The sequence below is a fragment of the Cupressus sempervirens genome, chromosome 7, assembly GCF_028749045.1.
Source record: "Cupressus sempervirens isolate cs-2001-9-10 chromosome 7, ASM2874904v1, whole genome shotgun sequence".
NCBI lineage: Eukaryota > Viridiplantae > Streptophyta > Pinopsida > Cupressales > Cupressaceae > Cupressus > Cupressus sempervirens.
The window spans coordinates 494,524,096-494,812,453 of NC_143124.1; the positions used below are offsets into that span (position 1 = coordinate 494,524,096).

General features: G+C 37.2%; 1 protein-coding gene and 1 pseudogene across 2 annotated transcripts; one reads left to right on the plus strand and one right to left on the minus strand.

Annotated features, from left to right (window-relative positions):
- The first annotated feature begins 1,741 nt into the window (after positions 1-1,741).
- On the plus strand, positions 1,742-230,926 carry LOC149547709 (uncharacterized). Of its 2 annotated transcripts, XM_089791786.1 has the most exons (13): positions 1,742-1,978; positions 2,270-2,449; positions 67,136-67,427; positions 84,828-85,196; positions 150,492-150,598; positions 150,784-150,984; positions 151,129-151,238; positions 151,316-151,363; positions 151,602-151,780; positions 229,404-229,783; positions 229,946-230,067; positions 230,194-230,355; positions 230,586-230,926. In XM_089791786.1, the coding sequence occupies exons 1-13, from the start codon at positions 1,828-1,830 to the stop codon at positions 230,799-230,801; spliced, it is 2,517 nt and encodes an 838-aa protein (XP_089647912.1). In that variant the 5' UTR covers positions 1,742-1,827; the 3' UTR covers positions 230,802-230,926. The 2 variants fall into 2 exon arrangements, with proteins under 2 accessions (XP_089647912.1, XP_089647913.1); XM_089791787.1 differs by lacking the exon at positions 2,270-2,449.
- Positions 221,079-228,000, minus strand: LOC149547710 (putative aquaporin TIP-type RB7-5A pseudogene; annotated as a pseudogene).
- Positions 230,927-288,358: the final 57,432 nt, after the last annotated feature.

A 288,358-nucleotide genomic window follows, 5' to 3' on the forward strand; every position in this document is an offset into this window, starting at 1 on the left:
CATATTGACATATGTAGCTATTTGGAAGACAAAGATAAACACAATTCTTAGGTGTATCTTTTGTGAGATCATTCCCATGTGCTACAAGTGAGTACTACAAAAGTTGATATCAATTAGGTAGGGTGACAAAAATATGTAGATTTTTATGTATAGATTTAAAGTTTGGGATATTTATTAGGTTGAGGGGATTAATTTTTGAGGAACATAATCGAGAATCTTGTACTTTTGATTGGTGAAAATATTCTATGTCTAACTCCTCAATGGAGTAAAATTTACAACAATGGCAAAGATATGTAACATAAAAAGACACAAATGACTTATACGATGATGTTGATTTAATTATTTTATTGCCATTGAAGCAAAAATCATTTTCTTTATCAATTATCTAATTCCATGTTGATGTTTCTCCATATGTTTTTAGTGCGAAATGAAAACCTTTCAATACTACACTTGATATCAACATCTAGCATGAAACATATGTTACATTAGCTCATAATGAAGAGCAAAAGATAACATGGAAGCTTGAAATTTGAATTTGATAAGTTTAGTTTTAGAGTCATCCATAAATTCCAAACTGACTTGAACTAATCTCATTTTTTATAAAAATGATGTAAACAGATATAGTGTTTATTTTGAACTAGAAAATATAGCTATTAAAAAATATTGCAAATAAAGATGAAACAAAATAAATAAATATATAATTACAAACTCAAAAAAAATAGAAAACATAATTTTAACAAGTGCCACATAGTGGCATGTACTTGCCGTAATAGTTTTTAAATAGAGATATCTATAATTATATAGTTTATAAAATATACTTATATAATTAAATAAATAATTATCAATTTTGTAGAAATTTTTTAATTTACATTATTGTTCAAATAAACTATAGTATATTATAATTCACAAATTTGAATTATGGAGAACATTTTTTTTCTTATGAATAAACCTTTTTGAGTACAATCATTTTAATTTTTTTTGATTTTTTTATGTAATATTTTTAACTTCCTTAACCTTCTTGTGTTTTCGATATTAAGTTTTTAAAAAAATCAAAAGAAATGTGATATGATTCAAAGACTTAATAAATAATTAATATAGTCCTCCTATTACAATTAATTTAATATATTTAATATATTTAGTCATACAAAGCATTTGAATAGTTAAAAACTTCAAATCCAAACATACTTAACTTTGGAAGTGAAAACCATTTAGGTTGATAAGATTTTGCGTTTGATTTAATTATAGTATAAGAATATTTTAGAATTTAAGATGACAAATAAAAGGTGTGTTAAAAGAAAGTAAACAACCAAATTTAAATATTGTTAGTATTTGGTAAAGGTTAAATGTGGTTAAAAATCAATAATCATATTAATTCAATATAATATGCCATAAATTTTAGCCAAAAATATTGCAATATGGAGAACCTCCAACCAATCATATAATTTCTATAAAATATAAAACTTATACATAAATAACAAAATTTTAGATATATTTTAATAATTTAAAAATAAGTGCTTGTGATTGGTGGATTTAAACTAATTGTGTAATCTTGCAAACTGAATGTAATAGTACTAGCCTATGACAAGTACATATTATTCCAAGACACTTCCATTATTATAGGGACAAAACATTAAAAAAAATAAAGAATAATATACCAATTTTATTATTAATTTTTCAATAGAAACATAATATCATATTTAATTTAGACTATATTAGACACATCGACTGGTTTGCCATTAGAAATATTACCACTAAAGCGGGAAAGTGTGTCTGAAGTGTGCAGATGGACTATACACCAGGAGAGAAGAGGAGAGATTGAAGGGAAAAATGTGGAGGTCTGTGTTGGCGGTAGGGAGTAGTCTTTTGGTTTTGGGTGAGGATGGAGAAGAACCCTGCTCCATCTCTGTCTGCTGTAGTGATTGGGATTACCATCTTGAACGGTTTCTTCCTCCAGTGAAATGGTCCATTCCCCTTAAAGGTCTTTCAGAATTTAAGTTCCTCTCATTTTCCTAATATAGTTTTGTATTTGTTTACAACAGTTTTTTCACCTTTTCTGCTCGAAGCACTAATTACTGTTATCAATAATTGATGCATGGCTGAATCTTTATGAGAATAGTTATTGTGCTTCGATATGCCGATTGGTTACGGTCAACAAGAATTCAATCATAGGGGGCTCTTTGTGAGCTCAGATTTCCAACTACGGTAGTTTGTCCCTGTTGGGCGGTCTTCTCTACATACATTTCACTCTTTTGCTTGAATCTGGGTGCAGATAATATGCGAGTTGTAGCTGCTGAAAGTGTGGCTAATTATGCTAGTGGGGAGATTGAGCCCTATATAGTGCTCACCAGTTGTTCAGCTTTAGCCATGGGTTTACTGGATATTTCCCAACACAAATTAATCATTGTGGCGCAACTCACACACCATGAAGAGAATTCTTCGACAAAGCTAGGTAGTTTATCTTATTTATATATTGCCACTTCATTCTCATTTTTATTCATTAAGTAAATTGGCCTGCAAATATTTCAGGTCGTTATAAAATAATTTGAGTACCATGTTTAAAGTATATATATGCAGCTCATTCACATTGGCCCTTGGTCGGGAGTTTTATCATGGTAGTTTAAATAGCTGCATATGTAACTTGCAATGACAAGAGAAAATTTGCAGTGATATATTAGGTTGATTTATGATGAAGCAACCGTGACAGACCTTTCTCTCGCCTCATTACAATGCTCCCTTAGATGGCACGGTGGGTCAGACATGTTAAGTAGCATTTTAATCCATCTAATATTTTAATACGTGTTTAATAGCCAAGTTTGACGGTAAAGAAAAACACACACCATGAGAGGAAGGGGTTATAGAAATGTATTTTGAACAATAAACCAGACTGCATGTCTAAATTGCCTACTATATTGGCTCTTCCAAACAGAGTTTGGCACGAGAAATTTGCTGTCAAAGATATGGAAATGCTGTTTAGAAGATTGATTAAAGTGATCGATGATCTAAAACAAACCCCTCAAGCATAGTCCCAAACTCTCAGTGCATTTTAATTGTTGCATTATTTTTGTGGCGTAGAACTTTAGCAATAAAATCAAACTATCTTGTTTATACTAAAGCATGCAAAAAAATTGGTTGGGGAATTGAAAGTAAAGGATTATAATCCCAACGTAACTTGAATATAGACAGGACGCAAAGTGTAGATAGATGATGAATCTTAATCTGTTAATGGAACTTCGTACTGGCAATATTTTGGCAGTTTGGTTTACCTTACAATAATGAGATCTGACAATTTTTTGCATTTAGCATGCCCTTGGCATATTTGAATTTGTTCTAGGATAGAACATTGGATGGAGCCAAAAGGGTATATATTTATCAAAGAGTCTTTGCATTTGGGTTCTTTGCTTGAATATAACAAACATGATTGTTGTGCTGATTTTGTTGTTACATGAGCATGCATCCCCACGCCTCGAACCCACATGTCCTTGTGTCCTATCCCCCGGCAAAAAAAACACTAGCGAAATCTAGAAGCATCTTGGAAATGTGTATGTATTTAGGGGATGATAGGAAATGTTTATGGCTTGGCTGGTTGCCCTCAAGGCGATTGAGAACATCAAAGTCATCCTTTGATTGCCTAAGAGATGGCCAAGTGTCTACTAAGGAATTGATTGTTTCTTTAATAGTTTTTAATAAAAAAAATGCCTAGTATAAAATTAATATGTTAAAGGGGTGTAGGGGTACACAAACCCCTCACATTCCTTATTGTGGTCAGTGTACAATGTCTATTGTTATGCTTGTTAATCTTTGGTTAGCCAACAATGCATTCTTTGTTCAAGTTATTTGTCATGCTTGGGTAGTTATAAGTGTCAATTGGTTGATGTTTATGCTCTTCTTGGCAACAATTGGGTCCTTTAAATATGTTACACTTTGTCAAGGTGTTGATGGGGGGTTTCACATGCCACCAATGCAAAATAAGCGTCCATTAGGGGTGTATCCTATTCTTCTTGAATGAGGATTCTTGAATGCTCTTAGGACTGATCAAGTGAGAGATCCCCAAGGTTCTGATCTGTGCTGGATAGACTTGGTGGATTTGATGTGATTAGCTGGATTTCACAAGGGGAACCTACACAGTTGTTCTCTTGCAGCAAATACAACCCTTTCTCTTTTCAAGATTTCCTACTCTAACTTAATTCTTTCTGTAAATAAATTGAAAAGGGTTTAAGGGTTAGAAGAAACAATTCCTATTTAACCTAATGAAAGCTATGGTGTTTGACTGCCGCAACTCCAAGCTAGAGTGTGCTTTGCTGCTTTTCAAACCGCTAAGCATTTGTTGCACTTTTAAATATGCATAGATCACAAATAACTTAGTAATCAAACTAAATTTGACTTACATCAGCAAGCCACAAATGATATGAATTTAAGAACTACAACATACTCAAACAAAAAAAATTCATAAATTTAACTAAAACTGAATTGGAACACTTTGGAGTGTCAATGTTTTAGACTAGGAATGAAAATAAGCAGAAAAACATTCGAACAAGAGCAATAATGTGTTGTCTTGCATTTTGTTACCACAAAATGTTAGTAACAGCACAAAACTTTTTCAAGCTAGTTTTGTGTTTCTCTAAGCTTGAATTTGATATTCAATTGTTTAATGTTGATCGATCGATCCATTTCAATTTGTATATCAAATCATTTTACCATAAGCCTTCTTCAAGTCTTTTTCATTTTGCTTTCTGTCGAGCCTTTGCTTGATTTTTGAAGCCTTCATCGTCCTTTCTTTGCTTTTGAGTTTGCGTTTGTTTGTTTTTAGTCTTCTAATTTTGCTCATGTCATACCTTTCGTTTTTCTCTTTGATTCGGTCTAACCTAGAGGTCAATTAGAGTTGTTAGTTAAGTGTTATACCCATTTTAGTGCTTCAAAAGTGGACCTTTTGGATGCAACAACATGAATTAAAAATATAATGTTATATTTTTAATTTGACTTTAACTTTTTGAAAAATATAACTTAGATTCACTTTTTGTTATGTTTTTAAGTTACTTTGAATTTTTAACTTAAAGTGACTATAGTGCACTTTATGTTATAATTTAAAGTTAAGTTAATTTTTAATTTTTCACTTAAAGTAACTATATAACTATATAACTATATAGTTTCAGTTTAATTTTTGGTTTTAAAAATCAAATGTTTATTTAAATGTTACTTTTTAAATGATGTTTAAATGTTATATTTCTAAATATGATAAATAAATATTGTTTATGGCCTATTTTGTAACATTTTTATAATTTTAAGTGAAATGACAAAAAGTCTTCAAAAGTGGACATTTTATATGCAATTACATGTAAAATCCATCAAAAGTGGACATTTTACATGTCAGTGCATATAAAGTTTACTTTGGTGGACCTTTTTGATGTCATTACATCAAAAGTCCATCATAAGTGGACCTTTTTGATGCTATTGCATCAAAAGTGAAGTTTTCATGCTTTAACATCTAAAAGGTGAGTTGCATTTTAAAACATGCTTCCTCCCCCAAAAGGTCCGATTTTGCTATGAGCACATATTAAAACATGTAATGACACTCAAAAAGAGTGATTTTGAAGAGATGCACATTTTAAAATATGTAAGTGACCCAAAAAAGTCCGATTTTGATCAAAAGACAAATTTTAATATATGCATTGACACTCCAAAAGTCTGTTTTTGAAGAAGAACATGTTCTTGCCCTCCCAAGAACCCGATTTTGATCATAACTTGAGATTTTCTCAATGGATTTGCATGAGATTTCTTTTATTGGAGGCATTTTTGGTTGGCAATGATTTCTCTTGCTTTTAAAATGGATTTATTAAGCTCAAAAATTTTTTTGAAAGCTTCATGATAGGGCACGTTTTTGGAGAAATCAGCAAATAAATCCATTTTTAATGCATGTTTTAGTTCCCAAGTAAATCGATTTGGCATATTTTGGAAGTTACATTGCATTGTGGTTCATATTTTGGTGTTTAATGATCAAAACGTTTTGATCTTGCATCATGGAGAAAAATTTCTTTACCAAAAACGTCCCACAAGCATGAGCACCCAAAAACGTTCGATTATGGAGCATGAATAGGGCACGTTTTGGCATCATTTAACAAGAATTCCTTGTTTGCTGCCTCTCCCATTCGAATTGGTTAGGTTGGAAAAAGTCTAAGTGATGGGGACACGACCCAACAACCAGAATAGACACAATAGAAAGGGGGAATTATATTAACTGAGAAAATAAGCTGGTACAAACAGTGCAGAGAAAATAAACTTCAAAACATGCCCTGCGGGCTTACAATAGCATAAATCTGGAGAATATTTCTCCTTTTGGCACCTCCTCTCAAGCTCCAATCCGAATTGCCTTTTACAATGCCAAAAATCTCCTTAAATAGACCCCGGAGGGTTAAGGACTAGGAGTACATTCTAGAAAGTGCTAGTAGGCATCCACCGACAAAATAGAAGGTTCCAGAAGCCGCGTTAGAAGTCGGTGCAAATCTAGAAGAATCCAGAAACGGTAGCCGAACTTCCGGGAGGCATAACTTTTGAACCGTAGCTCCGATTGACGAACCGTTTACATTTTCGGAAAGCTCTCGAAGCGCTCTATAGCCCTATGGACAAGCTTCGCTCGTCCCCCATTTTTCGACCCTTTTCGAGGTCATTTAATGCCCCAAACCTGACTTTGAAGCATTCTTAAGAGGTCTCCAAAACCCGAAAAACTGCAATAACTTTCAAACCGTGGGGCCTTTTGACCTGATTCTTTTTCTGGAATGCTCTAAATCTCAATTACCTTCATCTGGCCAAGTCACACCTTCTAGGTCACCAAAATGATGGCCAAATTGCATGCTCCTATTTTTTCGGGATTTTCAAATGCACTGATAGTTGAACTATGAGAGTTGGAACCTTTATTTGAGCCAAATGGGTATCCAAAAATGTAAAGACATAAAACAGAAACTAAGTCTAAGTAGATTTTTTTGGGTGACACAGGATTGCCCTTATACCTCTGGATGCTCCTGCATCAGACACCCAGGGTATATTGAAAAGTGACCCTGTCACTTTATGGATGGTAGAGGAAATCTTAAATGGGAAACCTCAGCTGCTGAAATCCAAGTTGAGTCCTCGATCGGTCGTCCTTTCCATTTGACCAAATACTCTTCATACTGCCTATTTCTGGTACTCCTACCCACACGATAATCTAGAATGTCTTCTATCTCCTCCTTCTTAGAAGCAGGAATTGGACATGGCTCTAAAACCAGCTCCTCATCAGCACCATCATCATGATACTCTGTCAAATCTGCAATGTTGAAAATGGGAGAAATGTGAATACCATCTGGCAGCTCCACCTCATATGCATTTCCTGAGTTATGTTTCTTCAAAATTTTGCAGGGGCCAAATTTCTTCATTTTCAGCTTGTTGTAAGTACCAACTGGAAATCTTTCTTTTCGTAAGTGCACCATGACAAGATCCCCTACTTGGAATTCCTTATGTCTTCTCCTTGCATCAGCCCTAGCTTTATACTCTTGATTCATCTTGATAATGTGTGCTTGAACCTCCTCATGTAGACGCTTGATGTGTTCAGCAAATTCCTCAGCTTCAGCACTTGTTCTCTCCCCTTGTTCTATCTTCCTCAATTCTGGTGCAGTCCTTGGGCTATTTCCATATACAATTTGAAATGGTGATTTTCCAGTACTCCTATTTACAGAGTTATTATAAGCAAACTCTGCCTGTGGTAGAATCAAATCCCATCCCTTGGGCTTATCTCCAACTAAACATCTCAGCAAATTGCCCAGACTTCTATTTACCACTTCTGTTTGGCCATCAGTCTGTGGGTGATGCGTGGAACTGAATTTCAAGTCTGTTCTCAACTTCTTCCATAATGTCCTCCAGAAATACCCCACAAATTTAGTATCTCGGTCAGAAACTATACTCCTTGGAAGACCATGTAGTCTTACCACCTCTTTGAAAAACAAGTCTGCAATATGGACAGCATCATGAGTTTTGTGGCATGGAATGAAATGTGCCATTTTGGAGAACCTATCAACCACCACAAATACTGAGTCATTACCCCTTTGTGTCCTTGGCAATCCAAGAACAAAATCCATACTTATGTCCTCCCATGGCCTTGATGGAACAGGCAATGGCTGATATAGGCCAGTATTTTGACTAAACCCCTTGGCAACTTGACAAACCTGGCAACTCTGTACAAACTTCTTCACATCCTGTGTAATTTGAGGCCAAAAATAATGTTCTCTAAGAATGGTAATGGTCTTATCCCGACCAAAATGTCCTGCCATCCCTCCACTGTGTTTCTCCTTGATCAGATTTTCCCTCATGGAACTCCTTGGAATGCACAATTGACTACCTTTGAACAACATGCCATCCTGAATCAAATAGTCTAACCACTTGGTTCTATCTACAGCCACAGGTTCTTTACAAGCTTTCCATGCTTCAGCAAAATCAGGATCCTCGGGGTACAAATTCTTGAGTTCATCAAATCCAACTACTTCAACCTGCATTGTTGTAAGCAATAGCTGTCTCCTACTTAATGCATCTGCAACCCTGTTAGATTTTCCACTTCTATGCTTCAACACAAATGTATAACTCTGCAAGAATTCTACCCACTTCATATGCCTCTGATTCAATTTACCTTGGCTATTTAGGTACTGTAATGCCTGATGATCAGTATACAAAACAAATTCTTTTGGCAATAAATAATGCCTCCATTTCTTTGAGGCCTGAACTATCGCATAGAACTCTTGATCATAAACAGAATACTTCTTCTTTGCATCATTCAATTTTTCACTAAAATATGCAATAGGCTTACCTTCTTGGCTTAATACAACCCCAATAGCGCTACCACTAGCATCACAATCCACCTGGAATACTTTTCTGAAATCTGGAAGTGCCAACACAGGCTGTTCAGTCACCTTCTTCTTCAGCAATTCAAAACTTCTCGCAGCTGCTGCAGTCCATTTGAACTCTTTTCTATCCCCTCTTATTGTATCAGTTAGAGGTGCACATATGCCACTGAAATTCTTAATAAACTTCCTGTAAAAACTAACCAGACCATGAAATGATCTTACCTCAGTAGCAGACCTTGGAGTAGGCCATTCCAAGATGGCTTTTACCTTCTCTGGATCCATTTTGAGACCTTCAGGTGATATAACAAATCCCAAATAGACTAACTCCCTTTTTGCAAAGACACACTTCTTTAGATTAATTAACAGTTTCTCTTCCCTTAGCCTTTCAAGGACACTACGAATATGCAGTAAATGTTCTTCCAAAGTCTTGCTGAAAATTAAAATATCATCCAAATAGACAATAACAAATTTTCCCAAGAACTTCTTAAGTACCTCATTCATGAGCCGCATGAAGGTGCTTGGGGCGTTCGTCAATCCAAAGGGCATGACTAACAACTCATAAAGACCCTCCTTGGTCTTGAAGGCTGTTTTCCACTCATCTCCTTCTCGAATCCGTATCTGATGATAGCCACTCTTCAGATCTATCTTTGTGAAGTACTGAGCTCCACTCAAGCAGTCCATAAGATCATCCATCCTTGGTAAAGGAAATCGGTACTTGATGGTTATCCTATTTATAGCTCGAGAATCTGTACACATCCTCCACTCTCCATCCTTCTTGGGTGCAAGTACTGCAGGTACTGCACATGGACTCAGGCTCTCTCGAATCAAGCCCTTCCTCAACAGCTCCTGAACCTGTCTATTTAGCTCCTCTGTTTCAGTAGGAGTCATCCTGTGAGCAGCCTTGTTAGGCAAACTAGCTCCTGGAATCAGATCTATCTGATGACTGATTTGCCTTACTGGTGGCAATCCATCTGGAACATTATCAGAGATAATATCTCCAAATTCTCCTAGTAAATTTGAAACTTCAAATGGTATTTCACTACTACCTTCTTTATCTTTCCTAGGAATCAAAGCATAACACATACGCTGATGTTTCATGCCATCTAAAAACTTCCTTCCATCAACAAGACAAATCCTAGCACTGCTACATACCTTTTCACCTTCCTTTTTCATGGGCTTCAATTTGTGGCAAACTCCATCCTTTGTCAGAGAGTATGTGTTTGCATGTCCATCATGTATTGCATGTCTATCAAACTGCCATGGTCTACCCAACAATAGATGGCAAACATCCATTGAAATAACATCACAGAGAACTTCATCATGGTAACTCCCAATTTTGAATTTTACTAAACATTGTTCACTTACCAGGACCTTATGATCATCTTTTACCCAAGAAATCCGATAGGGCTGGGGATGTTTCTCCCTCTTGAGCTTCAGCTTAGAGACCATCTCTTCGGATACCAAGTTATCAGTGCTACCACCATCAATGATCACATCACAACATTTATCCTCACACTTGCATCTGGTACGGAACAAACTCCTCCGTTGTCCTGGTTCATTTTCACCACTTAGTAGGACTCTTTCATTTACCAAGGTCTCTCCTCTTTCTGCATCCTCTGAATGTGATGATTGTGCATCCTCATCCACATGAGCAACCCTAGCTTGGCCCTCAGCTCTCCTATCTATCCTTCCTTGTCTTTGAGGGCATTCAAAGGCACGATGACCTTCTTCATTGCAATGGAAACAGGTACCACGGAAGCCTCCTCTTCCTTGCCCACGTCCTCTACCTCTTCCTCTTTGATTTCCAAAATCTTGATCACGGGAGCGGTTGAAACCCTCATTCCTCTGGTTCCTGCTAGTACCCTCATCTTCATTTTTCTTTTGAGTTTCATTGCGGCCTCCAGATGATCTACCGCTTCCCCTTCCTCCTTGACCGCGCCCTCTTTGTCTTCCTTCAAACCTTTTACTCAGCTTCTCTTCAACTCGTAGGGCAAACTGGTATGCTTCTTCAACGCTGGTCATTCTTACCAGACTTAGTTCCTCTTGGATGCTAGGTCGTAACCCACTGATATAACGAGCAACCTTCTCCTTATTTGCTTCTGCATGCCCTGCTCTAATCAGGAGTCGGTAAAACTCCTCTGTATATTCTTGGACTGACCTTCTTGCTTGCTTTAACCCATGCATCTTTTTAAACAGATCAAGCTCGTAGTCCACAGGAATGAACTGCTTCTTCAATTTGTCCACCATGCGATCCCATCTTGTGATCTTCTCCTTTCCTCTTCTAAGTCTTTCCAGTTGAATCTCTTGCCACCAGATTTTGGCATGGCCTTTTAGTTTGGCCTTTGCAAACTTAACCCTATCCGGGTCCCTTATATCCTCATACTCAAAGTATTCGTCCAGTTCATTGATCCAATCGATCAACTCATCTGGTTTCAAATTTCCCGAAAATATACCCACTTCAATTGTAGGTCTTTTCCCAAACCTAGAAATGGCCCTAAAAAGCCTTTCCTCTACAGGATTCAGAACTTCCCCGTCAACTTCCATTACTTCCTCTTCATTGTCATCCTCACTATTGTCATCTGCGGCAATATTTGCTCCTCTACGAAGCTCCTCTTGCAATGCTTGTACCTGTCTCTGGAGGGCTCTAACCTCCTCAGGATCAATAGCTCTGGCCCTTCCGCCACGCTCTCTTCGTGGAGGCATCTTCTAACTTGAACCCACAACCACACAGTCCTGGTGCAAACTGCCTCACAGTCGGCGCTCTGTCTACACACTCAGGAAAACCCGCTCTGATACCACTTGATGGGGACACGACCCAACAACCAGAATAGACACAATAGAAAGGGGGAATTATATTAACTGAGAAAATAAGCTGGTACAAACAGTGTAGAGAAAATAAACTTCAAAACATGCCCTGCGGGCTTACAATAGCATAAATCTGGAGAATATTTCTCCTTTTGGCACCTCCTCTCAAGCTCCAATCCGAACTGCCTTTTACAATGCCAAAAATCTCCTTAAATAGACCCCGGAGGGTTAAGGACTAGGAGTACATTCTAGAAAGTGCTAGTAGGCATCCACCGACAAAATAGAAGGTTCCAGAAGCCGCGTTAGAAGTCGGTGCAAATCTAGAAGAATCCAGAAACGGTAGCCGAACTTCTGGGAGGCATAACTTTTGAACCGTAGCTCCGATTGATGAACCGTTTACATTTTCGGAAAGCTCTCGAAGCACTCTATAGCCCTATGGACCAGCTTCGCTCGTCCCCCATTTTTCGACCCTTTTCGAGGTCATTTAATGCCCCAAACCTGACTTTGAAGCATTCTTAGGAGGTCTCCAAAACCCGAAAAACTGCAATAACTTTCAAACCGTGGGGCCTTTTGACCTGATTCTTTTTCTGGAATGCTCTAAATCTCAATTACCTTCATCTGGCCAAGTCACACCTTCTATGTCACCAAAATGATGGCCAAATTGCATGCTCCTATTTTTTCGGGATTTTCAAATGCACTGATAGTTGAACTATGAGAGTTGGAATCTTTATTTGAGCCAAATGGGTATCCAAAAATGTAAAGACATAAAACAGAAACTAAGTCTAAGTACATTTTTTTGGGTGACACAGGATTGCCCTTATACCTCTGGATGCTCCTGCATCACTAAGTGGTTTTGAAGAATTTTTCAAACATTGGAGCATCTTTTCCCTTCATTTTTGGCACATGTAAGTGGACTCTTTCTTTCTTGCTTTAAATTCATGCTTATCTTACTAATTTTATGCATGTAATTAATTGATGGTTGCCACTTGTTAAAATCTTTGCCATGGAAAGTGCATTTTTCTTTTAAAAATGAAGTTTTTGTTCAATATTTCATGTTTTTGGTTCTTTCCTAAGTCCCAATTTCGAATTTGAGTGTTCAAGTGCATTGCATCTTGGTATGTTTGAGTCACTTTCCAAAGATACGCTGTTTCTTTTGTTTTTTGTGTTTTGTGCTTGCTTGCCGGTTTTCTCCACTTGGAGAAATTGCAAGTTCTTTCCCAAGAACTTGTTTTTGCTTCATTATATGCAAAAGCATCATCACATTCCATATTCCGTTTCCATGTCACAACACCTCATCTCTCACTCAACAAATGCAGTTACATGTTTTCCATCTCAATTGCCATCCGCATGTGCATGTAATCTCAATTTCTGCCTCCATTTCCACTCATTTCACTTTCCGCATTCGCACGACACGATTACACGAAATGCCTTATGTCTAATTGCATCCGAAAGGTTCGATTTTGATTAAAAGTCACATTTTGAAAAGTCAAAAAGATGTCATTTTCACCTCCTATGTACTTTGACTTCCCCTTTTCACCAAAAGTGACTATAAAACTCATTATCTCACTTCCATTTTCCATTTCCATCCCTCCATATGCATTTGCGCCTCCATGAGCAAATACATGTTTTCGCATCTTTCCATGCTTCCCATTTCATCCTTCATTCGCACTTACATGTGAAGTGCATCCTCCACCTGCGTCCGCATCTCATCTCACCTTCTATCTCCCATTACATGTTGCATTTACATGTACTCATTTTTCATGCAATAATGTGTAATGGGCACCCCTAGATGTCCCAAAAACTAAACCAAATTGCTGAAAGGAATTATGTCAAACAGTTTGCATTCAACTTCTTAAAACCCCTTATAACTCTGGAAATCAAACGTTTATTTGTTTGTTGTGTTTCGTGCATGGAATTGGTATCATACAACATAAACAAGAAAGAAACTACAACAATATGCAAAGTGGAAATGAACTGCTGCTAATAAAATGTTATTTTCAGAATTCATAAAACCAAATACATGGCAGATTTATCAACTCACTAATTACTTCAGCAATATTGTCATAATACTCCAGCCCATGCTTACGAACTTGCTGCTACAATACTTTGTCCTCCAATCAGTCCACTACCTTCATAATACCATTCCCTCCAAGCGGCATAAGCGTCGGACAAGTAGTGAAGAAGATATGAGCAAAATATCAAATCTGCCTGTAGCCGGAAATGCAACTAAACTGCCTGATAATGAAGCCAATAAGAAAGAATTCCAAAGGCCAAACCTCAAGGGAATGACGTTTAGAATGTTACAAGAGAGGATAGACGTCCTCAAATGCCAAGAACAAAGCTGCAACTCACACACCAATTTCTTCTCATATTCAACCTGTCTAATGAAGCTACAAATGCTTCCTTTTATTCTATTCCCACGGGTCCGTTCAACTCATATGGGCAATGTGGGATAAAGATGTGTAATATAAAACATATATTAAAATACCCCTTATGTCTCCCTTGGGTACACATCACCATAAAATAAATATTAAAGTAACACTTTAATATTTTACAATTAAATTAGACGTTACTTTAATAAAACTTCAGGCATTAAAATGTATTAGCAATCGGACTCCGAATAATGCGAGTGATAGCTCATCGGAAAGCTCTCACCGAGGAGTATCGAATCCAATCACCAAAATTGACCTGCACTGTGTCCTGTCGACTTACTAAAAATAGTAAGTATGCCTGAAACTGAGTAAATCAACTTCGTTTTGGCCCAAATTGGAAATGACTAGGCCAAAACACTCCAAGATCCCATTAAACCCTTCGTTAGCCCTCGGGACCATGTAGAACAAGGCTAACGCACACACACTTGGTCAACTGCTAAAATGGGGACATTACAGTCTGCCCCCCTTGAAATTGCTTGTCCTCAAGCAATCTCAGTCCAGCCTGCTGAATAACTTGCTCACTCTCCCATGTAGAATCTTCCTCCGGCAGATCTTTCCATCTGACCAAATACTCTTTCACTATCCTATTTCTAAGCTTCCTCTCTCTGGTATCCAGAATAGCCTCAGGTACTAACACAAGCTTCCCCTCCTCATCCAAAGGGGGTAAAACTGCAGAAGGCACTACACTCTGACCAATGGCTTTCTTAAGCCTAGACACATGAAACACATTGTGCACTCGATTGCCCTCTGGAAGCTCAAGCTCATAGGCGACTTTGCCCACTTTGCGAATCACCCTGTAGGGACCATAAAATCTAGGTTTCAACTTTTCAGCTCCGCTCTTCTTGAGCGATGACTGTCTATATGGTTGTAGCCTCAAGTAAACCATATCCCCTACCTCGAAACTGCGCTCTATTCGGTGCTGATCAGCATACAATTTCTGTTGATTCTGGGCCTGTTGTATATTCTCTTTGAGCACTTTCAGGATGTCCTGACCATCCTGCAATAAGTTTTTGGCTTTGGGCACTCTACTGTCCCCCAAAACTAAATCCATGAAGCTAGGTGCTTCATAACCATAGAGTGCCATGAAAGGAGTCATCTTGATGGACATATGATAAGTGGTGTTATAACAATACTCTCCCATATGCAACCATCTGATCCAAGCCTTTTGTTGTGTAGTTACATAGTTCCTCAAATATCCTTCCACCCATTTATTCACAATCTCTGTTTGCCCATCTGTTTGCGGATGATAACTAGTGCTAGGTGTAAGATCTGTACCACACAACCTAACCAACTCTTGCCAAAAAACACTCATAAACTTACTATCTCGGTCGCTGACAATGAATCTGGGCAACCCATGTAACCTGAATATCTCTTTAAAGAAAAGATCTGCCACCTGTGCTGCTGTGTAAGTGGACGGAATAGCAATGAAGTGAGCAAACTTCGTCAAGCGATCCACCACCACATAGATGCAATCCCTTCCCTGCACTTGTGGTAAACCAGTGATGAAGTCCATCGAAATACTTTCCCATTCCCTATCAGGAATGGGCAAGGGCTGTAATAAACCTGCAGGAAATGTGTGTTCTCCCTTATTCTGTTGACAAACCACACACTCCCTGACATACCTCTGAACATCATCGTTGAGCCCTTTCCATGAAAACCGCTCTCGGATCTGCCTGTAGGTCTTGAAGACCCCCGGATGTCCAGCTGTGGGTGCATCATGAAATGCCTTCAGTATCGCCTCTCTCAAATGTGATGACGGAATCAAATAAACCCTGTCCTGAACTCTGATCAATCCATCTATCACCTCATAGCGATCATCCTGTATGGTACCTGAAATCAATCCAGAAGCCCAAGCATCTCCGACATACTCTTCTATAATCCGATCTCTCCAATCTCCTGAAATCTCTGCCAGAGCACATAAGTGAGGTCTCCGAGATAAGGCATCAGCCACCACATTTTTCTTACCTTTGACAAACTCTATGTCAAAGTCATAAGCCTGCAATTTAGTCACCCATTTTTGTTGCCGGTCATTAAGATCACGCTGGCTCATGAAGTATTTAATACTGTTGTGATCAGTCTTGATCACAAAATGTCCACCTACCAAATATGATCGAAATTTGGCCAATGCATGCATTATGGCCAACATCTCCCGGTCATAGACAGAATAACTTTTCTCAACTCCTCGGAGCTTCCTACTCTCGAATGCAATGGGATGCTTCTCCTGCATCAATACTGCTCCAATCCCATCACCTGATGCATCACAATGAAGCTCAAAAGGCTTCGTGAAATCCGGTAGAGCTAGAACTGGACATGAAGACATTACCTGCTTGAAATGCTCAAAACACCTCTGTGCTGCCCCTGTCCACACGAAGGCTCCTTTCCTGGTAAGATCTATCAAGGGTGTAGCAATCTGTGAGAATCCCTTAACAAACCTCCTATAAAAACCACATAAACCAAAGAATCCCTTAAGCTGTGTAAGGTTTGTGGGAGTAGGCCATTCTACAATAGCTCTAATCTTTTCGGGATCAACCCGAATGCCATCTGCACTAATGATATGCCCCAGGTAAAGGAGCTCAGTCATGCCAAACTCACATTTAGATTCCTTGGCATACAATGACTCTCTCTCCAGAATAGATAACACCTCCTCTAGATGATGTAAGTGCTCCTCCCAGGTCTTACTGAAGACCAAGATGTCATCAAAGAAGATCAAGACAAATCTCCTCAGCTGCTTCCTGAATACCTAGTTCATACAACTTTGAAATGTAGCAGGTGCATTGGTTAGACCAAATGGCATAACCATGAACTCAAAGTGGCCATAGTGACATCGGAAGGCTGTTTTCTCAATGTCCTTTGCTCTCATCCTGATCTGATGGTATCCGGATCGCAAATCAATTTTGGTGAAGAAGCATGCCCCATGCAACTCATCAATCAGCTCATCAATCCTAGGAATGGGATACCTGTTTTTAATTGTTTTCTTATTCAGTGCCCTGTAATCAATGCACATGCGCATCGTCCCATCCTTCTTCTTTACCAATACTACTGCTGAAGCAAAAGGGCTCTTACTGGGCCTGATATGCCCCATCTCCAACAAATCCTTAATCGCCTTCTCTATCTCATCCTTGTGTTTCTTAGGATGACGATAGGGAGTAATCATAATTGGATTGGCTCCCTCCTCGAGCTCAATAACATGTTCCATCCCTCTGTCAGGAGGAACCCCATGAGGAATATCGCTAAATACTTTAGCGTGTCTATCAAGTATCTTCTGAACATCTAGTGGATGACTCTTTTCTTGTGGCTCAGGTGAAGTTGGCATAATGTGGCACTCTGCCGCCCACTCTATGTCATCATGACGAAAAAGTCTCTGCATTCTCCTCAAGGACACTACTCTGCAACCTCCATCTGAAAGCCCTCTAAGTACCACAGTTCTGCCCTCATGCTGGAATCTCATCTCCAATTTCGCTAGATTGAGTGTGAACTCAACTAGTGAAGCCATCCATGTCATGCCGAGGATGACATCATAATCTCCCATGTCCACAACATAGAACTCATCCTCCAACTCGTAGCCATCTCCAAACCTGATGCGAAGATTAGATATCTTCCGAGTGCATAATAACTTATCACCGTTAGCCACCATGACTCTAAACCCATCATGCTCCTCTGTCTGTAACCCTCTCCTGGCTACCAACTGTGCATCTATGAAGTTATGTGTAGCCCCAGTGTCAATAAGAGATATCACTTTTTGCCCCTGGATAGTACCCCTGACCTTAAATGTGATTGCCTTTTGGGCCCCTGTCAAGCGTGCCAACGATCTATCATCCTTTGGAATGTTGCTCTCCTCTATAGTGTTACCCTCATTTGAATCGGAGTGCTGATCCACCCCTTCTGACTCTGACTCTTCTGCTGAAAAATACTCCATTTGATTTGCCTTAGCCTTGAGAGAACATTTATGAGATAAGTCCCAAGGCTCTCTACAATGGAAGCACAGCTTCTTCTTTCGAAGTTCATTTAAGGTTTCATTGTCTAGTCCTTTTGATCCTTCTTTGGGTTTGCTATACTCTTTCTGAAATGATTTCTTGTCTTTGTCCTTGCGGTAGGAAGAATCTGTTGAATGGTTTTTTCCTTTGTATACCGAAGGGGCTAAATCTCGTGCCTTTTTAGTTGCTTCAGCTAACGTGAGTGGATCATGTCCCTTCACCCAACCTCGTAATGGATCAGCAAGACCATCACAAAATAACACCACCAATCTCCTAGGAGAGATATCAGTAACAAGTACAGACAAGCGCTGAAACTCGGCAATGTAAGCATCCACAGAACCTGACTGTTTTAACTGTGCTAGCTCCTTGAAATGTAACTCGGGATCCTTAGTGTCAAATCTCCCAATCAATGTTTCGGTGAATTCCTCATAGGATGTAATCTGATTATGCCCCAAAGTCACCATGCCATGATGCCACCATTCATGTGCAACGCCATCCAAGTGCATAGCCGCATACTTGATAGCCTACTCCTCAGGCATAGGATTTAGCTGCAAGTATGTATCTACCTTCTGCACCCAAGCTCGTGCAGTCATCTTCCCTGAAGCATAATAATAAGGTAAAGAAAGTTTTCCAACTTTCTTCCTCAGCTCAAAGTTTTGATTCCTCCCTCCTGCTTTAGGCATGTGTCTCATCCTCAAGTCCATATAATCTCTAAGAGAAATATCCGCCTGAAACTCTGGTCCACTAGCCTCCCAGTCCCTCCTGAACTGATCCTGTAACTCGGTAATCTGCGGTTCGTTTACTGGTTGAACCGGATCTCTGGGTGGAAACGTGGGTAGAAGAGGTCTTGAGCTCGTAGTCCGTGCTGGGCGTGCAACGTGTCTAAAGTTATCAGCCTCATTCCCATTGTTGTCGTGTCCATTATTACCATTAATGTTATTCTCAGGACCATTGTTGTTGCCTTGGCCTTCATGGTTATTGTTTCCCCCGTTGTTATTGTTTCTCTCGTTGTTATTGTTTCTGTTGTTGGCATCATCTGGATTAATATTAACACCCATCTGTCTAGCCATGAGCTGCAACATCATGTCCATTCGCCTATTCTGCTCCTGCTGCATACGCTGCCCCTGCTCTAATGTATCCAGTAACTGTCGGAACAGTACCTCCCCCTGATCTGGACCAGCATTTCTGCCTCCGCCTAATCCTGTATTCCTGTCATCTCGATCACCCATATTATTGTCTTGATCACAGAATATCTCCTCTGTGTCTGTATGGTTGAATTCAATGTCCCCCTGCACGGATGTACTAGACTGTTTGCTTTGCAAGTCTGAAATCCTATTTTGTCTTACTCTGGTATCGCGGAAATTATAAGACCCCTGTCACATGCTCAAACATAAATGCTTAGCCTGTGTTTTTTACTTACTTTTTCCCTCTATCCGGCTGTTCCAAATTCCCTATAAGACCTCCACAGGATGGCAGGACTTATAGCTCTGATACCACTGTAATGGGCACCCCTAGATGTCCCAAAAACTAAACCAAATTGCTGAAAGGAATTATGTCAAACAGTTTGCATTCAACTTCTTAAAACCCCTTATAACTCTGGAAATCAAACGTTTATTTGTTTGTTGTGTTTCGTGCATGGAATTGGTATCATACAACATAAACAAGAAAGAAACTACAACAATATGCAAAGTGGAAATGAACTGCTGCTAATAAAATGTTATTTTCAGAATTCATAAAACCAAATACATGGCAGATTTATCAACTCACTAATTACTTCAGCAATATTGTCATAATACTCCAGCCCATGCTTACAAACTTGCTGCTACAATACTTTGTCCTCCAATCAGTCCACTACCTTCATAATACCATTCCCTCCAAGCGGCATAAGCGTCGGACTAGTAGTGAAGAAGATATGAGCAAAATATCAAATCTGCCTGTAGCCGGAAATGCAACTAAACTGCCTGATAATGAAGCCAATAAGAAAGAATTCCAAAGGCCAAACCCCAAGGGAATGACGTCTAGAATGTTACAAGAGAGGATAGACGTCCTCAAATGCCAAGAACAAAGCTGCAACTCACACACCAATTTCTTCTCATATTCAACTTGTCTAATGAAGCTACAAATGCTTCCTTTTATTCTATTCCCACGGGTCCGTTCAACTCATATGGGTTATGTGGGATAAAGATGTGTAATATAAAACATATATTAAAATACCCCTTATGTCTCCCTTGGGTACACATCACCATAAAATAAATATTAAAGTAACACTTTAATATTTTACAATTAAATTAGACGTTACTTTAATAAAACTTCAGGCATTAAAATGTATTAGCAATCGGACTCCGAATAATGCGAGTGATAGCTCATCGGAAAGCTCTCACCGAGGAGTATCGAATCCAATCACCAAAATTGACCTGCACTGTGTCCTGCCGACTTACTAAAAATAGTAAGTATGCCTGAAACTGAGTAAATCAATTTCGTTTTGGCCCAAATTGGAAATGACTAGGCCAAAACACTCCAAGATCCCATTAAACCCTTCGTTAGCCCTCGGGACCATGTAGAACAAGGCTAACACACACACACTTGGTCAACTGCTAAAATGGGGACATTACATAATGCATTGAAAACACTAAGTCACTTTTGAAATCAACAATTTTTATTTGCACGCATTTCCATGCGTTTCACTATCACACTTCCTCATTCCGTTTCATTCCATCTTCCATATTTTCAGTTCCATATCATTTCATTCTGCACTCCACTGCATATGCATATGCTTTCTTAATAAAGTCACTTTGTCGGATTTGTGAAATCTCCAATCCATTTTCCAATCTTCGTTGTTGATCCAGAATCCATTTGTATGGAGATTCCTTCTGATGATGTATTTGTGTTTTGGAATTTTGGTGTTGTAATGCAAGTACAAGAGATGTCCTCGCCATCAAAATCCAAAGGCAAAATGAAATATCAATATGATAGAGAATTGGCTCATGTAGCTCCTTCAGTCATATCTATTTTGGATAACGTGTTGGACACAAAGATTGGTCATGTGGATGTGGCTAATTTTCTACAAAGAGTTAAAGCTCCAGCTAGTCATGAAATGAAGCGCATTAAGAGAAGCAATATTCACTTGGTGTCTACATTTTCTATGATGGCTATAGAACTTGACTTCATTTTTGGATGTGCACGACGTTTCACTCCTAAGACGAAGACTATCAAAGATGCTGATGACAAGGTTATCATTAGCCTTGATCTTGAGGTCATTGAGCAAATCTTCAAGGTTCCACATAAAGCAAAATGTGCTGATTTGACCAAAGAATCATCATTGGCATGCTGGAATGAGCAAAAGGGCGATTATTAGAAATATGTCAACCTTTACTGGTTAGACAATAAAAGAAGCAATTTCTCTAAATGGTCAAAGACTATTCATTGGTCAAATTTCAAACAAGAATATAAGGATCTCATCATCCTTCTCAACAAGATTTGTGGCCTTAAAGATTCTACTGATTTTGAGCCATGGATGTATAAATTCATGTTTCAAATTATGGAGAATAAAGAGCACATCTTTTGGGGAGAATTCATCAGTACTGCACTTTGCCAACAAATATGCAATGTGGGAAACTCAGTGCCCTTCTACATGAATTCTTATCTTGTTTACATTGTTGCTGCCATGGGATCTTTCTCTGGTCTTTCTACCAAAGGAGATCGTCTTCGGTTCCTATTTGAGATTACTATGACCAAATCACTTTGACAAATAGTAAATTCTATTACAAAAGAGTCCAAGATGCTTTCTTTGGGCATTTCCGGTGTTTGTTCAATAAACAATTATCTGTCAAAAGAGTATCTGATGCAACATGGGAGAAGGTGAATCAATACGGTTATATTTTTATTTAGTTTCCCACTTTCATATATTTGAGAGTTGGATATTTCAAAGGTGATCCATATACCTTACTTAGGTATGCTACAGATTGAATCATCTTGATGGCGCTAGCTAGACAGCTCATGGATGTGTAGAGTGATCAACATGCTTTGCATAGGCCTGGTTTCGGCATTATCTCAGCTAAACCTTTGGTTATTAGCAATTATTCAATCATTTTTGTGCCTAAAAGTTGATCACTTTGAAGAAGTTCAAGACCAAATTTGATTTTGACCATCGAGAGTTGAATTCGTAGATGAAAAGAGCCTACACTCATGTTCATCGCATCGAGGACATCTGGATTGAGATGAGGACAGAACTTGACATCATGAAGATGGACTACTGTAGATTAACCCTGCAACAGATAATTGATCTTAATATGTTGGAAATCCCTTCAGATTTTCAGGTTGAAGATGATAGCAACATCCTTGATCCGGAGTTTCATCAAGCTGACTTTGATAAGAAGTGCCCTTTTCCTATCCAATAGCAACAAAAAGAAGGTACATCTACTAGTAAACACCAACAAATGGTTGAGAAGTAAAGGCCTTGAAAGAGTAAATCCTAAGATGGGCTTGGATTGTGGAAGCTTTGGTCCTCTTGGTAGGAAGTCACAATTGGAAATCACAAGGAAAGATTCTGCCTCATCCTCTGATGCTAAGGGTTCTCTCAAATTCAAATTGAAGGGCAGAAAATGAACTAAATCATCTCAAGCTTTTGAATCAATTCAAGAGAATCAGTGGAAGAATCAGAAGAAGAATTGGAAACAGAATTTAATAAAGGAGATTTAGATGAAGAAGGAGAAACCATGATCATATCTCCTCCAAATCTTGCACAAGCCTGTATGTTTTCTATACATGAAGAGCCTTTTTTACATGAGGTTGATGATGATGTGGATTCATTCTCCATTGTTTTCACTCCTTCTATTCCAGTTTCAGAGGTTAATACCATGGCTCTTCCTATTTCCTCTGCTGCTCCTCACATCCCTGCACATGAACAATATGATCATTTAGCAAATGTGTTTGAAGATTTTCCAACTCTTACCAGTGGTCAAGTTTCCCAACTTGATGCATCTTTGATAGGATTTGAGCTTTTCATGATGGAGTCTTCTCAGCATGTTCCTATGCTTTCAGCTATGCAAGTTGAATCTTGCTCAGTCACTACGGATATACAATCTGGATCAATGCCAATGGTTTCCACTGTACCTGCTTCTGCGGATGAAAGTTTCAGCCTGCCTGCATGGTTGAGAAAAATAATAACAAAGAGAAGGAAAGTGGTTGTTCCTCCTGACAATCTTCCTATTAAGAAGACCAAATCCAAATCTTTGAAAGATAAGATTGTTTTCAGAATTTTGGTTGATTTTGATAAAACTAAATTTGTTGAAGTTGCTGAGCCCTTGGTAGATAAACCTGTTGAGGCACTTACTTATTCTGACTACAAGTATACTAAGGTTGAAATCGGAAAGCAATCATGTTTGAGTTGTTTGCAAGATGCTCAAGATGTATTGGCTAATGTATCAAAGAGCAATCATGAACTTTGGGAAAAGAAAAATCAACTGAAATAGGAGGTCTCTCGTCTGAATGAAGTCATTCAGAAACAATCTTCTTAAAGTGTTGTTATGTCTCAAACGTCTAAAGAGAGAAAGTTGATTGAAGCCGTTAAGTCTTGGATATAGGAAATCATTTCTGAAGGAGTTCGAGCTAGTACAGAGACATTTGCAGTTATTAGGCGTCTCAAAGAGATGAATGAAATGGAGTGAAACTTAATCTTTTCTTTGACTCAAGAAGTAGATAACCTGAAGAAAATCCTTGATGATTGGGATGAAATGATAAAATTTGATCTAGATGCTATAGTCTCATGTGACATTCTTCCATCATGTGAAATGTTCTGTTCTTCAGATTTCAAGGACTCATTGGTTACGAGGAGACATTGAGGAAGCTGATCACAAAGTTGCAGCTGGCCTTTGTGTTGGGTACAATTGTCTAATTGAGTGTTGTCTTTGGTGTTACACAAATGTCATATCAGTTGTCAGTTAGTGCTTATCGAACTCACTTGGTTAGCAAGACAATTTTCCTTGTCTATCGAGCATTCTTGGAGATTACTCTGCGAAGATCGTGTCTACCGAGCTCACTCGAGTGTTGAAGGAAATTCTGGAAGGAAGCAGTATTAACCGAGTTCTCATGGTTAACGAAAGAAAGTTGGTTAGATTCAGTGTTCATCGAGTTCACTCGGTTGCCAAAGGATTTTGCAAGTTCGTAGTGTTAACCAAGCTTCTGTTGGTTAACACAGGAAATCATTTCAGGATCAGTGTTTACCGAGTAGGGTTGGCTAATGAAGGATTTTGTTGATTTGGGATATGAAGTCTAATTATTTCAAGTATTGATTCCAGCTGATTGTGGTAATGATTATTGATCATTGTAATTTGTAATTGAGCCGATTTGATAATTTGTATGGTATAAATGTAAGGTCAAGTTGAGATTCTAATGTATGTGAGAGAATGCAAGTGTATTGATTGATTGAGAAGGAAAGAGTGTGACCGAACTTGAAGGATGGTCAGGTATCCTTGTGGAGCAGCAAAGTAACATTCGATTAGGAAGGATCAAGCTTTCGTGAACAGAACAGAGATCTATAATCAACAATTCAGTTGCATCTCATTCAGGTCAATTCATTGTTACTTTCTTACTATTGTAGCAGTGATTCCAAAGTCTCTTAACAGAGTTGGTTCAACAGCCAATTGTAAATCCTCTAACAAGGTGGCAGTTCCATTGAATTGTTTTAAAGACCTCTTACAAGGCCACTGCTAACAGGGTGATTAAATCTTCTAACAAGGTCACACTTAACAGTGTGTTTTGTAACCTTTAACTAAGTTGGCTTCTAACAGGACTCACTTCAGAAGAGTGAAAATCAATAACTAGTTACATTGGTGGTTTTTCCCATATTGGGTTGCCACATTAAATTTGGTGTCTCATGTGTTTATGCTCTTTCTCTTATGCTTGCAAGTTAATCACTGTGAATATTTAAGATCTGTTAAAGTATGACATACATTGCATTTATCGAGTTACAACATTCTCAGTATGTTTACCGAGTGACAACAATACTTAGTTTTATCTGACATCTAAGGGATCTGTGGATTTGTTTTTGTGGTAACTGATTCACCCCCGCTCTCAGTTACTCCATCTATATTTCCAACAATTGGTATTAGAGCTTTTGGTATTTGCAGGAAAGGTTTCAAGGACCTCAGCTAAAGATCAGGATGTCTTACAAGAGAGAAATTCCAAAGCTTAATAGAGATAACTTTTCAGCATGGCAGGGACTCATGAGACTTCATCTGGCTTCCATTGGTGATTCAGGATGCAAATATCTTGATGAAGAATACACTACTACTGGTACATTATCTGTTGGTGACATTGTTGAGAAAAAGAACCATAACACCATGATGATAGATATTGCATCTGCTCTTAGCTATGAAGAATTTGATGATATCAAGGACTGCAAAACTGCTTTTGAAATGTGGAACAAGCTAAAGGACATCTGTGGTGGTGATGACAATGTGAGGAGAGCCAAAGCTGAAAGCCTTAGAGGACAGTTTGATCAGATGAGAATGAGAGATGAAAATGTTACCAAATATGTGGAAAGAATCAAAGCCAGTGTTAGTGCAATCAAAGCTTCTGGAGGAGAAATCAAGGAAGAAACTGTTATAAGTAAAGTTCTTAGAACATTGCTTCCTATCTATGCAATTAGAGTATCTGCTATTCAAGAAAGGAGATGTGAGACAAATCATATGATAACTTTGGATACCTTAGTAGGAAGATTGACAGCCTTTGAGCTAGACAATTATGACAATTATGTTCCAGCTTCAAAGAATATTGAATCTGCATTGAGGCCAAGCTTTCACTTAAGGAGAAGGGCAAGAAAATAAAGGACATTCAGTCAAAAAGTGAAAAAGAATTAGATGAAAGTTCTGATAGTGACCTTGAAGTTGTTGAAGCTCTACTTGCAAGAAAATATTCTAGAGGTAGAGGAAAACACAAAAGTAAAGTTCCCTTAATCTATTTTTCATGTGAAGAAGTTGGTCATATTGCTACCAGATGCCCAAACAAAGATAAGGATGAAAAGAAGAGTCACAAATACAAAGACAAAAGGGATTTCAAAGGTCATAAATCATTCAAGGACAAAGGTAAGAAAACTTGTTTTATGGCTAAGGATTTTGATAATAGTGAAGATGAAATATTCTACATTGCTATAAAAGGTGAATCTGATGATGAAGAAGATAAGATGGCACTTATCTCTCGTGTGAACAAAATGATACATGGATCATAGAGAGTGGATGTTCACATCAGATGAGTGGTGACAAAACAAAGTTTGAACACTTTAAAGACTATGATGGTGGTAGAGTAAGGTTTGGAAATAATGAACCTTGTTGCATAAAAGGGAGAGGCCAAATCTTATTAACCAAAGAACTTGTATGTGACAATGCCTATTGGGTTGAAGGACTAAAACATAATCTGCTGAGTGTGGCACAGCTAGTCAACATTGGATTCAAGGTAGAATTCATGCATGTCAAGGCAAGACTATTGGATGACAAAGAAAAACTGATTGGATCGGGCAAACAAACAAAAGGTAACCTATTTTATCTTGATCTTGGTGATTGCTCATGTTTTATTGCTCAAGTTGAAGAAAGCTAGTTATGGCACAAAAGGTTTTGTCATGTAAATTTTGATAACATGGTGAAAATAAACAAATTTTGAAAAGTGAGAGGCATTCTTAGTTTGAAGAAACTAGATGTTGGTTTATGCAAGAATTGTCAGATTGGCAAAATGGGAAAGACTAGTTTTAAAAGCAAAAACTATCAATCTGAAGATATCTTGAAAATTGTGCATACTAACTTGTGTGGACCTATTGGAATAGAAAGCTATAGTGGGGAAAAATTCTGTATTCTCTTTGTTGATGACTACTCCAGAATGATGATTGTTATGTATGTAAGAGAGAAGTCAGAAGCATTTAAGAAATTCAAATGGTATCTAGCAAGAATAGAGAAGAAAATAGGAAAAAGACTGAAATGCATAAGATCAGACAGAGATGGTGAATTCATCTCCAATGAATTCAATAACTTTTGCATTGAAAGAGGAATCAAAAGATAGGTATCAGCCCTTGGAACTCTCAAGCAGAATGGAATAGCTGAAAGGAGAAACAGATCTATCATGGATTGTGCAAGGATTCTAATGATTGAAAAGAACGTTGCTATCAAATACTGAAAGGAAGCTATCAGCACTGCAGTTCATACCTTAAACTGAGTACAGTTGAAGGACTTGTATAAAACTCCTTATGAATTGTGGTATGGCTATAAACCCAATGTAAGTTACCTAAAAGTATTTGGAAGTAAATGTTATATCTTGAAAGAATCTAGAAAAGACAAATTTGATGTGAAAGGTGATGAAGGTATATTCTTAGGATATTCTTGTAGAAGTAAGGCATATAAATGTTTGAATTTGTCTACTCATAAAAGCATAGAAAGTGCACATGTGAGAATTGATGAGTTTGCAGAAAAGGACTGAAAAAGGAAGCAAAAAGGAACCAGAAGACTACAGGAGATTTGTTTACATCGAGCTTGATACATTACCAGACACATCTGTCAATAAAGAGACCTCTTCTCCTGAGTCTTCCTCAGTCACCGAGTTGCAAGAAGTTCAAACCGAGTCATAAGAACTCCAGTCACATTTTGAAGCTATCGAGCCAATGCCTACCGAGTCTGAGCAACCAGTACTAGAAGTTGGAATTCAAGAGGATGACAATGCAATTCATTCAAAAGGCAAGGAACTTGTATTAGCCAAGTATGTCAGGAGGCATCATGCCCCAGATCAGATTATTGGAGATAAATCAGAAGGTACTATGACAGGAAGTAAGCTAAAAGATACATGTTTATTTGCTGATTTTGAACCTAGAAATGTTAAAGATGCATTGGAAAATGAAAGTTGGATTGAGGCCATGAATGAAGAAATTGAACAAATAGAGAAGAACAAAACCTAGACTCTTGTACCTAGGCCTAAAGATAAAAATGTGATTGCAACAAAATGGGTATTTAGGAATAAGTTGAATGAAGATGGCAAGGTATCAAGAAACAAAGTTAGATTGGTATGTAAAGGCTACTCTCAAGAAGAAGGCATTGATTATGATGAGACTTTTGCTCCTTTTGTAAGATTGGAAGGTGTCAGGACCTTACTTGCATATGCAACACATAAAAGATTTAAGGTATATCAGATGGATGTTAAATCTGCATTTCTCAATGGTATTCTTGATGAAGAAGTTTACATTGAACAATCAAAAGGTTTTGTTGATCCAGACAGAAGGGACATGGTTTGCAAATTACACAAAACATTGTATGGTTTGAAACAAGCTCCTAGAGCATGGTATGAGAGGTTGCACAACTACCTTATACAGATTGGTTTCTAGAGAACTAATGATAACAGTAGTTTGTACATCAAGGAAGGACCAGATAACAAGATTGTATTGGCAGAAATACTTGTGGATGATATTTTATTTACAGGGAATGATCTATGCAAAGAATTTTTAGAGAAAATGAACAAAGAGTTTGAAATGTCTATGTTTGGTGAGATTAAGTTCTTTGTTGGTCTTCAAATACAACAAAGCAAGAATGGTATCTACATCACTAAGTCTAAGTATATCAAGGAGATACTCAAGAAGTTTGGTATGGAAGATTCAAAACCCGTTGGAACCCCCATGTGCACTGGACTAAAGCTTACCAAAGATGATGATTCAAAAGAGATAGATCAGACCTTATATAGATCAATGATTGGAAAATTACAGTATGTAGTTCATACAAGCCCTGATATTGCTCTTGCAGTTGGTATAGTGGCAAGATTCTTGGCAAAACCCAGAGAAAATCATATGATGGCAATCAAAAGAATCTTGAGATATTTGAAAGGTACTGAAAATTATGGCTTATGGTATAAACTTGGAGAAAATTTGAACTTAAAAGTATTTACTAATGCTGATTGGATAGGAAATATTGATGATAGAAAGAGTACAAGTGGTGGAGCATTCTTTCTTGGTAAAAGGTTGGTATCTTGGACAAGTAAAAAGCAAAACTGCACATCCCAATCCACAACAGAAGCAAAATATGTTGCAGCAGCAGTGAACTGTTCTAATATTGTTTGGTTTAAACAGTTGTTGGAAGGCATGAAGGTTGACATCAAAGAATCAGTTGTCATGTTTTGTGATAATACAAGTGCAATTAACATATCAAAGAATCCGGTAATGCATTCCAAAACCAAGCATATTGCTATAAAATATCATTTTGTCAGAGAATTGGTGCAGGATAATGAAATCAGATTGGAATATATCCATACAAAAGAATAGATTGCAGACATATTTACCAAGCCATTACCTAAGGATGCATTTTTGTATCTAAGAGGTAAGTTAGGGGTCATTCCCCTATTTGAAGCTCACTAAATGAAGTTTCAAGTGATGCATCAACAGGAACCAAGTTGAAGATCTATCAATTGATGCAACATAGTCAAGGGAACATTGCATATGAATCGGTACTCAAGGTACATTGATACTCATTTGGTATGTGTTGTCTTTGGCATGTGTTGTCAAAGAGGGAGAGTTTACTGTCATATCTTTCTGAAATTTGTTTTGAGAAGAAGTTATGTAATTCCGTCATAGAGGGAGATTACTGCATTAGAGAAGTTTGTGACATAAAATCAAAGAAGAAGAAACTTTCTATCATAGAAAGTCTTGTTTTCAAATTTCATCGTGCTATGACATATTGTGTTGCCATCAATGCCAAAGAGAGAGATTGTTGGATACAATTGTCTAATTGTGTGTTGTCTTTGATGTTGCACAAATGTCATATCAGTTGTCAGTCAGTGCTTACTGAGCTCACTTGGTCAGCAAGACAATTTTCCTTGTCTATTGAGCATTTCTGGAGATTACTCTGTGAAGATTGTGTCTATTGAGCTCCCTTGGGCGTCGAAGGAAATTTTGGTAGGAAGCAGTATTAACCGAGTTCTCATAGTTGACGAAGGAAAGTTGGTTAGAGTCAGTGTTCACCGAGTTCACTCAGTTGCCAAAGGATTTTGCAAATTCGCATTGTTAACCAAGCTTCTGTTGGTTAACACAGGAAATCATTTTAGGATCAGTGTTTACCGAGTAGGGACGGCCAATGAAGGATTTTGTTGATTTGGGATACGAAGTCTAATTATTTCAAGTATTGATTCTAGCCGACTGTGGTAATGATTATTGATCATTGTAATTTGTAATTGAGCCGACTTGATAATTTGTATGGTATAAATGTAAGGTCAAGTTGAGATTCTAATGTATGTGAGAGAATGCAAGTGTATTGATTGATTGAGAAGGAAAGAGTGTGAGCGAACTTGAAGGATGGTCAGATATCCTTGTGGAGCAGCAAAGTAACATTTGATTAGGAAGGATCAAGCTTTCGTGAACAAAACAAGATATGTAATCAGCAATTCAGTTGCATCTCATTCAGGTCATTTCATTGTTACTTTCTTACCATTGTAGCAGTGATTCCAAAATCTCTTAACAGAGTTGGTTTAACAGCCAATTGTAAATCCTCTAACAAGGTGATAGTTCCATTGAATTATTTTAAAGACCTCTTACAAGGCCACTCCTAACAGGGTGATTAAATCTTCTAACAAGGTCACACCTAACAATGTGTTTTGTAACCTTTAACTAGGTTGGCTCCTAACAGGGCTCACTTCAGAAGAGTGAAAATCAATAACTAGTTACATTGGTGGTTTTTCCCATATTGGGTTGCCACGTTAAATCTGGTGTCTCATGTGTTCATGCTATTTCTCTTATGCTTGAAAGTTAATCACTGTGAATATGAAATATCCTCCCCTGATTTGAACTTTGACTTGTAGAAATTTAACTTAAGGAATATTGTCAAACACTTTGTATGCAAACTCATAAAGTTGATTTCCTCAATAAATTGCTTTCCAATGAGTAGATTTATGAACAACTATGAAGTGACATTAAAATGCATAATACACATCATAACATTTTCACAAACACTTGGCACACATTCAACAGTATATGAAAAATCTGGAAACTCTTTCAATCTGCTGATAAAGGGTGATTTTTAAATGTAGATGTGCACTTACAGCTGCCTTAAAGGCTGCAACAACTATTCAGACTTGTATTCAACAATTATTATGCAAAGTATCAAAATTTGATAGAAGAAACCTGGAATTAGTTGCCGTAGTATTTTGCAGATGTAGTCGGCAGCCTTCCAAACTTCTAATCAGCCGGAAAAACAAGTAAACTTGATACCAACACTGTTCACGCCATACTGTAGCAAAATATTGTTCATGCCGATTGTAGCAAAATACTGTTCATGCGGCACTATAGCAATAACTAACTTCAGATTTGCACCTCAAACCCTTGTAAATTTCTTTATGCGAACGCCCCAAACGAAACCCAGTGTGTTTCCTGAAGTGAAAACACCCTTGATCCTCCTGACTGTGTCTTCTTACAGCGAAGAGAATGCTAGCAAATAGGGATTCCGTCCTCCAAGCCCGATAATCAGATATCCAACAACATAACATTAATCTTCATCCAAGCATACAAAAAAAAAGCTCTTCCATTTCTTTTATAGTGTTCTCATAAGAGCTCAATCCTTCGTTTTCTCAATATGGGATAAAACATAACTCCCTTTATGTACCTTATGTCTCCAATGTGTTATAAAAATAAAGGGAACTCTTTTAATTTAAATATTTCCCACAAACTATAGTCTATGCATTAATAAAGTTAAATATTTAAATTTAACTTTATAAAATGGCTTTATCAATGCATAACAAATCTTATCAATGATAAATAAGTTTTCTTGTTGATTTTAAACAATTACCATCGACATACCACTGTGACTGAATGTCCGGCCATGTCCAAGATGACTTACTATAAATAGTAAGTATGCCCAAAGTTGCCTCAGAACCCCTCAGAAAGATCTGCAACTGAAACTGTCTAGGCCAAATGGCCTCTAAGCCCCTTTAATGTCCTAGTTAGCCTACGGGATTGTGGGGAAATAGGCTAACGACAACATCATGCTATGAATGCTAGAAAGGGGACATTACAGTCCGCCCTTCCCAAAATTGCTTGTCCTCAAGCAATTTCAGCTCTGGATGCTGCAATATCTGCTCATTTTCCCAAGTAGCATCCTCGACAGGTAGGTTCCTCCACTTCACTAGATACTCCTTGATAGTCCTCCTGTGAAGCACCCTCTCCCTGGAGTCAAGTATGGCCTCGGGAACCAAGATAAGCTTTCCCTCATCATCAAGAGGTGGCAATACTACTGAAGGCACCACATTGTGACCCAATGCCTTCTTAAGGCGTGACACATGGAACACATTATGCACTTTACTGTCTGCAGGCAACTCCAACTCATAAGCTACTTCGCCCACTCTCCTAATTACTTTGAACGGTCCATAGTAGCGTGGTTTCAATTTCTCTGCTCCACTCTTCTTGAGAGAGGACTGTCTATACGGCTGTAACATGAGGTACACCATATCCCCCACTTCAAAAGACCTCTCAACCCTGTGCTGATCAGCATATTGCTTTTGCTGATTTTGTGCTTTTTGCAAATTTTCCTTCAAGGATCGCATAATGTCCTGACACTCCTGCAAAGTATCCTTGGCCTTAGGCACCCTGCTGTCCCTAAATAACAAATCCAAAAAATTAGGAGCATCATACCCGTACAGTGCCATAAAAGGGGACATTTGAATAGACATATGGAAAGAGGTATTATAGCAGTACTCCCCTAGATGTAGCCACTTCACCCAAGCCTTCTGCTCTCCTGCAATGTAGTTTCGAAGGTACCTCTCAACCCATTTGTTCACTATCTCTGTCTGCCCATCAGTTTGGGGGTAGTAGCTGGTACTCGGAGTGAGCTCTGTTCCACATAACCTGAACAACTCCTGCCAAAAGTGGCTCATAAATCTGCTGTCTCTGTCACTGACTATGCTCCGTGGTATCCCATGTAGTCTGAATACCTCTCGAAAAAATAGTTATGCTGTTTGTGCTGCTGAATATGTAGACGAAATTGCAAAGAAATGTGCAAATTTCGTCAATCTGTCTACCACAACAAAGATACAATCCCGACCCTGTGCCTTGAGGAGGCCTGTGATAAAATCCATGGAAATGCTATCCCACTTCTTCTCTGGTATGGGTAGGGGCTGTAGTAAACCACTCGGAAAAGAATGTTCCTGTTTGTTCTGCTGACACACAGGGCATTCCCTCACAAACTGAAGCACCTCTGATTTGAGTCCTTTCCAAGTGAAGCGCTCTCTCACCTGCCGATATGTCTTAAAGAATCCGGGATGTCCTGCCATTGGTGAATCATGAAATGCCCTCAAAATCTTCTGCTTCATAGCAGACCCAGGTACTAAATAAATCCTTTCCTTGTAGATGATCAGATCATTTACGACAGTGTATCGACTATCTTGAATAGCTCCCTCAATAATGCTAGATGCCCAACTATCCTTAGCATATTCTGCCAAGAACATCTCTCTCCAATCATCCATGACTATCCCGACAACAAGCAAATGAGGCCTTCTAGATAAAGCATCTACAACAATATTTTTCTTCCCTTTGACATAGGCTATGTCGAAATCATAGGCCTGTAATTTACTCACCCATTTCTGTTGCCTGTCATTAAGGTCCTTCTGTCCAAGGAAATGTTTCAAGCTATTATGATTTGTTTTTACTGTGAACCAGCTTCCCACTAAGTACTGCCTGAACTTAGCTAGCGCGTGCATGATTGCTAGCATCTCTTTGTCGTAGATGCTGTAGGTTCTCTGCACACCTCGTAATTTTCTACTCTCATATGCGATGGGATGTTTGTCTTGCATGAGAACAGCTCCTATGCCCTCTCCCGAGGCATCACACTGCAGCTCAAAGGGCTTGGTGAAATCTGGAATGGCTAAAACAGGACATGTACTCATCAGCTCCTTAAACCTGTCAAAACAATCCTGAGCCCTCTCTGACCACTTGAAACTATCTTTCCCTGTCAAATCTGTAAGTGGTGCTGCTATCTGTGAAAATCCCTTCACAAATCTGCGGTAGAACCCACAAAGCCCGAGAAATCCCTTGAGTTGTGAAGTGTTCCTCGGTGGTGGCCAATCCAGAATGGCCCTGATCTTGTCTGGGTCAACCCGCTGTCATCCCAAACTCACATTTACTCATCTTGGCATATAATGACTCCCTCTCTAGAATACTGAGCACTGTATCAATATGCTTCAAATGTTCCTCCCAAGTACGGCTGTATATCAGTATATCATCAAAAAATATCAACACAAACTTCCTCAACTGATCTCTGAACACTCTATTCATACAGGACTGGAAAGTGGCAGGGGCATTTGTCAACCCAAAGAGCATGACTAAGAACTCAAAATGTCCATAGTGGCATCTAAAAGCTATCTTCTCCACATCCACCTTTCTAACCCGTATCTGATGGTAGCCGGATCTCAAATCAATCTTGGAGAAGTAGCATGCACCATGCAATTCATCAATAAGCTCATCGATGCGCGGGATAGGGTATCGGTTCTTGATTGTCTTCTTGTTTAGCTCCCTATAATCAATGCACATCCTCATTGTACCATCCTTCTTCTTCACCAATACTACTGAAGAAGCGAAAGGACTTTTGCTTGGCCGTATGTGCCCCATGTCAATCAACTCCTTAATTGCTTTTTCTATTTCATCCTTACATCTCTTTGGATGGCGGTAAGGTGTGATGATAACTGGCTTAGCCCCTTCCTCTAATTCAATAACATGCTCGATTCCCCTATCCGGGGGTCTCCCTGGAGGTATCTCACCAAACACCTTAGTATGTTTGGTTATTATTTTTTGTACATCAGGTGGATACTCTTGTTTATGCTGCTCTGTCATCTCAGGCATTACTCTAAACTCTGCTGCCCACTGCACCTGATCATGTCTAAAGAAACCCTGCATCCGCTTGAGTGACACCACTCGAAGTCTCCCATCTGACAAACCTCTGAGCACTATCTTCTTACCATTTGCCTCAAACCTCATTTCCATTTTCTCAAGGTTAAATGTAAACTCTACCAGAGACTTCATCCAGTTCATCCCAAGCACCATATCCTGATCACCAATGTTGACCACAAAGAAATCTCCTGTCATGTCATAATCTCCCAAACGAAGCTGCAAGTTGGAGATTTTCTTGGTACATTCAATTTTGAAGCCATCGGCAACTATCACCTTAAATCCCCTATGCTCCTCTGTATGTAGCCCTCTGCGTGTCACAAACTTCTCATCAATGAAGTTATGTGTTGCCCCTGTATCAATGAGTGCCACAACTCTCTGTCCATCCAAGGTTCCCCTAACTCTGAAAGTGATGGCCTCCTGTATACTTGACAACTGAGCTATCGTGCTATCATCGCGTGCTTCCTCCTGTGAACAACTATCATCATCTCCATCTGATTTGGATGACTGCTCTGAATCTCCATCTACTGACTTTTCGGCTGAAAAGTACTCCATCTGCTTAGCTTTTGCTTTCAATGGACACTTATGTGACAAATCCCAAGGCTCCCTGCAATGAAAACAAAGCTTCTTCTTCTTGAGATCATTAAGCGTCTCATTGTCCAACCTCTTACTTTCCTCCTTAGCTGGCTGAACCTCTTTCTGAAAAGGTTTCCTGTCCTTATCTTTCCTTGAAGGGAAACTCTTTGCCTGGAATTTATTTTTTGAAGATGAAGAGGAATCCATGTCACGAGCTTTCTTAATGGCTTCCTGCAAAGTAGGAGGGTTGAGAGCTTTAATCCACCCTCTCAACAGATCAGCTAACCCATCCATAAATAGAACTAGTATCCTCCGTTCAGATACATCTGTTACTAACACTGCAAGTTTCTGAAACTCTGAAATGTATGTTTCCAATGATCCCCACTGTTTAAGCTGAGCTAACTCCTTGAAATGGAGTTTTGGATCCTTCCTATCAAAACGTTCAATCAGCCTCTCTGTAAACTCCACATATGAGGTAATGTGTGCATGTCCCATAGTGACCATACCATGATGCCACCACTCGTGTGCTAACCCATCCAGATGAATTGCTGCGTACTTAATAGCTTCTTCCTCGGGCATAGGGTTCAATTGAAAGTATGTGTCAAGCTTTTGAACCCAAGCTCTTGCTGTAGACTTTCCTGAGCCATCATAATATGGTAACTCAAGTCTCCCTACTTTCTTCCGTAGCTCATAGCTCTGGTTCCTGTCATGTCCACGTGGCATATGTTTCATCCGCACATCCATATACTCCCTAAAGGTAATTGCAGCAGTAAAATCTGGCCCTCCGGCTTCCCAATCTCTCCTCAACTGGTCCTGTATATCAGTAATCTGGGGCTCTGGTACGAGCTGCTCTGGAGCTCTAGGAGGAAATGTAGGAATCATGGGCCTTGAACTCACTCTCCTAGCTTGCTGGGGTGCATGACCGAAATTGTTCCCAACTTGTTCATCTCCATTATGTGTCCCATCCTGATCATTTCCATTCTGATTGTTACCATTTTGATTATTTCCTCCACCCATGTTAGCATTCAACCCCATTTGACGAGCCATCATCTGCATCATAAGATCCAATCTCTGATTCTGTTCCTGTGCCCTTTGTTCTGCTACTCGCTGACCTTGTACCAAGGTCTCTAATAATTGTAAGAATCTTTCCTCTCCAGGCTCTGGACCGGCATTCCCGCCTCCACCTAATCTTGTATTCCTGTCATCTCGGTCACCCATATTGCTGTCTTGATCAAAGAATACCTCCGCTGTGTCTGTATGACTGGATTCTATATCCCCCTGTACGGATGAACTAGACTGTTTGCTTTGCAGGTCTGAACTCCTACGTTGTCTTGCTCTGGTATTGTGGAAATTATAAGGCCCCTGTCGCATGCTCAAACATAAATGCTCTGATTTTAGTGTTTTGACATTTCATCAAACACTTTCCCCTCTATCCGCCAGTTTAAATTTCCTATAAGACCTCCACAGGATGGCAGGACTTATAGCTCTGATACCACTGAAATATCCTCCCTTGATTTGAACTTTGACTTGTAGAAATTTAACTTAAGGAATATTGTCAAACACTTTGTATGCAAACTCATAAAGCTGATTTCCTCAATAAATTGCTTTCCAATGAGTAGATTTACGAACAACTATGAAGTGACATTAAAATGCATAATACACATCATAACATTTTCACAAACACTTGGCACACATTCAACAGTATATGAAAAATCTGGAAACTCTTTCAATCTGCTGATAAAGGGTGATTTTTAAATGTAGATGTGCACTTACAGCTGCCTTAAAGGCTGCAACAACTATTCAGACTTGTATTCAACAATTATTATGCAAAGTATCAAAATTTGACAGAAGAAACTTGGAATTAGTTGCCGTAGTATTTTGTAGATGTAGTCGGCAGCCTTCCAAACTTCTAATCAGCCGGAAAAACAAGTAAACTTGATACCAACACTATTCACGCCGTACTGTAGCAAAATACTGTTCATGCCGACTGTAGCAAAATACTGTTCATGCGGCACTATAGCAATAACTAACTTCAGATTTGCACCTCAAACCCTTGTAAATTTCTTTATGCGAACGCCCCAAATGAAACCCAATGTATTTCCTGAAGTGAAAACACCCTTGATCCTCCTGACTGTGTCTTCCAACAGCGAAGAGAATGCTAGCAAAGAGGGATTCCATCCTCCAAGCCTGATAATCAGATATCCAACAACATAACATTAATCTTCATCCAAGCATACAAAAAAAAAGCTCTTCCATTTCTTTTATAGTGTTCTCACAAGAACTCAATCTTTCGTTTTCTCAATGTGGGATAAAACATAACTCCCTTTATGTACCTTATGTCTCCAATGTGTTATAAAAATAAAGGGAACTCTTTTAATTTAAATATTTCCCACAAACTATAGTCTATGCATTAATAAAGTTAAATATTTAAATTTAACTTTATAAAATGGCTTTATCAATGCATAACAAATCTTATCAATGATAAATAAGTTTTCCTGTTGATTTTAAACAATTACCATCGACATACCACTGTGACTGAATGTCCGACCATGTCCAAGATGACTTACTATAAATAGTAAGTATGCCCAAAGTTGCCTCAGAACCCCTCAGAAAGATCTGCAACTGAAACTGTCTAGGCCAAATGGCCTCTAAGCCCCTTTAATGTCCTAGTTAGCCTACGGGACTGTGGGGAAATAGGCTAACGACAACATCATGCTATGAATGCTAGAAAGGGGACATTACAGAATATTTAAGATTTGTTAAAGTATGACATACACTGCATTTACCAAGTTACAACATTCTCAGTATGTTTACCGAGTGACAACAGTAATTAGTTTTATCTGTCATCTAAGGGATCTGTGGATTTGTTTTTGTGGTAATTGATTCACCCCCCCTCTCAGTTACTCTATCTATATTTCTAACACTTTGGAGATTGTCAAGCAGTTGAAACAAGTGTTATTTGTGATTTGGAACAAATGGGATGCTGTGTTACTGATGACTTTGGTAATCTTATTGCAGCAGAGAGAGTAAATTCATAATATACAATCAAGATTAATGCTGATGTAGACTCTGAAGATTTTGGTTCACACACGATGAACAAGTTTGTTTTGTATAAATCCTTGACAAAATACTTGTTAGATATTGCAACAGTGAACTCCAAAGTTGTGCAATCAGCATATGAAAATGCAGTGAGAGTAGAAGCCATATCAAAGACTATGGAAATTGCTGATCTTCCAACAATGCGTGACATCATTGTCAAATTCAAGGCACTGAGAAACAATCTCTAAGATTGTTGTTTTGTTTTTATTTTATGTTAGTAGTTGTAAAGAATGCATTTCATGAAAAAACATATTTACATGTAATGCGAGTTACATTTACGTAAAAGGATGTAATGTGAGTTGTACCTGCAGTTGCATGTAACTCTTTATTTTTTTTTGTAGTTAGACTAGGTCAAAGTTGGTCGAGTTGCTCCCACTTTTTCCTCCACCTTTTTCTCAACTCCTGCGCCTATATAAAGGAGTTCCCCCTTATTGTAAAATCATTATTATCTTTATGCAAGAGAGCTCTGGAGAAATTGTGCCAGTAGAACTTTGTTTGTGTAAAAACACTGTTTTGAGAGAAAGTGAATACAAAGGAGCATTTGAGATTTAACTTTGATTAAGTGAGATTGTTATTTGTGTGAGTTGTAAGCTTTCTCTATAATTCATCCAAGTTATCTATGATTCATGTTATCTTGTGTTATTGGTAACTGTATTTCTTGAATTGAATAGAAAAGAGTTAAGAAGCAACTAAAGCCAGAGCTTTGACCAGGAGCAATTGTGGGAATATATAGCTAGAAGCTTTGTCTGTAGCTTATATTTTCGTTCTTAATTCGCAAAATAGTTAAGATATTCTTACTTTTAGGAGTCTTTGTGCTCTATTGTAAAGCTTTTCCATATGGAAGTATGACCGAACTTAGCGCCAAACTAGTACATTTTCAGCTAGCCTTTGAGTTAGTGAAGGTTTATCGGTATCACTGGTTCCAACTCTTGATAGAAGTGTGGTTAAAGATTCACCCTGGCCATTACTCACTCCAGGAGTAAGTGGATTCTTTCTTGAAAGTTAAGAAGAAAGGATATTGGCAACACCCTTTTTATAAAATCTCCCAACTTCTTGCTTACCTTGAGTTGATCCAAGGAACGGTGAGAAGGGGGAGCCTTCCCTTTAAGGTAGGAGAGACTTTGTCTCACATGTTGTGGCTGGTCATCCTATTTTGCTACTGGATTTTTACCCAAAACTGTTAGTTGCAAAATATCCACCCAACATAATGAACACTAAGACACACCAATTTATCCTGGGAAAACCCTCCAACTTGAGGGGAAAAACCCATCCACACAATAAACTCACTTTTATTGAATAATTAGAAGTCTGAAATACAATATACCCAAACGCTAGACTCAAAATTGAAGAAATCTTCAAAACACAATATCAATCTCCATCACCTATGAATTACTCCTGGAGAATATATAAAATTGCTTTGACTCTTCATTATCTTGTCGTTACAAACTTAAGACCCCTTTGTTGACTTGACCTTTCATTGTCTTGACTCTTCAATTTTCACTCACTGTCTCTTCATTAGCCAATGTTGAAGTCTCTTCACGAGCTTCAAAAGATGTGGCTCTTCATATGAAAGATCATTCATAAATGAAGGCTCTTTGCATCCTCATCATATTAAAGGATTTGATAATGCAGCATAAAGTAAATTAGATTTAATGCCGATGTAATCACAAGAATGTATATATCTCCTGCAACTAGCAAGCTTTAATAATCCCTTTTAGTAAAGGAGATATCATTTGCAAATTCATGTCATCGTGACAAACACAATGGCTACACCCATGTGTGTCAACAACAAACTTTATCATGTGGAATCAGTATCTCAATATGATGTTCACCATGGCTACTCCCAAAGGGTGAATTACACAAGAGTTAAGTCATGGAGTCTTTCGCATGACATGCACTATGGCTACTTCTAGGGGGTGCATTCACCATGGCTATCTTGGAGGGTGGAACAAGGGCTTTCACCTCAAACTTTTCTCATAGAGAAGAATGCATTAACAAGGGCTTGCACCTCAAACTTCTCTTGCAGAGAAGAATGCATTTACAAGGGCCTGTACCTCAAACTTCTCTCATAGAGAAGAGTGCATTAACAAGGGCGTGCACCTCAAACTTCTCCCACAATGAAGAGTGCACTAACAACGACTTTCACCTCAAGTTTCTCCATCACAGAGAAAAATGCATTATAGCACATAAAAGATTATCTGAAAACTAAGATTCCCTCTCAACATGAGCAACATGCTCACAGCTTTGATTATCACAATACTAGGGAATTGGCTCCAATGTTTGACCAACAATGTGCTTTAGAGATCATACTGCTACTTGAGCTTGCTGATCCTCTGCAAATGACTTGACACTCTCCCTCAGCCACACATGCTCTCTCTGAATCTCATGTCTTCCTCTTCGAAGAAACAAATCTTAACGACAAGTTATATATAATCGTCCTCTTTAATGATGTTATGAAACACGAATTCAATCCCATGGCTGCAAGCTGTGTCCCTATGTTCATTTCTACAGCCTGCATGACTTTGCATGTAATCTCTCATCATCCAGTTGCTTCTCGATCCGTCCTGGAAGCATTTTTAGAGAGCGATTAAATAATAGTTTATAGAATCAAATTATCCCAAAGAAATATATATATAGATCAATGCTAAAAGCATACACAACTTACTATTCCCTATGTTATTGCATGAATAAAAATTCATGATCAATATTCAAAGGTATAATCTTAAAATACTTATCTCTTTATTCTTGATCAAATTACCAAAGCACTTTTGCATTTCGATTGTCATATCCCTTACAGTTCTGTGCACCTGGCTGCTCAGCAACGGGTGTCCATATCTTATCCAAGAAATGTCTTAGAGAATCACATAACCACAGACATCCAACAAGCCACACAACTACAAATGCTTGTAACTAAAAAAATTCACGTCATCTTGATCCTTGACCGACACAATAGACATGAACATGTGTCACTTCGATAGAGGACCCCATATGCTACACAATAGAAGGCCACTTGATTAACGACTTGATTAAATGGACGATACATTAATCTAAGACTGCCATGGCACACATGCAGATGACAGTTACAAATATCATGACCTTTCAGTATTTGACCATAAGGACACTGAAATGCATGATGATATCTTTCTACAGAATGATCACAACAACTGCGGCAACTATGCTCTCCAGTATACTCTACTAATAGAATTTGCAAACATAAACTCTAGCAATTACGAAAGAAACAAATTCTTTTATAAAATCCCCCCATCAATACATACGACAGGGAACCAAATGCTACAACAAGCACAATAGAGAGATCGCAATATGTATGCTGGTGAAACCATTACAGGTACACACAAAGAAAGATCCTATACGCTGGTGAAACCATTACAGGAACACAGAAAGAAACACCCTATACAAGGAACTACACAGGTATTCACGCAACAATAGATACATCTTGAACTAAACAACGAAAACAGGAACCACTCTTCTGAGTAATAGCTACTATTGTCGCTCTGATCCTGATGTTGTTTAAACCCACTTGGATGCCATTTTAATGTTTTAGACCAGGAATGAAAATGAGAAGAAAAACATCAGAACATAAGCAATAATGAACACTAAGACAACAATTTATCCTAGGAGAACCCTCCAACTTGAGGGGAAAAACCCAGCGACACAATAATATCACTTTTATTGAATAATCAGAAATCTGAAATACATATGCCCAAATTCAGGCTCTATACTGAAGAAATATTAAATAACAGAATATCAATCTCCATCACCTATGAATTACTCCTGAAGAATATATAAATATCCTTGACTCTTCATTAGCTTGCTGTTACGAAGTGAAAACCCCGTCCTTGTCTTTATCTTTCATTATCTTGACTCTTTAATATCCATGCATGGTCTCTTCATTAGCCAATGCTGAAGACTCTTCATGATCTTCAAAAGATGTGGCTCTTCATATGAATGATTGTTTATAAATGAAGACTCTTCGCAGCCTCGTCATATTAAAGGATTAAATACTGCAACAGCATCTCAGATTTAATGCTGATGTAATCACAGGTACGCAGATATCTCCTGCAGCTACTAAACTTTAACATGGAGAACTATGCAATGCACAGATAACATAGCTTTAACCATACCAGTGACAAGTCTGTATTCATTTTGCCAGCATATTGGCAACATTTCTGAAAACCCATTTTAGCAAATAAGGAGAGGCCAAGTCCTTTTATAATTTTTATATCACAAATCAATGGCTAGGATTATTTCTCAAGGGCTAAGATTTTCCATCTAGAAGCCTCCTAGGATTATAGTCACTATCTTGCACCTAACACCCACCAATAGACAAAATATCTGCACCTACACAAGGAGAATAAGACAAAATAGTAGGTAGGTAGAGGAAATATTATTTGCCTTTTCATCATTACAGTTGCTTTGACTTCTAGGAATTTTCATTCTCTTATACAATAAAATATATTTTCAAATATTTCGTCTAAGAAACATTCCATTTCTTGATTGACATTCTCCTGTTTTCTTCTTGAATCTTCAGAAATTTTGAAGTTGTCTTGAGAGCCTGTTCCATGGTTTTGTACCTGTGATAGTACTTTGTCGTCATCTTGTAAACTTCTTCTGACCCTTGAGCAACTTTGGCATATCCATTTCTCTTGACTCCTTTTGAGGCATCTCCTGCATTCATATGTAGGCATCTGCACAAACACATTACATGCCCATCACTGATCAAAATGTTTGCAGCACTAAGAACACCAACTTTCAATTCATCATGATTAATATTCACACGAGTGTAATCAATGAATCATGAGAATGCCACAGATCAACATCAATAGGTAGGTGGATCAACAGGATTTTAAACTCTAGGATGGTCATGGTTCATCTCCGTGCCTTCAGATTGGAATATTTGAAATTTGAAATCAATTTTAGAAATTGGAAGTTTGGCTGGATATGACGACTTCAAATGAAATGCCCTTTAGGATTTAAATGTGGAAATCTGTTTTGGGATTGCATATTTGGAATGGGGATTCAGATTTTGAAGTCTGATCAAGGATTGGATTTTAGGATCAGGGTTCTTTCCCATTCTGATTTTGGATTCCGATTTTTGAAACTAGGCACATGAATTCTGAAACAAAATTGGAATGAGGACTGGACTTTCCAAGTTCTCACTCTTGCATTCTTGAAAATGGGATTTGGAAATTCTTGACCTCTGATTTTTGGAAATAAGATTTCTGATTTTGGGCATTTTCATATGGAATTTAAGTTTCTGATTTGAATTTCAAGATTAGAACTTGTAAATTCTTACTTTTAACCTTGAAACTCTGGATACCTGATTTTGGATCTGCATTTTATGATTTGATGCTTCGAAATGGGATTTGGAACTGTATTCTGACTTTGTCAATCCGATTCAGGATTTCTGAAATAAGAACTTGGAAACCTGCATTATGATTGGAAATCTGATTTTCTGGTCTCAAAATTCTGAATATTCACATTTGGAGATCCAAATTTCTGATTTTGGATATGGAATGCACTTTAATATCAGAATTTGGAACCTTGATTTGGAGGATTGGAACTTGGAAATCTGATATGAAATTGGACTTTTGAATAAAGTAGTTCTGGTTTTTTGAAATGGACGGCATGGAACGTAATTGGGAATGGCAGCTTTTAGGACACTCTGGAAATTCTCATTTCCAAACTTGTAGTATGTCTGACCCTGCAAAAGAAATACTATACTCCCTCGAGAGCTAGATTCATAACTCACATGGAGATATCTCCAACTAGCCAAACCGGTAGAAATATCTTATTATAGATAAAGAAAAATAATATTTCGGTTCCAAATATGTAAAGACTAGACAACAAGGAGTCTCTAGTCTAAATTTGAGCATCTTAATCGAGGATGCCAACGTGTTGCACAAACATCTTTGTGGCATGCTATAGGGCTGTATAGACTGAAACCAAAAATACTTAGGATGTCCAAAAATCAAGGTCTGTACTTCAGATAGCTTGGAGAACCCAAAAGTGAAAAGCACAATAAAAGATGGAAAATGGCATCAATGACCATAAATGAAATAAGTAGAACATGAGCAAACTGTCACGCTTTTGAAACCTTCCAATGAACCTGCACACACACTGGTAGAATATTGTAATGTTTCTTTAATGGCCATATTAGTTAGTCTTCAGTTTATTAAGTAGTCTCTATTTTCATCATTTGTTCACAATTATTTCTTTTAGAAATATCATCTTTGTAAATCTATATAAGGAGTTTTCGTCTCCTCTTTTTAACATAACATTGATTTACCATAACATGGTATTAGAGTGGGTTGATGGGATTTCATAAAATTTGAAAAGTTTTTAAAGAAAAATTCAAGCCTCTTTTGATATAAATTTTTTTCGCACTTTTTTTTTGATTTTTTAAACAAAAATCATTGGAGATAGTTTATAAATATTTGTGGTTTGTCTCCAAAGTTTTTGCTGAAAATTGCAAGCTTGGGCAAGGGCTTTGATGGTGTGATTTCCTTGTTTGAGGAAAAGTCTTTGATTTTCAAGGGTTGCAATTTTGTTGTATTTCCTTGCATGTGCTTTTTGTGAGTTGCATGTTGCTAGCATATGTTGTTTACCACACAAAGGCTTGTGTATTTCCGCATGAAGGTTTCTCTGAATGGTTTTCATATTTTTTCCCGTAAATTTTTTTTGATGGGTTTTTATAATTTTATCCCTCAAAATTTTTTGATGGGTTTTTATAATTTTTTCGCTTAAAAAATTTCTAATTTGTTCTAATAAATTTTTCCTCTAAAGTTATCTGTTGGGTTTTAATAATATTTTCCTCAAATGTTTGGTTTTACTGTTTTTTTCCCTCAAACATGAAGTTTGTATTCTTTGATTGTGGCTTGGATTTTGTTTTCTGTAATTTGCAAAGTTTGTGTCGGATTTTTTGGTCAAAAGTTTTGCAAATTTTGGGTAGGTTAGTAGTAGAGTCATCTCGGTGTTAGGCTCTCATCTTTTTGCAATGCATCTGAAGAAGGGTGCACCCTTTTGTGATGTCCCCATTTTTGCCAGCATTGGAGTTTGAGAGATTAACCTATTATTGTGATCCTCGTAGGCTAATTATTGTGGACAGAAGGTCTTCTGATGCAGTGGCTTGGCTTGGGAGGGTCTTTTTTCCTCCACAATTTAGTAAGCCATAGGTTGGTCTTCGTTTGGTTCAGTTTGGACTTCGTTTGGGCTTAGTTTTGTGTACTTACTATTTGTGGTAAGTTGGGTGTTGATTGAAATGGACCCTTTCTATTTTTGGAATGTGCATTTGGTCACATGGAGAAATAATAGGTGTGACTCCTATTTCAGACGACATATATAAATGATGAGTATTTTGGGAGTTATTATATTTTTTGTGGCCAAATTATTATTAAATCATTAAATGACTTATTATAAAGTTATAATTTAACTTCATAATTTCACTTGAGGGTTGAGTCATCATTGGAAGAGGCCATTTATTATATGCCTAAGCCAATTATTAAATATTTAAAGTGAGGTTGTGTTGGAAAGTTTCAAGAGATGAGTTATTTTGGGAAACTTCTGGCAATAAAGGATTATAAATACGAGCTCATTTCATTGGAAAAAACATCGATTGAATATTATTTGCTTTTTTGTCTTTGTGACATTTCTGAGTTTGTGAATTTTTGTACCCTTGTTGAAGTATAAGGGTTTGAAGTTGATCATTCTTTCCACAACTGAGGTGTGGTGGACTTATGAGAATTGCTTATATCATCTCTTGACATTTAGCTGCTGAGGTATAGCTCTGTGAATGCTTCCTTACTGTTAAGACTGTGGCTAGGAAGCTTATCAATTGTGGTAAATCTGGAGTTGTTGCTAAGGCTTCGATTTGGTTTTTGAGGATGCTGCAAATCACATTGAATATATATGTGCAAAGGAAAGAAATCGGTGTTGTGTATATTGACTAGTTTGAAGGGGAATTTACATGCATAGTGAACTTGCATTCAAAATTGAGAGGCTTATCTGTGTTAATTAAGTCTACCGTTCACAGATTTAGCAGCGTTTTTGCATTATTCGACATTGTACCTGTTGCAAGAAAGCCTGCCTGTCTTCCCTTAGGACTAGCAGCTCATATTTATTGGCTGCAATTTGTTTTCCCTAGGTCCGCGTTAATATCTGGAGGAGCTGCCTGTGATTCCAGGGCCAAGTGTCTTTATCCAAGGCTTGTAATCTGCCCATTTTGGCCCTGCAATTTAATACAGAGCCTGCATTTCAATTTGAGGTCCGTGTGTTGTCATTGTTGCCTACATTTTGCAAGGAAAAGGCCTACAGGTCCAAATTCTTAAGCCTGCAATTGGATCTGGTTCATATCCAGAGTACTATGATCAAGACCGTTTTATGATCTGCACAATTTCCAGGTTCTGATATCTTTATTTCCCTATCATAGGAAGTTAATAAATTGCACAGGTAGGTTATTTTATCTTAATCATAATTTTCAGATTGGCTATTCTGTTGACATCTAATTGAGTTACATGTGTAGAAGTGAATCTACTGTTAAGACATCAATCTGCAATAAACATTCTGGTAGTTGGCATCAACTAATTTGGAGTACATTGAATTTCTTAGCCCCGACATTTGAGAAATCACACATTATTTAATTCCAAAAACTCGCATTTTAGCATTTCTAGTGGTATAAGCATTTTTCTAGTTATTACAGTGTGAATAGTTTGCTGTGAATTTAAAACATTAATTATACAATGGTAACAGTTTGTCTACCAAATGCTTGACGAAATGTCAAAGTATTAAATAACAAAGGAAATTAATGTTACTCTTAGCTATAGCCAGGCAGGGTTATTACACCTTCTTTGTTCTTTTCTGGAGAGATTTTTACTATGGTAAAATAATGAAAGGGATATTAAATAGAGATCATAAATGATCTATATATACAAGTATACACAAGAATGTTTCTACAACGAACAAGGAGAGAGAAATAGAAACATTTTGAAGAGAGAAAGAGGAAATTTCCATGTTGAACAGAGAGAGGATATGGAAACATAGAAGAAGAGAGACCATTAGAAATAGAAGTAAATTTACGGAAGAGAGAGAAACAAAAATAGAGAGAATTAACTCTAATACACTCCCTTATAGGTCAATCTAACTTCAAAACAAAACAAAATTTGTAGGAGAATCCTCAAAAGGTGTAAAAGGTAGACTCGGGCTGAGCTTTGCATGTTGTGCAATATTGGCTTGTGGCTGAGACCTTGCCTACTTCTGTTGATTGAAAGTTATGCAAGATCTGCATTCTTGGATCACATGATCAAATTTGTGGCAATAGTTAAACAAGATTTGCTTCTTCTTGGAGCTATTTTGAGACTGAGTAGGTGACTGAGATGGGCCTTTATCCTTGTGAAAGGAATGGCCCGAAAATGCTTGTTCAGAGGAGGATGAAGGAGCACTACTACCAAACTGTTGTTTCCAATGGTCCTGTTGCAAAAGTTTGGTGCACAAATTTGGAAATTAAAGGTCAACACTAGTTGTAGTATTGTTGAGCGTCTCAATAAAGTGCTCATAGGATGGTGGTAGACTTTTCAGGGTAATGGCCACTATATCCTCTTCCTCCCTTGTATGACCAATGGCCTCAAGCTGATCTCTGATGTCCTTAATCTTTAGAAGATGTTCCTATAAAAACATGTGCTCATCCATAATAATAGAGAATAGCTGATTCTTTAGCAAGAAAGCTCCTCTGATGTCTTGTGGAGATCCATCAATGTTTTCTAGATCTCTACAACTGTCTTGCCTGAGGACACTTAAGGCAGTTGATCATAAGTAATTGAAAGCTTAATGAGCATAACCGCTTCATGGTTATGCTCATCAAACTTCTCTAGAGTAGCACAGATTGTGGTAGGACGAGTCTTGGTACCCAGAACAAGCGCCTCAAGGTGACGGCACTTGAAGATCATCATCAATCCCTACTTCCAGGTGTTGTAGTTTTTTTTCGTTGAATCGTTGACTGCCTTCCAAGAGAAGATTGGTGAGAGATGCCATGACAGATTTTTATTACAAAAACTCCTGAATATCTGAAAAGGCATGAACTTCGAGGCAGATTGATTGAAGACTCAAAAAAATGGACATCTAGAAGAGAGCACTAGGAGAAGAGAGTTTTGAAAGAAACCCTAGTCGTTTTTGAAAAACGAAAAAATGGCAAATTTGATTGAAAATGGTGGAAAAAAAAATTGTTGTGGCTAGAATTTAATGACAGAGGGTTTAAAAATCCTAGATGGTGCTTTAAGAAGCAAAAACACCTTTGAAAACATAGATTGAGCAACAAAAAACCGCTGGAAAAAACAATGGCGTGCAGGTGTCTTTGCAAAAAAAAATCGACGCCCTTGCAGACCACGATTTTTCAGAAAAAAGGCCAAAACATGTCTGTGCAAGTTGAAGAAATAATTTTCCTAGAGTTTAAAACAGATTGCATACCAAAAATGGCCAGCAATGGCCGAGATTTGCAGAGAAAAGCACACGATTTAGAAGGGAAGACATCTGAAAAACACTATAAAAAAGAAATGATGCCCATATATTCTACTCTAGTTTGGAAAAAAATGAATTCCTGCAAAAACTTGAACACACCCAAGCAAAGATTTTCGAAAATCTTAGGAGTCTAAAATTTTCGTGAAGAAATTAAAGATTTTCAAAACCTAGTTCGAAAAACAACTTAGGAAATTTCAATAATGAAATTATTATTTTTCAAAAAAAAAAGCTTGGATACCATATTGTGGTAAAATAACGAATGTGTTATTAAACAAAGATCATAAATGATTTATATATATACAAGTATACACAAGAATATTTCTATAATGAACAAAGAGAGAGAAATAGCAACATTCTGAAGAGAGAAAGAGAAAGTTTCCATATTGAACAGAGAGAGAATATGGAAACATAGAAGAAGAGTGATCATTAGAAACAAAAGTAAATCTACGGAAGAGAGAGAAACAAAAATAGAGAGATTTAACTCTAATAATGTTGGCTACTCTTGGTCATAAACATTTTGCAAATCCAGAGAGGCTCTTAGCAACAACAAAATGTTTTGAAAAATTGATGACCACAAGACATTTACAGTCTTATGTAGGGTGGTTAGATGATGACCATTAATCGAGGGTGCTAGAATATTGTAATGTTTCTTTAATGGTAATCTTAGTCTTCAGTTTATCAAGTAGTTTCTATTTTCATCTCTAGTTCCTAATTGTTTCTTATAGAAAAATCATCTTTGTAAATATATATATCTCCTCTATTAAATATAACATCGATTTACCTTAACACACACACAAGAGAAGAAACATATTTGGGGCTGTTTGAAGACTTGCCTCAATCAAGTACCTATTTTGGTGTTTCCACCTCTATAGCAGCTGAATAGATAGATTGCTAAGAGATTGCAAGAGAGCTATGAAGAGAATTTTCCAACCAAGTTTGAATGAGATGAAAAATTGATTTAGAAGGAAGAAGAGGCAGGAAAAAGAGGTTACTAGACCATTCTCAAAGATTCCAACCTGTTTCCACTGACAAAGGCAAGTGACAAGTGGAAAAATATTTAGTATCGACATATGAACATAAAGATTTAGTTGGGTGAATGCATGGATAGTTGGGTGAATGCATGGATGTCCATGAGACATGCTAGTGTCCAAAACAATCATGTTAAAAAATGACAGATGGCAAAAGAAACATGCAGTAAATGCAAAACTGATGCTGAAAGATAGTTGCTAAGCACTTTTGAGCATCTTGAGAGGGAAAAGAACAATGCAATGGCTGAAATGGACCTACACAAATGCTAGGGGAATAAACAGTAAAGCGTAGGAAAATTTGCAAAGGGGGTGTAAAATTTTTTACTCTACAAAACCTTCATCTCCCTAGGTGCACCTGAAGGTAATTCTTGGGTTGGTGGGTATGAGGGACATTTTGGAAATTAGAACTCAGACATGTGTTTCAGAACTGAGCACATTTGGAACAAGTTTTGGAAATGGCGTGTGGTGGAGGAAATTTGGAAATTTCCACTTTGTAATCTATGGCCAACTTCGAGGATCTTTTGACAATTTTCATTTTGTAAAGAATGCATAACATCAAAGATTGTTTTGAAATTTTCCACTGTATAAAAAATGTGCGACATTAAGGATTTTTTGAAAATTTATGTTTTGTAAAGAATGCTCGACAATAATTTTTTTTCAAAAATTTCCATTTTGTAAAAAATGTGCAACATTAAGGATTCTTTGAAATTTTTCATTTTGTAAAGAATGTGCAACATTGAGGATTTTTTTTGGGAATTCCCATCATATAAAGAATGCTCAACATTGAGGATTTTTCGAAAATTTCCATTATGTAAAGATTCCCTTTTAATTTTTTATCCCAGAGAATAAGTAACAATAACAAATAATGAACTCAAGACACGGTTATTCTAGGAAGAGAAAATCCCAATGGCACCAAGAAAAATGCTTTTATTAAATAATGATGAATGTCTGAATACAATTCTCACAGAACACTTGGACTGCACACCTTTAATGACAGTTGCACAATATTCTCTTTATAATAAGATTGATTCTGATATTTTCAACATACAGAATAATGGATGTATACACATTACATAAACTGAAACCGATAACTTAAGATCAGATTACTCACAATATGCAACTCTATGATCATCTACAGAATTACTTACAACACACAATAATGATCAATGTACACAGTGAATGATGACACACACACTCCTCAGAATTGCATCCGACCAGCATTGTATTCACTTAGAATACGATGAAAAGACTCTTTAACCTCTGATTGCTGTTTGCATGAACTAACGACAGTTACTAATAAGATACTGGTGTATTTCCTGAAGATTAATACTCTTCATGTCTTCAATCAACAACACCAAGAAATGAGACTCTTTATATGGAATAACCATTCAACAATAAAGACCTCACCAACCACGATCATCTACAGTTATAATACTGGCAACTTACCAAATACCAACAGTTACGAATGAAAGGTCACCATAGTGCTCAACAAATATGTATACATTAGACCTTTCATTTCTCAGCACTGAGAACTCTTCATTTACTTCAAGAAGCATGACTGAACTTAAGGAATACTGTCTAGAATTAGAGACTCTTCACAATCATACAATTCTCAAACATTAGAAGTAACCAGACATCGCTGAACATAAATATTGCAGTCATACCACCTAGATATTGAAGCAGTCATTTCAGGTACGAAAAATGTCTCCTGCACCTAAAAACACTAACACTCCTTAGTAAAGGAGATATTTTCTCAGATTCTCATATCACGGAGTCTCTCAACATGACAATCACAAATGGCTACACCCATTTTGTGAGAAAACTTAAAATTTATAATGGATTCTCTCACCGTGATAGCATCATGGAGTCACTCAACATGATGTTTACCATGACTACTCCCATCTGTGAAATAAACACTAGCTCACATCGCGAAGTCACTCAATATGATGTTGTCAGGGAGTCTTTCAACATGACATCCACTATAGCTACTCCCACGAGTGTAAAGAGCAACAGGGGCTTTCACCTCAAATTTCTCCATCTCAGAGAAGAATGCATTTCAAGGGCTTTCACCTCACTGTCTCAAAGAAAAATGCATTACAAGGATTTTCACCCCATTTTTTTTCATCTCAGAGAAAAATGCATTATAACACATAATAATCCCTCTCAGAAAGGGCAGCATTCTCATAACTTTGATTATCACAATTGGCTCCAATTTTTGATCAAGCAATGAGCTTTTGAATCAGTCCACACTACTTCTTGAGCTTGCTGATCCTCCACAAAGGACTTGGTACTCTCCATCTGCGACTCAAACTCCCTTTGAATCTTCAAGCACTTGCATCAACCTGCTGACCTTCTTGTTCCAAGATTGCCTTTAATGCTTTCCTTAGAGGAATGGTATTCAACACACACCTCCATAACTTCTGACATGCTGAAGTCTAGGACTGTCCTTGACCTCATCCTAAATCGCCCTATACTGAAAGTTTGCGGAGCTATCAAATGACAAATCTAGATTGACTGTGGCTTTCTCTACAACTTTAGCGCTTGGTCTGCAACACTCTAACTCACTTAGCTGACATCTTCACTTCTTCACAAAACTATCTCTTGGTCCCTGCTGCCTCAGAGATTGCAAAGAAAATTGTGGATTATTAGCAGCTGTGGCAATCCTTCTCTATGTCCCCCTTGTTTCCCCTCCATCGGTTCCTTCCAAAGGTTCCAAAGGCGTTTTTCAAACATCCCATATATGTCATCAAAACATGATAAAGCTGCAATAACTTTATCTTCAGCTACCTTCAACTAAGTCCCCAACATATGTGAACTAGTAGGTGTATGAGAGAAGTCAAATACACAAGCGGTGGGAGAATGCGTTTCATCATACATATCCATGTCATAAATGTCATCTTTCGTATCTAGTTGTGTATAGGAATTAGGGGCAGCATTATGTTCAAAAGAAAATTAATCATAAGAAGGATCCATACGATATGTAGAGACCATTAAGTCTGGATCAAAATCAACATTAGCACTCACAAAGGATGTGGAGTCATCATCATTGGTTGATTGGGCAATCTTCCTTGACGCATTATTAACATACGCATCAAGAGCACTAGTGTAGGCAGCCCCGCAAGAAACTTTTACCTCCATACTACCTATCAATAGACCTGTGCCATTTTTGACATCTTTCATATGAGGTGGTTGCAAATCACTGGTAGTTAGTTGCTCTTCTTTTTCAAGACCACCTGTAACCTTTGTAGTACGTTCTTCATTGCCTTCCAATCCCATTTGAAATTAGGTTCACCTGTAGGCTGATTATTACCTGCTGAAAACTCCTCGTACAAATTTCTGTACCTATCTTTTGCAAGAAGATCTTGGGCCAATTCCTGGTACTTCTTTGCCACATTATTCTTGTTTTGAAGCTTTGGATCGAAATCCATGTAATCAGTGAAGGGTAAATCTTTTTGAACTTGTGTGGGAGTTTGTTATACACATCATACATGTCAAGTATTTCTGCTCTTATATCAGGTTGGAAATTTAGGGCTAACTGCTGCTGTAGCTTATGTAATGTCCCAATTTTTAAAGTAATAATTTAATTAAATTAATTAATTAACTGGTCCTAGAATTTAAATAATATAATTAAAGAACCTTTAATTAGTTACTTTAATTAATTAATATGGGGCCCAAGTTAATATTTGTATTTGTGGTTCTGATTGATTTAATATATCTTAGACCTATTTTTATTTTAGTTTTTGTTGGTAAGTGTTGCCGTCAGCTATCTTAGTACACCCTCAGAAAGGTTTTCCTGACAGGTATTTAAGCACGGCTTGTAGGTAGTCGTAGGTATGCGATTTGGATTATTTCTTTTGTATTGCAAATTCCCGTTAGGATTCTCTATTGTTTGCCATTTTGGAAGTTAAAAATCTTTCTTACTTGGTTTGTCCAATTTTGGTGGGATTCAACCCTCACCCTATTCCGTTGCATGTAATACTTCGCTCGGATCTGGCAAATCGGAGCACCATCTTATTGCAAATATTAATTGAAGGATATTCGTGTTCAATCTCCATTCTTGTTTGGCTTTCATCTGATGTATTTGGGACAATGAGTTTGTTTACGGTTTCAAGACTGAATCCACCTTCTATTTGTACACCATCTGCTACCCTTGGTTTGATGCAACACGTAGTGCATCTGTCCGTGCCGCAACATTACCATTCCATACGAACATCTCTACCCGTGCTATAGCATTACCATATCATACGACCATCTCTGTCCGTATTGCAACATCACCATACCATACGACTCTCTAGGCTACCGTACGTCCAATCAACACCACTGTTTGTACTCCATTCCAAGCTATTGTACGACCCACCCCAAACAGTTTGTACATCACTGTTCACTCCATTAAACTATATTGTACGACCATCAGGTGACTGCTTATCAGGCACATGGGACCAACGGGTAACTGGCTATCAGGCACATGGGACCAATGGGTAACTGGCCATCAGGCACACGGGACCAACGGGTAATTGGCCATCAACCATAGGGGACCAACGTTTAATTGGCTATCAGGCACATGGGACCAACGGGTAGCTGGCCATCAGGCACACAGGACCAACGGGTAGCTGGCCATCAGGCACATGGTTAGCTGGTCATCAGGCACATGGGACCAACGGGTAACTGGCAATCAAGCACATGAGACCAAAGGGTAACTGGCCATCAGGCACACGGGACCAATGGGTAACTGGTGATCAAGCATACGGGACCAACGAGTAGCTGGCTATCAGGCACACAGGACCAACGGGTAATTGGCCATCAGGCACATGGGACCAACGAGTAATGCCATCCTGTGTGCCTGAACATTACCATCTCGTGTGCCTGAACATTATAGCTGTAATGTTCCGTTGGTCTCGTGTGCCTGATAGCCAGTTACCTGTTGGTCTCGTGTGCGTGATCACTAGCTACCCGTTGGTCCCGTATGCCTAATGGCCAGCTACCTATTGGTCTTGTGTGCCTGAGAGCCAGTTACTCGTTGGTCCCATGTGCTTGATGGCTAGTTACCGGTTGGTCCTGTGTGATGGCCAGTTACCTGTTGGTCCCATGTGCTTGATCGCCAGTTACCAGTTAGTCCCGTGTGCTTGATAGATAGTTACTTGATGGCCACACAGTATCGCTGAATGGAGTGAATAGTGATGTACAAATTGTTTGGGGTGGGCTGTATGGTAGCTTGGAATGGAGTACGAACAATGGTGTTGATTGGCCGTACAGTAGCCTAGAGAGCCGTACAGTATGGTGATGTTATAGTACCAACAGAGATGGCCATACGGTATGGTAATGTTGTAGCACGGGCAGAGATGGCCATACAGAATGGTAATGTTGCAGCACGGACAAATGCACTGCATGTTGCGCCAAACCAAGGGTAGCGGATGGTGTACGGATAGAAGGTGGATTCAGTCTTGAAACCATAAACAAACTTATAGTCTTGAATACATCAGATGAAAGCCAAATAAGAATGTTGATTGGACATGAATATCCTTCAATTAATATTTGCAATAAGATGGTGCTCCTATTTGCCAGATCTGAGCGAAGTATTACATGCAACATTATGAGGGTTGAATCCCACCGAAATCAGACAAGCCAAGTAGGGAAGATCTTTCACTTTCGAAATGGCGAACAATAGAGAATCTCAACGGGAATGCGCAATACAAAAGAAATAATCCAAATCGCATACCTATTACTACCTACAAACCGTGCTTAAATAGCTATCGGGGAAAACCTTTCCGAGGGTGCACAAAGATAGCCAACGGCAACACTTACCAACAAAAACTAAAATAAAAATAGGTCTGAGATATATTAAATCAATTGGAACCACAAATACAAATATTAACTTGGTCTCCATATTAATTAATTAAAGTAACTAATTAAAGGTCCTTTTATATATTATTTAAATTATGGGACCAGTTAATTATTTAATTAAAAATTGGGGACATTACAGCTAAACAATATCTTTCCTGATTTTTTCCCAGCCATGTACTTCCCCATGACAACATTCTCTTCCTTTCAAGGAATCTGTTAAATAATATCCACTATGGACTCTAACTGAATTTTGTATCTGAGAAATCAGTTTCCTTCAATAACAGTGATATCAATAACAATTGCTAATTAATGATATAGGCTTAACATCAAACACTTATCTGCCAATAGCTGTCTGAATCAGTCATCAAAACTTAAACGAAACTTTGTCAAGCACTTGGCTTGTAAATTTGTGCTCTCGAGGTTGGTTAGAACTTGGATTTATCACTGCGTTCTCTGAATATGATTTTACGATTTGTCTAGGAGTTCATTGTTTGCTAGAATTTGATTATTTGGTCACCCAATTTCCTTTTAAAAATTGAATGTACTAGACTCGGAATGAAGATTTATTGCTACAGAAATATGCTAACCACTGTGTGACTCCCCTTATTTCTGATCTGAATGCTAACATTACACTCAAAACCTGAAGATATCAAGAAAAGAGTACCAGAGATCTCACATTAAGATTGTTTTTAGCATATATCAAAGTTTACAGGCTTCAAGCACCTGCATACTATATTGACTATCTTCAGCCTTCTTACACTATGGATTGGACTTCCTTGCCACTTGTAGAGTCCACCCACTCTGTTGCTCTTGCCTTTTCTGTTGTAATCCCCCTAATCATGAGTTCCCTACACAAGAAGGATGAGTGATGTCCTACTCAACAACCGTAATCGAAACATCAGATGATGTTCTGGTCATAGAGGGCTGTCTAACAATGCGATAGCAATCTGCATAAGCTTGGATAACTGCAATAGCAATACAGGAAGGCTCATGACAAAGGATGGAATTTTATTTATTTTAAACATCCTTCAATATGCTCTATAAGATATATTTCCCAACCCTTGCTTTAATAGAAAGCCTACTTAACACTTCCTGGTTCCAATGCAACACAAATCACTCTAGCCGCCCAGATAAGGCACTGTGAGTAGAAATGTTCCTAGAGTCTACAACTTCACATTCCGCTGGATGGACTGCCCTGGGTAACATTTTCGATTATCTCAATTAATCAAAATTTCTGCGTGCTCACAACTCTTAGCAAAATCATATTCAGGATGATACACACACAATATTTGATCTTGCCAAATTCTTTCACTGTGAATAATCGCCCTCCGCTTGACTCCATTACAAATCTCATGGCATACCCTTAATAACAGTCTATAGAAATTGACAGCCAATGAATGGAATTTATTATATCTCTGACTATAGCCTCTCTCAAATAAAAATTAATCTTCCTTCGATCTAACCTTTATTGGCGCACAAGTCTCCACTCGGTTTTTAAAGGGATTAAAATCTATTCATTTTTAATTGGAGGCTCCTTGACAACTTTAAGTGATACCAAATGATTATTAAGAAGAATGATAAAGTCCGCAGAAGTCGTATAAGAAATTGGGACCTGCCAAATACTTGAAATGTCTTTGATGGTACAAAGATTCAATTCCTCTACAAATAGTCATGGAAAATAATACAAAACTTCAAAACTAATATTTTCCACATATATAGGCCGACTTATAATAAAGTTCTTTGAATTTTTTAATTGTGCAAACAAATATCGATGACACCTTCAAATATTCCATCAAAACTTCCACGCCTCCATAGTATCAAGGAATAACAATTTAATTATAAATTTTAGCCTTTGGCTTTCGGTGTTTAATTTATTTCTAACTTCACTAATTAATATTTTAACTGCGACCGCCACTTGTGAAAACCCACAACAATAAAGATGTATCAGGTCCTGTTTAAATATGATCTCAATAAAATAAATTTAATATTTCCTTCTCACGCCAGTGGATTTGGCAATCCAGTATTGTGATATAATATTCACACGAAGATTTCAGCCCAAACTTTATAAATATATTCCCCAGCTAGACTTAGAATTTTCAGAATGATATTGCAATGAAAATTGCCGCCTCAAAACCATTCTGATCCACAAATTTTAGAACAATATTGCTTCAAATACCATCGTAAATTAAAGGTTGTTGGCTGCTACTTGAAGAAATATGATTTTTGCAATGAGATGCAAAATTATTTCAATTTGAGTACTTCAGTTTCTGCCAACAAAATCTCACCAAATCACTGTAAAAATTGAAACATTAAAAGCTGAGTATTTCTAATCTCATACCCTATAGGATGGCAGGTTCGATGCTTTCATACCACTATAATATCCTTAATTGGATTTTTTCCCAAAAAACCTTAACTTTTATCTTAGAAATTTTAAACAAATAAATTCGTGCAATGATTTTTAGATTTCGTCAGCAAAACCCCATTAAATAACCAGATAAAAATAAGTCTCAAACATTATTGCAATAAATCTCTAGTAGAAATACTTTTTCAAGAATAATGTTTCATTGATGCTCTTCAACAAAATGACCAAGAATTCCAATCGTAGATAGAGTAACTATAGCAAGATTGGATAATAGAAAAGATGAACCTAGAATACAACGTGAAACACCTGTGCAATATCTTTAACTGTCAATGGGTTCCCATCTTCTCACCTGCTGAAAGCTGAAGCATTCAAAAATAGCTCTATAGGAGAGGAAGTGAAATCCAAACCACAAAAACAATAGTCTAAAGTATTTATGTTTGAATTTTGCTTAGAATTCAATAGCAATAATGTGATGTTATCATTGATTAAATTTGAATTTGATAAGGTTTGAGTTCAATATTGAAACTTGATATTGTATGTTCCAAATATTTAACATTTAAAAGGGTTTAAAATTATTTAAAATTTAAGTTCAAATTTGTATAAATATTTTGGATAAAGACACTACAATGGTATTAGAGTTGGTTTTCTTGCCAACTTGTTAATCATTGGATGCCTAAAATCTCCAATGTAAGCTGGAATGAGCTCTTTGGGAACCAATGGTAACATGAATTTAGGTGATTGACAAGAAGTGGAGAACAATGAGTGGATTTATTGATAGTTCTCTTTGTCTCACCTTGCTACAATAATAAAGGACATTCTTGTATTAGGGACACAAACTAAACTTAAGGAAGATATCATAGCCAATCATATAGAATATAAAAGACTTTCAATGAGTCTAGATAAATTAGTAATGTCCAATAGAAGATCAACACAAGGGTCTAAGGGACTGCCGAAATAGAGTAGACAAACAACCTACAACAAGAGCATCAAATGGTGTCCGGTGAAACAAAATAGAACAACAAAATCAAGAAGAAACCACCAAAACAAAACAACCTAGCTAGTTGCTTTGCGCAATTGGGAAGAAGTCCAGAATGGATGGATAGGTACTATGGCAAGAGAAGACCCCAAATCATCTCCGAGGATCACTGGAGGAGCTGGAAGAAGGCTATTGCTGAGAAGAGGTTAAGTGAGATCTCACATCCTTGGAAGACCTAGAAGGGGGATTAAGCGACCACTTGGCACCCCATGATGGAAAAACCATCGCAAAAGATGAGGTGATGAGTTGATCAGAGTGCGGTCTCAAGGGGAACAACTACTACAGTTTGAGATCTTGGAGCCTTCGTGTCTGCTAAAGATAGAGTGCAAGGCACCTCTAATCTGTATATCTGAAAAAGTATAGGAGAGATTGAGTTGCCCTGAACAAGTAGTAGAATCTTCCTCAAACCTCGGAGTAGAAGGGGTAGCGAAAAATGAAGTGTCTCTGTTTACCGTATGGGGTAAATAGTTTAATGCGTACAAACAATAGACAAGAACATGTAACACAACAGTACTCCTTTTATTATTCGCATATATGCCGAAGAGATTACATAGTGCTTCCCATGATGATTACAACAATGATCCAAAGTTGTACATATACCATCTCGAAGAACCTTCTCGAAGGGGCCCGTCAGCTACATAATAAGAACCTTCCCGAAGGGGCTTGTCGGCTACATAACAATTACTGACGACATCAACCCGTTGGCTACTCAATATTTATCGACGACATCATCCCCCCCCCAAAAGAAAAAGTCGTCTCTGGATGACAATTACAAAATATTCGAGATAGATTAACAAAATGGAATACATTAACTGACTAACAAGATAGATTTGTTTTTGTCACACTACTTTCACATTCGTCTCGTGCCTGCACCAAATTGGTCTCCAAACCACGTTGCATCTGTAGCCTTTGCTAACACAATACTGTCTCCTTAATCAAGCTGACCTTGACAGCCACCCGTGTTGCTTTCTCTGCTTCCAAGTTCTGGGTATCCTGAGCCAAGTGCCGCTGTACTGCCGTCAACTGGATGATCAACTCCTCCCGAGCTCTCTATGCATCCACCAAGATAGCTTCACATCCAACACCTACTCCAAGTGCCTCAAAGCGTATCACCGCTCTCGAAAGGCTTGCTCTGGTGCTCTCGCTACCTCTAGTACACAAACACTCTATGCCTACAATAGCTCTAGGTCTCATCAATTGGTCACACTTCCCACGATTGATAACTGAAAACCACACAAAACTCCATGGAACATATCGTTTTTGTGATTTTTTTCCGATCCCACACTCTTTTTGGCAATTGCTTATGTTTTTCTACCTGTTTATGTCTTTCCCTTCCCTTGGGCATCATGCGTTATTCATTCAGAACATTTTTGATTTGTCGTCATTTTTTATTTTTTTATTTTATTTAGTTAGCTGTAGATTCTTCCTCTAAGTAACTTCCTCTTTCTTGCAGACTCTATTTGTTCTTCTGCTTAGTTAGGTCAATTATTCCTTCCTGCAACCAAATTCTTCTGGTTTCTTGGCGTCCGCATAGATCCGTACGGCCCTTCAATACTCTTCTTTCACGGATACCTGTACGGTTGTACTAGTTTCAATTGACCATCCTCTTATGTCGTACGAATCTTTATATCATGGTCAATACGTACGGTTTCAGTATTTGGTTTGCATATGACCCCCTTCATGCTGCCATACACCGCCTTGACGTCATCTTCAACCGAGTAAGTCGTACAGAGGAATTAACAAGAAGGCTGTACAGTGCCAATTGCTGATTATGTTTCACCGTATGGTCATGAAGTTGACTTTAATAGGCCGTATGGTGAAATAAAAGATGAGCGTATGGTGTTATGAATGCTTCAGATGTTTTACTAATATCCCAGAAACCAGCTGTACGGTGCCCAACATACCATATAAAATGCAATTGCCATACTGTGATCTCTACCTTACGCTTAGTTTGCTAGGTGATCTTGTCGTACGGTGCTTTCTAGGATAACTCAAACTGCCGTAGGGTGAATAACAAGAAGAATCCTTGACTGCATTTTCTGTACGGACATGAGGGCCCTTAAAAAGGCCGTACGACGATTAGTGACTTGCTAAAGCTGCCGCACGGTCACCGTACTTTTTTTTTTTTTTTAAATTTCTTTTTTTTTCAATTTTTAAAAAAAAAATTTTTACTCAAACTTTTACTGCTCCTCAATACTCGTCGACAACGGAACAAGTCGCGTATGATATATTTTTAACTTGCAACTGTTCACCGTTTCTAGAATTTCCTGCCCGTCCAGTGTCCATAACTTTATTGCTCCATTATCACCAACTTCCCAGATCTGGTATGGCCCAACCCATTTGAGTCTGAACTTTTTAGGTTTGATTTCATTCCACCCGTTATACTTCAACACTAATTGACTTGGTTGAAACTTATTTAATTTCAAACGCTTCTCATGCCATAGCTTTCACCTGTTTTTTGTAACTTCCATGGCCCATTGTGCTTGCAATCGTCGCTCATCAAGTTTATTTAAGTTACACGATCTCTCCCTCAGGTTTTCCATATTGCCCAGTTTGTCTAGATACTCGGTACCATGAATTTCGTCGGCTGCCACTCCCTTGCCGTCAATAATTGTATTCTTGATTTTAGAACCTTCGCTCGGTACTGCTGAAGCTTTTATTAAACCCTTCCTCTTTGTTTCCTGTGCAGACCGTATGATGTGTTTTCCTTGCTGCCAACATCTTTCTACTATATCCGTGGTTCGACGTAACATTTTCTTTCTGCGCTGTCTGTTTATTGTGTACCGTATGGTGGAATCTTCCCTTTTTATGGGTTCGTATTGTATGTTCTTCGCTTCAGCTTTTATCGTTACCGCCTTTCCTTCTTCCGCTTCTTTGTATTTCTTCGGACATTCATTTCCCTCTTCTTTCTCACCTTCGTCGACCCTTACCATATTACAGCTTGGAAAGAGCTGGTAATCTTCTATCTGCTAGTGGAAAAGGCCGTTCACCGAATCCAAATCATCGTCCGTCAATCCACCTTCCAATCGTAGGACTCCTTCCTCATTGGGTTCCAATTGCTGCTTTCCTTCATCCTCTTCTTCGGAATCAAATGACACGGCTTCTTCGCCCACCATTTGTGTGTGTAAATCAATAATGAATCGTCGTCCCCTGCTTTCCATTGATAGTGTATTCTTCTTCCAGTCATGCTTAACCTTTGCTTGTAGAAGCCATCCTTGGCCCAAAATGGCGTCATATCCTGTCCTCTTCAATGGGATGATGACGAAATTGAGTAGGAACGACTGTTCTAATAGTCACTAGTTGTGCTATCAGGATTCCCAACGGTTTGATCCCGTGTTGGTCTGCCATGAGCAACTGGAATGTAGGTGGCGACAATGTCGGCTGTCCCAACGTCTTCTACGTATCTTCTGGTAGGACGTGTACACCTGAACCTCCGTCCACAATTGTGTCTGAAAGGACCGTTCCTAATATACCCATCTCGACGACCGCTAGATGCCGTCCAGATGTGAGGGCTAATAGCATTGGGTCCGCTGCACATGCTCTGTTTTCCTTCTCCCTTCCGTTTGCTGTACTTGCTCCACTTTCCTTCTCCCTTCCATGTTCTCCTGGTAATTTAGTAGTTGGGGCTATGTTCGTGAGTGCTGTCTGTAGTTGAGGCATTGTAAGGATTAGATCATTTAACTTGACTGGTACTTCAGTTTGTAATATCTGTCGTATGATGTTCTATTCTGCGCAGTTCCTTGTTGAGGTAGCGGTAGTGTCCTTCAGTTTTGATTTCTCTGCCTGTGTTGCTTTCTCAATTTCCGCTCGTGCTTCTTCCAATCTCTTCTTTTCTTCCGTTGGGTCGGGGTATAGTTTTGCTTGTTTACGGGTGATTGCTAAGACTTCTTCTTCGTCTGCGCCAATGCTGATTAGATTCACTCCTGATTTAAGGCACTTGGCATCTTCATGATCTCTAAGACCGCACCATCGGCATAACAACTTTGGTGTATTTGCTGATGTACAGTTTCGTGCAAAGTGGCCCCACAAATTGCATGCTTGGCATTGAACCATTGGGCAGCTGTTCGCATCGTACTGAATTTGACTGCGGCCCCCATTATTGTTGTTGGTATTGTTGTTTTGCCCTCTTCTATTATTTCTGTACCCACCCAAAGTGGCACCATCATTGCTGGTGTTTTCGCTCCCTCTTGATGGGGAAGCCTCCTGTGCCAAGAGCACTTGTTGATGTCCTCTTGTTTTCATATTGAAGGGGCATTCTTTTGTGGAATGTCCCATAATTTGGCAGATCTCACAGAACTGGTTCTTTGGACAGGATCTCTTCGTGTGACCTTCTGTCTTGCACTCCATACACTATAGCTTGTTTCTCTTCGTGTCTTTCTGCATATTCTTAAAATTCTTTCATCATTTTGATCATATCCTTCTGAAGAGCTCGAACCTTCTTGCCGCCTTTTTCATCACCACTTGCTTTCTTCTTCCGAAGATGCGTCATCTGAGTCGGATGAGCTACTTTTCTTCTTCTTTTTTGTTTTTTGTTCACTTTCTAAGTCCATCGCCCAATTGTATGCTTCGGTGTATGATGATGGCGGCACAATCTTCATTTTTTTCCTTAACTCCGAGCATAGTCCTTCAATGAACCATTTCTTTTTTAGCCCATTTGGCGGCTTACTTTCCATTTTATTTATTAATTCTTTTAGTTTTCTGGCATATACATGGACTGTTTCATTTTTCCCTTGCTTTGTGGTGTATATTTCTGCTACTATCTCATGGTCATCTCGTAGCAATTGAAACTCGGTGATAAACTCCTTTTTATCTCCCGCCCATGTGGTTAATTCTTGGGGATCGACGTCAACAAACCAATCAACTGCTACACCCTTTAGGGTTGCTGGAAATTGTCGGCCCCATTCATCTGTGTCGATTATGCTATTTGCCGTCCAAATTGTTTCGCATGTCTTATAGTGTCTAATTGGATTGGCCGTTCCATCACCATCAAACTTTGGCAAATTTTCCTTTGGTCTAGCCATTACTATTTGAGTTGGAGGTACTTGTTGTGTACCAGTGCTGTTCTGTACACTCGCGCTATTCTGCACACCTGCGCTATTCGGCACACCCGCGTTGTTTCGGATAGTCGTCTTATTTCCAGCAGCCGTGTTACTTGGTGAAGAAGGGTCTTCATTAAGCAAAGTTGTCCGTTCCGAAAGTGTATCATGGATGAAGAGTTCACTCAACGCTCGTGCTCTCTCGGCACTCCGAGCCATGCAAGTTAATTCCCTTCCGTCTGGATTCTCTTCCCTCGGCATATATAGGCTAAGAAATTCCTCCCTTGCTTGTTCCACCAAATCCAACCGCTGGCGAGTCTCTTCCAACAATTCCTTGGTGCTTCGGTGTTCGTCAGCAATTTGCTAAAACCTCTGTCTGCGTTCGGCCTGTTGTGCCAAAATTAAATTCTTTTGTGTGGTGTGTATTTCATCTTTTTCCTTTATCTTATTCCTATTCTTGTTAAGCTGATTTGACATTAGTCTTCATTCCTTTGCCTTTGTTCTAGGTCCATTGGGCAACAACGCCAAATGTTTACCGTATGGGGTAAATAGTTTAATGCATACAGACAATAGACAAGAACATGTAACACAACAATACTTCTTTTATTATTCGCATATATGCCGAAGAGATTACATAGTGCTTCCCATGATGATTACAACAATGATCCAAAGTTGTACATATACCATCCCGAAGAACCTTCTCGAAGGGGCCCGTCGGCTACTCAATATTTACCGACGACAGTCTCCATCTCTACCTCCCCCATGTCACAAGGTTAGCAGATCTTCTCATCTGTAGCCAACTGATGGTTGATCTGAATGCAAAGCCTTTGTGAGCACTCTTTGAAGGAACCAAGAGAAAATCATAGCGCATGTGTCCAATTATGAGATAGGTTTGAGGGGCGAACAATGATCATGTCTTATAACTCGAGAAAGTGCTCCGCATAGAAGGCCATTCTTGGGAGAAGTCCCCGAGGGGAGCTAACCCAAGTAGTGAGAATATAGTGTTTGTAAATGTCTATCTTGATAATATTTAGCTCTTGCTGGCAAAAGATGAAAGTGGGCGTCCAAGGAACACTGGAAAGGGGGAAGCCGATCAATATTGATCCCAATTGATCCTAGAAAAGTTGAGGATTGAGTGAACCAACACCAAGCGTGCTCGGTGAGATTAGAGCATGCAATAGCCTTCGAGGAGCAGTGGGCAAGGTTTGAGTATTTGTGCCATTCCTCAGAGGAGTCTGCAAAGCACCATAGGTGATGTAAGAATCAAACTAAGTCAAAGGTAGTACCAAGTCTGAAAGGATGGGACACAAACTCAGCCAGGACAATACTTTGTGGAGTAGACTGTCTGCATTAGATGATGTGCGAAAATCAGGGATCCAAAAGGCAATGCCTTTCTTAGATTTCATGAAAATAAGAGGAGTCAGAGTTTCAGTGGGACAAATGAAATTGGATTGGCAACCACAAATAGGCAAGAAAAAGCTTGTTCCAACCGAGACATCTCAAAAAGAGGAGATTGCCATTATATGTAGGAAGTACCTAGCTAAATCAGGATGGACAAAAGTTTTTGAGGAAGAGATCACTGAACGTGGGAAAGAGAAAAGGTTCTTACAAGAGGTAGAGCATTTATGGCTAGAGCTACAACTCAAACCAAAATAAAAATCATTTTCAAAGATATTGTGTGGGAGCATCTTAAAGGAAGACTCATACAAGAAAGGATATTATACATTCTCTTAGAGGATCACTTCACTAGTGGTTGCAAAGAAGATAAGTAACAACACCAGAAATGAACTAAAATAAACCAACTCTGTTTTTCAGATTTTTTTGTAGATAACCATGGACCTTGGGTCATGGGTACCTTAGTAAGGAAAAATTGTACTTAATGAGGCAGTGTTGTAAAGCTTAGACTGAGATATGAACTTAAGTGGGAATGAGAGTTCAAGTATTTGTTGAAAAGTAGAAAGAAAAATCATGGCATGAGAAAAAAGCAACGAGTACAATCAAGCCAAAGTTGCAATGTAGAGAGAAGAAATAGATCATAGAGGAGTATGGAAAGGAGAACTTGTGAGTTGTAGGAAATTACAGTCAGCATTGTTAGCAAGGAAGACATGAATCCCTTGTATGAGGATATGACTTTTGTCCAAGAAGTAGAAATGGTAAAAGGAAACCACTCTCTATAAAGAATAGATACTATGGCTGTATGTATAAAATTGAATTTTTCAAAAATCAACAGCCCCCAAGGAATATTTTTTTTTGGCACTTCTGCTCTCCTGAATGTGACTTGAAAAATGCTCTTTGCTAAACTGCTTATTTCTATCCTCATTAATGTCCTTTTTTTTAAAATCAGCAATTTAGGTCAGACGCCTAGAAATTTACATGCCAGGGGTTTGTCAAAGAGATCTCATGTTGGATTTACTAAAAGCATATGCAAAACTGACACATACTTTCAAACAAAATAATTGCAGAAGACAAGGTCGTCTTTTATTTTAGTTTTCTTTGACTGAAATTATGGTAAACAGTTTCCTGTGACCTTTGCATTATTTTTAGTGTAGGTTTTATTTTTGAAGCCGTACAATTTTACATGCTTTTCTCTTATATTGGAATGGTTCCTTTGACAAGGCATATATAATTTTAATATACTCGGCAGTCATGTGGTACATTCTATTTCTTTTGCAGAATGTCTTCTTACTAATGGACCGACAACCATAGCTTTGATGTCTGGGAAGATTCTTCTCATGTACCATTATTATGTCAGAGATTCCAACCATGTCCATAGTGAATACAGAGCTGTTGAGCCTATGTGGATTGCACATATTTTGAATATTGATGAAATATGTGTAGATGCTGATATACGATTACTTTTTGCACATGATGGGAACTCTGCATGTACTCCTGAAGTTGTTTTGGGAATCTCTAATGTTTCTAAGAACCTTTTATCTTGTCAACAGGCAAATCAGAATTTGAAAAGGTAATTCTGTTTTGACTTCTAAGGAGGAAATTTACGGTTTTTGGTTCAGTAATCTTGTCATAGAGCATGTTACAATTTTTCTTGGATTGATCAAGAAAGAAAAACACACAGCTGCCTAGATTTTTGTTTTGAGCCCTCACTTTTTGCCTTGGATGCGCATAAGCTTATGATCTTTATATCTCTAATTATGTTGCATTATATTTCTAGTTTTGTCACCGAAAAGCTATTCTGGGATCACATGCAACACATAAATTACATGCTATGACAAATAGAAAAGGTAGTTGAATATTGATTGCTTAATCTTGTATGTCTGATTTTACATATAAGGTTTTTTTTTTTAAGGTAAGTGGCCTTATTCAACCACCAGATAGATTGACTTGAACATTGTGGTGGTTGGAAGAAACCATTTAGAGATAACTAAATCACATAGGAACTCATATAGAATGTCTTCGCTTTTTCTAGGTTTTTCAATTGGATGTTTAATTTATCATTGATTATATTGATCCATTTAATCAACACTGTCCCTGCTGAAACCTCCTCTATGAAATAAAACATCCAATTCTCAAACATAGCACCCTTGGGTGTTCCTATGACCCTATTCAGCATAAAGATCATGCCACTGTAATCATTTTTTAAATCTGTACTTACAAGCTTCTTAGGCAGTTTGCAATGATGCCTCCTTTGTTCATTGATCCAACCCTTGTTGATGATGTCCATGCGAGCGTTAGGTTTCTTTTCCAACCAGGACTGCACTTATTCCTAAATCCTTATTTGTATCCTCAGATAACAGGGAATTCCAAAGGTCTCCCTCACAACTTCTCCTAGGAATGCAAACACTATCTCTTTAGATTTAATTGTCCTGGATTGTGGATTGTAATGCTTTGTACATTCCACCAAGAACTTGTTACATTGGATAGCTGGTGGGAACCCAATTGCATAATAAATTCCACTTCTCATTATGCTGATAGCCATTAGAGAAGGTAATTGGTACTTTGTTCCAGACAATCCATGTTTCATCCTCCTTATGTACAAGTGTTCCATATTGGTATCCATGACTTTCTTCCACTTGGATGAGATCTGGGACTCAGGATAGCAGCCCTTCATCAATCTCTTTATCTGTATCTTCCTTGCTGCTGCCCCTCTGTTCTCTGCCACAACCTTGTTTGAAGCTAGAAGTTAGCATGGTATAAGCAAATTCAAACTAACACCAGACTTTCTTATCCTTTGATTTCATCAATATTTTGATTCCATGACTATAATCGCCTTGAAGGCTGTAAATGAAATTGAAAACCAATGTTCCCAGACTCACCACCACTCTCCCATACTTGGCAAGTCATGAGACGAGTATGCCCTGCCGAGTCACTTGGGTTCGGCAAGTCATGACGATTCACAAGTCTTGCTGTGACTCGCCAAGTCTTGATGTAGGACTTGGCTGACGACCAGTTCTTTTTGGCAAAAAAAACATAAAAATGTGAAAGTTTTTAGCCTTTTTTACTTCTATTCCTTCATTGCAACTTTCCTTGACATATCACAACACATCATCCTTCAAGCCTTTCCATGAAAACCTCCAATGTATCTGTCTGTGTCTTGAGGTATCCAACATGTCTTGCTAGCGATGACTCATGAATCTCCTTCAACTTTGATTCTGGGGCCAAGAAAATCCTATCCTTTTAGTAGAAGACATCATACACCACCTTGTGCCTGTCAGCCGACTGGATGGTCCCGGCGGTGTTTCTGTAGCCGACGAAATGATTATCGTCGGTGTTTTGTATTTTGTAGCTGACTGGTAAATAGTTTGTAGCGGATGTAATGTTGTGGCCGACAGACTCCTTCGGGAAGGTTCGGCGGTAGTATTTATATCCCATCGAGGATCATTGTAAATCATCAATCATCTACTATTGCGAATATTATGAAGCATAATGTATGTCTGGCATATGCGAATGTAATTCTACTATTCTGTTCCATTGTCTGTATGCGTTGATTTCTTTACCAGTACGGTAAACATTTGGCGCCGTTGCCTTATGAATCTGGAAGGTGGGAGGAATGAAGATTAATGCCAAATCAGCTTAACAAGGATCGGAATAAGGTCAAGGGAAAAGATGGAATCTGTACTGCGCAAGAGAATTTAATTCTGGCACAACAAGTCGAACGCCGATGGAGATTTCAGAAGATTGCCAATGGAAACCGAAGCGCGGAAGAATTGTTGGAGGAGACTCGGCAGCGGGTGGAATTGGTGGAAGAAGCATGAGAGGAGTTCTTGAATTTGTGTTCGCCGAGGGAGGAAAACTCAGACGAAAGAGCATCAACTCGCACGGCTCGCAGTGCCGAGGGAGCATGAGCGTGGAGTGACCTCTTCGTCCGGGATAGACTTCTGCGGGAAACAACTTCAGAAGATCCGTCTTCTTCACTAAGGTTTGCAGTTGTTGACACCTCTGGTGTGGGAGTGTAGACCGTCGGGGTGGGAGTTTAGACTGCCGGTGTGGGAGCGCAGACCGCCGGTGTGGGAGTGCAGACCGCCGGTGTGGGAGTGCAGACCTCCGGTGTGGGAGTGCAGATCTCCAATGTTGTGATGGCGGGACCCAAGGAAAAGCTGCCGAAGTTTGAAGGCGATGGTACCGCCGACCCCATCCGACATTGTAAGACATGTGAGACAATCTGGAGGGCAAATTGAATCACAAATGCGAACGAATGGGTCAGGCAATTTCCGGCAACCCTACGGGGTGTGGCAATTGATTGGTTTTCGGATACAGATCCACAAAAGCTAAATAGTTGGGATAACATTAAAAAGGAGTTCCTGACAGAATTTAAACTCTTGCGGGATGATAATGAAATCGTAGCAGAGATTTTCAATACCAAACAGGGGAAGCATGAAACTGTCCGCGTCTATGCCAGGAGATTAAAAGACTTAATAAACAAAATGGAAAGCAAGCCGGTGGATGGATTGCAGAAAAGATGGTTCGTAGACGGCTATGCTCGAAATTGAGGAGGAAAATGAAAATTGTGCCACCGTCGTCATATATGGATGCGTATAACAGAGCACTGGACCTTGAAAGTGAGCAGAAACAAAGAAGAAAAAAACTAGCTCCTCTAATTCTGATGACAACGAGCCTGCCGGAGATGATAGAAGCGACGACGAAGGCAGCAGCAAGAAGGTTCGTGCCCTATAGAAGGATATGGTTTGCATGATGGAGTTTAAAAACATGCAGAAGGAGCCAAAAGGCAGTGAACTGTGGTGCACGGAGTGTAAGACCGACGGTCATACTAAAAGATCGTGTCCAAAGAACCAATTCTGTGACATTTGTCAGATCATGGGCCATTCCACAAAAGACTGCCCCTTTAACATGAAGACAAGAGGATCTTCGCAGGTGTTTCTCACACAGGAGGCTTCCCCGTCAGGCAGTAGCGGAAATACGAATACTGCAGGTGCCACATCAGGAGGGTACAGGAATAATAACAGAGGGCAAAACAACAACAATACAAATAATAACAATAATAATGGGAGCTGAAGTCGAACTCAGTATGATGTAAATGGACGGCCGATCATTCAATGCCGAGCATGTAATTTATGGGGTCATTTTGTGCGGGATTGTACAGCGGCAAACACACTGAAATTATTATGCAGATGGTGCGGACCTGACGATCACGAAGATTCCAAGTGTCCAAAGGCTGGAGTAAACTTGATCATTGTTGGCACGGATGTAGAGGAGGTTCTGGCAATTTCACGGAGGCAAGCAGAGGAAAATAGAAAAGTGGGGGAAGCGCAAGCAGAAATTGCAAAGGCATCGTCGGCGGGGACATCTCAGTTGAAGGACATCACCGACACCTTGGCAAGGAACTTCGTAGAACAAAACATTGTACGACAAATCTTACAAACGGAGATACTGGTCAAGATAAGTGACCTCCTCACAATGCCCCAGTTATGGACGACCATTCTGAATCATACACTGTTCTAAAAGCACCGGAGGACACAGGAAGGGATAGTAGGGAAGTGATGACAATAGACCCAATGCTGTTGGCACTCACATCCGGACGGCACCCGGCGTTCGTCGAGATGGGGATTTTGGAAAATGTTTTGACAGAAACAATTGTCGACGGAGGGTCTGGCGTGAATGTGTTGCCGGAGGATATTTGGAAGAAGTTGGGAAAGCCGACATTGTGGCCACTTGCATTTCAGTTGCTCACGACAGACCAACATGGAATCAAACCGTTGGAAATCTTGAAAGCACAACTGGTAACAATTGGTACGCAACCATTTTTATTGGATTTTGTGGTCATTCCATTAAAAAGAAAAGGATATGATGCTATTCTTGGACGGGATTGGTTGGTCCAAGCAAAAGTAAAACATGATCGGAAACGAAATACCCTATCAATGGAGCACGGAGGCAAAAGATTCACAATTGACCTGCATACACAAATAGTCGGTGAGGAGGCAGCATCGTCAGATTCAGAAAGTGACGGCAAAAGTGACGACGAAGGAAAGAGGAGAATGGAATCAGACGAAGGAGTATTGAGACTTGACGGAGGATCGAATGACGACGACCTGGACTCGGTGAATGGCCTGTTCCACTAGCAGATAGAAGACTATGTACTGTTTCTGAGTTGCAATATGTTAACGGTTGACGAACGTGACAAAGCACAGGAAAATGAATGTCCGGAGGAATGCAATGAAGCGGAAGAAGGAAAAGCTGCCATATAGTTTGAACACAGAAAAATGAAAGATCCCGCTGTCCGGTACATGGTGAATGGATCGCACGGAAAGAAAAGGTTACACCGCAGCATAAAATTAGTGGAAGGGCACTGACAGTAAGGAAATAATCCAATTGCGCGACGACCGCAGGCACAGTGGGCGACGGAGTTGGCATAGAACAGACATAAGGCGTACAACGGTCGGAATGAAATCAAAGTGGAAAATTTTAAGGCCAGATGGGTTGGACCATATTAGATTCAGAAGGTCAGTGACAATGGAGCGATCAGATTATCAACTTTGGACGGGTAGAAGGTACCTCCGGTAGTCAATGGATCCAAATTCAAAATATATGGTGCCAGGAAGACTCTGTCGTTGTTGCAGAAGGGAACTCCCTCGTCGTTGCCAAATGGCGACGGTCAGAGGCAAAATTGAGGTACTGTAAAAAAAAAAAAAAAATTAGGAAAAAAAAAGAAAAAAAAAGAAAAAAAAAAGAGAAAAAGAAAATTAAAAAATTAAAAAATAAAAATTAAAAAAAAAGCAAGTAGAGGGCTGTCCGCGGGCTCTCTCGGTGGACTGTGCTCCGTAGGCAGGATGTTTTGCGGACACCTGTCCTGTGGGCATTGTCTCCACGGACTGTGCTCCGCGGGCAAGATGTCTCGCGGGCATTGTCCCTGCGGACTGTGCTCCGCGGGCAAGATGTCCCGGGGACACCTGTCCCGCGGGCATTGTCCCTGCGGACTTCTTTCCTCGGAGACCCTTTTTTTTCTTCGCGGGTTTGTCCTCCATCCGTTGCAAACTCTCTTCCGCGGGCTTATAACTCTTTTTTGCGGGCGTACAACAGGGTTTCCTTGCATACTTTGTGCCTTCGGTGATAATCCTTAGCAGCAGTGACATCCGTTGTGCAATGGTCGACTTGGCATGATGGATACGAGGTGACAGCGGACTCAGATCTCCACTGCTTGGTGTTCTTTGAATTGCTTCCGCTGAGTTCAACATGAATTGCTTGCATCTTCTTCTTCAGCCGATTGCTTTCTAGTGCAGACATATATCACAAATAGCGCAAGGGTTGGGTTCTTGAACTAGAGACCGTAGTCACGATTATCAAAGGGACAGGGGAATTCCTACGTAACATGTGACAGGGTTCTGCAGGAGCCCTACCGTTACTGTTCTGTCAGATGCAAGGAAGTAACAGCTCGCTCCAAGCTTCGAGGCCAGTCCCAGGAACTACCACATTGATCAAGATTGAAGCGGCAGCCCGAGAGCGTTTGAGGATGGATTTTGATGAGCAATTCGGTTTGATATTTTCAGTGGAGAAAGGCTTGTCTGTGTATTGGTTTTCATTGTTGGAGGAGAATTTTCACCGGAAGTTTGTTGGAGTTCTGTTTCTCATTTGTTTGAGTTTGTGTAGAAGATGGGTGTGACCGTTTTTTTTTATTAGCAAAAAAGAAACGACGACAGATTCAAATTGTTCAGAATGAGTTACAGATGATGCCAAAGGAAAGGGGACGCATCCGTGGTTGCCAGAAAGAGTGCAGAATCAGCAGAAAATGACAGAAATGGTGTGTTCCATGCATTTCTATGTGGGTTGCGAAGTGCTAATTTGGTCTTGGCGGTGAGGCCTGTAGACCCCCAGTCGTTGCGAATATTAGTCGTGGGAGTCTGACCAGTTGAGAAGAGTTGAAGTTGCTGCAAGCATGGATTGTTTGTGTATCGAGGCACTGGGAGTAGGTGTTGGTTGGGAGGCTGTCTTGGTGGATGCGTAGAGAGCTTGGGAGGTGCTAATCATCCAGTTGGAGGCAGTGCAGCGACACTTAGCTCAGTGGACCCAGTGTTGGAAGCAGAGAAAGCAACACAGGTGGCTATCAAGGTCAGCTTGATCAAGGAGGTAGTGTTGTGTTAGCAGAGGCTACAGGCATGGGACGAAGGTGACAGTGATGTGTCAGAAGCAGGTTTCTCTTGTTGTAGTCACTCCATTAATGTATTTTGTTTGTTAATTTGTCTCAGATATTTTGTCAGTGGTCAGGAGACGACTTTTCTTTTTGGGGGGAATGGTCTCAGTCGATTGGATGGTCCTGGTGGTGTTTCTGTAGCCGACGGAATAATTGTCGTCGATGTTTTGTATTTTGTAGCCGACGGGTAAATAGTTTGTAGCGGATGTAATGTTGTGGCCGACGGACTCCTTCGGGAAGGTTCAGCGGTAGTATTTATATCCCATCTGAGATCATTGTAAATCATCAATCATCTACTATTGCGAATATTATGAAGCATAATGTATATCTGGCATATGCGAATGTAATTCTGCTATTCTGTTCCATGGTCTGTATGCGTTGATTTCTTTACCAGTACGGTAAACAGTGCTAATCATCTTGAATTTGTCTATCCACCTTTCACAATTTGAAAATATATCATATAATATTTAATATTCAGATATGTGCAGTAATACAAATTGCATACTTACATAGAGGCTAAAACAAGTAATAATATAATGAATCACTATGATATCCCTATCCGGATATTTTTCCCAATTTGTTTCAAAAACACAATACAAAAATGTAACAACAGACTTGCATGTATGCAAAGTTTTCCAATTCATTCAACAATTACCAATATCGAGTTAAAAATATATGTATTCTGAAAATAATATTGCTTTACAATCCCACAACAAACAATGTAACAACCAACCTTAAACACAAAAATACAGCTAGATTGGTAATAAGATAGAAATGTTTAAGCGCAAATGAGACACCCGTGTCATATCTCCAACAAGACAATGGGTTTCCGTCCACTATCTCCGAGCTCAAGGGTTTCTGTCCTTAAATTGGCTGAAAGCTGAAAGCTTCCCAAATAACTCTTCAAGAGAGAAAATGAAATCTGAATCATAGAACCAAGTATGCTGAAATGAGCTCCTCCTTTCAAATACAACCTAGCGACCCTTTACCATCCCTCTTGTATATTTTAATTTTCTTTTAAAAATTATTAAGTGCCCAAAATAATAAAGTAACATTTAATAATATGAATTTATTTTATAAAGTCACTTTATTAATAAATCAATTAAATCTTTAAGCATTAAAATCTCTCATTAGATGGACTCAGATATGCATGTGTGATAGCTCACTTGAAAGGTCTTGACAAAACACCCCTAGTCCAACCTTGAAATGGTAAGAATACTGAGCCTGTTGACTTACTAAAAATAGTAAGTGTTTGGAAATCCCACCGAGACAATCTTGATTGGCCAACAACTTAAATTGTCCAGGCCAAAAACTAAATTGATCCCAAAGAATACTCAGTTAGCCCTTGGGACCAAGGCAAAATGGGCTAATGATGCAATGAAAATCACTATCCTAGAAAAGTGGACATGACAGTCCTCACTTCCCAAAAATTGCTTGCCCCTAAGCAGTCGACATCTGTATGCTGGAACCAAATGCTTGGATCCTAGATCTGCCTCAAAACTGATGCTTTGTCCAACTGCATTGCTTCATTGGTGTAAACATCTCTAACCCCAGAGTCATAAAACAACTCAACATGAACCCAGACACCAATCAATTGGATACCAAGAATCCAAAACCTCACGTGTATACTCAATCGATACAACTTGCCATGGGCTGCTATCATAAAATAAAATGCTCTCTACCCAACTAAGTACTTCACTCCAATTGTAACTACACACACCTCTAATATCAAGAGGGGGCGGGAGTTCAACAACATACCAACCACCATCAAGGAAGGAGTGTAACAAATCACTCCTCCCTGATTCATAACCCATGTGAAAACTTGTGTGATGTCCATGATATCTCTAACAAACTCCTATAATACTTGTGTAGATGAATGGGATAATGCTTGTCCAACTGATACAATCACCATGCTACCATGTTGGAAATGGTGGAATGATCCAAAAGTATGTGTCGCAAGGGTGAACATCTCAATAGAGAGAAACTTAGAAGGCCACCCTATAACACCTCCCTCAATCGCAAAAGGGTATAGACCATACCAACTATCCAAAGCTCGCACGCACAAGGAATCCATCAAAATCAAAATAAGTCCAAGAAGATCATCAAACTCTTGTTGCTCAGCTTGGATCTCATCTTCACTAAGCCAGAAATGGTGAAGCTCATCAGTAGAACTCGCTCAAGCTATATTGCTAACTTTGTCAATACTCGAGCCCCAAAGAAAATTGCCATTACATCCATCGGCCATAAGGAGATACAAACCAGTGAAAGAACTTGCGACCCCACAACTGCCCTCAATCTCTGCAAGACCCCTACAAATATGTTGACTCTACAAAAATCAAGTCTGTAACAACTGACAGCACAATCATCTTGTAACACTGTGTGCACCTGAGATCTCTATGATATAGAAGTGACCAACCCTCTCTGATATGTATCACTATGGTGGACAACTAACTAGTGTCCCTGTAAGTAATCTCCCATAGTGTATTTGCAACCTCTAATCCCATCTTCCGAAGATGGCAAACCTTTATCCCACAATGGATGATACAATCTCTAAGCCAACTCACACTTGCACCTCATCAAGACCCTTCACGCGTGGATCAAAAGAGAAATGATGAACACTCCTCACTACATAGTCACGACAAATAAAAATCTACCAACTAGAAGTGGATGAATCCTACTGAACCTGATTAGCCCTCACGCTATCATCACTGACAACCTCCTCAACGGTCATTCCTAAATGTTGGGATGGGCGTGCCAAATCTATTTTCTGATTTAGCTCAACAATCTGGTTTTTCGCTTCATGAAATGCCACTGAAGTAGCCTCTAGGGTGTCCTTGGCATTTATGGGCTCATACGTACATGCATCTACTTTTGCTTCCTTCTTCCTCAGTGCTTCTAAGTAAATCTGTGCAAGGTCAAAGAGATGATCACAGTCTGAAAGAAGGTGTAGGTAATCTGATTTCATATGTTTCAGACCTTTCTGGATTATTAACAACTATGGAAATTCCTCTTTCTATCCTGTTTGTTTCCCCTCCATTTGTTCATTCCAAAGGTGCTTTTCAAACATCCCATATATACCATCAAAGTGTGATAAAGCTGCAATAGTCTTATTTTTAGTCACTTTCATTTGATTTTCGAATAAGGGGAGCTATTAGGTATATGAGAGAAGTCAAATGCACATGAGGTGGGAGAATGTGTTTCATCATACATAACCATGTCATAAAGGAACTAGGGGCAGCACTATGTTAAAAAAAAAATTCATCACAAGAATCATCCATACCAAATGTAGAGACCATTAAATCTGGATCAAAATCAGCATCAATGCTCACAAAAGGCATGGAGTCATCATCATTGATTGATGGAACAACCTTCTCCAATTTATTACCAACATACCCGTCACTAGTATAGGCAGCCCTGCAAGAAACTTCTACTTCCATACTACCTACCAATAGATCTATGCCATATTCGCTTGCATCTGCCATTTGGGATTCTGCTCTCCTTTCTATTCCCCACCATTCACCTCCCTCTCTCAGAGCTTAGTGTCGGAATACCTGTCCTATGAATAAATGGTTTGATGCTGATTGCAAAGCTTTCCATCGCTCTATTCGTGTCACCTTTGAGGCTCAGTCTCCTGCCTTCATCCATCTGCGCCTTTTGTACCTCTGTTTTCTTCGTCGTAAGAAACATTCCTTTGCCTCCATTCAGTGCAGAACCCTTTGCTCCACGCTTATTCAGAATCCCCAGATCTTTTGGCGTACCCTTTTCCCTCGTTGCTCCCCCTGTTCTCCACTCTTGACTACTGCTCCCTGACCTCCCATATCACTATGCTTTACGACATTCTTGGGCAGCCATCTCTCCACTCCACTCCACCTCCTTGCTGTCGCTTGTTCACCTGCTCTAGTATTATTGAGGCCATCAGATCTTTGAGATGCAACAGAGCACCAGATGAAGAGGGTTTCTAGGCAGAACTTTTCAAACTTGGTGCTTTAGTTCTTGGATCTTACCTTCCTACACTCTTTAATAGAATGATTTGCACTAGGTTTCCTGATTCTTGGTCTAGACATGTGGTTTACCCTATTCACAAGTCTAGGCCTGCTTTTGATCCAGGTAACTACAAAACTAATATGATAGGACATACTTTTGCCAAACTTTATGTCACTGCTCTAAACACCATGTTATCTAGTGAGCTTGATAGAAGAGGCTGTAGGGCTAAAGGATAGGCTGGTTTTCGGGCAAACTATCGGACTCTGGATTATGTTTTTACACTGTGGGCTATCATTGAGGAGGCTAGACACCACTCTTAGAAGGTATATTGTTGTTTTGTGGACTTTTATAAGGCCTTTGATTCTGTTCCTAGGTTGGCTTTATTTCAACGGCTTCATGAGATTGGGATCTCAGATATGTTACAGACTGCTATTATGAGGCTTTATGAGAGGGTAATCGGTAGGCTCAGGACTTCGGAGGGCTTTTCTGATCTGATTCAGAGCATCATTGGGGTGAAGCAGGGTTGTCCTCTTTCTCCTACATTGTTTGGTTTGTATATTGATGAGTTGGAGGATTTCCTTCTGAAATCCTCTCAACCGGGAGATGGGTGCTATTTGTATCAGGTCTTGCTCTCCATTCTTCTCTTTTCTGATGATGTTCTCTTGGCCCCTTCTCCCGACAGCTTACAAAGACTCCTTGATGGTCTGGCTTCTTTTTGTGTTCAGTGGTAGCTTTAATTTCTCTAAGATATGGGTTATGGTCTTTAACTGTTTAAAGACCTCTCATCTTCATTTCTTCTTTCAAGGTTAGGAGGTTAAGATTACTCTGTCTTATATGTATTTCGGTGTGAAGTTCTCGAGACTGTGTTTTAGTTTGAGACTTGCTATTCAATCCAGAGTCAGTAAGGGTATGGGTTCCCTGGCTTTGCTGGAGAGACAATGCTTCAGGCATCATTTTCAGGATATTTCGTCCAAGTTGTCCCTTTTCGACTCCTTGGTTTGTCCGGCAGTTCTCTATGGTTCGGTTGTTTGGGGGCCTTCTCTTATTACTTCTGATTGGGCTTCTATTGAGCGGGTTCAGAGGTTGTTGTTACGACGTATCATTAGATGTCATAGACTCACCCCTCCCAACATTGTCTTGGCTGAGTTTGGTGCTCATCCTCTCAAACTTGCTGTCATTTTTGACTTGATTTGGTTTCTTCATTGGCTTCGTGGTTTTATGGAGACGTGTTGACTGGCATAGATACTCTCATTTGGATCTCTAGGTGAGAAGGATGGATTCTTTGGTTCAGCACATGAGTGGTTTTGGGTTGAGGATGGGTAGTAGATATATTTTGATCAGAGAAATTAATTTTTCAGCTACTTCCTTACCCGCAATTTTTATGTATTCAGTGGCATTTTAGATTGTTTACCATCATGCTAGTTGCTTCCTAGTGTGGAAGTTGACTTTGGAGTACTTGTATACTTCAGCGCAACTAGTTGTGGGGCATTTCTTGGGCATGAATCAATTATTCTTCATGTCTATTTGGTATACTTTGAGTTACTATGGTCACTTCATAACATTAGCTTGTGTGCTTGCAGTGAGTTAGGTTTGTTGGAATGTTTATTTTTCATACACTAGTATCCGGTGGCAAACTATCGGTGACAAGTTTATAATAGTTGACCATAGGAGTAGTACTTGGATCATGGTTGACAAGATGTCTTATGAGGTGGTCCCTCTTGAGTTACCTTGGTATAATATATACCATGGTTTTGATCTTTGTGCACTAAAGAGTTTTCAAGCTTATGAGAGTTATGCATTACACCAACAACTCAGGTTGGGCTGATATGTTTTATAATTATTTTAATGCCTATAGTGGGTATTATGCACTTCTAGAGAGATCACTCGTAGTTAGAGAGTTATTCAGTGATGATATATTTTTGGGGTACTCCCATCTCTTCATATTCGATAGTCATGACAACATATTAGTCTCGGATCCTAGTATTGACTTGCTTGGTATGCTACTTCAGTGGGGGTTGATGAGAAGCCTCATAATTCTAAGCATGTTATTTTTATCAAAGTGGAGCAATAGTTTGATAGAGTAGCATTCTTGAGGTTGACAGGGGATACCGTTATTTGGTTTCAGCATACAACTGCAGATTGCTTGAGAGCAAGCAATCTCTGGGAAGGGAGGATTGTAATGTCCTTTTTTCTAGCCCATTCATCATGATGTGTCATTAGCTCTATTTGCCTTGTTTCCATGGGCTAACCAGGACTTTCCAAGGATTAGAGTGTGATTTGGCTTTGACAATTCCAGTTTTAGGCCAATCTGAGTTGATTCAACAGGGTTCAGTAATTATGGCATTTCAGTATTGGATTCGAGCATCTCACTGAGATCCTCCCCATGATTATGTTTTGATTTCTTCTCTTGGAGATTTTGGAAGCTCAACTTTCAACCAGTTTGAGGACGGAAACACTTGATCTTCAGCCTTGAAGACAATGCATGGAAACCCATTGTTTGCTGGAAATATCAAATGGGTATCTCACTTGTGCTTAAAATCTTTATTCCATATTATCCAATTTGACTGTAGTTTTCTTATCTGGGAATTTCCTGTTATTTTTCAGGTTCATTTGAAATATATATCATAAAATTATCATTTTAAATTTCTGAGATATTTTTTGAGAAATTTGGGAAAAACAATCTGTTCTGGATATTACAAAAATAGAAAAAGAAATCTGAAAATTTTCCCGAGAATCCGTTTTTGCTTCAAAATTCTCTTCAAACCTGTTACATATCAATCTAAATCATTGCAAATCTGCTTGCAATGCTTTGGAAGGTTTTTTTGTGCTGGGACAATAAATTTCAACTCAGTAAATGCACACTGAGCTATTGTTTTGATGCCAAAACGCAATATATAACCATGGCCGATAATAAAAGACTTAAAAATGCCAATTTTTTTGAACTTATCAATGATAAGTTTTGGTGACTAAATGTGGTAGTTGCTTGCCGGGCAAAACTTATTGCTGATTAATTGGTGATTTTTTAATCTATGACTGTAAGAGCTGAACTTACTCAGCATGCGACCTGCCTAATCTTATTGTTGGGGAAGGGAATAACAAGTTTTAAAAGGCAAATAGACATATATAAAATGTCTGTGATATGTAAATCTGATGTTATTCTTTGATTTAATGTTTGAACTTTTATTTTTAATGCAAAGCCATGTGCCAAAATATTTCTAGGATGGTAGGGAATGGCAGAATGCCATTCTAGGGTGGTAGCGAGTAGGAGGCCTTTTTTCAAGCGATGATAGGAAAATTGAAAAAAAGGGTACTTTTTAATTATTTATATAGAAGGCATTCATTATATTAATCTACATTATAAAACCATATTGCACAACCTTAGAGCTGAATCCAATGTTCATGTGAGAGACCCCACACAAGTTTAACAAAATTTTATTGCTTGTATTGTTGATGTGTATGTATATTATATATCAATTGCAGTGAAATCCCCAAAAGCCAGAGATTAAACTATCATCAGGTAAAGTGTAAACACTTAACTTCACTTAAATTTAGTGTATTTATTAATACCTGAATCTGGATTCCAAAACAATAATCACGCAGTTGAAATGTTTTTTAGTCAGTACTACTTTGCGGCACTGATATACTACTCCTCAGTTAAATCATAATTCATGCTTCCAGTAAGCATCTCTTACCAAAACACGTATTCAATATGTGAAAAACTGGAATGTGAACTATCTTTTCAAAGACCCAAGGAAAAATCAGTATTGTCAGTCAGTCTTGTGTTGTTCGTTTTCTTAATAATGAATATTTATATCATGTAACGGAGAGGTTTACAAAAATTAGTTGCCTTTAGTAACAAATATCACTCAATCATATATTTCAGACATTTTGGTACAATACATCTGAGGGCAGAGCTGAGATTCCATTCTTTTATTGACATTCATGTGGACCTGCTTAAAATGATCTTTGTCAAACCTACTAATGATGATTGATTCTTGAATATCTAGAGTTTCTATTTTCTAATGCGTCTTTACATTAATAATGAGTTGAAAAATGAAACTAAGCACCAAAATGAAAAGATGTTTGCAGCAGCACCTGACTTCATTTTTACATTTGATATGCCAAACATGCAACGACCAGTTCTGGGACAAATTTAGATACTGCTGTCAGTAAACATTGAGTAGATTTATTAGATATTTCATCAGCTTGGATAGCAGGGGTGTTCCTCTCACTAATGCTTCAATTCATCCATGCTAGATTTGATGTCATCCATGCATCAATTCATTCACGATAAACTTTTGAAAATGGAAGCCATAAGATTTTCAGTCTGAGAGGCCTATCTTTTGTTGGAATTCTTTGGAATGACCAAGAGGGGGGCGAATTAGTTATCCAAGGTCTAGATGTACAAATGAAACTTTTCATAGCTTAGTGAACCCATATCTATAAAACATATTCATGCATGCATCCATTAGATCATACAAGCACTTAAACTTGTAGATTACTGTCCTAGGTCAAAACAACTTTGCAGAAATGTGAGCATGAAACATAATAGATTCAATAACACATTTGACACAAGGATTTTATGTGGAAACCCAATTTGGGAAAAATCACCACTAACATGCTACTCATTCTTACTCTTCTGAAGTGATGCCCTGTGAAAAGGCAATCCTATTAAAGGTTATAATACACACTATTAAATGTGACTTGGTTAGAGGATTTCAATCACCCTATTAGGAGTGAGCCTTGTTAGAGGACTTTAGATCATTCACTTGGAATGTCACCCGGTTAAAGGATTTACAAATGAATGTTAGGTCAATCTTAATCCAAAGGATTTATTCTAGATTGGTACAATGATTAGAAAGTAACAATAAGGCTTGGTTTGACAAATTACAACTCACTTGCAGATTACAGATCTCTGTTTCAGTCCTCCATTCTGCTTGGCTTTCACACACTTCAACTTTGATAGCTTGTTCACCCTTCAAGCATTCATAGTCTTAAGCTTTCTTGCTTTGCTTGCCAATAGTAGTCTCTTCTGGTTGGTCACTGAATGAAGCAATACGTTAGACCTCTTATCTAACTTAGGTTCTCGAATATGACTCACCTTGCTTTTGACCATCTCTATAAATAGAAAATTAAGAGCTTTTGCCATTCAACCTCTATCATCCATTTTAGGGTTAGGTAGATTAGGTAGGATTCAATGAATCTACCCATCTTTTCATTTGAGTCCCTTCTAGAAACTTCTTCACCAATCCTTTTTGAATTCACCTCAAAATGGTTTACCATGAATTCTGTGGCACCAACTCATCATAGTTATCTTCCACACGCTTCACAAAATTCAAGAAAACAAAATACTCGGCTTAGATTCGTCAAATCTACGATTTAACATGAATACTGGCACTTGGCATCAATATGCCGTCACTCGGCTTCCAAACTATTCTTCCACCCATCTTCAACTAGATCACTCGGCAAACACCAAAGTTTACTGGTGCTCGGCATCAACTAAACTTTACTCGGCTTGCATTGTATCACTCAACATACACTGAACTTTCACTTTGCTCAGCTCCAACTGGTTTTTTGTTTGGTTTGCACTAACTTTGCTTGGCGCCTACTATCCATTCGGTCAAGCTTGGCAGACCCAATTCTTCTAGACTTAGTCAGTGTATCCAACCTTTGTAGTCTTAAGTAGATAATCAATACATTATAACATCATTGTCTTAATTGATCTTTGTACTCCTTTTTCTTACCATAACTCAACCTTTCCTCTAGGTGCTTTTGTTATCTCATTTGATCAAAACCTCCTCATCAATCAAACAAATGATAGTACTCAAATCAACTAGGCAATTGTCTTACCAACAAGTAGTAGGTTTGACATCAATGACAAAACAATGATTGAAACACATTCTTATACTTGTATCAATTTGTTTTGAACATCTTTTCCTATTTTGGTCATGCAGATAAGAGTGATTAGGTTTAGGATTGTGTAAAAGGGCATGGGCCCCCTGACCCTGCCAGCCCATTTTGATATGTTCGATCTCTTTTTTGGCTGGGTTATAGACAAGAGTGGCAGTACCCTACCATCATGTGAATTATTTTGGGGTGTTTCTAAGATATCTCAATAATTTTGGCAATCAAGGATAGACACAGGGATGTTTTTTAGTTGTTCCCATGTCCTTGAAAAGTATTGGCGATGGAGACAGGTGGAAGAATCTGGGCATGCATCTCTGTGTACCATTGTTGAAAGGAATTATGTATCAGTTGTTTGTAAATTTGTCCTTATACACCCTTTTTTCAAATGAAAGAACTTAGGTTTAAGGACTATAGTGAAAGCAAAGCTTTCCTAATTTAAAACCATGCTTTAGAATGTTTGAGTCCATGTATTATTTAACAAAGGCATTAATTATAAATGGATGAATTGATTTTTCATTTAACTTTCTTTTAAAATGTTGCAAATATCCTATTCACAATCTGAGTTCATTATCCTACCATATGTGTATGTGGTGTTTTGCTTTACAATTTCAAAGTTAGAATCACTGTTATCTGCTATAGATTTGATTCTCTAGGGGAAATGATAGTTGATCTTCTTAATTTGGTTGTTCCATCTCTAGCATTATCAAATAAGACAGCATATTGTTCCTTCTAATTGTTCTCTTGGCATATCTAGAGACATTTTTTATTGCAACACATTAGATCTAACTATAAAATTGGTATGTAATTTTTGTTCTAGGAAATTCAACCAGTTGTTCAGCACAAATCTCATCTCTTAATCTTTGTTGCATCTAGGTCAAACGTTGATTGGAAATATATGCGACTGGATCTCTACTCTTTAGGTTGTTACATGTTGCAGTTGAACATTACAGAAAAACACTTAAATTATTCTATGGAGCAACCTTGGGTGCAGATGTATCAGGAAGCAGGTTCTTTGCTTTGCGATGAGATTTTCCCAGCTGATCTGAATCCACTGGCAATATCATGCATTAAGCTGGTTCCTGTCGATCCATTATCTATAGTATTGGATTCATCTGGATTGGAGAGAATAAAGTCAGAGAGCTTCCCAGATATAATAATTGGAACTACTGATCATAAAGTCTTGAAATGCAGACACGGAAAGATTATTGCTGATGTTTGCCTTAAGAATACTACTGTCTCACTGTAAGTGAGTTTTTATCCTTCAACTTTTTATTATTTGTTTATTTTGTTTTCCTGGCATTCAGCTTTTTCTTCTTTAGCGATTTCATATTCTTCCTCTTGCAAATAACTGCAATGTACTAAATCGTACACATCATGGCATAGAGCATCACATTTATTATTCCGTTTCTCAAAACTCTCTCAAAATTTCATCCATTTGTTTTTCCAGTTCATGTTGTGCTATCAAGAAAGTAAAGACCAATTAGAAAAATGCTTATGGAGTCAAAATTATTTCCCAGTCTTCTTTTATTTCATCTTTTAGATCATGTCTGCATGTTATGAATATTTTTCTTACATGTGACTATTCCTTGTGAGCCTAATAAGTTAGCAAGATTCATGAAGGTAGACATAGGTAAGACTAACTTGAGTTACAATTGCAGTTGGATGATTGGTACTAGCACCATAACTTTTGGTCATCTCATTGGTTAGTAATGTATCTTACTTCAGATAGATGCTAGATATTTTAAAAGAAAAATGTTTATGTCATCTTCAATCTCAAGATATCTTAGATTGATATAGATATTTTCTGTCTATTCCATTCAGAAAATCATCCTAAAGGTTATTAATTTCTGATTATGCCCTAGAAAACAAACACAGCTCAATACTATGTTATAACTAGGCTTGTTTGTTACTCGAATAAGCAATCATTATTATCCCTCTCATATTTCCAACTGATTTTGGAATTTGAAGACCATATGGATGAATCGGTTTGTGGCCACAAAATGATGTAGATGTAGTCCCCAATAAAGTCAATATTAGAAAGAAATCATTTACAGATTTTACAGGGGAATTTTTCATTAGCTAGCAGATGTAACAAGTAAATTACCTATCTGGTTATTTTGGGCAAGACATGAATTAATATAAAAATTTGAATTACTACTTGTTTGGTGACTATATAAGAAATTTATCACGAGGATAGATTTTATAGCATCAGTCAGTCATATTCTGAATTTGAACTAATCATACAATATTTGTTCCTTATACATTGCTATGTTTGTTAAAAATGAATAAATGAGATTGAGAGTAATTGTCATGCTATCTCAGATTGAGAGCATTGCATTATTTATTTATCTAAAAATAGAAAGTAGTTACTGCCTTGGAAAGACGGTATTGCAACAACCACATCAGTAACCAGTAACTAATGGTCTAGTTACTATCCTTTACATATGAATGTAAATATACACTTCATCATATTTTTTTTCTTATAATCTAAGAACCTCCATAAGGACTAAATCAGAAGAATCTAGAGGTCCAGTTAGTTGCAGTATGGCATTTAAGACCATGGATAAATATGTGTGCGAACAAAAGCTTCACACCAATAGATACTTGAGAAAGATAATAAAAAAAGAATAAAATGAAGAGGCTCTAATATGGAGTTGTCAATTGATTTTCCTGTCCTCTGAGTGCAAGGAGCTTATGTTAGTCCTGACAAGAGTGTTTAAGTTGGCTATCAAGTTGTTGAGGAACAACTTAATAGTATTGTTAGAATACAAAGTTGTTAGTTGTACTGATTGTCAGAACAACGCGTATAATTAGATAGTAGTTCCTATAATTTAGGAGAAGAAACTCCTATGTAAGTATGGAATATGTATTCAACACGAATTCAGAATAAGTATTGTAATAGAATCAGATCACTATTATTCATGTAAAATTTTCTGTGTACTTCTACCCAAATTCTAATATGGCGCTGGAGCTGCAGTGGGTTTAATTCCCTCATGGGAGTGCCCAGGTAGATGACATCAAGCACCTGTGGTGAATTGACCTCAGGCAAAATCCAAGCAGAGCATCAGAGTATTGCTACACCAATCTAATGGGTTCTCTCACCAGGGTCTTTTGGTTTGACACTTGCTTGTCTAATTTTCTTTAACGGCGTTGAGCTTATTGATGTTGTCTTGGATGTTGAGCATAAGAAGGTGGAAAATTGTTATTTACTATATGGATTATAGGTGTGCCATTCTCTTCAAGGGGGCTCAAGATTAGGAATGGGGATGTTGATAGTATTAGTGAGCAGTGACATTAATGTTTGGTGAAGGAACAGTTCCTTGGCAATGGAAGGCCATGTAGGCCTTGTGCATTTTCCCAAATCTATGATTTGTGTAAAGCATCATGTAATATATTTTTTTTTCTGCAACATGGATTGCCAAGTATGCATGGTTTAACAATAGAAAAATAGTGACCGATGTGCATAAGGCCAATACCATGCTATATCTTCCTTACTTTTGGAACCATTGCACTCTGAGTTTCAGACCTAAGTTGTATTTTTATGTTTTCACTTGCTGTCCCCAAAGTAGTTTGTAGGTACCTTGAAATCTCTGATTAATTCTAAAGAAGAATGCAGGTTTTTATTATATTTACTTATTTAAGGAATAATGTCTTTGATTAAGAGAAAACAAGATTTGAAGGGATCCTGAAACCCAATACAAAATAGGTTTTAAATAGAGGGACTTGGAACCCAACATCAAAAGATATGCAATAAGCCCCTCATAAAGAAACGAGACATACGAAAGAGGAAAAAGCCGAGAAAGAGGGAGCTAAGTACCACACTTGCTCCACCTAAACAAAAATGGTAGTCAAGAAAAGATATTACAAATAGTCTACTGACTGCCCAAAAAAAAAGAACCAATAGAACTTAAGATTTCCCCTTTGATCCCTTCTTATGGGATCTAAGGGTGATGTCAAAAGGAGAGGATTTCTTTGAGTGTTTTCCTTTAGTTGTAATCCATCCTTCTTCAACCTTGGCTGCCTCAGTTTGCCAAGAACTTGGGTCCACAAAAGAACTTGAACTAGCCATGACAAGGACAATAGGCTCTGAAAAAGTAGGCACACCAGAAGGGCAAGCACAAGTAGAAATAACACTTTGCGTGACAACAGAGACATCAAACACCTTGGGAATAACAACAACATGCAAATCATGAGCCGTGCTCGATAATACATTATCGCCTTTAATGCTCTTCCTTTGTGACTAGAGGTCCCCTAGTAAAAAATATGCTCATGAAGGCAGGCCTTCTGTTGACAATGTCTTTAAACCAATGGCCTAAATTGTTCAATGGGCATCCCCTACCTATTGGAATACCCAAATTAGGTAGAGGTGTTCCCTGACTTTCTATAGGGCTGAGCGAGGTGGGAGAGTCCTTCCTGCAATGGTCAGGCTGCCTTGCCCAAGTCTGCCTGGAATGGCTCACTTTGCATGTACACCAACTATACTAGTAGTCGGGGTGCTGTGGAGGTAAGGTTACAATAAAGCATTGGCTAAGATAGCAGGCTGGGGAGGTGAGAAACAATAACTCCCCTTTGCCAGGACATAATCCTAACCACCCTATAGATCTTATTAGCACGAGTGGTGGGTCGCCATTCCTACAGTCTTCAAGCATTGTGGTGTCAAGATGACCCACCCTTAATGGAAGAGAAGGGATGGCCCTAGCAAAATAGATGCAAAGTAGCCCTACTAGAATTAGAAAGGGGTGTTGTAGGGGGCATCAACTTTAGATCTAGCCGACCAACTAGACTCGACCTCGCCACTGGGTCTTGACAGAATAAAGCTAGCAATAGAAAGCCTCTGCATGCATCGGAATAGATTATTCAGTCACCTACTCTTTTCCGTTTCGATCTGGGTAGAATGGTTGGTAATAAGTTGTCTCAAGCAGTAGATTTGATCTTTAAGCTTCTCCAAGCAATGAAGAGATCATGACTGGGGCATTGAAGCGATCACTGGAGAGAAGTGGAGAAGAACGAATCATTAACCCCTCCCACCCCCCATCCCTCTCCCTTCTTTTCTATTCCTCCAACACTAGCAAGAATAACAACCTCATTAAAAGTGGAAGAAATAACGAGCACTTTGGGTATAACAAAAAAAGTCGAGTCAACTGGGATGCACATAGCAGGGACAACTCTCTTTTCTGTAGCACTTGTGATACTAGAATCAACAACAACCTTCATAGAAGAAGAATCCATGGTAGGTTCAGGGGGAGACACACCATCTTGAGCTAGCTCTAGACTATCGGTAGAGCCCTTGTGAATTGTATAATCGTATGTAGAAGCTCCCTTCCACCGTGGGGAAGTTTTTTTCAGTTTAACTTTCTCAACTCCGCATTTAACTGCAACATGCTTTGTCATGAAACATTTTCTACATTTGAAAGGGATACCCTCGTAGTCCAAAGACTAAATCCAAGAAACCGTTGATTACTTAAGTTGAATTTTTGCTGGCAACCCCTTAGAAGTGTCAATATCAACTAAAACGTGAGCAAAAGTAGAGTGGAGGATATCAAAGGACTCCTCATCTACCATTAGAAAATCTCCAAGAGCATTACCCACTTCTTCAAGGAGAGAATCTATCTAAAGATTAAGGGTGAGGTAGGGAAGCCTGATCCAAGTAGGCATCTTACAAAAGGATTTCAAAGAGGGGTTGAAATCCTTATGCCAGGACTTCATCATCAGAGGGAAATGATTTTCGCAGGTAACAAAATGCTTGCAAAGACTAGTCTGTCTATCCAAAGCGTCTTAAAACTTGGCGACAAAAAGCCCCCTAGCTAATCGAAAAATGTGCAACTTATCTGTAATGAGTGGCTTGTAGTGCTTGGTAATCCAATGATGAAGACCAGGAGAGAGGGCTAATAACCTCTAAATCTGCAAATGAGCGCTTGAGATGACATGTCAGAGATCACCTGATTAATCTTCGCCACAATATCATCTTCCAACGTAATTGAAATGGGTCAACAAATTGGAAAATGAACCATCTCGGCTCTACCACTTCCAACCACGACCTTCTTTGCATAACTTCCAAAGGGATGAAAAGGGCGTCCCCCATCCACTTTGCTAGACCTAGTAGAATTGATCACCAAAACCCTAGCAATAGATCTAGAGTTTGTTGTCACTGCCGACTTGTCTGCCACAATAGGACACCACCTCAAATGAGATTCAACTCGGGCTAGAGAAGGGCAAGGAAGAGCTACAAAAGAAGCATCATGCCCTAGCACGAAAGGGATAGATGCAACCATAGAAGGGAAACCCCCAACACCTGTCGAACTCCCACCAACATTTAGGGAAGACACAACATCACAGGGACCAAGAACCCTAGTGACACCACTGATGATGACATCGAGAGCTCGAACATTGACTGGAGCTAAGGGAATTAAGGCAACTCCATTTGAAAGAAGGGGGGTATAGGCATGGAAAACCGACTGAAATCCTGAGCCAAGATCCAAGGCTCCTAGCTCTGAAGGACTGACATCGCAGAGGAAATGGGATCCCTGACTGCAGCAAAAGCTTTTGTTGATGAAGGCTCTACACAAGCAAAAGGCGCTAAAGAACCCTTTGCAGTAGGGGTGACGGGAGGCAAAAGGGCCCAGAAGAAGTCCTAGCGTAGGAGTCGGAAGCCATTAATGGTGTCTACTATTGTCATTATGGGTCGTGACATTAATTTTTTGTGAAGGAACAGTTCCCTAACAATTGAAGGCCATGTGGACCTTGTGCATCTTTCGAGATCAATGATTTGTGTAAAGCATCATGTAGTAAAAATGTTTCAGCAACATGGATTGCCAAGTATGCATAGTTTTAACAATAGAAAAATAGTGACCGATGCGCATAAGGTCAATATCATGTTATAGCTTCCATACTTTTGGAACGATTGCACTTGAGTTCCAGATCTAAGTTGTAGTTCATGTTTTCACTTGCCATTACCAAATATGTTATGAAGTAGTTTGCAGGTGCCTTGAAATTTCTAATTAACTCTATAGAAGAATGTAGGTTTTTATTATATGTACGTATTTAAGGCTTAATGTTATCATTTAGTGAGTACTAAAAAATATATTCAGCTCTACTCAAGATCACTTCTTAGTTTTATAGTTTGAAAAATCTCTTATTTAAGCCTCTTTTTCAAGAGATTTTGATGTCTTGGAAACATGTTGAAATCGTGGAGGGAAGTTTCTTCTAGAAATTGACTTGCAATTATGGCCTCAAAAATTATTTTTTTAATTAGCAAACTTAATTGTAGGATGGAGGCATAGAAGGCTGGAGGATAATAGTGCCTCTCATCAGCCACTAATTATTGAATATTTTGTTATTGATGTCAAGGGTTGATGATCAAGGTCCTATAAATTTTAGAGGATTACTCAAAGTAATTAGGACTAGTGGCACTGAAGGCTATATTTAGCAAACTTAATTGTAGGATGGAGGCATAGGAGGCTAGAGGACAATAGCCCTCTCATCAACCACTAATTATTGAATATTTTATCATTGATGTTAAGGGTTGATGATCAAGGTCTTATACATTTGGGAGGATTACTCAAAATAATAGGGATTGTGGCACACAAGTCTATATTCATGTTTCCCACTCTCAAATTTTATTCGAGAAACACTAATAATTTCTAATTAGGGAACTGAAAGTGATGTCTATGGTGCAAACGAATGTTAATCAGGTTCGAACAGAAATCATAGAGAATCTTGCCTTAAAAATTTTTAATAAAAAAGGACAAATTGATGTAGAAGTGAATAGTTGGCAACATTCATTGATGATTGATCTTTCCCCGCAAGATAGAATTCAATATCCCTTCAGAAAGGGGATATGTACAATTCCCAAATTGTCTTTTCTAGCAGAGCCTGGGACTGTGAAATTTAATGCTTCCCATTCATTCCATCCAAAACTTGGTGTGCATCTAATGATTGTATTTCTTCCATTTCCACCATTAGCGATGGTCATTTTACAAGAGCAAGGATTCAATGGTGGTGTAGTATATCAGGCTTTGAATGAATCTATGAAATTGAATCCATGTTCAAGTGATTAAATAAATCATTGATTCAAATATGTAATGCCCCGCCAAGGGATCCAAAGAATTAATCTAAAGTTTCACTAAGTTTGGTAACATTTTTTTTTTTTTAAAACATGAAAGTAAACCATTCATAACCTAGTAGCGAAAGCAATAACAACATTCCACTGAAAGTAAACATAAACATACATACATAACAGGTTTCATTTTTTATGGATCCCTTAATGTTGAATCACATCTAAATTAACTATTAATGAATCCATCTAATACAACATCCTTATGAAATAATAATGATACATCCAATGTACTTAAACAATACACAAGTGGATCCTTTTAGTAATTACATTTCAGATTGCTCAATCATCCACTATACATGTCATCGGGTATGAAAGGCTTAAAAGAATATACATGTGTGAAATAAAGTATATCATCATTCTAAATCTAATCCATGATGCCACAAAGTAAAGGTAATCACATGTCATACATGATACATCATCATCATAAGAGATAACCATAAATCACAACATAACTGACTAAGTGCACAGTTCCTCCCAACCGTAAATAGCATCATTAGACCATCATGCGCCCTAGCCATCCCTCCGTGCATAACATTCCAAATCACCGAAGAGATCATCAATATTAACATAGTAAGAATGTCACTCGTAAATCATACTACATCATATGCAGAAAAGAAGTCTAACATGCAAAATAAAGCGTAAGATAACATCATCTAACATATGCAAATCATCAATGTAAAGATACGTGTCCACCATCATAAAGAATGCATCAAGCACAGTGTCTCAAACGAATCTCAAATGATAAGAGTGGAAAAGCACTACCACCCGACCGCGTGGAACCTAAATGGTCCACTCCCACCGTGCTGAGGAGATAATCTCAAGTCCCAAACAGGCTATCAAAATCACATAGCATAATACTTTCTAAGTCCAAGAATCCTAAAAGTATACTAACTCAAAGGTTCCAATCACAAATCGACATCTAATCGTAGAGGCACAACAAAGACATGTAGGAAGCCTACTATGCAAGCGGGAAAGTGTCGTCGCACGGATCACGCTAGAGTTACTTTGATAGTCTCCCAATAGCCCTCGGCCCCCTAGTGATCCCTGTGCGGTCACTAGTATCCTCTCATACAGATGAAGCATACTACGGAATGCAAGGTCGCAACCAAGTGTTCTCTCTACTCCCATCCTAGTCTATACTAGCACTCGAGGCATGGGCGAGAACAAAACAATTATCTTTTTAGGTTCATTAAGTTAGTATTAGGTGTGAATGTTTTCACTTATTAAGACAACTTACAATGAGTTACCCTGGCAGCCTCTTAGGGCCTCGGCCCCCATTGCAAGCCACTTCCCATCACTACAAGTAGATAACCTACCCTAAGCTCATGGATTCATAAATCAAAAAATCACCACAGTCCTATACAAGCGATTGGAAAAATACCAAAAGATAATCCACAAAAGAGCATCAAATCTCCATGAGCAAAAGAAAAGCATCCATAGATAATCATGACCACAACAGTTCTCTATTGGCAACTGAAGGTATCTTTGATAATCAAAATAATCATTGGTTCTTAACAAGCAACCAAAAAGCATCTCAAAATAATATTGATCGAGACTCCAAAATGGTCGAGTCCAACATGTCACAACATAACATCATCAAGATATAAATCAACACTTCAGTCCCATCATGGCGACTGGAAAATAATCCAAGGATAACTGATCGATGACTCAGAAATGATTAGCTCAAGTGTCTCATACACATATAACTCAGCTTCACTCAAGAAGACTATTGAGCAATAACAATCAGTAAATACAAACATCTCATAGAGCATACCATCACATTACCATGGTTGGGTTTAGAAAGATCGAGATCAAATAACATCAACATGCCATCACATCTCATAACCCCCAAGCCTCTGGTAGACGTCCTATAACTGGTCAACACCAGTCAACCCGAAAACCCAAAACAAGACGCATAGAGAAAACACAAATGCAAGCACATGTTTTGGTTTGCTAAAATCACATAGTTGAATTAAATGTGGGGTTCCAGTTTTCAAAGTCAGTTTTTAGATATCAAATGAGGGAATGCTTATACGTTTTTCTATAGATCAAAGTTTCTCACTCTAACTCCTAGAAATTCAATTTTCTAAATGTCCTAGGAACATACGTTATATGTTATTTTGGTAATGAACTATCGTTTAAAAAAAAAATATAATAATCATCATTAAACAACTATTATTAACATAATATAAATTACCATCTCTTAATATATATTAAATAGTATTTAATATACATTAAATAATATAAAATTATTATTAAATAATATAAATTCTATACAAACTAAATTACATATAAATTAAACTTTGTTAAAATAATAATAAACATAATATATATAAAAACGAGAGCTCTAAATTGCATTAATATTACACTGTTGAAAAGGTTATGTCGATGTGAAAACATTTATATTAAAATATATAAATGTAGAAACGCAGTCCTTGTTTTTAAAAAAAACGGCACAGTGGCAAACATTTAAAATGGAATTTTTTTCGTGCCGCGCGACAACGTTTATAAAAACGTTATATAAAAAAAAATTCAAAAAAAATAATAATGGGGGGGCGGGAATCCCATACCCCACCCCTACATACCGCAGGCCTGCGAGATCGCAGAGTACCTGCGGTCCGCACTCATTAGTGGCCGGTGTGATCATTATAAATCGCCTTTCGTTTTGTTATAAAGTTTGTTATAAATATTATATTAAGTTATATGTGTTGTTAAATATCATTTATAACAAAATATAAATATATTCATCAATTAATATTAATATTTGTTATGTTATTTTATATATGTTATTTTATATATGTTATTTTATATATATATATACAAGTTAATATTTGTTATTATTCTTATTTTAAAATGGTGAATGTGGAAAATTAATTTAATAATAGTTCGTTAATTATTATTAAATTAAATAGAAACATTAGTTGCTTGAATTAATGAGGGATTTGGGTTTGGAGATTTAATAATATAATTGATAATTAGCTTAATTTAAATGCAATTTAAATCATGATCAATTGGCTAATGAAGTTGTATAGGTGTTGGCGATTATTATATTTAAAAAAAAAAACGATAGTTCATTACCAAAATAACGTATAATGTATGTTCCTAGGACATTTAAAAAATTGAATTTCTAAGAGTTAGAGGGAAAAACTTTGATCTATAGAAAAACGTATAAACATTCCCTCATTTGATATCTAAAGTTGACTTTGAAAATTGGAACCCCACATTTAATTCAACTATGTGATTTTAGCAAACCAAAACATGTGCTTGCATTTGTGTTTTCTCTATACTTCTTGTTTTGGGTTTTCGGGTTGACTGGTGTTGACCAGTTATAGGACGTCTACCAGAGGCTCGGGGGATTATGATTGTGATGTCATGATGATATCTTTTGATTCCGATCTTTATAAACTCAACCATGGTTATGTGATGGCATTGTTTTCAGTCTTCTTGTTTAAGCTGTGATATATGTAACCTTTTAATGAGTTATCGATCAGTTGTATTGGATTACTTTTCAGTTACTTTGATGAGATGGAATTATTATCTGATGTCATGTTGTGACATGGTTTGACTCAACCATTTTGGAGTCTTCGATCAGTATTACTTTGAGATACTTTTTGGTTGCTTGTTAAGAACCAATGACTTTTGTGATTATCAGGGATACCTTCAGTTGCCAATAGAGAACTGTTGTGGTCATGATTATCTATGGATGCTTTTCACTTGACTCATGGAGATTTGTTGTTTATATTGTAGATTATCTTCTGGTATTTTGTGATTTATGAATCCATGAGCTTAGGGTAGGTTATCTACTTGCAGTGACGGGAAGTGGCTTGCAATGGGGGTCGGGGCCCTAAGAGGCTGCTAGGGTAACTCATTGTAAGTTGTCTTAATAAGTGAAAACACTCACACCTAATATTGACTTAATGAACCTAAAAAGATAATTGTTTTGTTCTCGCCCATGCCTCGAGTGCTAGTACAGACTAGGATGGGAGTAGAGAATGCTTGGTTGCAAACTTGCATTCCGTAGTATGCCTCGTCTGCATGAGAGGATACTAGCGGCCGTACAAGGATCACTAGGGGGCCGGGGTCTATTGAGAGACTGCCAGGGTAACTCTAGCGTGATCCGCGCGATGACACTTTTCCGCTTGCATAATAGGTTTCCTACATGTCTTTGTGTGCCTCTGGGATTAGATGTCGATTTGTGATTGGAACCTTTGAGTTAGTATGCTTATAGGATTCCTGGACCTAGAGAGTATTTATGCTATGTGATTTTGATAACTTGTTTGGGACATGAGATTATCTCCTCAGCGCAATGGGAGTGCACCACTTAGGTTCCACGCGGTTGGGTGGTAGTGCTTTTCCACTCTTATCATTTGAGATTTGTTTGAGACACTGTGCTTGATGCATTCTTTATGATGGTGGACACGTATCCTTACATTGATGATTTGCATATGTTAGATGATGTTATCTTATGCTTTATTTTGCATGTTAGACTTCTTTTTTGCATATGATGTAGTATGATTTAGGAGTGACATTCCTACTATGTTAATACCGATGATCTCTTCGGTGATTTGGAATGTTAAGCACGGAGGGATGGCTAGGGCCCACGATGGTCTAATGATGCTATTTACAGTTGGGAGTAACCATGCACTTAGTTAAATAAGCTGGTGGTATCCTGACTTAAGGTCGATCTTGGAGAATACTGTAGCTCCCTTGATCTGATCAAATAAGTCATCAATCCTAGGTAGCGAATACCTATTCTTTATTGTCACCTTATTCAACTGTCTGTAATCAATACAAAGGCGCAAAGAACCATCTTTCTTTTTCACAAAGAGCACTAGAGCTCCCCATGGTGACACATTAGGTCGAATACTCCCTTTGGTCAAAAGTTCCTCTAGTTGAAGACGCAACTCACCCAATTCCTGAGTAGTCATACGATAAGGAGCTTTAGAGATAGGCTCCGCTCCTGGAATCAGATCAATGCTGAAATCGATGTCCCTCTTCGGAGGCATGCCTGGAATCTCACTTGGAAATACATCTGCGTACTCCTGTAGAATCGGGTGATCTAAAGTCTTCCTCACAGGATCTTCCAAGTGAGATTCCAGGCATGCCTCCGAAGAGTGACATCGATTTCAGCATTGATCTGATTCCAGGAGCGAAGCCTATCTCTAAAGCTCCTTATCGTATGACTACTCAAGAATTGGGTGAGTTGCGTCTTCAGCTAGAGGAACTTTTGGCCAAAGGGAGTATTCGACCTAGTGTGTCACCATGGGGAGCTCTAGTGCTCTTTGTGAAAAAGAAAGATGGTTCTTTGCGCCTTTGTATTGATTACAGACAGTTGAATAAGGTGACAATAAAGAACAGGTATCTGCTACCTAGGATTGATGACTTATTTGATCAGATCAAGGGAGCTACAGTATTCTCCAAGATCGACCTTAAGTCAGGATACCACCAGCTTCGCATTAAGGAAGCCGACATTCACAAGATTGCCTTTCGAACTACCTATGGGCATTATGAGTTCACAGTGGTACCTTTTGGGCTGACTAATGCTCTATCAGTTTTCATGAGTTTGATGAATGGTGTGTTTCGATCCTATCTTGACAGGTTTGTACTTGTGTTTCTTGATGATATATTGATATATTCTAAGACTCAGAAGGAGCATGAGGAACACCTGCAATTGGTTTTACAGTGTTTAAGAGACAATCAGCTTTATGCCAATGCAACTAAGTGTGAATTCTTCAAATCAGAAATTCAGTATTTAGGGCATTACAAAATATAAGGTCAACTATTCAGACATGTTGAAAAGAGGTCCTTATGTATTGGCTGCAACAGATTTTGGCATTGGCAGCTTCAGGTATTTTGATTATAATTGACAGCTTCTTCAGATTTTGATGCTTGAGGTTTTATTGATACCAATTTATTGCCTTTTCTATGTCAACTGCTGAGTTGGTTCTAAAATAAATGAAGATTTTGCTTGGCATGGCGAAGGCTCCACGCTCAAATTCTAATGACGCGTTTTTTAATATTCAAATCAGCTCTTTCAAAAGTTGCAACAAATATAGAAGACTGCAGCTAAGATGCTTCTGTTGGTTATGAGTGGACGACTCATTTATAATAATAGCTTTAGATTGTATAATGTTTGTCCTTTGCGTTAAAAGAGCCAATTTGAAGTTAATTAAAAGATTCTTAGCTGAGGTTTTTCCTGATGGAGTTGTTTTTTTCTTAGTTACTTGGTTCAGACCTTGCTGCCCCAATCCGGGTCTGGGTTTGCATGAGTCCGGGTTCGCACCCAGGTTTGCTGCGGGTCCGGGCAGGGTCCTTCATTTGGACTGTGGGTTCACCCAGGTTCACGAATCCGAACCCTGAACCGATCCGTCCCCAAACTTGAATCGACAACTTAGGTTTTTTTAATATTGTCAAGCATGATGCAGTTCCTTTTTATGATGGAGTTAATGCATGGTATTTTGAATGAAGTGATTTGCATTTACTGCCTGGTGAGAAATTATTGGAGGAAAATGTGGGTATTAGTTGATAGTAGATATGATACCTTGCTATAGAATTGAGTGAAATACTTTAATGCTAAGGTATGAAGGTGTTAGTGGAAACAACGACTAAAGACAAGTGAATAGTAGTCCAAAACATGAGTGTGATTTCATGTGTGGCGTGAAAATAAAGGAGCTGATTGGCTTGGGCAGCTATTCTATTCTGTTTTGAGTATGTGTGTAGTTGTAAGTGTTAAAAATTGAGAACGCTACAAATGTAATAGCGCTGCCTATGTAGTATGTGTGTTTCAAATGCAATGATCTCTCTTGCATTTATATTGGGAATGAGGCAAGGAGAGAGACATGTCCTTTGTAAAATCCCAAGTTCATGAAATTTAATTCTGAATGTAAGTCTAGAAATCACCTAGATGCAATTACAAATTTTGAACACAGATTGATACAATTGAAGACTAAATATCTGAACATAGTATGTATATGGATTTGTTATATAGATAATACTGGAATTTAATTATTGTAAATAGATGTGCACCTGGAATATATATTCTAGAATATTTCTGTGATTCCGACTTCAATTACAACTGTAAAACTCCTTACCAGATCTATCGAAGACAGAGTGATTATGGTATGAAAGCAATCAACCCTGAGAATTGCTCCACAATGGTACAACACTCCCTGTATCTTCACATGAATGGATTATGATGTGCCCAAGTCTTCTTTGACTTCTGAGATTAACCGCAACACCACTGGACATATTATGTAGCCTTGTCTTTTTTGCCGTAGACTTTAGAGAATATCATGATATATTTTGCTGCTGTATACAGACAAAAATCGATTTCTTGTCTTTTCCATAAGCACACCCATACAAGATATTTGCCAGCAAATATGTCTTCGATAATTATTAGGATGTCACAACAATTCTTCAATGTTACGTGCCTTTGATAAATGCTTCCCAATCACAAATGCTGCATCTGTTACTTCAATACATTGGAATCACCCTTTTAATTGATCTTGGAAATGATATAATTCTGAGTGCATTCCACGACAATATCTAATTTACGATACTCTAGAATTTGGAAATCTTCAATTAGTTTTACTTCCACCAGGTTAGGAAAATCTTGACGAAAGGAATTTAGATATATATCCTTTGCAATTTACAAGTTGTCTTTAATCTAGTCTTCGATTTAAAACGAGAGGAATTCAGGTAGAAAACAGGCGATTCCCATGAACTGCCAGGTAACTAATTGAGTAATAAGCTTAGATTTATTAAGTTTTATACTAACTTAAATTTAATTGAGAAGCTTATTAATTATTTTATGAGTTCAATAGATTTGAAACTAATATAAAAAATTTGATACTTATTTTGCATATTTGACTTTCAAAATGAAAGTCCTCCTGGAGGGACATTACAAGTCTCCCCTCCCTCTTGTTGCTTGCTCACAAGCAATTGCAAATTAGGATGTTGTAACACATGTTTGCCTTCCCATGTAGCATCGTCTATCGGTAAATTCTTCCATTGTATTAGATACTCCTTGATAGACCAATTACACAAAATTCGTTCCCTGACATCCAAGATTTTGTCAGGAATAGTTTCCAACTTGCCTTCTAAATCCAAGGGTGGTAAATCTTCAGAAATCGAAACTTGTTTACCCAATGCTTTCTTGAGACAAGAGACATGAAAAATATTATGTATATGGCTGCCTTTTGGTAAGTTCAATTCATAAGTAGTTGTACCGATCTTTATGATAATCTGATAAGGTTCATAGAAACGGGGCTTCAATTTTTCAGCTTCGCTTCGTTTGAGTGAAGATTGGTGGTAGGGTTGCAACCTGTGGTAGACTAGATCACCTTCATCAAAATTACGCTCTGTGCGCTTTCTGTCTCCATAAATCTTTTGTTGAATTTGGGCAGATTGTAAGTTCTCTTTGAGTGCTTTGAGAATATCTTGATTTTCTTGGAGCAAGGCTAAATCCATAAAAGATAGGGCATCATACCCATATAAGGCTTTAAATGGAGGCATACCAATAGACATATGATACGTCATATTGTAATAATATTCGCTCAGTTGTAACCACCGTATCCAAGCTTTTTGATGGCCAACTACTTAATTATGGAGATACCCTTCAACCCATTTGTTTACTAATTCTGTTTGACCATCCGTTTGCGGATGGTAACTGGTGCTATGGTTCAATTATGTGCCTATTAATCTGAACAATTCTTCCCAAAAGATGCTCATGAATTTGCTATCTTCGTCGCTTTTAATGTTCTTTGGTAAGCCATGCAAGTGAAACACCTCCTTAAAAAATAGTTCGACAACTTGAATAGCTGTGAATTCTGTAGTGACAACAAAGAAATGTGCAAATTTTATTAGTCAATCAACCACAACAAAAATGCAATCTTTACCTTCTGCTTGGGGTAAACCAGTAATGAAATCCATATAAACACTTTCCCATTCCATCCGTGAAGGCTGGCGTAATCCTGCTGGATATGAATACTTGACTATATTCACATAGCACAATACATCATTCTTGAGCCCTTTCCATGTGAACCATTCACGGATTTTCTTGTAAGTTTTGAAATAACTTGGATGTCCTGCCCAAGGTAAATCATGAACTGCTTGTATAATTCTCAATTTTAATTTACACCTTAGTACAAGAAAGATTCTGCCCTTGTAGTAGAGAATATCATTCACAATCTTATATTCATCATCTTGTACATTTCAATCCAAAAGATCACATGCAAAAACATTCTTAGAATATTCTACTAGTAAAAGAGATTTCCAATCAGTTGCTACCCTTGATATAGCATTTATTTCAGGTTTCCTGGATAGTGCATCAGCAGTGTAACAGCTCCATATGTAACAGCTGGTTTTTACTAACTACTTTATCATTAAACTAACTGAATTATAATTCATATTCACATGACATAGAATTTTAAAATGGTTTAAAAACTGAATTTAAGTCTACATTGCTTCTCGATACAAACAAGTTTACCATTAACTAATAATTGATATATTCAGCTGAAAATAAATCTAAACTAATTATAGATTACTAAAATGAAAATGGAATTTAATATGCTCATGAAAAATTAAATAAATTTGAAGATAATATCTAATTTTTCAGTAAATGAAATCTGCAGCTTGAAAGGAAATTACTAAGTTTACAGGTTAAATAAAACTTACTGTTTTTAGTTGAGAGACTTTCTAAATTGGTTGTCCAAGCTCTGACTTTGGTGAGAGGAGAAGCATTATCATAGGCTTAACTTCTCAACTGCGGACCTTTTTACTTATCTCCACAAGTTTTAAATTAATAGAACGACCCTCCCTACCTCGAGGTCGGGCTTGGGATGTTCATTGATCCAACCATCGGAATAATCAGGTGGGTTAAGGTCTCAACAACTATTCAGAAGAATAACTAAAGCATCAGGACAACAACACGATCAATTTGTTGTGGCAAGTCTGCCTTTTACCACCTTGGCCAAGGATTTCTAAATGTGGGTGTATAACCCGATCTCAACCACTTAGCTTGACAACTAACTTCGAAAGTGGAATTTGCATGAGTTAATTTCATTAGATTTTTATTTATATAAAAATGGTTACTGATTTCATTCATGTGTTTCTTTTTAACAGGTTCATCTACACCTCCTCACCATAACAAGCCATCAGGCCAGTGACTCTTTGGTGCTTGAACATTTATCTTTGTTAGTATAGCTTGCACCTTCATCACCTCGTCCAGGCATTAGCCAGGTGATATCCTTGGTGCTCTCAATACTGTTAATCAGATATTATGAGATATTTTCAAAAGGATAAAAGTAAAGTTATAATTGAAGAACTTAAGAGATTTATTCAAAGGATTGGCAATCTTGGATTTATTCTATCCTTTCCAGGCATTTGACTGAACTGAAAGTATTACTTGGACAAACATTAATATCCAAGTTTATGCTTAGAAGAATTATGTGGATATAAATACTGACTTATGATGATTACTTATGTTCCATAACATGTGGAAGACAACTTGTTTTAATATTGACTAGAAACATGGATAAAGACTTAAAACCGAATCAACTTAAACAAGTTTAAGAAAGAAATAAGGTAGAAAAGACAAAACATCTCCTTACGTGGCTCATTGCCCTGCAGATGAATTGCTTTTACTGGACTCAATGCCTCCTTCAGATTCCACGGAAAACAGTTGTTTAGGGATGCAAGAACGTATTTACTCTGGATGCAAAGTTGTATAAACTCTGAATGCAAAAACGTTTAAACTCTGAATGCTATTGGCTCACGGCTCTACAGTCGAAAATGCTTTCCCTGGATTCAATACTTCCTTCTCAGACTTCCACGGCAACAAGGGATTATAGATTGCAAAAGAAAATGATGAATTTCGGGTGCCGGTGGCACCATAGTAGGAAAGGGCAATTCACAAAGAGGTCGTATGGAAAATAGGGAGTTAGATATCAGGATTGCCGATACACGACAAGACTATGAAATATAATAAGTTAGAATTGTCCTTATGGCTTCCTACCGTTACAAGATTACATTTGAATTCTTTATCAATTGGTTTGGAAAGAAGAAATATGAAAAGAGGGAAAAAAAATTGAAATGAAGAGGAAGGATGAAGAGTCCATTAATTAATATTATTTTATATTATTTTATCATCTCGGTTAAGTTTATAAATACGTATTTGCAAAGTGGCATTATTGGATTAATAATTCTAATGTAATGTTGCCACTTTGAATTTATTTATTTACGATCTTTATCGAGAGAGTAAAATAATATTAAGTGATATTATTATTTGATAAATTTAATTAAGGTAAGAACTTTATTTATTTATTTTTAATATTATATATTGTTTTTAATTTTAGCTCATGCGGTTTCCACCAAGAAATTTATTGTCAAGTCCTAATAACCTTGCCAAGGCAATTTTTTAGGTCAAACCTGTCATTCCTGATGACTGAATCTTATGACCATCCCATTCTGATGACCTCGTTTCTAATGCTTTCCTTCTCTCTGGTCTTCATCCTGTAAACATTTAAAACAACATTCTTGCCAAAACATCATTTCAAGATTCATAATTTGTTAAACAAAATAATCAAGTGATCGTTAGGAAATTTCATTATAATAACTAACTCGTTCATCATAAATGTACAACTAAATTTAACTAATTTTATTTCACATAACACAACGACTAGATTTAACTAACTTAGTTTCATTTGATAATTAGATCGATGCAACGGCTATAATTAACTGATTCAATTTCACATGAACATGAATAAATAAACAATGACTATAACTACCATGATATAACAACGACAATTATGAACTAACTCAATTTCACTTGAACATGAAAAATTAATTTGGTTCATTGGCTTAGCTTAAAAATTTTAGGGCAAAAATTGGGATGTAACAAGCAGCCACATTATTCTTGCCTTTAACATATTCAATTTCAAAATCACAAGCTTGGATCTTACTAATCCACTTCTACTGTCTGTCATTCAATTCATTCTGGCTTAAGAAATATTTTAGATTATCATGATCAGTTCTAACTACAAATCTGCCACCAACTAAATATTGCTGAAATTTAGCCAATGCATGTATAATTGCCAACATTTCCTTATCATATATTGAATACAATCTTTCAACACTATTGAGTTTTTTGCTTTCGTAGGCTATAGGATGTTTATTCTGCATTAAAATTGCCTTTATTCCTTCACATGAAGCATCACATTGTAATACAAAAGGCTGATTGAAATCTGGAAGTGCAAGAACTGGTCAAGAATTCATTACCTTTTTGAGTTTGTCAAATACTTGTTGTGCTTCTTTAGTCCACTTGAATGCCTCCTTTTTGGTGAGATCTGTCAACGGTGCTCCATGTTGTGGAAACCCTCTTACAAATCTCCTGTAATAATTGCATAAGCCAAAGAACCCTGTTAGATTAGACAGATTTCGTGGAGGTGGCCAATCCAAAATGGCTCTAATCTTCTCTTTATGTACCTGCACACCTTTGACACTGATTATGTGACCCAAATATAAAATTTCAATCATACCAAATTCACATTTAGAGGCTTTTGCATAGAGGTATTGTGATTCCATTATACCCATAATCTCATCAATATGTCTCAAGTATTCCTCCCAAGTCTTGGTGTAAATCAGCATATCATCAAAGAAAACTAAAAAAACTTCCTTAGTTGTTTATTAAAAATATGATTCATACAAGATTGAAATGTTGTTGGAGCATTTGTTAGTCCAAATGGCATGACTAAAAATTCATAGTGACCATAATGACAACGGAAAGCCGTTTTATGAATATCCTATTCCTTTAGCTTAATCTGATGATACCTTGACCTCAGATTAATTTTAGAAAAATATACAGCACCATGTAATTCATCTAGTAATTCATCAATGCAAGGAATTAGATACCTATTTTTTATGGTCTTTTTATTGAGGGCACAGTAATCTATACACATGTGAAGAGTCCCATCTTTCTTTTTGACCAACACTACTGAAAAAGCAAATGGACTTGAACTAGACCTGATATGTCCCATATCCAACAATGGCTTAATAACCTTTTCTATTTCATCTTTGAATGCCTTAAGATGTTTGTAAGGAGTAGTGATAACTAGCTTTGCCCCTTCTTCTAATTCAATAGTATGTTCAAAACCTCTATTTGGCGGAACTCTTGGAGGTATGTCACTGAAAACCACACTATTTGAATCTAAAATCTACAAGAAATCATCTTAATAATGTTTAGATTCAAAACCTGTCACCTTAGTGGAGATAAGGCATTGTGCTGACCAAGCTACATCACCATGACAGAAAATGGCCTCCATTCTGTTAGCAGACATGACTCTGGGTCCACCATTTGACATTCTCTTGGGAATCACCTTTTTCCCATCAATTTTGAAAGAGAACTCCATGCGCTTGGAACTCTGAGAGTATTTATCCAAGATTACTAGCCATTGAATACCCAACATAACATTAGAATTAGCTAAATCAACCACATAAAAATCATCTATTACTGTATAATTACCAAGAGCAATACTTAATTGAGGAACCTTATGTGTGCTTGCTAAAGTAGTACCACCTGCTACTTAGACACCAAAACCTTAATGTTTCACTGTATGCAAGCCACGTTTTAAAACAAGAGTAGTATCAATGAAATTATGTGTAGCACCACTATCTATCATAACAATGACTCGTTGCCCCTGTAAAACCCCGCTTTCTTTGAAAATATTATAATGCAGAGTTCATGTCATTATTGTTATTTCAACTTTCCTTGGTGGATCTTCTTGAGCTTGTCCTGTAGTTTTAGGATCTTGTTCCTGATTTGAATCTATGTTTTTTTCATCTTCACTATTTGATACTACTTCAATGTAGCGAATTTTTCCTTTTCCCAAACATCTATGACCTAGTGCCTACGCTTCTTTACAATTGAAACATAATTTTTTCCTTCTGAATTCATCACGCTCTTTCTTTTCTAATTTGTTTCTAGGCGGCGTGTTCTTTGGAAAAAGGCTTTTTATCAAACTCTGGCTTAGAGGGTGGCCCTTTATTAAATGTCTTTCCTTTAGAAGGAGGTTCTAGTTCTCTAGGCCTTTTTATGGTTGTCTACAAAGGAGGATTTAAGGATTTAACCCACCCTTTGATAGTATCAGATAATTCATCTATAAATATCACCGTTTTCTATCTCTCAGTGATTTCTATTACTAGTATTGCTAATTTTTCAAATTCAGAAATGTATTATTCCACCATACCTGTTTGTTTAAGCAAAGTCAAATCTTTGAGATGGAGTTCAGGATCCTTAGAATCGAACCTGTCAATAAGCCTTTTTGTGAAGACATCATAAGTATCAATTTGATTGTGATCTAGTGTAATTTGTCCATGTTGCCACCATTCATGGGCAATTCCCTCTAAATGTAATGCTGCATATTTGATGGCTTCATCCTCCATTATTGGATTTAATTGTAGGTATGTGTCAAGTTTTTGTACCCAAGCTCTGGCAGTGGTTTTACCCAACCCATCAAAATATGGAACTAACATTTTACCAATCTTCCTTTGTAATTCATTATTATATCCCCTTTGCCCCTTATTCTTATGTTTCATTTTGACATCCAAATATTCTCTAAAACTCATTGATGCCTTGAATTTGTCACATGATTGTATCTAATCTTGATATACCTCATCCTGGAGTTCCCTAATGGCAGTTCTCTTTCAGGTTGTGGATTTTTGGGAGTGAAGTTCGGCATGAAGGGTCTTGTTGATGTTGAACCTTCAGGTTGTCCATTTACTAATTGGTTCTCCTGGCCACCTAGTTCCCTTACATTATTCTGATTTTGATTCATATTATTGTTCATAAATTGTGCCATCAAGTCCGCCATACAGTTTACATTATTTTGCATATCTTGTTGGCTCCTGACTAATGTAGTTATGAGATCCCTAGTGTCTTCTACGTCTCCCATATTGTTTACAAAAATTATTTCCTCATTTGACTTTGTATGACTGTCTTTAATGTCAATTTGTATAGATGAACTAGATGATTTTATCAATCTGTTTTGTCTGACTCGCGTATTATGGAAGTTATAATTCCTTTTTTGAATAAGTCTGATTTATGTGTTTGTTCCACAGGCTAGTAGGATTCAAGGCTTGGATACCAATGAAAAATCCCAAGTTTATGAAATTTAATTCTGAATGTAAATCCTAGAAATCATCCAGACACAATTACAAATTTTGAACATAGATTGATTCAATTGAAGACCAAATATCTCAACATAGTATGTATTTGGTTTTGTTATATACATAATACTGGAATTTAATTATTGTAAATAGATGCGCACCTGGAATATATATATTCTAGGATATTTCTGTGATTCCGATTTCAATTACAACTATAAAACTCCTTACCAGATCTATCGAAGATAGAGCGGTTATGGTATGAAAGCAATCAACTTTGTGAATTGCTCCACGATGGTACAATGCTCCATGTATCTTCACATGGATGGATTTTGACGTGCCCGAGTCTTCTTTGACTTCTGAGATTAACCGCAAACACCACCAAATGTATTATGTAGCTTCGTTGTCTTTTCTGCCATAGACTTTAGAGAATATTGGGATATATTTTGCCCCTGTATACAGACAAAAATTGATTTCTTGTCTTTCCTATAAGCACGCCCATGCAAGATATTTGCCAACAAATATGTCTTCGATAATTATTAGGATGTCACTACAATTCTTCAATGTTAAATGCCTCCTCTGATAAATGCTTCCCAATCACAAACGCTGCACCTGTTACTTCGATATGTTGGAATCGCTCTTTTAATTGATGCTGGAAATGATATCATTCTGAGTGCATTCCACAACAATTTTAATTTACAGTACTGTAGAATTTGGAAATCTTCAATTAGTTTTACTTCCACTAGGTCAGGAAAATCCTAATGAAAGGAATTCAGATGTATATCCTTTGCAATTTACAAGTTGTCTTTAATCAAGTCTTCGATGTCCCTCTATTCCTTTGCTTCTCCCTTTAAAATGAGAGGAATTCAAGTAGAAAACGTGTGATTCCCATGAACCGCCAGGTAATCAATTGAGTAATAAGCTTAGATTTATTAATTTTTACACTAGCTTAAATTTAATTGAGAAGCTTATTAATTATTTATACATGTTCAATAGATTTGAAACTAATATTAAATTATTAATACTTATTTTGCATATTTGACTTTCAAAAAGAAAGTCCTCTTGGAGGGACATTACATCCCTTCATGGGACATGTCTATTCATTATGGTGAGATGAATATAATAATAATTGATTATGTAACCATATATATATTACATTATATTAATTTCTCCTAATAGTATTTTAGACATATATCTATATATATTATATCTCACAAGATTCAATATCTTCAATATTTTAGTCTCATAGGATTTATTTTACAGAAGCTACAAAACATGAACGTTCCATCTTAGCTAGGGAGGATAAACATAGGATATGATATTATCCCAGTGTCATATCAAGAATGACATATATTAAGAATATCCTTGATCAAAAGATATTCACCATTTTGATATCATGAGTATTGGCCTCTTGAATATCAACACATGATATCCATCAAATATTCTGAGTAATGGCCTACTGGATATCAACACATAATATCTACCAAATATTCTGAGTAATGGCCTACTGGATATCAACACATAATATTAACCAAGTTCTCAAGAATAAGGTAATGGCCTCCTGAATATCATGTCACATGATATTCACCAAGTACCTATGATATATCTATACAACCAACTCATAGACCATCAATTGAATTACATCTAACCCTTAGTTGTTGATTTACAAGATATAATCTATCATGACCTATTTAAACATTATGTATAAAAATGTATATCATGTGTCAGCCGACTGGATGGTCTCGACGGTGTTTCTGTAGCCGACGGATTGACTGTCGTCGGTGTTTTGTATTTTGTAGCCGACAGGTAAATAGTTTGTAGCGGATGTAATGTTGTGGCCGACAGAACCCTTCGGGAAGGTTCAACGGTAGTATTTATATCCCGTTTGGGATCATTGTGAATCATCAATCATCTACTATTGGGGATCTTATCAAGCATAATGTATGTTCTGGCATATGCGAATATAATTTTTCTATTCTGTTCCATTGTTTGTATGCATTGATTTCTTTACCAGTACGGTAAACATTTGGCGCCATTGCCTTATGAATCTGGAAGGTGGGAGGAATGAAGATTAATGCCAAATCAGCTTAACAAAGATCGTAATAAGGTTAAAGAAAAAGATGGAACCCGTACTGCGCAAGAGAATTTAATTCTGGCACAGCAAGCCGAACGCAGACTGAGATTTCAAAAGATTGCCGACAGAAACCGGAGCACGGAAGAATTGTTGGAGACTCGGCAGTGGGTGGAATTGGTGGAAGAAGCACGAGAGGAGTTCTTGAATTTGTGTTCGTCGAGGGAGGAAAACTCAGACAGAAGAGCATCAACTCGCACGGCTCGCAGTGCCGAGGGAGCACGAGCGTGGAGTGACCTCTTCGTCCGGGATAGACTTCCGCGGGAAACAACTTTAGAAGATCCGTCTTCTTCACTAAGGTTCGTAGCTGTTGACACCTCCGGTGTGGGAGTGCAGACCATCGGGGTGGGAGTTCAGACTGCTGGTGTGGGAGTGCAGACCGCCGGTGTGGGAGTGCAGACCTCCGGTGTGGGAGTGCAGACCTCCAGTGTTGTGATGGCGGGACCCAAGGAAAAGTTGCCGAAGTTTGAAGGCGATGGTACCGCCGACCCCATCCGACATTGTAAGACATTTGAGACGATTTGGCGGGCAAATGGAATCACAGATGCGAACGAATGGGTCAGGCAATTTTCGGCAACCCTATGGGGTGTGGCAATTGATTGTTTTTCGGATATGGATCCACAAAAGTTGAATACTTGGGATAACATTAAAAAGGAGTTCCTGGCGGAATGTAAACTTTTGCGGGATGATAATGAAATCGTAGTAGAGATTTTCAATACCAAACAGGGGAAGCACGAAACTGTCCGTGTCTACGCCAGGAGATTAAAAGATTTAATAAACAAAATGGAAAGCAAGCCGGCAGACGGATTGCAGAAAAGATGGTTTGTGGACGGCCTACGCTCGAAGTTGCGGAGGAAAATGAAAATTGTGCCATCGTTGTCATATGTGGACGCGTATAACAGAGCACTGGACCTTGAAAGCAAGCAGAAGACAAAGAAGAAGAAAACTAGCTCCTCTGATTCTGATGACGACGAGTCTGTCGGAGATGATAGCAGTGACGACGAAGGTAGCAGAAAGAAGGTTCATGCCCTACAGAAGAATATGGTTCGCATGATGGAGTTTAAAAACATGCAGAAGGAGCCAAAAGGCAGTGAACTGTGGTGCACAGAGTGTAAGACCGACAGTCATACTAAAGGATCATGTCCAAAGAACCAATTCTGTGACATTTGTCAGATCATGGGCCATTCCACAAAAAATTGCCCCTTTAACATGAAGACAAGAGGATCTCCGCAGGTGTTTCTCACACAGGAGGCTTCCCTGTCAGGCAGTAGCGGAAATACGAATATTGTAGGTGCCACATCCGGAGGGTACAGGAATAATAACAGAGGGAAAAACAATAACAATACAAATAATAACAATAATAATGGGAGCCGAAGTCGAACTCAGTATGATGTAAATGGACGGCCGATTGTTCAATGCCGAGCATGTAATTTGTGGGGTCATTTTGCGCGGGATTGTACAACGGCAAACACACCGAAATTATTATGCAGATGGTGCGGACCCGGTGATCACGAAGATTCCAAGTCCAAAGGCTGGAGTAAACTTGATCATTGTTGGCACGGATGTAGAGGAGGTTCTGACAATTACACGGAGGCAAGCGGAGGAAAATAGAAGAGTGGGGGAAGCGCAGGTGAAAATTGCAAAGGCATCGTCGGCGGGGACATCTCAGTTGGAGGACATCACCGGCACCTTGGCAAGGAACTTCGCAAAACAAAACATTGTATGACAGATCTTATAAACGGAGATACCGGTCAAGATAAGTGACCTCCTTCTCATAATGCCCCAGTTACGGACGGCCATTCTGAATCATACACTGTTTCTGAAAGCACCGGAACACAGGAAAGGATAGTAGGGAACTGATGACAACAGACCCAATGCTGCTGGCACTCACATCCGGACGGCACCTGACGGTCGTTGAGATGGGGATTTTGGGAAATGTTTTGACAGACACAATTGTCGACGGAGGGTTTGGCGTGAATGTGTTGCCGGAGGATATTTGGAAGAAGTTGGGAAAGCCGACATTGTGGCCACCTGCATTTTAGTTGCTCACGGTAGACCAACATGGAATCAAACCGTTGGGAATCTTGAAAGTACAACCGGTAACAATTGGTACGCAACCATTTTTATTAGATTTTGTGGTCATTCCATTAAAAAGAAAAGGATATGATGCTATTCTGGGACGGAATTGGTTGTTCCAAGCAAAAGTAAAACATGATTGGAAACGAAATACCCTATCAATGGAGCGTAAAGGCAAAAGATTCACAATTGACCTGCATACACAAATAGTCGGTGAGGAGGCAGCATCGTCAGATTCAGAAAGTGACGACGAAGGAAAGAGGAGAATGGAACCAGACGAAGGAGTATTGAGACTTGATGAAGGATCGAATGACGACGGCCTGGACTCGGTGAATGGCCTGTTCCACTGGCAGATAGAAGACTATGAACTATTTTCGAGTTGCAATATGTTAACGGTCGACGAACGTGACAAAGCACAGGAAAATGAATGTCCGGAGGAATGCAGGGAAGCGGAAGAAGGAAAAGCTGCCATACAGTCTGAATACAGAAAAACCAAAGATCCCATTGTCCGATACATGGTGAATGGATTGCGCGGAAAGAAAAGGTTACATTGCAGCATAAAATTAGTGGAAGGGCACTGACAGCAAGGAAATAATCCAGTTGCGCGACGATCGCAGGCACAGTGGGCGACGGAGGTGGCACAGAACAGACGTAAGGCGTACGATGGTCGGAATGAAATCAAAGTGGAAAAGTTTAAGGCCAGATGGGTTGGACCATATCAAATTCGGAAGGTCAGCGACAATGGAGCGATCAAATTATCAACTTTGGACGGGCAGAAGGTACCTTCGGCAGTCAACGGATCCAAATTCAAAATATATGGTGCCAGGAAGACTCTGTTGTTGTCGCAGAAGGGGACTCCCTCGTCGTTGTCGAATGGCGACGGTCAGAGACAAATTTGAGGTACTGTTCTTTTAATAAAAAAAAAGAAAAAGAAAAGAGAGAAAAAGAAAATTCTAAAAAAAGAAAAAGAAAAAAAAAGAAGCAAGTAGAGGGCTGTCCGCGGGCAGGATGTTCCGCGGACACCTGTCCTGCGGGCATTGTCCCCGCGGACTGTGCTCCGCGGGTAGGATTTGCCGTGGGCATTGTCCCCGCGGACTTCTTTCTGCTTGATGTCCCCGCGAACTTCTTTCCGCAGAGATTGCTTTTTTTTCTCGGCGGGTTTGTCCTCCGTCTGTTGCAAACTCTCTTCCATGGGCTTATAACTCTTTTCTGCGGGCGTACAATAGGGTTTCCTTGCATACTTTGTGCCTTCGGTGATAATCCTTAGCAGCAGTGACATCCGTTGTGCAATGGTTGACTTGGCATGATGGGTACGAGGTGACGGTGGACTCAGATCTCCACTGCTTGGTGTTCTTTGAATTGCTTCCACTGAGTTCAACATGAATTGCTTGCATCTTCTTCTTCAGTCGACTGCTTTCTAGTGCAGACATATATCACGAATAGCGCAAGGGTTGGGTTCTTGAACCAGAGACCACAGTCACGATTATCAAAGGGACAGGGGAATTCCTACGTAACATGTGACAGGGTTCTACAGGAGCCCTACCGTTACTGTTCCGTCAGATGCAAGGAAGTAACCGCTCGCTCCAAGCTTCGAGGCTAGTCCCAGGAACTACCACATTGATCAAGATTGAAGCGGCAACCCTAGAGCATTTGAGGATGGATTTTGATGAGCAATTCGGTTTGATATTTTCAGTGGAGAAAGACTTGTCTGTGTATTGGTTTTCATTGTTGGAGGAGACGTTTCACCGGAGTTTGTTGGAGTTCTGTTTCTCATTTGTTTGAGTTTGTGTAGAAGATGGGTATGACCGTTTTTTTTTTATTAGTAAAAAAAGAGAAAAAAAGAAAAAAAGAAACGATGACAAATTCAAATTGTTCAGAATGAGTTACAGATGATGCCAAAGGAAAGGGGACGCATCCGTGGTTGCCAGAAAGAGTGCAGAATCGACAGAAAATGATAGAAATGGTGCGTTCCATGCATTTCTGTGTGGGTTGCAAAGTGCTGATTTGGTCTTGGTGGCGAGGGGCGCTGCCCCTCGACCCCGCCCCTAGACCCCCATTCGTTGCGGATATCAGTCGTGGGAGTCTGACCAATTGAGAAGAGTAGAAGTTGTTGCGGGCATTGACTGTTTGTGTACCAAGGCACTGGGAGTAGGTGTTGGCCGGGAGGCTGTCTTGGTGGATGCGTAGAGAGTTCGGGAGGAGCTCATCACCCAGTTGGAGGCAGTGTAGCGACACTTAGCTCAATGGACCCAGTGTTGGAAGTAGAGAAAGCAGCACAGGTGGCTATCAAGGTCAGTTTCATCAAGGAGGTAGTGTTGTGTTAGCAGAGGCTACAGGCATGGGACGAAGGTGTCAGTGATGTGTCAGAAGCAGATTTTTCTTGTTGCAGTTAGTTTGTTAATGTATTTTGTTTGTTAGTTTGTCTTAGATATTTTGTTAGTCGTCAGGAGACGACTTTTCTTTTTGGGGGGGATGGTATCAGCCGACTGGATGGTCCCGGCGGTGTTTCTATAGCCGACGGATTGACTGTTGTTGGTGTTTTGTATTTTGTAGCCGATGGGTAAATAGTTTGTAGCGGATGTAATGCTGTGGCCGATGGAACCCTTCGGGAAGGTTCGGCGGTAGTATTTATATCCCGTCTGGGATCATTGTAAATGATCAATCATCTACTATTGTGGATCTTATCAAGCATAATGTATGTTCTGGCATATGCGAATATAAATCTACTATTCTGTTCCATTGTCTGTATGCGTTGATTTCTTTACCAGTACGGTAAACATCATGATAGAAAGATTTAAGTCATTGTAAGATCATCACTTTTCAATAACTTGTGCAAATACAAGTGATGATCATTTGAAAGTCGTCACTTCCTCATGATGACACAGGGGGCATGCCCATTAAAATCATGTTGTCACACATGACATCAAAAGTTTATATGAAGAAACTCCCTGTGAATCTGATATCAACTTTTTGACTTCTTAGTACAAGGTTGTCTCTGATGAAGTGTCCGACTCCCTTTGAATCCAATATCATCCTTTTGTCCTCTTGGCAAGAAGTCGTGCCATGCTCCTTGGTTCCACAAATATCCACCTATCTAGGAATTTTAGAGTCTACATATCCGCATAAGGCCTTCCAGCCTACGTACATGGAGCTTTATCCCATGAATCATAGTCCTTTAACTACTATATTTTTTGATTAGTAGAGAGATCATCTCAACATAGTCCACTCCTTCTAAACCAATATGACCAAGATTCTCAGAAGTCAATTGAAGCATATCCTCTATCTGCTCCCTCTGTTATGAAAGCACACCTTTGACGGATGTGCCATAATCCTTCTTGTTATAGAAGGGTATTTCTATCTTGATCATGAAAGATATCATGCTCCAATAACCTCACCTTATCTAGCATGAACATCAGATGTCTAATGAATGCTAGATCAAAATTTTCTTTGGAGCTACTTGTAATAAACCGTTGTTGATCCCTATAAAACAGTATCAATGTTAGGAAGATAAAGATATGAAACTCAATGTATAAACATAGAAATTATAGTATTAAATTACTATTCTACCCCATCACCCATTATTGATCCTTGAAAGAGACTCCTTTTGAATTACTCAACCCTTGCCAAGTAACTGTCATAAAGGAGCGTCTACTTAAGGCCTCCAGGGATCTTCATTAATCACTTGGTAATGGTCCCTCCTTTACCAAGGACCTCGGTCATATGCATATGTTATCCTTACAATATATATATTGTCCCTTGTAGTTCCTTTCTAAAGAAACTACCATGTAGAACTTATAGTTTCTGTCTAAAGAAACTAAGCCCTGTCAGAATTTAATTATCTAACTGCTTATTGTCTTCTGAGTTTCTATCAGAGAAATTAGATGTAAACTTGGTTCAATTACTTCAATCAATTTATGGATTCATGGTTTCTCTCTAAAGAAACCACATTCCAGTTCTGCCTTATTGTGGTACCTTGCCAGTCAACGTGCTTCTGAGGTATAATGGCTCTGGCATAAATGCCTGATCACAACTTAGTATACGTTTGTTGGAATATATAATGGCTCCTTGGTGTTTTGTCTGTTGCACTTTATGAGATTTTTATTATTTGTATATGTCCTCACGCCTGGGGTAATTGCAGATATCGACCTTCTTTCCAGGCCCTAGTGCTGCTGGGTGAAAAGCTGTCAGTATCCTTGAGTTCCTTTTTACTTCGTTTATGCCTTGGTCTGCTTATTGAGACCCCTTCATTTCCTTTCCTTGCGCCTATATCTCCTCTGGCATCTTGTTGTAACGTGAAATGTTTGTCTTGTCCGAGCAAAACTTTGCACAGCATTGAATGGTCTTCCTTTTAGAACCTGAGGGGAAATAGATCTTTCGTTGTTTGTCTTATTGCAAGTTTATTATTGCTTGCGAACTCCCTGTGTATCTTTGCTTTCGTTTCTTTCTCCTTTTTGCATTCCAAACTCGGTAATTCCTCCTTGATATAAATTGCGAACGGTCATGTTGTTTCGGACAATGCGCCGTTCCTAGGTGATTACCATCCATTCGATTTGTAATAAAATTGCCCTTTGTAATGTTACAACTTATAATATTGTTTCATGAATATCAATCTCAATTTATAATGAATACTATTGATATCAAGAATACCATTATTTATTATTATTTATTATCACGAGTATCATTAATATTATTGATATCAATAATGTCATCATTATTATTAATATTATTGATATCAACAATATCATTAAAACTTATTCATTATTTATTTACAATGATTACTTTATCATTTTTATTTATTTAATGTATTATAATGATTACCTTATTAATTTAATTTAATATTATATTGACCATGTACTTATTTTATTATTATATCTAATTGATAAATGCAATGAGATTATTTTATTTCTCTTTCATAATTACAAAGCATGAATTGTAATAAGGAAATTTCATGGTTTATCACAGTCCCTCCGCCTCGAATTTGCTCGTCCTCAAGCCACTTGAGTATTTCTTCCTCTTCCCAAGTAGCATCTTCGATAGGCAAACCTTTCCATTTAATTAAGAATTCTTTTACAATTCTATTTCTTAATGCTTTCTCCCAGGTTTCCAGAATTATTTCTAGTTCCAACCACAGTTGTCCATCATCCAGAGGGGGAATTTCTACAGAGGGTATAATCTGCTGGCCCAAAACCTTCTTGAGTTTGGATACATGGAACACGTTGTGGATTTGACTGTAGCTACGTAACTCTAGTTCATATGCTACCTCCCTAGTTCTTTTGATTACTCTGTACAGTCCATAGAAACGCGGTTTGAGTTTCTCAGTTCCGTTCTTAATAGATGATTGTTTATAGGGCTGTAGTCTCAAGTATACTAGATCCCCTTCTTGGAATGTTCGCTCTGTCCTATTTTTGTCTGCATATAGTTTTTGTTGATTTTGAGCAATATGTAAATTGTCCCTTAGCTCCTTGATGATATCAATATTTTTTTGAATAAGTTCTTGTGCACTAGGTACTTTGCTGTCCATAATGGTTAGGCTTCCAAACATCGCTGCTTTATATCCATACAAAGCTTTAAAGGGACTCATTCTGATGGACATATGGTACGTTGTATTATAGTAGTACTCGCCCAAATGTAGCCACTTGATCGAGGCTATTTTCTGTCGTGACATAATTTCTTAGGTATCCTTCTATCCATTGGTTCACGATCTCGGTTTGACCAACGGTTTGGGGGTGGTAGCTGGTGCTAGGAGTGAGTGAAGTCCCAGCTAGTCTAAACAATTCTTGCCAAAATTTACTGAGGAACTTGCTATCTCTATCACTTACAATAGTCTTGGGTAATCCGTGGAGGCGAAAAACTTCTTTAAAGAAGACTTCTGCTATTTAAGGGGCCTTATATTCTGTGGACACTGGAAAGAAGTGTGCAAATTTTGTGAGTCTGTCCACCACCACATAGATACTATCTTTTCCATGAACCTTAGGTAGTCCTGTTATGAAATCCATAGATATGCTTTCCCATTTTTGAGTTGGAATAGGTAGAGGTTGCAATAGTCCTGCAGGGTGTAAATGTTCTATTTTTTTTGCTAACATATTTCACATTCTTCTACATGTTTTTGTATATCACCTTTCAAACCCTTCCAAGAGTATTTTTCTCTTATCTGTTTATAAGTTTTGTAAAATCCAAGATGCTTTGCTAATGGATTGTCATGATATTCCTTCATAATTAGTTTTTTCACTTTAGATTTTGGAGTTAAATAGATCCTTCCTTTGTAGAAGATGAGGTCGTTGGAGACCTTGAAGTTTTCATTGGTTATCTTCCCTTCCATAACTTCTGTTGCAATTTGGTCCTTTGCATAATCTGCTATTATGTCTTCCTTCCATCCTGAAATACACAAAATATAGTTGATGTGGGGTCTTCTAGACAAGGCATCTGCTGCTCCATTGTTTACTCCTTTAACATATTCTATGTCAAAGTTGTAGGCTTGAATTTTGCTCACCCATTTCTGCTGTCTATCATTTAGATCCTTCTAGTTTAGGAAAAAGCATAGACTATTGTGATCGGTTTTGACTATGAATTTGCCACAAACCAAATATTGTCAAAATTTTGCCAATGCATGCATGATTGCCAACATTTCTTTGTCATAAATTGAGTAATGTTTTTCATTTCCATTGAGTTTGCGGCTCTCAAAAGCTATGGGGTGCTTTCTTTGCATTAGTACTGTCCCTATTCCGTCTCTTGATGCATCGCATTGCAGTTCAAATAGTATGGAGAAATCAGGTATGGCTAACACTGGACATGTGCTCATAATGACCTTGAGCTGTTCAAAAGCTAATTCTGCTTTATCATTCCAAGTGAAGGCTCCCTTTTTGGTTAAGTCTGTAAGAGGAGCTGCAATTCTTGAGAATCCCTTGACAAATCTACGATAGTAATTGCATAACCCCACAAATCCTGAGTTGAGTAAGATTCTTTGGCTTGGGCCATTCCTTGATGGCTTTTATTTTTTCCTCGTCTACCCTTACTCCTTCATTGATTTTATGTCCAAGGTAAAGTATTTCCTTAAGTCTAAATTTGCATTTTGAAATTTTGCCATAAAGGGATTCTCTTTCTAGGATACTAAGGACTTCCTTGATGTGATCTAAATGTTCTTCCCAAGTCTTACTATACATGAGAATGTCATCAAAAAATATAAGAAGGAATTTGCGTAGCTGCTGTCTAAAGGTATGGCTCATGCAAGATTGGAAAGTTGTTGGTGCATTTGTGAGTCCAAAGGGAAGTACAAGGAACTCAAAATGTCCGTAATGGCATCTAACTGCTGTCTTAGGCACATCCTCTTCCTTCATTCTGATTTGATTATATCCGGATCTTAAATCAATCTTGGAGAAATAACGTGCCCCATGTAATTCATCCATTAGCTCATCAATTCTAGGGATGGGATATCTATTTTTGACGTTTTTTATATTCACTGCTCGGTAATCTATGCACATTCTCATAGTTCCATCTTTCTTCTTTACTAATACAACAGATGACGCAAAAGGATTGCTGCTTGGTTGTATATGTCCCATGTTTAGAAGTTCCTTAATAGTTTTTTTTATTTCTTCTTTATATTTATGGGGGTGCTTGTAAGGTGTGGTAATTACTGGTTTTGCTTCTTCTTCTAATTCAATGGAGTGTTCAAATCCTCTTTTAGGAGAGAGTCCAGGGGGTATATCTTCAAACACCTTTTTATATTTTTCAAGAATAAGTTGAATGTCTAGATGAAATGTTTTTTCTTTAGTGGGATTATTATCCATAATCAAACATTGAGCTATCATTTCTCCTTGATCATGTTTTAAGATTCTTTCCATTTTATTACATGATACTACCTTGGCTGATCCATCCGTCATGCCTTTTAATATTACATCCTTTCCTTCATGTTTGAAACATATTTCCAACTTTGGCCCATCCATGATGAAATGTCCTACGGAGTTGATCCAGGGCATTCCTAAAATGACATCATTTTGTATGTTTGCTACATAAAGATTCCTTTTGATTATATATCCATTAGTGGCAATTTCTACTTGAGTCACCATCTTATTGCAATGATCTAAGGTACCATCTGCCAATTTGACTTTAAACCCTTCAAAATCTTGAGTTTTTAGCCTCCGTTTTTTGACCAAGTGTTTGCTGATAAAATCATGAGATGCTCCTGTATCCACTAATGCAACCACCCTTTGTCCCTTAAGTACACCTTTGATTCGAAAATGCCTATTCTCATTTTGAGATATAACTACCTTTGATCCTTATTCTAATTCCTTTGGTTTGATTCTTTTATTTGTTTCTTCAATTTGATTTGCTTGTCCTCTCTTACATCGATGTCCTTGTTCCCAAGGTTCCCTACATTTAAAGCATAAATTTTTCTGGATCAGCTTTTCTTGCAGAGGGCACTTGTGTCCAAAACTCCAAGGCTTGTGACATAGGCGACATGGTTTATCTTTGTTTTCCTTACTAGTTCTTTCGCTTCGGGAAAAAGTCTTGGAGGGAAAATTCCGGAGCCTTTCCTTATTGTTTGATTCAACCATTTTGGTTTTTCTTATGGCTTCTTCCAGATTTTGTGGTTCATGGGGTTTAACCAATGTTTCTGTTGATTCTTTCAGACCTTCTAGAAACATTCGGGTGAGTCTCCTTTGAGATAAGTCAGGAACCATGATTGAAATTTCTTGAAATTTCTTTAATATATTCTTGCAAGGTGCCTGTTTGCTTAAGGTGAGTTAGCTCTTGGAAGTACCATTCAGTATCTTTCTCATCAAATCTGTTTATGAGTTTCTGCGAGAACTCCTCATAAGTTTTTACATCCTTATGACCTAGTGAGATACGACCTTGAGTCCACCAATCATGTGCTGCCCCTTCTAGAAGGATTATAGAAAATTGGAGTGCTTCCTCCTCTGTCATGGCATTTAAAATGAAGAATGTATTAAGTTTTTCTAACCAGGCTGACATCTCTCCTGTTCCATTAAAGGTTGGAATGGCAACCTTACTTTGCATTTAAGTTCTTCGTTTACATACCCTCTAGGGATTTCTCTTCTTTTATCTGCACAAAATTCCCTAAATGAGACTGCTTCTCAAATTTGAGGTTCCAAGGCTGCATAAATTCTAGCAATATCTTCTGTACTGGTTAGGGTTGCTCTATCCCTTCTTCTTCTCTCAAGTTGATTCTTCTAGGTAGAAAGGCAGGTTGGGGCAGACTTGAACTTGAAGTTGCATTATTGTTTTCTAAGTGGATGGAACTAGTTTCTCTCCCCAAATTGGATTGATTCCTTAAGTTATTAATTGAGTTTCTCATGTTTTGTAAGGCTTATAGGAAGGCCTGATTTGATTTCTCCATTTTGTTTAATAGAGTTTGATTGGTTTGATTAGTTTGTTCTATGTATGACCTTACTTCGTTTGCTAAATCGTTCATTGTTGTTTTTGTTCTTCTTTCATAAGTTTGCATAAGCATTTACCCATAGGATGGCAAGATTATGCTTTGATACCACTGTAATAAACCCTTGCTGATCCTTGTAAAATAGTATCAATGTTAGTAAGATAAAGATATGAAACTCAATGTATAAACATAGAAATTACAATATTAAATTACTATTCTACCCCATCACCCATTCTTGATCCTTGAAAGAGACTCCTTTCGAATTACTCAATCCATGCCAAGTAACTGTCATAAAGGAGCATCTACTTAAGGCCTCTAGGGATCTTCATTAATCACTTGGTAATAATCCCTCCTTTACCAAGGACCTCGGTCATATGCATATGTTATGCTTACAATATATATTGTCCCTTGTAGTTCCTCTCTAAAGAAACTACTCTGTAGAACTTATAGTTTCTCTCTAAAGAAACTAAGCCCTGTCAGAATTTAATTATCTAACTGCTTATTGCCTTCTGAGTTTCTATCAGAGAAACCGGATATAAACTTGGTTCAATTACTTCAATCAATTTATGGATTCATGGTTTCTCTCTAAAGAAACCACATTCCAGTTTTGCCTTATTGTGGTACCTTGCCAGTCAATGTGCTTCTGAGGTATAATGGCTCTGGCATAAATGCCTGATCACAACTTGGTATACGTTTGTTGGAATATATAATGGCTCCCTAGCGTTTTGTCTGTTGCACTTTATGAGATTGTTATTATTTGTATATGTCCTCGCGCTTGGGGTAACTGCAGATATCGACCTTCTTTCCAGGCCTTGGTGTTGTTGGGTGAAAAGTCGTCAGTATCCTTGAGTTCCTTTTTACTTCGTTTATGCTTTGGTCTGCTTATCGAGACCCCTTCATTTCCTTTCCTTGTGCCTATATCTCCTCTAGCATCTTGCTGTAACGTGTAATGTTTGTCTTGTCTGAGCAAAACTTTGCATAGTGCTGAATGGTCTTCCTTTTAGAACCCGAGGGGAAATAGATCTTCCGTTGTTTGTCTTACTGCAAGTTTATTATTGCTTGCGAACTCCCTGTGTATCTTTGCCTTCGTTTCTTCCTCCTTTTTGCCTTCCAAACTCGATAATTCCTCCTTGATATAAATTGTGAATGGTCATGTTGTTGCAGATAGTGTTCCGTTTCCAGGTGATTACCATCCATTCGATTTGTAATAAAATTGCCCTTTGTAATTTTATGACTTTTAATATTGTTTCATAAATATCAATCTCAATTTATAATGAATATTATTGATATCAAGAATACCATTATTTATCATTATTTATTATCATGAGTATCATTAATATTATTGATATCAATAATGTCATCATTATTTATCATTATTATTAATATTATTGATATCAACAATATTATTAAAACTTATTCATTATTTATTTACAATGATTACTTTATCATTTTTTTAATTTAATGTATTATAATGATTACCTTATTAATTTAATTTAATATTATATTGACTATGTACTTATTTTATTATTATATTTAATTGATATATACAATGAGATTATTTTATTTCTCTTTCATAATTACAAAGCATGAATTGTAATAAGGGAATTTCATGGTTTATCACACTACTGTCATAAGGTTGAGTCTTGCACGATATATGGTATCATGGCTAATGTACCATTCTTCTTTTCTTGAAAGAATATCCTCAGAGACAAAGGAAAAGATCAAGGCAAATAACTCTTATAGTACGTATATAAATACAAGTAGTTATTACTTATCTGCGCATCCTTGATACAAGTTGCTTTAATGAAAGTCCATGTCCAAAAAGTGCCTTGGATTATTTGAGAGACATTTCCTCTTTTGAATCATCTCCTTACAAAGGATGGTTCAAATTGGAGCTTTGATAGTGTCTCTTCTCTAGCATCTTCCCTCTAAAGATGGTTCAAGTGGGATTGGAACATTGGTTATTATTCCCCCCCTTCAATGTAAAATTCCCACTTATCCATTATTCAAAGCTTTCTTTGCATCCTTGAGACATAATATGCCTGTGACAAATGTCTGTGAAGATTAAGCATATATTCCGGATGAGAAACATAGCTCTTCCATCAGGAGCTTGAACTGTCACAATTTTCCTTATATTGTTTATGTATTAGAGAACTTGTGGCAAATGAAGAGATCGATGACTAGCAAATTAATGTATGCAAGTTTTTCATAGCAAAAGGAAACATCCTATATGCTCCTCAATTATTATCACATTCTCACAATGAAATTTTCTCTCTCCAAGCTGCTAAAAAACACCTGAAATGCTCTAGGGTTGTGAATATTTACTTTAAATGCTCAAACATAGTCATCCAACATGGTCGTGTGGCATGTAGTGAATGAATGCTCATAGTTTTGGGCGAGTGCTCTTCTCTAACCATACACAATATAAATTCATCACAATTGTAGTGGCCACCTTGATGGAAATATTCTCATTGATGTCAAAGGGTTTTTGTAAGCATGGACAAGATTGTTATCATAACCATCTACCATTAATGTCAAAGGTATGAATAAGGTTGTCGCTGATAAGAAGTTGTTTAATATCAGAACATTGTAAATACACCTTGAGCTTGATGAAGAGATTGATCCACTGGAGACGGAAATAAAAGATTTATAATAGAGATATAAAATTCCAAGTATACAGCTGAAAACTGACCCAACTTAATAGAAGGCAGAGACAAAAGAATATATCAGTAATATAATTGTCACGGGTACTATGTATTGATCTGCATACACATTGAAGACGGTGTTATATAATGATATCAATGGGTCAAAGAACGATTAAATGAACAACATCAGACCAAAGGATGTAGAAATGACAAAATCAATGATATGGACAAGTTGAAGTGCTGCATATACGTGTGTTTGAATTTCATACAGAATAACAAGGCCAACTCTGCTTAGTCAAATACTATGAATAAATTACTTACCAACGTGGAGAACAATAATCAAATGACAAGTCATGATACTTAGAGAACGAAATAGTTACAATTAAATAATCTAAGTCACTGTTGTGTCTGGGAGCGCAGTGGTCCATGATACTATATGTAATAATTAAAATGTGAATGGGGCAATAAAGATAAAGAGGAAATTAATCGAATAAAGTCTTCCAGCGATTATATTGTTCAGCACGTGATGTAATGGGCACCCTAGTAATGCCCAAGAACTGAACCAACTGCTGAAAGAGATTTTAATGTCTTTGCATAGATTTAAAACCACATAACATGAACAAGAAGGAATTTATGTAAACTGAAGATTGAACCACTGCTGAAATAATATTAGTTCTCAAACTAATAAAACCAAATACATAGCAATGAATTTCAAAGGCCAAACCCCAAGGGAATGACTTCTAGAATGTCACAAGCGAGGATAGACGTCCTCTAATGCCAAGAACAAATCTATAACTCACACCTCCAAGCTCTTACCAAATGTAATTCACCATAATCCGATGCTAAACAATGAAGCTCCCACCTCTATTTATACTTTTTCTTCACCCTTCTAAAAGGAAATAAAATATTAATTAATTGCATTTACTAGAAGCTCCCTCCTTCCAATAATTAATGCACTTTCTAGAAACTCCTCCCTTGCAATACAATAATTAATTGTGCTTCTAGAAAATTAAATTACTAGAGGCTTCCCCTTTTCCAATAATTAATGCATTGTTTAGAAATTTCTCCTTGCAATACAATAATTAATTGTGCTTCTAGAAAATTAAATTAATTAAATATAAAGTCACCTTTTAATTTTAATTTATTTAATGACTTTATAAGAAATTAATTTAATCAATTTTTTATTTCTTCACTTAGCCTTTGGAGAATGTAAAGGCTAAGAGCTCCATTGAGTTGCTAAAAAGATGGGGACATTACAATCCGTCCTCCTTGAAATTGCTTGTCCTCAAGCAATCCAACTACACAATGAACTCCAACCTCCACCCGAATCCCAAATGAAGTAGTATATGACATCCCTGTGGACATTAAACTAACTGCAAACCAGCATCATCAGGATCAACCACATGTCTTGCAACCTCGCATTTAAAACTTGTCGTGATGATGTAGAAGTCAAAATGTCACCATAAGGCAACTCCGTAGAAGATCTATGAAATCTCTTCTTCCCTGTATCTACCCACATAATATATATTGGACTGGAATCGTGATCATCACCAACATGCATTGAAGAAGTTGTAGCAACAAGCAAACCATATGCACTCATGCTAACTGTATCAACAATAGGTGTAGCCGCATCAAAATATATGGACATAGGAACAACACTAACTGCCGCAACTGAAAACTGGACCAAATCTGTAGTTGATGAAAAGTCATAATCATCAACATGTGCGCCCTCATTAGAACACACATCAACAACTGCATGCATATTGCTAAACTCTTCATTGGATGGTTCAACTGACACAGAAGTGGCTGTTGATATGACAGTATCCTCACATTCTCCTAATCCCACTATTTCTGCATCGCCATGCCTTGATAAAGCCTCATTCCCATTATGTCCATTATTACCATTAATGTTATTCTTAGGACCATTGTTGTTGCCTCGACCTCCATTATTATTGCCCCTATTGTTGTCATTTCCTCCATTGTTATTGTTTCCATTGTTGGCATCTCTTAGATTAATATTGATGCCCATCTGTCTAGCCATAAGCTGCAACATCATATCCATTTGCCTATTCTGCTCCTGTTGCATACGTTGCCCCTCCTCTAATGTACCTAGTAACCATCTCAACATTACCTCCTGATCTGGACTGATATTCTTGCCTCCACCTAGTCTTGTATCCTTATCATCTCGGTCACCCATACTGTTGTCTTGTTCAAATAATATCTCCTGTGTGTCTGTATGATTGGATTGTATGTCCCTCTGCACGGATGAACTAGATTGTTCGCTCTGCAAGTCTGAACTCCTACTTTGTCTTACTTTGGTATTGCGAAAATTATAAAACCCTTGTTGCATGCTAAAACATAAATGCTGTTTCAAATACCCTATAAGACATCCACAGGATGGCAGGACTTATAGCTCTGATATCACTGTAATGGGCACCCTAATAATGCGCAAGAACTGAACCAACTGCTGAAAGAGATTTTAATGTCTTTGCATAGATTTAAAACCACATAACATGAACAAGAAGGAATTTATGTAAACTGAAGATTGAACCACTGCTGAAATAATATTAGTTCTCAAACTAATAAAATCAAATACATAGCAATCAATTCCAAAGGCCAAACGCCAAGGGAATGACCTCTAGAATGTCGCAAGGGAGGATAGACGTCCTCTAATGCCAAGAACAAATCTATAACTCACACCTCCAAGCTCTTATCAAATGCAATTCGCCATAATCTAATGCTAAACAATGAAGCTCCCACCTCTATTTATACTTTTCCTTCACCCTTCTAGAAGGAAATAAAATATTAATTAATTGCATTTACTAGAAGCTTCCCCCTTGCAATAATTAATGCACTCTCTAGAAACTCCTCTCTTGCAATACAATAATTAATTGTGCTTCTAGAAAATTAAATTAGTAGAGGCTTCCCCTTATCCAATAATTAATGCACTGTCTAGAAACTTCTCCTTGCAATACAATAATTAATTGTACTTCTAGAAAATTAAATTAATTAAATATAAAGTCACATTTTAATTTTAATTTATTTAATGACTTTATATGAAATTAATTTAATTAATTTCTTATTTCTTCACTTAGCCTTTGGAGAATGTAAAGGCTAAGAGCTCCACTGAGTTGCTAAAAAGATGGGGACATTACATGTGAACAATGAAGACCAAGTCACGTCATTCTGAAGAAGCCCTATAAAATATATAGGGGCCATCAATTTTTGAATTACTTCTTTTCTGCCAAGTCATTGCAGGTATCGATAGATATCCAAAGATATTTCTAATGAAAGTTATCTTGAAAAATCCACCATGTCACTGCGAGATAATGAGTTAGCATTAAGAAGACCAAGTCACGTCATTCTGAAGAAGCCCTATAAAATATATAGGGGCCATCAATTTTTGAATTACTTCTTTTCTGCCAAGTCATTGCAGGTATCGATAGATATCCAAAGATATTTCTAATGAAAGTTATCTTGAAAAATCCACCATGTCACTGCGAGATAATGAGTTAGCATTAAGAAGGTTGCCGTAAGAAGGCCAAACACACTATAAATTCTCCAATATATAAGTCGTCTAATACAACAGCATTCAAAATGTTTGGGAATGACATCAGTAACAGGCATTGTACATTAGAAGTCACTCAGCACAGTAAATCTGAAGGTTGCATATGAGAAGATTAATAAGGGTTGCATATTACAGCAAAAGCAGCAGCCAGTAAAGTATCAGGACTTATTCATGTCAATAGTAATAAAGGCTTGATGATAGCACAAATAAACATGTTCAATTCAAAGTCAGTATCCTACAGTCTAACCACATCATCATTGGAAATCACCGCAGTAGGAGACTTTGACGGAAAAGACCACAAAAATGATGGCTTTGGAGATTTAAAAAAAAAAATTAAAAAAAAAAAAATCTATATAATAGCAATGGAAATATTGTAAGGCATATCGCAGATTAAGATATCAGTGTTCATCTTATTTGGCCATGTTCTTACATCTTCGCAAGAGCTACGTTGTCATTAAGGCTAAGAAATGATATGATTAAATAAACAAAAAGTTATTTGTTAAAAGCATTTGGAGAGAGATGACCTTTTGAAAAGTCAGATCCACAATCAGATAGAATATATATATATATATATGTATGTATGTATGTATGTATGAAGTATTTTATTAAAGAAAGAGAGAAGTTGAGAAATAGAAGTGTGGAAGTGAAAGTGCGGAAGAGTAGAGCAGTAAAGGGGAGCAGGTCAGCAGTTTGTGTAAAAATAAGAAAGTGCAGTAAAGAATATGATATAAGAGGAATAAGAATAAGGGAGTGATGAAGTAGAAGTCAGCAGTGATTCAAGAGAAAGCAAGTAAAGGAGTTTCACAAGAGAAGGATAAAGCGATAAAAGAGAAGCTAGACCACTATCACCTTGAAAAAATAAATGTATTGCAAGAAATGGGATCTAACCACAAGAATGTAAAAGACTACTAATGCAAATAAGATCTAGAAGCAACAAGAGAGATAAAGAGATCTAACTCCGTAAGATAGCTAAATCTAATTCCAAACAGTAAGAAAGATGTGTAGTGTGTCACGTTCTCCAAAACGTAAAATGAAGGTGAACACGTAATAGAATGCAAGGGGGAATTTAACACTGAGATCAAAAGTGGGAATGTTGTAACTCGGGTTTACCAAAATGTATATGAAGGTGAACACACGATAGAATGCAAAGGGGAATCTAATGCCACAAAAGAACGAGTTGTCGCAGTCTGGTCCACGAAAATGTATAGGGGAATTTCTAAACTAACCACAAGGTTGTTAGATCTTAGTAGGATGAAATCCAAGAGATACAGGAGCACCAACACAAGTCAAGATCTAATAGATGTAGAGCTAGATAAAAGAATATCAAATCCCTTGAAGACCAAACAAGTATGAAAGTAAATCAAAGCTACATCTATGCATATGAAACAAGACAATAAATAGCAGATCTAAAAGGTAAATTAATAGAATTGGCTAAAGAAAATAAAGTACTTACCTCGAAGAATGAAGGATATTTTGATCGAAGTCTTTGGCTTCGCTACTGTTCCAAACAACGAATAGACTTAGTTCTCAATATGAAACTACGAGATTTGCAAAACCTAGAAAACTTTCGGCCCCAAGACAAAGATGACTTTTCAGGACAAAGATAACTTTCCGGGATGAAGAAGAAATGTCTCCTAGTCCATTTGTGTCCTTTCGCAAAATTGATTTCCGATCTTTGATAGTCAGCGAAATAGATATCTGGAACTGTACTTTGTTTTGTCTTCCAAGATTTGCAAATTTATGAAAATGGGTGTTTGGGTGGCTATGTAGGGGTTTGCCTTAGTCAATCCCCCGTTTTGGTGATTCTCACCTGCATGGATAGCCATTAACCTAGAGTAAATGTGTGTGATGGTTGTGTACGAGCTTTGATAAAGTGCAATGCTAAGATCTAAATCCATAGATCAAAACCCTAGCATGTAAATTGTAATTGAAATTGAGAATGTAGTGACAATGCATAGACTTGGGGATAACCAAGAAATCATACCAGGTCCCCAAGGCTAAAGTACTCTATGCCATACTCACAATCCATGCCTGCTACTCCATGATTGAATCTTGAAAGCTTGAATGGTAGGTTGAATGACAAGTGAAGAACTCTTGCCTCAAAGGATGTTTCCAAGCCTCTTTGCTTCCACCTTGCAATTGCACTATGTTAGATTGGGGTGTCCACAATAGCTTGCTCACATGAAGTATGCATGTTGCTTAATTGATTGATTTTATGCCAAATGAAGCAATTAAGTGTGCTTATAGAGGGATTTGGAAATTTTTTGCTTGACAGTCGACCTGGCAAAGAAATGATGCCTTGAATTAACCCTGACGCAAGGGCCAAGAAGGGGACCCAACATAAGTCTTGGGACCGGGATGCTCTATCTCCCAGTCCTGGGATAGGGACATACTACGTCCTAGTGTCAGAGCCCAAAAAACTCTGGGATTCCCCCGAGGTCCCAGAACAATGTCTGATTTTGAGAGATTTGGTGCTATTTTTGGGGAAAGCCTTATTTCGGTGCAGAAAAGGATTTTTGTGATTGGAGGACGAAAAAAAAACCATGTACATAGGTCCTACCTCGAGTTTTGTGTCATTGAATAGGAATACCAAGTAGGATCTATTAGATCCTAGCCTAATTCCATCTAGGAGAGATAAAAAGTGATATGCAAATGCATCCTTAATGCAAATTTATCATGAAATTACATTAAATAGATGCTAAACCGTCACTAAATTGAAGTGCATGCAATTTAGGATGATACATTTATAAAGAATATCACATATACTAGATTGTACATCCTCGATCAACATCTTTGTGCTTTTTAATCCTAACTTTGAGTCCTGTCATTGGGACTTAGTGAGTTAGGCTTTGACTCGTGACTTGCCATGACTCGACAAGTCACAATAGGCTTGTCTAAGTTTGAGTTCGAGTCCCTAGGACTCGCATAGGGTCACCTTGCTTGTGACTTGTCAAGTCATGGCATGTCCCGACGAGTCTAAGAACTCTACTCCCTATCCACTACATTAGCCTATGAGAATCATTGCTGATAGGCTAACCATGCCAAAAATAGAAAGTTCCTAGGAAGGTGACATTCGAAAAACTCATAGAATATGAAATCCATGACATAAAATATTCTAAACGATTAAATAAAAAGAACAAGTTTATGGCTCAAAAGAGTTTGCATCCTTCCTATGAAGACATCTAAGGTAGGTCTTCGATGATGCGATAGCCATACTCTTTGCTTGTTACTCCATGCCACCCTCACCAATGTCAATTGTTCTTGTGTCTTCTTGTGCTCTATCTTTCTCCATTACCATTCTTATAGACCTAATGTCTCTATCTACTTGGCTGACTCAATCAAGTTCCTTGTCACTAAAAATAAGATCTATAGCCTTAATGATCCACTCAACTTCCATTTTTTTTACTTTTACGTCTGATTGTGCCAACATGATGGGATGCTCATAGTCCGCAGGCGTCTCGCCTAGTCTCAGTCGAGACCTAGTTTGGACCCCTAGAGCTTGTTGAGGCTTACCTAAATTGCGATTCATCAAGTTTTTGTGTGTCATGTCTTTGGCATCAAGTATTATCACTATTTTGGTAAAAGGTAGTTCTAGATTAAAAAGTGAATTTAAAACGTGATTTTGGAATGTTTGGTAGGAAAACTATATAAGGTGATTTAGGGAGCTCATATGCATCATGTAGAATACTTCATTTTCTTCTAAGGAAACCATTGTTGTTTTGGTCTTAGTTGTTGGGTTTGCACCCTTTCCCCCACACATTCGCATTAGGTTGGGTTAGGTGCGCCCAACATATAGCCCAAGCGCATTGCGTGTGCACCAAAGTGTACCCATTGCACCTAGGGTGTACCATGGGCACACACGGGTTTTCCTTGGGCCATAGTCACAATGTGGCCATCAAATTTGAAATTCTAAGAGGAAGACAATACTTGCCATATTTGTATACCAAACTGTTTATCGTAGTCATTGTTGCAAAATAAGATGATACATTCTAGAGCTTCTTTGCCTATGAACCAAGTGAGTAAAACATTACACTATTTGTTCATCCACCGAGGGACCTTGCTCATCTTCTCTAGGCTTTTAGACTTGTTGAATATGAATTGGAGAAAGATATAAAACCAAAGAACAAAAACTCGGAATCAGATTGGAATTTGCAAGGCCAACTCGAAACGTGAATTTGCTATGAATCGACAAAGTGAAATAACCCTTAAAATTTAAAGATTTCAATGATTTAAAACTTATTTCATGCACCCTTTATTGAATATAACTTAAATGCATTGTAACATCATCAAATAGAAGCTAACATGCATAAACAAGAAACATAATTGATAAATCCATCACATACGTAAAATGTAAATTTTAGCTTAAGTAAATAAAAATCATAGGATCATAATGAGTCATGACATAGATATATAGAATGATAAATGTTGTCAAATTATCAATGTATTTAAGATAAAGATCCATGAAACGTATGTCTATTTGTAAACAAAATGAAAAACAAGGCTCTAGGTCAAGCCTCATCCTCATCCTCAAGCTCAGTCGTATCCTCAGCCGCATCCTCAGTCTCAGCCTTTGAGTATCCTTTATGCCTTTTACAAAGGCATCTAAGGTAGGTCTTAGAGGACTGATGAGCCATAGCCCTCGCATGTGAGATGGGTGCATGAACATCACCAGGGCCTATGTTTGTGGGTGCAAGTGTGCCTCTGCCAGTGCCTGAACGTTCTCTAGCCTCCTCTACTATGGACATACCCTCAACCTCTCTATCTACCTTGTCAACCCACTCATGGTTTGCCTCAGTGAAGATTGTTGCATTTGTAGCCTCAGTGAGCCATTCTAACTCTAGATTAATCTCCTTTAGAATGATCAGAGAGGAGTCAACGACCAAAATCTGTCTCGTGCTAGGGCGAAGGTTGTAATGAACAAATAGAAGATCGTTCAACCTCTGCACAAACAACCTGTTTCGCCTCGTCAAGTGGATATGCTCGAACATGGACCAACTGTGCTCACATCAAAAAGAGTTGTTAGGTTGACTCAAAATACAGATGACAATCCTTTGAAGGTTTGGGGTTGAGGGCTCAAACATTTTTTACCATCTATTTGAAATAAGGGAAAAGAAAAACAACTAGTTTCTTTACAAGTACAACTTTAAGGCTAAGTTATAGAATAAAAAACTAAAATGCATAAGCCATAACAATTAACTTTAAGAATATATTATTTTTACCTAGCTATAATGATATGTGAGCCTCTATGGCTATCCTACTAGAGAAAATCGACTCTTCCTTAATATTGAATTTGTCTAGCTCAATGGTTGCAGTTGAGGCATTGCAATCACTACTCAACCTTTGCATCATTGTATGTAGGTCGGTTAGAACCTCCTCATCTACTCTGAAGTCAAGAAGGAAATGATATGCTGGATTCAAGTAATAAGTTGTTGCATGGATCAGCCCGTGGAGCTGATTCTGCCATCTCCTATCAATAATCTCCCAAATGGGGCCAAACTTCTCCGACACTCTTGCATACTGGGCTCTAATGCCCTCCTTGGCCCTATCCATGCCCTCATATGTAGCCCATAGAGGGCTTATCCCCATTAGTTGTTCGTAGGAGAGATACAAGGGGTTCATTGATCTGCATATAATGTAAAAAAAATCATTTGAGTCAAAAGAAAATTATTAAAATAAAAGTAAAACTAAATCATTAAAAAATTAAATAATAATACTAAATGTTAAATTGTAAGAAATTCACCTTGATTATTTCTTTGGTAGGTGCCCAAAAACCATCTTCATCAAAGAGGCAATTCACCACCTCTATCCCATGGTGGTTGTAGCATAGGAAGAGGAAATCCACTCCTCCCTAACAAATATGTGCCTCAATTCTTCCCTTGATGTCATCAAGGACTTGAGTATGATGAAATTCGAGGCAAACCTCGTGATGCCAGGACGAGCTAACTCCTTATTTCTCGTGTATTTCCTCATTGCAGCGAGGACAAATGCATGATTGTAGATAAACTCGTATATATTTTTGGCCCTTTCTACACATAATTTGATCCACTCAAGCACACCAATGACCTCCAACATGAGGTCAAGGCAATGTGCAACACAAGAAGACCAAAATATTGTGGGGTGCCTCTCCATCAAAAGTTTACTTGTAACAATTTTAAATAGTTAGAAAATTTACACATATTAAGAAACCTAGAATTAGAAAAGTTCAAAAAATTATTTAGAAATTTACACATGTTAAGAAACTTAGAATTAGAAAAGTTCAAAACTTGATAAGTTCAACTTTAAAATTTAAACTGAAAAGTTTACATGCAGCAACATAACTTGTTGCATTCTCCATCACCAACTGCACTACATTTTCTTCCCCCACCTCTGTTATGACTTCCTCAATAACCTCACATAAGTATGCAACGTTTTTGACATGAGAGGAAGCATCAATAGATTTGATGAACATGGTGGATCCTACAAAATTTAAATAGAGCAAAACAATTAATTATCATGGATCATCGACAAATTAATAATCAACAAATCAGAATTTAAATTATTCAATCACAATTGACAATGCATGTAGGAAAGTAGAATGATCAATCACTTCCACAGGAAACAAGAAAATTGAGGAGTGTTCTATTCCTCCTATCTGTCCAACTATCAGTCATGATGGTGGAACCCTTTACAGTCCATTCCTTTTGGTGGTCTTGTAGCACAACCTTCATATCCTCTACCATTTCATATAAGAGGTTGTTAATTCAGCCTCAGTAGGGGCTTTGAACCCCGGACCACAAATAGTTATGACATCTATCATGCCTTGCCAATAAGGAGACTTGTCACAAATAGATTATGATTAGAAATTTAGATGACAAATCGTTATGTAATATGAATCTATGATTACACACGTAGAAATAATTTAAATTTAAATTCAAACTTAAAGAAAACAAATAAAAAAGAATTAATTACCTGACTGCAATAAATGGAATGTTGCAAAACTACCAGAATTTGCAAATTTGTTTTCTAGCAGCATCATAAATCTCTTTGTTCAAACCCATGCTCTCAAGTGAGACTTGTGAACCAGGAGTAGTGTGTGGCACAAAGTAACTATTCAATCTGGACTTTTGTACTCTAAGCTGAAATAAAATAGGCCTACGCTTAGTATAAGAATGTCTAGTACTAGGACAAGAAGTAACACTAGCACTAGCATTAGCACTAGGACGAAAGGGAGGCCAAGAAGAACCCTCTCTAACACAAGCTACGGATGCGGATGCGGATGCCGGAGCATGGGAGCCAATAACACCTAACTATTCAAGTTGTCTTTTCTTATTTAACTTCTCTTGTTCCAATGTCTCTAATGCCATATAAAAAAACATTTTTCCTGAGCACTTTGTTGAGTGCACGGGGTAATATCATGTCTAGATATGCCTGTAATATGGTATTTGAATCGATAGATGCCACCCGAATTTATGTCTTTACAAAACATAAATTTTGTTTGATGTTTTCTTCTACCAGAAAATTTTTCATATTTTTCTCAGCTTCATTCATCCTTTCTAGGCATTGTGGAAAATGAAAGTTAAGGCTGTTGCAATAAGAAAATTCAATTAAAAATTTAAAATAATATAAAAACAGCAAACCCTACATTCTTTTTGAGAAAATTGTACAATGTAAAATTAAATAGATGTTTGCAAATTTGCTATAAAAGTATTGGAGGGTTTGCAAGATTGCACCTTGCAATTAGTCAGAAACATATAAAAACTAAAAAACATTCGAGATTTACAAATGAAAACTAAAATGGTTTAACAAAAAATGAAAAATACACTAACATACAAAAATAAATCAACCCTTACCTCTTGCAAATGAGTTGAGGAGTGTTACTATTGACTCCTTAATGCTCTCAGTGCAATCTTATGGCCTCCCCAAATTGATTTTTGGTCTTCTTGATGCTCTTCTTTCTTGCTGGTTGCAAACTTGTGGTTTCTCTTTTCTCTTCTTCTCTCTTTGTTTTCCTCTCTTTGTCTCATCTTAAACAATTAGAAGGCCTTTTAGGGTTATAAGAAAAAGGAAAGGTAAAAAAACATGTATTTTAAAATATTTTTTGTTATCCCAATACCCTCCTGTGCAACCGATTTCACGTGCTGATTTATGACAATTTTTCTAGTTTTTGGATGAATTGTCCAAGTTGGCAATTTAGGCAATTTTTGGGCCAAAAATCTGCAAGTCGATTCATTGAGTCAACAAAAATCGTCCAGGTCAAATCAACTCGCCGAATCGCCTAAACCGGAGGAATTGTGACAATTTTTTGTTTCTTTAGATAAACCAAACCATGTTATAAGGAATTTGTAAGCTTCTAAATCACATTCACCTTGCAAGACAAACTCCTTATATTTTATTTATTAAATTAGTTTATGTTTATTTTTATTTTTAATCAATTATTTTTTATTATATGCTTGACAAACTTTTTAATGTGACCAGTGACGTTGGCATGGCATGCCCTCCAAGTCTATGTGACATGTTTTTGACTTGGAGCTATGAACTAGTGAGGCTACAAATGGGGGAGCTCATTCCATTATTACAAAGTTGAGGCCCTAACCTGCAAACACATTGGATCAGCAAGGGCAAAAGCCAACGAGTACAATAGCCTAGCAAGGGCTTGAACCTAGGTGACACATGTTAAAGTTGTAGCTTTAGTCGGATAAATTTGTTCTGAGATACATTGTTATCATTGGTAAATCATCATTTTCTATATATATGCGTATTCAAGTAATAATAATATATATTATTATTATATATATTATAGTATATAATATACATATTATAGTATAGAATATATATATTATATTATATATAATACATATACATATATATATATATATATACATATGTATATGTATATACATATACATACATATATATATTATACTAATTATTATTATGAAGTATATGTATTAATTAAATGATGATTAAACCTTGGAGAAATGTCTCTAGACATGTTTCCTCTCATATTTATACGAGTTTCAAATTTGCATTTGGAACATATCTATTACAATGGTCATATTATTACATTTGCAGAAAAGATCAATGTTACTTAACATGGTATTAGAGTGAGGTTGCAAATAAGTCTACTGTAAAAGCAAAGGACAAAATACTATGATTTGACATATGTTGGAGAAACCATATTTACAGGACTAATGCTTGTTTCCAATTTTAATGTACCAATGAGAGACTATGTGGAAATCTTCACATGGACTGAATGAATACTCAATGATCTCAAAATTCCTCATTTAGAATGTTGGGAAAATTATCTTACGGACACTACTTCAGCTTCCCTATCACTCTGTATTCAGAAATCAAACCATCAACAGACATAACTCCAAAGAGTTGAATCACCACATATAACTTAAGCCTACACTTCATGAAGATTTGTAGACAACCTGACAACGGTGAAGAATCAATTCCCGACTACAACCCAATGAGCAATCCTTGTGCTATCGTAACAAATGCAGTCAAGTTATATTGTTACAGATTTTAAAAATGATAGTAATGATATTTTGAACGATCTTCTATGACTATTATTTCCGTGCATTAGTTACAATGGTCGAACAAGAGATAGTATCAGAGAGCTGGGTTCGACACTGAACCTAGGGCACCCTACCTTCTTGAAACCTGATTGAAATCTGAATTGACTACAAGATGTTAGTACGTAAAACCCCTCGCAAGAAAACTCGGCATCCCATCTTTCCCTATCTCATTAGAAATATGACTAAATATGGTTACTCATGTTGTTCTAAACCCTGAGACAATGAAACCCTGAATCAGGCAATTCAGCGGATGAAGAAGGAAAGAGTCAGGTGGACTTCTGCAAACAAAACAACATATAAAAACAAGCTGATACAAAACTAGAATGCTCAGTAGAGCAACCCTCTTTTACAATTTCATAGGTCCTGGATGGTACAAGATATGTACCAGTTTGAACCAAAATGTAATGTTGCAAAGCAAGATTAAATGCTGTGTGAATGTAGACTTCCTCAATAGAGGACATTTTGTAAATAAGATTGCTTAGTTGAGCAATGAAAATAAAATTAAGTTATTTGAAAATATGTGTTGTAAGACTTTTTCTCTATTAGATTTCTTCTTTCCACATAATAACACAATTGTAAATTAATAGGTGGGAAACCTAAACATAAAAATGAATAACAATGGGAATACAGAAAACTAGGATATAATACATGAGAACCCTCAATCTTCCAATGAACTACTACTCTAAATCTTGCAAGAAACACAATTAAAGTTAGAAACCATGGAAAGAAGGATGAGTGAAATGGCAGCCCAGATGGGGCAAAATTGTGAAAATCCACTTTTAGACCTGAGACAGAAGTCTTCGAGCGTAACAAAACCCCCTCTCCCAAGCGCTCAGAAAAACAGGAGAAAGAAATAGTAGCTGATTTATTAGTAGACATAAAGATAATAAAACCACCTAAGTTTTCCGGTTCTAAGTCCGGAGAAGAAGCAGAAGCATGGTTAATTGAAATGGAGCAATATTTTGAGATTAGGAATTTCTTTGAAACCTCAAAGGCAGTTTGGGGAATATATCATTTCACCGGAGAAGCTGCAACCTGGTGGGGAAACACTAAGGTCGAGCAAAACATTAGAACCATTGAAATCACCTGGGAGAAATTCGTGAATATATTTAAGACGTTGGCTGCCTCAGACCTTTTATGATCAGAAGCTTTTAGATTTTCAGAACTTAAAACAAGGAGACATTTCAGTACATAAGTACTGGGAAAGGTTCACACGATTACTTAAATATGTGCCACCTTATCAGCGAGACACCAATCTGAAGGTGAGACAATTTATCATGGGGTTGAACAATAGGATAGAAGGAGTTGTTGATGTTCTTGCTCCCCGAACCATGAAAGAAGCCCTAGAAAAGGTTGTTCGGCAGGAACACAAGATCAGAAAGGATGACTCCATCCGAGACAACAAAAGGAAAACTACCTGGAATTTAGAAGGTGCTGACTTTAGACCACAGAAAAAGTAATTTAAGGATTATAAGAATAACAAACCTGAATTTAAAAGTAGTGGAGCAAGGGATGTCAAAAGCAATTTTTATGCGAATAAGAACAACAGGAATAATGAAAAGAAGAGACCACCAGGAGGATGTTTTAACTGTGGAAGGGATCATTTCATGAGACAGTGCCCCATTAAATCCAACATCAACAAACCACAATGACCACCTTTGCCACAGCAGCAACAAGCCTTTCAACAAAGGATTCATGCAGCCCTGGATAATAGACAAGCAGAGTAGCAGATAGGCCCCATTGAAACTCTGGGTAAGATTTATGGGAACCCTGTGTCCATATTAATTGATATTGGAGCATCTGAATGTTTTATATCACCTAGGCTGTTAAGTAGGCTCCCGAAAAGATCTAGTTTTATGGCAAAACCATGGACAGTTGAGTATGCAAACCAGTCAAGGGCCAAGGTGGAGCAATGCCTATTTGAAGCTCAGGCTGACTTTCCGAATTTCTCTATAGAATTGAACTTATATGTAGCACTGCTGGGGTCATACGGCATTATCATAGGAATTAATTGGCTTAGTGAATATAAGGCCAAAGTAGATTGTCTTACCAAAACTGTAAACTATGTGGATGATCAATGCAAACCAACAAGCATATCAGGGATTAAACATGAAATTAGATCACAACAGATTTCGGCAATGCAACTTAAGAGATATGGGAGGAACGACTATGAAATTTTCGCAATTAGGATAGAAGATACAAGGGAGTCTAAAACAACCACATATGGGGATGATTGCATTTATGAAGATGGAGAAATTAGGCAAAACTTAAAAGAATCCTTCGAAGAAAAATACCCCTATTTGAAGAATTATCAAGATGTGTTTTCTGAGGAACTTCCTCGACTACCCCCTTCCCGGGCATTTGATTTTACCATAGACTTGATACCAGGAATGGAACCCATATCCAGAGCCCCATATAGAATGACAACCACAGAGTTAATGGAGTTATAGATCCAACTATAGGATATGCTAGATAAGAAGATGATTCGACCTAGTGTCTCACCATGGGGAGCCCCAGTGCTGTTTGTAAGGAAGAAGGATGGAACCATGAGACTATGTATAGATTACAGGATGCTTAATAAAGTCACCATCAAAAATCGGTACCCATTGCCAATGATAGATGATCTTTTTGACCAAATGAAGGGTGTGATTGTATTTTCAAAAATTGATTTTAAGATTAGGATATCATCAACTGCAAATTAAAGATGAGGATATATATAAAACTGCATTTAGAACTAGGTATGGACATTATGAGTTTACAATATTGCCTTTCGGATTAACCAATGCCCCAGAAACTTTCATGAATTTAATAAACAGTATATTCCAGGATTGTCTGGACAAGTTTGTACTAGTCTTTATAGATGACATTTTAATATGCTCTAAGAATCAAGAAGAACATTAGAGGTACTTAGAAATAGTTCTGCAAACACTAGAAGAACACAAGCTATATGGGAAACTATCTAAGTATGCTTTTTACCAGATAAGATAAGATATCTAGGGCACATTATATCAGCTTAGGGTATAGCAGTAGATCCATCTAAGATAAAAGCGATTAAGGAATGGTCCATACCTAGAAATGTATCCAAAGTTAGGAGCTTCATGGGGTTAGCTGGGTTATATAGAAAGTTTGTTAGAGATTTCTTGAGGATAGCCTATCCGATCCCTTCGTTTCAGAGAAAGGGTAAGAAATTTATTTGGACAGAGAAGTGTCAATCAGCTTTTGAGTTTCTGAAAGATATGGTTGAGTTTCTGAAAGACTACTGTGCCTATTTTGAGGGTACCTGATCCACAAAAATAGTTCGTAGTTATAACCAATGCGTCTGGAGAAGGTTTAGGGGGTGTGTTAATCCAGGATGAACAAGTCATTGCTTATGAGTCTAGGAAATTGAAAAATTATGAACAAAATTACGCACCTCATGATCTCGAATTAGCAGCAATAGTGGATGCCTTGCAAATGTGGAGACATTACTTAATTGGAAAACCTTTTGAGCTTAGATTTGATCACCAAAGTTTGAAGTATATTTTCACCCAATAGAACCTTAATGTTAGACAAAGGAGATGGTTGGAATGTTTAGCAGATTATGAGTTCGACATAAGCTACATTAAAAGTAAGGAAAACAAGGTGGCTGATGCCCTAAACCAGAGAAGACACATCTCGGCAATGACTACGGTAAACTTCAGGTTGAGGGACCAAATTTTACAACGTCTGGAGCATGATGAGTTTTATACAAAAATTAGCTTGGCTCTTATCAGAGATCCACAAGATCCTAAGTATTCGGAGTTTAGCTTAGAAGAGGACAAATTATTAAGATATCACCACAAAATCTATGTGCCTAACGACACTGAACTCCGAAGACTGATGTTAGGTGAATATCACTCAGCTCCATACTCAGGACATTCGGGAGTAACAAAAATGTTATCCGATATAAAACCCTTATATTTTTGGAAGGGGATGAAGAGAGAAATAATTGAATTTGTAGTAGGGTGTTTAGAATGCCAAAGAGTAAAGGAAGAACATTGGTATCTAATAGGTCTATTGCATCCAAATAAAGTACCCGAGTGGAAGTGACAGATAATATCCATGGATTTTGTGCAAGGGTTATCTATGACCCAAAATCGACACAACACTATCTTGGTCGTGGTTGACAGATTGACTAAGGTTGCTCGTTTCATACTAGGGAATTTATCTGATGGAGAACTTGAAATTGCTCATAAGTTCATAAAAGAGATTTTTAGGTTCCACGGAATTCCAAAGAAAATTATTTCAGATAGGGATGCTAGAATAACTTCAAGATTCTAGCAAACATTATTTACAGCTTTGGGCACCAAATTGAATATTAGTTCAGCCTATCATCCTGCGACAGATGGTCAAACTGAACGAGTAAATCAAGTATTAGAGGATCTCCTAAGAGTATACTGTATGGACCGATAGTACCAATGGGAAACATACTTACCCCTCGTAGAATTTGCATATAATAACTCTTATCAGTCCACCATCAGAATGGCTCCTTTTGAGGCTTTGTATGGTCGTAAGTGCAGAACTCCAATAAGTTGGAATCGATTGGAAGATAGAATCATTGTCGGGCCTAAAATGCTTCAGGAGATGGAAGAGCAGGTACTCCAGATTCGTTAGAGGTTAAAGGAAGCAAACGATAGACAGAAGAGTTATGCTGATGCTAAAAGAACACCTAGAGAATTCTCAGTAGGGGACAAGGTGATACTAAGGTTTAAACCTCAAAAAGGTACTATCAAGTTTGGCAAGAATGCTAAGTTAGCCTCGAGATATGTAGGACCCTTTGAAGTTTTGGAGGTTGTTAACCTAGTGGCTTATAGGATTGCTTTACCACTAGCCCTTGCCAGGATGTATGACGTCTTCCATGTGTCTTATCTTAAAACTATATTATCCACCATGAACATATGATTGATTGGAAATTATTGCAGGTGCAAGAGCCAGGAGTGGTAGAGGTAAGACCGCTCAGAATACTTGAGGTACGTAAGCTACGCTTACGAAATCGAGAAGTAACGTAGTGCAAGGTCTAGTGAGGCCAGTATACTGAAGATAATGCCACCTGGGAAGATTATCATGATATTTTTCAAAGATATCCCTATCTTTTCTCTGAGATTGAAAACTGAATATTTCTTTTCTTTTCACATGACTAAGTACTACTTAAATTTGCCATTATTTTCATCGAGGATGATGAGAAATCTAGGGGGGTGGGTATGTTACATTCCAAAATTTTGCCCTAAATTTTAAATTGGACTTAGCCGTTGATTTAACGAATCAATATCATGTGAAGTGAGTTAGTTGATTATAGCCGTTGTATCAATTTATTTCTTTCGGATCATGTGAAGTGAGTTAATTATAACTGTTGTATCAATTTATCTCTTCCTGATCATGTGAAGTGAGTTAGTTAATTATAGCCGTTGTATCAATTTATTCTTCCTAATCATTTGAAATGAGTTAGTTAATTATAGTTGTTGTATCAATTAGTTAATTATAGTCGTTGTATCAATTTATTTCTTCTTGATCATGTGGAATGACTTAGTTGAAATATATATGTTTTTGATTAGATAAATAGATTTTGAAGGGTGCCTGAAACCTTGTACAAGACTAAAGATATTCAATAAACTCGGAAACAAAGATACAACAAACAAAAGCAGAATTGGTCACCCCTTGAAACATAGGGTAACCAAGGTGACAAAAAGCCTATCACCAACCAAAAGAAACGATCCAGCAAGGGGGCAAAGCCAGATATGTGACGATTTACCCTTTGATTTCGAGCCACCCTTGCACGATCTGAGGTTCATTTCTAAAGGAGGAGCAAATGGTCTAGTGTTCTTTCTTTTAACCGCAGTCCAAACATCCTCCACCTTAGCTGCCTCAGCAATCCAACCCCCAGATGAAACCAAACAATGAAGCCTAGGGGGGATCCAAAACACCGACATTCATCCTAGAAGAGCCCGTAGCCAACTGGCCCCCCGCAGAAAGGACAGGGCAAGGGCCAGGGAAAGGGTCTTGGCCCCCAACAGGACCAGGAGGAACATCCAGTATTGGGGCAGGAGAAGGAGCAGGAACCTCCTCAATCACCGACACCGAAAGAACAACTGTAGAGGAAACATCCTCGGATACAACCGCTGAATCTAGAGGCACATCACTGGACTTTACCATCGTATAGTGTTCAGAAGAGGCCCCTGACCACCAGGAAGGAGGACGCCTAGATTTAGTCTTTACAGCAGCACAACGAGCAGCAATGTGACTAGTCTTATGACACTTCCTACAGCGAAAAGGAATACCTTCATAATCCAAAAAAAGGGACCAAGAGCCCCTCGAAGAATCCAAACAAACCTTCTTAGGAAGGCTCTTAGAAATATCCATCTCTACAAGAAATCTAGCATATATATGTTGTATTAATTGATATTGAGATATTTTCATGATCATGTGAAATGAGTTAGTCATTCTGACGTTGATGAAATCTCTAAAGGTCACTAGATGATTTTGAATTAACAATTAATAAATCTTGAATTGATGTCTTGGCGAGAATGTTGTTTTGAATGATTACAGGAAGAAGATTGAAGAGAGGGGAAGCATTGCTAAACGAGATCATCGGAAGGGGATGGTCAAATAGTCCAGCCATCTGAATCGACAGGTTTGACCTAAGTCCACTCTGGCAAGGATACTAGGTTTGATAACATGTTGCATTATGGAACCGCATGAGCTATTTAAAGAACAATATAATAATCAATTAAAAATTTAAAAACTATAATTCATACTTTTGAAGAAATTATTAATGAATTCATTATTTAATTATTATTATTCACATTTAAATACGAACATATATACGCAAAAATAAGGTGACACCAATAAATTATAAGCTATAATCTAATGATGCCACTTTACCAATACGAACACTTGAACGTATTAAAAAATGAACGATAATAATAAAATAATAAAATAACTCTTTAACTTCTTATTTTCTTTCTTTTCTTTTTCTCCCTCTTCTTTCTCTTAAATCATTTTGAATAGCATTCAAATGGATTCTTGTAATTGAAGGAAGCCAGACAGTCAAGCCTCTCTTTCTTTTATAGAGTCTCATAATCGTAGCACAACACACCTTTTATTCTTCATCTTTACCTTCTTGCTATTGGTGACTCTTAAGTACTGAGAACAAGTCCGTCTGAGATTAATTCCGTCTGCAAATAATTTCAACTGAGTTTATTGATTTCCATTCCTCACTTTCATGTTTCTTGCCGTGGGAAGTCTGAACTAGTAGTGGAGTCCGACTCTCGATTTTAGAGCATCTCAGATATATCGTAGTGTCAAGTAAGACTGCTGTTGAACCAGCATACATCCTTTCTTTTATTTCTTTGTGACGTTAAGCTTGTTTGGTTCATGTAGTATCCGAAAACTAGGAATATTATTGAGACTTGTTTTCTTTTATTCATTTCCATATATCGCATTAGCTGTATCCTTTTGCCATGATACATAAAATCCATAATGTTGATGTCAACTTATTTTCAGATTGAATTCAAGGGAAGAACATGTAGAATTTAAAATATGGAACATCTTTACCATTGATGATACTTAATCATGAAAGCATATCAATCATGTGTCAATAATTATCTCAGCTCAGATTTAATACATTCTTTATATCACATAGAGATGGAATTGAAATCATGTAATCTGAACACCGAGGAATTCACCGGCAGTATTGCCAAAATGAGTGAAGAGGTGTAAAGAAAAAGTAGTGGATAAACTCGCGAGCACCTAACAATCACTGGTATGGTAGCCTGAATTGGTGAGGAGGTGCAAAGAGTCTGCACAAATAAAAATGGTATCAGATCAAACAAATAATAAGCTAAAAATTGTAATAGCTCATGTATGTTCCAATTATGTAATATGTTGTCAAGTCGAGTGGTGGAGATTGGGTTTGTAGACCCAACTTGAAATCTTTGGCTAGGGTAGAGATTAGGCAGATATGCCGAACATGTGATCTTTGTTGATTGTCTAGACGCTTCAGTTATTTTGGAGAATAATTGTTGGGACTTCAACCCACCTAATTACTTTGATGGTTGGGCTTATGAACATCCCAAGCCCGATCTCGAGGTAGGGAGGACCATTCTATAAATTTAGCATTGTGTGGGGATAATTAATGGTCTGCGGTTGGGAGGTTAAGCCTATGTAAATGCTTCTCCTCTCACCAATACCGAGGCTTGGACAACGAGTTAAAGAGATTCTTCTGTTTATACTATATGCTTCTTATACTTTTAATCTCTGAAAGAATAGTTAGATATTTTTATGAAGAAAACAATTAATAATATGTTGATTAAGACTTTCAATTGATTTAATTAGTCGTTACTTTATTTGCAATCAGAAATAGTTTAATTATTAGCAATAAATAAATATCTCTTTTTGTTTCTTGTGAATATGTAAGATAGATTGAAAAGAGTTTCTTTCTGTTATAATCAGTTGGTAGAAATCATTGTCATATGAAATGGAAACAGTTACTTGTGAAATTAGATTAATTTGAGATTAAAATTTGGTTGCGAAATTTCGTATGTTACAATATGAAGCAATGAAGGAATATATATCATATGTTTGAATGTTCTATATATATATATAATTGAGAATTATAATGTGAATCATGAGAAATATATTAATGTTGTTAGTAACAAACATGAATTAAATTGCTAACATTCTTATTTGAATTATAAGTATTGTTTGCCTTGATCTTTTCTTCCGATAATGTAATTGCAGGAAGAGGGAGATTAAGATTCAGAGGGAGCCTGACATTTCATTAGAGGCAATCTTCAAAGAGAGGGAGTGAGATAGAGGATATGATTCAGTCAACCTTTGGTGATCTTGATCATACTGATTAAGGAGGAGTAAAGTTTAAATAATGTTGAGATGAATTCTCTAGTGTTGATAGCATAATTTTAGTGATAAGGAAGGAAGTATGAAATGAGACTGTAAATTCAATGAATAAGAATGTACATTTACTGTCAAAACAAGATATTCATATTAACTAACACCGTAAACAAATCGAGAGGGAAAACTTTATTTCAATTAATACAAAAGGTGCTAGGCACCATGGGCCTAGCTTTTGAGTGAAAACTTACTAAGGAGAGGGGTCGTCACAGTGGTAGTTGAGATAGGACATATGTGATTCAATTGAACAATGTTTTGTCAATAGGGTGTATATACATTGAGATCACAAATAGATTACAAAGCTTTCTCCTAAAGCAAATTGGTAGAAATTTTCAGACTCCATAAAATGAAATGAGTGGAAATTTTACATTGTAGGGGGAATAATAATATTCAATGTTTCCACTATCCAACTAGCTCATCAAGGTCTTCAACTCATTTTGTATAGCAAGGGCAATTCAAATCAGATTGGATAAGTGGATCAAGCATTGTCTAAAATCATCTCGAATAGACAACCCAGAAATTGAAGACTGTCTTGGTTAGGAAGAAATCATTGGGCCACACGTAACACGAGAGCATGGATATGGGTTAGTTTAGATCTGATATTTATATGAGCTCTTTACTTGCAGAGGGAGTAGATTTTAGATTTGGGGGAATCAACACGAGAGATGATGCCAAAGGAATCCATATTTGATTTGATGCAAAAATTGTTCAACAATATAAGAATGAGTGAGAATTTTACATTTTGGGGGGAATAATAGTCAATGTTCCATTCCCATTTGAACCTTATTTAGAGGGCAGATGTTCCATTCTCAAATAATCTAAGAAGACAATTTTTGAATCTTTATGTGCATATTAGTATTGCTATCCTTTACATTTATCTACTCTTTGTAGTCTCTCTCTTTTTTGTAATTCTATACATAATAGAAGGGTTATTTTCCTTGATCTTTTCCTTTATGTTGAGTATATTCTTATAGAAAAAGAAGGTTGGTACTTTACCAAATATTGTGCAGACTCAATTTTGATAGTAGTTCGAAAGACTCTAATGATCAAGATAGATAAAGTGAGGCTTTTGAAGAAAACATCTTTGATGATTGAGATTATGAGATTCTTCTACATTAAGGGGGAGTATAAAACTTCTTCTAAAGCAACATAGGAGCTTAGAAGATTGATACTTAGAGGGAGTCTAGAGATACATGTGTGTGACTACATGGTTTTTGATGGGCATACTCCTGTGTACATAATGAGGAAGTAATGACTTGTCACTAGAAAGTCTGAAAGATTGAAATAAGATTCAGAATGAGTTTGGCAAACATCCTTGGGTGAAGAGAGCTTCTGAGGGAGTAACTAGAGGACCTAACTTCCCAGGATCATTGTTCAGAGGGAGAAATTTTGAGATGCAATCCTTTGTGGATGATATCTTCTCTATGAGGAGAAGTTCTAAGTAAAATTCTTTGTAATGTGCTCTCCTCTTTGAGAGAGAAGTCTGACGTGAAAACCCTTGTTCCACCCTCTAGTAGCAGCTATGGCGGGTCCACCCTCTGACTTGGTTCATGGTGGTTATCATGTGAGTTACTACATGATGCTGTTGTGATTATGGCATGAAAGGTGACGATCTTTCATTGATGTATATATTTAGAGGGGAGCTATTGAAAGGTGACGATCTTATCAATAGCTAGATTTGTTATCATAATATACTACATTAAGTTGTTGTCTTGGGGTGACAAAAGTTATGATAATGAATAGAAAGTAACTATTGCAAGGTGACGATCTTATCAATAGTTGACCTATCTCCTAACACCAAAATGCGTTGGAGCAAGTGTTATTTTGGTTCTTCAGGCCAGATTTTGCCGCACACCTTGATAACCAACTTGTCATGGTTCTTTGGGCCAGATTTTGCCAGACACCATGAAAATCAATTTGTTATGGTTCTTCAGGCCGGATCTTGCCGGACACCATAACTTAAATTTATCATAGACCACACTTAAGGTGGTATTCAAATCTTGTATCATAATTTGCTGAAATTCTCTTCTTGCTAAAGAGGGCGTGTTGAGAAATTTAGCCTCATAGTGAATTGAATCAAATTCCATATGTAATATATGTTTATATATGTATATATATTATATATATATATATATATTTGTGTTAATGGATTTATGTTGATATCCTTATATATGTTATTCTAGGAATATCATATTGAGTCGATATCTCTTCATATACTTGAGGACACAAAGTGTTCTACAAATCCTCCCTAGCTAAGAGGGAATGTTAAAGTTGTAGCTTTAGTCGGATAAATTCGATCTGAGATACATTGTTATTATTGGCAAATCATCATTTTCTATATATATGCGTATTCAAGTAATATATATATGTGTGTGTGTGTGTGTGTGTGTGTGTGTGTGTGTGTGTGTGTGCATATATATATATATATATATATATATATACATATATATATTATACTAATTATTATTATGAAATATATGTATTAATTAAATGATGATTTAACCTTGGAGACATGTCTCTTATGAGTTCTAAATTTGCATTTGGAACATATCTATCAAAATGGCCATATTGTTACATTTGTAGAAAAGATCCATGTTACTTAACAACACATCACCACTTAACCAACACACTAAGTGGTAAACCTCATTTTTATCAAATATTAAAATTGGGAGGATTTTTAATTATAGTAAATTTCTTATTTAACATATAAATTCTAATATATTTTTCTCTATATGTTATTTATTCTGAAATAAAATACCAAAACCTAGATTTTCAATTAAAATACATTTATCAAACATATGCATTTTAGTGTAATTTTGATAAATTAATACTTAAAAGTTACACATGTATGTATAGATACATACATATGCACACATGTATCTGCATACCCAAACCCATGTATCTAAGGGTAATTTGTTTTTATTTTGTACTCGTACCAGGTTCTCGAACTTGTGGTCATACCCATACCAGCAACTTAGCTTTTGGAAGATTGAATTTGGTTCATCTCAACATTCTTGAGGACAAAAACCCTCTTGGAGAAGATAAGTTTTGGTGGTGAGACATCCTTCCTAGCAGGTTGTAGGCGAGTTGCTCAGATTTTGCACGTGGATTTATGATTAAAGGTTTATCGGACTTTGTGAAGTCTTATTCTAAGACAAGTTTAAGAGAACCATGATATTTGAAGAGTTTCCAAGAAAATGGTTAGACGCCTTGGTTGAGAGTTTATTTAGTACTGATGGTGTTGAAATTTAGAGCATATTAGGTGATTGCTATATTTCATGTTGAAGAAGATTTTGTTATGGATATTTTTGGCATGGGATAGTTTTGTGTCTTGATGATTTTTTCCATCTTAATGTGAGCTATCAACTCGATAGGCTTATCAGCAGAGATTCTACGAGGTCATGGGTTTTCTACATGCTGGGCATGAGTTCTAGTTAATTGGGGCAGTTTGCATTATCCTCTGTATCAGGGCAAGTGACCAGTGATTAAGGCAGCAAGTAAAAGGAGTATAGATGTTAGGTTGGAAATGAAGCACATCATCCTTGGAAGTGGTGTGGTATATATCATTAACATAACCAATGGAGTTGTGCTCCTGAATCTAGTTGAGGGTTTTGTGTAGCTGGTATTTTCCCATATGAGGGTGTTGAAAATACAGTAATATAATTCAGATTATGGTGGGCAGAGAATGCAAAGGTTATGAGCAGATTATAGTCACAGACGAGACATGAATTTATCCGGAATTGATTCTGAACAGAGTATCTTATTTATTGCAGACTCAAGTATCTCTCTCTCTCTCTCTCTCTCTCTCTCTCTCTCTCTCAATGGGAGTACTTGTTTTCTATATAAAAAGGTCAGGAGTCATCTAAATGCTTAATACTGATTTATGTGCATGAACAGTGCTTTATTAAATTTGTATCCAGTTATTTTAGTTAACAAATATCCTATTTTATCATAGTTGTGTATTCAAATGATATGTCTGCAAGTTGAGGTTATGTTTGTGTTAAATTGAGTATTTAAAATAAGTAAGACAACTTAGCAAAATCTTCAAGGAAAATCTGAAAACTGTTTGAGCATTTCCCATCAGACGAGTCTGGAAAAAACAAAAGGATATTTGGCACAAGTTTAACTGGGGATTTCGCACAAATATGACTATTATGATGATATTTATTTTCTTGCAAATACCCTATCCATTCAATCCCTTGAGTCCTTGACAATGAAAGCTAAAATAATTTCTCCAACGGATCAGTGCACATGTAATTCCTAACAGAATCATCTCTTATGGAGAAGAGGGTTTTTGTCCTCAAAGCCAAATAGGGAAACCAAGAGTGTTTTCATCCTCCAATCTCCCTACTAAAGGTTTTCATCCTCCAGTTTCCCTAACCAAGGGTTTTTGTCTTTGAATCCTTCAATCTCAAAAATGGATAAAACTCTCAAATCACAAAATGGATGATTTTCTTTGAGCAAATGAATTTCTTTTATATTTCTTTTCTGGGATATCCATTTGAATTTCTTTTCCCACCAAGGGTTTAAGAACACTTTAATTTTCTTTTCCCTTCAAGTCCTTACAATATATTTCGTAAATAAAATGTTACATTGTGTTTGTAAACACCTTTTGAATTAAATATTGAATCAAGTGTTTAGAAACAATTTTAAAATATAATATTTAAGTTGTTCTTTTGGAAATAAAGTGACTGGGTCAATTTTTATTATTTACCACATTTTATCACTTGGCCTATGGGAAAAAATTGGTCACTGGTCCTCAATTAATTCTTCTAGTTTTGAAAAGGGTTGCATTCTTATTTTATTAGGACATCATATCTTAGCATGTGTAAAGCTCTTGGTACGTTGCTTTCAAAAAAATCTTAAGAATTGTCATAGGGCTACATTTGAGATGATTTAGATTTTATTTAGATTTTGTGAAGGATTATACAAAGTAACTATCTTTTAATTTCTTTTATTCCAGAAATTTTGCTGTTGTTGCTGGAGGTCAAGGAGTTCTTCTTGCTACAATTGCAAATTCTGAGCAGAATGTGATTGCGTTGTGTTGTGAAACTCTGCAACAACTAGAAGGTTTAAAATATGTATAGCAATGTTTTTTTGTACACAAATTTTATAAGGAAAATTCATAGCATTTTTTAGGGTTGTTGTTATAGAAGATATTCAACTTAATGAAATTTGAAAGGCATATGATCTCAAGATTTTTTTTTCCATTAGTAGTTCACACTGTTTACAAAATCATTTTTGTAATCTTCCAGTTTGGAGCAACGTTGGAAATGTAATTACTGGGGATTTCCGACTAAGTGGGCATGATCAAATTCTTCTTTTGAAATGGCCAGCACACTGTAAACTGGGTATATTTCCCATGGAGGATCTTCTGTCATCAATTATTGTCACAGACCTCAAGTGGTATGGTTTCAGTGGGTTTAATGACCCTCGACAGGAGGTGAAAGCTGCAGGCATGAAGTCTTCAACCTATTCTGGCATTGGATTTGTTGGAAGCAACCTGCCTTAAAATTATAATCTTAATTATAATGGTCTGGTCTTCTACATTCTCTGTTATGAAATATCTAATCAGTGAACTAAATTTACTTATTTTTCAGACAATTTTGAGGCTACTGTCCACAAAAGTCGACATATTCAAACTGTTGCAAGATTCCTTGAAACACGAATTGAGGCTGAAAGATCACAAGAAAAGCAGTTAAAATTGCAGGTGATGCATAATTGAAGATTTGTAGGTCAATTGATTTTAATCTCGCTTAGTGTTAACCTTGCTTCTTTTGATTTCAGATCGAGAAAAAGAAGCATCTTTTGGAATCTTCATGTGAACTTATGCAGGTAAAACTTGCAACTTGAATTTGAAAGTTTTGCATTTGATGGTCAAAGCCATTAGAAATAATGAGATTACTCTGATTTTTTTCATTTTAGATGAAAAAAAGAGAATAATTAAAATGATTTTCATTGTATGAGTTATGCACTATTTAATATCTTGCACTGGTATTTATGTAATTTTACTTTGAGAAACCTCTCTACACCTACTTTTTCTTAAAGTTAACGCGATAATTGTTTGATACAGGAACTTACTTCCAGACATAGCCTGACATTCATTGAAAAAAACTCACATTCTGAAAGTAAAAGTTTAAAAAGTAAGATTAAGAGTGGTCAGTTACCCCTTGTGGAACTTGAGCAAGTATATCATGCATTGCAAGGAAGAACGTGGTTTATTGTAATTGGCATCTGGAGTAGAGTTCCAAGGTATGCTGAGCATATTACCATTCCATTTACATGGCATTGGACAGTTTTGTGAAATCGATGAAATCCAAATGGGAATTTAATTGCCTATATCTGAAATGGGAAAAGCTTGGCAAAACCTTAGTAAGAAAAATTTGATGTACTCTTTGTTATTATAAAGAAATTGTCTAATGTTATTTCATTTCATATATAATAGATATAAAGATGTTACACATTATAAAATTGCTAATTATAAAAAAAATGAATAGGGCTTTAAATTTATTTATTTTAACTTTCATATTAGAGAGTACATACAAATTAGAGAGTATTACAAATCAAATAGCTGAGCCTGAAATTGTTGTCCATTCCATCATGAAGCATGTTCTAGTATTTTAGTTACGGGACAATGCTTTTTTAACCTAAGCTCTCATTAAGGTATATACTAGAAACTAAAACAAAATCCCTCATTGTGGTTTCAAATTCAACTTCAAAAATAAATTAATTCAAAGTAAAACTTCAAGAAAATGTAAAATACCATATAAAACAAGCCTGCCCTTGTGCATTTTATTTGTCTAAGAAAGTGAGAATCACTACAAGAAAACCTTTGCTAAATGGAACAACAAATGTGTCTGTCTGTTTGTTGAATACTTGAAATGTGGGTGTTCGGTTATAAAAGAAGGCTGGGATCTCATTTGGTGGACACAGAAGAATTCAAAAGCTTTCTTATTTCTCTATGGAGTTTCAGAGGTTTGCGCATGTTGTCAAACTCTTGCCAGTGGGGTGAGGACTCAAATGGTTTGTTGGAGCTGATGACAAAAGCCCCCAGATCTTCAATAAGACAGTTGTACACTGAGATTGATTGGGTCCTGAATATTTAAACTGGGTCAAGAACCCTTGTTCGTGGTGTATTTTTGGAGGCAAATCCGTCTGTCTGGTTTGCATTTGTGCAAAAAGAGGTTTCAGTTTTGTAATGATTAGTAGAATGTATTTGTAAATTTGCAAAGTCTCTCATACAGACAATTTTTCAAGAGCTTTGAAAATTATTCCATTATTTATTAATGAGATGACTTGAAATATGGGGAAATCTTTTGGGAATATAATTTTTTGAATTGGCAATTTCTTACTTACTTTAATAAATCGGTTTGGTTGAATAATGAAAACAAGAGATTGTGTGGCCTTGCTGGATTCTCCTTTCTTGTGTTGACTTGTTCCACAAGTGTTGGCATGAGAACTCATATCCTCTTGTGTCAGATATGTTGAGTTGGGTGGGGGGATTTTCTCCTCATACCAGGCCACAGTGATAAGAGATGGATTACTGAGTGTTCTATATTTCATCTTGGCAGTTCGTGGGCTTGTCTTAGTTGAATGGATTTGCAAAAGGAGGACATAAGGATCGTTAAGCTTCATTTATGGATATGTGCACTCATTAAGGGTTCTATGTGTATTTAATTTGTTGTGTTAACTATTTACTATTACTCAATATTATTGAACATGAGATATGGCTGGGTGGCAATACCTTCATCTTTCTATTCCTTGAATTCTCTGCTCACCCTGATGAGTGATCATGGAGTATGATCTGAAATGTTGTTAAAAAGTATACACAATCTGATTCCAGAAGCATACTAACAACACTGTAATGGATTGTGGAAATCTGCTGTCATCAATCTTCAGATCTGCCTGTGGAATTCTGAAATTTATTTTTACCCAACCAAAATGTGTTTGTATCTGTGGGTTGGAGGTTCCAGCTTATTGTATAAAGATTATTACTGAGCAAGTCATTATTATATTTTCAAGCTATCTTGGACAGTATAGAGAGTAGCTATTCACTACCAGCTGAAGTATTACAGTGGTTATCATTATATTAGTGCTTTATATTGGGTGTGGGACTGAGCTCGAGCCATTTTGGATTGGTAATTTTTGTATGTTACTCTGTATAATTGAGCACTGTCATAACATATAAGACTGGGTTATGTTATGTAAGTTGCTATTTGCTGCAATATCTTGTATTTCTGAAGCACAGGTTAAATAGAGGAAAGATATTGTAATTTATTCTTCATTGAATACTAATTTATATGCAAAGAAATATAGTTCACAAGCTCGCCAAACCGACAGCACTATCTCAAACATTATATATGAATCTGCAATCTCTGTCATATATATGCAGACTGTTGAAATGTTCATGGTGAAGAATGCAAAAATATGGTAAACAATCAGCACAGATGCGAAGTGGTTGGCATATTGCCTGAACAATAAATCATTGGAAACCACGGATGGACTCTTGCACCAATCACTTCATTTTTTAAAAGGGAGAACTAAATATTATTTTAATTATTATAAGAAAGATCTTTCAAACTTTATAAGTGTTTTAATTATTAAAACAGAGACCCAAAAGTAGGTGTTACATCCCAAATTTTGACCTAGTTTTAAAATTGCTCATAGCTGTTGGATTTAACGGATTTTTCTTTCATGATCATGTGAAGTAGGTAGTTATTTATATCCGTTGTATTAACTGTTAATGAAGATGGTCGTTAACCATTATTATTTTTATGATGTTTAGCAGTTGCTTGATTTTGGAATTATGGTTAATAATTTAGAGTCTTTTAAATGTTTATATGAAAATTATTATGGAACTATTATTATGGTGGAAGAGTTTCACAGGTGATTGCAGGAGAAGATGAAAGGGGGAAGCATTGTTAAACGGGATCATTGGAATGGGATACTTGCTTAGTCCAGTCAACAGGATTGACAAGTATGACCTTAAACTTCTTTGGTAAGGACCTAATGACTTGAACATAGGATACATCTGTGGGACCCGCATGAGCTATTAAATAAATAATTTAAGAAATATAAAATAATCTAATTAAAATATAATACGTACCTCAAAAAATTTAAAATGATCTTTCACCATATTATATATATATATATATATATATATATATATATATATATATATATATATATATATATATATATATATGTACATATAGATATAAAAATGAAGTGGCACCATTATATTATTCTCTTATAATATATTTACATGTATATATAAGAATAAATTATAATAATATTTGAATTATAACCTTCCAACTTTTTTTCCATCTTTATTCTTTTCCTTGTTTATAACTAATTAAACACTTGGCGTATTAAATTGACAAATATTCTTTAAGTTTTAGAAGCCAAGGAGTCCCGACATTTCCTTTACATTGAAGTCATGAGAGAGGCGAACATTCTTTTCCATACATGTAATGTCCCTGTTTTGGCTAGCACCGTTTTGCGTGCTGGATCAGTCTATCACGGACTTTCGTGGATGGGTGGTTGTGATGAGAGAGTCATTCTGGCATTTATTTGGAGATTGGATGGTTTATTATGCTCTTGGAGATATTATTTTATTGATATTTTATCATCATTTTTATACGGGGCCTACATGTTATAATTCTAAGTTGAGTTGCACTTTTTTTATAAAGTTATTTATTATAAAAGTGCATTATAATGGGATTTTATAATGGATGTTTCTAGAAGTTCTTAGTAACTTCTTAGAAAAGTAAATAAATAGAGGGCTTGGCCTCTCATTTGGACATACTGGATTTGATAATTCTACTACATTTTCTCTTGAGCATTTGTGGCACCATCCAAGTCTACAAATATTTAGCATAATCTTTGAGAACGATACGTCTCAAGAGATTGCATAACTGAGGAAGTGAAAGACCTTCCGAAGGGTTGCACTTTGGAAGTGGTATTCAACCATTTCAAGTTGAGCTTAATTTATATACTCAGATTACCTGAGGGTTTGAGTTTTCGAAAAAGCAGATCCGAAAAAGCAGTCTGAAAAAGAAGATCTGAAAAAGCAGTTCGAAAAAATAGATCCGAAAAAGCAGTTCGAAATAGCAAAGTGAAAAAGCAAATTTGAAAAAAGCAAGTGAAAAAGCAGATCAGAAAAAGCAAAGCAGAAAGGCAGCATTGGAGAAAATTATTACATCCATCTACAATTAGGTTCCTTTGGATATTTCATGCATTTTTTCTTATCATTTAGATGCATATTAGAAGGTAAGGCTGTAGGTGAAAGTTTGTATCAGATTTAAGCATTATTCTTGCGGATGTAAGCCAAGAGTCTTGGCCATTTCATACTAGCATTGTAGTTAACATTTTATGTGCAATAAATGAGACATAATTTGCTGCTCTGATATAGTGTAATTGAATATGTATTTATCATTCATGATCAGCTTATTAGTTTGCATGCCAATTGTTTGACAAAATGTCAATTGGCTGTAGATTCTTTTTTTGGCATAAATAATGTTATAATTTTGCATACCAAGTGTTTGTATTAATGCCACTTGGCTATAAGTGCATTAATGCCATCACAGGTTGCATCCCAAGTGTTTGTCAAAATTACTATTTGCTGTAGCTGCATATTGCAAGTAGTTTCAGTCACATATACACATTGAATATTGTCAAAATAAGTTGCACATTCATGTTAGATCATTGTTTAGTCAATTTAGAGTCTTCTTGCAAGCATTCTTATTGATGCTAGTGAAGGAAAGAGCCATAAAAGCAAACTGAAATTTTATATTGGTAATATGACCCTTGTATGCAAAGTGTTTTCTTGAACCTTTATCAACATTTTGGGATCAGATTTGAGCAGGGTCATTACAATACACTTGACTATCATACTCAAGATCGGCTCCTCCTTTTTAATCCCGATTTCTCCCTTATTCTGCCATTTTTCCATGCTCGTAGTTCTGGCTTCATACAAGCTTCGAACCTTTGCCAAACTCGGATTTTTCTGTAGAATATAAGTGTTGCCGTCCTTGTACATGCTGCCGTACGTTTTTCACCTTGCTGAAGTTGAAGCCGCCTCTATGCACTGCGAAATCATTTGAAGAAGAGCAGATATCCAATGTCTAGCAAAGCTTAGGTATTTCCATAAAATATACTAGGTCATGTGAATGATCATCCTTCCAATGTTGCTATATTCCCTTCATAACTATTAATGCATTTCAAATTCCCTATCAATAAATTGCAGGTTATACTCATTTCTTACTTGAATAATCATAGGAAATTGTTACTATAATTCATAATAAAGTACCAAGACATGGAACCATAAATTGTTTAACCAATGGAAGTTAAAATACAACAAAATTATTTCTGCAAGTCTTTAATCACAGAATGTGAAATGCTGGAAGCAACCATTTGCCATAAATTAATAGAACAAAGCTGATTGCTCGGAGAATCCAAACACCTATGACTCATCGGCTGTATAGCCATGAAAAGGTGAAGAGGTGAGAATGATATCTGCAAGAACACGAAAGATGAAATCAGATATGATTAAATAAATTATACAACCATATTTATTAACTCATGCTCGTCCTTATAAATGTAACCTGTTGTCAAGTAGAGCGGTGGTGATCGTGTCGTTGAACTCGTTAGAAATCCTTGGCCAAGGTAGTTTAAAGACATGTTTGCCATCTAATGATCACTTGATGTCATTGGTGCCATTTATGTAGATGTGTTCATTTCATAATTGTGTGGATATTCTAAACACTAGGATGCTCAAGTGGCTACACTAAAAACATCCCAAGCTCGATTCCGAGGTAGGGAGGGTCTTTCTAATTCAATAGATTGTGTGGAGATAAGTATGGTTCGAGGTTGGGAGGTTAACCCTAAGTCAATGCTTCTCCTCTTATCAAAAGGCTACGCTTGCACAACTAGCTAAAGAACCACCTGATGATACTTGTATGTTCTATTCTTCTTTCCATGATAATCATTTACTTACTTGTATGTAGAAAAGATAGTTAATCGTTAATCTAGTTATTTTCAGTTGATCATAGATACATTTATTTTCAGTCAATCGTTAATCTAGTTATTTTGAGTTGATCATAGATACATTTATTTTCAGTTAATCGTAATCTAGTTATTTTCAGTTACACGTTAATCTAGTTATTTTAGTTGATCATTGGTATGGTTATCTCAGTTGAACATGGATAATTTAGTTCATTGTTAATAGTTAAAATAGTTAGTCATATGATAAGGAATTCAATTATCTTTTCAATGAATCTCTTTATAAACTGTTTTTGTTTTTGTTATGAAAAACCATTTGTTAGAGTAGGGGCCTATATAGGTGGTCAAGACTCACATTAAGTCAGCATATTCTATCATATTTTTTTCTTTCATTATTCCTTCCATTTTGTAGATTGAAGAATTCAAAGACAAAAAACTTTGGTGTTGGAAATTTGGAGGATTAAAAGCCTGTTGGTTTTCTATAATAGGATTTGGGATTGAAAACTCTCATAGTATTTGGGGTGATTCCATTCAGTGATTGCATCTGAGCCAATTGATTTTAGTAGTTCTATTTATATTTTCAAAAAAATCAAACCATATTACCAAATTAACATTCTTGGGCGAGTTTTTAAGTTTAATTGTTGCTGCTACATTTTTGATATAACACCTATTGAAAAGTCTAGTTTTTGGGGGTTAGTGTGATTTTATTTGCTATTTGTGGGTATTCCATTCCTTGGACCAGCTGGTCTTTGAGGTTCTCAACCTTGGTGGACATTCTTTAGCCCTCTTAATAAAGTAATTAATATTATATTTCTTTATGGTCATTTATGAATTCAGTTTATTGTTTAGTCTTTTAGGTAGTTTAATTTATAAGTTAGTTGTTTTAGCTCTTTTAGAAAGTTTCTATTTTTCTCTTAAATGCTTCGTTTTATAAGGAGACTTTGGCCACATTTTGTAATCACTCTCGTTTTATGAATAATTCGTAACATAGTATCAGAGCAAAACAATCCTTTGGTGAATTTTTTAAATTCGTTCTCTCAGGTTTTTTTTTCCATTTTTTTTTAAATCATCATTTTATTGAAAAAATTGGTTTTCAAATTCAAGGGGTTTGTTTGATCAATTTTTCCAAAAAAATCCAATTTTTTTGTGAGGGAAATTAAGGGCAGTTTTTTTTTTTTAGGATAACAGAAGGTTTTGAGACTATTGTTTCTACCCATAATTTTTTTAGAGAATTACGATTTTCAGAGAATCGTGTGGCTCTTCACCATGGTTGTTCCTCTGCCCTTTTTGGAGGGTCGTAGTTTTTTATGCTTGTAAAAGTTGTCTGTGCCGCTTTTGTTCAAAGGTGTGGCCACCATTTTATAGAATTTTTGCGACCTGCTTGACTTAGCCATAATTAATTTTTTGCAGTTTGGAAGTAATTGCAAGGCTCGATTTCCCTGATCATCAAAGTATGCACGTCGCCCATGTCAGCACAAAGAGCATCTCCTCTGCAAATTCCGGTGCATGGCACCATTTCTTCTTGGTTGTCCTTTTCGCTCCATTTTTAGGGTTTCTCTTGCCTTGGGTTAGAAAAGGCCCCAAGTGAGGAGGGAAAAAGGGGTCAAAGGAAGGATTTTTATAATGTGTAATCTAAGTGTTTGTATCTTGCATTGGTTTTTGGAAGGCATTTCGCTCAATTTTGTGCGTCTGTGGGATTGAAAATTTGTTTTTTCACATGTTTGAAGGTGTTTCTCCCTTGTGAAACTTTTCTACTACATCTATGTGGTTTCTGAGATTGTTTTTCCTACTCGCGATCACCTTTTTTGGGCAGTTTTCTATATTTTTTGGGCTGTGTTTTTGGTTGTATCGAATTTGTTTTCTAGTGCATGACAAGAAGGGGTTTTAAGCATGTTTGGACCGTTTGTTTTCTGCAAGTAGTGTTCTACACAATTTCTGCTTTGTGTTTTACTATTCTAGTTCAATCTTTGGGTGTTTCTAGTTTGTTTCTAAGCTCGGGTTTCTCGATTTTCCACAAATAGTGGTTTTCTGTAAAATGGCAGCCTAGTTTTTCTGATAAAATTTGTGAGATCTTTATTCTACAAGGGTGTTTTGACTAATTTTTGCAATAAAATCAAGGGTTTTTGGCTTTCCGAGCACTACCTTGAAGTTTGTGCCAACTCTTTGTTGAAGGTTTTTGATAGAACAATCAGATTTTATTTGAAGCTTGCCTCTTTTTTTGGTGCATAAGAAAAGAGGAGGCGTGACGTCATTTACCAACATCATGTTGGAGGGCAACTGGTGTTTCAACAACAAGAACTACAATACTTGGAAGCAGAGGATGCTCTTGATTTTTGAGCATCGCTACTTGGACCATCTTGTTCTATGTAACTCTACTCACCCTACAATGGTGGGCAAAGATCAAGACAAGATTGATGAATTTAACCAAGAAGTTGTTATGTTGTTGAAGTTATCCGTCACCAATGAGATGGTTGTAGAAGTGCCATTTGACAAGTTTGTTGCCAAGATTTGGGCACACTTGATAAAGTTTGGATGAAATGTTAGATAAAACTTAAAAGGAGAGTTTTTTTCTTGAAGAATATATTCTTTTCCTTGTGATGGATGAGAATATGTCTTCGCAGGAGCATCTTCTAAAGATCGAGGAAATACATGATCAACTGGAGGCTATTGGCCACAAGATGGAATAGGAAGACATGGTGGTGATTACATTGAAGAGCCACAAACACTTTATTGAGACACTTAACATTAGCTTTGCTATTGTCGACTTGAAATTTGATGAGCTTTGCAATAATTAGGTGGAGGCAACAATTGGTAGCCCTAGTGACATGGTTAGTGGAAAACAACCATTTACTACCATAGATTAAGGCAACAGGATATCCACTTAGGAGACAGGCCAACATGCATCCAATAACAGTTCAAGAAGAGTATTACTTGTCACTATTGTGGGACGCTTGGTCATATCCAAAGGTTTTGCAAAATGTGGTTCGCTGATAATAAAATCAACTGGGGAGACTCTTAGTAGTAGGCTCTTGTTGCAAAGCAGTTTAAGGAATCAATCTTCTATGCATTCATGGTCAAATGACTTGAAAGTTTTGTTTTCGGTTTGGATATTTAGTAAATTACCATTAAGGGAGGATAATAAAGTAATTAATTTTATATTAATTGTCTTTTAGGTATTTAGTTTATTATTTAATCTCTTGCGTATGTTCTAATTTCTTAGATAGTTGTTTTAGTTATTTTAGAAAGTTTCTATTTTGCTCCTAGGTGTTTCTTTTTATAAAAGGACCTTGGCTGTAATGTACTTGTCATAAAATAAATGTACTCATTTAATCTTTATAACGGGTCGATTGATTTATTTTATCTTGGACCCATTTTTATTTAGTTTTTTTGTGTCGCCGTCGACTACTTTGTACACCCTCAGAAAGCTTTTCCCGATGGGCATTTAAGCATGGCTTGTAGTTAGTTCGTACGCATGCTTGGATTATATCTCTCTGTACTGTGGATTCTTATTGGAGTTTGGCATTATTCGCCATTTCGGAAGTGAAAGACCTTCCCTATTTGGCTTGCACGGTTTTAGTGGGATTCATCTGTCACCCTATTCTGTTGGTGTTCAGTTTGCATCTGGCAATTCGAAGGTTTAATTATATCATAGTTCCTGTTGGTGAATCTGTGGTCTCTGCGTATGCGAATTGTGTATGTATTTCCCCACAACTCTAAGTGGTATCAATTGGTTTGCATTGTTAATTTGTTTACTAGAACATTACTGTACGACTTCCATCCTTCACACTTCCTCCTCATATCCGTATGGCTTCCCAGTTCATCTAACCTTCCATCAACAGTCCGTACCTGTGAATGAACATTTCTTTCAGTCACCCATTCACCTAAGCCTTCATAATCGTACGGCTTGCATTTTCCTATCTCCACACCTACTGTACGACATCCATCCGTACGACTGTCAACACCCCTCCACCGTAGGACATCTTGTCCTACCGTATGGCCAACTTAACTGCACTGTATAGCTTCCTTGGTGAGCACCGTACGGGCTCCCTAAATTCCACCTGCTATATCCGTACGGACATTCGTTTGGACTCTGTATTGCCTCCTATTTCCGTATGAACTTCTAAACTCAGTTGGGACATATTTTTTCCACCGCATGGTACCCCCTGATAGATTCACTAATCCGTACAAGTCTCTTACAGAAGCATTTTGTATCCATCCTGACCATAATCTGCCTTCAAATCGCCCATTGCTAGTCAGGTCATTACAGTGATATCAGAGCTCTCTGATCTTGCTAGCTTGTGGACGGTGAATAAAAGTTTATAGTCGAAAGAGGACACATTCCATTGATCGAATGGCTGACGAACAGGAACCAATCGGCGTCGAACTTGTGGCACTTTTGAGGGAACTGGCTCGAAATCAGGCACAAATCACAGATACGCAGTGACTCATGGAGGAAACCCTCAAGAAGTTAGCAGAGAATAAAATATCTGGTGAACAAAATGGGCACAAAACAGCCTTAGTATTGGGTAAACCACACCCTCAACCAACATGCTCTCGACCTTCCATGCCGACTTTCCCAGGACGAATGGAAACATATCACGGGGAGAGACTGCCAACTTTCAAAGAGATAAGAGAGGACTGGAAAAATGCAAACTTTGAAGAGGATATTTCCTACAAAGATTATGTAGATATGAGGATGAGATACTTAGGAGGTGGAAACAGAGGAGGATATTTTAATGATGATCTTAGGAGAAAGTTAAGTAAGGTGAACTTGTCTCCATTTGATGGTTCGGGCTCCATTTCAGCACAGGCGTGGGTGATGAAGGCCGGCACCCACTTCTAGCTAAATCCTATGCCTGAAGAAGCGATCAAATTTTCCGTATTGCACTTGGAGGGCATTACACATGAATGGTGGTGTAATATACTTGTCTGGAACTGATCACAATATGTTAATCTTGAACTACAGACATTTTAGCAAACAGTTGTCTGATAACCGGATACTATAAAAGACATATTATTTCTGCCAATACTGTACTAGTTTCTCACACCAAAAATAATATAAATAACAGGTAACTTGCGAGTTTCAGTTCAGAATAACATTATGACGAGAAAATTAATAACCAAACTAATAACCTGTCATAGCCTCAGTTAGTTCAGATTTAACAGTGTGGGTCTAAACTGAAGACATTTTTTGTCAAACGGTTACCATCAAAACTCTTCCTTAAGCAAGGTAACGCTATTCATTATAAAATAATTCCTGTAGAAGTTGTGCTAGAGATGGAGTGCAACAGTCGGTGGTCCAGAATTTATAAGCCAAATGACCAGTAGAAGAGCTCAGAAAATGATAATACAGCTTCAACCATAACAGTAAAAAAAAAACTTCCTAAGCCGACAAGTGCAGATTAGAGCATTTGTAAATAAATATAACAATGCTAGAGTGACAGACCCGATTTGAATGGTGAACCCGTCAAGGACTGATGACGCCCAGGTGGTCACTGTCGGCCCTCGCTTATACCCAGTCTGGCCGCTATGAAGATACTACTGGTTGCGCGACTTTCAATCCAAATACATCTGCTATACTGGGCCCGAATACTGGTTAATATGTTGTTGAATGTGTAACCCAGTGGAGCTCACTTGCAACTTATCCAGGCGCGACTGGGAATGGAAAACGTAGCCTGTAAATGCTACTTCAAAATCGACCCTCGCCCGTGTTGCTGTGCGGAATCGATACTTGGTATTACAGCGGAATAGATACTAGTCTCTAACGTGACAACACCAGTGCTCCTCAACCCTGCGGAAACACAGATACACGCCCAAACAAAGATACCGAAACTGCACACTGTCGACTGGGACTCCAGTAATGTTTTTTTTTCTTTCTTGCCCCCCCCGACTGGTCAGTACTACCAAACTGTGAATATCAACCTGCTACTGCTCTTCCACGTTGATATAGCTTTCCAATCCAATGAACTTATTTGCCAAAGATAAAATCAAACTCACATACAAACAAGAAAACTTACTTTTTGCCTGCTGCTAACAGTCATGCCTCCTTTACCAATAAAATTTCATTTGAATCGCCTGGCAACTGCACAACTGTGATTCTTCACTAAAGCAAAGGTGGCAGTTTATGGGGCTATGTCCAAAAACTACCAATACTCTTAAGGGTTTTCGTCCTTAAGATGGCCCAGTCACATTCAAGCAACCAGAAGTTCATCCGAATAATTATTATCATTCTTCATGGTGCCAATCCCAATGTAGGCTCTCCTTTTTATAACCTCGAAGTGAGGGAAAGAAGTTGGCACGAGAGATGTGGGATAAAACTACATTTTCGTCTTGTAGTGACTTAAGTCACTTTATAAAGTAAAGAACTTTATAAACATAAAGTGACTTTATAAATGAACCCTTTAAATTAATATCAGATAAACCTTTAAATAAAACTCTCCGTGTGACTGGTAAGCATCCTGATTGATGATGCCGTTAATCTATCCGGATGTGGAGATAGATTAACCCGGCGCCGACACTAGCGCGGAGGAAGGGACATGACAGTCCTCCCTTCCCGGGATTGCTTGCCCTCAAGCAATCTCAATGCTGGGTGTTGCAATATAGACTCGCCTTCCCATGTGGCGTCCTCATAAGGCAAGTTCTTCCACCGGATTAGAAATTCCCTGACAGTTCTGTTTCGCAACTTCCTCTCTCTGGTTTCAATCACTTCTTCCGGCACCAGAATAAGCTTACCCTCTTCATCAAGTGGGGGCAAAATCTCAGAAGGCACAATTTGCTGACCCACAGCTTTCTTGAGGCACGAGACATGAAAAACATTGTGAATCCGGCTATCACCTGGTAGCTCCAGCTCATAAGCGACTTCTCCTACCCTCCTGGTGATACTGTATGGTCCATAAAATCTGGGCTTAAGTTTCTCGGACCCACTCTTCTTCAAGGAGCTCTGTCTGTAAGGCTGTAGTCGTAGGAAAACTCTATCCCCAACCTCGAAACTCCTTTCGGTGCGATGCCGGTCAGCGTACAATTTTTGCTGATTTTGCGCCTGCTGAATATTATCTCTGAGAGCTCGGAGGATGTCCTGCTGCTCCTCAATCCAATCTCTGGCTAATGGTGCTCTGCTGTCTGATAATGCCAAATCAATGAAAGAGAGAGGCTCATAACCATAGAGAGCACGGAAAGGGGTCATCCGAATAGACATATGATAAGTGGAGTTATAACAGTATTCCCCCAAATACAGCCAGTTGACCCACGCTCTCTGCTGTCTTGCAATGTAGTTCCTCAAGTAACCTTCCACCCACTTGTTCACTATCTCGGTCTGGCCGTCGATTCTGTACCAGACAATCTAAAAATCTCCTGCCAAAAGGTGCTGAGAAACCTACTGTCTCTGTCACTCACAATGGTTTTGGGCAATCCATGGAGTCTAAAAATCTCTCGAAAAAACAATTCAGCTACCGGAGAAGCTGACCAATTTGCTGATATCGCAAAAAAATGTGCGTATTTGGTCAGCCTGTCCACCACTACGAAGATGCAATCCCTGCCTTGGACCCTCGGCAACCCGGTGATGAAATCCATAGAAATGCTTTCCCATCTTTGGGCTGGAATGGGAAGAGGCTGAAGTAATCCTGCAGGAAATCCCTGTTCCGACTTGTTCTGCTGACAAGTCTGGCACTCCATAACATGCTGAAAAATATCATCCTTGAGCGTCCAGGAGAATCTCTCTCTGATTTGCCGGTAGGTTTTGAAAAATCCTGGGTGCCCTGCTGTGGGTGCATCATGAAAGATGCGCATAATATCCTCCTTTAATTTAGAATCAGGTACTAGGTAAACTCTATTCTTATAGTAAATAATATCGTTCAACACCTTGTACCTCTCATCCTGAAGTATGCCATCCATAATCTGACAAGCGTGTGCATTTTTGGAATACTCCACTAGTAGTTGTGACCTCCAATCTGCTGAAATCTCAGAAGTGATGTAACAATCCAGCACTGGTGGTCTACGAGAAAGAGCATCAGCAACAATATTATTTTTCCCCTTGACATATTCAATGTCAAAATCATACGCTTGTATCTTGCTGACCCATTTCTGCTGTCTATCATCCAATTCTTTCTGTTCAAGGAAGTAACGTAGGTTGTTATGATCGGTTTTGACTATAAATTTACTCCCCACCAAATATTGTCTAAATTTTGCCAATGCATGCATTATGGCCAGCATCTCCTTATCATATGTAGAATATAATATCTCGCTGCCCCGAAGTTTCCTACTCTCAAAAGCAATGGGGTGCCGGTCCTGCATCAAAACTGCCCCTATTCCGCTTCCCGATGCATCACACTCTAGAACAAAGGGCTTAGAGAAATCCGGAAGTGCTAGCACTGGGCATGAACTCATCACCTGTTTCAGCTTATCAAATGCTGCCATGGCATCCTCTGTCCAAGAAAAAGCCCCTTTTCGAGCCAAATCAGTAAGGGGTGCAGCTACCTGCGAAAAACCCTTGGCAAGCCGCCTATAATAGGAACAAAGACCAAGAAAACCACGTAATTCTGATACATCCTTAGGTGGTGGCCAATCCAATATCGCCCGGATCTTCTCCTGGTGTACCTTGACCCCTTTAGCTCCAATCACATGTCCCAAATAAAGAATCTCAGTCAATCCGAATTCACATTTAGATTCCTTTGCAAATAGAAAGTTTTCCTCTAAAAGACCAAGAACCTCATTCAGATGCTGTAAATGTTCCTCCCAAGTTTTACTGTAAACTAATATGTCATCAAAGAATACCAAAACACACTTCCTTAATTGTTTCTTAAAAATATGGTTCATGCAAGACTGGAAGGTGGCTGGTGCGTTAGTGAGCCCAAAGGGCATCACTAAGAACTCATAGTGTCCGCAATGGCATCTGAACGCTATCTTATGCACATCTTCTTTCCGGACCCGAATCTGATGGTACCCTGAGCGAAGATCTATCTTGGAGAAATAAACTGCCCCATGAAGCTCATCTAACAACTCATCAATACGGGGAATCGGGTATCTGTTCTTTATCGTTCTCTTGTTCAGTGCGCGGTAGTCTATGCACATCCGAAGGGTGCCATCCTTCTTAACCAGCACTACTGAAGATGCAAAGGGACTAGAGCTGGGTCTGATATGCCCCATATCCAAAAGCTCCTTTATCGTCTTCTCTATTTCCTCTTTGTAATGCCTAGGATGACGATAAGGTGTAGTAATAACAGGTTTAGCCCCCTCCTCAAGCTCAATAATATGCTCAAATCCCCTATCTGGAGGAATCCCAGGAGGAATATCCTTGAAAACCCTCTTGTGCCTATCTATAACTATTTGGATGTCGCACTGATATCGCTGTCCTGTACCCTATATCTCCTTGGACGAGATAAAACACTGAGTAGCCCACTCTATATCCTCATGTCTCAAAATAGCCTCCATCCTGTGAGCTGAAATCACCCTGGGACTACTACCAGAGATAGCTCTAAGGATCACCAATCTATCATCCTGTAAAAACTCCAGCTGCATAGTCACATGATCAAATGTATATCGACGGAGGGTACTCAACCATTGCCTGCCCAAGATAGCATCCAATCCATCCAGATCAACCACATAAAAATCAGAATTTAGAAGATAACCCTCAAACTGAATCTGAAGTCCAGCTACCTTCTCTGTGCACCTTAAAACATCTCCACCAGCTACCTTAACATCAAACTCAGGTATGACCATTGTCTGTAGTCCCCTCCTAGATACCATCTGTGTGCTGATGAAATTATGCGAGGCTCCCGTATCTAAAAGGCAAATAATACGCTGGCCTCTAACAACCCCTTTCACCCTAAAAGGATGACATGCTGGATCACTTGAAAGGGTGGCTAAAACTGGAGGTTGCTCAGGAGTGGTTTGTTTCTTTTTCTTATCTTTACCAACCTGCTCTTCAACTTCCTTATCGTCTTCGCTGTCCCCACTGCTATCCTCTTCCCGTGGTTCTTCTATCTCTCCCTCCTCCTAAGAATGGACCTCAACATAGTGGATTTTGCCTTTACCCAAGCATCTGTGATCAGGAGTCCAAGGCTCTCTGCAAGTAAAACATAACTTCTTCCTCCTCAATTCATTGCATGTCTCAAAATCCAGTCTGGGGGTATTTGTTTTTTGCTGTTTTTTGTTCCCCTTATAAGAAGTGGATCCTTTATAGGATTTCTTAGGAGGCTGTGACAACGAAGGAGTGTCCAAATCATGAGCAATTTTAATGGCGTCATCCAAGGTGTTCGGTTTTAGGACTTTAACCAAGCCTCTGAATCTGTCCTGCAATCCTTCTGTAAATAACATCACCTTGCGTTGCTCGGACATGTCCGGTACCATTACTGAAATCCGCTGAAACTCATCTATATAATGCTCCAAAGTCCCGCTCTGTCGTAACTAAGCCAAATCCCTATAATAAAATTCGATGTCTTTCTTGTCAAAACGAGTAATCAGCTTTGAGCTGAAAACCTCATATGAAGAGATGAGTCCGTGATCCTGGGTAACTAGACCGTGGTGCCACCAATCATATGCTGCTCCCTCAAGATGCATTGTAGCAAATCTGATAGCTTCTGTTTCTGTCATGGGCTTGAGTGTTAGGTAAGTATCCAACTTATGAATCCACGCCCTTGCTGTAGTTTTATTGCTGCCATCAAATGTGGGAAGTGTTAATTTGTTCATAGCATGTTTAAGATCCCTGTTTTGCATCCTGGGTCTCCTGTCATGTTGGGGTTTTTCAACTTCCCTCTTTTGGTTCATATATTGATTAAAATTCAGATTTTGTTTAATTTGATCCGGAAGTAAATCCCACTCATCATATGTAGCTATAATATTGTCAGCTAACAAGGCTGGAGTTGCAGGTTGAGCCACTTCTTCTTCAGCGTTATTTCCCATAAAAATCGGCATCAAGGGTCTATCTGTATTCCGAGTAAGAGTCCTTACTGTACGGGGTGTTCCTGCAATGCTACCACCCCCACTATGGTGGCTGGGCGCTCTCCTATTAACAGGAGCTAACTGCTGCATGGCACCTGTGAGCTGTTGTAACGCTGTAGCAATGTTATTTTGCCCTTCTCTAATAGCTCGCATGGTATCCATTACTGCCCTGTCCATTGCTTCCTCATTTCGTGCCATAGGAGAAACTTGTACTTGTTCCTGAACCTGTTCAACTCTAGCAGATTGTTCAACCTGGATTTCTGGCCCAAAGCTTATATCCTCATCCACCGAATAACTGTCTTCCACTACCAGATGTTCTGAAGATTCTGTCCTTTCCGGCTGAAGATGACAGAATGTGTACTGCTTTTTACTCATTCATAGACCTTCAAAAATAAGTTTCTCACAGGCTGGCAGGGTCTGTGGCTCTGATACCACTGTAATATACTTGTCTGGAACTGATCACAATATGTTAATCTTGAACTACAGACATTTTAGCAAACAGTTGTCTGATAACCGGATACTATAAAAGACATTATTTCTGCCAATACTGTACTAGTTTCTCACATCAAAAATAATATAAATAACAGGTAACTTGCGAGTTTCAGTTCAGAATAACATTATGAAGAGAAAATTAATAACCAAACTAATAACCTGTCATAGACTCAGTTAGTTCAGATTTAACAGTGTGGGTCTAAACTGAAGACATTTTTTGTCAAACGGTTACCATCAAAACTCTTCCTTAAGCAAGGTAACGCTATTCATTATAAAATAACTCCTGTAGAAGTTGTGCTAGAGATGGAGTGCAATAGTCGGTGGTCTAGAATTTATAAGCCAAATGACCAGTAGAAGAGCTCAGAAAATGATAATACAACTTCAACCATAACAGTAAAAAAAAAACTTCCTAAGCCAACAAGTGCAGATTAGAGCATTTGTAATTAAATATAACAATGCTAGAGTGACAGGCCCGATTTGAATGGTGAACCCGTCAAGGACTGATGACGCCCAGGTGGTCACTGTCGGCCCTCGCTTATACCCAGTCTGGCCGCTATGAAGATACTACTGGTTGCGCGACTTTCAATCCAAATACATCTGCTATACTGGGCCCGAATACTGGTTAATATGTTGTTGAATGTGTAACCCAGTGGAGCTCACTTGCAACTTATCCAGGCGCGACTGGGAATGGAAAACGTAGCCTGTAAATGCTACTTCAAAATCGACCCTCGCCCGTGTTGCTGTGCGGAGTCGATACTTGGTATTACAGCAGAATAGATACTAGTCTCTGACGTGACAACAACAATGCCCCTCAACCCTGCGGAAACACAGATACACGCCCAAACAAAGATACCGAAACTGCACACTGTCGACTGGGACTCCAGTAATGTTTTTTTTCTTTCTTGCCCCCCCCGACTGGTCAGTACTACCAAACTGTGAATATCAACCTGCTACTGCTCTTCCACGTTGATATAGCTTTCCAATCCAATGAACTTATTTGCCAAAGATAAAATCAAACTCACATACAAACAAGAAAACTTACTTTACGCCTGCTGCTAACAGTCATGCCTCCTTTACCAATAAAATTTCATTTGAATCGCCTGGCAACTGCACAACTGTGATTCTTCACTAAAGAAAAGGTGGCAGTTTATGGGGCTACGTCCAAAAACTACCAATACTCTTAAGGGTTTTCGTCCTTAAGATGGCCCAGTCACATTCAAGCAACCAGAAGTTCATCCGAATAATTATTATCATTCTTCATGGTGCCAATCCCAATGTAGGCTCTCCTTTTTATAACCTCGAAGTGAGGGAAAGAAGTTGGCACGAGAGATGTGGGATAAAACTACATTTTCGTCTTGTAGTGACTTAAGTCACTTTATAAAGTAAAGAACTTTATAAACGTAAAGTGACTTTATAAATGAACCCTTTAAATTAATATTAGATAAACTTTTAAATAAAACTCTCCGCGTGACTGGTAAGCATCCTGATTGATGATGTCGTTAATCTATCCGGATATGGAGATAGATTAACCCGGCGCTGACACTAGCGCGGAGGAAGGGACATGATAGGTGGCACCACAACACGATCACACTAGGGCATGATCAAATTGAGACCTATGTGGAGTTTACGGAGAGATTAATAGAATGATTTGATGGAAAAGACCTTGAGCACAATTTCAAAGATCTGGCGCAACTGAGGCAAACTGGATCGGTAGATCAGTTCATTGTAGAATTTCAGATACTTTCCGTATTGGTCACGGACATCTCCGAGAGAAGGCGGGTCGTGCTCTTCATGGACGGTTTGGTAGAACCACTGAAGGGTTTGGTGAAGGGATTCAATCCGTCAACCTTGTTGAAGCAATCAGTAAGGCATGAAGCATGACATCGTCGTCGACATCATCCTCATCCTCCTGGAATCACTCACATCCGAAACCGTCGACGTTTTTGAGAGACAAACCTCTGCCCAAGTAGCCATCATTTGATGAAGCATCCCGACAAGAACTCCGAAGGAAGAAGTTGTGTTTCAATTGCGAGGGGCCTTGGGAGCTTGGCCATCAATGCCTTGGGAAGGGGAATATCCATTACATCAAGGTAATGTTCGATGAAGAGGACGAACAGGAACAAGAGGAAATGCTAGTGGAAGATATCCAACCCAGCAATGACACCAACATGGCCAACTTAAACCGTACGGAGAGGATTGCTGCCTTGGTACAGTGTGGGGGATCCATTGGTTTGGCTGGCAATCCGCGGTGCATAGTTTCCCGTGTGTAGGGTACCCTTTAGGGACAGAGTCACGGTGATGTTGGATAGCGGAGCTACTTTGAATTTCATAAACTCCTCCTTGGTAAAGTGAAGAAATCTTCCAACGAAAGCACACGTAGGCTCTCAGGCGAAGGTTGTCGGAGGGACTTTCCTGTCGTGCACGCACCTTGTTCCTTAGCTGAGCATCATGATGGCAAATCACACGGTAACAGAGGACTTTTTCATAGTGGACCTCGTTGACATGGAAGTCATTCTTGGCATACAGTGGCTAGAGACGCTTGATGAGTACACGTAGAGTTTCAAGCGAATGGACTTCACTATCGTGGTTGATGGGAAGAAGGTGGTCCTCTGAGGGATGGCAAATGATGGTCCGAAGGAAATTTTTGTGCATTGAATGGAGGCAATCTTGCGGCACGATAACGTAGCATGGGCTGCACATTGTTTTATCTCGGCGGAACCTATAAAGGGGCACCAAACTCCTCCATAGGACAAAGAACTTAAAGATATTTTAAGCAGGCATGAAAAGGTTTTCATGGATATTCCTCCTAGCATACCACTGCATCGGGGATTTGAACAGACAATAGAGTTGGAATCAGGGGCAAAACCCGTCATAACCACACCGTACTGCTGCCCCAAGAATTTCAAGGATGAGATTGAACAAAAGATTCAGGAGTTACTTGAGAAGGGTTGGATTCGACTGAGTTCTAGCCCGTTCGCATCATCCGTGGTGTTGGTCAAAAAGAAGGATGAAACAATGTGCATGTGCGTGGACTATTGCGCTTTGAACAAAAGGACAATAAAGAATAGGTACCCCATCCTGAGGATAGATGAGTTGCTGGATGAACTACATGGTGCAGTTTATTTTTCAAAAATAGATCTTCGTTCTGATACCATTAGATCCGAATGAGGGATGATTTGGAGAAAACAGCCTTTCGCTGCCACTACAGACACTATGAGTTCTTGGTCATGCCGTTCAGTCTGACCAACGCACTTGCCACATTTTAGTCATGGATGAACCGCATATTCAACAGACAGTTGCGTAAGTATGTATTCTTTGATGATCTTCTTATTTATAGCAGGACATGGGAGGAGTACCTGAAGCATCTGAACGAGGTTCTGAGTATCATGGAGTAGTCCCCGTTCGCCAAACAGTCCAAATGTGAGTTTGGGATGTTAGAGATATTGTACTTGGGGCATGTCGTCAATCAATACGGGGTTCAAGTGCATCAGGAGAAGATTCAGGCTATCCTCGACTGGCCTCCCCCAAAATCACTCATGGATCTGCAAGGATTCTTCAGATTATGCAGTTATTATAGAAGATTTGTCAAAGGTTTTTCTCAGCTCAGTGCACCTTTAACGGATCTGACGAAGAAAGGTGCTTTCCAGTGGAATGAAGAAGCACAACTCACATTTGATAAGCTAAAAGAGGCCATGAGTACTTGCCCAGTTCTGGCATTGGTTGACTTCACCCGACCGTTCGTTTTGGAATGCGATGCATCCGGGGAAGGCATTGGAGTGGTTTTGATGCAGGACAGACACCCCATCGCCTATGAGAGCTTGAAGCTTACACCAATAGAGCGCCTGTATTCTATTTATGATAAAGAAATGTTGGCCATCATACATGCACTGACCAAGTTTCGACAGTATCTGGTTGGTGCGAAGTTTGTTGTCCATACGGATCACAACAGTCTGAGATATTTCCTGGAGCAGCGAGACTTGAACGAACGACAGCAAAAGTGGGTAAGCAAAGTTCAATCTTTTGATTTTGACATTGAATATGTAAAAGGGAAGAACAATGTTGTTGCAGATGCCTTGTCCAAGAAACCCTCCATTTGCTCACTAGATCGTATCTCAGTTGACTGGAAGGCGCAATTGTTGGTACAATATTCCAAGAATACATTTGCCTGTGAGATAATGGATGGCCACATCCATGATGATCGGTACAGAGTGGTGGACGATATCATCTACTATAAAGACCGAATATACCTAGTACTAGGATCCAAACTGAAGCAGAAGATCCTAAAGGAAGTGCACGACTCCCCTCTAGCTGGACATCTAGGCTTCCTTAAAACCTACAGAAGTGTTCGGGAGAGATTTTCATGGAAGGGATTGAAGGGGGATGTGTTGCAACATGTCAGAGAATGTACGGTTTGCCAACGAAACAAGTCCGAACACACTCCTCTTGCTAGACTGTTATAGCCTTTGCTGATTCCTGAACATAAGTGGGAAAGTATATCAATGGACTTCATAACAGGCCTCCCTAAGGTGAACAGAAAGAACTGCATCTTCGTGGTGGTTGACAGATTGACAAAGTATGCTCACTTCTTTGCCATTCCCTCGGACCTCCAGGCTGCACAAGTTGCCGAACTATTTTTTCGGGAAGTCTTTTGCCTGCACGGGTTACCTCGAAACATCGTCAGTGAGCGGGATGGTCGATTTGTTAGTATCTTCTAGACAGAATTGTTCTGCATGGCAGGGACTGGATTATCACCGAGCACGAGCTACCACTCGTAGACGGATGGCCAAACTAAAATTGTAAACAAAAGGATCGAAGGCCACCTATGGAACTACGTCTCAGCACAACAATGGGCATGGGTGAAATGGCTCCATCTTGGGGAGTATTGCTACAATACCACGTATCACATGTCGATTGGGATCAGGCTGTTCAAAGCTCTGTACGGGCACGAACCACTCTCCATCAATATAGTTTTGGGCAATAGCCGTGCTCTTAGGGTGAAGGATTGGCTACAGGAAGGACAGGACATTTTGAGGAGCTTGAAAGAAAACTTGCAACAAGCACGAAACTGATAGAAGGTGTACGTCGATAGACATCAGATAGAGAGGAGTTTTGAAGTAGGGGATCTGGTCTATCTCCGGCTTCAGCCATACCGACAATCCTCATTAAAGGGAACATGGAAGGAGAAACTGAAGCCACGGTTTTATGGTCCCTAACGTGTGATCCGTCGCATTGGTGAGGTAGCGTACGAACTGGAGCTTCCAGAGGGTAGCCGCATTCACAATGTCTTCCATGTTTCCTGTCTGAAGAAGGCTATCGGGAAAAACATCACCATCACTACCGATCTTCCGCCATTCAATGAGGAAGGAAAACTCATTTTGGAACCTGCTGAGATTCTCAAAGTGCGTGAAAAGGTCCTGTGGAATCGAACCGTCAAGGAGTACTTGGTATGTTGGCGACATCTACCACTAGACGACGCAACGTGGGAAGGTGAACACATCCTCTAGCACTCGGCATTGTACTTGCTTGTGGACAAGCAAATTTTGGGACGAGAGGACTATAATGTCTCCGTCATAAAATAAATGTACTCATTTAATCTTTGTAACAGGTTGATTGATTTATTTTATCTCGGACCCATTTTTATTTAGTTTTTTTGTGTCGCCATCAGCTAACTTTGTACACCCTCGGAAAGCTTTTCCCGATGGGTATTTAAGCGCGGCATGTAGTCAGTTCGTAGGCATGCTTGGATTATATCTCTCTGTACTATGGATTCCTATTGGAGTTCGGCATTATTTGCCATTTCGGAAGTGAAAGACCTTCCCTATTTGGCTTGCACGGTTTCGATGGGATTCATCCCTCAGCTTATTCCATTGGTGTTTAGTCTGCATTTGGCAATTCGAAGGCTTAATTATATCATAGTTCCTGTTGGTGAATTTGTGGTCTTTGCGTATGCGAATTGTGTATATATTTCCCCACAACTCTAAGTGGTATCAATTGGTTTGCATTGTTAATTCGTTTACTGGAACATTACTATACGGCTTCCATCCTTCACACTCCCTCCTTATATTCGTACGGCTTCCCAGTTCATCTAACCTTCCATCAACAGTCCGTACCTATGAACGAACATTTGTTTCAGTCGCCCATTCACCTCTCATCAACCGTACGGCCTGAATTGGTTTAGTACGACAAGCCTTCATAATTGTACGGCCTGCATTTTCCTGTCTCCAAACCTACCATACGACATCCATTCGTACAACTGTCAACAACCCCTCACGATACGTCATCTTTTCCTACCGTACGACCAACTTAATTGCACCATACAACTGTCGTACAAACATTTGTCTGGACTCTGTATTGCCTCCTATTTCCATACGGACTTATAAACTCAGTTGGGACACATTTTTGCCACCGTATGGTACCCCCTGATAGATTCACTAATCCGTATGGGTCTCTTACAGAAGCATTTTGTATCCATCCTGACCATAATCTGCCTGCAAATTGCCCATTGCCAGTTGGGTCATTACATTGGTTGCATTTTGTAATCGTTCTCATTTTATGAGCAATGAAATTATGTAACACCTCTAAGTTGTTGCACCAACAGATTGGGAATGCTTTTTACCCTTGTTGTTGTGCTTAGGGTTTAGAGTGGATATTTTCTATTGTTAGTGAAATGAATCTTAGGATTTGTTAATTTTGGAGAGTTTTAGAGTTGTTAGCATTGTTGGAGTTTCCAAGCATCTACCATTATTCCAATAATCGACACAACATGCAAGAATCACCATTCAATTCTAGCATGAACTCAGTTACTCTACAACAATTCATTACTGATTTGCATTCATTGTAGTGCAATTTCACTTTATTCAGGCTGCCATATACAACACCCTTGTTGAAACTAATTGATCGGTTTTCCCTACTGTCTCATGGAGTTGGATCTCATTTGTAAGTGGAATCACACCATTCTGTGTTGGTATTTGAGATGATCATAAATTGTTTCAATAGCTAGACACTGTTGTTCACTGTAAACAATCTTTTCTATTGTTATACTTACACCTTTCTATTTTTGTTGCGCCTTGTCAATAATTGAAGATTTTCAACCAATGCCATATCATTTATAATTAGTTGGTAGGTTGCATTCAAGGTTCACATATTCGTATCAGCTAATAATAGCTTGAATATGTTGTGCACTTATTTAATTTGTGCTTGAAGGTCTCAAAATATGAATCAGCATTGTGGGATGTTTTGTTTCTTTGTTCGGAAACTGTACATTTGATCGACAATTGTTTGCAAGGATTTTATTTTGTGAATTATCGTTAATTTCAGTTACATCTTGGTGTATACAACTGGGTATTGGTATTTATTTATCATTTCAACTTGCACATTGTTTGAGATTTCATCTATTTCCTTAAGTTGCTTGATTGAGAACATTATATACTAGGAATCACAATAATTGCAAGGGAGATTATTTTGATAGAAATGATACCTTGTTGTCTATGTGAGTAGTAGGTTTCCTATATCTATTATGAACTATGTAGAAGTATTGTTGTTTTACTTTGAATTTCAACACATGTTATGTAGTTACTGGTTATTTCTATTTGATTGATTCACTTTTGTGGCACAATGAGGTTTTAGCCTACTATTGATCTAAGTTTAGTTTATGAGGTGATTGGTCACCCTCTTGGGAAACCACCATGTATGAAATAGGCAAATGAGAATCTATATGAAGATTGCATTAGGAGTGATATGACTCTAGGAGATATCAATGGTCCTAGCTATATAAGAAATCAGAAGGTAAGTTGGCAATGCAAGGTGATGATTTTGATTGAAGATTTTTCTTGGTTGGTTCTTGCTTTGGGTTGTGCTATTCTTGCATGAAGTTTGGTCTTGAGTTTTGGAGTGGGCTGACTTTGTTGGTTCTTGTTTTAGGTTGCGCCATTCTTGCATGAAGTTTGGTCGAGTTTTGGAGCGGGCCAACAAATGGGGTTTTTCCACAAATTATTTGAGTTGGTGAGTTGTAATGAATGCCCTTCATTTGTAGTTAGTGTTATATCCTCTTGATGGGATGGATTGATTCGTGGGGACTTATACATTTCCAAATTTTCAAAAAAAATCCAAACAATCTATATGAGCTTGTTAGGATTTTTAGAAGAGCTGCAAGGAAAGGAGATGTCAAGCTTGTTACTTGTGTAGCTCTAGACTAAGGACCTTAAGATAACAGCCACAAGATTGGCAATCCATCATTTTTATTTAGTGATATTTTGTTTTATGTTAATCTCTAAGCTACTGTATTTGCTTAGAAACCATGAAATTTGAAATTCGATTTGCTCAAATTCAAAGTCGGTTCGAAGTCATTACAAATTCGTTTGTTATCATTGGAATTCCTTGTGGATTCGTCGTTTCGGACCTTGGTCAAATTCAGAGGAATTCTAAGTGAATTTGGTTGTCGTCAACAGAGCCCAGGAGGAATGTGAAACAAATTTGGAGGCCATGTCATCTTATTGACTTTTCAACTTAGACATAAAGTGATTTATGAGCATGTTGATATATTAAAACCTAAAATGACGCCGTTTGGGATTTTTGCATATTGCAACCTGTGTTTGGTAGTGACAGTTTGTGATTTTTGCATATTGCAACTCGTGTTTGGCAGCAGTAGTTTGGGATTTTTGGCAGCGATAGTTTGGATGTCTTTGTCACAAAAGCTTGCACCCTTGTCCAAAGTCTTATCTAAGGACAACCTCGTGAAACATGGAAACAACCTCCAAGCTGTGGGACTTGAACTATGAGGTTGAGTCTTCGGAGAAAGCTGGCTTCCTCTACTATTAGGATGCACCTAAACTATTCTTGAAGAGAAAAGGGAGAAGGAAAACATGAAAGCAACTACTTGGTCTATTCTAAAGAGGCGATGCACCAAAATAGGATATCTATATCAATCTCTGCCCATGCATGCATAGTGTTATTATCATGACAGTCTGAAGATATATGGATTCAAACTTTGTTTGATCTATAAACTACACACAGATCAGGCAACCATATAAGTGACACAAGGAAAATACTTCACTTCTTATCATTCACGGGCCAAATAGATACTGAGAGTGCAGATTACAAATATTTGCAGTATGTTGAAGAAAGGTAAACAAGTTTGCACAATACAACAACGGTTGAAAGAGATAAGGCAGAAAGTCATATAACTTAGAGGCAATAGGGAATTTACAGTAGTATGCCAAGGCAGTACTAAAGAAACAGAAAAGATCCGACCCTAAGAAAGAGTACAACACTTGCCTTTATAGTGCAAGCATAACTTAGATAACTTCTATTACAAGATAAAATTCAACCACTACGATCAAATCTCTAGAGAAAAGTTATTGCAAAGCTGAAAAGACTTGGCCATTGAGTAAATTCACACTCAAGAGGATCACTTCCACACCAAACAAATCTCTTAGAGGTCAGGAGTGACGGTTATTTAATCTTTGACTGGATTAACAAATGATGGTGGACTATTTCTTTGCACTTATCAAGCTTAGGGATCAATGAAAGTTGTTGCGGGAAATCAAAAGACCAAATTCTTCATTCAAGGAACTGCTTCTACTACCGCTAATCCACTAGATCGACTGTGATTTTAGTCAACTTAAATTAACCATCTAGCTTCGCAATGTGGATCAAGCATTTCTCATCATTATGCCACCTTATCAGTGATCCAATTCCTATGCCTGCATTCAATCACTTACCATCGCAACTTTGCCACCACCTTCCCTTAATAATCGTTTATTGCTTGCGAAACCGCGATCCACTGGTCATCACCACCTCGCTACTTGCACTTGGCGTTGCCATCTGACCTTTGCAAGCGAAACAAGGGGAACTGCTCGATCGCAACCACTCCTCAATCCACTTCGATCACGCACTAGTTGTAGATTTGAATGATCTCATGGTGCAGGATATGTCTTGGACATTGGAGATTTGCCTTGCCGCGCTGTCGCAACCTAGATCGTGGCTCGACAACATAACCATGCGATCGGGTGAAAACAAAGCAAAACACACCTTCGCCACCTTAACCTTGGTCAACGCTCAACTACTCGCGACCATGCGAATCGCACGGTCACGACTAAAAGATTAAGGTCATAACATTAGTCAAAGAAAATGACTAACGTTAAATCATTTCATGAGCATCCTAGGTAACCGTTGAAACAAATCATATTTGAATTTTTTTTTTTGGCAGGAAGCAACTTGGGCTAACATTTTTGGTGACTCAAGAGGCATGCAAGCCTGCTTAGCATATGACTAGTGACTATCAAAGAGATCCATTGGGTAATAGAGTCTCTGAAACCATAAAACTCATCAATTTACCACTTCTGTTGTATTTTGTGCCACAACAAATCCTCTTCCTCTGTAACCTGCAGAACCTACAGAACCCGACCCTTCTACAAAACAAAACATGTGCTCGTGCTCTTCTTTGAAAATAGGAAAGAACAGGAAAGTGAAACTACTCTAACTATGTACATGAGATAATGATATTCATTAGAAATAGGGTTTAAGATATATCCCATTAATAGGGATGGGCAAGGCTTCACCATTAGGCCTGCTCAACTAAAAGGTATTAGATTGTTTACAACTAGTAATCACATAGGGGCCACTCGACAAGGCATCGAACTTTGAGTGTCTCCCAGCTTTTGTTCTGTCTGCATCCCATTTCAACACAAGATCACCTTCCCTGAAATTTCTGGCCTTAGCTTTTATCTCAAAACTCCTCTTCATCTGTTGCTGGTGAATCTCTAAGGTTTGGATTGCTTGACCTCTTTTCTCTTCTAACTCCATCATATCTGCCATTCTTACAAATATAGCATCATCTTCAATCAATTTCAACTGATGAGCCAATTCAAGAGCAGGAAACTCCAGTGAGATAGGAACCCTAGCCTCTTTGCCGTAGACTAACATGAAGGGAGAATTTCCTATAGCTCTCTTGGGTGTTATTTTGTCAGCCCAAAGGGTAGTCCTTAACTTCTAATGCCAACACCTTTGGTTATCTTCCATAGTCCTCTTGATGATCCTGATCAAATTCTTATTGGACGACTCGACCAAGCCATTACCCTGAGGCTAGTAGTTAGAGGATGTGCTTAAGTAAATACCATGATCAAGTGCCCATGCACAAATCTGAGCTCCTATGAATGATTCAGTGTTATCTGAATTAATAGTTGAGGAGGTGCCAAACTTGGTTACAATCCCATCAAGGAATTCGAAGATTGAAGGTTCTATGGCATCCTTTAGTGCTACTACCTCTATCCATCTTGTAAAGTAATTTGTAGCAGCTAGAATCCATTTATGACTAGAGCTGGAAGAAGGATTGATGGGGCCAATAATATCTAATCTCCACTAGGCAAAGGGTTGATCTTCCTGGATGGGGTGAAGTGGAAAAGCTGCAAGCTTCTGATTTTCTGAGAAGAAAGCACACTTCTCACACCTCCGCACATGTTTGTGGCAATCATGGAACAAGGATGGCTAGTAGTAACCAGCTCTCATAATTTTCATTGTAGTAGTCGTTGCTGAAAAATGGTCACCATTAGGACCATCGTGAAGTTCTTTGACTATCCTTTCTATAGGATTTATATCAAGACACCTTAGCAGGGTTCCATTGAAATCTTTCCTAAAAGGAACACCATGAATTATAGCATAAGGAATAGGATGCAATCTGAATTGTCTTCTCTTAGCTTTATCCAGTCCTTGAGGATACCAATTCCCAGCCAAGAAGGTCTTCATATCATCCATCCAACTCCTTGGATTGTCGTTTCTTGTCTCCTAGTATTCTACCAATACCAAGATAGTCTCTCCCTCAGTTTCATGAGATGAGATCATCTGTTCACATAATCTCTTTCCCCTTATCAACTTGGTGATCTGAATATCCACATCATATTCCATTACCTTGGTAATCGAGCCAGCTCTCTTCTCACTAATGTCTTTGCTCAAGAAGAAATCCTTTACACTAGCATGAGGAACCAGCAGGCGGGTCTTGTTATGACAATAGGTGTTTGAATTTCTTCAAGGCTCTTATGACTGCAAGGGCCTGCTTTTCCACATAGCTATATTTATTCTCATACTCTTTGAGTCCTTCATTGAAAAAAGCAATAGGCTGCTCTTCATTTTTTTTTAAAGCCGTGTCAAGACAGTAGAAATACTCGACTCACCTCCTAAGGTGTAAAGGATAAAATCCTTATCAAAATTCAGATTAATGAGAGTGGGAGCTGAAGCTATGGCTGCCTTGATCTCCTCGAAACTTGCTTTCCCTTCCTTGGTCCATGGTCATATTCTTTTTTAGCATAGCGGTAAGAGGTTTCACCATGGTAGCTAGGTTAGGAATAAATCTCCTTACAAAGTTTATTTTACCAAGAAAGGATTGCAAACCTTTCTTCTGACTAGGAAGAGGGAGGGCAAGTATTGCCTTTGTTCTTTCTGGATTAATGGTAAGGTCCTCTTTAGATACAATATGTCCTAACAACTTCCCTTGATTAGTGGCGAAGACACGCTTGGATTCAGGGACACCCCGTACTCTCTACATCTCACAAATACTTGCCTAAGGTTGTTTACCGTACTGGGTAAAGAAAATAATGCATATAGACAATAGATGAGAACAACAGATAGGAATAGCAGAACTCATTATTATATTCACATACGCCAAGATATTACATTATGCTTCTGATGCTATGATGATTACAACGATCCCGAAGGGGGGTATAAATACTATCTGAGGAACCTTCTCGAAGGTATCCATCAGCCACATACAACATGTCGGCTACAATAGTAAAACCTTCCTGATACTGACAAAACATTCTTGATACACACCTTGTTGGCCGATACCAACGACATACATCCCGATACAGATGGAGTACATCCTGATACACCAACGGGATACATCGTGATACACTAACGGGATACATCCTGATACACTAATGGGATGCATCCTGATACACTAACAGGATACATCTTGATACACTAACAGGATGCATCATGATACACTATTTATTGTCGACATCATCCCCCTCAAAAAGAAAAGTCGTCTCCTGACAACGACACAACAAAAACCCAACAACCAACTACATTATTCATAAAACAACAAAAACGTGGACTTATACATCATGAACCAAAAGGCTGTGTCTCCGAGTGTGAAGACTGGCTGCGTCGAAGCTGATACACCTGATCTCTTTGGACCTTCAAATCAACTTTGATCTGAGAGTTGTCTTCCACTACTTCCTTTAGCATCAATGCAACCTCCTGGCACTCAGCTTCCTTCTAATCATGAGCCTTCTTTGCTGTGTCCTTCTGTTGAAGAGCTTCTACCAACCGCTGCTCCATTGTTGCTAGCTGTTGTTCCACCTGCTGCTCCTCTCATGCACTTTCCTCGAGCTGTGCTAATAGTGTTGTCCGCTCTGCTTCCCACGCACTTTGTTGGGTGGCAAGTCAGTCGACCATCTCCTCCTGAGCCTTCTCGGCTGTCTCCCGAGCTTCCTGCCTAGCCTTTGCCCGTCTTCTCTCTGTAAGCACCAACTCTACTAGGGACTTGCTTTGCTTTGTGATCTCTCCACCTCTGGCACACTATGCCTGTAGTAGCTCTCGGTCTCATCAACTGGTCATACTTTCCACAACTGATAATCCGCGATGACTGGGGGTCTAGGGGGCGATGCCCCCAACAGGGGTGAGGGGCAGTGACCCCGCGGGGTCCTAGGGCGCTAGTGTGCTCCTTGTCGCAATACAGGGCAGGGTCGAGAGGCAACAACCCTCGTCGCCAAGACCAAAGTAGCACTTCCGAAGCCATACAAAACACCATTTTTGTGATTTTCTTCCCATCCCCCACTCTTTTAGCCAACCGCTTACATTTTACTACCTTTCATGTCTTTCCCTTTCGTTTGGCATCATGCGTTACTTATTCTAAACATTCATGATTTGTCGTCCTTTTTTTTTGTTTTTGTTTTTGGGACACCTGTTACCCTTCTTTTGACCTGCGTATTGCCTTCTTGGAGGATTCTGTAATGTCGTACGATTCACTTCCTCACTGAACACCATACTTCCATGACCACCGTACGCAAGTCCTTCCAATACCTTATGCTGTACGGGGACATGGCTTCTGGAGGACGTGTTCATGCTGTACAGTATGTTGGCAAGTGAATGTCACACTTTGTCGTTTAGAAAAGGCTGTATAGGCTCAGTGCCTGAACACTTAAAAATTGCGTTTCAACTTGGAAAGCCGTACGGTGTTTTCATCTCCCAGCTCCTAATGCTGTACAGTGACACACTTAGAATGCTGTACGGTAGCCCATCTCCATGCGGTACAGTGTCCTTGCTACAAGCCATATGGTGCAGACACTCTTCAAGCCGTACGGTGCAGAGAAACTTAAACAGCTGTACGATGAAGGCAATTAAATAGCTGTACGATGATAAGGCCCTGTTGCCTGACGTCGGTCTCATTGCCTTTTCCTGTTGTTTCCACACAGCCCGTCGTACGGTCATGAAGTTGGATTTAAAAAGCCATACGGTGAAATCCATTGCCCACACACTGTATGGGAAGAACTTAAGACGTATGGGGGCATAAACAACATCCGTAGGGCAGGCACAACAAAACTTCATATGGTGGGGCACTAACAACATCCGTACGGTAGCCATCAAATAGTCGTATGGTAAGCTTTAGAAACTTTTTTTTTGTTTTCTTGTCTCACTTTAAAAAAAAATTCTTCCCTTATCTTACGTATGTACAATATTTACATATATACAGTATTTACGGTCGTTCTTTTCTCAGTTGTTCGTCCACGGAGGTGTGTTACTTCTTTCATGGTAGACATTCAACTTCCACCTATTCACTGCATTGGCCGCATCCTTTCCGTCTAGTATCCATAGTTTTATTGCTCCGTTATTATCCACTTTCCGAATTTGGTACGGCCCGACCCATTTCACTTGAAACTTGCCTGGTTGGATCTCGTTCCATCCGTCATACTTCAACACCAACTATCCTAGTTGGAACTTGTTCAATTTCAGGTGTCTATCATGCCATGCTTTGCGTCTATTTTGTGTCACCTCCATGGCCCCTTGTGTCTACAATTGTCGCTCATCAAGTTTATTTAAGGTACACGATCTCTCCATCCGGTTTTCGATATCGCCCAGTTTGTTCTCGAAGCTCGGTACCATGGACTCCGTCAGCTGCCCCTTCTGGCTGTCAATAACACCTCCACTCCATACTGCTACAACTTTTATTAAACCCTTCCTTTTTGTTTCATGTGCAGACCGTATGATGTGTTTTCCTTGCTGCCAGCACCTTTCTGCTATATCTGTGGTTTGACGTAACACTTTCTTTCTGCGCGGTTGTACAGTGGAATCTTTCCTTCTTCTGGGTTCATATTGTATGTTCTTCCCTTCAGCTTCAGCCGTAATTGCCTTCCCTTCTTTCGCTTCTCTATGTTCCTTCGGACATTCATTTCCTTTTTCTTTCTTACCTTTGTCGACCCTTAACATATTACAGCTCGAAAAGAGCTCATAATCCTCCATTTGCCAGTGAAAAAGGCCGCTCAACGAGTCTAGATTGTCCTCACTCGACCCTCCTTCCAGTCTCAATATTCCCTCTTTATCAAGTTCCATTCTTTTCTTCCCCTTGTCATCATCTCGCTTTCACCTTTTGAGTTTGATGATGCTACCTCCTCACCTACCATTTGTGTGTGCAGGTCAATCATGAATCTTCTGCCTCCACGCTCCATTGATAGAGAATTCTTCTTCTAGTCATGTTTAACTCTAGCTTGTATCAGCCATCCACAGCCCAAAACAGCGTCGTACCCTCTCCTCTTCAATGGAATGACGACGAAGTTGAGCACAAATGGTTGTGTTCCAATAGTCACAGGCTATGCTATCAGGACTCCCAACGGTTTGATCCCGTGTTGGTCGACAGTTAACAACTGGAAGGTAGGTGGCCACAATGTCGGCTGTCCCAATCTTTTTCAAGTATCCTCTGGTAGCACATTGACACTGGACCCTTCGTCCACAATCGTGTCTGTCAGCACAGTCCCCAGGATGCCCATTTTGACAACTGTCGGATAGTGTTCGAATGAAAGGGTTAATAGCATCGAGTCTTCTACACTTGCGCCTCCTTTCTCCTTTACTTGCTTTGCTGGTTACTTAGTAATTGGAATTATATTCGTGAGTGCCGTACGAAGTTGAGGCATAGTGAGTAATAGATCATTTATTCTGACGGGTACCTCAGTTTGCAATATTTCCCGTCTGATGTTCTGTTCTGCGCAGTTCCGTACGGAGGTACCAATCGTGTCTTTCAGGTGTGCCGTTTCTACCTGCGTTGCTCTCTGAATCTTTGCCTGTGCTTCCCCCAATCTCTTCTTTTCTTCCGTCGGATTGTGGTATAGCTTCGCCTGCTTCTGAGTGATTGCCAGAACTTCTTCCTCGTCTGTCCTGATGGTAATCAAGTTTACTCCAGACTTCGGCCACTTAGCATCGTCATGATCGCCAGGTCCACACCATCGGCATATCAACTTCGGTGTGTTCACCATTGTGCACTCTCGAGCGAAGTGACACCACAGATTGCATGCACGACATTGAACTATTGGTTGGCCATTTGCATCATACTGGATCCGACTCCTTCTGCCATTATTGTTGTTGTTTTGACCGCGCCGATTATTTCTATATCCTCCTAACGTGGCACCCTTTGTACTGTTGTTCCTGCTCTCTCTAGACGCGGACGCTTCCTGTGTCAGGAACACTTGTTGCGGTGTTCTTGTTTTCAGGTTGAAAGGGCATTCCTTTATCGAATGTTCCATAATCTGGCAAATTTCACAAAATTGATCTTTCGGGCAAGATCCCTTCATATGGCCTTCCTTCCTGCACTCCGTGCACCATAGCTCATTGCCCTTAGTCTCCTTGTTCATGTTCTTGAACTCCATCATCCGAATCATGTCCTTCTGGAGGGTGCGAACCTTCTTGCTATTGCCTTCATCATTGCTGCTATCTTCTCTTGAGGACGCGTGGTCATTTGAATCGGATGAACTATTCTTCTTCTTCTTCTTGGTCTTCTGCTCACTTACTAGGTTCATTGCTCGGTTGTACACTTCAGTGTATGTCGATGGTGGCACAATCTTCATCTTCTTTCGTAGCTTCGGGTGAAGGCCTTCAATGAACCATCTTTTCTGTAACCCATCAGCCGGCTTATTCTCCATCTTATTGATCAAGTCCTTCAACTTCCTTGCGAAGACTAGGACTGTTTCATTCTTCCCCTGCTTAGTATTGAATATCTCCGCTACAATTTCATTATCGTCGCACAAGAGTTGAAATTCTGCGATAAACTCCTTTTTAATGTTATCCCAATTGTTTAACTTTGTAGATCTGTATCATTAAACCAATCAATCGCAACACCCTATAGGGTTGCCGGAAATTGCCTCATCCATTCGTTTGTATTTGTTATGCCATTGGCTCTCCAAATCATTTCGTAGGTTTTACAATGTTGGATGGGATCAGCTGCTCCATCACCATCAAATTTAGGCAACTTCTCCTTTGGTCTCGCCATCCTAACACCGACGCTTGGTATCTTGACGTTGATACTTGGTATCTTGACACTGACGCTTGGTATCCCGTCAACTGTGCTATTTGGTGAAGAAAGGTCTCCGTTCAACGAATCTGTCCCTTCTGAAAGTGTATCGTGGACGAAGAGTTCACTCCACACTCTTGCCCCCTCGGCACTCGGAGCCGTGCGAGTCGATTCTCTTTCGTTGGGATTCTCTTCCCTCGGCGAATACTAATTCAAAAACTCCTCCCTTGCTTCTTCCACCAACTCCACCCGTTGCGAGTTTCTTCCAACAATTCTTCTGCGCTTCTGTGTCCGTCGGGAATCTTCTGGAACCTTCTTCTGTGTTCGGTTTGCTGTGCCAAAATTAGATTTCCTTGTGTTGTGTGTATTTTGTCATTTTCCTTTAGCTTGTTCTTATTCTTGTTCAGCTGATTCGGTATTACTCTTCATTCGCCTTCCTTTCCAGGTGCATTGGGCAACGACGCCAAATGTTTACCATATTGGGTAAAGAAAATAATGCATATAGACAATAGATGAGAACAGTAGAACTCCTTATTATATTCACATACACCAATATATTACATTATGCTTCTGATGCTATTATGATTACAAAGATCCCGAAGGGGGATATAAATACTATTTGAGGAACCTTCCCGAAGGTATCCATCGACCACATACAACATGTCGGCTACAATAGTAGAACCTTCCCGATACCGACAGAACATTCTCGATACACACCTTGTTGGTCGATACCGACAACATACATCCCGATACAGACGGAGTACATCCTGATACACTAATGGGATACATCCTAATACACTAATGGGATGCATCCTGATACACTAATGGATACATCCTGATACACTAACGGGATGCATTCTGATACACTATTTATTGTTGACAAAGGTGACCAAAATGCTCCGCTACATTCTTTGAGTATACTATGATATCATCAAGGTAGACCAACACAAACCTTTCAATCATATTTTTGAAGGCCATCTCCATCGCCTTTTGAAATGTGGCACTTGCATTTGTTAGTCCAAATGGCATTTTACTATAGGCATAGGTACCCCATTCGGTAGTGAAGGCAGTTTTATATCTGTCAGTCACTTGACCAACACCTAATTATAACCTGAGAACCCATCCAAGAAAGAGAATCTCTTTGAACCACTGACCCTAGACAATATTTGTTCCATAGAGGGGAGAGGATGGTGATCTTTAAGGGAGGCTTGGTTAAGATCCCTAAAATCTATGCACAGTTTAATTTCTCCATTCTTTTTCCTAACAGGGACAAGGTTTGCCACCCAAGAAGAGTGTATAGGGAAAATGATATTGGCCTCAATTAATTTGGACAGCTTATTTCTTGTTAAAGGCTCAGTCTTGGGGTTTATTGGCCTCTGTTTTTGCTTAACAGGCTTGACATTATCCACTAGATCTATAGTATGTTGAAACAGGCTAGGATCAAATCCTTTTAGATCATTGTATGTCCAAGCAAATATATCATTGAATTCTTGACACAGATGAACAAAATATTCTTGTTCGGTTTCAAAACATACCTTTCCCAAGTTTAGTGTCCTTCCATCAGCGACTGTGATTGGTACATGGTCTCCTTCATTTGCAACAAGATTCATGCCTCTTTCTCGTCATCAAGGTTTAAAATACTCTCAAAGGTAATGAGACCCTTAGGTAGTTTATCAGAGCTGAGGTTGATGATTTGATCTCCATATTGGTCATGCAACCTCACCTGATTTCTTTTTGAGAATTCTGCCTCATTCTACAAGAAACTCACAATTTGTGTATCAGATTCAAAGACTTGCCAATTGATATCATTATCAGGGACAACGGGCCTGACTACCATCTTAATTCTCTGCCTCTTCTCATCCTCGGGGCCTCTTGGAATGTCATGAGATGCACCCACTGCCGCAAGTCTATTTTCTTTTCTAGGAACGCTTTGAATATTGAATGCACTAAAATCTTCAAGAAAATCCCATACCCTATGTTTGTAAGACTTGAGCAAATTATTCTTAGTGACATTTTGATTCCTTACTTGATTGTTCACCAACTCACTATCCCCATAAACACTCAATGCTTGGATTCCTCTTTTTTGAGCAATTAAGAGTCCTTGAATCAAAGCCTGATATTTGGCCATATTATTAGTACAACTGAATTGCAACCTAAATGAGAAATAGTACTTTTCCAATACAGGAGAAATCAACATTACACCAACCCTTGACCCATTCTTATTTCTTGATCCGTCAAAATACATGCTCCATATCCTACTTGTAACTTCTTTGGCTTTCATCAAGTTTTAGGGATGAGAGCATCCTTTTCAGATATACAATACGTGCCCAGGCCGGTCTCAAAGGTCTCTGATATGGGATCAAACTGATAAGCATTAGCCCATTCATCGAAGAGGAAATCAGGTGTATCAGATAAGGAGGTGGCAGGCTCATTCGCTATATCATTCTCATCTACTTCTAGGATGGTACAATTCATATTGATGAGGTTAGGAGTATAAGGCTCAATATGATGGAGGGCCAATGGCTCTTCTTTGATTGAAGCCTTGGTTCCATATCTAGTTCTAAAAAACATAAATGACCAATCAAAAGATATGTAACCACCTATTTGAGCAGTGAAATCGCTTAACAGACAAATGGCAAAATGTGGCTTGACCTCAACAATTGATATATCCTAAACTACAATGCAACCTAGACAGGCATGTAAGGCCATTTCAACATTCCTAAGGATTCCCACAGTCTTGACTGTACTACCATCAAGTTGCAACACATCTTTAACAACGGGTTCATATTTCATTTCTAAGATATCAGCAACACATTGGGCATTACTGAACTGTTGGCCCTAGAGTAAATCATATAGTTATGAACTATCTTATCTCCTATGAGCAGAGAAATATAGAATGGAGGAGGTCTAACCTTTTTGCTTACTTCTGTCTCCCTCAACAGTTGCACCAAGCTTACAACATTCTCCGTGCTAGGTGGCTGATCTCTAACTTCAATGCTTTCCAACTTCTGCTGCAGTAGCCTCCTTTGTGATGGTACAGTATTTACAACATCCCACATAAAAATGTTCGCATTGGTCTTCCTCATTTGCTCTACGACACTAAAAGAAGCATTAGATGTTCTATAGGAGCCTTGGAAGTAGAAGTCTAGGATGGGATTGTCTATGGGTTACTCACATTATTTCTACTTTCATCTCGTCTCAGCTGTAGAGAAACATCAGCAGGCTGATTCACATTGTGTTGCTAGGTGACTGCTTGTATATATGGTGTTGTACTTGATGTGGAAGGCTGATTAGGAGGTTGAGGTGCCATCTCCTCTGCAACTCTTTTGTTGCTTCTAGTATTGTAAGCACAGGAATCCTGGTTTACATTACCATGTTCTTCCACTAGGTGGTTCATAAAAGAACAATCATCCCATTGAAAGGTATCAACAGGCTGAGTAGCATTGTGCTGTTGGACATCCGTTCGTTCAGGTACAGTCAAAGCCAAGTAAGATTTTGCCTTTTGACACATGCAATATCCATAGGAGTAGTTACAAGAAGGGCAAAAATCTTGATCTTGGGCAAGGTTGTTCTGAGGGACTAAGGCCCTGTTTAGGTTGGTGTTTGAAGATTAGGGGTGGTCGATAGGTCTATTCTGATTGAGAGAATTATCGAAATGTCTATTTTGATTGTAGGGAGTATGACTCTGGTTTGGAGGTCTACCATGAACGGGACCCTGACTCTAGAGTTGGGGAGGCTTATTATTTTGAGCTTGTTGTCTCTTCATAGTCATCAACTCATTTCCCATCTTCTGCACTACTGCACTATTCTTCTCCATCTTCCTCTCCTGATCCAACATCCTTCTATCTACATTCTGCATTAATGTCTCCATCATAGCCTCAATCCTATCAACTCCACTAGAGGATGTAGAGGCTACTGGGACTACAGCGAGAGGCTGACTTATAGGGGGAACATGAATAGGGGCTACAATGGACTGATGGTTAGACATGTCAAGGAAGAAAGGCATTGGGGGCCTTGGAGCTAACTTCCCTCCCTGTATCAAAATATTTTCAGCTCTTATGACAACCTCATAAGCATTTGGTAAAGTGTCTCCTCCCATAGATTGCAAGGTGATGGCGATATCACTGTTGAAGGCTCTGAGGTATTACGAGAATGCATTATCGAGAGAGGGCTTTACTGTAGTAGGTATTCTATCCCATGTTTTCTGGAATCTATAATTGAAATCAGTCATACATTCATGGGGGGGCCCTCTTGGTAGTTGTTAGTTGCTCTAAAAGCAACAAGTGGTCACTTTTGTCCTCAAAATGCTTGCATAGGGCTGCCCCTAACCCATCCCAATCAGTAATAGAGTTGTGAGGCAAACCTCTATACCATTGTAACGCCTTTCCTTTCAAGGAAGAAGCCAGAAGTCTGACCGCTACATCATCTTTGGAGACGCTGTGGATATTATAGACATTAGACACTTCTTGAATATGTTCGATAAGGGTTGTGGAGGTCTCACCAGTAGACTCGGATACACCTTTAAGAGCTGATACTGGTATGTCATGCCTTTGGGCTAATAGGAGGGGCTCCCAACATTAAAGGTGGTGAAAGTGTTAGCTTTAGCCATATAAGCAAGTATTTTATTGATATGGGTAGATGGTATCCTGGGCTGAGATCTAACGATAGGAGGGGTAGAGATGGATCTTGCAGGGGTGTGCGCTATTGTCCCATTCCTAACTGTTGACAAGGATACTCTAACCCTTCTTCTTGTGTTAGAAAGAGAAAGCTCTTGATATTGGAACTTACCTTTGGAACCAGATGCGCTTTGAAGCTTAGAGTCACCAAGTACTTTTGAACAATGAGCCTCTTTAAAGCTTTATGCTGAAGGCAGTACTATTTCTTCAGCATGAACAAGGAACCTTTTCCTGATGCCAGTGAACTTTGGAGTATTAAAATATACAATAGTCGCACTGGGCATGCCAAAAACTGTTGTCACAAAAGCTTTCACCCTTGTCCAAAGTCTTACCTAAGGACAACCTCATGAAACATGGAAACAACCTCGAAGCTGTGGGACTTGAACTATGAGGTTGAGTCTCCGGAGAAGGCCGACTTCCTCTACTATTAGGATGCACCTAAACTATTCTTGAAGAGAAAAGGGAGAAGGAAAACATAAGCAACTACCTAGTCTATTCTAAAGAGGCGATGCACCAAAATAGGATATCTAGATCAATCTCTGCCCATGCATACACAATGTTATTATCATGACAGTCTGAAGATATACGGATTCAAACTTTCTTTGATTTATAAACTACACACAGATTAGGGAACCATATGAGTGACATAGGAAAATACTTCACTTCTTATCATTCGTGGGCCAAATAGATACTGAGAGTGCAGATTACAAATATTCGCAGTATGTCAAAGAAAGGTAAACAAGTTTACACAGTACGACGGTTGAAAGAGATAAGGCAGAAAGTCATATAACTCAGAGGCAATAGGGAATTTACAGTAGTATGCCAAGGCAGTACTAAAGAAACAGAAAAGATTCGACCCTAAGAAGTGTACAACACTTGCCTTTATAGTGTAGGCATAACTTAGATAACTTCTATTACAAGATAAAATTCAACCACTACGATCAAATCTCCAAAGAACAATTATTGCAAAGCTGAAAAGACCTGGCTATTGAGTAAATTCACACCTGAGAGGATCACTTCCACACCAAACAAATCTCTAAGAGGTCAGGAGTGGTGGTTATTTAATCTCTGACTGAATGAGTGGATTAACAAACGGCGGTGGAGTATTTCTTTGCAATTATCAACCCTAAGGATCAATGAAAGTGGTTATAGGAAGTCAAAAGATCAGATTCTTAATTCAAGGAATTGTTTCTACTACCGCCAATCCACCAGATCGATCATGATTTTAGTCAACTGAAATTAACATCCAACTCTGTCATGTGGACCAAGCATTTCTTATCATTATGCCACCTTATCAGTGATCCAATTCCTATACCTTCCATTCAATCACTTTGCAAGTTTGCCACCACCTTCCCTTAATAATCGTTTACTGCTTGCGAAACCACGATCCATTGGTCATCGCCACCTTGCTACCCGCATTTGGCATTACTATTTGGCCTTTGTGACCAAGCGAAACAAGGGGAACTGCTCGATCGCACTCAAAGCACAACCACTCCTCAATCCGCGGCGATCACGCACTAGCTGTAGATCTGAATGATCTAATGGTGTAGGATATGTCTTGGACACCATAGATCTGCCTTGCCCCATCGTCGCAACTTAAACCGTGGCATGACAACATAACCATGCGATCGGGCGAAAACAAAGCAAAACACGCCTTCGCCGCCTTAACCTTAGTGCTCAAGTACCCGCTACCATGCCAATCACACGGTCGCGAGTAAAAGATTAAGGTCATAACATTAATCAGAGAAAATGACTAACGTTAAATCATTTCATGAGCATCCTAGGTGACCGTTGAAATAGATCATATTTGAATTTAATTTTTTTGGCGGTAAGCAACTTGGGCTAACAGTTACCATTGGTGTATGTTTGTTGTTGGCTTGGTTTGGTCCCCGTTGGAAGGAGCTTGCCCTCGTTTTTTGCCTTGGTCTGGATATTCACTATTGTCTTCAATTAATATCTCTGTCTCAATGAATCCCGTGTTTTAGTATAGAAAATCTAGATTTTATCAGAAACGTATCTCCTTGGGTCAACTGCATTTGTTTGTAGCGTATTCCTTTGTTATTTTGAGAGTTTGAATAACTGCTCTGCATTCCGCCTGCATTCACTAAGAATTATTGTTATTGTTGTTGTTTGGCAAGCTTCCTACAGAGAGGCATATTATTGTCATGAGCCTCTACAATTTCGCTCTACATTGCTATAGGTTTGTACTATTTTAATGTTTTGTTAATTTTTTAATTATTTTAAATTTTATTATAATCGTGTTATAGTATACTCATACTGTATATAGCAGTAGGCCTGCAAATTTGTGATCACAGTGAGCACTACTTAGCAGAGGATTGAATAATCATAATATTATAATTATGATTGTTCAATTCTTTGCTAATTAGTGCTTAGTGTTATTGTTATCTATTAAACTATTTGAAGTGCTTGTCGTTATTTATATCGTATACGTATTAGACTATAACTGTTGTTTGTATTAGTCTTTAGACGATTTGTGTTCACTGTTATCTACGTGAAGTGCTTGCCGTTACCTTCTTATTGTTGTAACTTGTTTTGTTTGTTTGTAGATTCTATCATGGCTAAAAGTGCTTTTGGTTCCAATAACCCTCACTTCAAATTCGACATACGTTCCCCACTTTGGAAACATGTGTAAATGATTCGACCAATGCTGGGTGGAGGAGGTTATCTGTGGATTTCTAGCCATTGCAAGGAGGAATTTAGTAGGTCTTATAGTAGAGTGAAGGCACATTTGTGCTTTATTCCTAAAAAAGACATCAAATTTTGCATCGGGAAGCCAAGAGTAAACAGAGTGCTACCTAAAACCTTCCTTCCAAATCACATCGTAAACAAATAAATTGAAGAACAAAAGCAAGCAGAGGAAGCTGCTATGAGGGCAAATTCTTCACATTAGTTGGAAAGTGGTAGGCCTCTAAAGAAAGGAAAAACATCATCTATGTCTTCAACTACCACTCCCAGTGAGTCACCTGCAGAGGGCCATCCGTTCTTGTGTCCTCCTCAATAGCAAATTGTAAGTAAGAGAGCAGTGGGACCCTTGGAATCATCATTCCAAAATGAAGCTAGAGACATTTTTGATCAAGCCATAGCCAGATGCATCTATGCAAATGCATTGACATTTAATGTTGTTCGCTCGTTGTATTGGCAATACATGGTGAGGGCAGTCAATGAGGCTCCAAATGGGTTATGGGCCTTGGTTATGAGAAGATTTTATTGGATGATGAGGTGGCCCGTGTAGAGAATGCCATGCTGCCCATCAAGGATTCATGGGTCAAAACAAGTGTGAAATAGTATCAGATGGATGGAAAGATGCAAGGAATCGTCCTTCGGTGAATGTTATTGCAGTGTTTACAAGAGGTAAAGGATGGTCTTTTCATTACAAACATTCTCATCCAAGCAATCGAGCAAGTTTTCCCTCAGAATGTTGTTGAAGTGATAACTGACAATGCGATGAATTGTAGGGCTGTCGGCTTATTGGTTGAGGAGTAGTATGAACACACTTTTTGGATGCCTTGTGTTGTGTACTCACTCAACCTTATGCTGCAAAAAATTGGCACTAAGGTTGAGTGGATAGAAAAATGTATGAAGAGGCACAAGAGATCCAAATGTTTATCACGAACCACCATATGCCGCAAGCCATATTTAGACAATTCTCGAAATTGGAGCTCTTGAAGTTAAGTTGAATTGTTTAAAATTTAAAGATGTTCAAACTTTCTATGTTTTCATATTTTTAGTCTTTTATTGTTTTGATTTTAAAATAGGTTGCTGAGACCCGCTTTGCCTCCAACACTATTGTTTTGAAATGCCTTGTCAAGGTTAAAGATGCATTGACTAGAATGGTAACCAGTGCTAATTGGAGTATATGGAGGCAATCTAATAGTGCCAAGGCAGCTACCATAAGGGGATTAATACTAGATGAATCTTGGTGGGATCATGTTGAGTACCTTCTGAAGATCACCGAGCCTATATTGAGCATGATCTCATACACTGACATGGATAGGCCTTGCTTGGGTGAGGTATATGATAGCATTGATTCCATGATTTAGGACATTAGAAATATCATAAATGAGAAAGAGCAAGATCTTGATGAAATGTTCTTCAAGGAGCTACAGGTAATCATGGTAGAGAGATGGGACAAAATGACTACCCATTTGCATCTACTTGCCTTTGCATTGAGCCCTAGGTTCTATAGCCAATCAATCCTCAAGGGGAGTACCAGTAGAGTTGCCCCGTACAAAGATCCTGAAGTTGCTCAAGGGTACAAGACTGCCCTTCAAAGACTCTTTCTTGAGCACCTACGACTTGCAGTGAGGTTTGAATTTATGAGTTTTGCAAACATTGATGATTGTGGTCTTGATGCTCTTAAAGACAAGAACAATGCTGATGCTCATAAATGGTGGTACTTCCATGGACAAAGATACCAACACTTGCAGCACGTTGCCATCAAAATTTTATCATACATAAGTTCTTTAATCTTAAGATTCTAATTTCTAGTTTCTAGTTGGTAAATAATCAAACTCTAATTTCTAGTTTTTTGTTGGTAAATTTGCAAATCTTGATAGGTTGCTAGTTCATCATCATTTGAAAGGAATTGGAGCACATACTCCTTCATCTACTTAATAAAATGCAACTGAGTAAACTCCAAGAAAGTAGGTAACTTGGTGTTTGTGCATTCAAACTTGAGGATCACAACTCACAAAAGAGAATACTTACAAAAAGGGGGAGGCAAAACAATGGGATGTCGAACCAGAGGCTGTGGAGTTGGAAGTCCACTCTGATGCACTTACGATTGAGGATGGTGATCCTAAGATACATAGTAATGATGGAGCTGATTTTGAGGCTACGTCTGAGACTATGGTTGGGACTATTGATGCTAGTGGCACTAATTGTGCTTCTAATCAACAACTGCCTACTGATGATGAACTATTTGATGATTTTTGATGATACATTAATATTTGATCACATATGAGTCTATGTCTGATTACTGACTAGTATTGTGGACATTGCTGTTTTAAAGTTTTTGAACCGAAACATTCATATGGTGGTGTATTTTGAGTTGATTTCATGCAACTCAATGCTAAAGTCACATGCTTTTACTGGGAAGTTCCTTGATTACTGCTGTCCATTTTGTAGAGTATTCAAATCAGATTGTACTTCGCTGATTTCAGCTTTGAATAGTAGTTATTAGTGTTCACTTCATACCTTCCAAGCTTAGAGAGTGCATCTTATGAAGGGTTGTGATGTAAGCTATGATAGGTCATTCTTGAGGTTCATTTAGGACAACAAATGGCCACTTGATATGGTTTATATTTTAGAGACGTGCTGAGTATACATGTTAGATACACATGGTGTTATGTGGTGACTTTGTTGGATTCTTGCTAAGAGTCGCTTTCCTTTTAGCAAGAAGAATTGGGGATTTTGATTTTTCAGTTATGACTCTGTGTGACATCTTGAGGGGGTATTCTAAGGATTGGGGTTGTGGGAAAAATCCCAGTAATAGTCCTGTTGTCCACTTTTCAATCAGCCTATACAAGACTTCAGTTCTTGGGCTGCAGATGAGTTGGATGACTTCTTTAGACTAGTAGTTGAGTACTTAATGGTTGTGGTTGGTTGGTAAAAGTGATATGATCATAGGAGATACTTTTTTAGTCACTTCCATATCATATCTCTTTTATTTTTAGTGGGATTTCAGAAAAATGTTTGCTGTCCTTATATATCCAAGTTGGTTATGGTGGCAACATCCTGGTTTTGAGCATTAGCAGGCTTTACAGCAGCTGGTTGTGAGTGTTTTTCTACACACAATTCATTTTTTTATTGCTTCCACTATGGTGAATGTCAGTGTAATGTTCCCATTTTTAGCAGGGCCCTACAGTTGATCAGATCAATTCACCATCGCGACCCTCATGAGCTGACAGTGGGATTTGAGGGTCTCAGTTGTGTGGTTATAGGCTTTCCAACAGCCTATGGTGTGTTTGGCTCCGTTTGAGGGACTTACTATTCATAGTAAGTCAATTTGTTCGTTTCGATGAGCGTAGTTGAGTTAGACGAGTTGGGTGATGCTCTCAATTTTTATTTCGGGCTTTCGGTTTGGGCTTCAAGAATCTTGGAGAGAGCATCTATTTATAGTATGTCACCCTATCATGTTCATTCATCGTCTTTCATCATCAGGACCACTTTGGTGTTGTCAGATTTTGATTTTGATGCTTCTTCAGTTATTTTTGCAAGATGGTTTTAATCTAAATACGCCGAGGTTGCTATTTTCATTGGTGTTGTTGGTTGGTCACCATAGGAACCAGGATGAAAAGTTTTAAATCGTGGGAACAAGAAACAGTGGCTTTGCATGTCAAAATATTGAGTTATGGTGGAAAAGGTCTTTTTTGGAGCCAAAAGCAATTAATAAATTATATTAAAGGCACTTTATTATATTTTAATGTTGTGTAGAAGAAGCTTCTTAAGTGGAGTTCTTTTGGGAAACCAATTTCATTTGGATATTATAAATATGAGGACATTTGATGAGAAAAGCATCCAATTATTTGATTATCTTATCTTTCTTTGTTGTCTTTGTGACACTTCTGAAGTTTTGATTTTTGTGCCCTTGTTGAAGTGTAAGGGTTTTGTATATACAACTGAAGTATTGTAATTTAGTTTTGAGATTGCTTGGCAAATTGTGCTGAGGTATATGATTTGTCACTTCTATTGTATTAATTATTGCTAACGAGAAGTTTAAATTTTCTTGTTGCTGGAGGTTTTTCTGGAATTTGTGAAGGGATTCACTGGAATTGTTATATCAAATTGTGTGCTAGTTAATTTGGAGTTGGTTGAGTGCCAATTTATATCTGTTGCTGGGTGTTATTTTCTATCTGCACTTTGGGAGAAGCATTTTCCAAATCTACAGTTGCATTTGTTTGTCGAAGAATTCTTTGTTGCTGTTAGTCTTCATTTCAGAAGGTTTCAAAGCATGTCTTACCTATAAGTTCATGGATTGTAACTTCTAATTTTTTGAGATATTGTTGATTTAGATAATAGGGGATATTTTATCAATAGTGTTGTTGGTATTTTGTGAAAATACTCAATATCTAAGTTGATATTGAACTCTGAAATTTTTCAGCTATATATTCCCTATGTAATATCTAAATATTTGAGTTGAAATTATTATTGCAAAATCTTCTAGTTTGCTTATATATTCTTGTATCAAAATTGCAAAACCTCAAGAAAAAAAAAAGAAATCAAATTTTCAGCACAAATTGTTTGAGAGTCAACATGGTTTATTTCAGTGGTACCAGAGTTTGCTTGCAAAATTTTTGATGAAATGTCAAACAATTGAATTATAAAAGAATTTGGTGTTTGACAAAGTTATAATCAGTTGGGGTTATTATAGTGGTATCATAGCAGTTTCCTGTCATCTTGTGGGATAGGAAAGTTATTTTATTTTCAGATTTGTTGTTGCATTTGGAGTGACCAACACTCTAGCATTTTCTAGCCATGGATAGACATAAGAGGACTAACAGTTCTAGAAATCAGTGGAGTAATGAGGAAGTTAGCATGAAAATGAATGCTTTGTAGGAGAGTATAGAGAAACTTAAGCTTCATCAGCAGAGGTTGGTTGAGAGATTGTTGAATCTAGAGACAGTTGAGAAAGCCACTAGGTACATGGTTTTCGCCTTTAGAAGGTCGGCGGGAAGGAGGCTTGAGTTTTCCCCGACAGGTGTCCATGATGTAGATGTACTTATATTTAGTACGACACCTGGTAGTCCTATCCACAGTATTGATGATGACCTTATTTCACAAGGACGTGGTTGTGTTAGTGGCAGTGGAGGATAGCAGCACTGAGCTTCAGCAATTTGAGGCTCTTAGAGCTATAGTTGTAGGTAGTGTAGAGACAGTTGATGTAATTTTTGCTATTGATGCTTCATGCTCTCTCGAGGAGGGGATTATTATTGGAGATTTGTATGTGAGTTGTCATAGAGTTGCTCCAATGCAAGAGGCAGTGCTTCCTCAAGTGAGATCAAGGCACGTATGGAGTCACCCAGCCGTGATGTTGGTGATTTGGGTGTTACAACAAAGTCAGTAGATGTGGGTTCATGCTCTAGTGTTATTGATTCACAACCTTGCATAGAGTCATGTGTGCAGAGTCAGGTGATGACAGTTGAGGCTCTGCCAGGTGGTGGGAATGCAGATAGTATGGACACCTCTGACGATTTGTTGGATGATGCTATGAGTTGCACCGGGTATGATACTCCTTGTCAGATATTGGACGATGACTCCGAGGAGGTTTTGGATGAGTCCCAAGATCGATGTTTACTGGATCTCACTATTGAGGTGGAAGTAGAGACATGCGAGGAGATTGATATTGCGAGGGCTTCCATTTCTTCGAATGAGGTACATAGTAGTTGTATCTTAGATGTAGAGTTGTGCGAGGAGGATAGCACACATAGGAGCGATCTTGTGTGGGCAGTTCTGATTCAGTTTTCTATCACAGTGCAGTTAGTGAGACAAGGAGCTTGCATAGGAGTTAGGGGTTACAGAGGCATCATGTGACTTGTCAGTTGAAGGTGAGTGATCGTGACATTTCTTCAGCTCTTGAGCATTATGATGCTATCCGTCAGATGCTAGCTACATTTGGTTGGGGTGCTCTTGTGTCAGATGAGCACAGTGATAGTAGATTTTCCCTAGCAGAGGTTCATGCGCTTCTAGAGTCTGTCAAGATCTTGAAGCATAATTACTCTCAATTAGTTGTTGATAGGGTTACCTTCTCGAGTGGGGTAGCACTTGTTATGAGACATTGTTAGAGAAAGAAGAGGAGGTAGCTGAGCTCACCCAAGAGCTTGAGGTGACTGTGGACTCTCTTCAGTATAATTAGTTGGTTCTTCAAGAGTCACAGTCATAGTTGGATGAGGTTACCATGGAGTTAGAGTAGGTACAGTCGACACCGACCCCAGACCGTGTTCAATTACATATTGCGGTTGGTGGGGAGTTTGCTTCTATAGTTGGGGATGATGGACATGATAATGTGGCCGACACATTTGTTCAACATGTGGGTGCAGTAGGTACATAGGAGGTGAGAGCATCAATGGAGACGAGCTCTCATGGTGATTTGCTTCCTTTTTCCGAAAGCGGATCTCTTTCTTCATTTCATATAGTTGGTACTATTAGATAGTTGGCAGTCCCACATTTTCAAAAGGATCAACTATGGGTCGTGGGGAAGCAGGTTGATGCTTCCACATATAATTTCTACTGTACAAATTCTTTCATGGAGTATCTTTTGGAGAGTTCGGATGTGTGGGATAATTCATACAGTGTTCGAGGGTGCTCTCATCCGAGGCTCTCATGCTATTTAGAGGTTGGTGGGTGTAACGTCCCTGTTTTTGGCAAGTCTGTGTAGTTGATGGAGTTAGCTCATCATAGCGACCCTCATGAGCTGACAGGGTGTTTTGGGGGTCTCAGTTGTGGATTTACTATTTTTAGGTCTATTTTTGGCAGTGTAGTGGGTGGCTTCAGTAGTTGGTCGTTACCTGCAGTAAATAAAGTTAATAATTGCATGAGCTCTTATTTATTCATTAATTATTAAGTTGCATTATTATAATAATGACATTAAGTGATATTTCTAAAAAGTGTGTTAGAAAGTTTTTAGTGTTGAGTTCTTTTAGGAAACTTCCACAATTTCTGAAGTAGAGTTTTTTAGGAAACTTTGGCCAACAAAGGATTATAAATGAGAGCTCATTTCATTGCGAAAAGCATGTTTGAATATATATTTGATTTTTGTGCTTTTGTGACTTTTTTCTGAGTTCTGAATTATGAGCCCTTGCTGAAGTATAAGAGTCTCTGAGTTTTTGAAGATTGTTTGAAGTCACTGCTGATGTATAGTGGTTTCATTGGTTAAATCTCGTATTTATGATTTTTAGTGACTGAGAGATTGGATTTATAAGTTCTGAGAAATAATTTAGTGTCTTCCATTAGTGTGTTACTATTTCTTGGAGGATTGTTATTGTGAGATTTCGAGGGTTTATTTTATCTGCATGTTTGGGTATTGGAAAGCTGGTTAATACTAAAGGATTGAGTCTGGTAGCCTGCGATCTATCATACAGGGTCTGTAGACAATAGTATAGACTTGTGTTACCTGTTAGGAAAACTTGTGTTACCTGTTAGGAGGCCTGCCATTAAAAATTCAGGGCTGGTATTATTTATTTGGGTGCTATAATCAGGTTGGGGGCTAGTAAATGACCGTTGTGGGCTGCAATAATTACCACCAGTGGCTGCGATCAGAATTCTGGGCTTGCGTTACACTCCAACAATTGTGTGGGAAGTATTTGGGAGCCATGTTTCAGCACCAGCTTTGCACGCCATTCTTCTCATAGCCTTCTACATTGAAGACACAAGTGTATACGGCTGGGTGTTGGCAGTAAGAAGCTAACGTGGACAGTAGGAGGGCAATTTGGTGAGATGGCCTGTCAAATATATATTGCAATCCAGGTGCCATTTAATAATATGTAATTATGATTGATGATAATACCAAATAAGGTGCATTGTGGTTTTAGTTTCCAGTTATAGTTTGATTTCTCATTGGAATTTTAAATCTCTTGAAGTTGCTGATATATATTTACAAAGGAAAAACAAATAAAATAATTAGTAAACTTTGAGGAAATTGAAAAAACATAAGTTGTGCATCAGCATTTAATCTAGAAGCCAGTTAGGGTTTTTACAGTGGGAAAGATTGTAGAGACTCTGTCTACTATGCTTCCCCGTAGGGTTTTTGAGGTTACCTTTGCTAAGACGATTTTCCAGGATCCTGCCTGAGTAATAGTTTGGAGTTAGAGATTGGAGCCATTTTCTGATTCCCAGTTTGATGATGATGAGCCCTTGACAGAGATTGAGAGTTTTTATTGGCATTACATTGTGAGGAGTGCTCATCACTCTTCTTTTGAGCCACAGGTAGAGGACTTGGTTTCACGTCAATGCGGGTTGGCTCCAGTTTCATACTGTCCATTATGGGATGGGTTAGCACCATCTTTTGCAGATGGGATTGAAACCTGCAAGTTAGACCCCTTGCAGTATCTACACACCCAAGACAATTTGGCAGAGGTTGGAGTTGGTGGTAGTGTTTTAGGCACCTATGGTTGTTACCATCTCCACAGTCCAGTTGGGTGTGAGTGTCAATTTGATGGGGACTTAAGTGTGGACAGAGTTGGTATTTCAATTGGGTTGAGTTTCGATGAGTTATTGCCTTCATCAGCGCCTAGGGTCAGTTTTCAAATGATTATGCTGGTGGTGTTCATTATTTGGGTGTTGGTGCTACAGGAGTTGCTTGTACACAATATGGATAGTATGCAGTTCTACCCATGGGATCCAAGTGGACTGGGATGTTCATTTTGCTTTAGGATTGCTTGGGGACAAGCAATCTTAGGGAGGCAGGACTGTAATGTCCCCATTTTTAACAAGTTCCTGCAGTTGACTAGATCAGTTTACCATCGCAACCTTCATGAGTTGATAGTGGGATTTGAGGGTCTTAGTTGTGTAGTTATAGGATTTCCAGTAGCCTATGGTATGTTTTGGCTCCGTTTGAGGGACTTACTATTTATAGTAAGTCAATCTATTGGTTCCGATAAGCTCAATTGAGTTAGAGGAGTTGGGTGATGCTCTCAATTTTTATTTCGAGCTTTCAATTTGGGCTCCAAGAATCTTGGAGAGAGCGTCTATTTATAGTAAGTCACCCTATTAGGTTCATTCATTATCTTTCATCATCAAGATCACTTTGGTGTTGTTAGATTTCGATTCTGATGCTTCTTCAGTTGTTTTCGCAAGACGGGTGAATTATTATTAATAATCTAAATACACTGAGGTTGCTATTTTTGTTGGTGTTGTTGGTTGGTTAGCTCAGTATCATAGCTCATAGGAACCAGGATGAAAAGTTTTAAATCGCGGGAACAAGAAACAGTGGCCTTGTGTGTCAAAAGATTGAGTTATGGTGGAAAAGGTCATTTTTAGAGCCAAAAGCAATTAATAAATTATATTAATGACACTTTATTATATTTTAATGTTGTGTAGAGGAAGCTTCTTAAGTGGAGTTCTTTTGGGAAGCCAGTGTCATTTGGAGATTATAAATATGAGGACATTTGATGAGAAAAGCATCCAATTATTTGATTATCTTATCTTTCTTTGTTGTCTTTGTGATAGTTCTGAAGTTTTGATTTTTGTGCCCTTGTTGAAGTATAAGGGTTTGGTATTTACTGCTAAAGTGTAATGCCCCGCCTGGAGATCTTTGGAAACAAGGATGAAATACAAGCCAAGAATTTTTTTTACAAGTATGAATGCACATGACAACATCATACAGGGATCACAACGATCGCAATGGAAGACTTCACCACCATCCCGACAACCAACGAATCTCCAAACGCCACTACCAAACTGACACACACAAACAAAGCCAACAATGACAACGCACATGATGAGGGCACAAGAAACAACCACTCATCAACAAAACACCAAGCTGGGGTAAAATGCAGAAACTTGAAATCTGGCTAAGCCTGAAATCCTGAATCCTTGAAAATTGGCTGTCTGGATTTCTGAAGCTTTGAAATTTTCTAGAATCCATAACTTATCTCTGAGAGGTTTGAAACCTATCTCAAACGATTTGTCGCATATATTAAAATATATCTTAAGTATAAGAAATATACGTCAACTTATACTTAAACAATATATTTTAAACCCCAAGAGACTAAAACAGAAACATGAAAATTCGATTTCAAGAGAAACCGACAGAATTCAAAATGCAACAGCATAAGGTCAAAGAACGCCCAAAAGCGTATCCAAAACCACTCTCGAAAAGTTTGAATCACGAAGAAAAGTGCCCGCTGCCGGCACGCGCAGGTTTTTCACAAAAACCGTGCAACACTTTTTACTAAGGGAGGCCGACACTTCTCCTTAAGGCATGCGACACTCTTCTAGTATCGTACGACATTTCTCAAGAAGGCATGCGACACTTTTCAGCATCGTACGACATTTCTCAAGAAGGCGTGCAACACTCTTCCAGTGTCGTACGACATTTCTTAAGAAAGCGTGCTATACTTTACAGTGTCGTACGACATAGTTTGCATGGGCGTGCGATACTTTTTAAATTGTCGCACCATGCTGAACAAATGTCGCCCATAGAAAACAAAAACACTCCCAGAAGCAAAAGGGACCAAAATAGAGCAAAGAACCTCCACACAAGGGAGTACCGGATCCATGCGAATCGAGGAATGAACACTCGAGTGCAAGAATAACACAGAAAGAAGAACATCTATCCATCTAAACTACAGCAGCAAAGAACACATTGAAATAAACATCGCAGAGAGCTGAACAACCAAACTAAGTACGCGGTTCCTCCCAACCGTCAATAGCATCATAAGACCATCGTGGATCCTAGCCATCCCCCGCGCGTAACATCCCAAGCCACTGACCAGATCGTCGATACTGTCGTAATAGGGACGTCACTACTAAAAACATGCACAATATCAGCATAAGGAAATCTAACATGCTAGTGATAACGCATAAGATAATCCTATAGTAGATAACATCACCTATCACATGCTAAACAACAATAAGCAACAGATATGCTAATACAACAATTCACAGCATCTAATCATATGCTAAACATCATAATAAGGGAATGCGTTAAATAAAATAACACCATCTAAACATGATATACAAGCATCCCAATGAAAGCACAAATCACAAGAAAGCATACTTCGGAACCCGAAGTATCAAGTGAAGACATCCAGCAACGGTCACACTAGGACAAAGATCGTCTCTGTACACTGATCCCTAGCAGTGGTGAAGGTAGCTACACCTTCCAACAACGTGGCACCCGTAGGTCCACACCCGCCGTGCTGATGGAGATAATGATCCAACCACAAACACACAAAAGAACATCCATGACTAACACTCACGCCAGATAGTATGATGGTTGCAACCAAGAACCTAAGAAAATGCAAGGAGTACAGGTCCTGGTCAGACATTCAAAAGGCTACTAAGTAGGGACTAACATCATGGAGAGTCGCTTGGCATCGAAAAACCCAAGCTCGGATCTGTGTAGCTCAACTCCCTCAACGAAAGGTGAATACACTGTGTAGCTCAACTCCCTCAACGGAAGGCCAATACACAAAAGTACCATTTTATTATCTTAAGTTTTATTACCAAACACACATTTTATTTAGTTATCACTTATTTAAAACTTCCTATCCTCCGCCAACCCTATGGGACTAAGGTCACCAGGTTGCGAGATAGAAGCCCCCTCCATATGCTACCCTACCCTACCCATGCTCATCCTACGACAAGTGCCCGTGGGCGTGCATACTCCCATCCCAACCCCAATGATCATAACTTCCGAAAGTACCATGGAAGATCAAGCCTCGCAAGTCACTCGACAAATGTACGCGGACGTACTCGTGTGTGGCGCACCACCATCACGAAGATCATAACACAAGGACAGAAATGAGAACACAATGCAAAGAAAACACCCAACTGAAAGCAACACGGGAAGGACAGATTCTACACGAATCCCAAAGCCGATAAAATCATTCATCATGAAATCACTCAACCGGCCTCAATTCGAGAGTATGGATTCTACACGAATCCCAATGATGTAACAAGACCAAACATCATGAACTCACTCAACCGGCCTCAATCCGAGAGTATGGATTCTACACGAATCCTAGTGTTCACGAAACAAAAGCAAAGGTCCAAAAGAAACCATAATAGGTAACAAATCACTCAATCGAACACAAAGTCGGGAGTACGGATGCAACACGCATCCCAATGCAACATAAAAGTGTAGAAGTGGTCTAACTGATATCCAAATGGATCATCCAAGTCCACGACCCACATTGTGCCAAGAAAACTCGAGAAAACAGGCGGCACGCAAAACGAGGTAAAAATCTCAAATTTTAGAAAATTTCCAAAATTAAAACCCATTTGGTCTTTGGGTTCAAAAATCCCAAAAATTAAAAAATAAATAAAATTGGACACCGTATGCAAAAACGACCAACGGTGCAAAATCCCAAACCCTCATCTTGAAAAACAAAGAAATGTTCGTACCTGCTCAACCGGGTAGAACTAGCATACAAAAACGGAGGGGAACACTAGTTCTCAGCCTCCAAACAAACGGCTACCAAAAACAGAAGCAGAAATGGAGCAGAAACAATAAAACGGGAAAGCCCTTCCTCACAGCCAAAAGGGCAAAACGGGAATTTGAACTATAAAATAAATAGCTCGCAGAAGTAGCTGAAAATCACGGCAATCCAAGGTTTCCCCGAGCTAGATCCAACGAGCCCAACCTCATGACGATCCCAGCCCGTAGCTCCCACAATGAACAAAACAGTAAATCCTCATGAAGAGGATTTTGGGTTTTACTCTCCAACTTTCTAATTTGAAAGTGAGAAGTGAGGAATTAAATTCCTCTTTGGATACTTATTCACTTTTCGGGTGAATAATCGATTAGGGCATTTAACCAGCCAATCTAGTTAAACCTCAAATCGACCCAAATGAAAATAGGCTATTCCTATAAATAGGAATTCATCTATGGCAAAACTGCCAAAAACTAAAATAAAACAATTAAAAAGCCTGAAAACCCAAAAACACAAAAATCTCCTTAACGACTTTCGCGACAATGCGAACCTCTAAATGCACAGACACGCTCACTGGTCTAATCACATAATGCAAATGAGTTCGGATTTAATAATCACCGAAAGGTTTAAATTAAACATTTAATTATGGATATGTCGACCATACAAGGACAACATTGGTAAAATATGAATGGCTGAATCACTAACTCCATGTGCCACTGCCAGGGATATACATCCTGCACATTAAACAACACGATCAAGTGCAATTGCATATAATAACATAGCCAAAGCAATAAATGCATTAAATCACCCAATGTAACCATGTAATTAATTATATTAAAATAATCTATTTACATCACTCATGTTCGCATAAAGCATAACAACGCAAGAATGAAGTAAATAACCATAGCATTAAATCCATCACATAACATAATCAGAGGTATGTCCAAAAACTAGATAACCAGATATTATCATAAAACACACTGTCATCTCAAAATGGCATCATCATGCAATATGATTAACTGAACAACATAGTAGTTTAAAATCTATGATACTGAAATCAAGGTGTAACATCTAACCCTTGGGTCCTCTCAAATGTAAACATAACAAGAGTAACAAATATCTCTCTAATTAGAAATATAACAAGGTAAATGTCTGCAGCACATAACCAAATAATCCAACATGGATAATCCAATTCTAATTACTTAAGCATTTAATAATGATTGATTACTCTGCATTAAAAAGACACTTAAAACACATAAGCAAACACAGTCATAAACATGACTAACCACTGCTACAGGAACCTAGTCCAGTGTAGCATGACAATAGAACATAATGCAATTTCTGCACACATCTCAGGGTAATCACTGAACAACCTCATGATACCACATCGATCCTGGTAACCACTGGCACAAACCTCAGTGAACCAAAAATCACATCATAATCTCAAAAATCAGTCAAAAGCATAACCAAAGCAATTGATATAGAAACATAAATCCAAACACCTCAACGGTGTAGACCACCCAGGGTCACAATCATGATCCCATCACAACAAAAGATCATCAAGATTGCATCCATCAGGACGACTTACAAAAGTCAAATGGGAGAGGTACTACATAAAGTATTGTAGATTCAATTCTGAGATTCCTTGACAAGTTGTGCTGAGGTATACAAATTGTAATTTCTCTTACTGTATTAACTGTTGCTAAGGAGAAGTTTAAATTTTGTTGTTGCTAGAGGTTGTTATGGAATTTGTGAAGGGATTCATTGAAATTGTTATATCAAATTGTGTGCTGGTTAATTTGGAGTTGGTTGAGTGCCAATTTATATCTATTTTTGGGTGTTATTTTCTATTTGCACTTTGGGAGCAACATTTTCCAAATCTATAGTTGCATTTGTTTGTCGAAGAATTATTTGTTGCTGCTACTCTTCATTTTAGAGGGTTTCAAGGCATGTCTTACCTGTAAGTTCATGGAATGTAAAGTCTGTTTTTTCTGGGTGTTGTTGATTTAGATAATAGGGGATATTTTATCAACTGGGTTGGTATTTTGTGAAAATACTCAATATCTAAGTTGATATTGAAATCTAGAATTTTTCAGCTATATATTCCCTATGTAATATCTAAATATTTGAGTTGAAATTATTATTGCAAAATCTTCTAATTTGCTGCTATATTTTTGTATCAAAATTGCAAAACCTCAAGAACAAAAAAAAAAAGAAATCAATTCTTCAACACAGATTGTTTGAGAATCAACAAGGTTTATTTCAGTGGTATCAGAGTTTGCTTACAACTGAATTATAAAAGAATTTGGTGTTTGACAAAGTTATAACCAGTTGGGGTTATTATAGTTAGTTATTGCTGATACTTCATGGAGATGGTATGTATATCTTTAGATGATACCTTATTGATTGCAGTTTCTTGGGCGTGTTTATATAATCACAATTGTTGTTTTGATAATTGGAGGTTAAGTATTGATGATATGATTTCAGTTGGCAGCAACAGAGACATCCCTACTTGGTGGGTTTTAGAGTTGTGATAGTATCTAGTTTTCTTCATTCTTGAGATATCATGAGGAGAAATGCTAAGTTTTATTCTTTATGGCCAAGTAGATTCTCTTTTCCAATGCGCAAGATCAAGTTTGACAGTTAGCTTGTTGTGTTGGACTTCACTAAGATGCCTTGGCAGGATATGCTCCATGGTATAGATTACAAGCTTTTCATGGATTACAAATTGGGAGTTGATGGTGTTTACTTTTGGGTTTTCCAAGATAGGGTGGTGCAGTTTGGGATGGTGGTTTGACAATTATGAGTAGAGTGGCACAACGTCAAAATGGAGGCTTTTTTTTGAGATCAATTTGGAATGCTAAGACTGTTTTGAATTGTTGTTCAGCAGTTGTTAAAGATGAGAGAGTCAGTGTAGAGCTTTTGGAGTTTGTTTGTATGCACACCAATCTTGCACTTTCAAAAAGTTATTCTCTAAGAGGTTAACCTAGTTCATGCAGTATTTGATTGCCCTTCTTGCCAGTGGTTATTAGGAAGTCTCTTGTGTTGGCTCCTTGTAGGATAATACTTTGAGAGGTTGGCGCTATCTATTTCTAGGTTGAATTGGGATCTTAGGATCATTCTTATTCTCAATTTGGATCAACTGTTGGTTGTGTGGTTCTATTGACATTGCTTGAGGAGAAACGATCTTTGGGAAATGCAGTGCAATCGCTGTTGACTTTTTGGGTTTGTGTTATCATGATTAGAGGGGTCATTCATTGCTACCAATGAGCTTAGATCGCTTAGAGGAGTCATATGCTGCTTTCAGATGTTATTTTCATCTTTTGTTTTTGCTCAAATATTCTTGAGGAAGCATCTATTTTTGATAAGTTACCCAGTGAGGTCCATTTATCATCTTTCATCATTAGGATCATTCTTATGCAGTCGGACTTCAATTCCAATGCATTTTGACCATTGCCACTGAGTGGGTGTATTACTGAGTTGTATGTAATTATTTTCACTCAGGTTGCCTCTTTCACTAAACATTTTTACTGGGCACCTCATTCTTGTAGCTTTTTGGAAAGATAATGGAATATTTTAAATATTGGGATGCTTAAAAGTGACTTATAAATATTGAAAATGTTTTAAAAGTAAACTCACTTTTTGGAGTTAAAAGGCTTGATAAATTAAGAAAGCAATTTTAAAAGGGAGATTTTAGAAAGTTTCCTAAGAGGCTTATAGAAAGGGGATGGAGAGCTCATTTTGTATGTTTAGTTTATTATTTCTAATAGTTCTCTCCAAGAAAACCTTGCATGGTTTCTTGAGTTGGATTTGTTTCAACTCAAGCTTTATTAGGATGAAACTCTTGCAAGCAGCATATTTTACGTTGTTGAAAGACCCAGTTTGGAGGATTACTTGGTGGTTCAATACATCAGATTTCAATTTTATTTACAATCTTGAAGGAGCAGAATGCAAGAATTATTGGTAAGAGTTATTTCCTTTATTTGTTTGTTGTGAACTATGTTACCAGATTCTTCTCTGGCAACCCCAAAGTCTGGTATGGTTCTTTCAGAAGTTTAGTCCTTGTCGTATTCTTGCAAAAGTCTGCTGCAGACCTTAAAAGTCTCCCCAAATTCTTTCTGATGAACCCTGCATGAATTTTGCCATTTTCATCATGAATTTGCAAATCTGTGGCAGGACCGAGACTGATTTGGCCAAAAAATGGATTTTTTTGACATTTTAAATTTTGTTTGGGTCTATTTCAGTTAATCCAACTCTCCAACCCTAGAATAGACCCTGAAAGGGACAAAAAGGTAAAAACATGTCATTTGGACTAGAACATTAATCTATATGGTGGTATATTTCGCTATGTTGCTTTACTATTAGCATAGTGGTGTATGAACTTATTTGTTTCTGCATATAGATACATAAAGATTCACATATACACAATAAACAAAAAATGCTTTTGTACAGACAAACCCAAAACGAATTCGAATCCAGGCCCCTAAAAAATGAACGAAATTCGAACCCAAATCTCAACCCAGCATCTGAACCAGAATCCAAAGTTCCAACTTAGTTCGTGAGCATAGAGGAAGGTGGTGCTTGGGGTTTGAAGAGGTTTTCATTGCTGTTTGGATGCATTTAGGGTCTGCACTATCTTTTCTATCGATTTTATGGCCTTTTGAGAAGTTATTGATGATTGGTGTCCAAACTAGAAGTGCCAGTTAGCTGATTTCAATACCAGTTCAGCTTATTTCACTGCTGCATTTTCTAGTTATGTTTGAAATAGATATTTAATGCTATTTGATAATATAGGTTGCTCTTACCTTTGAAGATATTTATATTTTCAGAGCAGAAATAAAATTTGAAATTACATGTATTTCTGAACATTGTTATATTTCTGAGTTGTTTATTTGCTGCAAGTTACATTATTATCTGCATTTTATTTGTCATCTCAAAACTATTGCAAAGCACATTTAAAGCAAAAAATATAACAAAGGAAAACACGGCAGCATACTGGCATTGGAAGAGAGAGAAGAGGCAACAATGTAGTTAAAAAGAGCATGGTGCTGATAGAATTGGGAGACAAGCATGTTCATTATGTTCTAACCCTCATGGTTTATTTGATCACTTAATTAAAGGAGAAGGTAAGGTGAATGACGCATCTATGGGTAATATTGTGAACAATTTAAGTTGCTTCTGAGAAAAAAGGTTAGTCATTATATAGCAATTAAAATCTAAATGATGCAAAGATCAGAAATTGAAATGAGTTGTTGTGTACAGCTGCTCAGGTGTAAACTACACAGTGTACACACAATAGAAAAATCAGGACAATCAACTACTGGTAACACCTTGCTGAGAGTGATATCGGGCAAATATGAGTTAGGTTACCTATGGTTATTCATAATCTTTGTTCTCCTAGCTTGGTACCTTCTATATAAAGGATATTAAAATTTATGTTTTAATAATAAATGTCAAATAACAAATAGAAGAATTGTGCAATAAATTGACTGGCTTGATACACGTGACTCAGTAGAGAGTTTAGACTAGTAACATTACTGAGGATCTTAGCTCTGCTACCAGATTGATCCTTTGAGTACTACTTAATACAACACTTGGCTCAACTATAAAACCGGTTTTGTGAAATGTGACTTGGTACAGTTTAGCTCCATAAGAGGAAAGATTCCACCAGAGTGATATAAGAGAGTTGTTCACTTAGCAACAGGTCTGATTAAATATTGCTCAACCTGACAAAATAGAATAGTGTAATATCCCGGATGGATATTCTCCTAAAATTATCTCAAGAACAGATTTCAGAATACAACTAGATTGTTTATGCAATAAACTTTCAGATTTAACCAGCAAATAAACGATAATTGCTCTTATAGGAAACCTCATAAATTTCTATTGATTCGTAATATTCAGCAATTACAAGAGCAAGACAAGCAAAGCTCATAAAAACTCTTCAAAATAAGTTATTGCATTATACATCAGCAATACAATAACTAACTATCAAGAATCCAATCTTAAACATGGAATTACAGTCAGATTGGAAAACCAAGAAAGAACCTGTAAGCCCATGCGAGACACCTTATGTGATGTCTCCATGGACAATGGGGTTGCGTTCACTGTCTACTAGCACGAGGGTTTGTGTCCTTAGGCTGGATGAAGGCTGAAGTATTCCATATAATTCTCCAAGAGAGATCTTTAGTCTGAATTGTTAATGTTTGGCAGCTTTTATTGGATAAACTCAAGAGACTAAACTAAGGTTATATATATATATATATATATTATATATATGTGATGTGTGTGTGTGTGTGTGTCTGGGGGGAGGGTGGGTTAAATCATAAATTGTTATATTAATTAAATATTAATGAATAGACATGTCCCATGAAGGGCCTTGTCTATTTATATTTCGTCCACAACATAAAGAGATTTCTGCACTTGGAACACACATACCAAACATGCAGTGTTCATATTTGCAGTGATCTCATAATTTCAACATGGTATGAGAGCCAAGTTGCAAATGTAAGAAAATCAGAGACATAGCAGAAATACATACTTTAAGAAGAAGGATTTGGGCATTCATAAGGTTTGAAGACATTAAATTCAATACTAGAAGGGACATATCTAATCATTGTCATAGTAGTAGCCAATGATCAAAATGCGAAGAGCTCCGGCATTGGACGACAAAGAAACTTACAAAAGTCTATTCCAAGATGGGCATAAAAGGGTGGAGAATGAACAATAGCCTTTTCATCTTGAGAAAAAGACAAAGGAACTAATGCAGATGAGCAATAATGCAGTTATACTATAATCGTAAAGCATATGTTGTGCGGGAGTAATAAACAAAGATTGGTATTTTGGATTTATAAAAAGAAAAAAATTCTGGAACCCCAACATCCACGTGAACTAATAAAGAAAACAGCTTTGTTATTGACACTTCACATTCTCCATAATAAGCCATCAGTTATAAATGAGAAGTCAAATACACTATTCAATGTTAGCGTAAACTTCAATGCTGCAAGGAATACATGTAACCTCTGATAAATAAGCAAGCTAATCCTAGAGTGCATCCAAAGAAAAGTGAAAGGTGGAGAACACTTTGCAGTTGAATTTAACTAAATACATAATGTTGCATAGATGGTCAAGAATTCAAGTGGAAATATAGCATAGAAGCATTTATGGAAGAAGATTATGATGTTGCATGTCATTTGATACGGGAGGAACAAATGACAAATGGGGCTCAAAATTTATTTTAAGATCTGAACTAAAGTAGAACAAGACTTTAATTCATTGAAAGTCATCAAAAGAGGATTATAACACTGTGAGCAGAATTAGGGAAAAGTGTCATTCTTTCGCAACTGTAACGGGAAGAATATGAGATTCATTGATTTGATTCAGTAAATTATTAAGGCTTGAACTCTTCCAATTCATGTTTGTTTCTCATAGGTTCAATGCAATTCATTGATGAGCAAAGTATAAATTGATCATATGAGATAATGACTCTTGCTGAAAGAAGAGTTTATGGAATATTGCAGTCGAGTAGGCCTGGAATTTATAGAAATGACAGATAGAAATTCAACCTCAAAAATGAAGTCACCGGATCATTGTGTATATCGAGTATGCAAAGGAAGAAGGTGAATTGTCTATATATGAGATCTTGAAGACTCCTTGTCGTAAGGCATTTCTTGGAGATTAGAGCTAGTTCTTTCATCATCATAACATTGAGTGACAAAATGATTGTCAAATGAGATTACAAAAGAATATTTCATATCTTCTAGTGATATGTTCTTGCCATCAATAACACTCTATTTCTCAATTGAAAGACAAAACTTTTATCAAAGGATGAAGACAATTCATCTTTGAGTGTGTAATGTCCCCTTGTTAGCATTCATAGCATGATGTTGTCGTTAGCCTATTTCCCCATGGTCTCGTAGGCTAACCAGGACATTAAAGGGGCTTAGAGGCCATTTGGCTTAGATAGTTTCAATTGCAGGTCTTTTTGAGGGGTTTTGAGGCAACTTTGGGCATACTTACTATTTATAGTAAGTCATCTTGGATATGGTCAAACAACCAGTGGCAGCGGTATGTCGATGGTAATTGTTTAAAATCAGCAAGAAGACTTGTTTATCATTGATAAGATTTGTTATGCATTGATAAAGCTATTTTATAAAGTTAAATTTAAATATTTAACTTTATTAATGCATAGACTATAGTTTGTGGAAAATATTTAAATTAAAAGAGTCCCCTTTATTTTATAACACATTGGAGACATAAGTTACATAAAGGGAGTGATGTTTTATCACACATTGAGAAAACGAAGGATTGAGCTCTTGTGAGAACACTATAAAAGAAAGGGAAGAGCTTCTTTTTAGTATGGTTGGAAATATCAAAGAAATTGGAAAATTTTCTGGTGATTATGTCTCAATAGTTTGAAGGACGAAATCTCTTCAAGCTGAAAATCTTGACGCCATTGAAAGATATGGTCTTGAGATTCAAAAGGGTCGCAGTTTAAAAAAAACAGATACGAAAAAGCAGTCTGAAAAAGTGGAACCGAAAAAGCAGTCCGAAAAAGTAGAACTGAAAAAGCAGGCCGAAAAAGCAGTCCGAAAAAACAGTTCCAAAAAGCAAATCGAAAAAGCAAAGCAAAAGGGGCAGCATTAAAAAAAATTATTACAGCTATCTACAACCAGGTTCCTTTATTAGTATTTTTTTTTTAGGTGTTATAAGTTTCAGCTGTAAGTGTGCATTATACCAACATTATCATTTTGTAATCCATGTAAATGCCAAAAGTCTTGGCCATATTTCATGAGCATTGTATTAGAAATTTCATTGCAAATTAAGAAGATAATAGTTGCTAGTTTCATTTGAGCAATTCAATATCATTATTTATCAGCTAGTTAGTTTGCACACCAACTATTTGTAAAAATGCCAGTTGGCTGTAGGTGTTCATTTCTCATGCTTAGATCATATATATGCACTGAATATTGTCAAAATTAGTAGCACACTCATGTTAGGCTATCGTGTAGTCCATTTGGAGTCTTCTAGCACAAGATTCTCATTGATGCAAATTGAAAAAAGAGTCATTTAAAGCCAGCTGAAAAACTATATCTGTCATACGTCCCTTGCAAGTGAATTGTTTGATGAAATTCCTTGAGCTTTCATCAGCATTTATTTGAGAGTAGATTTGAGGAGGGTTATTACAGTGGTATCAGAGCGGTTTTCTGCCATCCTGTGGAGGTCTTATTGGGAATTTGGATTAGCCAGATAGAGAGAAAAATGTTTGACAAAATGAATGCCAGTCCAGATCAGGGAAAGGAAAGATTCTTACAGTTATTAGACACCTTAGCACAGGGACAGCGATCAGCAGAGCAGAGAGCACAGGAATAGAGTTAGAGATTGGAGCTTATGATGCAGATGATGGCTCGTCAAATGGGGTTGAACGCTAACGTAGGTGGAAGAAATAATCAGAATGGTAATAATCAGAATGGTAACAATCAGAATGGGAATAATCAGGATGGGACACATAATGGAGGTGAACAAGTTGGGAACTGTAAGAAATGATAATATTGAGCAAGGAACGAGAAACAATCCAAGTAAGTTAAGTGTGAAACAATGTTACCATAAGATAAGCAAAATCCAAGAGCATACACCAAGATGGTTCAACAATGGAGACAAGGATTTATAAGGGGAAAGCAAAGAAAACCCCTTGTGAGTATTATGAATGAAGGCAAATGCCTAGAGAAGAGAGAGAGAGAGAGTGTTGGAGCAAAAATAGCTCAATACAATAACATCAAGTTCTAAGAGTGAAGAAGAAAGAAGGAGGAGCATCTCTTATATAGAGATGAGAAAGGAGTTGCATTTGTAACTCCCATTTCTATGAATGCCACATTCATAATAGGTGTGTGCAAAGTGTCACAATCCTCTTAAGGAGGATAAACTAAATAAAGGAATAAAAAGAGTTGTCCTTACATGTGGAATAAAGGACAAACAATGACATGTCCTCCACGTGTACAATAGGACAAACTACATTTAGGGATCCTTGGAATATCCCAATTAATACATCCAAGGAAAGATTAATCTTTCTAACACCCCCCCTTAATCTTTACTTGGGGAGTTTACATCAACGGGTTGTAAACCCAAATTTTTACAATGGAACTGAAATCTCTCTTTAGAAAGTGGTTTGGTTAAAATATCAGCCACTTGATCTTCGCCTTTACAATAAAGAAGAGTAATTTGCTTGTCTTCAACTTGTTCTCGAATGAAGTGATGTTGAAGTGAAATATGTTTGGTTCGTGCATGATAAACTGGATTCTTTGCCAAGGCAATAGCACTTTGATTGTCACAATGTATAGGTGTAGGTGATTGTTGAGGTAGACCCGAATCATGAAGAAGTCTTCTAATCCATAAAGCTTCCATAGCTGTATTGGTACAACCTTTGTATTCAGCTTCAGTTGAGCAAAGGGAAATAGAATGTTCTTTTTTGCTTTTCCAAGAAATTGCACCTGAACCAACAAAGAAACAATAACCACAAGTGGATTTCCCATCATTGGGATCTCCACCTAGATCGGAATCAGTATAGCCATGTAAAATAAATTCAGAATTTGCATCATAAAATAAGCCCATATTAATAGTTCCTTGAATGTACCTTAAGATTCGTTTAGCAACTTTAAAATGAGTTTGTTGAGGTGTAGACATAAATCGAGAAACTAAACCAACACTATAAGCAATATCAGGTCTAGTAAGAGTTAAATAATTTAAACTTCCTACCAACTGTCTATACAAAGTTTCATCAACAAAAGGAGTATTCATATCAGCCAGTAATTTAGTTCCTAGTTCACATGGAATTGAAACATGGTTAGAGTCATTCATCTTAAATTTTTCTAAAAGATCATAAGCATACTTGCTTTGAGAAAGAAAGATACCCTTAGGAGTTTGGCAAATTTGCATACCTAAGAAGTAATGTAAGATACCTAAATCAGTCATCTGAAATTTCTGTTTAAGTTGAAACTTGATATCAGAAATCAAGGCATCTGAACTAGAAGTGAGAATTAGATCATCTACATAAACAATAACAATGATAATATCATCGTTAGTATGTTTAATATACAAATTAGGATCATTCTTACTTCTAGCAAAACCTTGAGAAATAAAGAAAGAATTAATTTTAGAATACCATTCTCTAGGTGATTGTTTAAGACCATAAATAGATTTGTTCAATTTGCAAACCAGATTTTCACTACCTTTCTTAACAAATCTAGGAGGTTGAGCCATATAGATTTCTTCATGTAAATCACCATTTAAGAAGGCACTTTTAACATCCATTTGATGAATGGGCCAATTCATTTTAGATGCTAAAGCAAGAACTAATTTGATAGTAGGCATTTTAGCAACAGGAGCAAAAGTTTCATTATAGTCTAATCCTTCAATTTGTGAAAAACCTCTAGCAACTAGTCTAGCCTTAAATTTACTAATTTCATTATTAGTATTCAATTTTGTTTTGTATAACCATTTACATGAAACTATATTCTTGCCATGAGGTAACTTGACTAAGTCCCAAGTTTGATTAGCAATTAAAGAATCATATTCCTCTTGCATGGCTTTCTGCCAATGAGGTTGAGAGTTAGCTTGATCAAAAGACTTAGGATCGTTAGAATTCATAATAGTAGTCATCAAAGCATAATTACAATAATTAATCCTTCTATGTTTAACTCCACCAAATCTAGAAATGTAATCATCACCTTCATTGATTAAGTTTTGAGCCCATTTAGGTTTACATTTAGTTGTAATGGAATTATCACTAGAGGAAGAATCATTAGCAATAAAAGCATCATTAGTATCTACTTGAATATCATGAGTTGTAGGAGCAGAAATAATAGGTGGTACTTGAGTTGAAGGGTTAAGAGGAGGAGTAGGGTTAAGAGAAGGAGGTTGGTCCTCCACCAACACAATTTTAGTGCCACTGAATTCTGTATCATGTGTAGTAGAACAATCATGGACTCCATTTTCTGCAATACAAACATCTCTAGCAACTTGAACTTTGTTAGTAGTGGAATCATAAACACGATAACCTTTAGTGTTTTCTTCATAACCAACAAACATATAAGGAGATGACTTAGCATCTAATTTATACCTTTTCTGTTTAGGAGTATGAACATAAGCAATAGATCCAAAAATCCGCAAATGTTGTAAATTAGGTTTCCTACCAGACCAAGCCTCTTCTGGAGTAATAACCTTGAGAGCTTTGGTAGGAGTCCTATTAAGAATATAAGTTGCACAAAACATGGCTTCAGCCCAAAATTTATAATGCAGATTCTTAGCATGTAACATGCTTCTAGCCATTTCAACAATGGTCCGATGCTTTCTTTCTGCCACACCATTTTGTTGTGGTGTATAAGGAATAGTAAGCTCGTGTTTAATTCCACATGATTTCAAATAAGAGTGAAAAACATTATTCACATATTCCTTTCCATTATCAGTTCTAAGAATTTTAAGTTTAAAACCAGATTGCCTTTCAACATATAACTGAAATTCAATGAATATATCAAGAACTTGATCCTTGCTATGCAAAAAATAGATCCAAGTTCGTTTAGAAAAATCATCAACAAAGGTAAGTGCATACCGAGAACCTTGGATGGAGTTATTCTCCATGGGGCCCAAAAGGTCACTTTGGACAAGATGCAACTTATGAGTTGCCCGCCATGATTTTCCACTTGGAAAGGGCTCCCTATGCATCTTACCACTCATACAACCTGTACAGGCAATCTTAGAAGGAATAATGTGAGGCAAGCCATCAACCATATTGTGCTTTTGCATGAAAGTAATATAATCTGAATTTAAATGGCCAAGTCTTTCATGCCATATATTGAAATCAATAGAAGTATGTAATGAATATCGTGAACTAGAAAATTCATGGAATTTAAACAAATTGTCATTATCCATTTTAGCATGAGCAATCACTTTTTGAGTTTGAGGATCTATGACATAACATTTATCTTTGTAGAATTCAACTTTATAGTCCTGACATAACTGTGAAACAGAAAGTAGATTAGTTTTCAAGTGAGGTACATATAATACATCATGCAATTTACCATTAGGAATAGTAACATCACCTAAACCTTCAACTTTACAAGTCTGATTATTAGCTAACTGAATAGGAATGTTAGCAATATCAGGTTGTAAAGAATCAAAAATTTCTTTATGAGAAGTTACATGTTGTGATGCACCACTGTCAACAATCCATTCTAAAGGTCTACAAAGATTAAAGCTACAAGTAAAAGCATGACGAGAATTAGAACCAGTAGAGTCACCTTTTTTATGATTTAATTTTTGATTATTGTTACTATTATTCATAGGTTTTTTATCATTTTGCTTTTTAAAACAGTTATTGACAATATGACCATCTTTGCCACAATAAGAACAATGAGTTTTGGAATTGGAATGATTCCTTTGATTATTAGTATTACGAGTGTTATTATGATGATTGTTATTATTATTATATTTCACATGAAATTTATTGTTGGAATTATTTGAATTAGTATTATATTGTTTGTGGTTATTATTATTATTATTGGAACGAAAATTATTATTTGAATTTCTAGACACAAATGCATGTTCAGTTGATTTAAGGGTACCAAACTGAATTAGCTTAGTTTCTTCCTGTTTTAATAAAGTTTGAAAAATAACATAAGTTAACTGAGAAGTTAAAGTAGGAATAGCAAGCTGTGCATGAATATTAGTTATAAACTGTTGAAACTGTCTAGGAAGACACTTTTTAAGAATAAGATGAATTAAACGAATGTCCTCTAATTGAACACCTAAGGCAATAATTTGGCTTTTAAGAGAGTCAAATTTTAACAGAAATTCATCCATACTTTTAAAATCTGCATACTTGAGATCTTCAAGTTGATCCTGCAACTGTATTTTGCGGTATTCATCTCCACTGTCATACTTGGTTTGCAAGATGGACCATGCATCATGAGCTTTAAAACAGTGAGCAATTAACACATATAAATCTGGAATAATGGAAATACCAATTAAACCTAAAGCTTCTTCATTTTTAGATTGTCAAGTATCTTTCTCGTCTTGGGTAGCCACTGAACCAAGTTCAAGAGAGGGATCAGTGGCTATTTCGAAGAGGTGTTTAAAATGAAAAATGAATGAGATATGAGTTTTCCAAAAATGATAATTAGAATAACTAAGTTTTATTTCTGGAATTAAGGTTGACATTTTTATGAATAAAAATGCCCCCCCTAATAGAAATATGACTTATACGTTAACTTGAAAATGTGATAATGGAACTGAACAAACAATAATAATAATCCTGCAACAAAACGTTAGTACAAGGATAAACCTGGAAAAGAATCCTGTAGAAGCGTTATTAGGATGATAATAGCCTAAAAAAGACAACGAATCTAATTCTCTATATTTAGGATGCCTATATTAATGATATGCCAAATAAAAAACAATGATGGAATGCAACAGAATTGCATGCAAGAGGGAAACGAAATTCAAACGCTTCTAATGATAAAAATAGCACCTAAAACGTTTAAGATGCAACACTTGGAGCAAAGTTAAAAAAAGAATCTTCAGAAAAAATAATAATGAAAGTGACACGTATCAAAAAGCGTCACATGCATCAACTCAGGAATGCTAAAAATAAACAATATTCCTTAACAAAGCTAAGAAACTGAAACAACCTAAAAAAAACGTCTTACTTTAGGCAAGACTTCTTCTCACCGGAGGAGTGAGGCTATGGGATCTGAGGACGGAAAAGGTTGTCCGTGTCTTGGAGACTAAATCGCCAATCCACAAGAGTCAGTGACGAATTTGAGCAACAGGCAGGCAATAATTGAGCCTGCAAGCTGAGCGATCCAGTAGAAAATACCGCGGAGGATGGTGATCTGACCGCCAATGGCGAGGCCGAAGGTGACCACGGGGTTAACGTGACCGCCAGAGATATTGGCTGCAATGGAGACGGTGACTAAGAGAGCAAAAGCGTGGGCCACTGCAACCCCAACCAGTCCTGCAGGGTCCAGAGAAGCATCCGACGACAGCTTATCGTAGGCTATGGCGGATCCAACGCCAGCGAAGACGAAGAGAAGGGTGGAAATGAACTCGGCCAGATAAGATTTGAAGGACTTGAGGGATATGAAACTTATACAGCGGTTTCAGAAACTGAAGATTTTTTTAAACGAAACTTATGGCAGAATAAAGGAAAGTTTCTAAAGGAAACTTTAGGAAAGTTCCTAAAGTTAAAGATTTGAGCGATCTTTAAGATCTAAAAAGGTAGGAAACAATGATATGCATATGGATAAGAGAGATTTCAAAAAAAAATTTAAAAACACCAAATAGATATAGATTATAGTATATTAGATTTTTTTAAAAAGGAGTAGGAAAATTATATATATTTTTAAAAATTATTATTTTTCTTAAGGATACAAATATATTATTTCCTTCAATTATATAAAGGAAATATTTTTTAATTAAATGATAAGAAGAAGAATTAGAGCAAATATATACAATATTTATTAAAAATTGCACAATTTAATATAAATAAGTGGACTGAAGTAATACTTCTTGTTTTGGCGGCACGCCTTCCAAAACAAGAAAAAAAAAAATTTGAAATTTTTATAAGAGAACCCTTTGGCTGCAAGCCTTCCAAAGAGGGTTAGTAAGCAATGATAAAAATGATACTCTAAAAACCTGCACACAAAAGATGTTAGAATGAGCAGAAAATTGCAACACAAACTTCTTCTCTCAATGACGTCTCCAAATAAGGTGTGCTCTAATGAATGGCAACCTTCAACACAAAACTTAAAACAAGGATTAGATAGCCAAGTTCTGATACCATGTAAGAAATGATAATATTGAGCAAGGAACGAGAAACAATCCAAGTAAGTTAAGTGTGAAACAATGTTACCATAAGATAAGCAAAATCCAAGAGCATACACCAAGATGGTTCAACAATGGAGACAAGGATTTATAAGGGGAAAGCAAAGAAAACCCCTTGTGAATATTACCCCTTGTGAGTATTATGAATGAAGGCAAATGCCTAGAGAAGAGAGAGAGAGAGTGTTGGAGAAAAATAGCTCAATACAATAACATCAAGTGCTAAGAGTGAAGAAGAAAGAAGGAGGAACATCTCTTATATAGAGATGAGAAAGGAGTTGCATTTGTAACTCCCATTTCTATGAATGCCACATTCATAATAGGTGTGTGCAAAGTGTCACAATCCTCTTAAGGAGGATAAACTAAATAAAGGAATAAAAAGAGTTGTCCTTACATGTGGAATAAAGGACAAACAATGACATGTCCTCCACATGTGTACAATAGGACAAACTACATTTAGGGATCCTTGGAATATCCCAATTAATACATCCAAGGAAAGATTAATTTTGGTCATGCACCCTAGTAAGTTAGGACAGTGAGTTTGAGGCCCATGATTCCCACATTTCTTCCTAGAGCTCCAGAGCAGGCCGTACCAGAGCCCCAGATCACTGATATACAGGACCAGCCGAGGAGAGATTGGGAAGCCGGAGGTCTAGATTTTACTGCTGCAATTACCTTTAGGGAGTATATAGATGTGCGGATGAAGCATATGCCTCGTGGACATGACAAGAACCAGAGCTATGAGCTATGGAAGAAAATAGGGAAACTTCAATTACCATATTATGATGGCTCGGGGGTCTACAGCAAGAGCTTGGGTTCAAAGGCTTGACACATACTTTCAAATGAATCCTATGCCTGAGGAAGAAGCTATTAAGTATGCAACAATTCACTTGGATGGGTTAGCACACAAGTGGTGGCATCATGGTATGGTCACTATGGGTCATGCACACATTACCTCATATGTGGAGTTTAAGGAGAGATTGATTGAACGTTTTGATAGGCCTAAGGATCGTACCTTCCCTATGACAGGCAGAAACTTGTATGAGGAGTTTAACAGACATGCTGATTCGATACAGGGAGACATTAGCATATCTTCAGGTAATGGTTTATCTGCATCATCTTCACAGGTAGAAGGGGTTATAGACGTTGTGCAGGTTGAGCCAGAAGGTGATATCATAGGCACACCGGATTGTGCGATTGACACAGATAGTGATTCCAGTACAGTTGGGCTGGATGAAGTTACAGCAGTTGAGGATACTGTCATGTTTGAGGATAGTACAGTTGATCAGAAAGTGAGCATTCAGGACTTTGCAGAAAGTGAGTATCAGGCACAGTTGGATGCTTCTTCACATGAGATAGAGGCTAGTAGCTCTTTACTTGGTTTGGCACCCCAGCTGAAAACAAGGGACAAGAATATTGTCATGGCTTTATCTCATCATGATAGGATACATGGATTGATTGAGAATCACATTTGGATGATTCAACTGCAGGAGAGACAGAAAGAAGTCACAATAGGTTCTTCTTGTGACGACTTACAGCAGATCAAGGAAGGCATGGAGGCAATGGAGTTGGCTCTCCAGGATTCTGAGAGACATGTGGACAAGCGTTGTCTTGAGGTGAGTTCAGTTCTGGAGTTAGTGCATATAGCAGGGACTTAGTTTCCTTTTACAGTCGAGTCACATATTGATGATGATATGAGTATGTCTAGCATTCACACTCCGGATTCAGAGACTGTAGACAGGTGCGTGAAGTCAGTTGGTATTGTTCACATTACTCAGGTGAGAAGTTTACTTGAATTGCCAATTGGTTTGCGTTCATGGATTAGATGTTGGGATCCTTATCTTAGTACTTGGGATCGTTTTGACCGGAGATATTTATTATTCTTTGGTAGTAGTATCTGTTGCACCATCATGGACTTGATTAGTAGCTTGCCAGGTGTAGTTCTCATCCATGCCAGTAGCTTGTTTGATGCTGGAATTAGTTTTTACACACTTTTGTTGGGCATTGTTCATGTATCCAGTCGACCATTCTTGTCGGAATGGGTTGATGATCTCTCAGATATGACAAAGTTTACAGAAGAGTCTCAGGATCTAATTATTACAGATGACACCCAGGGGGATGTTGTGGACAGTTTTGAGGACTTAGTCTCCTCAACAGTTTCCTTTGATACGAAGGTTTATGTTGATGCCTCAGTCACTCCGTTTGATGATACAAGTTCAGCAGTTGGACTGCAAAATTTGGATGGCAATATTACAGATGATAGCCATTCTGAGGTTACTCCTTTGGACAGTGTACCAGGGGTAGAGTATAGGAGTTTGACCAGTCAGCATAATCATGTGTCTAGTTAGCTGAGAGTTTGCGAGCGAGACATTTCTATCGCTTGCGAGCATTTCGATGCTGCTCGTCAGTTGTTAGCAGTTTATGGATGGGGTTCTCCTGCTAGTGATGAGCAGGGAGGCAGTTATCTTTCCTTGATAGAGATCCACTCTTTATGGGAGGCTATGCAGATTCTGAGACAAATATATGCAGTTGGTAGCCGATAGAGATTATCTTATGGAGTGGGGCAGTACAACATATGATGCATTATTGGTCAAGGAAGATGAGGTGAGTAAGCTTACTCAACAGCTTGAGGTGACTTCTGAGTTTCTTGAGAGTACACAGTTGGCTTTCGAGGAGTCACAGTTTCATTTAGCTGAGGTGACCGTGGAGTTCGAACTACTTCAGTCTTTACCAAATTCTGTATAGTCACTGACCGTGGTGTCTGGTGATCCGAGGATGTCCATGGTCGAGGTTGATAGAGGCAGTGGAGATGAGGATATATCTATCCATGACACTAGTATTGGCATATTTGGCCTGTTTCCACTGGAGACAGGTTCAGCTGAGTTGGGCGCTGCAGCTGAGCATTGTGGTATGTTTGACTTGGAGGGCACAAAGACTAGTGATGTTGTTGTTGATTTTGCACTCTTGGCTATATCATCCTCTTACTTAGCTAATGATCACTCACAGTTGGTTGTATCACGTCTGCAGGATGAGTCTTTGACTGGGATTGGTTCTTTTTACTAGCATTATACTGTAAGATATATTCATCGATTTTCTTTTGATCCATGTGTTGAGGAGTTGATGGCAGACAGGTTTGGTCTGGGCTCTCATTTTTGCTATCTACCGTGTAATGACTATTCAGCATCAGCAGTGCATGGGTGTTATGGTTATGAGATAGTGATCGGTGATCTACAGAGTTGTGTTAATTGCAGTAGGTGTGCAGTGTGTGGATTCTCTATATTTGGTGCAGTTTCATGTGGGAGTATTCATCGTTGTTGCAGAATTGTATTGTACATTCCACATAGGCTAGTGGGATGTGTTGATGGTATTTACTATGTTGGTAGTTTGGGTTATCTACTCTACTTGGGTTCTGATATTTCGAGAGCTTGTTTCTCATGGGTTCCTGACTTTGGAGTTTGGGTGAGTTGTATTTGCCAATTTGATTATGGATTCCTCTTGGTTAATTTTCAGAGGTTGTTGTAGGAGCCTGTGTTGACTGACAACAGTATAGTTCATGACTACATTTGGGATCCAGGTGGATTGACTGGGTTGTTGGTCGACCATTGCTTGGGGACAAACAATTTTGGGCAGGGCGGACTGTAATGTCCCCTTTTTAGCATTCATAGCATGATGTTGTCGTTAGCCTATTTCCCCACGATCTCGTAGGCTAACCAAGACATTAAAGGGGCTTAGAGGCCATTTGGCTTAGATAGTTTCAGTTGCAGGTCTTTTTGAGGCAACTTTGGGCATAGTTACTATTTATACTAAGTCATCTTGGATATGGTCGGACATCCAGTGGCAGCGGTATGTCGATGGTAATTGTTTAAAATTGGCAAGAAGACTTGTTTATCATTGATAAGATTTGTTATGTGAGAAATGTTTCTGGATTAGATTGTGTGAGTTTTTTTAGCATCAACGTTTCGGATCATACTACATGATCCATCATCAGGACAAGAGAACATCAGAATATGGGATGATAAAGCTATTTTATAAAGTTAAATTTAAATATTTAACTTTATTAATGCATAGACTATAGTTTGTGAGAAATATTTAAATTAAAAGAGTCCCCTTTATTTTATAACACATTGGAGACACAAGTTACATAAAGGGAGTGATGTTTTATCCCATATTAAGAAAACGAAGGATTGAGCTCTTGTGAAAACACTATAAAAGAAAGGGAAGAGCTTCTTTTTAGTATGGTTGGAAATATCAAAGAAATTGGAAATTTTTTTAGTGATTATGTCTCAATAGTTTGAAGGACGAAATCCCTTCAAGCTGGAAATCTTGACACCATTGAAAGATATGGTCTTGAGATTCAAAAGGGTAGCAGTCTGAAAAAAGCAGATACGAAAAAGCAGTCTGAAAAAGAAGAACCGAAAAAGCAGGCCGAAAAAGCAATTTGAAAAAGCGGAACCGAAAAAGGAGGCCGAAAAAGCAGTCCGAAAAAGCAGTTCGATAAAGCAAATCGGAAAAACAAAGCAGAAGGGGCAGCATTGAAGAAAATTATTGCAGCCATCTACAATCAGGTTCCTTTATTAGTATTGTTTTTTTTAGGTGTTATAAATTTCAGCTGTAAGTGTGCATTATACCAGCATTATCATTTTGTAATCCATGTAAATGCCAAAAGTCTTGGCCATATTTCATGAGCATTGTATTAGAAATTTCATTGCAAATTAAGAAGATAATAGTTGCTGGTGTCATTTAAGCAATTCAATATCATTATTTATCAGCTAGTTAGTTGCATACCAACTGTTTGTAAAAATGCCAGTTGGCTGTAGGTGTTCATTTCTCATGCTTAGATCATATATATGCACTGAATATTGTCAAAATTAGTAGCACACTCATGTTAGGCTATCGTGTAGTCCATTTGGAGTCTTCTAGCACAAGATTCTCATTGATGCAAATTGAAAAAAGAGTCATTTAAAGCCAGCTGAAAAACTATATCTGTCATACGTCCCTTGGATGTGAATTGTTTGATCAAATTCCTTGAGCTTTCATTAGCATTTTTTTGAGAGCAGATTTGAGGAGGGTTATTACAGAGTGTATGAAGTGGCAAAGTTCACTAGAGATACATGCGGTGGGTATAAACCTAATTCTCTAAGATTCAAAATCTCCAAGAAACTAATATTGGGACCATATTAATATTGATGAAACAGAAAGGCATCTATCAAAGTGGAAAAGGTTTTATCAAGATGAATAATTTAAAAAGATTGGAGAATCCATATTCAGAGGGAGATTAATATTAAGAGGGAGTTTGACACTTCCTCATAGTCAACTTTGTACGATGACGTCACAAAAGTTGATATCAGATTTAGAGGGAGTTTGACTTTATGTAAAATTTTGATGTTATGTGTGTGACAACATGTTTTTTAATGGGCCTACTCCCTGTGTACATCATGAGGAAGTAATGAATTCCAAATATTATCACTTTTATTTGTAGAAATTATTGAAAGGTGACGATCTTACAATAACTTAATCTTCTATTACGATGAATGTCTTACGATGTCAATGTAGTTCAGGATAAATTATGGTGGATGTTTATATGGTACACATTATGAGAATGTGTGTGCACATAGCTTATAAATATTTTTGAGTACATGGTGAATGTTATGCAAATTGATGTTTAGGAGGCCATTACATAGAGTACGTGGTGAATGTCAAATGAGTTGACATTTAGGAGGCCATTACTCACAGTACTTGGTGAATATCTTGCAACTCGAGATTTAGGAGGCGATTACTCAAAGAGTACATGGTGAATGTCATATGAGATGATATTAAGAAGGCCATTGCTCCCAATACTATTACTTAGAGTATTTGGTGAATATCATTTGTTGATATTCTGGAGGCCAATACTCATGATATCAAATGTGATATCAAAATGTTGAATATCTTCTGATCAAAGATGTTCTTATATTACATTGAGGTAATGTATGGTCATGTGTTATCCTCCTTAGCTAAGAGGGAGTGTTAATGTTTGGTAGCTTCTATTGGATAAACTCAAGAGACTAAGTTGAGGTTATATATATATATATATATATATAAATTGTTATATTAATTATAAATTAATGAATAGACATGTCTCATGACATCCCATGAAGGGACATGTCTGTCCATATCTTGTCCACATATAAAGAGATTTCTGCACTTGGGACACACATACCAAACATGCAGTGTTAATACATTTGCAGTGATCTCAGAATTTCAACATGAATCATAAACTAGGCATGTCCAAATGAATGAAGCCTTCTCTTATTGCCTGAAGCTGCGACCCTTCAACTCCCTTCTCCTGTCTTTTCGTCTTATTCCTCCTTTGTCACTTTTAACTCCCTCTATAATATTAAATTGACTTGCTTTATAAATTTGCTTTAACTCTCATTAGCCAAATTTAATATTTTATGAATTTAACTTTGGGATCCCTAATGCCCCAAAAAGAGGACATCACAAATAGCCTCTAGTATCAATATTTAAGTGCACATTAAAGAATCTGCAGCAGTTAACTTTCTTTAAAGACAGTCAATAATATTAAATTCAGTCAGACAACAAATAATATAGTCAAATTCTGGTTGGAAAGTTGAGTCTTATGCTTAGATTGTTGATATAATTGGCTGTCTTGTTGATGTCTACAGCCAAATATCATTCAAGAAACGGTAATGGCTTGTGTCATACTGAGGTTGGTGATGTCAAAATACACTTGGAGAATCGATGAATGCATCTTGAAATGAGGGGTAACCGAATCATGTTGTATTTTTCTAAATTCAAATTCATCATCTAATGTTCACAGGTCAGAATAGTCAACTAGACGTTATAGCAAATTTGGTCATGCGTTTATTGTACTATAGATGATGATAATTCATGATTTTACTGTAGTGATTATTCATCGAACAAGTTGATTGCACCCTCTCTAACAGGCCAGCTAGGAAAAACTCAAGATAAGGCTAATTGATCTGAAAATGCAAGATTACGCAATGCTTCTGTTGAGAAAAATGTTTAAGCTTCTTTGTTCAAACTTGGGTTCAGTACCATTAAGATATCCCAATTGACTTTTTCTTATAGGTATATATGCCTTATCTAGATCATAAAATATCTAAAGATGGTATGTATGTCTTATCTAGATTGTAAAATATCTAAGATGGTATGTATGCCTTATCTAGATCATAAAATATTTATGGTGGGAACTTGTTTTATTGCAGAGGATTTATTCTGGACAAGGCGGCACTGCTACTTGTAACAGTTAAGGGGCAAATTTCAGGTAGCACATCATCTGTAAGAAGAATTGACACTCAAAACAAGCTGTACAGATTTGTCATGGCAGTGCCCTTAAAAAACTTCACAACCTTTCCTTGCTTTCCGGTTGTTAATATCATACTCAAAGCTTTGCTCACTACCGAAGAGACGCCTTACAATCAGTCGGCTAAAAGTGATGCTGCTGAACATGAATTAGTTAGCTCTAGTACCATTGATGGAACATATAGGTGTCTTCACACAGAGTGGCTTGGAAGAATTTGCATTCAAGAAAATGATTTAATTCGACAGTTTGCACACCAAGGGCTCTCACATGTTATACATGAAGGTCTCTTCTTCTCTCACCTCAAAGAGATTCATGCATACAAGTATATGCATGTAAAAGCAATATTTTCTGAAGCTCCTTTTTCAGTCTATTGTATAAATAAACACTCCTGGATATACAATTTCAATTTCTAGCAAATTAACTGTTGTTTTTAATATTATGCAGTTGGAGAGAGTCTAGTTTTTATGTTCAGACCTAAAGGAGAAAGGGATACTTCATTGCTTCCAAGTGAAATCAAGTCAGTTCTGCATATGGATTATTCCAGGAAAGAATACACTAATTTACAGGTATGAGTGGAGTGCATATGATTTTTATGTGTTCAAGGCACATTGCAATTGTAAATTCAGGTGAATTTAATAACAATTTAACAGCCTTCAGTTAGATGTATGTAAATTTAATGTATTTTATTGCAGGCAACGGAAAATAGGATATGTGCACTGGAGGCTCAAAAAGCTGTTCCTTTCAGAGAGGCTTATATCTACATGTTTAAAGATGTTGCATTGGTGACTTTATGTGCCGAGGACTATGAGCTCCTGTCATGCACGGCAGCATTGCTGATCTCTATCTTTCAACACCATATCCTAAACATTTTGAATTTGTATTTCAACTGTTCATAGCGCTAGTTTATATAATGTCACACATGCGCGCACACATAATCCTTTATTTATATGTTTTTATTTTGCATTACAACTGTTCGTAGTGCTACTATATTCTGTTGTGACGTTTACAAACATGAGCACACACACGAAAGAAGCAATGCAGATCTGACCTTACTACCTTGTTATCAAGCCTTGACTAGATATTACAATATGATGTTTATCAATATAGGTCTTGTGAAAGAATCCTTACATCTATGTTTGATTTTATTGGTGCCTTCTCCCAAGAGCTAGGAGTGAAGAGTACCACCTGGGAAGACAAACTTTGCGAGTTGCGACAGTGCCAAACTGTGGATAAGTATCAAGAGTTAGAGTTAGTGACAGATGACGCTTGTGTGCACTTACTTCCCCGAACCAGGTTTTGAATTTAATGCTCCTTTACCATTTTTATCTATCAAAACAGGAGAATAAAGACCTGCATTCTTTATGCACAAAATGTTCTCTAATAATTATGACAGTTATAAAGTCATCTTTGTCCTTTGTTCCTGTATTTTGTATTCTAGAGGTCATATCTGGACAATAGTGCTTGCGAGGTGTCATGGGTTTATACCACATTTTCTAATTGAATCGCTCGTGGCAATATAATCCTGAACTATGTATAGACGTAGTATGCTCACGGCAGTTGCTTTTGTTGAAGAAATTGAAATTGAATATGAAGCATATACTTCCTGTTTTGTTTCGCAAAAGATTAAGATTGAAAGTCCTTGGTTGGAGGGCAATTGGTTTATGGGTGTAGTTGAAACTAAATCTATTACCGAAGTTGGAATCTTCTCCAACCTATGGCTACTGACTTAAAGCGGTGAACATTTGTAAAAATGCACTCTAGCTGTATACTGATTAGGAGGACTTCAACAGAAACAAAGAAGATTAACACTACACCAGCTAACAATCAAATCCCCACATTATATAATGATTTACCCTTCCTCCCAATTTGAGTAATCATAGATTGTGAGGGGCAGTGATCGGAACAACTTTAAATTTCAAAAATTTGTTTTTGATTGATTATTATTATTTATGCCAAATTTTATTCAGCATTATCAAGAATTAGGTTTTCCACGTTCTCAAAATACATACCCACATCTTACATCTTTTTAGACTTGCCTCTTTAATTTATATGAATGCCTTTTGCAAGTTTAAGTCTATGTTTAATGAAGTGTCTTGTGGTGAACTCAAACTTTGCAAGGCATCAAATCTAAAGATATGTAATATAAAGGTGGTTGTTTAATATTTTAAGCAACTTATAGTGAAACTCAAATTTTCTAACATATCAATGTAAAAGAGTGTTTACTTCCTTCGGGGTAAACATTTAAAATACAAAGCAAATAAGATTATGAACATAATACAAATAACTTAGTGATTCAAAGAAAACAAAAACACAAGAAATTGGTAGAGATGTAGCTTTTATTTCCATGTAATGTCTATACGATGCTAATCCTTGCTCTTGGTACTAACCCACAATATAAAGCACTCAATAGTTGGGGTTAAGATGCCAACTGCAGTTCCCTACTACTACTTGAGAACGAACTTGTCATTACATTGCCTTTTACATAGCAAAACACAATTTATTTTCTTTTACAGTAATAGTTGTCTTCTAAATGACAAAACACAGTAGGGTTGATGTACTATAGTAATAACAACTACTAGGAGGTAGGGTGAGAGGATGCCCTTGCATTGGTTGAGGTCATTGGCTTGGAAAGTTGTTGACAAAGAAGTCATAAGTCATATTGTTCTATTAGTTGTTTCTCTCAAGCAACTCTCACAAGTGAGTTATCCTCCATTAGATCTTACTTTGTGTTTTCAAGCTTCCCCATAGTGGCTCCCAAGTGTCCCTCAACCTTTGCAAGCTAGGTCTCCTTTGTTGACCTCATCATCTATGGGAGTACTAACTTTTCCTTGAGGGTGGTAGAGTTTTTTCTACTACATGAGCTACTCTTGGTTGGTAGCCTCATGTTGTATTGCCAATGTGCACTCCTTTGCCTTCCTACACTCCTTTGCCTTCTTGTTATACTGAGTAACTGTGTAGAGTTGGAGGAAAGTGCCTCTAAATACATGCTTCATACTATAGAAAGCACACACTATGCCACTTTATCTCTCTAGTGTATGGTCTACACCATCTCTCAACCATCTTTAGTGTTTTCATGAGTGGCCACCTAGCTATAACATCATGAACAAATTCTTGGTTGCATCCTTGTGTCATGAACTCCAAGAGGCTCTCTACCTTGGTTGAGATAGGTCCCATGTCTACCTCCTTGGTGAGGTTTATTGTCCTACAAACTATTGTAGCAACTCTCTAATTTTGGAAAATACCTTTGGAACAATCTTAGGACATCTTGCGGGTCTAGCTTGGAAATACAGTTGTACTCATCATCTTGCATTACTTTGATTCCCATAATCCGTTTTAAGGAAATGTCTGCCTAGTGCACACTTTCTTCAACTTATGTCAATGTTTTTATCAACTCTTGATCTTTGATGGACTCCCTAGCTACAACTTTAGGCTCATCTTAAATCTATCCCAAAAGTTGTCAAGCTTGGTTTTAATCTCATCCTCTCTTGCAAACACAAGGGACACTACCTCTTGTTGTAGCATCGCGATGTATATGTGTATTTCCTCCCTCCATCAACACTTCCTCCCTTCATCCTTGTCTAATATGGTGAGTAGAGCTAAACCTTCAGTTGTAGTAATCGAACCTTCAATATAAGGGCCACACCTTTGTGGTAACATTTAAACCTTGGATAATAGGGGCTGAATCTTCAATTGTCGGGACTAAGCCTTTGACCAGAGGGACCACACTCTTGGCCCCCTATAGTACAAACCCATTCAAATAGGTTCCAAACCTAAGTATGGTATTTTAATAATGAATAAATATAATATAAGGTTAAAAGTACAAAGTTGTGTCACCTTATCAGAATGACTGAATTTGAGTATTTCTATCTAAAAATCAATTTTGTTCAAACACATGATCTTGCTAAATTTATTTTAGCTAAGTAATATATAGTCTCACACTATTCCAATTGGAAATGTCTATTAAATGCATGTTTTATACTAGTTTGTATCCAATTACTAAAAAAATAAAATTATTTCAAAAAACTGATGTTTCAATAACTCTTACAATTTTTTATTATATTTTTTTAATAATATATAAACACTATTTTATAGAGCTCAAAGTCATGAATATTATCATATAGAGTTCATAGTGTTTTAATTAGATACAATATATTGTAATTAAAAAATTCTACAAGTACGTATTTTAATACTCGAGAAGATGTCGTTTTTGAGAAAGAAAAAATATTAAATTATATCAAAAAAATTGGAAAACTATATGACGTTCTAGAGGAGAGAATCCTCTTCTAGAATCTATCACTTTTCTTTTGGTTGGAATACATTTATTTTTAAAAATGTGGTGGGAGATGAAAACTATTGATTTAAATAAGTTGAAATTTGAATCATTATAAAAGAGAAATTATAGGTTTGAAACCAATTTTTATTTTTGATTTTTCTAGCTACATATGTTATCTATAACATAATTTCAGATCAAATTGAAATAAGTTTATTTCCATGTTATTTTGTGGTAGGAGCTAGACCGCTAATTTTTAGCATTTTTCAACAACTAAAAAGTTATCTTTAAAAATAGGAAAATATATCATTTCCTATTCCAAATAATTATTAAAAATTATAATCTTAAACTTCATCCATTTCTACAAATTTTATTAGTTTACTTCATTTTCAAATTCTAAATAGTAATACCAGTTTTATGTCATTGAAGGTGAACACTTATACTTCTGTTAGCCTTTTCTTTTGTAAAAGGGTGACACAAGTTTGTGCTTTTACCCAAAACCCAGTTTAAAGATTGAAAGCATGATCAATCATAGGAGGAAGAAGATTTAGGAACACTTTATCTTCCAATGTCATATTCGCAATAAGTGGAACAATAGCCAAAGAGAAATCAAACATGTAGAAGGAAGCCACCAACATGCTAGTTGTTACTAAATTTCTACATGTTATGGAGAGATCTAAATGCCATATTAGAAGCCATGTCAACACACCACATCAAAAGTTGTGTTAGAAATTGCAAAAACATATTTTTGAATCAGAACATCTGGAAAGAAAAACATAGGATGAGAATCTCCAAAACCCTATGAACACACTCTTAATGACTAGAGAACACCACAACGAAAACTAAAACTTCTTCATTTGAATGGGTAGCAATACAACTTCAACCTTGAGCCTTTGAAGAGAACCACTCTAGAGAGACAAATAGCTACAATTGTAAAATTGTTGATTGCAATGCAACACAATGCTACTATAATAGAAAAATAGACATCCAAACCAAGCAATCTTTTAGATATAAGAGTATAACACAAATACATTATGAAACACCGCCTACCCATGATCATAGGATACATACCTATCCCCTACTATTTTGAGACCATATATGATAGATACCCATCTTCCACAATTTTGAGACCATAAAGGAAACATTCCTATCTTGCACTATTTTGTAGTACAAGAAAATAGATGCACTAGTCTTCCCACATATTGAAGTTTCAATGTACATGCCCACACCAACAAGAATAGAAAACTTTTAGATCATGAAGCTTGAGGGAACACAAATTCAAACTCCGTCATAACTTATACAAAATTATGTTTGACATCAATGACAACAGACAATAATCATATATTTCTAAATCTCCCCTTTTGTCATTGATTACAAACAACTACAAAAATTGAAATAATAACCCCCCCTTACAAACAATAATTTAGTTTATTTTCTCCCCCTTTTGCATCAAGGACAAAGGCGAAGAAAAGATCTACCACTACAACTGTAATAGCCTAACACTAACATAGTTTCAAGATAAAAATGAAACAAAAAACATCCCTTGAATATATGCACCAACTTGATGTCCTAAACTAGACAGAGAGAAGGGCAACCATCTTGAGCACATCTCAAGAACCTTGAAATGATTCTGACCATGGGATGACGCACATCTCCAACAATATCAATCATTGAAGCAAAGAAACTCTCCAAATACAATATTATCTTGTCCTTTATCATTCCTTAGAATTGGCATTTCTTTATTCCTTACAACACCACATAATTGTCAAAACAACCTCAACCTTTTCTATGTAACAAGTTATTTTCTCCCTTAATCAATCATCATCATTTGTAGAAAAATAGTGTCATAAACCTATTAACTCATTAAGATGACTTTTATAATTCACAACACTATTATTAAAATTATTCTTAATTTGTGATCCAACATATATATCAAATTTCCAATCCATACTTGAATAAATCTAGAAAGATCAAATTTGGAGATAACCATCCAAGAAAACACCTTTTTGGACCACAACACACATCCTTTCATCAAAGAGTTAACCATACTTCATTACCCTGGTGAGAAAATACCCAACATCTAGCCTCGAGGGGGGAAACAATGGAAACTTCCCCTTAGACCCTATAGTCTGAGTCATTAAATAGAGGAGGATACAACATCTAGAATGGATGCCAGATTACAATTAGAAACACCCTTTGTATTTGACAAAAAATATATTGCTCATACTTGTAGAACTTAACAATATGTCTTGTTGTATTGTATTTGTAGTAAGGCAAACCACCCTTGCAGAATATTGCAAAATCCCCTTTCTCGATACATTTTAGCAAATTAGGCCATGCGTTTTTCATTTTCATAGTTTCGTTATTCATGATATTCATATTTATGCTATATTCCATTTTTTGTGTCTATATCCATTACAACCATTGCAGTATTCATTGAAGTTCTAATCATTTTGGTTCTCATTCATTCTAGTGCAATTCATTTTATTTTTTACACTAAACTACCTTATGTCTTATCTTTATGCAAAAATAACATCTTCCATTGATAACCAAGTTTACCTCTCAAACTTATACAATTATTAATTTTGTGTCCTACACCTTTGCAATAAAAAAAGAAACCATCAAACTAAGAATGCTTGGAAAGATTAAAATATCTTTTATTCTTAATCCTTTTTTCTATTCTTTATTTGCATTGGATTCTTCATGTTCTTTATTTATTTTTTTTCCTTCAAGCCTTTAGATTTCTTATCTTTCAACTATTCTCGATTGACCATGTTCACTTTATTTTCAACTAGCTTATGATTCTTCTATACTTTTATCTTCTTTCATTTGCTTTTGATTTACCATGTTCCTTTTTTCTTCCTCTTGTTTCATATTGTCTTTCTCATGCTTCTACTAAACCTCCTATTTCTAGGTTACTATAATCCAGTCAACATCCTTTTTGTCTTCTCTCTAGTGTTCCACTAAATGTTTTTGGTCTAACATGTCCTTGTTGATATCTCCTTATTTAGGTTTTACCATAATCTATTCAACCTCTATCAGATCTCTTGATTCAAGTTTTCTTTCTCTCTTAGATTGTTTACTTTGCCCTTTGAGAGATTGTTTTCTCACAATATCAGTGATTTTGCTTCTGCCTGAGAATGTGACCAAGAGGGCACGACCAGGGCTCAAACACGACTAGGAGGGCACAACTAGGGCTCGAACGCGACCAGGAGGGCACGAGACAAGACCACAAAGGCACGACCAGGGCTTGAATGCGGGTAGGAGGGCATGAGACACAAGGGCACCAGAGCACTACCAACTCGAATGCAGGCATATGCTGAAGACCCAAAGCTTTCAGAGTAATGCAAGAGGGCGCTACCAGATCGATCTGCAACCTGTGAGGGAATTTGCTCTGCTATCTAGACTCCTTTTGGGTGATCGCTAGGGTATCGAGCTACTATTTCCAGTAGTAAACCCACAACACAGTAGATGCAAACCCTCGAAGGTTTCTTAGTGCTTCACACGCATTCCAGATCAATCTGCAATCCGTAGGGGAATTTGCTCTGCTACTGTATCTTGTCGTGATTGCACGGGAAGTGTTTGACAGAATGTCGAACCCTTATCTGTATTGATTTTGGGTAGATTTAAACATAGAATGGCAGACCTTGGTTTGTCCACTTTGAACTCCCAACCCGACCCAATCACTGTCCAATAACTACTTGACCGCATGAAGAAATTAGGGAGTGATAATGTAGCCCTAAAGGACATTGCTGTTGACGCATCTTCGCTCTCTCTTAAGCTTTGTGATAGGGTGGTCAAGTTAGAAGCCGACATCATATTGAGAGATCAGATTGGAAACTTGACGGCAGAACTCACAAATCTCAAATAGTCAACTGAATCAAATATCAAACATTACGCAGATACCTTCATCTCCGAAACAACAATACTGAAATCCAATATTGAGGTAGTTATAGAACAACTTTTTGGACTGGATAAAATCAAGGATTAGCATACCGAAATGGTTGCGGAAACGAAACAGAAGGTGAAATCATGGGCTTCACTTTGCATCAATACTAATACTACTACTTCGAGACTGAGCATAGACAAGATTGTTCAAGGTAAGATTGATGATGAGAGAGTGCGGCGGGTACGTGAGCTCAACTTGCACATTTGGGGTCTTTTACCCACTTTTGACCCTGCTGTTGTTGGGCATGCCTTTCTCTTTGAGCAACTTGGCATCTCGAACATCACCTTGGATAGATGCTGGTTTGGTACGGGGGACATCCTTTTTATCAGATTCTTCTTTTTTCCAGATAGGCTTTGTGCCCTTAGAGCAAAGAGAAAGTTGTTCTCTCTCACCTCAAAAATTTATCTGGATGAAGATCTTACTAAGACACAAGTTGCAGAACTTAAACAGCTCGAGGTATTGTGGCAGAGGCTAGACGTGCTAGAAAATGGGTTGTTATTCGAAATCTTAAGGCAGTGGTTCGTGATTCTCCTCCTACTGGTTGGGTAGAGAGGACAATCTCCAAATTGGCGTGATGGTTTCGACAACAGTCTGACAAGAAGAGATCTTCTTCTCTTCTTGTCAATTGCTGGAATTGTAATGGCTCTTTATGGTCATTACTTGGTCTTTTTTAGGATGTGGTGGGGTCTTCAGATATTTTGGCCATTATTGAGACTCACGAGAGCCCTTTGCGTCCTCTTCCAAGTTATCATGGTTATCCATGGTTGTCAGTGTGTAGGGATGAGGTTCAGACGTCTTGTGGGGTCTGTGGGTCTGGGGGTGTTGCTTGTTTGGTTTGAGATGATTTTTTAGGGTTACGTCAGTTGTTCACTCTGATGCCTTTTCCAGATTTATGTGGGTCCAGATTGGTCGGCAGAAATATAGACAGAGAGATGTTTTTATTACTGTTTGTTATTTTCCTCCGACCTCTTCTTCCTATGCTATTAATGACCCGTGTAGGAGTTGATGAAATCCAACTCCAAAGATGCCCAAGATCACTTGCATGTGAAAACCTGTCAAAGAGAAGCCAAGGAGAGAAGAGCGTGGAGCTAGGAAAAAATCTTAAACGGTCATGAGAGACAACAAGTATGCAAACACAAGAAGATATGTACTTACAATATGCAAAAAGTGATGTTATGTTATGATGAAAATACAATGAGGGAGAGACCGCTTATAAAGGCCTCAAGGAATCTCCTAGAACAAGCTAGAAGATGCTAGGAGATAAGTGTGACAACTAAGAATACATCCACATAAGGTGGAAAATCCTCAAACAAGGTGAGAGGATAAGTATGACTTAGGAGATAACAAACTCTCGTATTGTCAACAACTTATAACTAACTCTTAGACTACAACTAATAAATAAATGCATTAACCTAAGCAAACTTAAGTAAATAGAATAAATAATAAATAATTAATTATTTACTCTAACACCCCCCCTTAAGTGCAACTTAGGGAAATGCCTTAAGCTCACAAAACTTAAAAATGCAGAATGGGTCTCGGCAACGAGGCCATGTTAGGTACCCATGTACAATGCAACAAAATGCAAGCTCTGAAAACAGGGAAAGAGAGAAAACTATGTGGGAAAAACCCTCCCCCAAAAAGAGGTAAACCTAGTGAAGAACTGAAGAAGCCTCTAATTAGGGGAATGTCCCCTAAAATAGGAACAAGGAGTGATCATGAAGAGCATCACTGAAGCATGAAGAAGTCAGAAATCTGCCATCAAAAAGAAAACTGTAACTGCTGATCTGAAGTACCACCAAGGAAGAAGATGGCACGAACCAAGCATGTCTATATGGTAGATGATCCATCTCACCGAAATGCAGAGGTAGCCAGCCACTACAATCGCCTTGTATATAGGATTAACCACCGAATACATAGCTCACACTAATGAACCATCAAACCAAGGATGCATTAGAACAACATCATAACACCCCCTTAATGCAGACGGGGTGAGATGACAGGCAACTGAGAAGGTGGGCCAAAGTCTCCTGCAGACGAACCAAGAACGACGAGAGAGGAAGAGGTACAGACACCTATAAAGATGTGGTCACACTGACGCTACATGGGGCTAATGTCGTGGAAGGGACACTCACTTGACAAAGGGAGAATACCTAAAACAAAAAACAACTATCGCCCCATGGTGCTTTACGAAAATAGTGCATGTACAACTGACTCAAGAACAACGTTCATGAACCCGAAATGCAAAAGTGACACTTTATCTCAGTGCGTATATAAAAGTGCTTAGAAATGATGTTTACAATGATCAAAACAGGGAAAAAGCTAACACAAAAGAAAGGACAGCCTAAAACAAAAGAAACCATGTCAGGAAAACGATCCTCAGACCTAAAACACCCAAGATATCCACCATAGAGCAAAAATGCCAAAAATATGATAGAAAGAGCATGGGCCAAAATCTAAGGAAAAAGACCAAATTTTTGAAAAGATGACAAAACCAGCTTTCCAAAAATATAACGTTTTCAAAAAATTGACATGAGACGCAAAAAATATGCATGCTGGAGTCAAAAATAGAACTTTGGACTTTAACTGAAAAAAGGGCAACAAAAATGCATCAAAATCTAAAAATACGTACACTAATGTCTCCGTCTTAGAACCAGCTTTTCGGTGCATCTTTCAGATCAGAAAAATACCTCTGTATGCTCAAGTTATGGCCAAAAAATTGAAGGTAGGTCAAAAAGCACCTAGAAGGAGAGGTGCAAGAAGTCGATGATGTATTGCTGATGTCAGCATTTCACATGCTTAATATTGACGGCTAAACGGTTGTCACAACAAAAAAAGATGCCACATGGCTGCCATGTGGACGTCACGTGGTAGGACGGATGACGTGGCAGGGGCCACGTGGCAAAGTGCCACGTTGCATACTTGCCACCTGTCACACGCGGACTGTGCAGGAAATTTGACTCGGCAATGACCGTACCTTTCGATGTGGCTGTTGACTATGCTTCCACGTGAGTGCTAACTGGGCTGACAATAGGCACCACGTGTACGCTGATGTAGACCTGAGTGGAACAGGCAGAGCAGAGCGGTGAGCAAGCTAAATACATTGGTGAAGGTTGCGGAAGAGGTTGCGTCGCCAGTGGAGAGAAGCAAAGCGTTGCCGATTGAGTTAAGGTAGGGGCCAGGAGGCAAAAAGGAGGTGCATTGGCATCAGGCTAAGCGTAGGCGGCTCTCGGGCGGCCCTGCAGTGGCCGTTGGCGATGCCGCAACGGTGCGGCCCTAAAATGTTTTAAAAAAAAAAAATTTAATGTGCAAATCGTCTGTACGATCGTAGGGAAAGGCCTGCGAACAAATTTCTTTTCCTCCCAGAGCCCTGTCTCCAAAATCGATGAATTTTATATGGATCCTAGCTGAAAAGCGCCTTCCAGATCCAATGGCAGTGTCTGTTTGGGCCCAATGTGCTCCGAAAATTTGCTCTACCCCTGATTTGAAGAAAAAAGCACAAACAAACTGGGGTTTGTGACTTCAAATCACAGCTTCAAAACTTGCATGCAAAAACTTGTCAAAGAGAAGCTAAGGAGAGAAGAGCATGGAGCTAGGGAAAAACCTTAAACGGTCATGAGAGACAACAAGTATGGAAACACAAGAAGATATGTATTTACAATATCCAAAAAGTGATGTTATGTTATTATGAAAATACAATGAGGGAGAGACTACTTATAAAGGCCTCAAGGAATCTCCTAAAACAAGCTAGAAGATACTAGGAGATAAGTGTGACAACTAAGCATACATCCACATAAGGTGGAAAGTCCTCGAACAAGGTGAGAGGATAAGTATGACTTAGGAGAGAACAAACTCTCGTATTGTCAAAAACTTATAACTAACTCCTAGACTACAACTAATAAATAAATGCATTAACCTAAGTAAGCTTAAGTAAATAGAATAAATAATAAATAATTAATAATTTACTCTAACAACCCGGAGGATTGCAATCCCTATTTTGACCTTTAGGAGAGTATTTCGTAGTTTGAGGCTTTAGGAGATATTGTTATTCTTGGTGATTTCAATGCTTGTACCAAGGATCGTCAGATCCCTTTACATGATCGTGGCTCTGATTCGAACTGCATTTCTGAGTTAGATTTGACTACTATGGGCTGCAGTGCACTTCAGAGGATGTTCTTGGGCCGTACTCTGTTTATGGTCACCACCTCCTCTAGCTTTGTGAGTCTTCTGGGTTGTTGATCTTGAATGGTTTATCCTTCCTTCCTAGATTAGAACTCTTTACCTGCTGGGCGCACTATGGTGGTGCGAGCGTTGTTGACTATGTCATTTCCTCTCCTTTCATTTTTTCCATTCGCAGTTTCACCATTTCGCGTCTTCTGCTAGCTGATGCTCTTCTTAGCATTTCTATTTGCATTTCACCCCATCCTTCCCCGCCCTTGCTCTGCTTGACTAGTACCATCTCCCTTCCTACTCGCTTCCATTACCCTGAGAGTGATGGTGAGCTCTTTACTTATCACCTTAGGTGTCTTTTGTCACCCGCTAGTTTTGATGACTCGCTGGCTACCTCAGACATGTTTGATTCACTTGCCTTTGCCATATGGGATTTTTCTCTCCTTTCTATTCCCCACCATTCCCCTCTCTCTCTCACAGCTAACCGTCGGAATACCTGTCTTATGAATAAATGATTTGATGTTGACTGCAAAGCTTTCCATCGCTCTGTTCGTGTCACCTTTGAGGCTCAATCTCCTGCTTTTACCCATCTGCGCGTTTCTTATCTACGTTTTATTCATCATAAGAAATGTTCCTTTGCCTCTTTTCAGTGTAGAACCCTTTGCTCAACACTTATCCATAATCCCTAGATCTTCTGGCGTACCCTTTTCCCTCGTCGTTCGCCCCCATCCTTCACTCTCGACTATCGTTCTCTGACCTCCCATATCATGACGCTTCATGACATTCCTGAGCAACCTCCTCTCTACTCCACTCCACCTCCCCATTGCCATTTGTTCACCTATTCTAGCATTATGGAGGCCATCAGATCTTTGAGATGCAACAAAGCAGTTCATGAAGAGGGTTTTCAGGCAGGACTTTTCAAACTTGGTGCTTCAGTTCTTGGATCTTACCTTCCTACAGTCTTTAATAGAGTGGTTTGCACTGGGTTTCCTGATTCTTGGTCTAGACATGTTATTTACCCTACAGAAGTCTATGCCTATTTCTAATCTAGGAAATTACAGAACTATTATGATTGGTCATACTTTTGCCAAATGTTATGCCACTGCTCTGAACACCATGTTATCCAGTGAGCTTGATAGACGAGGATGTAGGGCGAGAGCTCAGGCTGGCTTTCGAGCAAACTACCAGACTATGGATCATGTTTTTACACTGTGGGCTATCATTGAGGAGGCTAGACACCACTCTTAGAAGGTCTATTGTTGTTTTGTGGACTTCCGTAAGGCTTTTGATTATGTTCCTAGGTTAGCTTTATTTCAGTGGCTTCAGGAGATTGGGATTTTAGATATGTTACAGACTATTATTTTGAGACTTTATGAGAAGGTTATTGGTAGGCTCATAACTGTGGAGGGCTTCTCTAATCCGATTCAGAGATCCGATTCAGAGCACCATTGGCATGAAGCAGGGTTGTCCTCTTTCCCCTAAACTATTTGGCTTGTATATTGATGAGTTAGAGGATTTCCTTATGAAATCCTCTCAACTAGGAGATGGGTGTTATTTACATCAGGTTCTGATCTCTATTCTCCTCTTTGCTGATGATGTCGTTCTCTTGGCCTCTTCTCCCAATAGCTTACAGAGACTCCTTGATAATCTTGCTTCTTTCTGTACTCAACGATAGCTTGTGGTCAATTTATCTAAGACATGGGTTATGGTCTTTAACTGTTTAAAGACCTCTCATCTCCATTTCTTCTTCCAGGGGAAGGAGGTTGAGATTACTCCCTCTTACATATATCTTAGTGTGAAGTTCTTAGGACCATGTTTCAGTTTGAGACTTGTTATTCAGTCCAGAGTCAGTAAGGGTATGGGCTCCCTGGCTTTGCTGGAGAGACAATGCTTCAGGCATCATTTTCAAGATATTTCATCCAAGTTGTCCCTTTTTGACTCCTTGGTTCGTCCGACAATCCTCTATGGTTATGTGGTTTGGGGACTTTCTCTTATTGCTTCTGATTGGGTTTCTATTGAGTGCGTCCAGACATTGTTGTTGCGTCATATCATTAGGTTTCATAGATTCACCCCTCACAACATTGTTTTAGTGGAGTTTGGTGCTTATCCTATCAAAATTGCCGTTATTTTTGACTTGATTTGGTTTCTTCATCGTCTTCGTGGTTTTATGGAGACAAGTGTTGACTGACATAGATACTCTTTTTTGGCATATTTTTCTTCCGTGGAGATTATGAGATCTGACACTTTTGCTAGATCAAGATGCTGGTATGATTAGGCCACCTCTTTGTTGGGTTCGATTGGTATTGAGATTGATTGTCTTCTTCCCTATCAGTTTTTGCTGGATGCCCCGGCTCATTTTCTTCCCTCTCATCAGGAGTTGAATGAGCATGTCAGATAGGATATCTATAGGCAGTATATTACCATTACTTGGTGTCATCCCTCGGGTGGTTTGTGACCTAAGATGGCCTTCTATTCTGAGCATTTTCTTGTTATTCAGGATGGTATTGTTGTTCACCCTGCCTATCTTTATCAGCGTTGGAATCATGAATTATGGTTCTCTTCGAGCTCTTTTAGGGTTGGTTCTCATCATCTTAGGGCTTAGACTGATCACCATATGGATTAGGCTGATCGATTATGCCAGTTATGCACTTTGATGGAGGCTAAGACTAAGACTCACTTCATATTTCGTTGTCCTCATTACTATGAGATTAGAGGGAGATTCTATTGCCTTTTTAGAGACTGTTCTTCTCTCTTGATGTTCTTCAGTTATATTGATCAGCGGTGTTTAGCACTTTATCTTCAAGAGGCCATCCATCTTCGAGAGAATACCTTGTAGTCCTTTCATTAGAGACGGACTTCTGATTATCTCATTACCACCTTTTTCTTTCCCTTGTTTCCTCTGCGGGGTTTGAAAAGGCCTTCCACTACTTCACATTGCATATCTATTAGACATTGTACCAATCTCTACAAGCAACATCAGTCCTATAGGGGTTCTTCACGACATCCGAAGACTATGGATTGTCCACGGATGTACCTCTCTATTATAGATTTCTTTGTGACAATGAAGGACCCTTAGTCCTTACCTTGTCTTTCTTCTTGTTGCTTTGTTCCTTTTCAGTCACCGTTTGGTGCCTTTGCTTGGCTGGCTCTTCTGTTTTTATGCTTAGTCCCATAAATTGATTTGGTTTTTCGTGGACATTAATAATTTTATCTTATCTTATCTTATCTTATCTTATCTTCAATGTCTTTTGACAAAACATATCCCACTTTGTTTTCATCAAGTTTCATTTCTACATCATCTCCCTATATATGATTATATTGAGTTAGAAAACATAGATTTTCATACTTGTCTTTAGTATAATAGATGCCACTTTATATGTAGTGCATGTACAATTGTCACTTGCAAAAATGACTACACAGACTTATGATTTTGATGATTAAAATAGTAAATATGAAGCTATAACAAACTCAACCAAATAAGACACAAGGTCTCTCATGTGTCCAATCAAATATAAGTGCCAAAAATAGGCTAAGAGATAGATCAAATGATGAAAGAGATATTTTTTCTCAAACAAGCCTTTTACTCTAACAAAAAAATAGTAAATACTCACAAAATCATCCACTTTTAGAAAGGTAGAACCTAAAAATGTGTTTGTACGAGCTCAAATGAAGCCTATGAAGTTGCAAAATCAATGATTATACAAATACTATTACATTTTTTTTTTTTTTTTCCAAAATACACTTCCTTAAAAATAAAATAAATAAATTCAAATATGAGATGAGCATGAAATCCTATTGCAAATTTAAAAAACAACAACATGAAAAGGTAGATCAGATGAGTGAGTTATGACTATTTGAAAATTTGTTCCAAAATAAAATTATTAAGGATGATAGGGTTTGCTGAAACAATGACCCCACATTGGTAAAGTAGAAACATTTTAGCATTTTATATATTAAAGTGTATGAGATACTTAATGGATTCTAATAATCTCACATATGGCTATTGCAATGCATGTTGACTTTGATTGGATTTTCTTTGTCGGGCATGACAATTTATTTTTGTGGGAACAAACTTTGCCCCACATAGGTAGCATGATGGGAATTGAGTTGTTTAAATTGTAAACCACATAGAGTATGAAAATAAAGGAAATGGAAATAGTGATGTAGAAGGTATTACTTTGAGGATGGTCTCAAGAATGCGATAAATGATAGTATTGTAGCTTTGGAAATTGACTTTTCTTTTCTTGTGTGTCAACGCTTGGATTAACATCAAGTCTTTGATTTCCAGATTTGATGGACTCTATCCTATAGATCAACAAAGTTTACATAAATCATTTTTTTGCAAGAAAATATATAATCAAATATGGACAAATTTAATTGACAAAAAATAAAAATTTGCTGATCCAAAAATAATTAATTCCAAAAAAATTGCCTTAGATTTGACTTTTGCCTAGTATAGGCAACTTTGTAGTCAAAATTCAATAGAATGACCACTCACATGCAATAGCAAGGTAAAATATTTCTTTAAATGCTCCCACAAGTTGCTGCACCACCAAATCTAAATCATAGTCTTTTAAAAGTTGAAGTAAATAACTATCTAATGACTATGCAATGAACACTCCTATGACTTTAATACCATGTAAGAATTTTGATATTGTTTTGATACCCCAAAAAATTGCCTAAGGAAAATGAATGATATTCCAAGATCTAGAAGTTCAATTGATAGCACGTGAGAGATAGGAAAATGATGATCAATTGATTAATTTGATAATGATAAAAGAATACATGAATACAATGCACATTTAATTTACAATGTATATATGCATAAATATTTAGGCAATGCATGATAATTACTAGAAGTAATGCAAGAGACAAACAACTAGACAAGGTGGAATTATATGTCTATTGGTAGTGGATTATCCTCTATTGTACAAACTAATATGAACACTATATACAAAAATGAGGGGATGATAAAGTGATAGGAGCACTGAAGCTGGATCTCACACAAAAATAGGTGTTAGATTACAACTAATTCCACCTCAAGTGAATTTATCCTACACTATGTGATAAGATGAAATGCAAAGCCCTATGTGTCTATATACAAACTAATATGTAAATACATTATCCTAAGTAAACTTAAGTAAACTATTATTATTAAGTAATTACACCCCCCTTAAGTGTGACTTTGGAGACTTCTCTTAAGCTCACAACACTAGATTATAATGCATGATGGGTCTTGACTAATATGCCATGTTAGGTACCGATGTAAAATATGCAAGTAAAAAACAAATGTAATGCACTCATGAAGTGGAGAGAGGAAAAACCTTGTAGGAAATCCCCTGCCCCTAGATCAAAAAGAAAAAGGAAAGAGAGATATAAAAAATAATAATTCATGGATGGACGGAGTTATCAAGAGACCTGATTACAAATAGTAAAGAAATAAGGAAACATGATATACACCCATAATCAACAATGTATAGCATTAATGGTGAGTTCTTGAAGTGAAAACATAGTACTATGTCTACAAACAACATTTATCACATTAGGAAGAAGATAGACCAAACATAAATGAAAGGTGACTTCCCATTGTGGAGGAAGAAGGAAGGTGAATCCAAATTAAGTTAGATGTCGATGAAGTGTGCTCATGTTTTGTCATGTCCTTAGTTGATGAAGATTATATTAATCAATGAGAAACATAACCCAATAGAAGGTGATAATCAGGGAACTAATGGTAATTGATCTGTGTAAGAATTTGAATCAAGCTCTAAAGATATAGACATCTTCTCAAGATAGGAAAAGAGACAAAGTAGCCACCCCTCAATGTAGAAGATATACAATAGTAGATGCTCCTAGATCCATAGAGTAATTGTATGAAAAAAATTAAATGATACCCCCTTTTAGGAAGAAAGAAAGCCATAGTTGTATCAATGAGTGCCCCCAATCTCTAGGAAGACATATTAAACACCTACATTTACAAAATGAGTACATGTATTTTTTAGCTTTATAGTAATTGTCAACAATTTTGGGTCATTAGCTTGTGTTAATTATCTTTTACCTATTATAGTACCCTTCGTGACTTCCTATAGATCCTTTATCATTTCATTTTGTTAGGAGTCTCGATCATCAACTATGAGGTCAAACATGACAGAGCCATAGGTATGCATGTAGATTGTTAATTAAAGCCCTCTTGTGATCTCATTCTTGATTGCTTTTGTGTTTGATACAAATGCATGACACCTATGTCTACAATGATAATATTTTTATCACTCACCATATAGGTTGTGCCTTACACCAGTACTGATCTATCAATGTTTGTGCCTCCTACTAGAACAAGAGATTCAACTCAGGCTCCAGTGCATATTTTTTTATATACCCCATTTAGAAATTCCTAACTCCTACGTGTTATATAACTTAGAGGAGGAGGAGGGTGGGGTGAATCAGTTATGTCTAATTATCATACAATCCCTTACAAACATTTTAGTACCCACTAAACATCATAAACATTAACTTCAATCACTTGGTGTTGTCATACAACTTAATATTTCACCCATTCATTCACGTCATTCCAAACTGTTAAGAAATTGTACCCTACATTACCGATTGTTACTAAAATTCCAATTATTACCTAGTAATTCCTTAGTTATTAGTGAGTTGTAGTAAACTATAAAACATGTAAAATAGCTTGCAATACAAATAAAAATCACACAATTAACACCATGATTTTAATGTGGAAATCCTGTGAAGAAAAAAACCACCTAGGACTGACAACCCAAAAACATTGACTCTTCTGAAGTGAGCTTTGCTAGGAGCCAACCTTGTGAAAGGTTACATACACTTTGTTAAAGTGACTTTGTTAGAGGATTTCACCAAAAGATCATCTAGACCTTATCACTCCCTCTCCTTGACTGAAAAGAGTGGCTTGATTTAAAGGACTTACAAACACCACTAATTGATGTTACCATATAGGATTTTACAAACTTATTAGGTCCACTTGACACTTTCAAGATTTTATGCTACAATGGTTAAATAGTAACTGTATAAAGCAATCTGTTAAGAATAGAAACTACCTTTTATTGTTCAGATCTCTGTTCTTGCTTTCTCTTTCTTTGTCTTTTTCTTACTCAACTAATTCACACTTTACACCAATTCTTCTCTGTATCTTTTCTCTAATCTACTCGGTTCACTTGGCTCAACTTTGTACTTCTTTCTTTAAAAAACTTTGCACTTCTCAACAACCTTCAAGTAGATCCTTATTAGCATCACCAACTCTTGATAAACAACATTATTATCCACCCAACATAATGAAATTAGTAGCATTAAACTATATTGTTCTCCTGCTTCAATAGTTTTCTCAATGCTTCAAGATCCTTCCATCTTTTGTTGCTTAATCAAAATCATCGATCTTAGATTTACATCTTAATTTATTCATTCAATGAACTTAATCATTCAGAAAATAGAACTACCTAGAGCTTTTTGTCCATCCTTATCCTTTATTTATTATCCTCCATCGAACCCTTCTTGAATTTTCTCGGTCATAGATCACGTTACAAACTTTGACTCTCACTTTACCTTCTTGATCCTTCCATATTTTCGTAAAAAGTTGGCCTTAGATTTTGTTTCTTCAAACTTGTTCATCCAACTATCACTCGAAAAACATAATATTTAATCAAACAACATAACACTCAGTTAATACTATCTCGCTCGGGTAACACTATTTTCCTTCTTCGTTTACCAATTGCTTGGGCAATACTATAGTCACTTGGTGGATACAGTCTCCCTTCATTAACCTTGTGACTCTGTTAATCTTGTGATCCTCAATTCATTACAACAATACATGGTTGTAAAACAATCAAACCAATAATACATTATTATTTTCCAACTCCTTCAACATAGAAGATCTAATTGAGGCTCTAGTACATTTTTTTTTTACTCCATGCATTTTTTTGTCTAGTATTTGTTGACTATTACATTTTTTAATTTCACTATGCATAAATATATATTGACTGATAAATACCACATGTTGTGGCTCCTATTAGCAACACTCGACATCCTGATTTGTTGATGGTTGTTTCTTCTATCAGTATAGGACATCCATTTGAGGCTCTAGTATGCATTTCGTTATTAGTCCATGTGTTTTTGGTTTATTAGTATATATTGACTTCTACAACTTTTGTATTCATTTTGTCTTTCCTCTTACATGCGCCTTTATGACTACCCATCATCTCTCTATCTCATCATTTTATTAGGAGTCATGCTCGTCTGTGAAGGAGCCCATTACTATTATCATTCATCTCAAGTGTAGAACAAAGAGATCAGGCAATATATAATTTAACTACTGACAAATTAAAACCTAATTTTTAGTTTTTTTCATATTAGTTTTAGATAAGATATTTGATATAGAATTTTAATTCTTTTTGTGCAGAAACCTAGTTAGCCACATACTGCTTCAAAGAGGCTCTGTTTTGATGGTCCATCACAATCATAGATATTTATAGAGATATATAGATGTAGTTATGATCATTAAATGACATTTATATATATTTGACTCTTGTATTGTATACATTCAAAATTTGTATTTGTATTATATATATGGGCATTGACCTATGAGATGGCATAATTTTGTAACTATATTGATATGGCATGATATTATTCATTTTTATATAGATTAAACTTGAATTTCTATCCAACTTGTTCATTGTCTGCATAAAAAGTTGTACTTCATCTTACTTTCTTTCAATCAATCAAACACGTGAATGGTCATTATTCAATATAAAGAATATTTTTTTTATCAAAGTAAAAACATGTAATGATTTTGTGTAGTTGTGTAAAATTATAAAATCAATAGAAATGCATCCTTAGTGACTCTTAGAGACACTTCTATCCACTATACTCAAGAATGTTTGAGGGAATCTATGGGAAAAATGAGCTTCGAACTATTGTTTACCCAACCACTCATAGCTAATGGAGAAGATGATTCAATCCTAGGAAAAATGGTTTGAAAGATATCCAATCTTGTACATTTTAACTAATAAATACTCCAAATTTTGACATTAATCGAGAAAGGGATGCCAAATCAACAAAAGTTGGATCTCTTAAAACTATGATAGGTTATTATAGGCCTTGACAACATGATACAGTAGAACCTAACCATTCATTGATACCTTGCATGAGCTCTAAGATATGCCCACTCAAAGATTACTTCCCAGTATTTTTTAATGACCCTTAGTAAATAGTGACCAACTCATTTCACATTCTTTTCAATGAAGGCTTGAACTGACACTACCGCCATGTTCAATTGGGCAAGTTTACCCTAGGCATGGTACCTCTTTTCCTTTGGCCACCCTCAAATCCTTGCTAGCTTAGCCTACTAGAAATGTCCCTTATGTTCTCCAAGGGTTAGAAAATGAAAAAATTTAACATATTGTTTCTTGAAAACTAGGGCACCTCTATAGGATTTTTTTGAACCTATGGGATCATGTTAGGCTCCCCTACAATATCTTATCTCAAATTTTGAAGACTAAAATTGATTTTTGTAGGGATTTTTTGTTGTTGATGCAAAACTAGTCAAATGCACTTAGTAAATAGTTTCCAGAAAATTCATTTCACTTTCTTCTTATCAGGGGTATCAAATAGTGTCCACCCTAGAACACTCGCTAACATACCCTACCAAAAAAATGGGGAACCTATACATGATGTTGTAATAAGGGCCAATAACACCCTAAGATGCCAAAATTGTGATGTAAGGTCTAGATTGTACTTAATGGACCCTGTGATAGCTAAGAGTCACACGTTGATAGGCTAGAGTCTTTAGATATTAATAAAACAAAGAGTTTTGAGTGTGTGGTGGAAAAACCATGGTAGCAACCCCATAAGCTCTCCACGAATTTAGCCACCTATTACTATCTCTCTCTCATCAATTTTGGAATGCTTAACTTTGTTCTTTTATTTCCTTTATTACTATGCATGTGAGTCTTGAGGAAAAAAAGACATAGAAGACTTTCAATTAGACTGAGTTGCAAAATATTGCAATGTTGCATGATTGGATGTCTACAACTTCGGCAATTTGGTGCCAAAAAGATGGATAATACTTGTAGCTATTGGAAAATACCCATGATGTCTTCTTGGGAATTTCCAATTTTTGATTCATCAAAATCAAGGAGGGATCATTCATTTAAGGCAATCATTAAGGAAAATTATATTGAAAAACTCAATTTTCTCTTTGTTTTCCTATGAAATTAGAGATTATGTGGCCCTGTATGGTTGCAATGCTATATGAAGTTACATGCATTTTGTAGGGTAGTGAGTTAGCTTAAATTTTCAAAATTTTGAGGTTTTAACTTAACTTGAGGTAAAAATTACACCTATTTTTTGATCTATACGTATGTATGCAACCCATAGTAACAATTTCAAACAAGTTATGGCCATAACTTAACCCCCCAAGAGTGAAAACTCATGGCCCCTGGAGTGGATCAAGTAGGAACAATGTATTTTAAATTTTTTCATGTTATTTTGATTGTCATGCAGGGATAAACCAATAACTTGATGCCTTAGTTGGACATCTCTATGTGTCTACCTATTAAAACAGAGTAACCAAACACCCTAATTTTCTAAGGATACGCTATTAGAGATTAAACCTTTGGATTTAGAGTTATTTTGAGGTTACCTAGATGTTATAAGAGTCACATTCGAAAGATCATACCTTGACCTTGCACTTTGTAAACTCATCTAAATTAGCCCATTTAGGCCTAACACCATTGTGATCATTCTCCTATCATCTGTGGGTTTGGCTAAAATAAATTTGGTACCCTTATAGAACACTAAAAAGGGTAACCAAATCCTTGATTTAATTCTGTAGATCTTTGGGTAATCTCAGGGAAAAGTTTTGGAGTTAGCAATAGGAAGTCTAGTTGAGTGCTAGGCCTAAAAAAATGAGGTTGTTGATCCATCATGTTGGGATCTTGAGGCTTTCAAGTCTAAAAGAAGTCTTAAAAGGGTACTCCAAAATTCCCTTAGTTTTCTTAAATTATTCCTTGGCAAAATGTATAGGAAAACAACCAGTCTCATAAGGCTATTTGGAAACTAGCTGGTAGATAGAAAGCCACTCATGCATTCTCAAAGTTGTGGGTCTACAACTATATGCCCAACATGTTGCTATGATGCTATCATTGACATTTCTTACCCTATTTCATCAATATAAATCATTTCTTAAGTTTTGGACCTATGAGTAGAACTCAATCTTAAGGATCTCTTAGAAACATTTGGAAATTGTATGGAGCATGAAAGGAGTAATGGTTCAATAAACTTGAAAGGCATCAAAGAACTTGTAACAACTATCAAGAAGGGATTTTGGTTTTGAGTCCCATTATACTTGAGGCATGATCCCTTTGATTCTACCTAGTTGAGTGAAATATCCTCCTAGGCATATAAGGGGTGTGCTTTGCATCAGTATAACGACACAATATTAACAATTTTGACATCTTTTTCCTATCTTTTTGTCATCTAGTAACTAACTAAAGGATTCTTCTTCTAATCTACATGCACACAATTTAGAAACATAAAAAATAAAAAATTAAACACTAATATTTTTTTTGAAAATGCCTGAGTCCTTAGTAGCTAATGCTAGGTAGGCTTATATGAGATGTCAGCTAAGCATTTCCACCACTTAGGTGGACTTTTGTTGAAAAATTTACTACAAATATGAAAACCTTTCACACAAAATTTAATCTTTAAAACCTAAACCATTTAATATTCCTTTAGTTCACTTTTTCTACTTAATCTTTACCTTGTGCCTGTGCACCAATAATTACATTTGTGAAGATTGCTAAATGATTACAATTAAATCGGTTATAATTAAAATGTATGATATGAATCTAACATAAAATATGCAAAAGAAAGGTAAATGAAAGTGATTACCAAGTAATTTGGAAAAGGGACTTGTGAAATGACATCTGAATATGCACAAAATTTGGCATCTAAATATGCACATGTTACATCTCTTAGTTATTTTTAATACAAAATTTGGCTTCTAAATATACACATCACTTCTAAATTACAATATTACGTACAATATATATATATATATATATATACAAAGTTCTCAAAATTATTCTCCCATATGTAGAATGATTCTTCTAGATAGCTAACAATCATTCAAGTGAACCTTTTGGATCATCTCTAACCCTTATTGTGTTGAGTATTGTATCATGATTAGAATTACACACTTTTCACATCTTCTTGTTAAGTTGTTTACCATGATACTATATCAATCGAATATTTATTGCAACAATAAGGTTAGAGTAATGAAGAATATGTCTGTGTTTTAAAATCCTCAAATAACTAGATGCTAGAATTCTTAGTAGGTAATGCAGTGTAAGGCTGAGTGTACCCCCAATAGAGGTAATCTAGTCCCCAAAAAATAAACACACAATGGAATATGAACAAGAAGATAGAGATTAACATCTAGAGAGACAATATTTCATATATTAGAAGATTTCCATCAATATACTCGACTGTGAGGCCTTCTGCATTATGACCATTACAAAGAAGAATACATCTCAAAATTCAAATGCAAACATCCACCTCTTAGCTGTCACCACTCAAGATACTCCCTACTAGTCCATGCTAACGACTCCTCTAACTGATGAGTCCCAAAACTGATGATTCTAGATGATCCAAGACTCTCTACTTATACCCAGTCAACCATAAGTCGGCCTTGTAGATTACATATTAAATAAACAATCACATTAAATAAAAACTCAAAACAAAAGTCAACCTGCAATAAACATTAAATACATATAGGTAAAGAACCAAGATCTTTATGCATTCCAAGATTTATGCAAACCAAATTAAATGAAAATTATAACCCGGCAAAGATCAAAATAACCCATTTAGTGAGACCAGGATCATGAAAATGCTAAGAAACGTGGAATACATTGAGAAATACAAAATACACTGAGAAAAAATAAATGCTAAGCCACATAGAATACACTAAGCCCACTTAGTTAAGCCATGAGCCAATGATAATCGAGACCACTCGATGAAGCCACAAACCTGTAGATAACCAAGCCCATTTAGTGAAAGAGTGATAGAATAGTAACCAAGCTTTCTTGGTGAAGGAACACCATTGAACCCTCCAAAGAAACTAATGGGAACCCAAGATGCTCCTGCAGACTCTCAAGGTAAATAGGAAAGACCTCAGATGCTCCTGCATGAATAGGGTCCTTGCATTTAATTATATAAATAATTTAAAGTCAATCTTGATACATTAAACATGATAAAATGACTTAAATAGTTCTCAATGCCATTGGACACAAATATAATACATTCTAAGCCATGTGAAATACCATGACATAAAAAGTAATTGTACCTTCTTCATTATTCTCATATGCAATAACTGCATATACATGACCTACATTATATGGAACATAAGTCAATGCCAAAGTTGAATTGATGATTATACTAAATTGACACAAAAATTTATTTTAACCAAGTATTAAATTGATAAAATACTAGATCAACTAGGTCAGGTACATGGTCAAATCTATTGATGCTTCAACTTGGTTCAACTATAGTACTGCAGGGAGTTGATATGAATCAATTGGATGTAAAGGTCTACAGGATCATTGGTCAATCCACTCTTCCAGTTCATATGAATCCCATAAAAGATACATACAAGAAGATCAAAAACATGCAAGCTTTCTAGTATGAATAACTAGTGAAGTTGCTTTTGAGCTTATAAATGAATGCATGCCACTTGATCTTGCAAGTGTAAGAAAATCTTGCAAATATTCAATGTTAGGTTGATGTATAAACCAAAAATATATAGAAACCATAGAATTACCTGTATTAGTTAGTCCCATCATAGACTTACACCATTACATAGTTGTTTCTCCATTTTATAATATTGCATCACCTTCATACTTTAATTCCTCTCTACTAAGTGCTCTTTTGAGACATGTTTTGGCACCATCATGCTTTCCTTTTCCATTTCCCACCTTGGTAAAATTCTAAAAATGTTGCACTCCACTTGTCACATGCATCCTCAACTAATAGAAGATCCCTGCTTTCTTGAATTGTGTGGTGCAATTGTTTGACCATAGTATGTGTTGATTGTATCTTACATCTCTTTCCCTTAAATTTCTATAGAAATCTCTAAAACATCCTTGCACAAAATCGAATGAATGAGTTCAATCATCACTAATACATAAGTGTTACTCTCTTAAAACCTTTCTATCCTCCTCTGTGCTATCATGTGCATGAATAAATTCTTTGTGTAAAAATTTGACACTTGTATAGTGTGGTAATACATTTGTTACACTTGATTTTGAGGTTTTAGTGTCTAGTTTTCAGTGAAGTCAACAACAAACACAATTGTACCCAAGGGAAAAGTATCCTTTAAAAACTTGAATTTCTCAACTAATCATCTAGCTCTATGTGTATGACATATGTACTCATAAGATATTTTCTCTTGAATTTTTTTCATAAAATCAGCTTCGCATAGATCTTTTTTGACTAATTCACACCTCTTTAATTCTTTTCCATCTTTAACACCATATGTAATTGACTTGTATTTTCCAAGAGAAACTAGTTTCTTACCAATTTCATTAGTGATATCTTGTAGGAATCTATGCAACTATTACAAACCATCACATTTAGGGCATGTTGTTTTCAAACACATGATCTTATAATAAAATGCACCCATCATCTCATTTACATAGTACATTTTCAATATATTCTCTTGGTGACTTAGGAGGTACTTGGTCACTTTCAATATTGTTAGTGTACAAAGTACAACATATATAATGATAAACATCATAATGTATAAAAAATTCAACATGAACCCTACAACAACATGTAGTACATGTATCTTTTATCTTAACATGGAATTGTTTGATCATCTCAAAAAACTTTTGGCTGATTTTAATTTGAGGAAATATTTGAAGAAAAAATTATTTAAAATGGTGTTTGAGTCATATCCAAATAATTTTTTGCATGTGGCTAATGCCTCTTGAACCAGATGCTTTGCAATATTCTTTATACTTATCCAAAAACAAATTTTGCATTTCATCCCAACTTCTTGCTGCATTGGCTCTTAAGTCCATGAACCATCATAGAGCGAACTCTTTCAATGTTGCTGGAAATAATTTGAGTTTGTGGGCATTAGTGTTGTAGTCAAAACTTTGTTTTTCCAATTTTCCTTTTGACAACATTTTTTTTTTTTGGTGAAGCACTTGTATTTTCGCACCAAATCTTTTCAATTAATGTTCTTATGCATCAACAAGAACCTTATCCTTATTGGGGAATCTACTTTGGAATGCCCAAAAAGAAATATTTTTATGATCCTCAATTTTCTCTCGCATCATTTAGGCTTTGATTAACATTGTTCTACTTATCCTTAATGATTTACTTCTTGTGCTTATTATAAAACATTTTGTCATTTCCTTTCCCAATATTGTTGATGTGAGGACACGTCAAGTGAATTAGCATCTTTAGTCCATGATTTTGGACCAATGGATTGGTATGCATCAAAGATATTTCTAATAGTGGTTCTTTCACTACTATTTTTAGATGTGCTTAACTTGAAAATTCTCATTCTCCCTCTAGATTTCAGATTTTTAAGCATTTCAACATCAAGTTGACATCTTCCACTTTGATTTTATTTTTAAAAATATTTATTCTAAATCTTTAAAACAATTCTTATACATTTTCTTTTTGACAGTTTATCTTGCATTGGGTTCAAAATATTTTCATCAATGCCATTTATAAAATTTGGTTTTCTATGAATTATTCTAGATGTTAATGTAGGTGCATGTTCAATATTTTATTAATTGCATTGCATTCAATCATCATGTCAAATTGGGATGCCATATTAGGCACATTAGTTAAAATAAGTGTATTTTCCATAATCATTTCAATTGGGGTGTGTTGAAAAGTTTTGTTTGTCAAATTAGGTGCATTTATCACATTAATATCAATAGGTACATGCTCATGATTTTCATTTTTACATTAGGTGTATTGATCATGTTAATTTGAATAGTTATAATTTCATCACTTACATTGTGTGCATTTGATGATGTACCTTGATGCAATCTCCTCATACACTCCCTTGTTTGTACCTTTTTTGCCTCTCATTTTTCAATCGCCCCCCTCTTGTTCTTTCCCATTGTAGATCCAAATTGCCCAAAAAACAATGACATGAACAAAACACAAAATCAAATACAAAAAATAAAAAATTTGCATCATTATTTTATACATTGAAGTAAAATAACAAAGTGAAAAAAAAGATAAACTTATGGTGGATGGCAAGATGAAAACATAAAATAACATAGACACAAGAAAATAGACCAAATCAATTATTTTCAAGAATTAAACATATGACCAATTATAGGAAAACATGTGATATAGTAGTGTGTCTTTGTGGGGCACAATAAATTAGTCAATTAGCCATTGACATGCTTATAACTTGATCGGATTATTCATAACCCAGTTGGGGTATTTTTTGGAAATAACAATGGGAAGTAAATTCAAAGGGGGGGGGGGAGGTGAATCAATACTTCAAAACTCTAACCATTAAAACATTCACCACACATACATCTCACAATTTGCATGTAACCTAAAATACCAAACTAAACATATTCATCCATGGCATGAAATAATTAACACATATGAAACAATATATTTGGTCACCTAAAAACCCTCCAATGAGAAGGTAAAACTAGGGTGGGGATGACACTCACAAATCTTCACTACTACAGTTGTAAAGTGTGGCCAATTAAGGTTACAATAAGTTTGATCATAAAATATGATCTACCCTGTGAAAGGTCTACCCTGTTAAAGGCTTAGAAAGACTGTTAAATCTTACCTTGTTAAAGGATTTCAACATGCTACTAAAAGTGTGCCTAGTTAAAGGACTTCAACTTACAATAAAGTAAGCACCCTAATAAAGGATTTACAAAATCCTACTCATACTACTTGGTTAAGAGATTTTTACTGATTCACTTGTTAAAATGTTTCAACCTTGATCCTTCAGTTTACACCTCTCTTCTAAATATCAGATCTCCTCTTTCCTGATGTATACTTGATCCTCCTGATAAGATGTATCACTTCTATCCTTGCTCTACTTTCCTTTGTTCTCTCTATCTGATTTTGCAATTCAATCCTTTCACATCTTCTTAGACACCATGAATGCTCTATTTGCACATGAAAACCTATCTCTTCACACATGAACTCTTTTAGGATTCTCCCTCTTTAAGAAGACTTAAGTGACCTAAGGTTAGGTAGGAATCAATGACTATGATTCACCCATTTTTCCACTTAATTCATCCCTTTATCTAATTGGTTTCATTTACTACATAGGGATTCTCAATGTAGATTCATTCTTATCTTCTAGAATCATAAAAAAATCCTTAAGTCGGCCCAAAAATGGTTTACATAGGAGTTTGTGCCATTACAAATAACTATGTCCAAAATAGTTTAGTCGACACTTGAAGCCTCTGATGCTCGACATCCATTATATCTTCAATGTTGTAACATGACTTCTGAATAAATTGACATCCACTATTCACTCAACATTTGAATCAATCGACATGTATTAGCTTGCTCATCACTGGTTTGACACGACATTGACTATTTTCTCGACACATACTAGTTCTCAACACATACTGTATATTTTTCTCGGCATGCATTATCTGACATCTTATGCTCGACATACACTACTTGCTTGACATACACTAAGTACTATTATGTAATGACTTAAGTGTATTGTCAACCATATGTCAAAACCAAAATGAGATCAACAATCTTCCCCTTTGACATGAGTGACAAAAATAATTTTTCATGCATATATAACCTTAATTTATGAACATAACTCAGATAATCTATATTATTTACTTAGCTCACATACAAAATTTCAAAATGTCAAAATTTTGCAAAAACTGATGACTTATCAGTCATAGCTCAAAACTTCATAACCCCCCCTGAGTTTATTGTTCTTTGCTATATCTAAATTTGATACTCCTATTGAGTAAATTTTTTGAACTGTAGTCTTCCTCTATTTTTGCATTTACTCCCCTTTTGTGTATTCTCTCCTTTTTGTCTCAGTCTTCTCTTTTTCAATATCCCCCTTTTTTGACACTTATGTCATGGGTGGTACACTAATAGTGTGTTTGTCCAAAAATGTTTTATGGACCTCCATTATAATCTTGAGTGTTGCATCCCAATTGTTGTGCGCTGCCTCTAGAGATTGAAATTGAACATCTAGCTTGGTAGCAAGGTCTACTAAGCCATCATGAGTGGAAAGATGAGAAACTTTCTTCATCAATTTTTCATTGAAGACTAGTTCCTTGTGCAACACCTCCATGTATGGGCTCAACATGGATTGAATACTTATCAAGGTAGTCCAAATGTTTGCATCTTGTGCATGTAATGCAACTAGCTAACCTTGACTGGATAACAATCTTTGAAAATGAGCTTAGCTCTAACTAAGAGACAACTTAACAATGCTACTTATTGTTTGTAGGTCTCCTTGTAGGTGGTCAGAGGCCCTCTAAAATCCTTGTGTGAATAAATTCACATCACAAAGTTTTGTGTATAGAGAAAATATATTCTCTAACACCTTCTTTACACTCTCCATCTTGGTTGCTACGTCAACCTGTCATAGTGCAATGGCACTAGAAATCTTTTCATTTAACTTTGTTTGAAACTTTTTCTAAGACCATTCTATAAATTTAGTATTTGTATCTAGGTCTACATCACTGATTTTATTAACTCTATTCACCAATTACTTAAGAATAGGTTTTTCCTCATTAGGTGTTGGGAGGCCAAATGCATCAAGAAATATTTCTTTGATGTCATGTAGAACTTGTCTTTTCTTATGCTCCCTTCTGAGTAACTCTTGGTGCTTCTTTCTTGCTAGAGCTTCTTGCAATATGCTCATTTCTTCTATGGTGATTGTTGTAAGATCAAACTTTGGAAGTTCAATCACCTCATCTAAGGTGACATCTCCATAAGATGTGCCTTATCCAATCTTATATGTATCAAGACTAGGCCTTGATGATTGTAATGGTGTAGCATCTACACTCGGCCTATGAAGAGTTTAACTGGAATAGGGGATGTAGAGATTGGTAGGGTAACCAACATCTAAATCACTATTTGTTCCTCTAGTTTCATAGTCAAAACTAACTCTTCAATCCTATTCACTTCCTTCTCTTTTGTCAAAAATTCACCTTGTGCCTATGAGATAGTTGTAGGACTAACTTCCTAACCTATTTGGCCTTGTGTCCCATCCCATTCAACTATCAAATCTGCTTGCATTGAAGCATTTGACACTAATGTGCTGACATCTAATGTCAATGTTCCCTTCACTTGATATACCACAATGGGCATTGAAACATGTGTGTCAGTGGTGACACCCTGTAGTCCTTTTGTACCTTTTCTCTTTGTAGATGTAGGGGGCACACTAGAGGTGTCAATTTTGTTTTCCCCTACTGATGCTTTGTCAATCTCAGCTATGCTTACTAACACAAGATAAGTGGATAATTTTGTAGTTAAAGTAGAATCCTGTAATATATTTTTCATGTCTTCGTCTATCAAAGCATTGATGTTCTAAATTGTGTTATCAGAAACATCCTTTATCTTTATTGTATTCTGTTGACTTTCTTGGTCCACATGAGGGGGACTAACACTAGGCATATGTACCTCAGGTACATTCTATTCATCTTGTTGCTCAACTTCAGCTATAGCCTCTTCGTTTTCTTCCTTCTTTGTGCCTTCCTCATGTCCATCCTTGATAGATACATCCTTAGCAGTCTCTACTACCTCTTTATCATCTTTTTCTTCACCAACCTCCTCAGGTGCTTGTTCTCTTTCCTTTTTTGTTGTCAACCAATAGATGACTTTCCATATATCGGTGCTCTATTTGAAAACCTCCTCAATATTATTCTATAAAATATTGAAAGCTTTGTATTTTGGAGAAAATCTCACCTTATATTTTTTTATGGCCTTAGTCATTGTTGAATTATCCAAGTCTGGCATTACTCTTGCTAGAGTAGTCTCCCTTATCTATCTTTAAGTTAAACTATATTGCCGCTTCTACTCAACTCTGTCATATAGACTTTTAGGTAAGAAAGTTGGCAATCTCAACAGGCGTGATCTTAAATGTGGCCATCATCTCATATACAAATTTTTCCACCTTATCCATGTCTAACTTTCCAAGTTTATCAAACTCAACATGTGTGAACCTTGATAAATCTGCATTATTCTTGATGTTGTCACACATGTTTTCTTAATCAGAAGAGGGATTGTGCCTTGCCACTTGGAATTGACTATTGTCATCTGATTCTATCCTCTCCTCATTTGACTCAACTGGAGCTACATACTTTATCCTGAGTCTCTTTTCAAGCTCATCCTCCTTTGTAGCACCAATAGCTCTTTTTCCTTTACGCTTCTCAATTTCTTGTGTCTTCTTTGCAGTTGCACTTGTGCTCACCCTGGTAATAGGTAATATTGGCTTCTATTGTGTAGGTTTCATAAATTTCTTTGGTTTACTCACTATTGGATCCTTAGCTTTCCTCTTCTTCTTTTCTAGTAGTTTAGGTGCTTCCTTGGCTTCTTCTTCCTCAACACGTTCATCATGTTCTACTTCTTCTTGGCCCTCTCCTTGACCTTGTGTAAGTGAAAGTGGAGCTTGGGCTGGTTGATCTTATTCATCATCCTCATCTTCTTCTTCTTCTTCCCCTTCACCAAATGTTTCCTTAAGCTTCTTCACAAGCTTATTTTTCTTTCTTACCACATAAGCTTTATTTAAGTCTATTGTGATTCTTGACTTGGCTTCCTCATAATTGCCAAATGGGGTTGTACTTTTGTCTATTTCTCTACCAGTGAGGATGTGATGGTCGTAGATGCCTCATCCACATTAATGTCATAAGGAAATGGCTTGATCCATCTAACCCTTGGAAAAAATTCTTGTACATATGTATGATTGACATCAACTAGAAAGAAAACATCATTGGAATATTTCTCCATTAGTGATACTGGAATCCTCAATCTCTATTTCGTAGACTTCTTAAAGTCCTCAAAATAACTTGTCATTACTAACTTAAAGTTATCCCCAAGTTTCTTTATGAACTCCCCAATCTGTACTGCAATAGACCTATTGGTCTTCCAAGCAACTTTTCCAAATGAAGGAAATGTGTTCTGCACATAAAAGAATATATAAACTAGTAATGAACCAAATTTACATTGTGCACTCTTTGTCTTTCTTATGGCCTCCAATTTTGTTGATAATTGATGGTGTTGCAACTTAGCAAGGTCATAAGTGTGGTCCTTCTTCACTATCTTGTAGCCTAAATCCATAGCCATACAAGACACACTATTCAATCTAGTAGATTGAAAAAACTTGTGAACAATTATTCTCACTGCAAATGCAATTAACGGATGAACAATTTTGTCTATAGTCATTCCTCTTTTGTTCCATAATGCCCCTGTGTTCTTCTCTGTTATCTCCTTAGCATCACTACACATGGTCTTGGGTCTGTTTGGGGTAGGATACCCTATTACTCAATGGATGATCCTTTTTGTGATCCTGATAGGGCCATTTTCCAACCATATAGAGTGATCATATATTCTTCTAAGTACTATCTTAATCCATTTTATTTTGAATACATTTGGAAAATCTAGGGCACAAGTTAACCCTTTTATCCCTATGATTTTGTTTTCCTCCTTTACTACTCCATCTAAATATAGTTTTCCATACAAATCTCTAATTTCCATGTCTCCAATACTTCAATATTTACAAGTGTAGCAACATCTAACATATTGTATCATCAAAACATGTGGTGGTATCATCAATAATGCACCAGAAGGATCTCCCTTATATGTTATCTCAGGAATAGCTCGAAAGGGTGGTTGTTTGATCACATTACTTATCGATTGAACTCAAAACTTATTTTCCTTCCTTCTTAACAATAGTAGAAGAGATACACTATTTTTAAATGACTAGGGTTTGCAATAATTCAAACAGTGTAGCTTGACACATGATAAATACTTTATGAATTTGATGATTGGTGATGAGTAGCAGCTGAATCTAGTTCAAAAATTCTTGAATCTTTCTCCTTAGTTTTCCTTATGATCTTAATGCTCTCTTCAATCTTGAATGAATGCAAATGAGTCAAAAATTGATTATATAACCCTTAAAACTTAGCAATAACTGCTTAGTGCTTACACAGTTGTAAGCTCGACTACCATAGCAATTTCAACTCACTTGGATTACACATAAAAATTCTTGGTAACCACAATGATCTTGGCCAGAACTATCACCCTTAATAGCTTGATATCAACTAAAATTTTATTTTCACTTGGCAACAACTGTGAAACTTTTCATGCTTGACAACAACATGAAAACTAGCGAGATTTATAGATTTTTTCTAGGTTATAACCAATACATTGCATCTTGATACATGCATATATAATCTTTTTAGAACTTAGATTCTTGGAACTAATGTAAAATGTATCATTGAGATATTAGTCCCACATACCTTTTGATTGCTTAGTCGGGAGTGATGTGATCACCTGATCCATTGGATGAAGTGACCTCATTTGAACTTGATGTGCTGAAATCTTCCTTCTTCTTCAATTTATTATTCATATACACTTTGAATTTCTCAACATCAACCTTCTCTTTTCCTTTGTTGAATTTAGTGCTAGGTGCCTTTGACCTTGTTGGATAGTTTCTACTAATGTGACCAGTCTTTAAACAACTAAAACATGTAGTTTGACTCAAGCATCACTGTAATCACTTCTAAAATGTGTCCTAATGCAATTCTCAACAACATGTCCATACTCTTGACAGTAGTGAAAACTATACCTTGTATTGTAATCCCAATTGTAGGATTTTCCATTATGTTGTACCTTTGTCTGCTTGTTTGATGTCCACTTTGTATTAGATCCACATTCATATGCCTTATGTCCATACTTCTAACAATTATGGAAATATCCTTCAAATCTTTGTGTGCTTGAAGTCTTGGTCTTGCATTCATGTGCCTAATGTCCTTACTTGTTGTACTTATGACATAACCCTTGAATTTTTTCTTAGGGTTTTGATTTACATTATTTCTCCTGCAAACATTTATTGTATGACCTAACTTTCCACAATTATGACAAGTGGGTTTGTAGTTCTTAGCTTTTTTGTTTCTTTGTTCACCACTTTTAGATGATTCTCCTTCCTTAGTATTGGTGTATCCCAATCCAGTAGTATCATTGTTAGATCTAGGAGATCTCATCAATTTCTCAAAGTATTTGATGGCTTCACTAGGTTTGTTGAAACTTTCACTAGATTATTTTTCTCTTCTTAGTTTGTTCTTCAGTTGTTCATTCTATAACTTTAGTGTTGTGATCTCAATGTCCTTTCCATTCAATTCATGATTGGAAATCATCACTTGATTTATTATTTCTAGTTGCATGCTAGCAATCCTTTGTACCTCTAATGTCTTCTCTTCTAGTCTATTGGTTAGTGCCCTTTTTTCATCTTCAATCATGACTTTATCTTCCTCAACTTTCTTTTTCTACTTGGGCACCATTCTTTTCCATCAGATCTGCAACTGTTGCATCAAAATCACTTGAGTTTCCACCTGCAAACAATTTAGTAGTGTCTTCCTCTTGATAATTTGTGTCATTCTCCTCAATATCTATCTCTTTCTTACTCTTTAATGAGCACTTCAACTCATCTCTTGCTTCATTGAGTTGGTGTAGAGCAAGTTGGATTTCAATCTTTTGTTTCTTAATAACTTTTCCCAACTTTTAGACTTCCATCTTCAAGATCTTTCCTCAAAGATGCAAAGCTTTCCTTTAACAAGAAAAAAAAGCTTTGATACCAATTGTTGGAAATAACAATGGGAAGTAAACTTTGAGGGGGAGGGGGGTGTGGGGTGAATTAGTACTTTCAAACTCTAACCATTAAAACATTCACCGCACATCCATCTCACAATTTGCATGTAAACTGATATACCAAACTAAACATATTCATCCATAACATAAAATAATTAACACCTATGAGACTAGATATTTGGTTACCTAGAAACCCTTCAATGAGAAGGTAAACTAGGGTGGGCATGAAACCCACAAATATTTATTAATGTAGTTGCAAAGTGTAGCCAATTAAGGATACAATAAGTTTGATCATAAACTAAGATCTATCCTATAAAAGGTCTACCCTGTAAAGGCTTACAAAGACTATTAAATCTTACCCTGTTAAAGGATTTCAAAACCCTGCTAAAAGTGTGCCTAGTTAAAGGACTTCAACTTATAACAAAGTAAGCACCATATTAAAAGGATTTACAAAAGCCTACTAGGACTACTTAGTTAAGATATTTTTACTGTTTCACTTGTTAAAATATTTCAAACTTGATCCTTTGGTTAACACCTCTTTGCTAGATATCAGATCTCCTCTTTCTTGTTGTATATTTGATCCTCTTGATCAGATGTATCACTTCTGTCTTTCTCTATTTTTCTTTGTTCTCTCTAACTGATTTTGCAATTCAATCCTTTCACATCTCCTTAGTCATGATGAATGCTCTGTCTATGCATGCAAACCTCTCTCTTCACACATGAACTCTTTTAGGGTTTTCCCTCTTTAAGAATACTTAGGTGACCTAAGGTTAGGTAGGAATCAACGACTATGATTTACCAAATTTTCCACTTAATTCATCCCTTTATCTGATTGGTTGCATGTATTGCATAGGGATTCTCAATGTAGATTCATTCTTATCTTCTAGAATCGTAAAACAATCCTTAAGTCGGCCCAAAAATAGTTTACATAGGAGTGTGTGACAATACAAACAACTATGTCCAAAACTATTTACTTGACACTTGAAGCCTCTTATTCTCAACATCCATTATATCTTCAATGCTGTAACACAACCTCTAAATGACTTAACATCTACTATTGACTCGGCATTTGAATCATTTGGCATGTATTAGCTTTCTCATCACTTTGAGTGTCTCACTACTAATTGTCTACTCAACACATACTATATATTTTGCTCGACATGCATTATCTAAAATCTTATGCTCGACATACACTTCTTGCTTGACATGCACTAAGTATTGTTAAGTAATGACTTTAGTATATTGTCACTCATATGTTAAAACCAAAATGAGATCAACATTACTAACTACTGAGTAGAATGTACATAGGATCTCATAACCTAATCAAGTTTTACAAAACTTGACTAGGTTATGTAGAGCTAGGACAAAAAGAGAGATGGAGGGGTTAGTGGAAAGGAAAGAGAGTGAGAGGGAGGGAACATGGGTGGTTAGAGAGAAGTTAGGGGACAATGAGACAAAGATATATGTTAGAGGTTTGGATTTAAATAGAGAAGGGTTATTAGTTAGAGGGAGTGGTTGTTAGGGGTTACTGAGAGAGTATAGAATAAAAATATTTATTTATATTTGAATTTAGTTATATACTTATAAATAGTTTATTATATATTTATGTAAATTAAATATTTATAAGTATATAACTAAATTCAAATATAACCCAATTGGGTTATTTCTATAACCAAATCAGGTCATGTGAATACAATATTTTCATTCAATCAATCATAACTTGATCGGGTACTTTCTAGTAAAATAACCTAACCAAGTTATATAAACATTGAAACATCATTTTTCCTTAAAAACTTGATTGGGTTATTTGAAAATCTAAAACCTGATTAGGTTATCGCTCGATAATAGCCTTGGGAGTTGACCCAAAGGCATGAGAGTTCATTTTCCCTCCAATTTCAACCCTTTAGACCTTTTCCCATCTTCTAAGACAAATAGTCATCATTTCCATCATCAGGTTTCCAAATGATAAAGTTGGTATTTCTGAAATCACCGCCATAATCTTACACGCCTTATTAGTTTTCTAACCATATAAATTTTTGCTTTTTTTGGACAACATTAACATTGTAAACTTTAATTAGTTTTAACACTATCTTTACAATCCTTACAAACATATGTCTACCTTTTAAAATAAATAACTTTTAGTATACTTAACCAAATATAAAATAAATTACATATTATTTTTCTATACATCATTCTATACACTTTAAAAAAAATAGGTTTCATTGTTTTTTTTGATGCACGTTATGCATTCCACACAAAAAAGCACCAAAATTTCAAGACATAGTCACTTCAATAATTCATTAAAAAAAATAGTTATAAAAAAATTACACAACTATACAAAACTTCTAGTTATCACTCTTAACTATCATCCCACCAAAGGGATTTGCAAAATACTTAATAGAACTATGTATTTTGTGTTGTACATGAAAATGGCTATGTTAAGTTTTCTAAAAAAACTAGGATCTATTTTTTGTTTGCATAGGGTTTCACCTGCCTAATATTATCTATTTTGTAAAACGTTCTGGTATTTTAGAAAGTAGATTCAAAGTACTACAATTTCCAATTTTTACACATCTTGTCATTTTGAGTTGATGGCCCTCAAATGTCTCATCCAAGTTTAGGTTTACCTGATTTCAGATAAAATGTGTCCACTTATAACCCCTTTTTTGTACATCATCTTAGTGGACTTACCCCAAAAATTGATCAATTTTGAATTGGAGGTATGTGTCTTCAAAAATGGCATCCAAAAAGCCAAATCATACTTTTTGATCAAGGGTCTAAATGTCCACACTGTTTGATATATGATATTTTAGGACAGATGCTCGTATGAGCCATGATTAGCCCTTGTATAAAAATTTACTCTATCTCATACAAGAATGTTTCCAGTTTCTTATGAGTTAGCACATTCTTGTACACAAAACTTCCTCACTATATAATGAAATACTCTCTTATATGACATCAATTTTCTATTGTACGACAATATCTCAGAAGACCATTAAAAAAAATTAAGAGCCTAGAAATTAAACTTAACTCCACATTGGGAAGTACCATAAACACCCATATCAAAGATGTAAACATTGAAATTTATCTTAATTATAAATAAAAGGTACATAGAAGAATCTATACCATCTAACTATTAATATGAATGCTGATGGTGTTTCTTTGGGGGGCTATCCTAAGAATTGCTATAGCATGTGAGAGATTATTATAATGATTGACATGTTGTATTCATGACTGTGTTTTTCATTAATGTAAACATAGTAGTAATCCTGTGAAGTCTGGCAGAGTAGAAGATAGAGAATAAGGACATATAGAAAGAAAATTGATGGTCAGGTCAAGCGCAGTTAAGGATGTATTCTATATTGTGTCATGATGACAAGGTGAAGTGCACATGAATTAAGTCAAAGATATGCTTGATTTAAAGAGAGCAGCATATAGAAAGAGTATCTGAGAAGTAGTTTTTGATCTTGGGATTTTATCTCCTAACAAAGATAGAATCATGATAAGAGAAGTTAGACAGTGACAATAGGTAGTCAGATGATGATGTCAATGAGTGCACAAGCTTTGGAGTCACACATGTGAGAAGTTGTAAATACTGTGAGCCGATAGTGTCATGTAATTAATATAATTAATTATCTTTATATGGTCCTATTAAATTAATTGGGAAATCCTTAAGGCCGAATCAAGGAATTATTTTGAGGAAATGGTATAAATGAAGGTTATTTTCCTTTTGGTAAGGTGTGAATTTGTGAAGAGATATGTGAAGTTTTTGGTAAATGCGAGTAAGAGATCCAAGAGATTATTGGATGCAAAATTGGTGATTTGATATCAAGATCAAAAGAAGAAGTCTAATTGACAAGAGAGAGGAAGAGGAAGTTTAAGTATAGTTCATTTCTATTATTCTACAAAGAATGAAAAAGAGATCAATTGGATAGTGATTTCAATGATCTTTCCCTTGAAGCTATTTGGATAGTGGGTCCATCTACCTTCTACAACTCCTAACAGGTTTGGAATCTCTTGATAAGGATTCAAAGTCTCCTAATAGAGACTAATATGTATTGCATGTATTTCATTGGATCCTAAAGGGTCCATCCTCTAACAAGAAACATTTATATCAATTCATCATTTTTGGGGGTAGCATCCCCACTAGGGTTTTCCCTTTGATCAAGGGTTTCCCTAGTTAACATATCTAGTATTATTGTGTATGATTATCTTGTTGTGGCTGCTGATTATATTGTTCATATGGTTAAGAATCAATAAGGTTGATAGTTATTATAATAGTTGGATAACTAATTTACCACCTCCCCCCTCTTAGTTATATTGGTGGACTTTACCTTCTAACAATTGATATCAAAGCATCAGGTCCTTGAAGAGAAAACTTAACAACTTTGGGAGATCAATGATGAGTCAATTCAAAAAAGGAAGTCCTAAATTTGATGGAGTTAACTATGACAACTTTGGAAGGAAAACATGAAGACTCATTTTCTATGTGTGGGTCAAGGATATTGGATTTGACAAAGAATGACAAAGAAATTGTAGAAGAAAGAAAGCTTGAGGAATATAGTGAAGCATAAAGAGATCTATTTATGTGTAATATGCAAGCTAGAGAAGCATTATTGAAAACACTTCCTGAAAATGAATATAGTAAGGTAAAATCACTAGAGAGATCTCATCAAATTTGGTAAGATTTATAATCTACTTTTGAAGGAGATAAACATGTAAAAAGAGTCATAGTACATAATTGGAGTCAGATTATAGAATTGGATATGTTTGTTTCAAGAAGCTAAAATGATGGAAGATGAATATGTGAGAAGCTATATTGGTAGAATATCTAAGATTATTGCAGGAATTAAGTCTTGTGAAGGATCTAAAGAGGAATATGAGATTGTAAGGAAGATTTTGAAAAAATTGACACCACCATTCAAACAATTAGCACGAATGATTGAAGTTTTGATACCATGTACTAAGAAGTTCACTAGGGAGACTTTGCATGGAAGATTGGAAGCAACATAATCAAGTTTGAGGCAATCTGGAGAATTGATAAGAGTGGAGACAACTTTTAGTGCATTAAGTGTTTGTCCATGTTTATCCAAAAGTGCAAGACCCCATGGAGAGTATACTAGCAGTAAAATATCTAGATATGAAGAAGACATAAAGATTGAAGAAGGGATAGCCTTGCTTGTGAGAAGAGAACCAGATGCTAAGAAAATTTTCAAATGTTGGACTTGTAATGAGTTTGATCATTATGTTTCTAAGTGTCCTAAAAGAGAGAAAAAGTATAAGAGAAACTTCAAGCCTAAAAAACCTAGATATTGTTTGTATGTAAATGAAGATGATCAATATAAGCAAAGAGTTTAGAGCAAAAGTGATGATGAATTAGGTTTTGTGGCTATAAAAGAAGAGAATTATGAAATTGAAGCCAAAAAAGAAAAAGCCCTATTTTCTTAAGTTGAATAGAATATGATTGAATTATAGAAAATGGTTGTTCACATCATATGATTGGTGATATGAAAAAGTTTATTAAATTTAAAAATCATGATGGAGGAATTGTTAGAGTTGGTAACAATGCAACTTGTTACATCATAAGGATGGGATCTATTACTCTTCATGGAAAGACTAACACTGATGATGTTTATTTTTTTGATGGTTTGAAGCATAACTTGTTGAGTGTTGGATGGTTGAAAAAGGTTATCAATTGTAGTTCAAAAAGAAGACTTGCATTATAAAAGATAAGGATGGTATGCTGATAGGGAACACTTACAAGATCTAGAGGTAATTTGTTTCAATTAAATACTATTAAGATGAATTTTTTGGTTGAAAAAGTGGATAACAATTGGTTATGGCATATAAATTTTTGTCATATAAACTTTGATAACATTGTGAAGGCTAGTAGTACATTTGCAGCCAAAGATTTTCCTAGAATCATGAAGCCTGCTAATGTTGTTTGCAAGGAATGTATAATGACGAAATAGAAGGTCTCACTTCCCTCCAAGAAGTTCACTACTACAAAGAAGTTGGAGATAGTTCATATTGACTTGAGTGGTCCTACTAGAACAAAATTTTTTTATGGATAAAGGTACTTTATGATTTTTATTGATGATTTCAATAGAATGATGTGTGTAGTACTTCTTAAAGAAAAATATGAGGCATTTGAGAAGTTTAAGATAATTAAGAATAGAGTTGAGAATGAATTTGGTGTAAGGATTAAATGTTTAAGATTAGATAGAGGTGGAGAGTTTAACATGTTTTGTGAAGAAAATGGAATTAAGAGGCAATTATCATCACCGAAGACCCTGAGAAAAATGAGATAGTAGAAAGGAGGATTTTTTTTTGTATCAGAGGCAATAAGAGAAATGATGTTTGAGAATGATGTATCTAAGATATTTTGTAGGGAATCGGTCAATACAATAATATACACCATGAAAAGAGTCCAAATCAAAAAGGTACAAACAAGACCCCCTTATGAATTATGGTTTGGTCATACACCCTTAGTGAAGTATTTTAAATTTTTTGGAAGTAAATGTTACATAAAGATAGATGATGATATTGGTAAGTTTGATGCAAGAAGTGATGAAGGTATTTTCCTTGGTTATTCATGGAAAATCATAGCTTATAGATGTTTTAATCATAGAACTAAGACAATTGTTGAATGTACAAATGTGAAAGTGGATGAAAATTTTGGAGTTAAAGAAAGAATGATGGATTATAATTCTGATGAGGAAGAAGATAATCCTAGATCTATTAAAGAGAATGTATAAATTTTCTTTGAGACTAACAATGATTTGTAGAGTGATGTACAAATTGTTGAGAAAAGAAAAAAAAGAACCAAACCTAGAGAAGAAATCAGAGTTGAGATAGCAACTCCTACACTTAATCAGAATTTGGCAAAGAATCACCCTACACAACATATTATTAGAAGCAAAGACAAAGGAGTGATGACAAGAAAGAGAGTAAATGAGAAATTATGTTTGATTTCTCAAGTTTAACATAAGAGCACAAATGATGCAATAAAGGACGATCATTAGATATAAGAAATGAAGGAAGAACTAGATCAATTATGAACAATAAGACATGGGAATTCGTTACTAGACGTAAAGAATATTATAGGAACTAAATGGGTATTCATAAACAAGATGAATGAATAAGGTGAAGTTGTGAGGAACAAAGCTAGATTAGTGTGTAAAGGATATTTACAAAAAGAAGGTATAGATTATGAAGAAACATATGCCTCTATAGCTAGAATGGAAGTAGTAAGAATGTTCTTGGTTTATGCATCAAATAGGAAGTTTAAAGTGTATCAGATAGATGTTAAATCAACATTTTTGAATGAAGAAATTGAAGAAAAAGTTTACATTGAGCGTCCTAAAGGATTTTCTTTTACAAAAGAAAAAGAGATGGTGTGTAGATTGAAGAAAGCACTATATGGTCTAAAGTAAGCACCTAGAACCTGGTATGCAAGATTGGATAAGTATTTGGAAAAAGTTGGATTTTTTTAAAGGTACGACATATAGTAACTTGTATTGGAAAGAAATTGAAAATGGTTTGATGATCATTGTGATATTTGTTGATGACATAACCTTTGGAGGTAATGATGAAGCAAGTGATAAGTTTACTGAAGAAATGAAGAATGAATTTGAGATGAACATGATTGGAGATATGAAGTTTTTCTCAGCTTTATAGATTGTGCACAATAAAGATGGTATATTCATACCATGAGCTAAGTATTTAAAAGAATTGTTGAAAATATTTTGCTTGGAAAGTTGTAAGCCTATTACACCAATGGTAATTGGTCACAAGTTATGTAACAAAGATGAGACACTTATTATTGAGAAGAAGAAGTATAGATCTATGATTGGAGGTTTTCAATATCTGACTCACACAATACCAGATTTCAAAATGTGGTTGGGATAGTAGCAAGATTTCAAGTTTATCCTAAGGAATATCATTATGTAGCAATAAAAAGGATATTCAGATATTTAAAGGGTACACCTGCTTATGGATTATGGTATGATAAATCAAGTGATTTCAATTTTTGTGCTTATACTTATGTGGATTGGGTAGATAGTATGGATGATAGAAATAACACTAGTGGTGGATCATTTTTCCTTGGAGAAAGATTGATTTCTTGGATGAGCAAGAAACAAGATTGTATTTCACAAAGTATAACCAAAGTAGAGTATGTGGCAACAACAAATACTTGTAATCAGATCATGTGAATGAAGCAAATGTTGAAGGTTATTGGGATAGAGTTTTCATAACCTATTATCAACATTGTGATAACACAAGTATAGTAAGTATGTCTAAGAATCTTGTATTGCATTCTAAGACTAACCATATATCTATCAAGTATCATGTTTTGAGAGAGAAAATTGTAGAGAAAGAAATCAAATTGTGGTATGTAAGTAAAAAAGATTAGATATATTTTTATGAAGCCTTTTCCTAGAGATAAATTTGAGTACTTGTGAGGTGTGCTTGGGGTTATACCCCTACCTACTTTTGAGTAGATGATGTAGAGATTGCATCTGTCTAGTGGTACTGAGCACTATTGTTTGACTAGACTAAATGTTAATGCTTCCTATACGGGGGAGTATCTGAGATGAGAAGAGTCATCTAGGACTCTTGAAAGTTGATTTAGAATAGTTTCTTTGGACACTTGAGTTGATTGAATACTTGGAGCAGATGATTGGCACAATGGATCCTTTTTCATTAATGTCAATGGGGGAGATATTGCTTGAAAAAAATCTCCTTAGTACTACATGGGAGAGATTGCATGAATGGGGGAGAGTATGCATGAAGTACATCTCCTACGAATAGGGAGAGAGAAGTAACATGAATGGGGTCAGGATCCTCTAATCGGGGAGAGATTGATTAATGGGGGATAGACTGAGATCTCCTATGTATAAATAAGGGAAATGAAATATAACTAATGTCAATAGGGAGTAACTTTGTATGGGGGAGAAGCTGAGATTTGTTTAGTGAACAACTCATGATGTTGATCCTAAAGAAAGAGATACAGAATAGAGAATTGTTCTAATGAGTTCAAGATTTTATTGATGAAGATGATTTAAAAAGAGAACATAAGTAGTTGTAGTAGAGTGTTGTTTTGGTATTCGTGGAACTTAGATTTTTTTCATCTATGTTGCCATCAATACCAAATGGGGAGATTGATAGTATGAATGCTGATGGTATTCCTTTGGGGGAGCATCCTAAGCATTGTCATAAAATATGGGAGATTATTAGCATGAATGACATGTTACATTCATGACTTTGTTTGTCATTGATGTCAACATAGTAGTATTTATGTAAAGATTGGCAAGGTAGAAGAAAAAGAATGAGGTCATACAAACAAAGAATTAAAGATCAAGTCAAGCACAGTTAAGGAAATGTTCTACACTATGTCCTAATCACAAGGTTTAGTGCACATCAAGTAAGGAGAAGATATGTAGGTGATATGCTTGATTTATAGAGAGAAGTATATAGAAAGAGTTCCTAAGAAGTAGATTTTGATGTTGGGATTGTATCTCCTAACAAAGAAATAATCATGATATGAAAAGTTAGACAATGATAGTAGATAATGTAATGACAACATCAGCGAGTACACAAATTTTGAGTTTGCATGTGTGAGAAGTTGCAAACACTATGAGATGAAAGTGTTGTGTAATTATAATATAATTAATTATCTTAACATGGTCCTATTATAATTAATTGGGAAAGCCTCAAGGAAAACTCCAGGAATTATTTTGAGGGAAAGGTATAAAGGAAGGTTACTTTCCTTTTGTTAAAGTGTGAATGTGTGAAGATATATGAATTTTTTTGGTAAATGTGAGTAAGTGATCCAAGGGGTTATTGGATGCAAAATTAGTGATCTAGTATCAAGATCAGAAGAATAAGAGGCAGTCTAGTTGATAGGATAGAGGAAGAGGAATTACAAGTACAATTCATTTATATTTTTTTTGCAAGGAATAATAAAGAGATCAGTTGGATAGTGAGTTCAATTATCTTTCTCCTGAATTTGTTTAGATAGTGGGTTTATCTGCCTTCTACAACTTCTAACAGGGTTAACACAACTCCTAAATGGGTTGGAATCTTCTAACAGGGATTCAAAGTCTCCTAAGAGGGATTGATATATATTGAATGTATTTCATTGACTTTTAATGGGTCCATCCTTTGACAAGGAATACTTATATTAGTACATCATTTTGTAGGTACCATCCCCACCAAGGTTTTCCCTCTGATCAAGGGTTTTCCTAGTTAACATATCTGGTTTCATTGTGTATGAGTATCTTTTTGTGGTTTTTGATTATATTGCTCATATGGTTAAGGATTATTAAGGTTGATAATTGTTATAATAGTTGGGTAACTGATTCATCCCCCTCTCTTAGTTATATTAAAGAACTTTAGTTTCTATAAAAAATTGTTATATATTTAGATTTATTTTTGTTCTCATAACTATAGCATCCATATACATCACCAAATATACTCTTGACCATGCATAACCCAACTTGCTGACCATTGACCCTGCCAAAGGAATCTTCCTCTACAACTTTGATGATCTTTACAAAATAAGGTATATGTTGACATAAATGAAAAATACTATCATGAATGCAAAACATAAGAATTGAATCATTTCTCTGAATGCTAACATACACCCCTACACAAATATCATTTGAATTCATGCTAATAAATACATCATAACCACAAAATCAAGCATAAGCATAACTAATCCTATTGAGACAATCACATAAAAAAATCATACCAAGGGTCTAGAACACTCATGGGTCCTAATAAGATCACTTACAAAGAATGAGCATCAAAGTTTTATCCTTCTAGATGACTTAAATAAATCAAATGGGAGAGGTTCTAGAAAAGGTTTCATTTTAATAGACCTCTTGAAAGGATATAGACATATATTCTCAATTTTGAAAGTCTTGGTTTCATCTCCATCTTCTAATTCCTTGATGGAATTCCTTATTTCTTCCCATTATGCATTTATAGGTGTTGTAGGAAGTTCCCCCAATCCAAGTTATCTTGGTGTATACTATGTATTTGATGGAGAGTGGGTAAATATGGTGAGATTTGTTGCATAAATAAGGTGGTTGATATTATGATTACTCTACCATTTAGATAGGAATCAATGCTTTCCATGAATGTGGTTGGATGTATTTCTATTGTGGGGGTGTATTCTACACATATTATGGTGCTAGGTTATTGGATGAGTGTTGTGTGAAAGGATAGGTTTGTCATTGTGCATATTGCATGTGTTGTTGTTGTGGCTATTATTGAGGTAAATGAGGTTACACATTAGGTTGAGAAGCAATACGTTATCGACTATGTGATGGGTGATTATGTGCATGAGGAGGTATGTTGGTATTGGGTGACACAAAGTAGTTGATAACAAGAGTCACACCTATCTACTAATGATGTGGTGGGTGAATGTTGTGATTACTTGTGATGATATAGCCAAATAGTTGGTGATAAGTTGAAGTGAACTTGCAAGCGATGGTGGTGGTGGTTGATGTTGTGCACATAGGGTTATCTATGATTGAGTTGGTACAATAGGATTAAAATTAGGAATGCCTACAACATACATTTTTGTTTGACCAAGCTCCCATAGTGTGAGTGGAAATTATTTGGGAATGCCTTGGGTTATTGTGAATGGATTGGTAGCAGAACTAGATGGTGGGATGGGTTGAGTAGTGAGCCCTATAGATGGCATCCTTTTGGTGTATTAGGGTACTGATTGTGAGATTTTTTGAGATGGTATGATGCTCTTAATAGCAAGTAGGATGTTAGATGTAGATGTGGTTTTCGGATGGTAATAATTTGGACAAGTATTTGGGTAATGGTAGGCCCTACAATTTTTATTGGTGTGGATATGGGTTGCATGAGAATAGTAGTGGTAAAAAGGATAATGGCAAATGAAACTTGTGGTATGATATTTTGTTGAAGATCAGTATGGATTATTGACTACATGATGGAAGATGGGTTTTTTTGGGGGATGGGGGTAGTGAGTTGGGTAGATACTGTAGTAGGGTCTTCAACCTATTATATTATTGATTGGATTTTTCCTCTAGGAGTGGCGGGGGGATTTTAAAGCTCTATGGGTCCCCATGATATTGACATTCCAAAAAGTGGATAAGTGGGGTCTATGATATTTATGGGCAATGGTGTTCTTACAAAGTCAAATGCCCCAACATTGTCTCTTTACAAATTTTCCATGATAGTATCTTTTCCTATCAACAATGGCATTGCAAATTGTTGCATTCCCAAGTCGATCAATGAAAGTCTCTATAAAGGATGTTGTAGGCCTTGAACTCATGACATTTTCAATAATTTCTCCAAAGTTTTGAGATGTTAGATCATATATTATTATGGTACTCTTAAGGTCAAGATGTGTACTAGCTCATCCACCACTAGGATTTGGATCCATGTCCTTTTTCTTCCTTTTGTTTCTATTGAGATGCATAGTTGGTGGCATGAAATACTACTACACCTAGATGTGGGATGCAAGGATGATATGATGTTTGATACAAGTTGGAAGGTGAAATCTAAGATCTTCTATTGCTGATAGGATGATTCAAAAACCTATGATGCACTGATTCTCTAAGAACATAAACATGATCACTAAAGAAAACATAGATAGGATATGGGGATGATAAAAAAGGATGATGGTGGAAGATAAGTTTTAAGTACATGATTCCTATAGGAGCATAATGATTATTTTGATATCAAGGATGAATGTGATTTTATCTACTATAAGTGCACCATGTTGGTATGCAAAAAGGGGGTATAAGTGGACAATTTTTTTTTTGAAATAAGGGAAACTTGATATTGGAATACCCATTTGAGGTTCATACATTTGAAATGAGAATATTTTTAAACCAAAATTTTTTTAGTACTTTAAATCTAGTTTCCAAACTACTAAAGTTTTCAAAAAATGAATAAGATAAAGAGGGTCAAACCCTACATGCACAGTTCCTATTCTTTGCTTAAAAATATAACATAGTTGTTTTTGTGTGCTCCATAAAACATATAGTTCTATTTAGTATTTTGAAAAACCCTTTGGTAGGATCATAGGTAAGAGTGGGATCTATGAGTTGTATATTTTTATTATTTTTTGATGAGTATTTTTTTCTATAATTTTTTCAAGTGACCCCAAACTGAAATTTTGGTACATCTTCGTGTGTTGGGCATAACGTGCATCAAAATAATCTAAAATCAACACTTTTTATAAAAACTGTATAGAATCAAGTGTAGAAGAATAATATTTAATTTATTTTCCATTGGGTTAAGTAGATCAAAATTTATTATAAAAATGGTAGACGTATGTCTAAGAGGACTGTCAAGACATTGATATAGAAACATTAACTTCACAAAGCTAATCTTGTCCAAAAATAAAAAAAACTTATATGGTTAGAAAGGCAAGAAAATGTGTGAGATTATGGTGGTAATTTTACATATACCAACTTCACCATTTGCAAAGCTGATGAAGTCAAAGATTAGAATTGATGTTAGAAGATGAAAAAACATCTAAAGAAACACAAATGGAGGGAAATTGTCAATAGTAGTTTAATAGAAATATTACCAATGGTGTAATATCTATCTTGTGTTTATCCTCCCTAGATAAGCAAGAGTGTTGATGTTTGATAGCTTTAGTTAGATAAACCTATATATAATTATATATGAGATATAATTTACATATATGTGTGTTCATTATAATTTAGATATGAGGTTATTGTTATATATATATATATATATATATATATATATATATATATATCTGTGTGTGTGTATGTATGTATGTATAATTAAATTTATTATTATATTAATTATTCAATTAATGAATAGACTTGTCCTATGAAGGGACATGTCTATTCATGGCTTATTATAAATATAAATATAAGGGGTTGTTGCATTTGAAATAAACATACCAGCATTCCATTCCTTAGTACATTAGTAGCGATCCTCAAAAAGTCTACACTTTGTAATAGTAAATTGTCATACTAGGCATAATGTGATTGCATTATGCTTAGTAAAACTATACTACCCATAATGTGATAGTGTTATATTTGTGTAAAAGTAAAGTCAATTGTTCAGAGGCCTAATAAGCCTAGTTAGGACCAATTAAAGAAGCAAATACCCAAAAATGGATTGATCTTGCCAAATATTTGATTGGATCAAGTAGGGAAATCTTTAAAAAAAGTTTAAACCCCAAGTTTCACACTTTGAATCAGCTATGCATGGGACCCATTAGAACCATCAAGTGTGCCCTATACTTACACATTATAAAATTGATTTCATGGTTATATATTTTTATGTTCGATGTGAGTTTTTCAATCATTTCATCATCTAGTTCAAAATACTATGAGAGTGATAAAAAAAAATAGTGCAAGAGGAATATGTGTTTCGCAAAGCCCACCACAAAAGGAGTGTGGTGGAGAGATAATGCACAAGGGATTTTATATGAAGATTCAAATGCCAATTCTATCAAGGAAGGTTTAGCTTTTGGAACTTAAACTATGGATCTTGGAATCATTTAGTTTTTTTCAAATCTAAATGAAAAACCTTATAGGGAAGATCTAATTTCAATGCAACAATACAATTTAAGGTCTGGATATAGGAGAGAGATTCTTGTGGTTCAACCATAAGATAAATAATCTTTTGAACAAATTTCAAAGGTTGCCAATGAAAGCTCTGAGGTATGTCGATTCATTTTAGTCAATTTTCTCTTTGATTTTTATCATGTAGGAAAATTTAATGATGATCTTTTTGTATATTTAATAGGAGGAAGAAGGATCTAAAATTGAGCCAAGGGTACATTATTGTGACAAACAAGAAAACCTACAACAATGTTCTTCTCAAATGGCTAGACAACTTATTGGAAAGAAGAGAGGTAAAATTGTCCATGATAGTCTAATAGTTGGAGGTGTCATCTTCATATCAAGTTTTGTTTATATCATGTGTTAAATAAAACCAAGGTGAATGTTAGCTAGGTCTTTTGAGTCTCAAAAACTTCAGGAATCATTATAGCCTATCAATATGCAACCATCACTAGATTTGGAGGGCATGGAAATGTAGCCATCATTATCCTATGTGGTACACTTAATAAAAAGTCCATCAACCAAATTGTATATGTGTGTACTAAAAAAATGAATTGAAAAAAGAGGTAAAATTTTCCATGACAATCTAGTAGTTTAAGGTGTCATCTTCATCACAAGTTTTAGTTATATCATGTGTTAAGTGCAACCAAGGTAAATATTAACTAGGTCTTCCCATTCTCGATAATCTCAGGAAACATTAGAGTTTGTCAATATACCATCACTACCAAATTTAGAGGGCATGGAAATGCAACCATCATTATCCTATGCAGTACACTTAATTTCATGTGTTGCAATCATTTTGTCACTTGTATATATGATCTTGTTGCCATCATAACAAATGTTTGTATAAGTATTTGGGTTAAGTATGTAGTTAAGAATCTTCATGTTAATGGGGTATGTAGTTTGTCATTAGTATTAGTTCACTACGAATACTATTATTTCCATGAAATAAATAATTTTTAAAATTTCTCAAGAAGCGTTGTACAACTATTGAATCCTAATTCAAAAAATTCTTCGGAGTGGCAAGAGAAAGAACAAGAATAAACTAGTAGTGATGGATAAAGGTATCAAGTTGATAAATATAGCATTTTTGAATCGATTTAGGTTTGACATGATTTTTGAAATATCATATTTTTTTACATAGAAATATATAATGTTAGAATTTTCAAAGTCCGCTCATGCTATTTTGAAAATTTTCTTAGCCTATGGTTTGTGCTATTTGAACCATAGTGTGATTGCAGAATAACACGATCACACTTGCTTCCAATTGGACAAAAAAGTGGCATCTTTTTGGAACCACAACTTGGTGTATATGTTCACGTGCAAAATATTTCTTCACATTCAATAGGGGAAGAAAAGATTTTTAATCTAGGTAAGTTTCCATAAATGATGGTATGGTAGCCGAAGTGAATAACTCGCCTTAAAATTATTATTTTTCATGGTTTTCTTCATCTTGTGTGCATAAGTATTTAGTTTCCACAAAGACAACGAGTGGAGCTAAAGGTAAATTTGCCTTTTCCTTAAATTGGGTGTTGAATTAACAATAAGTTCCTAGAAAACTCTCTTTCTATTTTTTATTGTTAAAGCTTATTTTTTTTGTAAATTAGATTTATGTGTGTTAACATTTTCCTTCTTCTTTATATTTGAAGTATCAATATTTCAATCATGTCTTCCTCTAAATTAAAAACCTCAAATCTAAGTCATCCCTCACCATAACCATTTATCTCCTGGTTATGGGAGATATAGTCTTAGTAGATGAAGATATTGAGGAGTTGGTGAAAATATTTAGGGGAGTATAAGTAAGGTCTATGGCTATTAAGATCATTGAAAGTGAGTTATCAAAGGTTGTAGGGTTCCTAGAGGTGACACCATGCCCTAAAGAAGTTATGTAATGTTGTAATAGATATGATAAAGAAGGTGGGTGCATTCATGCTTTCTTCAGTGATTTAATAGTTCATATTAATGGGTGGGTATTTATGGAAGCCTTAAAAATTCCCCTTACAAAAATCTATGGAGATTGGACCTTTTCCGAGGAAAAAGTGAAGTTTGATAAAACAGGAAAAAAAATAGTACGATAGCTAAGAACTAGATGTTGAAACCAAAATAGGGGGTTCTCAATTTCCAAGACCTTTAAATAAAGACCATCTAATGAAAGACTTACATGATATGTTTGTGTTGCTAAATAGAGTAAAGGGGAACTTATATGATATTCTCTAGGAGTTTTGGATGTATTGTTGAAGTTGATGAAAGATCAACCCCACAGCTCCCAAGAATCACTTGCATGCAAACAACTATCACATAAAGAGAGAAGAAAAAGCTATGGAGGCTGGAATTCCCAAACACATAGATGAGACATTCTTGATGACCAAAAAGAGAAATTTCTATCATAAAAGTGGATCAATCAAATAATTACAAAGAGAAGTCATCCTTCTAAAGGAGATTGAAACCCTAAAAGGGTCTAACCTAGGTTGCATCATAATAATTAATAAAATAATTTATTATTATATGCCTAAAGTTTAGCTTAAGTGAAATAGAGTTAATAATTGACTTAATAATTAAATCATTATGATTCAATTAATAAGAAAAAGCTTTATTACTTTAACACCCCCCTTAAGATAAACTTAGGGAGTAGCTAAAAACCTAGAAACTACTACTAAAAGTAAATTTGGGCCCTGACAAAGAAGGACAAATGAGGTACCCAAGCAGAACCAAATCTCTTAAAAGAGGAGAAATAGAGAAAACCACATGGGGAAAACCCTACTCCAAAAAGAGATTGAAAAAATGTTGAAAAGAACTAGTGAAGGACTAAAGAAGCCCCCAAACTAGGGAATGTCCCAGAAGATAGGAATAAAAGATGATCATGAAGAACACCACTAAAGCATGTAAAAGCTACAAATATTTTTCAAAAGTATCTTTTGATCTAAAGAACCTCCACTAAAATAGAACTTGACTAGGTAGAGAAGACTATAATCTTCATTGATTCAGGAGGCACATAATGGAAGAAAACTGAAGTCAAAGATACATATAACGTAAAACACTAAAGCCTAAAGAGCTAATCAATCAAACATGTAAGGCTACAACCAAAGTAGGAACAAAAAATGTGTCTATATCGTAAATGATCCATCTCACTGAAATGCATAGGTACCCAGCCACTACATCTACCTAGTACATAGGAACAAATACTAAATGCACAGCTCACTCCATTGAACCAAGGAAGCATGAAAAACAATAGATGAACCCCTTTAATGTAGAAAAAGGTGAGGTGATAAGGAACTAGAAAAGTGGACCAAATTAATTGCATGTCAAGGAACCATGATCAAGATCTACAAAAGAGTACATATGTGTGTACTGAGGTGATCAATCTCAGACATGTCATGTGGGTAATGTCACAGAAGGAAAACTCACTAGACAAAGGAAGATGACAAACACAAGAAAAACATCAACTCCCCATGACACTTTAATTAGAGTAGTGCATGTACAATAAGACACAACATATGATGAATCCCAAGAATACAATAATCTATCGAGTGTCCTTAGATGACATTTCTCAAATTAGAAGGCAAAATAAGGAAAGCCTACTGAAACAAAAATATAGATGGAATATGACATTTTATCTTAGTGTATTTGAAAGAATTCATACAAATGATGTCTAAATAGACATTTAGAAGAGACATAAGGTTGATGCAATAGATAGTACAACCCATGAAGAATCATCTGATTTAATGAAATCGATCCCTAGACCTAAAACAACTAAGATATCCACTAGAATGAAAAAAACAAAAGATTGTATAGAATGTTCCTAGAGAAGAATCTAAAAAAACAACTAGCATCACTGGAAAGAGCTCTAGAAGAGATTTCCAATGATATAAAGAATTCCCAAATCAGAGATCAGATGCTCAAGATATGTTTTCCCAAGTGTAAAACTATACCCCTAACTTTGACAGCATAAAATGCCATAAAAAGGTATCAAAGCTAAAATTTACCTATACCATTGTGACAAGCTCAGAACCATCTTTTTGATGATATCTTGTTTGTGGAAAATGAAGTCTGTATGCCTAAGATATAAGCAAAAATGTGAAGGTAGGTCCAAATAGAGCATGAAGGAGTGATAGGAAAGATGATGCAATGCTGACATGGCATTGATGTCAGCAAGTGGAGAGCCCAAATTTGATAGGCAAATGCCTGCCAAAGAAAAGAATGCCTTAAAAATGACCTAGTAGATGGAAAAACCATCCATTGTGCTAGAAAGTCACTATCACCAAAAAGCCATTGTTGGAGAGAAAGTTTGTCAAGGAGTCATTGCCAAAAAAAATATTTTGGTGGCCATTAAAGGTGTGCCAATAAATAATGCCCACTAATCCCTAAAAACATTCATAAAAAAATAAAAGACTGACAGACGAGCAATAATTGCATGGAGGCTGGTTGAGATACACTCTTTTTTCAATAACCAATGCCAAAATCAATGGGCCAAAAATGATGTTAAAAAAATTGTCAAGCAATAAAATCTGCTCCTTAAAGCCAAAAATTACTCAATAGGTAAAAAAACTGCCAGTAAAGGTTCTAGTAAAAAAAGCATGGCCAATAGAATGATACAGGTGGTGCTTAGCCATCCTAGCTGCCAACTCTTATGCCAAGTCCTTAGAGAAGTGCTCGAGGTCAAAGGTGTAGAAGCCAAGGCATTAGCAACATCAAAGGCAAAGTCCAAGGCCCAAATTTTTTTCAATAATAAAACATGCCTTCCTAAAAAAGATGCATCCACTAGAAATCATCCAAACTTAAATTTGCATACCACCCAATTTGGGAAATGATGAGAGGACAAGTGTAGGAAGCCCAAGGTTAGTGGCAAGGCCAAGTCAAGTTGGCATGATCACATAAATGGGGATTATTGATGTTGATGTGGCATGTCCTTCATACAATCTCCAAAATATCCATCCAAAAAACCAATAAAACCAAAAAATGAACCAAGGAAATGGTCAAAAACTACCCTCTATTTGTGTGCCAAAAATCAAAAGGCCTCAAAGTGAGCACAAAAAATGGAGCTAATGGTGAAGCTCATATCCACCTCTTTAATTGCGAGCTCCTTTTTCCCGATGAATCCTCCTTCAAGTGACACATTTTTCATTTCTGGTGTGTGTGAGGTGATTAGAGGTCCAACATGGCCAAAACAACTACCAATCAACATGCATGTTGATGCCAAGGAATGTGATGTGCTAATAGTCCCATGAAGAAAGGCACAGATGTGGAGGTGGGGCACATTTTCGTTATGTAATGTGTGATGACCTAAAAAGAAGCACATCTCCTTATAAACCACCAGCTAAAGTGAGGAGATCGCATGAGTGGAGAGGAAAATCCCATGGGGGCCCAATGATAGGGGTATGATTTCCACTTAATCTTCCAAAAAACTCCACCAAAAAATGCATCACAAAGTCACATAAGGCCAAAAAGAGTGCATGGACACCAAAACAAGGTGCAGTTGCATGTGTAGGTGGCCAAAAAATGATGAGGGAGTCCCAACCCAAGGAAACATGAAGCTCGTAAGGGCTTAATGAAAAGGCCAAGAAAAAATTGGTGTTCGATGCTTTTGACTAGATGACCACAGGGTTTGAGGGAGATTTGTACAATGCCAATAGAAGTATGAGCCCACCACCTTCCACAATTTAATAAAAAATAGCCTTTGGTGTAGAGTCTAAGGGGCCTTTCAAAGGGCTTGTGTAGTGTGCATTTCATGAGACAATAAAAATTATGATAAAAATTCTTTTTTGATAAAAAATAAAAATAAAATCACAATCTCCTCAACTTGCATGTCCAAGTCAAAATGACCTAGGTGCAATTTTTTTTTGCCTCAGATTTCAACAACATCCAAACTAGATGTATTTTAGATGGAAATAAGGGTTTTTGAGTTCTCTAAGCTCAATGGTGATGTCTTTGTGGGTTCACAGTGCTCCAAAAAAAAAGTCCCCCCTCCCCCACATCCATTACAAAATCCTTTGAAAGCCATAGATCTGAAAATGGATACCAAATCTCTCAAGAACATAACAAGGGCATGAAGATTTGGAGCTTTGATAGCATGTTGAAGTTGATGAAAGATCAACCCCATAGTTCCCAAGAATCACCTACATGAGAAGCAAAAGATATTAAGTCTGGAATTCCTAGATCCATAGATGAGACATTCTTGATGAGCCAAAAGAGAAATTTCTATAATCAAAAGTGAATCAATCAAATACTTGCAAAGAGAGATTTTCCTTATAAAGTAGATTGAAACCCTAAAAAAGGTCTAACCTAGGTTGCATCATAATAATTAATAAAAGATTTAATTATTTTATGCCTAAAGTTTAACTTAAGTGAAATAGAGTTAATAAGTTACTTAATAATTAAATCAATATGATTTAATTAATAATAAAATTTTTTATTACTCTAATATGTATAGCTTCATTCAAGATATTATTGATGATGGGAAAGATGTTGGCTGGGTTGAGACTATATCTAGTATAGTACATGTGGAATTGTCCTAGCCTGCTAAAGTATTTGACTTTTATATGTGTCCATATCCCTCCTATGTGTTGGATTGTTGTAGAGAGTGGAAAGGGTTACCCCATGAATAAAATACAATAATATTTATGAATATCACCCTCTTCTCCAAAAGAAGAGAAGCCCATAATTTTTTTGGAGAGTCTAGGATGTGTTTCTACCAAAGCTAGTTCTTGAATTGAGAGGGACGGAGAATCAAATAATATCTAAAGATTCCATCAAGATGATCATAATCTATAGTAGTTTCTACATACAATTCCCAAGATTCACTTACTTGAGAATTGGAGGATTTGATAAAGAACCTATGAAACTACTGAGGTATTTCTTGGATAAATATTTATTGGTGGAGATTGTAGACAATTGACTTACATAGATAAGAGATGCAAGCCTAAGAAATGACCAAAATAAATTTTCTCTCTTGAACTTGGTCATTACAATGCATATACCATCCAAGAATATACATGCTTAGAACCTAAAATGAGAGACATGAACCTAGAGTTGTACTTGTCTAGATGTAACTTTGATAGTAAAATATTTGCTACTAATCACTATTACATGGATCTAGATTTTAGTCATAAACCCCAACAAGAAGATTATTGGGCCAACTATGCCAATGAATATTATGTAAGAAAAAGACTATGGGCCCAGTTAACCCTAAATAAAATAGTTACCCTCAAGATAGAAATGGATATTCAAGGTGTTAAATAATGTAAAGATGAAGACATTCTAGATCTGAAATATGAAGAATTGTTGGAATGTTAACCCATCCCTAAAATTCATTGGGATAAGAAAAAGGAAGATACCATCCATGTCAAAACATTGAAGGTAATCAACATGACATAACAATGGTAAAGGAATAATAAGGTGGAGAATGTGAATTGTGTTAGAATCAAACCTAAAGAAAACATAGAACCCCCATAAATTGAACCCCTACTTATGCGTATTGATAAAGATGAACAATTCTCTCCTACGGGTGGACTAGAGCCAGAAAAAAAGCTTCAACATGAAGAGAATTAAACTTCTCTTAGAAATCTAATTGGAAGGGTCACAAGTTCAAGAAGAAAGAAGATAAACAAACCTATCAAATGACCTTGTGTCATTGTGAACTTAGAAACATCCAAGAGTAAGAAAAAAGAGGTGAAAGAACAAGTAATGGATAGTATGAAAGAAGGTCAATCCACTAGGGGTAATCCCATGGCACTAAGTAATCCTGCTAATTTTCAAACTCCCCCAAGCAAGAATGTTTCCAAATCTCCAAATTGGATGGATATTATGTGAGTAAGAAACATAACATAGTCCTTATGTCTACACTAGTTAGAGATATGGTGAGTAAGTACCTTGGGAAGGTTCCCAAAATTAAGAAGCCAAAAGTGGAGGCAATGGTGGATGTGGATTCATATATTGGGTGTTGGATGACAAACATATTTAGGCCAACAATAGAGAAATCTAGCAAAGAGGTGACA

Excerpts from the sequence above, each read along its gene's own strand:
- LOC149547709 (XM_089791786.1), top strand. The coding sequence starts at position 1,828 with ATGTGGAGGTCTGTGTTGGCGGTAGGGAGTAGTCTTTTGGTTTTGGGT. Across the intron at positions 150,985-151,128 it reads ACAGGAGGTGAAAGCTGCAG|ACAATTTTGAGGCTACTGTC; the intron begins GCATGAAGTCTT and ends CTTATTTTTCAG. Across the intron at positions 229,784-229,945 it reads CTCACATGTTATACATGAAG|TTGGAGAGAGTCTAGTTTTT; the intron begins GTCTCTTCTTCT and ends AATATTATGCAG.